General features: G+C 47.5%; 1 protein-coding gene across 2 annotated transcripts; it reads right to left on the reverse strand.

Annotated features, from left to right (window-relative positions):
- Window positions 1–2101: 2101 nt before the first annotated feature.
- On the reverse strand, window positions 2102–210378 carry palm1a (paralemmin 1a). Of its 2 annotated transcripts, none has more exons than XM_052038046.1 (8): window positions 210167–210378; window positions 141177–141222; window positions 101892–101972; window positions 53729–53859; window positions 25431–25521; window positions 18881–18902; window positions 11508–11576; window positions 2102–6534 (listed from the first exon to the last, which is right to left on the reverse strand). In XM_052038046.1, exons 1-8 carry the CDS (start codon window positions 210181–210183, stop codon window positions 5852–5854), a joined length of 1140 nt encoding a protein of 379 aa, XP_051894006.1. In that variant the 5' UTR covers window positions 210184–210378; the 3' UTR covers window positions 2102–5851. The 2 variants fall into 2 exon arrangements, with proteins under 2 accessions (XP_051894006.1, XP_051894005.1); XM_052038045.1 differs by lacking the exon at window positions 210167–210378 and adding an exon at window positions 141339–141385.
- Window positions 210379–288358: the final 77980 nt, after the last annotated feature.

Consider the following 288358-nt stretch of genomic DNA (forward strand, 5'->3'; position numbering starts at 1 on the left):
GTCTGAAATTGAGGTTATGCACATAATTTCCATGTAATTATCCTCCACTGAAGTTTTTTGATCAAATTACCTTACTTTTGGTGGGAGAACTTGCACGAGCTCTCTAGATAATGTCACTGAGTAGGTTGTCTTTCCTGCACAACAAACTGTCCACAGTGTGTGATATGCTCCTCCCTGCCCCACCTCCCCCTCACTGTCAATTTGTTACTCTGTGGATTTTAATAATAGCCATTGACTTACATCCTAAGGACCAGGTTGGCTCAGCTTGAGCATACTTAGGATGAGGTTACAGGTGTTGCAGATGCAAGCCCAATCTGAGGACTTAATGCATGCCAATACTTCATTGGTGTACTGAGGGAGAGGGGCTCTGTTGGACGGGTCATATTCTGGGAGCCATGTTAAACCGAGGTGTGAAGGAGTTGGTATTGGAGAAAGAGAAGGGAGTTCTCCTGCCGCAATATTGCATCAACGCTCAACATAACCAAGAGAGGGTCATTAATTTTGGGATCTTGCTATGCTACATTTAGGTCCCATCACAATAGTGATTCCATTTTATACACCTCATTGATAGTAAAGCACTTTGTACATCCTGGGGTTGTGAAAGACTCTGTATGACTACATGTCTTCTCTGTAATGCAACCACTGGGAACTCTGGTGTTGAAGGTTACTGCCCTACTGCTAGCAGTGTGTGAATGTGGTTGACCAGAGACCGTCCTGATCGAGGGCTTGCCACTGGAAAACTCAACAGCATGGGAGGCCGGCGCATGGCCCGCTACTGAGAGTACCTCACACCGAAGGACCCCGCACTCACCGTCGTAGAGTGCAGAAAGGAAGCTGAGTCAGACTAGTTTGTCGGGAGTGGAGAGTGGGGTGGGGTTACAGTGAGGGGGTGGGGAGTGGGGTGGGCTTACACTGAGGGGGTGGGGATTGGGGAGTGGAGTGGGGTTAGAGTGAGGGGGTGGGGTTACAGTGAGAGAGTGGGGAGTGGGTTAGGGTTAGAGTGAGGGAGTGGGGAGTGGGACATTGTTTGGGATCCTCTGCCAGACCTAGAAGGAAAGCTGAGCTCTGTGTGTGCACAGTATGTGTGTGTGCACGCAATGTGTGTGTGTGTGTATGTGTGTGTGTGTGTGTGTGTGTGTGTGGAGGCCAGGACCTGCCCTCTCTGCCAGCATTAGAAGGGAGCGCCGAAGACTGACGATACAACTGGCGGTGTCCAGGTGAGTGCTGCTCTGGCTTCACCACCTTCCGATCGATTCCTTTCCCAGTGGAACTTCAGAGGAACCATCTACCAGCATAGAGCGTTGCCAGTTTCTGTGCACACTGAGGACTCTGGATGCTGGGGTGCAGACCTTAGTCTTCAATCTCCTCTTCTCTCAGACCAATAACTAGTTTGTATTTTGCGGGAGGTACTTCTATAAGTGGCTTACCTGGCCAACTGCCAACCCAGCTTCAATGGTGTTGGTTTCTCGCTCTTCAGATACCTGCTGAAAGGAGGGAAGGATGAAAGAGACATCAGCATGACACTTCCTGGGTCACATAACCTGCAGCCTCCACCATCCAGTGGTGAGGAACATCGATGGGATCAGTGATCCAGGGAAGTCAATGGCATCGGAGGTCAGCTCACAAGATCCAGGAAAATCTGCAGCATCAGAATCCAGTGATGCTTGAGTCAAGTCAAGTCAATGGGATCAGGGTCACCAGATCCAGGGAAATCAGTGGGATCAGGGTCACCAGTTCCAGGGAAATCAGTGGGATCAGCGTCACCAGTTCCAGGGAAATCAGTGGGATCAGGGGTTAAGCACAAAGATCACCAGAGGTTGAGGTCAACCAAGTCAAGTGAAATATTGTCAGAAATACCTGAACACTTCCCAGCTGTGGGGATCAGCAACGCCGAGCACATCTAACACATGGATAATGCTGAAAGAACGATGTTTAAATATAAAAGGATTTGCAAAACTGGAGACACGTTTACCTGGAAAACCAATCATTGTCAAATACTACCAGAAGAAATCTCGGGTGGGTTCCTGATCCCGGTTTAAGTTGTACCTTTAGCTTTGTTTGAAGTCTTGTTCTCGGATTTATTCACATCGATGACACTCCATTTAACCACATCTAGATTTTATTTTTGATTGCTATACATTTTTGCATATTGAATTTCACATTGGTTCAAACAATGAAATACAGTTGACTCCACCTAGGGGCATGTGAGCTCCATGTCTTTTATTTTTAACTGTATTTCTATCTCTTTATGGTCTAATGCAAGCATCAAATGAAATGCTACGTTTTAGAGACCTTCCTCCTATCAGGCAGATCCTCAGACTCTTTCTGTGTCAATCAGTGATGGAAGTAGAGTGAACAAACTCCTATGTTGATTCACGTCAGTGATGCAGGTTGTCAACATTATCAAATAATGTTCCGTTAGTTGTTGAAGGTTGATAGATCAGCTCTGTCTGTGAAAGAGAGGTCTCAGAAGGTTGTCTGCACAGCTAATCTTTCATTAAGACTCACCATTCATTCTGTTGGCATGTGCTCCTAAGGGGAGTGAACTGTATTGCATTCCTCATACAACCTTCCCTCACAAAAGAAAACATTCTGTAGGCATTGAATTCATCCTATAGGATTTGTTTAGATTCTGTAATACAGAGCAAACATCGTACAGCATGTATAGTTCATCCTGTACGAGTCCAGAGACTATGCTTTACCAAATAAGCATTTGGACATCTCAGTCAGCCTTATTGGGGTGTGTGGGTAACGAGCACACCAGAACTCAGAGTAAATATAAGATGTCATAAAAAAAATATATGCATTACATTTTCTTTTACTAAAATCTTCAAAGGGAACTTATAGCATTTTTTTTTAAAAAAACAAAGCCTTCATTTTAAAACATAAAGTTAGACAAACATTGGCAATTTATAATTAAAGCACTCTGTGTGCACCTTCATTATGGTTTAATAATAGGAATCCTTTATCTGGTTAATGTTGTAAGATAGCCTTTTGGACAATATGTTTAAGAGCTCCTAGAGAATCCATTGATATGCCGTAGGATTTTGGAATGGGGTGCGATAGAGAAGATATTGATAAGGGTTTCCATCTTTACAACATAGCTCATACCAGCACTCAACAACTAAGAACACAGACTAGTTACAAAGCCTAACTTCCGACACATGATGGGAATCTGCACTCAGAATGATCCTCGCCTCTCTGGTACAGAGAGCTGTAGCCTCAAGTCTCAGAAATCCATTAGCACACTACAGACATGGTGTGTAACACTTCAAGGAAGTGCGTGTTATGCTGACACACGTGCTACGCCTAGGAATTTATGTGAGAACACTAGTGCCACAGGCCCCTGGAATGTGTTTGAATAAAATGGGACTACTTTATTCATCTAATGAACATGCTCAGTGGCATGATGTCCAATGGAGTCTATCATGTCCTTGGTGCTGGGTCTATCGCTCAGTAAAATCTAAAACACAGCCAATGCCATTCCCAAGGCATTGTGTTTAAAAATAGATATATGTATGTCTATGGATATTTATATATATATATAAAATATATATATAGAACACGTCCTCCTAGGGTAAGAATTTTCAAATAAAGTTCATGCAGAGCAAAAAAGTTGTGAAATTATTTTAAGGGAAATTTGATTGTCTCGATTACTCACTTGCAATAAAGTTGCCATTAACCCAACCAGTGAAGCAACTCTCATCATGATACAATTTGGTGGGATCTTTGGTACGCCTGAATCGCAAGGCAATCAATTAAAAGCGACCGCTAAGATTAGAGAAATCAAGCGAGTTCCTGTTCTGCCTAGATTGTTCCTCTCTCCCATGGACAACTTCATGGACGGCACTGGATCAGAGAGGCATGTGTTCTTCGACAACGTGGTTTTGGGTAAACTAGAACCAGACTGGATTCGGTTCAGAGCCGAGTAGAAATCAGGGTTTGCTGCACCTGACTCTTTAATCCTAACGAATGGTTGGTTCAGAGGACTTGTAGTCGGTACCTTCACATGCTACAACTCAACAGCCCTCGCCTAAGTGATGCCATTGCAAATGGCCTCTGGTTTTGTGATGTTGGAGGTTAGTCTGTAAAAACTTCCGGACAGGTTGCAGTAAAGTAATAAATGAACAACGTCAGTTAACTACTTTCACAATGTTCTGCAATCATCTTGGAGCTAGAGAACATGCACAGAAAAAATAAAATGGTCCCATTGTTACACATCAGACATATATTGAGAGTTGTGCATGGTGACTGGCAGTGTATAAGATATGTTGATCTGACTTAAGTGTGACATAGAAAAGTGTATTCAAATTAGGGATGCAATGATTCAGAAAATCCAAACAGTTTAGACAGCTTTGCAGAATTACTAAGATACTTCAGGTTTTGATAAGGGAATTGGAAAAGATCTGATAATTCAGCATTGAAAGCATGTATGTAAGCAAGGTGCACTTTAATTGGTCTGTTGAACAGACAAAGGTTTAAGTGCTTGTTTATATATCAGCCAGTTCACCCTGTGACTAAGTGGACCAATTTATTCTCCTTTGATGCTGAAAGAATCCGGATCAGAGATTCCTGTTTGTATAAGGGAGTTCCTGCAGTGATTTAACTGACCACTGAACCTGTGGTTTGAACAAGAATTAAGGTGATCTGTGGTAAAAAAAAACGACCAAAATAATCGAGCTTCAGGTCTCTCAAAAAGTTGCTGGCTTTGAAATCAACAGAAGGGCTGTTCCCCAGGACCCAATGACATTGATTTTCTCTCAGCCTTTCCAAGTTTGCCCAGAAGTTGGCTTTCTGTAGGATATTACAACTCTTCTGATAACTTAACTACGATTCAAAAAATGATCAAAGAACAATGTTCATGCTAGTTTATTTTTGCTTATTCAGTTGACTTAAGGCATCATATATTACATGAAGTAAAAAGACTGAACTGTATGTACCATGGTGAAACAAACACTGTGGATGTAGGAACAGTGCTTGCCCCCTGACCAGATGACAGAACATAAAGCCATGAATTTTGAACTTCTTATATGTCCCTGCCAGGGCTGAATTGTTTGGCTTCCCTTCAGGAATTGTCATACTGAAACAAAACCCTATTTACAGTAATGAAGGTACATAATGAAACGTCTAGCTTTATTACTGCATTACTGACTCTGTCCCACATACAACCTGAACTTAAACAAAATCACTTAACACACATCTCTTTTTCTCCCATTCTTCCTCCTTTGTTATTCTGCCCTTTCTTAAATTTTAACCTTGCTAATTTTAGATACGTCACCGTTTCTTTAAAAAATGTTGACATTTTTCAAATACCTTCAGTTCAATCTCCGAAACTTTGGCAGGACTCCCTAGAGGAATAAAGGCTCTGCTCTGACTGGATACTGAAGGGGCCCTTTCAGCCAATAGAAAGCCTTGAGGGTCAGATCAGACCCGGTTTGCAGACTTGGAACACCCCGCCCACTGTGGGAACAGCACCCTGACCCCCAGCTCGAACAAAGCGCAACTTTAAAGGGTTAATTGCAATTTTACTTCTGCTCTCTATTGATCATTGGGTTTAAATTTATCGGCGGCCTCTACCGTTGATAAATTTGACGCAATATTACGATATTGTCATGACATCATCAAGGAAGGGTAAGCAGGGTGTAATTGTACTGAAATGTTTCAGGTAATCAGCTTTCAGATTTCTAATCAGGTTTACTAAGTTCCTATAAAACTGCAGGTGTTTGCTATATCGTGATGAATTGGCTGTGATCCTTGCATCCCCAATTAAAAGCACATGTTATGTTAGAAGACATGAAGACTATGAACATATAACATTCCAACTGTACATTAAGAGCATGACAGCACATCATCACATCACAATGCAGCATTGGCAGCGCTGTTTCTCCTTGAGATCCTTCGCCTCATCCACCGCCTCCTTCTCCTTCCCACCCGGCTTCTCCTCGGTGGCCGGTGCCCCAGGCTCTGCCGCTGTGCCGTTGGGTGGGGCCTGACCTGCTACTACCCGCTCGTTCTTGGTGTCACCATCCTCAATTACCACCAGCTCCGCTTTCCCCGTTCCATCGTAGCCCAGGACCTTCTTGGTCTCGTTCTCATCCTCCACATCCTGGTATCCCATGAAAATCATGGTCACCGGCTGGTCTTTGCTGGGCTCTGCGCCATCTCCGGTCACTTTCCGAAGGATTTTAAGATTTTCGCCAGCTATCCCATCTGCCTGCCACTTTCCTGGGGACTGACTGTTAGCCTCTAGTTGAATCAAAGGTCCTTTCCCCTCAGGAGACATAGCCTTGTTGTAGTCTGTCACCTTTTCTGCCTTCTGCATGAGCTCGTCAACCTCCGTGGTGCTCAGAAGATGCACTCCATTTTCCACTGCTCCATCACCCTTGCGCACCTCATGGATCACCTTGAGGTCATCTTCATAGACCTTGACACCTTGCTGCTGGAGGTTTTTGGGAGATACGCTAGAGGTGGACAAGACCTTGGTCTCCCCTGTCACATTGTCCTTCTCCACAGTAATTTCCACTGCAAACATTGCTGGCCAACAATAAAGGAGCAGGTATATTAGCAAATAGGAGAAAAATATGTTAAACTGCCCTCAAGTGACCAGGCGACCGTCGCACCAATGTTGTCAGAAATTACGTCCAGCCTTGTTATCAGGGCCGGAAGTGGAGATGTGCAGATAGTACCTACCTGAAACAGAATTGATAGAAACTGAACCTCAAACTCAACCTGGACAGTTGGGATGAACTCCCAAGGCTCCACAGGCAGTGGCCTGGAGGGGATAAACTACATAAGGTATAAACATCACCAATAGCCTGAGCTGGTCCAGCCACATAGATGCTATGACCAAGAAAGCCCACCAGTGCCTCTACTTCCTCAGGAGGTTAAGGAAATTCAGCACGTCCCCACTGACCCTCACCAATGTTTATAGATGCACCATAGAAAGCATCCTATCTGGATGCATCATGGCTTGGTATGGCGACTACTCTGCCCGAGACCATACAAAACTACAGAAGGTTGTGGGCACACCTCAGCATATCACGGAAACCAGCCTCCCCTCCATGAACTCTGTCTACACTTCCCATTGCCTCGGCAAAGCAGCCAGCATAATCAAAGACCCCACCCACCCTGGACATTCTATTTTCTCCCCCCTCCCATCGGGCAGAAGATACAGAAGCTTGAAAACATGTACGACCAGGCTCAAGGACAGCTTCTATCCCGCTGTTATAAAACTCTTGAATGGACATCTTGTACAATGAAGATGAATTCCTGATCTCACAATCTACCTCGTCATGGCCTTGCACCTTATTGTCTACCTGCACTGCACTTTCTCTGTAATTGTAACACTATATCCTGCATTCAGTTATTGCTTTTCCCCTGTACTACCTCAATGTAATTACGTATGGAACGATCTGAATGGATGGCATGCAAAACAAAGTTTTTCACTGTACTTCAGTACATGTGACAATAATGAACCAATTACCAATTACCAAGAGGAAGGTGACCTTTTGTTGGTTAGTTGTGGCAGCAGCAGTTCTGATGCCTCAGTCTCCACTGGAGAGGAGAATCCATCTCTCATGGCTGATGGGGACTTTTTCACTAGCCTACATATTAGGGGACCCTGATGTTTCTAGGCTAAAAAAGGCTCATTAGTGGAATGGTCATAGGTCACACCAGAGCTAAGTTGCTGTTCGTTATAACTGTCTGAATAATGGGTGCAATGAACAGCATCGCCCACTGACTGTGACTCAGATCATTCACACTAATAAGAATTAGAGCTGGGCTCGCTCGGGTGAGAAGGTGTTACACTTGTGCACAGCCCTTTACAACCACAGGGCTTGCCAGAGTACTTCGCTGTCAGTGACCAGTCAATGGTGAAACATAAGGAAGATGGCAGCCAATTCCACACAGCGACAGCAACGTCCCACCATTCACCATCAAGTTGCATCTACTGCGCAGGGGTTCTGGTGCATCCGATTGGGTGCAACCTTGGGCTGCTGGCATTTGCTGCTGGGTACTTCCCACCAGCCACGGCATGGAGCATATGTTGCCCGGCAGTCCTTCCCAAGCTTGGGCCTGGGGGTTGGTTGCAGGCGGGCATCAGTAATGGAGGGAAGAGCAGGGGTAATAGGATCTGCCATTTGGGTGCAGAGAGGAGTTGGAACTAACATTCCCTATTCAACGTTCTAAGCCCACATTCCAATAGGGAGCTTCTTATCTTCCCAGTGATTCCTCCCCCTTCATCCCTCATCACTTCCCTGGCCCATTCTACACTGAGTTCCCATTACCTGTGAACTTATCGTCTGTGGATCCAGAACTGAGGGGCTGGCTGTGCATCACAGGGAGCGTTGGGAAATGTCCACTGTTCCTCCAGAGCCCTCTCTCCCATGATGCTTGCTGCACCCTGCCTGCCGCGAGGTGGATTGACTTTGACGTCTTATGGTGGAATATAGTGAAACATCCATCGCTGGCGTGCGGCTGCAACCGGGGTCGGGATTGGGAACAGCGGGGGTTCGGGAACATGTGTGGGTTAGCAGCCGGAGCCAGGATTCAGAGTGAGGGCAAGGTGTGTGTCAGGATCCGGAGTTCCAAGTGCTCGTACACTTGTTTTGACAAGCTGAAGCATCTGTAGAAGTTGTCCTATCCATGGATGGGCTGACCGCTGTATGTTACAGCAGCCTCTAGTGTCTGTGCCAGTGGCCACAGTGGCTTCTGTGTTTGTTTTGTTATCTGTGTGTCCGTATCCCTGGTGCCTGCCACACTGGCCATTCCCTTTTGTCTCTTCTGGGAGAAGATACAGGAGCTTGAGAGTCTTGACAACCAGACTCAGGAACAGCTTCTTCCCCACTGCTGTCAGACTCCTGAACAAGTCACCTCTCTCACATCCCCTTCCCGATGGTGCTCCACGATCTCGAACCCTTAATTCTACCTCTTCTATTACTGCCACTTTAGCATTTCTTTCATTCTGTTATTGTTTTTACCCTGTACTACCTCAATGCACCGTGTAATGATTGATCCGTGTGAACATTATGCAAGACAAGCTTCTCACTGTACCTCGGTACAAGTGACAATAATAAACCAATTGCAGTTTTTGCATTACTTCAGATTGTATGACTGTGCTTTGCACCATTCTGCTGTTTTGTGCTCATGTATTATTGAAGTTGTTATTGCCATGTACATGTTTACTCTGTGAGCTTCACACAGGCAAGAAATTTCATTGCATTCTGGTGTAGGTGGCAATAAACTAACCTGAATCTGAATCTGGTGAATGGCCCTGCCTTGCTGTTTGGCACTGTCGCCAGCTGGTGGCAGCAGGTGCCATTCCAACAGCGGCAGAAGTGGCAGGGATGCGGCCGGCCTGAGAACCAGAACAGGCTTGAAACCAGGAGAAGGCCGTGGGAGCCAGCATCGGCCGGGGGGCAGTGCATCCCCGGAGTGTTAACCGCGGACTGCTGGGACCTGGGGAGGGAGAGGGCTGGGGGTTTGGGAGGTCGGGGTCTGTGAGTGAGGAGCTCACAAGCTAGTTCCCTGCTCTGTCCTGCTTCAGGCAACTGGGACCAGCTCAGGTCAGCATGGACAGGTGGGGCCAAAGGGCCTGTCTCATTATAGGAAGGACATGGAAGCGTTGGAAAGGGTGCAGAGGAGATTTACCAGGCTCCCACAGCCTTTTCCCGGTTTAAAGCCTGTTCTGGTTCTCAGGCCGGCCGCATCCCTGCCACTTCTGCCGCTGTTGGAATGGCAGCTGCGGTGACAGATTTACCAGGATGCTGCCTGGTTTGGAGAGTATGGATTATGAGGAGAGACTAAGGGAGCTAGGGCTTTGCTCTCTGGAGAGAAGTAGGATGACAGGAGACATGATAGAGGTATACAAAAGATTAAGAGGAATAGATAAAAAGAATAAGAGGACAGCCAGCGTCTCTTTCCCAGGGCACCAATGCTCAATACAAGAGGGCATGGCTTTAAGGTAATGGGTGGGAAGTTATCAGAGGGAGGTTTTTCACCCAGCGAGTGGTTGGTGCATGGAATGCGCTGCCTGGGGTGGTGGTGGAGGCTGATACGTTGGTCAAGTTCAAGAGATTGTTAGATAAGCATATGGAGGAATTTAAAATAGTGGGATATGTGGGAGGAAGGGGTTAGATAGTCTTAGGTGTGGTTTGAAGGTCACCACAACATGATGGGCTGAAGGGCCTGTATTGTGCTGTATTGTTCTATGGTTCTGTCCTGTATAACTCTCTGACTCTGTTCCTCATCTTTTCTTGTGTTGCATCCAAACAGCGAGATACTCCACCTCTGGAAGGATCCCTATCCCAGGCTCACTCAGTCTGGCCACACCAGATTGCCCAGTCAAAACCTCTCGCCAAATTATTTGGATCAAATCCCTCAGGAGTTCATCCACTGGTTGGGATTGTTACTGAGGAAGATCTATTATCAATCCTCAACTGACCTTGAGGAGGGAGTGGGGAGCTGCCTATCTGAACAACTTTGAGCAGGATGCGTGGGGAGAGACCTCCAGGGCATAGGGATGCACTTCAGTGCCAGGATAATCTGCAGTTTGGACGGGAACTTGCAAGGACCTCTTATTCCCACGTACCTGCTCCCCTTGTCGCAGGCTTTAGGTGTTTTGGATCTGAGAAGTATGGTAGAAGAAACCTTGGCAAGTGACCAAGATGGATGCTGTACCATCGGAGAAGGGACATTACACGAGTAACCTGTACGGTAGTGTAGTGGTTAGCGTAATGCTTTACAGCGCCAGCGACCCGAGTTCAATTCCAGCTGTCATCTGTGAGGAGTTTGTACGTTCTCCCCGTGTCTGCGTGGGTTTCCTCCGGGTGCTCTGGTTTCCTCCCACATTCCAAAGACGTATGGGTTAGGAAGTTGTGGGCATGCCGTGCTGGTGCCGGAAGCGTGGCGACACTTGTGGGCTGCCCCCAGAACACAGAGGCATTTCACTGTGTGTTTTGATGTATATGTGACTAATAAAGAAATCTTATCTGTTCTCTCTCTCACATGCCCATTAACACTCATCCTCATTTCTCCTGCCATCTATCTACACTAGGGGCAACTTACAGTGGCCAATTAACTTCCCAACCTGTATGCCTTTGGGATGTGGGAGCACCCGGGGAAACCCTCGTGGTCACGGGGAGAGCGTGCAAACTCCACACAGACAGCAGAGGAGGCGGGGATCGAACCCGGGTCTCTGGAGCTGTGAGTGCCACTGTGCTGTTCTCATCAGTAGCTGCCTGACCTACCCAGCAGGACTGGCGTGTTTCAGGTGCGAGGGATGTGGCTTTGATGGATTTGGTGTGGTTCGGACTCAGTGCGGAGAGTCCAGCTCCTTGCATCTCTTTGCGATGAACAGTTTCTTTCTGAGCCCTGACTGGGAGACAGCGCAAGGTACAATCACAAGGCCCAGGGTCTGCAGGTGAATCCGCTGTTCACTTTGTTGTAGTGTTGCACATCATCTCCTGAGGATGGAAGGATAAAAGCTAGATACACATTACTCTTACCAGCTTTCATCTTTTCCGTGCTTCCCTCGGATTTATTGACCACTGGGCTGCCGTGATGCTTCTCCAGTTCTGAGGATAGAAAGAGCAATGGGTTAGACGAGGCTTGGCCTGTGTAGGCCATGTCTGTTCTTTTAACCCACTCCCTCAGGGACGGGGCAATCACCACGGCATTTCACCGCAGCTAATGAGGATCAAAGGTCGCAGGCTGAGGGGACCTTGGAAGGAAGGTGCCACTTGACAGGGCGAATAATGGTTCCCTTCACAATAGCTGTGTGTAATTTGCTAAAGTTGGATCAGGTCACAAACGCTGATACGTTTGAAGAGAAGAAAATGAGCCGATTGTGTGTGCTAATCCTCTGTGAGATTTTACTGTTGACAAAGGATAAAACCGATTGAGTGTAGGGGCTTAGAATACAATGGGGATGTATTACATGCTTTGTTAATTTTAACATCAGGTTGTGAGTTACAGGAATCCCAGAACAAACAAGGAAAATTCCTATCGTGGTATATATTTTAAAGGGCCCAGAAATGACTGTGTGTGATGTCAGTGTGTGACTTTGGGGGAAGCAGTTTATGTTAAAGATTTCCAGCAGGTTAGCACACTTGTGGTAGCAGCAGGAAGTGTGAAGCCCTTGGATGATTGTACACAGGGAGAGAGTCTGCTGGGAATTAGTGGCTTTGAAGCCTCTTCCTGCCCATCACCTGCTCCCTGTGAATGAGGTGAGAGAACGAGAGAGAGAGAGAGAGAGAGAGAGGAGGGGTAAAGGCAGGATGGGGACAAGAGAATAAAGAGAGGGATAGAGAGGAGGGGTGGAGAGAGAACAAAGTGATAGAGAGAGAATGAAGGGATAGAGAGAGAAAGAGTTAGAGTTGAAGAAGATGGAAAAGATCAAACGAACTGAAAGAGATAAAAAAAGAGAGAATTAGGGGACAGGAGAAGATGAAGGGATGTGAGTCAAGGATGAACAGACAGGATGGAGGGAAAGAGAAAGCAAGAGGAGAGAAGGGGGACAAAATCTTCATTGGACACAGAGCCTGGAAGGTGTAAATGTGATGCCAATGCTCCATCGTGAGGGTTGCACCACCGTGTGATCGAGTTAACTCCAGACTCTGCTCTGCTCAGCACTCTGGCTCCCCAGGGCTGAACACTGGGAGGGATGTTGTGGGATTAGAACTGTTTGATCGTTGTTAATGCTGTTCCCTGGGTAGTGCTGATTGGCGGCAGGTGTGGGCACAGCCTACAATTAGAGCTCCCAGGGTAATGTCGTTGTCTGTCTCTGGGCTGTTAACCAGCTGTGGCACCTGTTAGTCTAGACCAAGCTGGCAGCCAGCCAGGCGGGGTGCAGTGACACTCGTTGTAGAGTGTTGTGACGAGTTAGTGGCTGGTCCTGGCGCTTCCATGGACAACGTACCCAAGCTGCGACTCACCCAACACTCGACAAGCTGCACTGTCACTGACACCCAGTCCCATTCTCACCCGGGATACTCTAATGAAAGGTTAGCGAGCAACATGCTAGCTCTGTTTCTCTGCCCTGCCTGAGCTGGTGAGACCCTTGACCCAGTCCCATGTAATGGAAGAGATGGTTTCTCGTGCTGCAGTTATCCGGCTAGTAAGATGACAGCCTGGACAGAGAATGTGAGTTCAAACCCCACCGTGGGAGCCATGTAAACTCAGCTGTTAAAGCAATCTGGAATTTAAACAAAATAGCCTTTGTATGGCCCCACCCCCTTGCCTTTGTAATGGTGACCGCAGATCATTGTGAAACCCATCAGGTTCACTGGTGTCCTACAGGATGAATCTGCCTTCCTTATCTGGTCCAGTCCAGAGTCACTAATGGATTTGATTCCGAACTACCCTTTGAAGTGGACCAGCAAATGTAAGTGACTCAAGGAAACAGGAAAAATGGATAAATTGTGCAGATACCTTAGGCACCGAGTTCAGATACAGCACAGTCACTGCCAGCCCTTCCAAACTCCCCCTCGCAAACATCTGAGCACTGGTGTCTAAATTGGGGGAGCTGTCCCCTAGACAGACTGATACTGTCATCCTCACGGAATCATACCTTACTGACAGTACGCCAGACTCCTCCCTCACATCCCGAGGTACGTTATGTTCCCATTGACAGGACAGACACACCAGAGGAAGGGGCATGGTGGTGTACAGGTAGGAGGGAGAGACCCTGAGAGTCTGAAACATGTCGAATGGCATCAGAGCAAACATGGGCAAGGAAACTTCCTCCTGATTCCCACCTCCTGTCCTCCCTCAGCTGGTGAATCAACGATCCTCCATGTTGACCAACACTTGGAGGAGGCACTGAGGGTAGCAGTGGCACAGGATGTACTCTGAGTGCGGACATCACCAAGAGCAGCTTGGTGGCACCACCTCTGACAGAGCTGGCCAAGTCCTGAAGGTCTGAACGGCCAGACTGGGCTTGCGGCAGCGAGTGAGTGAACCAATACCAGGGGTAAATCTGCTTGACCTCGTCCTCACCAATCTACCTGTGACAGATGCATCTGACCACTGCTGGGAGCAGTGACCACTGTACAGTCCTTGTGGAGATAAAGTCCGTCCACCTTCCTGGTACAGACAGAATATCAGTGTACCCCCCACCCCCTTAACTCTCTATCCTTCTCCCAGTGAATGCTGATGAGGAGGATTCACTTAGGACATAAATGCTCATATCCCCTGCTCCCCACATAGATTACCCCTCTGATCCCTGATGGACCCATTCCTTCATTAGCTACCCCCTTAGCTCCTAGATACTTATAAAAAGTTTTAGGATTCTCCTTAATCCTATTTGCCAAGGTCATTTCATGGCTGTTTCTTGCCCTCCTAATTTCTTTCTTAAATTCTGTGGCATCCAATCCTGCTAAATGGGACAGATTCAGAACACATCCAGCAGATCAAAACTGGACATCTACAAAGTGACGTGGACCATCAACAGCAGAAATATCCCCCACCACGACCTGTAACCTCGCTGCCCCACACATCCCTCACTCTGCCATTACTGTCAAACCAGGGAATCAACCCTGGTCTAATGAGGAGTGCAGAAGAGGATGCTGGGAACAGAAGGTATCGGGCATCCTTAAACATGATGAGGTGCTATACTAATGAAGCTGCAGCAGCAAAACCAGCGTGCACCAGACAGAGCTCAGTGAACTCACGACCAATGGATCAGACTGAAGCTCTGCGGTCTGACCACGGCTAGTCATGGATTGACGCCGACTGTTAGAGGGGGAAGTATCCCAGCTCGTAATGAAAGTGGGGCCCAGCATGTCAGTGTTGGAGGCAAGGCTGAAGCATCTGCAGCCATCTTCAGACAGGAGGCCAAGACGATTCTCCATCTCAGCTTCCTCCTGAGATCCCGCCAGCACAGAAATTACATTTTAAGTCCATTATTCGCTTCATGTGATGTTGATAAGTGGCCAAGGGCACTGCCTACAGCAAAGACTGTGGGGCTCGACAACATCCCAGCTGTAGTACTGAAGGCCTCATTGCGCCTCCAGCCAAGCTGTTCCAGGACAGTTACAACACTGACAATGTGCAAAGTTAACTCGGTATGTACTGTCCACAGAAAGCAGGACAACTCTAGTCCTAAACCTGATCACTGCCCAATCAACTATCAATGTGTCATCAATCATGTAGTTCAAATGACACTTAATCACCTTGACCTGGAGCGGTGGAGGCTGAGAGGTGACCTGATAGAGGCATACACTATTATGAGAAGCATAGATAGGAGTAGATACAGAGCTGCTTCCCAGGGTAGGGGTGTCTAAACATAGGACATAGGTTTAAGGTGAGAGGGAGGAGGTTTAAAGGGGATCTGAGGGGTACATTTTTCACACACAGAGTAGTCGGTATCAGTAATGAGCTGCCAGAGGAGGCAGGAACAGCCACAGCATTTAAGAGGGAACTGGACAGGTACCTGAATGAGCAGGGCACATGAAGGGATATGGAATTAATGCAGGCAAGTTGGATTAGTATAGATAGGCACGATGGTCAGCATCAGCGTGGTGGGCCGAAGGGCCTGCTTCTATGCTGTATGACTCTGTGACACCATGACTCTCCCCGGGGTCACTCAGTTCCTGATCTCATCACATCCTTGGTGAAATGCAGAGCAAAGAACAGAACTCCGGAGGTGAGGTGAGACTGACTGCCAATTGATCAAGTGTGGCATCAGGGAGCCCTGGTAAACCTGAAGTCCGGGGGCATCAAGGGGAAATCTCTGCAGCAGCTGGGAGGCATGCATCCAGAAAGGAAGACTCTTGTGGTTGTTGGAGGTTGATTGACAGGGTGGACACAGCTTCGATGTTTCTCCTGACTGAGCCAAGTGTCAGTCTCTAAGGTGTCGGCCATTCAGTACAGAGAAGAGAAGAAATATCTTCACCCAGGAGGTTGGGAATTTGGAACTCTCTCCCAAGAGAGCTGTGGAGGCTCAGTCACTGAGTGGAGGTTGAAAGATTTCAGATGTTAAGAAATCAAGGGACCTTGGGTTTGTGGAGCTGGGGGTGAAAGCTCCGCCATGATCTTACTGAATGGCACAGGCACAAGGATTGACTGACTACTTCTTGCTTATACTTTTTATGTTCTTTCTTTCTTTATTCCGATCCCAGAGAATCCCTGCGGGACAGCGGTCTACTCCCAACCATCAGCTGCTTCATTGGTGACCTTCCCTCCAGTATAAGGTCAGAAGTCGGGATCTTCACTGAGGATCCTACAATGTTCAACACCATTCACAGGATGTGAAGCAGCCCGTGCCTGTGTGCATAAAGGCCTGGACAACATTCAGACATGGGCTGATAAGCGGCAAGTAACGTTTGTACTGCATTATTGGCAGACAATGACTGGGTCCAACAATAGAGAGCCTAGCTACCTTCCCTTGACAGTCAACGGGATTACCATGGAGCAACACACAAAAAGCTGCAGGAACTCAGTGAGTCAGGCAACGTCTGTGGAGCGAAATGGTCAGTCGACGTTTTGGGTCGAGACCCTTCACCTGGACTGAAAAATGAGGGGGGATAGTCAGTATAAAAAGGTGAAGGGAGGGGGCAGGGCAAGAGCTGGCAGGTGATAAGATTAAGAGATATCTTTATTAGTCACGTACATCAAAACACACAGTGAAATGCATGTTTTTTTGCGTAGAGTGTTCTGGGGGCAGCCCGCAAGTGTCGCCACCTTCCAGCGCCAACGTAGCACGCCCCCAACTTCCCAACCCATACGTCTTTGGAATGTGGGAGGAAACCAGAGCACCCGGAGGAAACCCATGCAGACACGGGGGGAACGTACAAACTCCTTACAGACAGCGGCCGGAATTGAACCCGGGTCGCTGGCGCTGTAATAGTGTTACGCTAACCGCTACACTACCGTACCTGCACACTAGCTATTTCCTCTCTATTTTCCAGTCCTGAAGAAGGGTCTCGACTCGAAACATCGACTGTCCATTTCCCTCCACAGATGCTGCCTGACCCGCTGAGTTCCTCCAGTGCCTTGTATGTTGCTACAGTCTCCAGTGTCTGCAGTCTCTCATGTGTCTCCGATGGCATTTCCATCATTGAGCCCCCACTGTCAACATCCAGGGGTTCACCATCGACTAGAAACTCAGCTAAACCAGCCACATACGTCGTGTGGCTATGAAAACAGGTCAGAGGCTGGATATCCTGCAGTTAGTGACTCATCTCCTGACACCCAAAGGCCTTCCCATCATCGAGAAAGCACCAGTCAGAAGTGTGAGGAAAAACTGTCCACTTGCCTGGGTGAGTTCAGCTCCCACAAACTCCGCAGCATCCAGGGCAAAGCAGTCCGCTAGATTAGCACTTACTCCCTCCACCACTGGAGTTACTCACCCAGGGGACTCCTAAAGCAGGTCCCAAACCTGCCACCAGTACCACCAGAGAGGACAAGGAGAGGGGGTGTAGGAAGCACAACCGTCTGTCGGTTCCCCTCCAAATTACACACCACCCCGACTTGGAAATATATCGCTAGTCCTTCATCATCACTGGGTCTGAATCCTGGAACTCCCTCCCCAGTAAACACTTGGGGGGGGGTGGTGGGAAACACCTTCACCTGAAGGACTGCAGCAGTTAAAGAAGGTGGCTTACCTCCACTTCTTGAGGGAAATTAAGTATGGGCCATAAATGCTCGCCTTGCCAGCACTGGCCACATCCTGGAGATAGCAATTAAAAATATTCAAGATGCTTACTCCTATTTACAAACTTCTACTCAGCTCCACTGCTTCCTCAGCCTTGCGTCCCAGCCATTGCCCTCTCTGCGTCTGGCATCTTTTGAACCCTTCATTATGTCTGTAAAAAACCCCCGGAACCCTCCTTCACCTCCTTTCACCCGGCTTCATTCTCCCCCAGTTCCCCTCTGACTCTGTTATTCCTTTGTTACCCCTGTTTCCCCCAGGCTGTCAGGCTCCTGAATACCCTGCAGACGGTTTCAGACAAATGCCGTGTCAAAAGCCCTGGTTTGCACAACAGCGTATAAGAACTTTGGTTGCTGCTGAACATGTTTATACATTTAGTGCGACACACTGAGTTCTGTAGTTTCCCCGTCCAACTTGGTTTTGCTCCAACCCTGCACTAAATTTGTATTCTGTATATACCGTTTTTTGCACAATTTGTACTTGCACAGTTTTTTTGTCTGTGTTTATTGTATGTCTTCTGTTCTATGTATGTCCTCTGTTGTGTGAGTCTGGGGGAAACGACATTTTGTTCCGCCATGTGTTTTTATAACATGGATGAATGACAATAAAATAACTTGAACTTGAACTCGAGTCGGTGTGCTAACCTCTGTTACTCCTGCTCAGTCTTGGAATCAACGTGCTAGCACATTTTACACCAGTTCAAACAGAGGGATAATCGGCAAACTTGACCTAAAGTTATGCACTCCCCTGTAGCTGTGACACTTTACTCTGTATTCTGTTATTGTTTTTACCCTGTACTACCTCAATGCACCGTGTAATGAATTGATCTGTATGATCGGTATGCAAGACAAGTTTTTCACTGTACCTCAGTACAAGTGACAATAATAAACCAATACCAACACCAATACCAATGCCCAGTCCATTAGCCTCGACATGCTCAGTAACTCTACCTGAGAGCTCACTGGGGTCCAATGTCATGAGGTGACCCAGGAGAGGATCAGCTCACTGGCTCTGAATTTCTACAATGTCACTGGCACTGGAACATTGACTGGGTTGTAAAACAAGCACTCAGTTCACTTGTACTTAATCTCACCCAGCAGTAAAAGTTACACTTGACCCGTATAGGGATGCGCTTTAGTTCTACTGCACAGAATGAATGTAGATTTGTTAGGAGAGCCCTGCACATTTCCGCAGATAGCAGCAGTTCTTTCTTATTGAAATACTCACCACTGCCTTTGCTTGGAGACACCTGTCATGGAAAATGAAAGAGAATGATATCAATGTTCATTCAAGATTAAATTGTTTCTGTTTAACAGTAGATGTCATAGAGACAAGGAAACAGACCCTTCGGCCCGTCGAGTCCACACCGACCATCAACCACCTAATCCATGTAAGAATACTTGGAGCCCTCTCATGCTGTGCTCATACCTACAACCATTCCAGTATTCCTAATGGCTGCTCTAGAGGGTTGTAACACTGGCTTTGTCACTGATGGTTTTAGCCACTGTAAATGTGGGTAGGAACGAAAGCCTGGGTCCTCAGGGTGAAGTGAGCTAGCATTGCACTTCGTCCCCGTGAGAGCTGAGGCTGAGGGGCAGCAGAGAGGGAGTGGAGCCATGGGGGGAGGTACTCATGAGATAAAGGTCTGGCTGGGAGGAATTGGGGGGCAGTGAGCTGACTGAGTTGTCAAGGGGAATGGTTGCCAGGGAGATGGTTGGGAGATCAGTGAGAGGGGTGGGTCTGTTCTGTTGGAGGGGAGGATGGAAGGACAAATGGGTTCCCAGCTGGGTGCTGTACTGTCAATGTTTGATTGTCCTGGGAATGCCAACAGGCTGGTGCTTCCCCCACAATGCTCCAAGAGGAATTCTGATGAAGGGTCATTTGCCAGAAACATTAACCCTGTTTCCCTCTCTACGGATGCTGCCTGACCTGCTGAGTGTTTTCAGCATTTTCTGTTTTCTTTCTAGAAGGGAAGTTCCATAATGGCACTGGGACATGGCCTGGTGAACACCTGGGGTGACATCAGGTGAGTCCATTTGCAATTGTGTAGTTCTGGAACACACAACATCCTGCAACCAAATCCACAGATCTCAAGTTGAATTTTCGAGTGACAGCACATGTGATTCTCTGTTCAGGTTGGAGTGGGGTCGGTGGGAGGTTGGTGGAGAAAGGTGCAAAGAGAAATGGAACCCAAAGTAGAGGCTGAGGCAGGGGCCAGCCATGGGTCCCAGCTCATGAGGGGTAAGGGTCCCATTCCGGTGGATCAATGTGGTATGATGCTCAGCTAGGGGGTGCACCAAGGTCTCAGCATTTCGGTCCCTGCGCTAGTCAATTGGAGCAAAGAGGATGGGCTGGACAAGTGTGGCTCATATTCTCAGCAGTGGACCTAATTGAGGCATTTGGCATGTTTCAAAGGTGGGATAAAGACAAGGTGTTTCCTCGGGAACCGGGAGTCCAGAAGTGCATTTGAGATTGGAACTGGGCTGTTCATTGGTGAAATCTGGGAGGAGTTATCTCACAAAGGGGAGTGGGAATCTGGGAACTCTGTCCCATAAACGGGCTGGTGGCCTATGGGAAAGTTCAGAGAAAGACCACGGAACAAAGATGTTGGGTACAGAACAACCCTGTTCCAATTGGATGATGCAGTAGGTTTGAGGCGTTAAATGGCTTCTCAGTTCCTATACTTCCACTGGCCAGCAGCTTTGAGGGATTTGCAGTACTGTGATCTCCCAAAAGACTTTCACTGGGCAACACTGTTCAAGGGATTGGAAAAATGGGAGCTAACCCATAAGAGGGGGTGTGGGGAGAGATAAAGAGATAGAAAATGAAAGAGAAAAGAGATAGATAGAGAGAGAGAGAGAGAGAGACAGAGAGGTGCTGTTGACATAACATCTATTGAGAGAAATTATTAAGAACAGTAATTAAGAATAAAGTGATTTGAAATGTTCATTTGATCAGAGACAGCCCGTGTTGGATTTGTAAATCTCATGTCATGCTGATGAATCTATTGATTTTGTTCAAAGTGTGGTAGGAAGGAGAAGGTCTGTGGATGTTATTTCTACAGACCTCTGGGTCTAAGACATTTAATAAAATTCTTCATAAGAAGCTGCAGTTAAAGTTGAGGATCAGGGAATTGAAGGTCAATGATTGACCTGGTTCAGAAGTTGATTAGGTGTCAGGAGACAGCAGGCCACGCCCTCTCATTGTCAGGAAATGATGAGAGGTGTCTCTCAAGGCATCAACTACTCATCATATTCACCGAGGTGATGGGATAGAAATCTAGATATCCACCTTTGCAACGATACAACGGTGGGTAGAATGTAGGCTGTGTAGACAGAAGCACTAAATTACAAAGAGAAGGGATCCAATGACTGACAACGCTGTGAAAAATGGGTTTCAGTGTAGGAAAATTGGGATCAGAAGCTTTTGACCTTCAGAATAGTCAGTAAATGTCACAGCTGATGGGATGCCTGCCTTTACTGAGCAGAGGCGATTTGTTACCCTGCGCCCTATGTTAGCATGGTTACACCTTGCCTGGAGTACTACGAGTAGTCAGGAGACTGCACTTTAGGAAGGACACATGGACCTTAGAGGGAGCTCAACGTGGCTTTATCCGAATGATAACAGGGAAGAAGTGAATTGAGTTGTGCTGGGATTCTGATGCTCACTTCACTCACATCAGTTTGACCTGGTGTAGGACTCATACTATGCCCTCATCACCTCGACTTCAGTGACAAGCCAGTGTTAGCTATGTCACATTAGCTGGAAGTAGAGGCACGGGGTGCAAGTTTGTGAATGGGTGGTGCTGATTGAAGCCACACCCGCAATTCTTAAAGGGGAGGTGCTTCGTTCCTGGAACTGTGTTGGGAGTTATTCTTGGCAGCCTGCTGGAGCAGAGGAAGAAGGGGCAGCTCGAGGTCTTGTTCTCTGATGGAGAGGTAGAGAGGGAGCTCCCAGGGGACTGGGAGGTAAGTGGGACAACATGGACATGGGCCCACATCCTGTTTAATGGCTTCACCCAGGACAGGGCATAGATCATCAGACCTCACCTATCACCGACTGCAGCACCCATACACCAGGCACACCAACTTTAGAGACGGGGCTGGGACCCAACGGTTAAAATGCAGCAGACCCTCACGCGACGACTTCCTCCAACCTCCTGAAGCATTACAGCCTCACTCTGCCCCGGTGGTGGTGCCTTAAACATCTGGCATACCCCAAGGAGCAACGCCTCACTGAAGGGCAGTCCCTGCTCCTTGAACACTGTTTGCTGACAGGCCTCTTTCGGAGAGTCCCTTCTCTCCCCCACCTCCTCTTCCTTTTTCTCCCACCAGAGCTAACTTCAAGATGTCCCTCAAGGCTTCCGAACCTCTAACGTTATCCACAGAGCAAACAGGACTACTTCTACACAAGCAGCTCTTCCTCTGATCAATCCCCAGAGCACCGTAGTCACTGAGGATCCCTCTCAATAGCCTGATGGGAGGGTGGTTTCTTCCCGCAGGTGTGTCGGGCATGCTCAACCTGTGGATGGTTGTGCTGTAATTTGACTTCACACTCACACCGTACGCTTCTGGGGTGAGTGGCTATATTAGGTAGTACTGTCCTTTCGAACACAGCGGGAAGGGCAAGTTGTGATAAGGATGTGTCCATGCTCATTGTCCATAATATTGGGACCTGTAGTGTCCAATCAGTGGATGTCATAGAGCCCAACATTGTGGCTCTACATTCATTGAACATGGAACATTACAGCACAGTACAGGCTTTTTGGCCCACAATGTTGTGCTGACATCTTATCCTGCTCTAAAATCTATCTAACCCTTCCCTCCCACATAGCCCTCCATTTTTCTATCATCCATGTGCTATCTAAAAGTCCCTTAAATGTTCCTAATGTATCTGCCCTCACCACCTCTACCGTCAGTGCGTTCCACGCACCCACCACTCTCTGTGTAAAAAAACTTGCCTCTTACATCCCCCCTTATACCTTCCTCCAATCACCTTAAAATTATGTCCCCTCATGTTATCCGTTTTTGCCCTGGGAAAAAGTCTCTGACTGTCCACTCGATCTATGCCTCATCACCTCGTACACCTCTATCAAGTCATCTCTCATCTTCCTTTGCTCCAAAGAGAAAAGCCCTAGCTCGCTCAACCTATCCTCATAAGACATGCTCTCCTGTAGCATCCTGGTAAATCTCCTCTGCACCTTCTCTAAAGCTTCCACATCCTTCCTATAATGAGGCGACCAGAACTGAACACAATACTCCAAGTGTGGTCTAACCAGAGTTCTATAGAGCTGTAACATTACCTCATGGCTCTTGAACTCAGTACCCCAAATAATGAAGGCCAGCACACCATATGTCTTCTTAACAACCCTATCAACCTGCGTGGCAACCCTGAGGGATCTATGGACATGGACCCCAAGATCCTTCCATTCCTCCACACTCCACACACTCCAGTCCTGCCATTAACCTTGTATGCTGCCTTCAAATTCAATCTTCCAAAGTGAATCACTTCACACTTTTTCGGGTTGAACTCCATCTGCCACTTCTCAGCCCAGCTCTGCATCCTATCCATGTCCTGTTGTAACCTACAGCAACCTTCTACACTATCCACAACACCACCAACCTTCGTGTCATCTGCAAACTTACTAACCCACCCTTCCACATCCTCATCCAAGTCATTTATTAAAATCACAAAGAGCAGGGGTCCCAGAACAAATCCCTGAGGAACACCACTGGTCACCGACCTCACCTACAACCACCCTGTGTCTTCTATTAGGTGAGCCAATTCTGAATCCACACAGCCAAGTTTCCCTGGATCCCATACCTCCTGACTTCCTGAATGAGCCTTCCATGAGGAACCTTATCAAACGCCTTACTAGGATCCATGTAAACCACATCCACTGCTCTACCTTCATCAATGTGCTTTGTCACATCCTCAGAGAATTAAGGACCTCCCCTACCTCTTCCAGGCACATGTTTCCTCTTTTATCCCTGATCGGTCCTACCCTCACTCTAGTCATCCTCCTATTCTTCACATACGTGTAGAAAGCCTTGGGGTTTTCTTTAATCCTACTCGCCAAGGACTTCTCATGACCCCTTCTAGCTCTCCTAAGTCCATTCTTAAACTCCTTCCTGGCTACCTTGTAACTCTCCAGAGCCCTGCCTGATCCATGGTTTCTAAACCTTAGGTAAGCTTCTTTCTTCCTCTTGACAAGATATTCTTCGTCTCTTGTCAACCGTAGTTCCTTCACTCTACCATCCTTACCCTGCCTCAATGGGACAAACCTATCCAGAACCCCAGGCAAGTACCCGCTCAACAACCTCCATATTTCTGTTGTGCACTTCCCCAAGAATATCTGTTCCCAATTTATGCTCCCAAGTTCCTGCCTAATAGCATCATAATTCCCCCTCCCGCAATTAAATACTTCCCCATATCGTCTGCTCCTATCCCTCTCCAAGGTTATGGTAAAGGTCAGGGAGTTATGGTCACCAAAATGCTCTCCCACCGAGAGATCTGAAACCTGATCAGGCTCATTGCCTAGTACCAGGTCCAGTACGGCCTCTCCTCTAGTCGGCCTGTCCACATACTGTGTCAGGAATCCTTCCTGGACACTCCTAACAAACTCTGCCCCATCTATCCCCTTCACACTAAGGAGGTGCCAATCAATATTAGGGAAGTTGAAATCACCCATGACAACAACCCTGTTATTTTTGCACCTCTCCAAAATCTGCCTCCCGATCCGCTCCTCAGCATCTCTGCTGCTATTGGGGGGGGCGGCGGTGTCTGTAGAATACTCCCAATAGAGTGATCACTCCCTTCCTGTTTCTGACCTCCACCCACACTGACTCAGTGGACGATCCCTCCAGGACATCCTCCATTTCTGCAGCTGTGATACTGTCCCTGATCAGCAAAGCCGCTCCCCCACCTCTTCTACCTTCGCCCCTGTCCCCCTCGAAACATCTAAACCCCGGAATATCCAGCAGCCATTCCTGCCCTTGTAACAGCCAAGTCTCTGTAATGACCACCATGTTGTAGTTCCCACGTACTTACCCATGCTCTAAGTTCATCACCCTTGTTCCTGATACTTCTCACATTAAAGTAGACACACTTCAGCCCAGCCAACTGACTGCAATTTTGCCCTTTCAACTGCGTATCCTTCCTCACAGTCTTTCTACACTCTGCATCTGCTTGTACATTAAATGCACCAACCTCTAACCTATCACTTGGTTTCCCATCCCCTTTCCAAGGAGCGATTGCACTAGGATTTTGCTTCTTGCAATTCAGAAGTAATGAAGCAGTGATTTGGTCAAAGGTTTCAAGACAATGAGAGGAACAGACAAAATAAAGGGAGAGTGATTATCTTCACCAGCTGGGGAGTTTGGGAACGAGGATAATATCTTAAAAGTTGCAAAGGCTGCGAGAAGTTTGGAACTCTCCACTGTGAACAATTAATGGTAAGTTAATTTATAATTTTAACTATTAATAATGCGATTGGTAGATTTTTGTAGCTAAGGATATTCACAGAGCAGAGGCAGAGGCAATACGTGGAGTTAGATCACAGATCAATGGCTTAGAAAACAGAGAGTCAGCAAGGAAACCCAGGCATGGGCTACTTGCTGGGGTTTGTGTCACTGTCTTGCCCAGTCCTTGATCATACTGGACAGTGTTCTTCCTAAGCTTGTGAGTGATCATTGATCTTTGATGAGTGACGCAGTCACCAAACACGCACAGTAACGCAGGCACCCTCTCACTGCTCAGTCTTCACCACTGCACACACCTTCTCCTTGTCCTTCAGCTTCTCGTCAACACTGTTTTCTTTAGAGATAGCAACATCTCCATTTTCAAGAGATTCGAGCTCCTTTTCAAGCCTGGAAGAGATGAGACTACATTCAATAATGGAGAGATTAATGTGCGTCAATATCCCAGAAGCAAAGCAATTAAGACCCAGATAACAGGGGCCTTATTGCTGTGGTTTACCTTCTTGGCTGGTCTGATGAATGGGGGACGGAAAGACATCTGCCCTTACTAATAGGGTCATCTACTAACACCATCACATCACTGACATCTGCTTCAACTCCAGGTGATTGCAATTTTTTTTTTGCTCTACACTTTCAAAGCAGTCGGCAAAAAAAAAACAATTTATTATGCACCATCTTCCCAAGAAAGGAGTAAGACTGCAGCATCAATGCTGCCATCATCACCGTCGGGAGTATCTACAGGAGGCGCTGCCTCAGGAAGGCAACATCCACCATGAAAGGTCCCTACCATCCGGGCCGTGCCATCTTCTCGCAGCTGCCTTCAGGCAGGAGGTACAGAAGCCTGAAGTCCCACACCCCCAGGTTCAGGAACAGCTATTTCCCTTCAACCATTCGGTTCTTGAAACAACTGGCACAACCCTAATTGCTCTCTCAGTATAGTAACACTGTGACCACTTTGACCATTTTGCACCACTTTGGTTTTTTTTGTTCTAATTGTGTTCTTTCTTGTATAATTTATGGTAAATTTATGTTTTTCTTGTGAATGCTGCTTATCTGATGCTCTGTGCCTGTGATGTTGCTGCAAGTAAGTTTTTCATTGCACCTGTGCACACATGTACTTGTGCACATGACAATAAACTCGACTTTGACTTTTCAACTTTGACTTTGATCCACAACATGGCAATGTTTACTCCTTTGACAATGAAACATTTAATTGTCCAGTCTTGCTGGAGCTTACTGTATGCTTTGGTTGATGTGTTTCCCACATATAACAGTGACCACATAACCACACCTGCAAAACACTTCCAACATTGTGAAACACTCTGGGGCACTCTGAGCTGGTGAAAAATGTTAAGGTTTTCTCTGCCTTTGCAATTAGTTCCCCCCGGACAACAATCCTGATTTTGCCTGGCTGGGAAATAAAGACTTGGTTGGAATTCAATCACCACCAAACTGTTGACTCAGAATATTAGATCAGGAATCCTGATAACACAAACTCAGTGGATTCAGCAATCTCTGGGAAAAACTAGTAGCGACGGCAGGACACTAGTGGTATAGAGAACATTTAATAGCAAGTGCCACATCCTACCGATGTCTCACAGTCAAAGAATTAATGTAAGAATCATTATCTCTGTATAGGTTAACGGCCAATTTGCCACTTTATTGTTGAGGGAAAGCTATTGGCCAAGACTTGCTCTCTACATCCTTCTCAAGTAACACCATGCGTACTTTTACATTATCCTGAAGGCTTACCATTTCATCTGTAGCGATCAGCAAACATTTCTGGAGTGGCTGTTGGGATGTTGTGCTTGTCCCAGAGTGGGGATTAAACCTATGAGCTACTGACCCAAGAGGTGAGAGATCGGATTCTCTCTGTAAATCTTTGAAGGAGAAATGTCACTGAGTATTTCTGAGTGTAAACTGGTTCATGGGACCAGCAAATTTCACGCTGGATCTGCCTTCAACACATTAGGCCACAAGGTGATAAGCAGGTATCCCCTAAAACAGATAAAACAGATACTGGATGCTTGCATATGCAAACAGGTATCAATCATAAAACCTGTTGAAAATTGTTGTTACCGACAGGCGGAACTTGCCCAGAAAGGACCACCGGAGCAACCCTGAAAGGGAAGACTGGAGCTCACACCACTTCGGAAACCCTGTCCATGAGCTTTGCACTGGGCCCTGACACCCTGTGGCTCCTCCACACCGTTCTCCAGGGCACCATCTGGGAGCAGTGTGTATTTGCCTCGACCCTGCCTTGGACTGATACCGGGATTCAGGTCCCAGACTTGGTGTTTGCTCTCAGTACATTAACAACTTTGAGCATCACAATTAGGTGTAATCCGACACTCAGCCATGTGTTTTCTGCAAGGACACAGAACGCAAAGGTCAATGTCACATTTGGATAAATATTTGGATGTTATTAGACTACAGATAACAGGAGTGATAGCAGCTGCCTTTTTCCACAGGGAAGACTGAATATGTCATGGAGTTATAGAACCATAGAACAATACAGCACAATACAGGCCCTTCGGCCCACAATGTTGTGCCGACACTTAAACCTCACCTAAGACTACCTAACCCCTTCCTCCCACATATCCCTCCATTTTAAATTCCTGCATGTGCTTATCTAGCAATCTCTTGAACTTGACCAACGTATCAGCCTCCACCACCACCCCAGGCAGCGCATTCCATGCTCCAACCACTCTCTGGGTAAAAAACCTCCCTCTGATATCTCCCTTGAACTTCCCACCCATTACTTTAAAGCCATGCTTTAATTAAATCTTATTTATTAAATTATTCATTCAGTCATTATTCATTCATTCATTTATTTATTTATTTATTAAATTTAATAAAATTTTATTTAATTAAATAAATTGTCATTCGGCTACAATCAGGAAAGCTCACAGTATTGTCAAGGGTGCCTGCCACCCCGGCCGTTCCCTTTTCTCCCTTCTCCCTTCTGGGAGAAGATACAGGAGCTCGAAAGCCCGGACATCCAGACTCAAGCACAGCTTCTTCCCCACTGCTGTCAGACTCCTGAACCAATCACCTCCTTCACATCCCCTTCCCAGTTGGTGCTGCCACGTTCTCGGACTCTTAATTCTACCTCTGTTATTAATTCCATTATCGTCACCTTAGCATTCTGCTGTTTTGTGCTCAGCGCTGTACTTATTGTTGTATTGGTTATTACCATGTATACTGTTACTCTGTGAGCTTCACGCGAGCATGTGCCTATGTAAGAACCTCTTGAACGCCTCTAACATAATTGCTTCCACTACCATTCCTGGTAGCGCATTCCAGACACCCGCCACTCTCTGCGTAAAAAACTTGCCCCGCACATCTCCTTTGAATTTACCCTCTGTCACCTGAAATGCATGCCCTCTAGTATTACACATTTCGACTCAGGGAAAAAGATACAAGCTGTCTACCCTGTCTGTGCCTCTTATAATCTAATAAACTTCTATTAGGTCTCCCCTCAGCCTCTGGCGCTCCAGAGAAAACAACCCTACTTTGTCCAACCTCTCCTTATCGCACATGCCCTCTAATCCAGGCAACGTCCTGGTAAACCTCTTCTGCACCCTCCCCAAAGCCGCCACATCCTTCCTGTAATGGGACGACCAGAACTGAATGCAAATGTCCCGGGAAGAGCGGTGTCCCAGCAGCTCCTGTGTTCCAAATGCTGCCTCTCAATGAATTTCATTTCAAAGCGTGACTTTACACTTCCCGAATGCCATGAAGATGTGGAATTGAAAATCAGCTGCCCACCCACCCCGTCCGCCCCCAGCCTCTCTGCATCGATGTCAGACGTATCCATGGGGACTCGTCACAGGAGGGCTCACGGACCAGAACAGACTTCCCAGAAGTCACTGCCTGCTCGTTCAGGAGTCAAGAGGGTTACCATGGTAACCTTGCCGTTCTTAAGGTGGTCCCCATTGTTGCTGCCACGAACAAACTATTGTACACGCTCCAATACAAAGGAGAGGATTTAGTTTTATACAGCACTTGAAACAACATCTCAAGTTGTCTGACAGCCAATGAGACACTCGGACGTGTAGTCATTGTTGCAATATAGAAATGTACAGGCAATTCGTGCACAGGACGCTGCCACAAATGGAAGAGTGATCACCGACACAGTGGTGGCTCGGGGTAAATATTGGCCGTGAAGGACTCCTTTGCTCTTTTGGGATGTCCAGCAGGGAGGGCTACAACCTCAGCGACCCGGGTTCGATCCTGACCTCGGGTGCCGTCTGTGTGGAGTTTGCGTGTTCTCCCTGTGACTGTGTGGGTTTCCCCTGGGCGCTCCGGTTTCATCCCACATCCCAAAGACGTGTGGGTTGCCAGGTTATACAGTCGTAGAATCGTACAGCATGGAAGCAGGCCCTTTGGCCCGACTTGTCCATGCTAACAGAGGTGTCCGTTTACTCTAATCCCATTTTCCTGCATTTGGCCCGTTATCCCTTTCCTATCCATGAACCACCTTTTTAAATGCTGTGATTATACTTGCTTCTATCACATCCTCTGGCAGCTCGTTCCACACACCCACGACCCTCTGTGTGAAAAAGTTAGCCCTCAGGTCCCCTTTAAACCTTTCCCCTCTCGTCTTATGTCCTCTCATTTTAGCCTCCCCTACCCTTGGAAAAGAACTGTGACTATCTGCCCTATCTGTAACCCTCCCATGTCTCCTGTGCTCCAGTGAGAACAATCCCAGCCGATCCAATCTCGCCTTGTAACTAGAGCTCTGCAGTCATCCTGGTGAATGTCTTCTGCATTCCCTCCTGTGCTATCACATCCTACGGTAGTGTGGTGACCAGAATTGTGCGCAATAATTCAAGAGTAGCCGAACCACTGCATAGAGCAACATGACATCCCAACTCTGACACTCAAGGCCTCTGTCACTGAAGGCAAGCAAGCTAAGCACCTTCTTCCCTACCCTATCTACCTATGTCGCCTTTTTCAGGGAGCTATGAGCTTGCACTCCAAGATCCTTCTGTAGATCAATGCTTCTAAGATCTCTGCCATTCACTGTATGTGTCCGGCCAGTATTAGACAACACAAAGTGCACGACCTCACACTTAATTGGCCACTGTAGTGTTTTCACATCAGTGGTACAATCTGGGAATGTGGGGGAAATAAGAGGGGATTGGTTGAAAAATGGATATTTGACGCTGGGCGCAGACTCAATGGGCTGGAGGGCCTATTTCTGTGCTGTGTGACTCTACAACTGATGCCACCCCACCCTGTGGGGATGGAGGGGGATGTCAACCACAAGCTTCTGATGCAGAGTAAGGCTGTCACTAACTGAGCTAACTAGTGTAAGAGCATTGCCCTGTCTCACTGTCCAGCAGGTCAGTGGAGAGAGGGTCAGTGGTGGGATCATGCAGGCAGAATCCTACGAGCTTGATGGGGCTTGTAGGCCGAGAGGGGTTGACATCCTCAGTCAGGGGCAGGGTTAAAGTTTGGACAAGGTCAGGGCTGGGAGATGATGGTGCGCTGGGGTGTCTCAGGGTCTGGTAGATAATTGGTGGACAGGATGTAGTGGAGATCGGGGAATTGGCCATCTGAGGGGAGTGGGAGTCATTGCCAAGATTGTGGTGTCGGAGCCTGGGATTGGAGGACGGGGACGGAGAACAGGTGGTGAGATCCAGTGGTGGGGGGGGGTGGGGAAGGTATCAAAGCCTGGTATTGGAAGGTGGGGTGCTGAGATCAGAAGTTTGGGGCCTGAAAATAGAGGCTTGGGGCCAAGATTAGGAGCTTGAGGCTGCGATAAGATGGTCGAGCCCTGAGACTGGGAGGGTCTAGGCTTGAGATAAGAGAATGGGGTCAGGGGTTGCAGTGAGAAGGCTGGAGCTTAGAGTGTGGGGACTGAGCGAAAGTGAGTTGGGGCCTGAGAGGAGATGCCTGAGGCCAAAATTAGAGGGGTGGTGGCTTGAGTCCATGAATGGAGGATCAGAGATTGAGATTAGATGGTCGTCCGAGGCTGAGATCAAAGGCTCTTGAGCCTAAAGTTGGAGGGTTGGGGCCCAGGTTAGATGGTGGGACGTCTTGAGAGTTGGGGGCTGTGGTTAGAGGTTCAGGACTTGAGATTTAGAGGCCGGGATCCTGGACTGGAGGTTTGGGGCCTGAGGGTCAACGGGTGGGCGTCTCGGTGCCTGTTCACAGAGTGCCCTGCAGGTTCAACGTCAAGTGCGGAACTTACTTTAAGAACCTCCCAACCCAGTGTTACGGGATGAAAGTTTGGTCATCCTGGGAGCGCTAAACTTCAGTCACTTCCAGGACAACGTCAAAGGACTTTGTGGGTGGGTCAATGGTGCAGCCAGCAGAGCTGCTGCCTCACAGCTCCTGTGACCTGGGTACAATCGTGACCTTGGGTGCTGTCTGTGTGGAGCTCGCACGTTCTCTTTGTGACCGTGTAGGTTTCCTCAGGGTGTTCCAGTTTCCACCCACATCCCAAAGACATGGATGTTGGAGGGTTAATTGGCTGCTGTAAATTGCCCCTAGTATGTAGGTGGGGGTAGAATTAATGGGATTGTGGGGAGAATAAAATGAGTTAGGGTAAGGTTAATGGAAAACTGGGTGCTTGATGCTCTATCTCTCTATGTCTCCATGACTGTTTAAATTAAGCAAGTGGGCAACTACATGGCAGGTGCAGTTTAAAGTGTAGAAAGGTAAAGTCGTCCACTTCATGAGGCACTAAATTGCAGTGTATTACTTAAATGGTGTTAGATCGGGAAAAGTTGATGTACAAAGAGGCTTATGTATCCTATCCCAATACCCACTGGAAGCAAGTTAACAAGGGAAGTTATGTTGGCCTTCATAAACAGAGGATTTGTATACAAGAGCAACAACGTCTTGTTACAATTATACTGGGCCACATCTGGAGTACTGTGTGCAGTTTTGGTCTCCTTATCTAAGAAACCAGAGGATAAGCTAAGGTTAACTATAGAGGGCAGCCAATGTCTGGGATAGCAGAACTGCCCTATGAGAAGGTATTAAGTTGACTGGGTTTGTATTCATTAGTATTTACAGGAGGTGCTGCCTCAAGAAGGCAACGTCCATCATCAAAGAGCCCCCACCATCCGGGCCATGCCATCTTCTCGCAGCTCCCATCGGGCAGGAGGTACAGAAGCCTCAAGTCCCACACCACCAGGTTCAGGAACAGCGACTTCCCTTCAACCATTTGGTTCTTGAAACAACTGGCACAACCCTAATCACTACCTGAGTATAGCAACACTGTGACCACTTTGACCATTTTGCACTACAATGGACTTCTTTTTGTTCTCATTGTGTTCTTTCTCGTATAATTTATGTTTAATTTATGTTTTTCTCATGGCTGTTGTGTCTCTGATGCTATGCGCCTGTGATGCCGCTGCAAGTAAGTTTTTCATTGCACCTGTGCACACATGGACTTGTGCACATGACAATAAACTCGACTTTGACTTTTAACTCTGACTAGAGCTTAGAAGAGTGAGAGGGGATCTAAATAAAACACACCAAATTCTGACAGAGCTAGGGAGACTGGATGTGGTGAGTATACTTCTCTGGCCAGGGGTCGAGAACAAAGGGTCACTCAATAAGAAATGTATGATTGAGAGATGAGGAGAAAGTTCTTTTACTCAGAGGCTGGCACTGCTATGGAATTCACGACCACAGGGGGTTGTAGACACCAAGGAACTGAAGACTGAAGGAGTTAGATAGGTTTCTCGACAAAGGACTCAAGTGTATGGGGAGAGAGCTGGAATTTGCTACTAAGTTCGAGGATCAGTCACCTGCTGAATGGTGGAGCAGGTTTGAAAGGCCAAATGGCCTCCTCGTGCTCCTACTTTCTGAATTTATGTTTCCAATTTGTTCTGATTTCCAAGCCGTGCTCCAATAGGAGAACTGACTGGGAATGCTGTCATTCTGATTGTGATTGACGTGGGGGGGAGTTGTGATGAGAAGTGCCTGGTTCATTTTCCAGAGAGGCATAATTCAAAATAGTTGCAATCCCATTCCACTCCAGAAACCATCAATCTTCAGAGAATTCGGAGTGAGAACCCTTGTGCAATGGAATTGACTCTATATGGCTGCTTAAAAGGAAGTTATAGGGCACTGCTCTATCAGCTATTGAAATGTTCAGGAAGGGCAAGGAATCAAAGGTTTTGCCACACCTTCCATCAAGAAACGGATGCAACAAATTTCTATGTGCTGCCCCCTGTGGGGGCAGTTAGTGCCACATGCACCCTCTGCCTTTGACCGCTCTCCTAGTTTCGGGGCCCCCTGCAGATCTTCTCTCCTCCACGATGTCCACTGGCCTGAACTGCTTCCACATAGCTGTTTGAACATTTATAAATCATTCTAAGTGCCGTTATGTAACACGTGCACAATGAAAGGGCGCTGTAAAAAACAGGCCTCGGGATTGCCATGGAAACGGTAGGCTTTCTCCTTGCAATTCCACATTCCAAGGCCCTTGCATGTTAACTGCTGCTGACCTTGATAAGTGGAACAGCTGAATGAGCAGGCCAGGATTTATCGAGTGCTGAAGGCTCCTTCTGAAAAATTGGCCAATTTATCTATAAAAATATGAGAATCAGTGCCTGTTTTCACTCCTTGAGGCAGTGCGACTTGACTACTTTAATGCAGGCATGATTCATCCTTTCGAGTTATACAGCACAGAAACAGGCCATTCGCCTCAACTTGTCCATGCCGACCAAGATGCCCCATCCAAGCTAATCCCATTTGATAGCATTTGGCCCATAACCTTCTAAACCTTTCTGATCCATGTACATGTCCAACTGTCTTTTAAAAGTTGTTACTGTACCTGCCTCAACCACTCCCTCTGGCAGCTTGTTCCACATGGATACCACCCTTTGTGTAAAAAAGTTGCCCTTCAAGTTCCTCTTAAATCTTTCCCCTTTCACCTGAAACGATGCCCTGAATTTCTTGCTTCCCCATCTCTTGGAAAAAGACTGAGTGCATTCACCCTATCTATGTCCCTCATGATTTTATACACCTCTATAAGATCACACCTCAGTCTCCTACGCTCCAAGGAATATAGTCCTAGCCCGTTCAACCTCTCCCTGTGACTCAGTCCCTCAAGTCCTGGCAGCACCCTTTGTTGAAGTCCAATAATTTGAACCGGTTCAGAATGTGAGGAATAGGATGCAATCTTTCAGTCCCTCAAATCTGGCAGAGGATGGAATCGTGAAAGAAGTCTCTGAACCCAGGAGCACAGTCGGATCATTTGCTGATCTGAAACCCTTCAACGGTCTCTGCTCCGTATCCCTGGAGACTTAGTGGCTCATCAGAGAGTGCCATTTGTGTCCCTGCGTGCAAGTTTTTATAATTATATAAAGGAGAAAAGTGTGGCTAACATGAACGTAGGTCCCTTGGAAGATGAGAAGGGGGAATTAATATTGGGTAATGTGGAAATGGCTGAGGCCTTGAATGACTATTTTGTGTCGGTCTTCACGGTGGAGGACACGTCTAACATGCCAAAGAGAGATGTTATCGATGTGATGGGAGGTGAGGACCTCGATATAATCTCTGTCACTAAGGAGGTAGTGATGAGCAAACTGGTGGGTCCAAAGGTAGACAAGTCCCCTGGTCCTGATGGGGTACATCCCAGGGTACTGAAAGAAATGGTGGAAGTTATAGTAGAGACGTTTGTGATAATTTACCAAAATTCTCTGGACTCCGGGCAGGTCCCAGTGGATTGGAAGACAGTGAATGATACGCCACTGTTTAAAAAAGGATGTAGGCAAAAGGCAGGTAACTCTCGTACAGTCAGCTTAACGTCTGTAGTCAGAAAAATGCTTGAAGCCATCATTAAGGAAGACATCTGGATAGAAGTGGTTCCATCAGGCAGACATAGCATGGATTCAGGAAGGGCAGGTCCTGTTTGACAAACTTACTGGAGTTCTTTGAGAATATAATGAGCGCAGTGGATAGAGGGGAACAGGTGGATGTTGTATACTTGGATTTCCAGAAGGCATTCAATAAGGTGCCACATAAAAGACTTGTCCATAAGATAAGGATGCATGGAGTTGGGGGTAAGGTATTAGCATGGATAGAGGATTGGTTAACCAACAGAAGGCAGAGAGTTGGGATAAATGGGTGTTTCTCTAGTTGCCAATCAGTGGCGAGCGGGGTGCCACAGGGGTTGGTGCTGGGCCTGCAACTGTTCACGATATACATGAACAATTTGGAAGAGGGGACCGAGTGTAGCGTATCCAAGTTTGCTGATGACACTAAATTGAGTGGAAAAGCAAATTGTGCAGAGGATGCGGAGAGTCTGCAGAGAGATATCGATAGGTTGAGTGAGTGGGCAAGGCTCTGGCAGATGGAGTACAATGTTGGTAAATGCAAAGTCATCCACTTTGGAAGGAAAAATTATCATTTAAGTGGTGAAAGATTGCAGCATGCTGTTGTGCAGAGAGACTTGGGAGTGCTTGTGTATGAATCGCAAAAGGTTGGTTTGCAGGTGCAACAGGTTATCAAGAAGGCAAATGAAATGTTGGCCTTCATTGCCAGAGGGATTGAATTTAAGAGCAGGGAGGTTATGCTGCAACTGTACAGGGTACTGGTGAGGCCACACCTGGAGCACTGCGTGCAGCTCTGATCTCCTTACTTGAGGAAAGATATACTGGCTTTGGAGGCGGTGCAGAGGAGATTCACCAGGTTGATTCTGGAGATGAAAGGTTTAGCCTATGAGGAGAGATTGAGTCACCTGGGACTATACTCACTGGAATTCACAAGAATGAGAGGGGATCTTATAGAAACATATAAAATTATGAAAGGGAGAGATAAGATAGAGGCAGGAAGGTTGTTTCCACTGGTAGGTGAGACCAGAACTAGGGGACGTAGCCTCAAGATTCAGGCGAATAGATTTAGGATGGAGATGAGGAGAAACTGCTTTTCCCAGAGAGTAATCTACCTCATTAAATTTATTTGAAGACACAGTTAGATCGATTTTTGCATAGTAGGGGAATTAAGGGTTATGGGGAAAAGGCAGGTAGGTGGATCTGAGTCCACAGCCAGATCAGCCATGATCTTATTGAATGGTGGAGCAGGCTCGGCGGGCCAGGTGGCCGACTCCTGCGCCCATTTCTTATTTTCTTATGTTAAAGCCTCTTGCCAGAGACAGTCCCAAGTTTCCAGGCACACAGTGTGAACTAATTGATTCTGATTTCCCTCCCAAGTGGCTGAGATCAACTCTAAGGTTATGGTCCTCTCCCTCAGACCTCCCCTCCACCCCCCACCCCCCCACCCACCAGAGGATAACCCTTCTTCACAACCACCTTTTTGAATAAGTCGTAGAGTTATACAGCACAGAAACAGGCCCTTCAGCCCAACTGGTCCATGCCGACCAAGGTGCTAGTCCAAGCTAATCCCATTCGCCCGTGTTTGGCCCATAAACTTCTAAGCCTTTCCAATCCATGTACCTGTCCAACTGTCTTTTAACATCTGTTATCAATTCTTCAACATTTTAAATACATTTTAAATACATTGGACGGTTCACCCTCCATCTTCCACACTCAAGAGGGTACAGGCAAGCTCTTCACACACAATTAAACCAGCTGGGGTAACGCAGGAGAGTATGAACCAGTGTGGGAGGAGAAGGTATACATTGTGGGATGTGAATCTGACCCAATCTATTCTCACTGGGTGAATTAAAATCAAGGAGCTATTCTCACTAATATTGTCTCTCGTGCTCATTCCATGACTAATATTCAATGCTCTTTGATAACTTCCACCTAAGCACATTAAGATTAAATCACTCTAATCGTTCCTATAACTCACCAATGTTACATCTGCACCCTTGTCCTGGGGTTCCCCATGTCCAGGATCTTCCCCTGGAGTGCCTCTAAGATATGGTAAGAAGATGGTTTGATGGTGGTGGCAAGATTCATCCATTTCAACCACACTTCTTCTTCCTGTCCTGCACCAGAACATGGTGGGAATGTAACTGGAAGCCCAACAATGCAGAACCCTTCCTCCCTGGAAGGCCCTGGAAACGTAGGCCACCCTTGTCGTGGTGAGCTGCTCCCAACTTCTGCTTTATTTGGTTCTGAGTATGATTGAGAGATTCCTGATCGGGAAGTGTCATGGAAGAGCTGAAACCAGCCCAAATCAAACCATCCACACTCTCCATCAGAGCTCACTGGATATCTATTGGCAATGGGAACCTTCTCCTCGGCCAGGGGGAGCTGTGACCAATTGTAGAGCTCTGAGCGTTGGCCTGATTGAGATCAACTGTCTCCATCCAGACCGGGATCAGATGTAGAATCTTACATCTGAGTCGCAGGGTCACCACCATGCCAGTGCTGGGCTCCTTCAACTGGTACCAGGGTCCTCATTAGTATAAAAAAATGAGCTGCTGGAGGAACTCAGTGGGTCAGGCAGTATCTTTGGAGGGAAGTGGAGAGCTGATGTTTCAGGGTTGAGACCCTTCATCTGGATTCCAATAGTTCACTGTCCATTTCCCTCCGCAGATGCTGCCTGACCCACTGAGTTCCACCGGCAGTTTGCTTCAGATTCCAGTATGTGCATGCTTTTTGTGTCTCCTCATTGCTACGTTGAGGGGATGTGCTCTCCATTTTGAGTATCTGCTGTCATCTATAAGAAGTAGGAGTTTAGCCTGAGCAGATTGACACTGGGCATCCTGTTGCTACCTCGGTGTACCTTGTAGTTGTTGTACACTCAGATCACCAGGCACAAAGCATGCCATCTTCTACCCATATATTGATCAGGGTCTTTCATCACACACGCCTGTTCACTGTCTGAATTATTGCGAGGTTCATCCACAACTGCGTGCCTCTTTACAGGGGATGCAGTACACTAATTTGACGAAGAGCAAAAGACCTCAACTGATATTAGCCAATGAAACACTAATGTGGGAGCTTGCTGTGCATGACCTAGCTACAAAGCTTTCTACATTGGAACGGTGATTGGACTTCCTGGGTTGTACAGAGCTCGGGACAGTGTAGGCAAAATGTAACTGTCCGCCACGTCTTCTTCCAGTTGTTGAACATGTCTGAGTTCAGGAGAGTGGCTCACACCTCACCACCAGACAGCGATGGAGTGAGCCTCAGTTCCTTCACTGCTTCAGGCTGTAGACTGGACCCTTTCAGTCACTGCGATTGCTGGAAATGTAGTGCTCAGAGATGAAGCAGGACTGTGGGGTGCCGGTCACACACCAAACAAGAGTTAATAATTAGACAGGGCATGATTGATGCCAATGGGTTCTCCCTGGTAGGCCTCCACATTTCCATCAGCAGCGGAGACATTTCAATCTGTCTTTATCCATAATACAGATGCAAAGAATGAAGAGGTTCGGACTTACACACTAAAAATTATTCCTTGGCTGAAAGTGACTGGAACTTGTAACTGCTGCCAGTAATTGAGGAGATTGCAAGCCTCGTTTCAGTCCAGGCTTTGTAGCTGCCACAGATAATTACTTCTCCCTGTTCTGCAGCATAAATCACACTGAAAGTGGTCTGTCTTACTGACAGATCACTTGGGCTGGTTCAGACTCAACACTTCAATGACTGTGGGATCGACATCCAGTCGCTGGTGTTGTGATGCAGTCAGATGGCGTACAGCACATTTTTCAACCGTGTGCCCTTGGAGTGAGGGCCATTTCAGCGGCAGGCTATAAGTTTGCTTTTTAAATGATTCTTACCCTAAATAAGCTAATCAGTGTTGAACAGAAGAGAGGCTCATTCTGCAGCCTGTCAACAGCTCATTCATGTCTTGGGTGTGAGAGAGAACTGGTGACAGGGTGTGTGAACGGAGGGGTTCCAGTGATTCACACGCATTCAGTGATCAGACCATTCACAAACACCGGTGAGCCATCTCACACACTACACAGACCCATTCACCCAGCCGACCTTCAGACCATTTGCACACCCAGTCATTGGCCCATTCACACAGAGAGTCCTAGTTATGCAGCACGGCAACAGGCTCCTTGACCCAACTCATCCATGCCGACCAAGATGTTAATTCCATTTGCCTGCGGTTGGCCGGTAACCCTCTGAATCTTTCCTATCCATGTACCTGTCTAAATGTTTTTCAAATACTGTGAGTGGACCCGTCTCCACCACTGCCTCTGGCAGCTCCTTCCATGCACCCACCACCCTCTGTGTGAAAAACTTGCCCCCCAGGACCCCTTTAAATCTTTTCCCTCTCACCTTAAACCTGTGGCCTCTAGTTTTAGACTCCCCTAGCTGGGAAAAAGACCGTGACCCCCTACGTGATCTACACCCCTCATGATTATCTAAACCTCTGTAAAGTCACCCCTCAGCCTCCTTCACTCCAGGGAAAACAGTCCCAGCCGATCCGGTCTCTCCTTATAAAACCCTCCAGTCCCAACAACATTCCTGCAAATCTTTCTGCACCGTCTCTTCTCCCTTCCCCTGGTAGCCCTCCCACCCACCCAACTTAACCACATCCTTCTTAAGGCATGGTGACCAGAACTGCACACAACACTCCAAATGCAGTGTAACCAACAATCTCTGCAACTGTAACACGACGTCCCAACTTCTATAATCAATGTCGTAGCTGTTGAAGGTAAGCTTCACCTTTATACTTCTTCACCACTCAGTCTACTTGTGTCACCACCTTCAGGGACTATGTACTTGCTGCTCAATAATATGCCCCAGGGCCCTACCAATCATTGTGTGTGTCCTGCCCTGGTTTACCTTCCCAAAGTGCATCAATTCACACCTGCCTGAGTTAAATTCCATCAGCCATTCCCCAGTGAATCAAGATCCTGCTGTAACCCTAGACAACCTTTTCCACTGTTCACTACACCACGAATTTTGGTGTCATCTGCAAACTTACTAAACATTCCACCTACATTCTCTTCCAACTCATTAATATTCACGTTGTAGCTGCATAAAACTTTGGTCAGGCGGCATTTGGAATATTGCATGCAGTTCTGGTCGCCCCGTTACAGGAAGGATGTGGAGGCTTTGGGGAGGGTGCAGATGAGATTCAGCAGGATTAGAATGTATTAGCTATAAGGGGAGTTGGACAATTTTTCTCTGGAGGGTCAGAGGCTGATAGAAGTATATATAGAGGCATAGACAGGGTAGGTAGAGTTTTTTTCTCCTCCAGGGTGGAAATGTTAAATACTAGAGGACAGAGCTGAAAGGAGGAAGTTCAAAGGGGAGTTATGAGGCAAGTTTTTTACACGGGGAGTGGTGGGTGCCTGGAACACACCGGCAGGGAAGTTGGTGGACGCAGATATAACAGCAATGTTTACAAGGCACTTAGACAGGCACATGATCAGGCAGGGAATAGAGGGATATGGACCACATGCAGGAAGATGGGATTAGGTCAGATTGGCATCAAGGTCGGCACAGATATCATGGGCCGAGGGGCCTGTTCTTGTGTTGTACTGTTCTATGTTCTATATATATGATGAATGATAAGGAACCCAGCAAGGATCCCCGTGGCACACCACTGGTCACGGGCCTCCAATCTGAAAGATAATCCTCCACTGCCACCCACTGCCTCCTACCTCAAAGCCAATTTTGTATCCACTCAGCGAGCTCACCCTGGATCCCACAAGTTCTAACTTTCTGGACCAGCCTACCAAGTGGGGCCTTGTCAAAGGCCTTGTTGAAGTCCACCGCCCTGCCCTCATCAATTCTCTTGGTCATTTCCCCAAAAAACTCCAGTCTAACTTGTGGGATATGGTCTCCCACGAACAAAGCCATACTGACTGTCCCTAATCAGACATTGCCTTTCCAAATGTAAGTAAATCCTGTCTCTCAGAATCCATTCCAATAACTTTCCCACCACCAATGTGAGGTTCACTGGTCTGTAGTTCCCTGAGTTGTCCTTGCAGCCCTTCTTAGCTAAAGGCACATCATTAGCTATCCTACAGGTGGGCAAGGTGGACAACATCTGGCCAATCACACACCTAAACATCAGCCATTCACACATCCAACATGAAACACACAGTCAGTTGTCTGTAAACATCAAGTCATCGCTGCATCATCGTCACATTGCTTTGTGTGAGTCATCAGCCCAGGCACAAACGCACTCATCGATCCACACATACGCACAGACACCAGTCTATTGAATGCACACAAGTCATCTCTCCATTTATGGGCCCTGTCATCATTCTGTTCATATCCTCATCATCGTACCATTGTGTTCACAGTGCCCATTCCATTCATACACCAATTCAACCCAATGGCACACTCAGTCTTCAGCCCATTCACAAACAATCCCATCAACCCATTCACAAGCTCAAACAGTGGCCAGTTCATAAAATGAAATACTAGTCATTTACACATCTAAACATCTGCCCATTCACAACTAGACATTAGCCATTCAGGCATCCAAACATCTGCCCATTCACACTATCAAACACCCATCCATTCACACACACAAACATCTGTCCATTCACACCCGAACGTCTGTCCATTCGCACCCTCAAACATCTGCCTATTCACACACAAACATCTGTCCATTCACACACCTAAACATTTATCCATTCACACATCCAAACATCTACCCATTCAGACCTTCAAACATCTGCCTGCACACACCCAAACATTTGCCCATTGCACACCCAAACATCTGCCTGTCCACACACCAAAACATCTGCCTGTTCGCACACCCAAACATCTGTCCATTCACACACCCAAACATTTGCCCTTGCAGACGACCAAGTTATCTCTCCGTTCAAACACCAAGTCATCATCGTTCCAAGAGTGAATGAGCAGAGTAGGTTTGTGGTCTGTGGAGTTCAGCAGGTTGTGATGTGATCTCATGGAAATGTACAAGATTCTGAGGATGTTTGCAGCTTAGTTGCTGAGAGGATGTTTCCCCTGGAGGTATAATCTCAGGATAAAGAGTTACCCACCCAAGACTCAGTTGTGGAGTAATTTCTTTCCCGCGTAGACCTTGAAGGTTTGGACTTCTCTGTGCCAGGGAGCTGCGGAGGTACATTCAGGGCTGAGAGTGACCGATTGTTGTGTTGAAGGGGGATTGGGTAGGAAAATGGACCTTAGACCAAAGCTCAAATCAGCCATGATCGTGTTGAACAGCAGAGCATGCTGAGGGTGGGGACAGGGAAGTCCTCGTGAGGCCACTCCTCCTCCCGTCTTTGCGTCCGTTCTTCCACATTTGGGAGAGGAAGGGAGGAGATCAGCAAGAGCAGAGCTTGGCGTAGCTCATGTGAAGAATCAAAGCAAAGCTGGCACTGGTACACGACGACAGCTGAATCTTGAGTTCCAATAACTTTGGCATTCAACTGTTCCTTGATACAACAATTATTATCCGTAAGGAAGCAATTAGCTTGCAACCCATGAGCTGGGTTTGGTGATTGGCATCTCACCTCTGAGTCAGGTTGTGAGCTAAGCTCATCACCTGCCTGACCTTTCAGAGTGTTACTGAGAGAAGGTGAGACTGCTAATATTGAGTCAAGGTTGATAACTTGCTTCTGCTTGTGTTTAACTGGCCAACTCCTTCCATCTCAGGGAGGCCAGTTGAAATAGTGCTTCTGGAGCTGGGTGGTTGAACCCCCGACTTCCTCAACCCAGAACCCCACTAGCGACACTTTTGAAGTGGAGGGGGGGGGTGGTGGTGGACCAGCAGCCTCCTGTACTGCCTACTTGGGTGGGTACAGTCTGTCACTTGTCACATAACATCTCCCCAGTTGCAAAGTCCTATGCTTGAGGGAACCTCCATTAGGAGCCCTGCCTCCCACTCTCTGGCACTGTCACCGCCCTGAACGGCCAAGAACCAGCACTGAATGTGAGGCAGTTATGACATCAAAGGACAAATCTCATGGGAATGTTTCTTCTGGAGGTACAACGGCTGAAGATACAGGGATGCCTCTGACTGAATGAAAAACGTGATGATGCTGGAGGAACTCAGCAGGCTGGGCAGCATCCGTGGAGAAAAGCAGGCGGTCACCGTTTCAGGTTAGGACCATTCTTCAAGACTGAAGATAGGAAAAGGGGAAGCCCAATGTATAGGAGGGAAACGCAGAGCAGTGATAGGTGGACAAAAGAGGGGAGGCAGGGTGGTGATAGGTAGGTGCATCTGACTGGTTTTATTACCAGCTCCTGAGCATGCTGTTAGGCCAGACACTGGAGTAAAGCCTGCAGTGTCCCAGGACTGGAGTGAGAACCGTTATCTATCTCACACCCTTGGCACCTCAGCACTGACCATCACCGCCAGCACCCAGAGCTGTCAACACTTCAGCTGCTGTAACTCTGGCAGAGTGAAGATGCTCTCGGCATTGGATCTAAAACAGCAATCCAACTCGCATTTATATAGCGCCTATAAAATATCCCAAGGTGCTTCATTGAAGAGTTATCATGCAAAAATTATTACAAAGGTACAGAGAAATATTGGGACATCTGATGAAACCCTGGGTTAAAGATACAGGAGAGTGTTAAAGAAGGGGTGAGTGGTGATGGACTTGGGAACTGGAGAGCTCAGGACCGGGAGACACCCAGTGGTTGAGCAAATGGTGCTGGTGATGTGCAAGAGGCAGGTATAGAGGAGCGCAGGGAGATCTGGGAATGTTAGAGCAGGAGGGAATTGATGGGAATGTGGGAAGAATAAAATGGGATAAGTGTAAATGGGTGGTTGGCGGTCAGCACAGGTTGGTTGGTCAAAGGGCCTGTTTTATGTGCTGGATGACTCCGTGACCCCTACTATAGGGTTGGAGGCCACAGGGAAAGGGAAGAGGGAGAAATGGAGGGACTTGCTAGACCAGGAGCCGATGTGGTCTCCGAGCACAGGGAACAAGCAGCAGGGTTGGGAATGAACTGAAGTTTACCGAGGAGGTAAGGGTGTGTGGGAGGCTCCTTCGTGCAATCAATCACACTCCCAAATACTTGTCACACCACTTGCCACACTTGCCACACCACTTGTCACACCACTTAAAACACACATGCTGGTTGGTGTTTGTACAGCAGGGACAGTGGGTTAGTGAGTACAACTTATTGGTGTGAGACTTCCATGCCAACAGTGTCAATTAGTTTCCTTGAATCCAACTCTAAGTCCGAAGGGATTGCAAATGATCCCATTCTGGTTAATCAACCACATTAGCTGAAGGTGGAAACGTTTAAGTGAATTAGTCCATTTCTCCTTGAAGGCAGCTGAGAGGAGTGTCTGTAGAAAAACGTTTGGGAAGTGCAAGGGTTTGAAGAGAGTTCTGCCACAGTGTTATCACACAGAGTAATCACATCTGGATGTCTTCAATAAAGAACATGTCAGGGGACAAAGTCGGCAGATGGATTGGAGTTCCCCATTTCACACTAACTGAATATTAGTAACCCCGACGGTGTGATTAGCTGGGGAAAGCTGACCTGGGTGCAGGAGCTGGGGAAAGAAACACATGAGGGGGAAGAGCGGTCCTAACCTCAGCACCGTGCAGTGAAATCACAGCTTGTCGGGATGCCATCCAGCAGCTGCACAAAGCATTGGTTAGGCTGCAGTTGGAGGATTGTGTACAGTTCTGGTTACCACGTTACAGGGAGAATGTGGCAGCAATAGAGAGAGTACAGAAGAGACTCACCAGGACATTGCCTGGAATGGAGGCCTGTGGTTATAAGGAGAGATTGGACAGGCTGGGTTTAATCTTACTGGAATGTAGGGGGCTGAGGGGTGACCTTACAGAGGTTTATAAAATCATGAGGGGCATAGATAGGATCAGAGTCCTTTTCCCGGGGTAGGGGAGTCTAGAGCAAGAGGGTGCAGGTTTAAGGTGAGAGTGGAGACAGGCAGAGGAGATCTGAGGGCTAAGTTTTTCCACACAGAGGGTGGTGGTTATCAGGAACGAGCTGCCAGAGGAGGTGGTGGGAGTAGATACAATTACAAGACATTTAGAAGACATTTGGACAGGTACACGGGCAGGAAAGGTGTAAAGGGATACAGGCTAATGGGATTGGCCCAGGTAGGGATCACAGTCGCCACTGTCGTGGTTCTGAGTGCTGGTTCTCAGTTCTGTCCCTTATCCCCATTGATGGGGCCTTGTTGTGCAGCACATGGTTCCCATGCACTGCTATTTGCCTAATGACACACACCTGAGTTCCATCAAGAGAATAGTATAAGAACCCTGGTTTCACGAACACTGATTGCCAGATTATTAGTCTATCTCTGGGTATACTTTGTCTCCTGGCTGCTTTGAGCTGTCAACTCTAGAGCAGTCCTGGTTTTGTGGTTTCTCCTAGAAAAAGAAAACCCTGTTTCTGTGTCAGGAATCTGTCTCAGAGTCTCGAGGCAAGATTCCTTCTGTTCACCGTTCTGTGTTTGGTACTGAGGAAGCATCCTGACTCCAGTCTCGTTCTGGTGTTCTGCATTTGGGTTCTCTGTGATCTCCCTCTTTGTGTGACATTGTGACCACCACGGACAAGGTGGGCCAAGAGGCCCTGTTCCTCTGCTGTATGATTCACTTGTTTTATGGTTTCCCAGTTGCTCCTCAGGAAGCAGGCCTTGGTGCTGCTTTAACCAGCTCAGGGAATCCATTCATTCACCAATTACTGCTTGGACCAGAGCCTCTTTATTATCTGAAATATTCTCTCACTGAGCACCGGCAGAAGTCTGGATCCTGGAGCTTGGGAGGTTTGTTCAGCACCAAGTTCTTTCAGTAATCATAAAGGGTCAGGCACTGGGAATCTCATGGAAACAGAATAGGAAGGATGCCATTCCATTCCACACCTTAGCTTCCTCTATCATTGCTGATCTGCACCTGAGCTCCTGCCCCTTGGTACCCTTCCAAACAGAAACAACCTGAAGCATTAACTTTGCTTCTTTCTCTTCATATGTTGCCTGACCTGCTGAGTATTTCCAGCATTTTCTGTTTTCAATTTTTTTATTCTGTGGTGTTTTGAGGTAATGTGAAGATGCTGCTTGTTACACCTAGCAACATGGGGGCCTGGGAATTGCTCTACATGGTGAACTTTGCGTTAAAGCTGCTCTGTGGGGTCACCTCAGTGTCAATGCACAAGTTGACAAAGACGGAGAACCTCAGTCGTGAGGTTCACAGAACAAATGTTACTGTTTAGTTTCCCTGTGCAACGGTGCACTGAAACCAATGCTTGTTTTCAGCTCTATGCTCTCTATGGATGTGCTACGTGTTCTTGCAGCCAGCACAAGGCAGCACAGTCAATGCCGTATTTGCAGCCAGGTGTTAAAGGGACATACCACTGAAGAATCAGGAGTGGACAATCCAGCCCTTGTTCTGCTCCACCAATCATTGAGGCCATGGCTGACCTTCGACCCCAGCACCATTTCCCTGCATACTCCATGTTTCCCGTTATTCCTCCAATATCCAGAAATCTATCATTGTCTGTTCTGAATACAATCAATGACTGAGCTTCTGTAGTCCCCTGGCGTATACAAAGATTCACCTTCCTCTTGGTTTTTGCTCATCTCAGAGCCGCAGATGGCCAGCTCCCCATTCTGTGACCTCCGGTTCTGGACTCCCTGGGCAGGGGGACCTCCTGCATCCAGCCTGTCCACTTTTGCAAGAAGTTTATGCTTCAATGAAATCACCTCTTATTCTTCTAAACTCTGGAGAATATAGACCTAGTCTGCTCAATCTCCCCTCATATATATAACTCACCACCCCTGGAACCAGACTAGTGAGCCTTCCCTTATGACGATATATCCTTTTAAGGTTAGGAGACCAGAGCTGTACACTCACGGAGGCACTATGCGATTGAACACATCTTTACTCCTGTACTCAAATCCTCTCATAACAAAGGCCAATAGTCCATGTGCCTTTCTAATCACTTGTTGTACCAGCATCTTGGCCATCAGCAACTCACCCAGGAGCCTTTGAACATCAACGTTAGACAAACAACATTCATTATACAAGCAATGGATTTTGTAGAACCACTTTAGGGCACCACTCTTCCAGCTCCTGGGCAGTGTTGCTTCGGAATGAATTGATGCCACAATGATGGGAAAGGGGGTGGAAAACTGCTCCCAAAGTCCCACATAGTGAACTTTGCATGAAGCAATACTGCGGGGCACCTCAGTGTTACTGCAGAAGTTGAGAAAGAGCAAGAGGTTCACTGAAGAAACCCCCCTGTTTAGTTCCCCTGACCACCATAGGGACGTGGTGAAGAATACTGGATGCAGGAGGCACTTGCTTGGAGTAAGGAAGCTGGGACAGGCTGCAGTCAGGTGCTTTTGATGGTTGCCAGGGAGGTGTCTGTAAGGATATGAGTGCAGTGTCTGAATGCCTGCACGTTGGGGAAGCCTCCAGTGCAGGCAAATGGCCATTGCCACTTTGCCTGCTCCTGTGTGCTGAAGGAAGAGTAGATGAAGTCTCCTCTCTTTGAGCACAGAGTTTGGGTGACCTCCCTAATGCAGCAGTAAGCAGCAAAGTGTGACTGTGGCAGACATCGGCAGCCTGGAACGGTCCAGAGGGTCGGAAGGTAGGAGTGACCATGACTCTGACTTCTTTGGGAAAAGCAGCTCAGTCACACACGAGGCTGTATCTGAGGATGTACGAGACCGCAGATCTCAGTGAGGGCAACAAGTTCTGTTAAAGTGTTGGCCCTTAAGTAATATGGCTTCAGAGCTCACGGTGTTAGTAAAACCCGAATGTTCTGTGCATAACTAAGAGGTGACATTTTTTCAGATGATTGAGGTTGAAAGCCTGACAGCAGTTGAAATTTGCATATCGCACTTCCGTTAACGTCATTTGGGGAAAAATGTGCTGGGGAGAATGAAAATTCCACTGAAAGATGAGGAGATGAACTCAGAAACATGCACAAAATCACTCTGCACTGGGCTAAACACAGCGTTGTTTCTTTTGGAGTTGTATGAACAAATCTCTGGCTCCGGGAATTGAAATTGGAATTCAGTTCTTATGGTTCAATCCAGGGTGTGATAGAACTTACAATTAAATAAAAATCTGTGCAAAGACATGCAAGAAGGGGGAAAAATCTCATAAACTATAGAAGATTAAAGGCATAGGTTTTTGGTAAATCCTCTCCTGTAAAGTGCACTGTGATTGCGAAGAGTAATTGAGCAGGTGAATGCAGGGAGGGTAACCTTGCTTAAAGTTTCATAGCTTCTACATGTGTGGGTTTAAACATTGAGAACAGTCAGGTGTGCAGCTTTGTTCTCAGGTGTCCTGCAGACAGCAGCTGAGATAACTGGCTCCTCCTTCCCCAGTGTCAACAGTGAGGGATTTGGCTGTATGTGGACCTAGCATCTCAGAAATGCTGCATCGGCGATTCCTTGGGCTATCACCTCAGGGACATGAAGGTTTTGAGTTCACAGTTCTGTTGCAGAAATGTGGCAAGATCAGTGTTGTAACTGTAGTGCAGGACTTGGGGAGTGCTGCACTGTGAGGGATGGCATTAAACATTGCAGGATAGAGTTCATCTGCTCACTGGGGCTCACAGAGGCTTGAAGAACGCTGAGCGGCCACAGGGTTGCAGGAGAGTCTCAGAGATGCAAAGAAACACTCCAATATAAAAAAAATCAGGGAATGTTGGAAACACTCAGCAGGTCAGGCAGCATCTATGGGGAAAGAAACAGAACTGATGTTTCAGGTTGAAGACCTTTTATCAGATAGTTTTAAGTGGCGGGGGGATGGGTGGGCCAAGAAATGTCTGTGACAGGGTGGGATCAGGTCAAATGGGTTAATTAGGCAGGTCAAGGGTGATTATTCTTCTTTACCTGTGTTATGTGTTGCGAATAGCACGATGTCCATCCCTCCCGCCACCTCTGCAACTTCGAATCACCTTCCTTTATCTCTTTTTCACTTCTGACAAAGGGTCTCCGATCTGAAACGTTAACTCTCTCTTTCCACAGATGCTGCCTGATCTGCTGCATATATTCTGTTTTAAATTTCAGATTTCCAGCCTCTGTGGTTTTATTTGACTTTCATGTACTGGAGGAGCTCTTTGATTGGGGGTGCAAGTGAAACTTGTGAACAGGAGAGTGCTCCAAGCATGAGGGCAGGAGAAGGCGCGTTGAGCCCCTGGATCTTGACCTGGAACTGGATCTTGTGTAATTTGTACTTCACCTCACAAGTAACAGCATGAGAGACAGTGGTGCATGAGCCTGTGTGTGCAACAGGTTACTGCCTATGTCTCAGTCACCGATGAACAGCAGGCTGTGTACAGGGAGAGGGTTGGGATGATGAGATTTGGAGCCAGCTGCTCTCCTTGGCTTATCCCTCATATTATCTATCCTACATCTTGTGATATAGGAGGTCGTTCGGCCCATTGAATCCAAGCCAGCTCTGAGCATTCCCATCAGCCCCATTCTCCCACATTTCCTTGTAACCTATTCTCTCTCATATGTCCATCAACTCTCCTACCCTCTTCCCCCCACCCCCCCTAATTTTCCTACCACACACCCACACACTCGGGGGTGGGGGGGGGGGGAGAGGTAGCCAATCAGCACAAATCAGCCCATTTTGCGACGTGGGAGAAAGCTCAGAGTCCTTGAGAGAAGAACAAGTGTGGTTGTTAGAAATATATTGTGTGGGGGCCACACTGCTTTGGCGAGCAGGTGTCACTCTGTCTCCTAAACATCTGGGATAAACCCCCCCCCCCCCCCCCGAGGGGCTTTGCTTCGAGGCAGGTTTCGAGGGATATGGGACTACTGTGGGGGAAATGGGACTAGCACAAGTAGACAACTTGGTCGGCATGGACGAGTTGGGCCGAAGGGCTTGTTTCCATGCTGTTCAACTCTATGACTCTAAGTTGTGCTGGCAGCTGCCTCTCTGTTCCCTGTGGTACCCCAGTGTTACAGTGGCAAGAACATTGCAACTAATTGCAAAGGCCAGCTGCCAGCACAAAGCTGCCATGACGGTTACCCTCCTCCTCAGAGTCAGGTCACCCCCTGAAATATCTAAGTGACTGTGGAAGGCCAGGGTTAGTCACTGAATTCGCAACCCAAGAACTTATGTTTCAGTCTCTACTAAGGGCTTGAATGGAGTTCAGATTTTAAGACCAATGGCGCAGTTGGTAGAGCCACCGCATCACAGCTCCAGTGACCCAGGTTCGATTCTTTCCTCCAGTTCTCTCTCTCTGTGGTGTTTGCACGTTCTCCCTATGACCACAGGGGTTTCCTCTGGGTGCTCCAGTTTCCTCCCCCATCCCAAAGCCAAGTGAGAAACAAAGGACTGCAGATGCTGGAATCTAGATGAAAAACACGATGATGCCGGAGAAACTCAGCAGGTCAGGCAGCATCCGTGGAGAAAAGCAGGCGGTCAACATTTCGGGTCAGGACCCTTCTTCAGGACACCAAAGGCAGGTGGTTTGGTAGGTTAATTGGCCGCTGCAAGTTGCCCTGAGTGTAGGGGGCTGGAAAGCGAATAGGGGGACTGCAGACGGCTGCTTATTGTGGACACAATGGGCTGAGGGACAGTGCAAGGAGATGATTCCCGAATGAACATGGGAGAGTCTCCTAAGAGTCTAAGGTAAAAGTGCTCAGTAGAGCTGCTTCTGACAGGCTGCAGAAGTCCTGAACACCAAACTGTGGTCACCTTATAATTTACTGCAAAAATGAGTACGTTATAAGTATTAAATTTTTTCATTAAAGTGGTATTGATTTCTCCACCACAAGAGAGAATAGATGAAAGAAGATGGTAAACTGAATATTACCAGCTCTCAGATGTCACAGAGCCTTTTAATTAGCTTGGTACAATTAATGCATTTGACACAACCACATGCACCAATTGGAAGGGCCTTTGATAAATGCGACTGTGCTGCCGAAGGAATTGTGCTGGGATTTTTATTTTGTTCATTTTTCAGGATCTGGGCATTGCTTTTTAATCACCTTGAAATGCCTTCGAGTACGTACTGGTGAACCAATGCGTCCTCGTGGTGAAGGTGCGCCCACGGTGAGGCTGGGGAGGGAGTTCCAGGATTTCGACCCAAAGCCGATAAAGGACTGGTGATATATTTCCAAGTCGGGATGGTGTGTGACTTGGAGGAGGGGAAGCTGCAGGTGGTGGTGTTCCTATGTGCCTGCTGCTCTTATGTGGCTGAGGTCATGAGTTTGGGAGGTGCTGCTGGTTTTGAGTGGGTGAGGAACTGCAGTACATGTTGTAGATGGTACACACTGCAGGCACTGTGGCCCAGTAGTGGTGGGAGTAAGTGTTTACATGGTGGATGGGGTGCCAATCACACTGGTTGCCTTCTCCTGGATGGTAGCAAGTTTCTTGAGAGTAGTTTCATGAGAGGAGGAGGATGAGGGGAGACATGATAGAGGTGTACAAAATATTAAGAGGAATAGATAGAGTGGACAGCCAGCGCCTCTTTCCCAGGGCACCAATGCTCAATACAAGAGGGCATGGCTTTAAGGTAATGGGTGGGAAGTTCAAGGGAGATGTCAGAGGGAGGTTTTTCACCCAGAGAGTGGTTGGTGCATGGAATTCGCTTCCTGGGGTGGTGGTGGAGGCAGGTACACTGGTCAAGTTCAAGGATAAGCATATGGAGGAATTTAAAATAGGGGGATATGTGGGAGGAAGGGGTTAGACAGTCTTAAGCGAGGTTTAAAGGTCGGCACAACATGGTGGGCCGAAGGGCCTGTATTGTGCTGTATTGTTCTATGGTATAGTTGGCATTGCACTCATCCTGGTAAGTGAAGTACAAGGACCAAGCTCGTGGGTGAATTTCCCAACTGCAATGACCCTTGGAGAAACCTATTGCTGGATAAAGGAGGGTTGCCATCGAGTTCAGTGGGAAAACTGCAACAAGCACCGTTCAATTTAACTCACTGCTCTTCCATAGAACAGCAACCGAAATCCTTCCATCCTTGAGATGAGCGAGAAGGGTCCATGGGAGCCCCCCCTGAATAAAGGGTGGTCCCAGCAAGCAGTCCTCTCCTGCTGTTTGTGCGATTGGCACTGTATTCTCAAGGCCTGGATATATAAAACTCTCCCTCTCTCCAGCTTTTGATGAGGAAATACCCAGAAGAGTCCAGCAGTGGAGTACCAGATGCAGAGACGTCTGGGCATTAAAGCAGACTTGTTTCATGCGAGGTGGAGGGAGCAGGCAGTGACCCTCAGCACTACAGAGCCCCTCCCCTGGAGAAAGGGTGCCCCCTACCTCCTCCCCTACTCCAGGCCCCTCTTTCTCCAGCCCACCCTGTGTGGACTGCCTGCCCGATCTCCAGGCTAGCCTGCACTCTGGGCTGGCCTGGAGTCCCCAGCACCGCTTCGAGCAGTTTGGGAAAAAAAAATAAAAAGGCTGAGGTTTCTCAAAATAAAAATCTTTGAAGCCTTTGAGGTTAGTTGGAGAAGTAATTGTCAAATCTCTTCCAATTTGCAACGAAGAGCTGAATTTGCCTCCCATTTGCTGCGGGAGGAACAGACCTTGGTGTTGTCTGCAGCAGTCAGTGGTGGGGATGTGTGGGAGGAGGGATGAGTGGGATGTATGTGCATTTCTGTAACACCTTACAAAAGATCCAGAAAGCACTTTACAGTCAAGGAAGGGTTTGTGCAGTGTAATTGCTCTTGTAACAGAGATAGTACTGCAACTAATCAGTGCTCATCGAGGCCCCATAAACAGCGATGAGTTAAATTGTTGTTTAATCTGTTCCGGTTCCATTGGCTCAGGGATAGACATCATCTAGGCCACCAGAGAGGACACTTGTTCTCTTCCTCAGATTAATACAGTAGGATCTCATGCATCTGCCTGAGGGCAGACAGGACCATCTCATCCCTAACCTACACACAGCACAACTCCCCATCTCAGCCTCCAATTATCCTTATAAGCTCAAACTGTGCTTTCAGAAGCAATCAGCCACACTGCCTCTGCTGGTCATATGTTTCCCTTAATCACTCCCCTGTTGGACAGAGTCCTCAGCTCTGATTTAAACTCTTTTTCCTTGGCATAAGGCTTCTTCACATTGCAGGAAACTTTCCTCCATTGCCTGAAGTAAACAGAAAACGGTGAACGTATGTCACAAAGACACTATGCCTGCTGCCTCACCCCTTGACCATTTACTACACCGTTCTCTCAGCTGTATGCTCTCCTGGAAGACGGATAAAATGAGATAAAAACACAGAGCAGTTAGGGTTAAAAAATAATCCCACTCATGCCTTTAGGCCTGCTAAACTGGCCCAGGTGAGTGAACGTTACAAGGCACCCAGGCCTTTTATGAGGTGACCTTCTTCTCAGCCAGAAACAGGATCAGCCTTTACTCAAAGCCATTAAAAACTTCTGTTCCGTCTACACTTATAACTTAGGACTGGAGGCATTTTAAAATCCCAGACCATGTGTTTCCCCAATTCTCTGCTTTCCAAAGAAAACCTGAGTTTACCCTAGTAGAATCTGAAAAGCTGGAATTGTCTTTGCTTCATGAATTCCATCCATAGGCTGAGCAGTTGTGAATGGAATTGAACACTGTGCAATCTCCAGTGAACAACCCCATGTTTGATCTATTCCACCTCCCTACTTTACCTCCATTTTCCCTCTGGTTTACTCCTGCCACTAGCTGGACACATCTGGGAAATGATGCTGCTTCTTTTTATGCATACCAATAACAGTATTTTGGCAACCATTTCCAGCAGGCAGTGATAAATGGATGGTGGCGACTTGGCAGATGCCTTCCTGCTTCACACTGGAGGCATAAAAACCACGGGCACACTGCCAGTTACCTCTGGATGGTCTCCTCCAACTGTTTTGTTTTGGCGTTGTCCTCCTGGAACTGTTTCTTCATCCCCTGGTCCTCCTCTGCCGCAGAAGAAGGAGTTCCCTCCAGGAGCCATCGCTCTCGCAGAGCCTTAGACTGTGTGAAGAAAAGAAATTGGAATCAGCCAGAGCTGCAGAGCAGAACAGCGACAGAACTCAGTGTCTTGTGAGTTCTGGGCTCCCTCATTAAATACGTGAGTGGAACTTGCAGTCATAATGATGGCGCAAAGCACTTGGTAGAAGGTTAGCCCAACTTACCTTTCTATGTTCAATGGGCGAGGAGTTTTGACAATCCTTCACCTTGCTCTGAGATATAAATGCACCCTCAGTTTTTGTCCAACAGATGGGTCTTGACTCAAAATCTGATTTGCTTTTGATATCCTACATTAAAATTTTTTGACCCTGTCCACAAATGCTATTGTTGTGTGATCACATCTTGTGTCAACTCTAATCTTCCATGTTACTCAGGGCCTGGCTGGGCCACTCCATTCTCAGCGCATCCATGTGCCTTTCCAAGAGCCTCTTAAACACCTCTATCGTATTTGCCTCCACAACCACCCCTGGGACCAGGGCAACGTTGGCCTTGCCCCAAGGCCATAGCATCCATCTCCCAGTTACCCCTCCTTTTTTACCAAATTGCCATATAGTTTGTTGGTTAACCTAATTTATAATTTGAGTAAAAATAGAAAATGAGAACAGAGCTTTAGAGTGGGGAGTGGGATACACCTTTTCACACTTGGTCTGGTTATCCCGAGCCTTCACCTTGGCTTTACGCTTAGCTTTCCATGGGAGCAGGACAAGGTGGCCATAAAAGTTTTAATCTCACAAAGTGCTTGGAATCTTACCTCTGTTGCATGGTTAGAGCATTGATCATTTAAATGAGGCAGTTCCCCTGGCCAGCACTTACGTTGATTTTATCCAGAAGGCCCTTTAACATCTCCCTCACCCTATTACCCACTGTAATTGCCCACCATTACGACGAGCTGGAGCTACAGTCGGTTGAAGAGCATCAGCCATGGTGTTTGAGTCCTGTATGAAACTCTCTGTATTTGTCATTTGTCCCTGATCTCTGTGTTTAAACAATACCATGTCCAAGCTCCAAATCCTGTTCAATGCAGAGCTTGCTCACAAAATGTTTCTGTGGAGTCATTTGGAGTCATTTAACATTGTGCTTGCATTTGTGTCATGCAGCCCATCAAATCAGCTCGAGCCTCACAGTTGTGGTGATGGTTTGCTAAAATAATAACATCTGGTGCAAATTACTGATATTAAACTGAGTTAAAAACCTCAATCCAGCCATCTGTTGGCACTGTGCCCATTTGTTAGCCACTAAACAAGCATGAAGGCTTCTGGTGAGATGTATGTGCATACTTTCCTCATCAACAGTATGGTCCCTGCTATACTGGCAAGGACTGGAGTCAACACTCTGCATGGCCCAATACTGAAGTCACAGTCATTTCAATCCCCTTCCCAAAACTGTACCAAGCTGAATTCACTCAGGTTACCAAGTCTACCTGGAGACTTATTAAAGGATCCCTGAATCTACCACAACATAGGCAAGGTGTTTTGCCAATACATCAAGTTCCCTGGAGTGAACATCACCAATAGCCTGTCCTGGTCCAACCATGTAGGTACCACAGCCAAGAAAGCTCACCAGCACCTCTACTTCCTCAGGAGGTTAAAGAAATTTGGCATGTCCCCTTTGACCCTCACCAATTTTTATAGACGCACTATAGAGAGCATCCTATGCGGATACATCACGGCTTGATATGGCAACTGCTCTGCCCCATACTGCAAAAACTGCAGAGAGTTGTGGACACAGCTCAGCACATCACGGAAACAGCCTTCCCTCCATGGACTCTGTCTATACTTCTCTCTGCCTCGATAAGCAGCCAACATAATCAAAGACCCCACCCACCCTGGACATTCTCTCTTCTCCCCCCTCCCATTGGGGAGAAGATATAAAAGCACATACCACCAGGCTCAAGGACAACTTTTATCTTGCTACTATAAGACTATTGAACGGTCCCCTAGAACAATAAGATGGAGGTGACCAGGCAGATTGATGAGGGTAGTGCAGTAGATGTGGTCTACATGGATTTTAGTAAGGCATTTGACAAGGTTCCACATGGTAGGCTTCTTCAGAAGGTCAGAGGGCGTGGGATCCAGGGAAGCTTGGCCGTGTGGATTCAGAATTGGCTTGCCTGCAGAAAGCAGAGGGTTGTGGTGGAGGGAGTGCATTCGGATTGGAGGGCTGTGACTAGCGGTGTCCCACAAGGATCGGTTCTGGGACCTCTACTTTTCGTGATTTTTTTATTAATGACTTGGATGAGGGGGTAGAAGGGTGGGTTGGCAAGTTTGCAGACGACACAAAGGTTGGTGGTGTTGTGGATAGTGTGGAGGACTGTCGAAGATTGCAGAGGGACATTGATAGGACGCAGAGCTGGGCTGAGAAGTGGCAGATGGAGTTCAATCCGGAGAAGTGTGAGGTGGTACACTTTGGAAGGACAAACTCCAAGGCAGAGTACAAAGTTAATGGCAGGATTCTGGGTAGTGTAGAGGAGCAGAGGGATCTGGGGGTTCATATCCACAGATCACTGAAAGTTGCCACACAGGTGGATAGGGTAGTTAAGAAAGCTTATGGGATGTTAGCTTTCATAAGTCGTGGGATCAAGTTTAAGAGCCGCGAGGTAGTGATGCAGCTTTACAAAACTTTGGTTAGACCACACTTGGAGTACTGTGTCCAGTTCTGGTCGCCTCATCATAGGAAGGATATGGAAGCATTGGAAAGGGTACAAAGGAGATTTACCAGGATGCTGCCTGGTTTAGAGAGTATGGATTATGAGGAGAGACTAAAGGAGCTAGGGCTGTTCTCATTGGAGAGAAGGAGGATGAGGGGAGACATGATAGAGGTGTACAAAATATTAAGAGGAATAGATAGAGTGGACAGCCAGCGCCTCTTTCCCAGGGCACCAATGCTCAGTACAAGAGGGCATGGCTTTAAGGTAAAGGGTGGGAAGTTCAAGGGAGATATCAGAGGGAGTTTTTCACCCAGAGAGTGGTTGGGGCATGGAATGTGCTGCCTGGGGCGGTGGTGGAGGCTGATACATTTGTCAAATTCAAGAGATTGCTACATAAGCATATGGAGGAATTTAAACTAGACCGATATGTGGGAGGAGGGGGTTAGATAGTCTTAGGCGAGGTTTAAAGGTCGGCACAACATTGTGGGCCGAAGGAACTGTATTGTGTTGTACTGTTCTATGATTCTATGATTCTTGACCTCACAATCTGTCCCGTTATGGTCTTGCACCTTTTTGTCTGCCTGCACTGCACTTTCTCTGCAACTGTAACACTTTATTCTGCATTCTGTTATTGCTTTTCCCCTGTACTACAATGGTTTCCAAATACTTTGCAATGCACTGTTGTAATGAAATAATCTGTATGGATGGCATGCAAAACAAAGCTTTTCACTGTAGCTCAGTACATGAGACAATAATAAACCAATTTAACTTAAAAGCCTTGATGATGTGGAATGTCTTCTCACGGTCTTCAGCAGCCCAGAAGATTATCATTTGATAACCACTCTATTTGCTTCCACTGGTCTCTCAACTAAGGATCCGTCTGAAGTTTGGCCCTAAATATAAATCCACGGCACTGCTTATCTGCCCCGGAATGCTGAGGCTTCTGCCGTTAGTTGACTTAGTTAAATTGTGGTCCTTTCCACAGGACTACCCATCGCAACACAGACTAAGATCCATTTCTAACCCTGTCATCATTATTGCCTGCGATCCACCAGTCAGCAACAGAATTCTGGCCACAGAGGGCCAGCACTCGTTCTTGGTAGTTCCCCATTCACGCAGGAGTTCTTGTTTCAACAGCAGGGGAGCCTGCATGTAAATCAAGCGAGGATAGATATGCCCATCAAGTGGGAGTCACTTTGCGACTTCCAATGAATGGAGGTGTTGCAGAGGTAGGATTACTCTGCTACTAGCTCGAACCAGACAGAACAGCTGTGTTTCTGCTCTGGTCTGAGAACAATCATTGCTTCCAGATGTTTCAGTACAATTTGCATCAGGAAATTAGAAATATCCTTGAATTCCAATAACAAACACATTCTAAATAACAATCAAGCAGACAAGACATCATAATCCACTATCATCAGTCACATGCTGAGTGAGTCTACAGAATAACATTCGAATACAATATTATTTAATTTATGCACATAGTGATTCTCTGCAGCAACATCTGGATATGATGCTATCATTCTGCTAGGAGTTCCATATTGATGGATTTCTTGTTTTATAAAATCAAAGTGCTGTCCTCTGTTCGATCATCACTACCTTTATGAAGTTTGGGAGCAGTAATTGGGAACAATTCTATATTGAAAACGCACAATTTTCAAGGAATCACAAGAACAGGGAGACCAAGACCACAGGTACCGAGAGGCTAACTGAACAACCAAGAATAGAAGCAGAAAATGCTGCTCAGCAGGTCAGGGCAGCATCTTGCTGGGCTTTTATCAAAACTGGGAAAATTTAGAAAACAGGCAACTTTAAATTTGTAGAGAGGGGGAGGGAGACAAAGTGAGGATGGAGACCAGGTCAGATGACACAGATCGGTTTTGATTAGGAGAATGAGTTGGATGCTTGTTAATGGCAGCTAATCTGCTGAGACGGAGCCGACATAATCACCTGCTTCACCTGGAAAGACTGTTTGGGGTCTCTGGATGGTGGGAAGGAAGAGGTGAAAGGACAAGTATTGGTATCGATATTGGTTTATTATTGTCGTTTATACCGATGTACAGTGAAAAACTTGCATACCGCTTGCACAGGTCAGTTCATTACACAGTGCATTGAGGTAGAACAGGGTAAAAACAATAACAGAATACAGAGTAAAGTGTCATAGCTACAGGGAAGTGCACTGCAGGTAGACAATAAGGTGCAAGGTCATAACAAGGTAGATTGTGAGGTCAGAGTCCATCTCATCGTATCAGGGAACCATTCAATAATCTTATCACAGTGGGGTAGAAGCTGTCCTTGAGCCTGGTGGTATGTGCCCTCAGGCTCCTGTATCTGCCTGATGGGAGAGGGGAGAAGAGAGAATGACCCGGGTGGGTGGGGTCTTTGATTATGCTGGCTGCTTCACCAAGGCAGCGAGAGGAATAGACAGAGTCCATGGAGGGGAGGCTGGTTTCCGTGATGCGCTGAACTGTATCCACAACTCTCTGCAGTTTCTTGTGGTCCCAGGCAGAGCAGTTGCCGTACCAAGCCGTGATGCATCCAGATAGGATGCTTTCTATGGTGCATCGATAAAAGTTGGTAAGTGTCAAAGGGAACATGCCAAATTGCTTTATCCTCCTGAGGAAGTAGAGGTGCTGGTGGGCTTTCTTGGCCGTTGCATCTACGTGGTTGGACCAGGACAGACTATTGGTGATGTTCACTCCCAGGAACTTGAAGCTCTCAGCCCTCTCGACCTCAGCACCATTGATGTAGACAGGAGCATGTACATTCTTGAAGTCAATGACCAGCCCTTTTGTTTTGCTGACATTGAGGCAAAGGTTGTTGTCATGACACTATGTCACTAAGCTCTCTATCTCCTTCCTGTACTCTGACTCATCATTATTTGAGATACAGCCCACTATGGTGGTATCATCTGCAAACTTGTAGTTGGAGTCAGAGCAGAACCTGGCCACGCAGTCATGAGTGTATAGGGAGTAGAGTAGAGGGCTGAGGACGCAGCCTTGTGGGGCACCACTGTTGAGAATAATCGTGCCGGAGGTGTTGCTGCCTGTCCTCACTGATTGTCGTCAGAAAGTCAAGGATCCAGTTGCAGCGAGAGTGTTACAACAGGAAAGTGCTGTATGACAGGGAGTGGTACGTGGGGACAGAAAAGTGGACCAGGGAGTCTCAAAGGGAACAATCCCTTTGGAATGCTGAAAGAGGAGGGAAAGATGTGTCTGGTGGTGAAATCTCACTAAAGACCAGTAAGATTGCAAACTATCCTTTCAGATGAAGCAACTTCTGATGCAGTCTTCTGGACTCAATATCAAATTCAACAATTTCAGGTAATTTGCTTTCTCTGTATGCATCAGAACCATACGGTTCTGAAATAGATTATCCACCTGTAATATTGGCCCAGCTTTCCCTCTCCCCTAGTACAGACTGACCTGCCGGGCATTTCCTACTGCTCTGCATTTCACAGCTTTTCCTTTGTCTGAGCTCCCTCCCTCCATCCTCATTAACCTATCAACCAGATAACCTCATCAGTAGCTTATCTCCATGGTCTCACCCTATCGGGGATATTCCCTTAGTCCAACCCACCCTCCCCCACCCTCTCTGCAACTTAAAACTCTCCCACTCCCGACCTGAAATGTTAGCTCTGTTTCTCTTTCCACAGATGCTGCCTGACCCGTTGAGTGTTGCCAGCTTTTTCCGTTTTTGTTTCAGATTTCCAATATCTGCAGTCTCTTGACTTGCAGTGTTTTAGCCTCCTTGGCCTTTTATACTGAAGAGGAATTTCTTGGCCTTTAACGGTAGGGCTTCTGGCTGTACACAGGTGACGGTGTGCAGGTTGAGCCTCTCCCAGCTCTTCCCCACCTCAGCCCTGGAGTACTGCCAGGGACACAGAAAGTACAATAACCTACAGTGCCACAACCTGTGAGCTGGTATATGGGAATAACCTCAAGAGCTCCTTGATTTGCCCCATGGACACTTTGGGCTGAAGAGCCTTCTTCTGTAAACTTCCATGAGCCTCTGATTCTGTAGCCAACAGAATCAAACAGGGAGCAGATGAATGACGGGCAAAGAGGAAATGGATTGGGCACTTTTGTAGTTGGGGACCACTACTCCACTCCTTCTAGCTTTGGGGTACACAAGCACATAAAGTCTCATGTCTCAGAGGGGGAAGGGATTGACTTCAGGGGACTAGACATGTCCATGTCTGACGTACACTGGGAACAGATGAATGAACTGGTCTGCACAAGGTGATGTGAGAGGCAGCAGTGATGAGTGGCACCATAATGGAAGGCCCAAGGCTCTGGATTATTTTACACTACAGGACAGGCCTCATATCCAGGGTGATCCATGGGCATTGACTTAACTTTGCCTCCAAGAACCTGGAAATGAAGAGGACTTAGCCATGATTGTTAATTTATCTGGAAGTTAGGGGTATCAAAAACAAGACATAGGTTTAAGGAGTTTTAAAGGGGTTTTGAGGGGAAAGTTTTTTACGCAGAGAATGTTTGTTATCTGGAATGCACTGCCAGAGGATACAGTGGAGTCAGGTACAGTCACTTTGTGTAAGGGGAATTCAGACAGATACATAACTAGGTACAAAAGGATATGGCCCTTATATGGGCAAATGGGATTAGTATAGAAGGCAAAAAGGTCAGCAGGGACATGGTGGGCTGAAGGGCCTGTGTCTGGGCTTATGGTTCTATGACTATAGGTGTGCTTGTTGTGGACCTGATGTCAGAGTGCTTGTTGTGTGGACCTAGGCCTCACTAATGTGCTCCGTTAGTCCCTTCCAACGCTGGGGACCACTTTGAAATGATCACTCTGGACATAGTGGGACAGCTGGCGAGGAGCTACAAGGACACCTGAACATCTCCTGACTCTGCTGCACAGTATCCCGAGACATTTCCACAATGGAGCACCACCTCAACACCCAGCGGATGAAGGGTGTTCTCCAGGATCGGAGAGAGCGGTGGATCAAGGTCTCCCTCTCTGCCAAACTGATGAAAGATCTTTGCTTCCTGATCCTTATTAAAAGTTGAAGAGTGAGTGTACATCTTCAAAACAGGGAGATTCATTTGAACCTTCAAACTGAATCCCTGACTTTACAAGAGAAGTGGAGCAACAAAACTATTCCTTCAAAAATGCACTGAACATGTGGTGGTGAGGAGGAGGCCCCAGGTGGTTACTCCAGAATGAGGACTAAGTTAGTGTAGGTGCAGGAGAAGCAGAAGGAGGCTACGGTCAGATGTTCTGAGGCATTTAGATGGACATGTGAACAGGCAGGGGATGGAGGGATACAGACCATGTGCAGGCAGATGGGTTTAGTTAGATTAGCATCAAGGTCAGCACAGACACGGTGGGCCGAAGGGCCTGTCCTGTGCTGTACTGTTCTACGTCTCCAAATCTGAAAGGAAGCTCCTTGCCCAGCGCAGGCATCTTGTGTGTGGTTATAGACACCTGGAGCCCCGTGAATAACAAGATCAGATAATCTCAGGGCAGGAGACCTGGGCAGTCATAGTCACAGAGCCGTACTGTCTGGAAACTTCAGTGGAAGGCCATTTGGCCCATTGAGCCCATGCCGACCATTAACCACCCATTCACACTAATCCTATTTTTATTCTCCCCACATTCCCATCAACTTCTCCCAGAATTTTCCACTCTCCTACACACCAGGGGTGATTTACAGTGGCCAATTAATCTACCAACTTGCATCTCATTGGGATGTGGAAGGAAACCAGGGGAAACTCACACAGTTGCAGGGAGAACGTGTAAACTCCACGCAGACAGCATGCAAGGCCAGGATTGAACCTGGGTCAGTGAAGCTGCGAGGCAGTTGCCCGACCAGCTGTGTCACTCTCCTGCCCCAAGGTCTAACACGTGGGCCTCCTGAGATGTGGTATGGAATTCTTCTGCAGGTCACTTTCCCTTGGGTTACAGGAGGGTCGGACATTCACTGTTCCTGAAGACTAGCACGGTGGTTTGCTCAGTACTGACTGAACTTCACAGGTTAGCAGAGAAGATGCAAGGCCTGAAAGTTGAAGTCAGCACAACAACTTGCGACTATGAACCACTTTTAATATAAAAGTATTCCAAGTACCTGACCAAAGAGAGATGAGGATTTAGCCATAGGTGCATAATAAAGTGGAGGAAAAATTCAGGGAAGGAGTCCCAAGAGTTTAGGGAAGAGGAGACTAGAGACATGGGCTCCAACAGTGGCACTGTGGAAGCGGAGAACACACAAGGAAGGAAGATAATGATCAGCTTTAGATTAGATCATTTTATTCACCCCTCAAGACCTCCTACAGCAGTTCACAGTGAACTTCCTACCTGGGTGGAAGTTCAGAACAGTGTTCCCCAACGAAGGGTTGCAAGTTCTTGCTGGTCTCAGCATGTAACACATATGATTTTCACCGTTGTCTCCTGAAAGGACATCTCTCACCACAAGCAACACTCTTCCAGCTACTGAGAAGTGTTGCTACCCAATGAATATCACATATAGCACCTAACGCAAGTAACAATGGGCTAATTGACCAATTCGTCTATTCTTATTTGGGAAACAAATATTGGCCAGCATAATTCCTACTCTTCAAATTATATTATGGGACCTTCAACACCCACCTGAGGCTCATGTCTAACAATGCTTCTAAAAGTTGGCACATCTGATGGTACAGCACTCTACACAAATATTAGCATAAATTACATGTTTTAAATAGAATAATGTACAATTTAGATAAGAGTTATTTGGTTCAATGGTTCCTAATGGTGTTTATAGTCCTGAGTCTGATGATCCTATCATCGCTGCCTATACCTCTTAATTCCCATTTTGAACACAGCCATTAACCTCTTTAACATAATAGCGTTAACAATCAAATATCAGCGTCAGACCAACAATTTCCAACCCAAAGGTGCTGGATTACCTTGGCAAATACATGTTCTTAATGCTTCAAATTTGGCAGTGAAGGGGTGCTATCCATTTACAGAGCCAATGGACACTTCCTGACTGCAGTGTAAGCATGAGCCACTTGGAGCCAGTGACTGGGGGATGCTCAGAGCTCTGATCTGCAGCTTTCCCGAAGTGGCCCCATGGGAACCCTCCTTAGTTTGGCTGAAGAGAAACACCTGCCAGTGAGCACATAGTTGGTTGTTGGCAGTCACCAGGGAAAGTTCACAACCTGGAGTCTCAGCTTCTCTGTACTCTGTCACCATTCCAAGATTCCCTTCAGTTGTTTTTGGCTGCAGATATCACTTGACTGTTTTGATTTAAAATTGCCTTAAAGGCACACTGTTGCTATGAAAAAAAACAAAGTCCTTGAGCTAGAACAACATTCCAAAACAAATGATAGCGTGCTGTTGAGTGCCGGATTGTCCCAGAGCACAGTGACTTGCTGCAAATTTCTGTGTGTCTGGGTGTGTGGGTGGGTGTGTGTGTGGGTGTCTGTGTGTATGTGTGTGTGTCTGGGTGTGTGGGTGTGTGTGTTTGTGTGTGGGTGTCTGTGTGTGTGGGTGTCTGTGTGTGTGTGTGTGTGTGTGTGTGTGGGGGGGGGTGTAGGTGTCTGTGTGTGTGGGTGTGCCTGGGTGTGTGTGAGTGGGGGGTGTGTGTGTGGGGGTGTCTGGGTGTGTGCGTGTGTGTGTGTGTGACAGGTGGCTGGAGGTGTGTGGGTGGGTGTCTGGGCGGGTGTTTGTGTGTGTGTGTGTGTGTATGAGTGTGTGTTTGTGGGATGTGTGGGTGTGGGTGGGTGTGTGCTTGTGTGTGTGTGGGGTGTGTGGGTGTGGATGGGTGTGAGTGTGTGTGTGTGTGTCTGTGTGCATGTGTGGGTGTGTGTGTGTCTGGGTGTTTGTGTCTGGGTGTCTGGCTGCCAATGGAACTTCTGTCTCCTCGTGTTTCTGGTGGGATTTATGATTGGTCCAGAGCTCTTTAATGTAAATTTTTCCTTTCAATCCCAACAGCAGTCCAATGGGCAAATTTCACCTCCGGCGAGGTTTTCCATGTTACTGGTTTGAGGAGCGACAGTTCCCATTCACTCACAGAACATCCAGGTTTCGCTAATCCTGTTGTCTCCAAAAACCTGCAAAACTTTGGGGAACAGGCAAGCTGCAGTGTCTGTTCACAGTGAGATCCGTGACCTCCTGTGCCCGTAAATGCAGCTCACACGTATTCCTGGACTGCTTGACTGTGGAGATCAGGGCAATGATTATTCTCAGTTACTCAGTTTCCCAGCCTCCAGACCATTCTGCTGATCTCTTTCAGACACTGCCCCTGTATAGCATTATCTTTTCCAGTAATCTTGGCAGTCTCCCACCAGGAGCACCTTAGAAGGTGGTTCTCAGTGGCCTCCTTGCACTAATGCATGCAGTTTGTCCAGGTGCTTCAGGGGCCTTGGCAGCACCTTCCCACACCCCTCCCACCAGCATCCAGTTGTGCAGTAGCAACACTCCCCAGTGGCTGGAAGAGTATGACATATTCTGATATGTCATTTTTAGAGCTTCCTGCAAAGATTGCACCTTCTAGGTGATATGTTAAGAACTGCGAGAACTTCCAACATGTCAACGTGGAAAGTTGTACTGAAGCCGACGACAGCAGTTTCAGCAGCTGTTACGGAGGGAAACCCAACAATATAAACCTCGCCATCAAAATTCCTGTTCCTTATCCAACATTCGTGGTATTAAGGTGACTGGAAATACTGTTTTAATGTACAAAAAAAAGGTGTGGTGCACTTTGTAAGTCCTTGCATTTTATATAGTGTTTCATGAGTCTCACGGTGTTTAACAGCCAATGAAGTGCTTTATAATCATAGTCACGCTAACAGTGAAAGGAATGCAACTGCGAATTTGTGCACAGTGAGATTCCACAGACAGCTTTGTGATAGCGGCCAGATGATTCTTGCCATGGATACAGTACGGCACCTTTAATGGGCCGCCTCCCCACTGCTGGACCAGAGCCCTGAGATCGAAGATCGTTTCCTTATCCCCAACCCTTCCTATTCTCATCTACTAAAGTCCCTGCAGTGACAGCATCTGAAAACACAACATCTAGCTCCACAGGTTTCAGTTTCTGTTTTTAAAGTCAGAAATATGTTGCTGGAAAAATCGTGCGCAAAGGGCAGTAACTATTAAGAGAAAATGAGCAAAAGTCTGTTTTAATCTTGAACCTCAGTAAGTTGTTTCTGTTGTTGACACCACCTCTACCTCCCCACCTGCTCGGTCAGCTGTTGCACCGTACTGGGTGAGCAGGAATTCTCTCCAGCTAAATATCTGTGAAGCCAGAGATGTCTACGGTGCCTGCCACAGACTCCACTTCCCGGCTGTGGCTCCCTGGCACCTGTCAGGCACTGCCCTGGACATTACCATCCAGTCACCCTGAGGTGAGCTTTGGACTCCACTACTGCATCAACAGAGCCACCAGCTTCTCCCGTGGGGACATAGTGTGACCTTGCTTCAGCCTCGTAGCTGCTATTGAAACCCTCACACATTCATGGCAAGGCTGTTCCAACACACTCTTGGGCTCCCTAAGCTACAACTCACCTAAACCACCTCATCCTGTAGTCTAAAGGACTGCAGATGTTGGAATCTGGATGTAAAACACGATGATGCTGGAGGAACTCAGCAGGCCAGGCAGCATCCGTGGAGAAAAGCAGGCGGTCAACATTTCGGGTCGGGACCCTTCCTCAGGACCCTTCAGGAAAGGTCCTGACCCGAAACGTTGACCGCCTGCTTTTCTCCGCGAATGCTGCCTGGCCTGCTGAGTTCCTCCAGCATCATCGTGTTTTACATCCTGTAGTCTACCCTGCATCAAACCTCCATCCTTGCTAAACAGCATTAACAATCATTCCATTTAAAATTTCTCATCATCACTTTCAAGTCCCTCTCCGTCTCTTCAACTACCTCAACCCTGCAGCACTTTAAGATACCCTCTGCTTCTAGGCAACCCAGATTTCCACAGCTCCCCTACCGAGGACCTGAGCTCTGAAATTCCCCTGATATACCTCTCTGCCTCTCCGTGGTTATGTAACTCTGTTTCACTGGGGTCAGCCATCCTAGCATCTTGATATCAAAATATCTTTGTGTAATGATTCCATGAAGATCACCACCTGGAAGTTGGCCTCCAAGTCACACACCATCCTGACCTGGAAATATATCGTCGCTCCTTCACCGTCGCTGGGTCAGAATTCTGGAACTCTCCCTCCCCTCCCCAACACCCACACCTCAAGGACTGCAGCGGGTCGAGAAGGCAGCTCACTGCCACCCTCTCAAGGGCAAATAAGGATGGATAAGATAAGATCAGATATCTTTATTAGTCACATGTACATTGAAACACACAGTGAAATGCATCTTTTGCATAGAGTGTTCTGGGGGCAGCCCGCAAGTGTCACCACGCTTCCGGCGCCAACATAGCATGCCCAGAACTTCCTAACCTGTACGTCTTTGGAATGTGGGAGGAAACCGGAGCACCCAGGGAGAACGTACAAACTCCTTCCAGACAGCGGCCGGAATTGAACCCGGGTCGCTGGCACTATGAAGTGTTACACTAACCACTACACTGCCATGCAATGAAGCGCTGGCTCAGCCTGTGCAGCCCACATCCCTTGAATGAATAATCACAAAAATACCCCGTTGTGTTATTTTACCTGGTACGTAAATACAACTTCTGTTGTAAATGTCAGGCCAGAGATTGGGGAAGACATCTTTGTAATTTGAAATAGTGGCATGGGGTCTTCACATTCCACCGAGAGAGCAGACAGGGACTCAAGGAGAGCACCTGTGACAGCCCAGCACACCCTCAGCACTGTACTGAACACCAGCCTCAGTTCTACACTCAAGACTCTGTTGAGCCTTCAGTCTCAGGCGAGAGTTCCAACTGAGCCATGTTGACCCTCACGTGTTCTGTAAGTGTCCAATTTAACCTGTGCACTCCAGTAGAGTCGAGTCGTAGTCATACAGCATGGAAGCAGGCCATTCGGCCCAACACGTCCATGCTGACCAGCGGCACTCACTGGTGTCGTCAACCACAAACCTGCTGGAACCTGCTCGGTTAAATAGCCAGCAGATGTCCTGCCTTTTGGTACATGGGCAGGCACGGTAGCGTAGTGGTTATTACAGTGTAATGTAATAATACTACAGCGGTAATGTAACGCTATTACAGCGCCAGTGACCCGGGTTCAATTCCCGCCGCTGTCTGTAAGGAGTTTGTACGTTCTCCCCATGTCTGCGTGGGTTTCCTCCGGGTGCTCCGGTTTCCTCCCACATTCCAAAGACGTATGGGTTAGGAAGTTGTGGGCATGCTATGTTGGCGCCGGAAGCGTGGCGACACTTGCGGGCTGCCCCCAGAACACTCTACGCAAAAGATGCATTTCACTGTGTGTTTCGATATACGTGGGACTAATAAAGAAATCTTATCTTATCGCCAGCACTGCACCGGGTGGAGGGAAGAAGAAGAAAAGACGTCAACGGTCTGGCAATATTCTGACTGGGAGGTCTCAGAGTTCGTGCTGTTCGTAGCCACCTCTGACTTGCGCCAGCATCCTCATGTTGAGACTTAGGCCTGAAATCCCTATTTAGATTCCGTGCTTTTGCCTCCCGACAATGGTTTGGTGGCGCCTGGGAATAGTTCTGGCAGCTTCCTGCAGTCCCTCTCCAGCCGTAACCCAGAATCACCATCAAAGCTACCCTGACCCCAATTTCGGAGCACTGATGTCCCAGCAAGCTCGAAACCTGTCGGCAGTCACAACACGACAAACAGCACATTAACTTCTTAGAATTATAAAAGGTTTTTTTTCCATTGGCTAAAGTGAAATAATGCAAACAGAGAGTAATTCTGGACACCGCCTCGATCTTGAACATCTTTTTCCATTTTCGCCTAATTAAACACAATCCAGCTATTGCAATGAGATGTTCTTCGAAGGCCAATGATTGGAAGGTGGATTAGGGAGCAGATGAAAAATAAATCTTGCATTAAGAATGGTTACACCCTCTGCTGAGTGATGTGTTGGAATTTAAGAGCACCCTTTGGCAAGCCCTCCTCAGAGTCCCGGGCCACTCTGCAACAGTGCAACTTGGAACTTGTTTCTAGTTAAATTAAACAACAACAAGTACTTATGTCGGGACTTTACTATAGTGACAATGTCACAAGACATGTCACAGGAGTGTTTTCAGCCAGAATCCGACAATGGGTCAGAAGACCAAATGCTTGGCTGAAGGGTTAGGTTATATGAAGGGTTAGGTTATAGGAAGGGTTCAAATGGAAGGAAGCGATATGGACAGCAGGCAATGGAATTCCAGAAATCTGGGCCAAGGCAGCTGGAGACACAAGTCATCAGCTGTGAAGCAGTGGAAAACAAGTGATGTCAAAGAGGTCAGAAATTTGGAGGAGGGCAGGGATCGGCAGAGCCACAGGACTGGGGGGAGGCAGCGTGGATATGGAGGCATGGATAGAGGGATTTGCTAACGGCGATGGGACTTTTAAAGGTAAATCGCAGCCAACCCAGTCGCAGAGCAGTTGGCCGGGAAAGACAGAGGGGACATCCACTGAGGTTGCCTCTTCCATCAATTCTTTCCTTAAGGCCCTTCAGCCAATCACATGTCCCTTACATGTGTGAATTGTTTTTTTAGGAAGCCGATTTGTCTTCAGAAAGCTTCCCAAAATAGCAGTGAGATAAAAAACCAGAAATTTGGTTTTAGTTGTATTGGTGAAAGTGTGGATATTAGGCTGAATCCCTGTACTGGAATGAGACCCTTCGCGGGTATCTGCGAAGGCAGATGGGGGCTTCATGTCTCGTGTGAACGACAGAACCTATGACAGTGCATCACTCCTACAGCGGTGCACAGGAGTATCAGCCTGGGATTTGTAGACAGGCCCCTGGAGAGGGTTCTGCCTCGCTGAGGCACGGCTGACACATCAATGCAGAGAAGGCCAGGAACGAGAGAAGACCTTGTGTGAAAGAAACCCCTCCATCGAATCAGGGTAATTACCAGGTGTACTCTCTCTCTCTCTCGGAGACCCTGGATAAAGATACACTCCTTGAAGTTTGAAACAGATATCCCAATTCTTGTGGCCATCAAGGATAACCCACTCAGAGGCTGTTAGTTAACACTTTGACTTAAGGATTCTGTGCAGCTACAGCCCCTCCAGTGGATATTTCTGGTCCCCGATCGAGTCCTTCCTGTTTCCTGTACTTCAGTCACTAAGTTATTTCTTTCCTTTCATGTAACTAGAGATAAGCAGCTGCTTGAGTCATCACACAATCCCGAATGTAACAAAGCTTCATAACTGCTTTCCTTCACTCACAGAATGTGGATTTCACTGGCAGAGCCGATGTTTATTGTCCCTCCACAGATGCATTACGGAGTGGTTTGCTGGGCTAATTCGGGGGTCAGACTAATGAGGATGGAATCACGTTTGGCCAGACTGAGGAACGTTAGGGAAAGGATGGGTTTTACAGCAATCTGGTGGTAACTTCACTAATGATTCTGGATTTATTTAATTGTTTGAATGTAAATTTCCTTGCTGATACTCAAACCCAAATCCCAGATGAATTATCCAGGACTCTGAATGCAAGTTCCGTGGCTTAAACACTGTGCTCAAATATCATCAGTCATTGCCCTTTAACCTTCTCATAAGGACATACAAAAAGGGAGCTTGGCCTCTCGAGCCTGCTCCATCATTTCATGAGATCGGGGCTGGTCTCACTCCAACCTTGCACCCTTTGCTTATCAAGTATCCATCTACCCCTGCTTCAACAACCTTCAAAGACGCTGCTTCCACTGCCTTTTGAGGAAGAAAGTTCCAAAGACTCAGGAACTTCTAAGAGAAACAAAAATTACCTCAGCTGTTTTAAATGGCTAACTCCTTATTTGGAAACAGAGACCCCCGATTCGAGATTCTCCCACAAGAGGAAACACCCTCTCCATGCCAAGACCACCCAATCATCCCCTCTCACTCTACTAAACTCCAGCCTCAGAGGATGACCCATTCCAGATACCAGTCAATATGCTTCGAACACACGATCCTTTGGAAGACCAGTACTGTATACACTGCACCAGATGTGGCCTCACCAATGCCCTACATAACTGGAGCATAATCTCCCAACTTTTGCATTTGATTTTCCAAACAATAACTGAAAGCATTCTGTTAGCTTTCTCCAAGCGCAAACTGGAGGAACAGCGCCTCATTTTCCGTCTTGGAACCTTGCAGCCTAACGGCATGAACATTGAATTCTCCCACTTTAGGTAACCCCCCACCCGCCTTCCCCACACCCACTAACCACCCCCCCCCCACCACGCTTCTTCTCTTCTTCCCTTGCCCAGCCTTTCTTTCCCTCTCTCTCCTTACCTTTGATCCATCCCCCCGTGGATCCGCTCTCCCCTCCTCCCCCGCACCTGCCTATCACTGTCTCTTACCTGCATCTACCTATCACCACCTTGTGCCCACCCCGCCTCCCCTCTTCTGTCCACCTATCACTGCTTTGCTTTTCCCTCTTATATATCGGGCTTCCCCTTTTCCTATCTTCAGTCCTGAGGAAGGGTCCTGACCCGAAACGTTGACCGCCTGCTTTTTTCCACGGATGCTGCCTGGCCTGCTGAGTTCCTCCAGCATCATCGTGTTTTTCATCCAGATTCCAGCATCCGCAGTCCTTTGTTTCTCGAATCCACACATCAACCTGGGAGGAAATCGGAGCACCCGTGGGAACCTGGTGCAAACTGCACACTGACAGCACCCGAGGTCAGGATTGAACCAGGGTCATTGCAGCTGTGAGGCAGCGGCCCTAGCCGCTGCGCCACTGTGCTGGTTTATTTTATTCAGTGTGGAACAACCCATTTCCCCTGGTGTACGACCAACAACAAAGGAAGATGATCGAAGAGCCAGGAGGGAGATCAGGAAGCACATTTCCACACTGTGCTAGGAATCTGAATCTCTCCACTGGGGGCACTTGGACCATAAAAGACTGACACTGACAGTTGAGGAAAGGAACTGATAGGTATGGATCAAAGGACGTGGAGTTCCTGTGTAGTTCAACGCAATCAGATTGAATGGGGGCCACACACAGCACTGAATGGTTAGTATTTGTCCTGATGTTACAAAGCAATTTATATTTACCTCGCAACCACTGTTGCTAAAATGGATTTATCTGGTCATTTATTTTATTGCTGTATGTGGGATCTTTCTGTGCTTCAAATGTCTACCATGTTCCAGACATTACAAGAGTAACCAATTTATTTGGTTTTAGAGTGTCCTGGAACATTCTGGGTTGAGAATGGTGCTTAGAGAAAGGCAAGGCTTTATTCCCTTCTCCTTGTTACCCTAAAGGGAATTTTTTGAACTCGGGATAGGGCTAGCAGATTCACCAGACTGATTGCTTGGATTGCAGTCTTGGGTGAGAGCTGATTACATGGATTGGGATCTCATCGATACATGCGTCACTTCTGGGATGTCAAGGACCAAGGGGGCAGAGTCTCAGAGTAAGGGGGTCACCCATATAGGACTGGGATGAAAAGAAATTCCTCTAATCAGAGGGTAGAGAATGTTTTGGCATCTTCTCCCCATGGGCGCTGTGGAAGCTCAGTATATTCAGGATAGAGGTCAATGGATTTTTAGATATTAAGGGAATCAAGGGATATGAGGTCAGAATCAGAATCAGAATCAGGTTTATTATCACTGACACATGTCATGAAATTTGTTGTTTTGCAGCAGCAGTACAGTGCAAGACATAAAAATTAATAAGTTACAAAAATAAATAAATAGTGCAAAAGAGGAATAACGTTTATGGGTTCATGGACTGTTCAGAAATCTGATGGCGGAGGGGAAGAAGCTGTTCCTGAATCATTGAGCGTGGGTCTTCAGGCTCCTGTACCTCCTCCCTGATGGTAGTAACGAGAAGAGGGCATGTCCCGGATGGCAATGTTCCTTAATGATGGATGTCAGTAGAGGAAAGTGGTGCTGGGGTAAAAGATCAGTCATGATCTCATCAAATGGCAGGGCAAGGCTGCAGTTGGAGAGAATGGATCAATATCTCACTGTTCCAAGCAATGACACCCATTGGAATGTTAATTAGTTGCTCAACCTAAATACGTGTCCTGACTGTGCCCTGATTTAATCCATGCGAGATAAGACCCATCCATGGCCAGTATCCCATTGGGAACTAATGGGACAGAGCTCCTACATTGTTGATAATAGCTGACAGTGCCTCCTAACACCACCACTGAAGCACAGCCTGCTTCCATTGTGTGCATGACCAGGTTCCTAGTAAATTCAGAACTTCTTGCTGTAAAATGCCCTTTAAAAGCATGCCGAATATTTCCCCCGCCTCTCAAAAAATGCGCACTATTTGAGGAGTTGTACTTGCTCGTTACAGCTGGTAAAACTTGGAAGGTTGACTGAGGGGTTGGTGTGGCCCACAGAACATTCAAGGTGACCCCGCTCCTCAGACAATGGAGAAGACTGTGGAGGAACGAATGCAAGCAGCTTTCGAGGCAAGCACATGCATATTAAATTCCTCAATATTTGTGGCCCTGGATTGTGCTCCCATAGCTAATGTAAATAAACTCCACCCCCACCACACATTGCCCATGGGTGGTCTTATCAGTGCAAGCTTAAATAAACAGACCAGAAAACAACAAACTCCCCACCGCTCCCAGCAGATAGAGGACTGGAATGTGGGAGAGATAATTCAGGAACAGTGGGAGATTCTCACCGATATGAAGCAGCTGTTGTTTAGCTTTTGTTCATGTTGTGAGTGGCAGATAATGTTGTTAAAATCGGCTGGACATTCTTCCTGGTGCTAAGGTTGGAAAGGGCTTCCTGCTTATAAAATTGTACTGACTGCAATATTTCTATCACACCCTACGCTATCAACACCAATTGCAATGAAGTGGCTGCAGTGTTAGCTGAGATAATGGCCTACACCGGACAATGTACGATAGAACTTTCACCACAGCACAGCCTATTGTGGAGTGGGCCTGCATTCAACCAGTCCCCCGCATCAGTAGAGTGGTTCTCACTGAAGCCCTCCCATCCAGTGTGGAACAGCCCCTCACTCAACACCCTCCCCCTCGAGTAGCTCCCCTCAAATCCACGATTGTTCTCAACGGTTAGTCTCAACACACTGCGCCCCACAAGGCTGCATCCTCAGCCCCCTACTCTACTCCCTATACACTCACAACTGTGTGGCCAGATTCTGCTCTAACTCCATCTGCAAGTTTGCAGATGACACCACCGTAGTGGGCTGTATCTCAAATAATGAAGAGTCAGGAAGGAGATAGAAAGCTTAGTGGCATGGTGTCATGATAACAACCTTTCCCTCAGTGTCAGCAGAACAAAAGAGCTGGTCATTGACTTCGGGAAGTGGGGTGGTACACATGCTCCTGTCTACATCAATGGTGTTGAGGTCGAGAGGATCGAGACCATCAAGTTCCTTTGAGTGAACATCACCAATCACCTGTCCTGGTCCAATCACGTAGATGCCACGGCCAAGAAAGCTTATCAGCGCCTCTATTTCCTCAGGAGACTAAAGAAATTTGGCATGTTCCCTTTGACACTCACGAATTTTTATTGATGCACCATAAAAAGCATCCTATCTGGATGCATCATGGCTTGATACAGCAACTGCTCTGCCCAGGACCACAAGAAACTGCACAGAGTTGTGGTCACGGCCCTGCACATCACGGAAACCAGCTTCCCCTCCATGGACTCTGTCTACACTTCTCGCTGCCTCGGTAAAACAGCCAACATAATCAAAGACCCCACCTACCCCAGACATTCTCTCTTCTCCCCCCTCCCATCAGGCAGAAGATACAAAAGCTTGAAAGCACGTACCACCAGGCTCAAGGAGAGCTTCTATCCCACTGTTATATGACTATTGAACTGACCCCTAGTACGATAAGATGGACTCCTGACCCTACAATCTACCTCGTTATGATTTTACACCTTATTGTCCACCTGCACTGCACTTTCTCTGTAGCTGTGACACTTTATTCTGCATTCTGTATTGTTTTACCCTGTACTACCTCAATGCACTGTGTAATGAATTGATCTGTACGAACCGTATACAAGACAGGGTTTTCACTGTACCTCGGTACAAGTGACAATTATAAAAATTCCAATTCCAATTCCATCCCTACAATGGAACAGCTCCCCTCACTCACCCCCCAACAGTAGAATTGGCCCTCACACCCCTTTAGTAGCAGAACCCCCTTCAACCTCTGCCCCACACTAGCACTGCCCGCCCTCTCCAAACCCCACCCCCCACCCATCAGTAGAATAGAGAGCACTCAGCCCCACATAGATCAGCCCCTCACTCACACATCCCATGCCTCATTAGTTTCTCACTGTAGCACGGGGGACTGACTCTGTCAGCAAGGACCGTGTGAAAAGCATTGGATGACTGGGAGGCGCAATTCTAACAGTGGATACTTTGCAGGACTTGAGCTGATTGTGTTGTACATCAGGGATATGTTGAGTGGATTGGTGCTTGGTGCATAGACAACCCAAGTTGTTGGTGAAGGTTTGGCAGAGTCTTCCGGAAGGTTTAATTAATGTCGACTCACCCAGTCAGCAATAAGAGGCTAAAGAACATTTGAGCCCTTTAATTCCTGACCATGACACCACTCCAGTTGAGGTTGCAGCATCAGTGAGGACAGGATAGCACACACCACATGCCTCCTCCACCCTGCCCCTGGGCGACACAGGGATGAACTGCAGCTCTGCTGAAGCAGGGCTCCGAGACTGATCTGAGTCCAGTCCATCAGCTCACAAGGCCCTTTCGCTCTCTTTGACAGACACTATGGATTCCCTGGCACGTTTTAATGGAACATATTCTTCCTAACGTCCAGTTTATCGCTTGACTAACATAACTAGAACAGATTAACTGAAGGTCATTGACCTGAAGTGTGAATTCTGTTTCTCTTCCCACAGACGAGACCTGACCTGCTGAGTGTTCTCAGCACTTATTGTTCTTATTAACTGATTGTTATCTCCCCGCTGCTTCAGAAGCTTGCTTATAAGCCACCTGGCCCCTGAATGCACTCCCAAACGTCTTGCACTTGCTGAGAAGAGCTTTGGGGTGTCCTCCTGTCGGAAAAGGTGCTATATTAGTGCAAACCTCATTCCTTTCCCCTGTCATGTGTTCAGGCTGCTGGAGGGATTTCTTCAGACACTGCTTGGAGCACTTCCACCATTTATGAGGCACAGATCTCGGCGGTAAAGGCAGACTTCCCTACTTGCCTGGATGACTGTAGCTCCAATAATACTCAAGAAGCTCAGCGCCATCCAGGACAAAGCAGCTGCTTGCTGGACACCACCCTAAACACTCACTCCCTCCAATGCCAGCACTTTGTGACTGCACAGTGTACTATCTGCAAAATATTACTCGCTCAGGTTACTCCAACAGCACCTTCCAAATCTGTGACCTCTGCCGCCAATTAGCACAAGGGCGCACCAACCACCTGCAGGTTCCTCTCCAAGCCACACATCACCCTGATCTGGAAGTAGATGGCCAGTCCTTCGTCATCACTAGGTCTAAATCCTGGAACTCCTCGTGGGAGTAACTTCACCTGCAGGACAGCAGGTAGCTCACCGTCACCTTCTCAAGGGCAATCAGGGATGGTCAATAAATGCTGGCCTTGCCAGGAAGGTCCAGGTTCCAAATGAAGAGGAGTAAATAAAGAAAAACTAAGTTTGTATCAGATTTCCATATTCTTATAGCTGGTGGGATTGTCAGTGGTGAGAACATGGACAAGGGCTTTACGTTCAAGTCAGAGCCAAGAGCTGATTTTTGCTCTAAATAGTTAATTTGTTCATTTTGATGTTATTCAACTGTTAACCAAAGTGTTCTGTTTATGAACATTCCATATTTTTTTGGGCTGAATTCAACAGTGAAAGCTGATAACTGAAGGTCTGGTTGGATTGCAGACTCAGGCAGGATTCGACACTTTAACCCTACTGGGCCACCTTCCTGCTGCCTGGGAGCGTTCCTTCTGTGAAATCCCAAATCCCCACATCCTGCCCAGCATTCCTACACTACCCAGGTGCCGACTTTACCCCGGCAATACACCTCCATTAACGGTGGCCCCAATTGCCTGGAAGGAGGGAAGGGATATCCTCACAACCCGTGGTCGATGTGACTTGGGATTCACTTGCTTTGAATTGGAAGGCAGTTCTGTTCCCCCCGACAGGCTGAAGGGTAAGCTTTGAACTTTGGAAGCCAGGACCTCTGTGGACATTTGTCTGAATTGAAATCAATCTACTCCACTGACAGATGTCATCGCACCAGCCATCTCCTCACTGCTTCTCTCCAACACTACACCTCACCATCAACAAGCTCTCCCCTGGTGCAACTAATCTAGAGGATGAGCAGGGAATCTTTCAACCTCCATTCCGGGACCAAGGTAACCCCAGCCTCAGTCATCGGTTTACAGGAAGCAGATGATGCTTGTGAATGCACACGGGTGGAGACTGAGCTCCAAGTCATTCCTAAAAGGATGAACCCCACCCTAAACCACCCACTCCCAACGCACAACGTTGTTCCTGACAGATATCTTTATCTTTGTTAGTCACATGTACATTGAAACACACAGTGAAATGTATCTTATGCGTAGAGTGTTCTGGGGGCAGCCCGCAAGTGTCACCACACTTCCGGCGCCAACATAGCATTGCCACAACTTCCTAACTTGTACATCTTTGGAATGTGGGAGGAAACTAGAGCACCCGGAGGAAGCTGTTTCTGAATGGGTCTTCAGGCTCCTGTACCTCCTCCCTGATGGTAGTAACAAGAAGAGGGCATGTCCCAGATGGTGAGGGTCCTTAATGGTGGATGCCGCCTTCTTGAGGCACCGCCTCTTGAAGATGCCCTCGATGGTGGGGAGGGTTGTGCCCGTGATGGAGCTGGCTGAGTCTACAGCCCTCTGCAGCCTCTTTCGATTCTGTGCTTTGGAGTCCCCATCCCAGGCAGTGAGGTAACCAGTCAGAATGCTCTCCACCATACATCTGTCGAAATTTTCAAGACGTAGGCCACTTTTCCTATCTTGGGAGCCACCTCTCGGTGAAGGCGGACATTGGTGACGGGACTCACCAGGGTGTCAGCACAGCCTTTGGACATCAGTGGAAAAGAGTGGTTGAAGATCAAGGGTTCTTGCACAAAGCTCATGGTCCACAGGGCAGCAGGGATCCCTGTCTTACTGTAACTTAGGAAACATGGACTACCTACAGCAGGAACCTCAAGGAACTGGAGAGGTACCACCCCGATGACATCTCTGATAAATCCTCCAAATTCACAGGCAAGAGAAGAGAACCAAGATCAACATCCTCTCCCAACTCAGTATCCATATCTTCGAGTCTTTGGTTATGTTTAACCTGTAAGCCACATTGTTCACGTCTGATACAACCATGAAGAAGGCACACCAGCACCTCTACTTTCTTAGAAGTTTAAGGGGATTCGGCATGTCATTGAAGACTCTGACAACCTTCTGTAGATGTACAGTGGAGAGCATTCTGACTGGTTGCATCACGGCTTGGTATGGGAACTCCAGTGCACAGGAATGCAAGAGGCCACAGAGAGAGGTGGTCTCAGCCTGTTCCATCACAGGTACAGCTCTCCCCAGCATCGAGGACATCTACAAGAGGCGGTGCCTCAGGAAGGCGACGTCCATCATCAGGGACCCCCACCATTCGGTCCGTGCCCTCTTCTCAATGCTGCCATCAGGCAGGAGGTACAAGAGCCTGTAGACCCCACACCTCAAGGTACAACAACAGCTTCTTCCCCACTGCCGTCAGGTTCTTGAACACACCTGAAAAACCCAAGATCTACCTTGGACTATATTTCCCTCAACTTGCATTGATGTTGTTTTGTTTACTTTCATTTATTGTGTTGGGTAAATTATGTATAATGTATGTTAATATAAGGTTCTGTAATTCATGTGTGCAATGTACTGTGCTGCTGCTGCAAAGAGCTGATTTTCATGGTATTTATACCCTGGGTATGTATGTTGATGACAATAACCTTGAACTTGACACCTGGCTCCTGAAATAGGCACCTTATTCAAAGCTTCATCATGGTAGGAGAGTTGCAGGAGGACAGAGAAAATGTTTCAAGGATGTTTTTCAAAATCTCCTTGAAGTTGTGTCACATCCTCACCGACTCGTGGAAACCCCTGACCTGTGACTGTTCAGAATGGAGAAGGTGCATTCGAGAAAGCTCTGAGGACCTTGAACCTCCTCAACGAGAGCACAAGAAGTGCAAACAGCTCAGCATCCCAAACTAAAGACAACCACCTTCTGTCCCACCAGTGGCAGAGTCTGTGGGTCCCAGGTTGTCCTCATCGATCTCCTTAGAACCCATAGAACTGGAGTGGGAGTGTCACCCTCGATCCCAAGGGACTGCTGAAGCAAGTTCCCATTATGTGCAGCACCAAGTCCAAGGCAGGCCAGCAACTTCAAAAGCTTAATCCCTCTCCACTCTCACTTCCTGCCATCTTTTAAGTATGTCAATAATGTCACCTCATAACCATCTCCTGCCCAATATAAGAAATTGTCTACCTCCTCTCAGCCCTTGCTTAACCCTTTGTACCAGACTAGTCAATGGTGACTGGAGTCACCTCCAGACTAACGATTCTCAAGAAGGATGCCTGAAACCGACCCCATCTTCCATTTGACCAGCACTCCACAGTAGTGTAGCGATTAGCGTGACGCTTTACAGTGCCAGTGACCAGGGTTCAATTCCGGTCGCTGTCTGTAAGGAGTTTGTACGTTCTCCCCATATCTGTGTGGGTTTCCTCCCGGTGCTCCAGTTTCCTCCCACATTCCAAAGACGTCCGGGTTAGGAAGTTGTGGGCATGCTGTGTTGGCGCCAGAAGTGTGGCGACACTTGCGGGCTGCCCCCAGAACACTATGCAAAAGGCGTATTTCACTGTGTGCTTCGATGTACACGTGACTAATAAAGAAATCTTATCTCTTATCTTTGTTAGATCCTATCTACTTTCCAAAGGTCCTGCAGTGAAGCCTAACTTCAATAGCACCCTACAAACCCGCGACCTCCTCCCTCATCCCAACAGCTGTTGGTAATGTGGAATCAACCGCACTTGTGAGTTCTCCCCCAAGCCACACAGCACCCCTGACTCGGAAGTGGATCACCGTTCCTCTAGCTGTGCAGTGTCAAACCCTGGAACTTCCTCCATTTCAACTCCTTACTGTACAATCACTATTTGGACATCAGCAGTTCCAAGAGGCACCACGAGCTCTTCAAGGAAACAGTGAGATGGGCACCAGATGCCCACCCAGCCACTGATTCCAACACCACAAGAACGAACGAAGGACGAGCTTCTCATTTACCCTTCTAGTATCCCTCACAACATTTTCACCTCAAAAATCATACAATCTGCCATTCACCATTCTCGTCCACAATTTAATCACCAACGTTAAGCCTGTTTACCAACCATTTGCTCATAAAATTTGAAAAGCTGCTCATGCATTGATATCACCTAATTATACTTAAACGCCCAAGGTCGAAAGTGCCTGAGCTATTCTGGGATAGTAAACAGGCTCCTAAACACACAATGACTCCACTCCCATGTGGTTGGATAACCTTCACTAGACTGAGAACCTCCATGGGAACGTTAAAGCCCATTATGTTCCATAATTTACAACACAGTAAGTTGCAATCACCCCTGAGAATGTGAGTTTGTTCATGGAAAGGGGAAATCCCCAATCATAACTCACCCTTGCAGTCACTTAACATGCCACAAGAAAAGGTAGACTAGTACCGTTGTTGTAAAGTTCAATAATTGGAGTCCCCAATATTTCCCTACCATGGTTTTGTGACACTTGAGGTGACAGGCGCAATGATACTGTTCTATCCTGTCTGCAGGAGGCCCAGTGTGCTTTACACTGAAGTCCTATTGAACTCTGTATTCTTGAATTCACACAACAGCCACCCACTGTCCTCCACACTCCACAGCCCACACCCAAACCAGTGGTGTGCGGTGAAATGTCATGGAAAAGAGCAATATTGCTCGTGTTACTGGGAGGGAAATTGAACTTATGGTACTTTCTGCTCCTCAGTACCTTTTTTCTGTTGTAAAACAACCCCTGATGATTTCAACAATGGTGCAATGGGCAAAATTCGCACCTAGTGCGAGTTACCTCACTGGCCTTATTTACTCACAGAACAGCCCAAGTTTCCCTAACTCTGTTCTCCTGAAGCTGAGCTTGCTGAAGAGTCAACCCGCTGTGTATTTTTCCCCACAGTGAAATCTGGGACCTCCTGCAACCTCAGGTACAACCTCACATGTGACCTTGGCAGTTTTGTCTATGGAAATTGAGTCACCCTCAGTGATCTGGCCTCAGGACCCTTCCAGGCTGCTGCTGATCTCGGCCACATCTCGCAGTTTGTTGCTCGTTGCCGCACATGGAACATTCAAGTGGAGGAGGATTCCTCTACTTTTACTTCACCATACCGGAGCACAGAGTGGTCTCAGGTAATTGCGCACATTGCAGGCTTCCCCAAAGTGTAGCATTCATTTATTCAATAGCATATGTTTGTACACCTTGCAGAAACCTGCTGCCAGATGCTCCTCTGGGACCACTCTTCCCACCCTCTTCCAACCATTGCTGCATTCATTTATTCAGTAGCTGGAAGACTGTTGCTTGTTGCTTGTCTCTCTAGGAGCTGACTGTTGGGATGGCAGTTGCTAGGCTATATGCTGGCAGCTTTGAGAAGTTGTAATAGATCGATAGAGAGAGACACAGATTTATAGAAGTGCCATGCATTTACGAAAGGAAACTTTTGTATAACTAAAATCTCTGGACGTTCACATCAGAGAGTTACAGGTGTTTGCTGAGTGCAAGTTATCAACGGTGCAGAAATACAACTCAGTTGATCTGCTGAAATTGCGGAACTGCCTCAGGAGGCTGAGAGATCCAACAACTCAAGAAAATAGGAGCAGAAAGTAGGTCACCTGTTCCCTCAAACCTGCTTCAGCACTCAAGTCTCTTCTGTGCCAGCTCCACACAACTCAGTTCCCTGAACTGTCAAAAAATTATCTCCCTCCTCTTTAAGTGCCTCCTGTGGAAGTTGCAGAGAAGGAGATGAATAGAAGACGTGAATGGTAAAATTGAACCTTTGCTGTACCAGGCACTATTGTAAATTGGTGAGTACAGGGGCAAGGTGAATGAGATTGGCTGGAAGATAGATTACAGGCAATAGAATTAGTGCCAACTGTGTGCTGTCTCTATAGAACACTCTGACATGTTCCTCCTTCTCCAGCTGCCTGTAATCTAACTTCCACTCCTGTTACACCCATCACCTCCCTGTTACACCCATCACCCCGCTACACCCATCACCCCCCTGCTACACCCATCACCCCGCTACACCCATCACCCCCCTGTTACACCCATCACCCCTGCTACACCCATCACCCACTACACCCATCACCCCGCTACACCCATCACCCCTGCTACACCCATCACCCCCCTGTTACACCCATCACCCCTGTTACACCCATCACCCCTGCTACACCCATCACCCCGCTACACCCATCACCCCCCTGTTATACCCATCACTCCTGCTACACCCATCACCCCCCTGTTACACCCATCACCCCTGTTACACCCATCACTCCTGCTACACCCATCACCCCCCGTTACACCCATCACCCCCCTGTTACACCCATCACTCCTGCTACACCCATCACCCCCCTGTTACACCCATCACCCCTGCTACACCCATCACCCCACTACACCCATCACCCCCCTGTTACACCCATCACCCCTGTTACACCCATCACTCCTGCTACACCCATCACCCCCCTGTTACACCCATCACCCTGCACCATTCACCCCTGCTAGAACCCAGCACCCCGACACCGAGGCAGACAGCTGACTTACTTTGGCTTCCTATCTCTCCAAAGCCTTGTTTACCACTGGACTTCAACTGTCACACCGTCCCTACAACCCTCCGAGAGCTCCACACCCCTCCAAGCCGGGCCTCTTCCACCTCTAATTCCCATGGTCCCATCACTGTTTGTCCTTGCACAAGACATCCCGTCCCCAACATCTCCACCTCTCTTTCTTCCGTTACAGATCTCCTTAAAACCTGTCCCTTTGAACAAGTGTTCCCTTTGCTGTGCTGATGTCCCCTCACATATCAGGTTTTGTTTGCTAATACTGGACCCCTGCTTCCTGCTACGCCATTTAACTTAACGTCCTATCCCTGTCGGAAATCCATTGTCTCATTGGATCCCATATCCCTTGATTCCCTTAGCATCTGAAAATTTGTCTTGGGTACTCTCAATGGTATTGTTATTGGCTTATTATTGTCCATGTACTGAGATACAGTGAGAAACCTTTCTTTGTGTGCCTTCCAGGCATTGAGGAAGTGACAAAAAAACAGAATGCAGAATAGAGGTTTGCAGCTACAGAGAAAGTGCAGTCCAGGTAAACAAATAAAGTGTAGGGGTCACGACGAGGTAGATTGGGAGGTCAAGTATTCGTCTTTAGCACAGACTTTATGACGTCAACTCAAACAGGAGTGAGGAACCCTCTGCCCTGACCCTACTGCCTCCCCATTACACTGCCTCATTGTGCGTTGTATTCCATTGTTGGACAACTCCCTTGAGAGCAGTGTGTGTGATCTGCAGAGAGCGGACATAGCAGCTGCCTGATCCGATGCAATTAAATGGCGCCCTCAGTGAGTCGTTTCACTGGTCAAGTCCTTTCGTAAAAACCTGCTCAATAGAAGTCACTTCCTGTTTCACAACCAGCCGTCAACCGTCCTGGGAAGAGCAGAGGCATCGGGAAATGGCAGGCATCAGGAGGCTGCTGGGACCAGGATTCCAAAGGGATTCCATTGGGAGAGCTGTAAAACGCCATCCGGTCTTGGAGCATTCGCAGCATTTCTCTTTCACTCCCTTGACATCCTGATTTGTCCTGATGCAGGGTTTTGACTCAAAATGTCGACTATTCCTCTCCTCCCCCAAATGCTGCTCGACCTGATGAGTTCCTCCAGCAGATTGTCCGTAGCTCCCTGACATCGCGATTCCCAATTCCTTCGATCCCCTGGTATCCTGGTCCCTGATGTCTCTGATTGTTCGATATCCCGATTGCCCAATGGGCCACAATACACTGGTCCCCCGGTGGAACCAGCAACCCCTCCCTCTGATGTTGCTGATGGAGGACGCGATCTCCACCCCCCCACCCAGCCTGATCCTCTGACTGCCGATCCCTCCCTACCAGCCCTGCCACACAGGACCCAGTGGGGTTCCTGACTCTTTCCCTCTCGGATTTGAGCCTGGGTGCCTCCTCTCCACAGGAATCCAGGTCCTGCTGAGTGCCACACTCATTCAGGAGCACCCGAAACCTTGTGCCTCCCCATGTCACACGTACCAGGGCTGCAGATCGAGGGCCCTGTAAACACAGGCTGTTGGGAAACACTTTGTATCTTTATACTCATTAAGAGTTGTACAGCACAAAAGTGGGCCCAACCCACAGTCCTGCCTAACAATTTGCACTCCCTCAGTACTGCCTCCCCCACAGTGTGGCACTCCCTCAGTACTGCCCCTCCCACAGTGCAGCGCTCCCTCACTCCCTCCCTAATGTTCCAGGATCCTCTGGCTTTACCATTTGCTGAGATCTCGGAACTGTCTTCTGCTCAGTAACGTGGCTCCGTGGATCTACATTCAGAGGTGTAAACCTTGAAGCTTTGCGCTGTTTACCGGCAGGGTCCTGCTCTACTCTTGCTTCACCCTACTTTCCTAGCGAGGGAACCTGTGACTTTACCCACCTTTAACGAATGGCTCAGTTAACATTAACCAGCATTATGTAACTTTACTGACTAACAAGGCCTCTAAACTACCCAACTGGGCGAGGATGTTTACCCTTTGCGACCCACTCCATTAATTTAACCACCTCAGTGACAGGTTCTGTTTACTTCATCCCCCTTTTCTAACCCTGGCCCTTGGGATCAAGGGCTGAGCTGCTACCACTCGAGATTCTGATGTGCCCAATATGCTCAGGGCACAGGTTCTGCCACGAGGCCTATAACTTTACACTGCCTACATGCCCAGTTCAGTAAATTATTCTATGGCCTGTAACTTTGTGCAACTGATTTGGAGGCTCAGGGGCAACCTGATAGAAGTGTGTAAAATTATGAGAGGTATTGACAGTGGGAGGTAGAGTATTTTTCCCAAGATGGAAGTGTCAAGTACTAGAGGGCATAGTCAGAACATGAGAGGGGGAAAGATTAAAGGAGATTTATGAGGAAAGTTTTTTACATGGAGAGTGGTAGTTGTCCGGAATGGGTTGCCCGGAAGCAGGTGCAGTAGCAACATGCCAGAGGCATTTAGACAGGCAGGGAGCTGAGGGATATAGACCGGGAGCAGGCAGATGGGATTAGTTTAATTTGACATCATGGTTGATACAGATATCATGGGCTGAAGGGCCTGTTCCTGTGTTGTGCTGTTCTATGTTCTATATTTGATGATTAATTTTAACTTAGAGAGAATTTTCACTTCAAATCAAGAGAACTCTCTCATCTCAGTCAACCAAGTTATCGTGCATGACACCCTTCTTCGTGGATGACTTCTTCTGCGTTGTTATGATAAGAAAGTGCCAGGGTCTCAGCTGTTGTGTAGGTGACAGAGGGAGGGGGGGTGGGGAATCACTTGATGAGGCCTTCCCTGATGGTCAGCAGCTCGACTCGATGCCCAGATATGGAATCACTTGAGCACAGGTACTTCACGACATGTTGTTATTTTTATGTTTCGAACAGGGGCCTGAGTTTCAACAGTTAAGGCATCTGAACAACCAACTCCAAATTCGTCCTTCCACTGACTTGCAACCTCTCTGAGCCGTGTCAGTCTGAAAGTCTGTGACCTTCACTCTCCAACGTTTTGTCTGGAGATATCCAGGCACAAGCAGGTTCTAACCCACCCTGCCCCACCCCACCCCCAACTTGCTGACTCACACTGCTGTGAGCAGTTTTACTGGGAAATGCCTTGCAGGTGGAGTGCTTTGAAATGATAGAATTATAACAGGAACTTCAGCCGTGCACAGGCTGCACCTGGCAAAACAATAACGGACCACTATCTTTGGCAAAGAATAGTTAGGACAACACTTTTATGTGGGAAGAAGACGGGACAGACACAAACGTATTACTTCATAAGCCTGGAATGTTGCAAACAGCTGTACTTTCCAAAGTAGAGTCATTGCCATAATGTAGAATGCCAAACCACCAATATACATGGCAAACTATCAACGTAGCACTGGCTAATCCATTGTAATGATGATAGTCCAGGGATAAGTATTGATGGGACATCAGGGAATGTTTCCTGCTCCTCACTGGGTATACCAGTGGGATCCTTACATTTGTTACTGATGTCACAGATGTCACAGATGTCATAGAGTCATAGAGACACAGCAGGGGAACAGGCCCTACAGCCCACCCAGTCCATCAACCACCCATTTACACTAGCCCCACATTAATCAATTTTTATTCTCCTCACATCCTCAGCAGCTCCCCCAGATTCGACCACTCACCTGCTCACTTGGGGTAATTTATGTTGACCAATTAATTTACAACCTACCTTCATGTCCTTGGGACGTGGAAGGAAACTTGGAGCACTTGGTCACAGGGAGAATGTGCAAACTCCATATAGACAGCATCGGAGTTTGGGATTGAACCCAGGTCACTGGAGTTGTGAGGCAGCATCCCTACGAGCTGTGCTACAGTGCTGCCCAGTGCTCCATGTGGTTTACATGGACCCCAGTAAGGCTTCTGACAAGGTCCTGCATGGTAGGCTTTTCCAGAAGGTTAAGGGTCAGGGGATGCGAGGTGTGTTGTCAAACCAGATCCAAAACTGGCTAGGTGACGGGAGGCAGAGGGTAGTGGTGGATGGGTGCTTCTCTAACTGGAAGTCTGTACCGAGTAGTGTACCACAGGGACTGATGCTGGGACCTTTTACTGTGTATAAATGACTTGGATGAGACTGCAAGTGCAACACACAAAGTGCTGGAGGAAATCAGCAGGTCAGGCAGCATCCATGGAGGGAAATGAACAGTTGACGTTTCGGGCCGAAATCCTTCATCAGGACTCAATCAGGACTTCATCAGGAGGCAGATTATCTACTGACATCTTTTACAAACCCACTGACTCCCACAGTTACCTTGACGACACCACTTCCCACCCTGCCAATTGTAAGGATGCCACCCACTTCTCCCAGTTCCTCTGTCTCTGTCACATCTGTTCTCATGATGAGGCTTTTCCATTCCAGGACATCCGAGATATCCTCTCTCTTTCTTTTAAAAAAAAAGAGTCCTGCTGAAGGGTCTCGGCCCGAAACGTCGACTGTTCATTTTGCGTGTGTTGCTCCAGATTTCAAGCACGTTGTGTCTCCTCGAGACTGTAAGTGGTCTGATTGGTAAGTTTGCAGGTGATATAAAAATTGGTGGAGTCATAGGTAACGAAGGCGGTTGTCTAAGGAAACAGCGGGACATAGATCAGCTGGAAAGTTGGGTGGAGTGGCGGTAGATGGAATTTAATCCAGACAAGAGTGAGGTCATGCACTTTGAGAAGTCAAATTCTGGTCAAATAGAGCAAAAGGCAAGGTCTTTAGGAGCTTTAAAGTACAGAAAGACCTTGGGGTACTCCCTGAAAGTGGTGATCTCAGACCTGAAATCTCAGATGGTGATGAGGAGGCGTACAGGAGTGAGATAGATCGGCTGGTTGAGTGGTGTCGCAACAACAACCTCGCACTCAATGTCAGCAAGACCACGGAATTGACTGTGGACTTCAGGAAGGGGAAATCGGGAGAATGAACACCAGTCCTCATTGAGGGATCAGCAATGGAAAGGGTGAGCAGCTTCAAGTTCCTGGGCATCAACATCTCAGGGCATCTATCCTGGGCGCAATACATTGAAGCCATCCTGAAGAAGGCACGCCAGTGGCTCTACTTCATTAGGAGTTTGAGGAGATTTGGTACGTCACCAAAGACTTGCAAATTTCTACAAATGTAGAGCATTCCGACTGGTTGCATCACCGCCTGGCATGGATGCTCCAATGCGCAGAATTGGAAGGGTTTGCAGAAGGTTGTAGACTCAGCCAGCTCCACCAGGGGCACAACCCTCCCCACCATCGAGGACGTCTTCAAGAGGCGGTGCCTCAAGAAGGCGGCGTCCATCACTAAGGACCCTCACCACCCAGGACATGACCTCTTCTTGTTACCACCATCGGGGAGGAGGTACAGGAGCCTGAAGACCCACACTCAACATTTCAAGAACAGCTTCTTCCCCTCCACCATCAGATTTCTGAATGGTCCATGAACCGATGAACACTACCTCGTTATTCCTTTTTTGCATTATTTCTTTTTGTAGCTTATAGTAAGTTCTATGTCTTTATGTCTTGCACTGTACTGTTGCCGCAAAACAACAAATTTCACGATATAAGTCATTGATAATAAACCTGATTCTGATTTTGACGCAAGCATTCAGTATGCTTTCCCTCACAGGCCAAAGCACTGAGTATAGGGGTTGGGCCGTCCTGTTGCTGCTGTACAAAGCATTGGTTAGACCTCACTTAGAGTATTGTGTACAGTTCTGGTCACTACACTACAGGAAGGATGTGACAGCAATGGGGAGAGTGCAGAAGAGATTCATCGGCATCGTGCCTGGAATGGAGGGCTTTAGACAAAAGGAGAGATTGGATCACCAGGGTTTATTCAGACCAGAAGGTAGGAAGGTAAGGGCTTACATTTTTTATTTAAAAATTTATAAAAAAGAATACGAGGGAAACAGATATGATACACAGAATCTTTTTTCCCCAGGAGTCTAGAACTAGAGGGCAAGAGGGGAGAAATTTGAAAGAGATCTGAGGGGTAAGTTCACCACACAGGGGGCGGTGGTTATCTGGACCGAGCTGCCAGAGGAGGTGGTTGAGGCAGATACAATTAGACTGCTTAAAAAGCACATGGACAGGTACTTAAGGTGGGAAAGTCAGAGAGGGATATGGGCCTAATGCAGGCAAATGGGATGAGTGTAGACGGGGATCACGGTCAGCATTTCATGCTGTACCTCCTATGGTAACCGATGAAGCTTCAGTTTAATATCCTGTTCCAGCACCTCAGCCAGTGCTATTAATCAGGGTCTTCTACTCCTGCCATTCGATCTACTCTAGGTGTGGTTCCACCAGTTGTGGACAGTCATCTACTGCCTGGGTGACGAAGCTCTCTCTCACCTCCCCCGTAACAGATTGATTTATTTTAATGGATGTCAGCTGTGTGGGGATTAAGGATGCTTTCTGGTAGCCCATGGTTCTCAGGTGGTCAAACTGCCTTCGCATTGACGGTGTTCTAGATAGACTCAGCTGAGGTGCCACGAATCAAGACAGCCGCTCCACTGATACGTGCTGCATATGGTAGGCGGAACCTTGCCCGAGTGGACCACTCTCCCTTTGCTGTGAGGTGCATCCATTTTCCATTGTCCTAACAGCAGGGAGAGGAAACGGAAGAGATGTTGTCCACCCTGCTTCAGACTCTCGACTCTGGACCTGCCCAGCCGGTCAGAACACAATGACACCTGCAGAAGTTCAAGGTTACAGACTGATGAGCCTGCAGCTCCAGAGGCTTGACCTGGGGTTCATGCTGTGACCTCCGCCTGTCGACAGTCCTCGGCTGCTGTGGTTGGCAGGAAGGAGACCGTCTGAAGGGTACGTGTGGAACCTCGCAGAACGCGAACTGATGCTTGCACCCAACCAGGCCGGTCACGCTTTGGAGACTGGGCTGATGATGACAGCTCTGGAATACCTCCAGACCTTTGAACCAGGCAGCTGTGGTTGTTATGTGTTCGTGAGGAGGATGTCTCCATTGTTACAATCCATCCGGTGCTGTACAGAGTCGGCTCCAGTGAAAGTCTATAACACATGCCCAATAACTCGGGCTCCGCGCAAGGATCCTATCACCATTGGACGGGACTTGCTTAAACCTCAGGCGAGATAAACGACCAATAAATTAGACTGGCATCTCCCCAGTGACGTGTGACAACACTCGGTCCTGGATGTACTGCATTTGTTAAGCAGAAGGAGAGCCCTCCTAGTTACACTGGGAACACTCTTAGTGCTGCAGAGGGCTGGTTCATGATAGCACTCTTGTTCCTGTAGTATGGATGCTCACAGCTAGGTCTCCCCTGTACTTTAAAAATGAGGTTCACTCGGGCTGCTCCAGGAACCTGGTGCTCCCCAGCTGTGGATCACCGCACGACTGGGTGTGTAGAAGCTGCCCGTGGGCGTTGATGTTGAGGGAGAGGTGCAACCACTGAGCGATGGGATGCACACTGACCAGCCCCTGCTCCTCGGGGTGACAGACCACTGGCATCCCATGGTTTCTCTCATCACCTCCTGCTGGGTGTGAAGGGAACTGCTGTCTCCGCTGCCCCATGCCTGTCTGTACAGCTTTCCCCAGACCAGGCATTTCTCCACGGTTGCTGGCCACTGAGTTTGTTACCGCAGAGGAATGGGAGCAGGAGCTGCCCGTACCCAGCACTGGCTGCATTCACTGTCCTGGCCAGAGTGTAGGCCCGAGCACAGCACTGCCCCACTCGCTCCATCCCATCCAACACCAGCCCTCTCTGCACCCAGCTGTGGATCATTCCACCTGAGCTGGGCACCATTGCAGATCAGGGGTGTGCACCAGGATCCCCGGTAGAGCAGCGCTGTGGGTAACACACATCGTGACAAAGTGACCCCTTTGTCGTTCCTGGGAAGAAATCCCGAGCACTAAGTGAGGTAGCAGTGTAGTGGCTCATGGAATGTATTTTTTATCAACTAAGCTGAAATCAGAACCATTTTTTATCAATGAAGATTAAAACAAAAAGAAATACACTGAGTCAGTGAAAGGGTCACCGTCTGCGGAGAGCTGCCGGAAGGTGTAGTGCACTGCCGCATCCGTTGCCCTACTCTCATTTCCGGCCGGCGGCAGTTAGTATTTTACTGAGAGGTGTTGCGAGAACCTTGGTCATGAGTTCCGCTTCCTGCAGTTCAGAGAGACGCATTGACTGGACTCTGCAGACTGTTTGCTGCGCGTGCCCTCCTGCCCTCAACCCAGCCTGGCTCTGTGGGGAGACTGACACTGGCAGCAATCCGGGAACTGGAGAATCATTGGAAACTGCAGCTATGGACAACCCATGCAGCCATGTGGGGGGGGGGAGGGGGGAGGAGAGGTGGAGAAAGGAGGCTAGTCTGATGTAGGGAGGTGGGGAGTGACTGTTTTGTTGAAGGGGGAGGGGAAAGGGAGTGAAAGCTGGCCTAATATTGGGCCAGGTGTGTATGGGGAGTGGCTATGCTATAGAGGGAGGGATTGGTGTGCTCTGTTGTGAAGCTCCTCTTGGATCCCTCCAGAACAACGTTGGAAACAAGGGGTCATCCAGAAGTCCACTGCGGCAACATATCACTGAGACCCCAAGCCATCAATGGTGGGTCCCTCTGTGGGAAGGTGAGTACTCCCTTTACGTTTCACCCTCTTCCACTGAACAAGATTCAACCTTGACCTCTGCCGTTCTCTGCATGGATTGCGCATGTTCTCCCTGTGACCATGTGGGCTTCCTTCTCTGCTTTTCCCCCACATCCCAAAGATATGTAGGCTGGTAGGTTAATTTGTCACTATAACTAGACCCTACTGTTCGTAAGGGAGTAGTAGAATCTGGAGGGAATTGATGGAAGTGTGAGGGGAGTAAAATCGGATGAGTATAAATACGTGGTTGATAGTTGCCGAGGATTTGGTGGGCTGAGAAGGGCTGGTTTTGGCGCTTGCTATTCCAACCTATCCTTTCACCTCCAATCCCATTCACTTCATCCAAATCTGACCCGTCAGCTGAGAGGGCTCTTTGGTCTCCTGGCTCGGTCAGCCCTTCAGAACCTCTGGAGATATGAACGATCTCATCTCCAGCAGAGCTGCAGAGAGGCAAGTGGGACTCGTTGTCACCCCGGCGTCAGTCTGGGCGAGAGGCAGTCGACCCTGCAGACCGGGGGCGAGGTCAGCTACTTCAATAACTTCAAACCCCACTGAGCAGGATGGGGACCACCCCTAACTCAGCAGGAGCATCCCGATGGTTCTTGGGTCAGCCTAGGCATTCTGTCTTCCCATCGTCGGATAGACCTACAGGGCTCACTCATTTTGGAATAATTTGTTTTGTCATGTTTGCTCCATATCCAGAAAACACTAGATGTCTCCACAGCTCCATCATCATCAGCAAGCATTCAAGGAAGGCCAGGCACTTATGTTGTGTTACACCCAAAACACAAATCCGCCTTTTTTTTCTTGGACTATGATGTTTTCATTTGAGGTTTTCGTGATCTGTTTTTAATTGCCAGTGTTATTCGTTCTCAGCAATTCCCTTCAGATCTGTTCGGCTGTTCTGAGGGTCTTTGACCTGTGACACAGGTAGCTGGCCACTGTCACACAGTGAAATCAGCTGACTATTTTGTGCAGTGGGTTCGATGGAGAGTTTAGGGAACCTGGCCCAGGAGTATAAGCGACCCATTATAGATCGAAACTTGGAAACCTCTGCCTCTCTAAGAATGCAAAACAAAATAAACACAGTTCAAAAGTGCCACTGACTACACTGAAGCAGCAGTGAGCCCTATGCTTTATGCTTTGAAGCCTCCAGCAGCGTCATGTTTCACATGGAACATGAGTTCGAAAGCTACCTTGGCTGTTTGAGGCTTTGTATTCCAATTATCAACAATACCAGCAGCAGCAGATTCAGTTTATTGTGAAAATGCAGCTGTTCTGTGGTGTCTTGCCCTTTACCCACACACGCTCCAGGAACTATGTGACTCTGGTCCCACACAAGTGTGTTGACTTTCAGTTGGTGTCATCCCAAGAGCCGTGAATGATCCCAAGCAAATGGGATGTGATTGGACCATGCCTTTCCATTCTCATTATCCTGGGACACGGGGACTCTCCCAAGGGGGCTTTCCTTGATCATTGCAAGACCTTCCTTACAAAATGATTAAATGGGACACTTACTAAATAAAGTGTGGCTTGGCCGGGCCTTGCCTCAAAGGATGAAGGCAGCTCTCCACTGGAAGTTCTGTTTCTAGTAAGTATTTTTGCAAGTGAAGTTTTTTCCCCAGTTCCCCTGAAAATGTTGTAGAGTGTGGGTGGGAAAGGGGTTGGGGTGGGGGTCTCTACCCTCACGTGGCCGGTCTGAGCGGGTCGTTCTGCCTTCTCCGTACCCTGTGACTCTGCATCCGAGCTGCTGCTGCTGTGGGCACGGAGCCGAATGGTGCAGCCGTCCTCCCCGAATTTCGGCAGCGACCCCCGGCCTGCTGTTTGTTTCTGGACAGCCGATTGGTGGAGTGGGTCACCCTCCGCTGAGCTGACCACCTGCCACTGCCCGTGTGTGTGGCTGGGCAGCCCCGCCAATCACCGATCCAGCTCCCTCAAAGCTGTGGCAGAACCAGGTGTCTGAGTGCTGGGAGGACTCAGCCTAAGTCCCTGCCTCGGACTATATTTTTTTATTTCTCTCTCTCTCTCTCTCTCTCTCTCTCTCTCTCATCTTGCACAACTTTGTCGTCATGTTTACTTCGTTGTTAGGAAGGGCAGGCACGGTGGTGTAGCGGTTAGCGTGACGCTATTACAGCGCCAGCGACCCGGGTTCAATTCCGGCCGCTGTCTGTAAGGAGTTTGTACGTTCTCCCCGTGACTGCGTGGGTTTCCTCCCACATTCCAAAGACGTACGGGTTAGGAAGTTGCGGGCGTGCTACGTTGGCGCCGGAAGCGTGGCGACACTTGCGGGCTGCCCCCCAGAACACTCTTCGCAAAAGATGCATTTCACTGTGTGTTTCAATGTGCATATGACTAATAAAGAGATCTCATCTCATCTCATCTCATCTCTGGTGTCCTTTGGGTGAGCCCACAACGTTTTGAGTCACTGGATTCACTACCAAGCCACAGGTGGCCATTTTCCTATTGGAAAATGGGAAACCTACGGGTTAGTAGGTTATCATGGGTGTAATTGGGCAGTGCAGGCTCATTGGGCCAGAAGGGCCTGTTACCGTGCTGTATAAGTAAATAATAAAGGCATGGCCATTTCTATGCACGTGTAAGTTATGTATAATTTATGCAAATTTAAGTTTATGTTAACTTATGTTTGTAATGTCCTGTGCTGCTGCTGCATGAAGCTAATTGTCGTGGCATTCATACCCTGGGTATGTGTGTCCAGGACAATAAATTTGAACTTGGACTTGGACCCCAAGAGAGGGCTGAGTCTGGCGCAGCAGTGGGTGAGGGCAGAAGTGAATCCAGTTAACACTATGTGCTCAAATAATTATTTATCCAAATCTCCAGCCCATAAGACAGGGGGATTCTTCAGACAGAAGCTAGCCCCAATTTTTCAACATTTTTTTTAACATTTGACATCGTGTAGCTCAGGAATGGAACCTTTTGGCCCACCCCGTCCATGCCGACCCTGATGTCTACCTACATTAGTCCCAGTGGCCTGCATTAGGCCTGTCTCCCTCTGTGCCTCTCCTATCCAAGTACCCACCCATGTGGCTTTTAAAGTGGACCAGGGAGTCACGGAAGGGACCGCTCTCTCCGCGACTCCCTTGTCCACTTGTCCCTCCCCACAGCTAACACCATCCCCGGCACTTATGCCTGCAACCACACCAAGTGCTACACCTGTCCCTACACCTCCTCCCTCACCACCATTCAGGGCCCCAAACAATCCTTCCAGGTGAGGCAGCGCTTCACCTGAGAGTCCGAGGGAGTCAGTTATTGCATCCGGTGCTCCCGGTGCGGCCTCCTGTACATCGGTGAGACCCGTCGCAGATTGGGTGACTGCTTCGTCGAGCACCTTCGCTCCGTCCACTGCAGCAGCCAGGACCTCCCGGTGGCCACCCACTTCAATTCCACATCCCACTCCCACACTGACATGTCTATCGATGGCCTCCTCTACTCCCACGTTGAGGCCAGGCGCAGGTTGGAGAAGCAACACTTCAGATTCCACCCTGGGAGTCTCCAACCTGACAGCCTCAACATCAATCAGCCCTTGGCCTCGTCTACCCATCACCTCTCACCTGGACTCACCTGTCCCCTGCCTGTGAGTGCTCCTCCCCCTCCCCCCACCTTCTTATCCTGGTTTCTGCCCTCTCCCTTTCCAGTCCTGGTGAAGGGTCTCAGCCCGAAACGTCGACTGTTTATTTCCCTCCATGGATGCTGCCTGACCTGCTGGGTTCCTCCAGCACTTTTTGTGTATTGCCCCTCAGATCTCCTTTAAGTTTCTCCCCTCTCACCTTAAACCCCGCCCTGTGAAAAAGACCCCTCAGTCTCCTATGTTCCAGCAAAAATAAACCCAGCCTGTTAACTTTGTCAAACTACGCTTGCTCCCAGGTGGTTGACATGGAAACCCTGGCGATGTTCCTCAGCCATGTCCACGTCTGAGGTGGGGAGGGGATGGACATGAGACCACTTCCTATCTCGGCTGAGAGATATCATTGAGGGTTTCCATGTCAACCAGTTGATCTCCCCTGGTGCCAATGGTCATGGGATGGTGTAGAGGAGGCCGTGGGCTGGTCTGTAGGAATTGGACAGGCCTGTCAGTGGATGGCCATGTCACCAGATGGTACCTAGTGCTGACGGATCACCAGAGCCCACACTGTGGGCCCATTTTGTGTCAGAATCTTGGCAAAACTCTGTGTAAGCCCAAGCAACTTCCACAAGTCCATGCGGAAAAGCTGGCTCCCGAAGTTGAGGCCAGGAGTTTGCAGTCGTGTCCTGACTGGTGTCGAGCGCCGGACTCCTGGGGAGGTTGTGTCCACTCCCCCTCCCCCTGGAGGCCAACATGACCGGCCAGACCCCACATCCCAACCCAGACCCCACTGATTCACCAAGTGCAGCAACTGCCAGCAGCTAAACTCATCCAGATCTTAAATTGTTTGTGAGTGTTTAAATGTTTTTGTGGGTTTTAAGTGTTTTTGGTATTTTATTGTTTAAAACATTTTGCAATAGTTTCTATTGTCAATGTTTTGCCAGCTTTTACAGCCTGCTAAGCTGAGTGTGTGAATTAGTCAGAGAGAAAAGTAGTAGTAGGAGGTCATCCTGCCCCTCGAGCCTGCTCTGTTCTATGAAATTATGGCTAACTTCTTACCAGAGCAGTACTTACCTTGTGTGGGGCCTTGTTCTAGGCCTAGGTGCCAGCTTCTGCAAGCATGTTTGCCTTGGTGCTCTTGTGATTGGAGGGAAGTCACTCCCAGCTGCCTTCAAGCTCAAGGCCAACAGAGGCTCCAGAGTCATTCAGATCTTGACATTCAGAGGTCAGGATTGTCCCAACTAAATGAGGATAGGTGGCAACCCTACTGATGCTTTGAGAAAGTGATGGTGGTGACTTTCTTTCCTAATCCACTGTGAGGATTTGATTCAACTGAGTGTCACTGTAAGTCCCTTCCAAGGACCACGTGGGGCTGATGACTCATGCCGGCTAGACTGGGTATGAACCATAGCTTGGAGGATCCCTGGAGGATATTAGCGAATCAAAAGGAATTTACACGAAAGCAATAGCCTTTTATTTTAAGAGTTTTGGGATTGAAGTTGACCAGCTGTGATAGTTTTCAAAGTGTTTGTGGGCGTCAATGATTGGATCAGAATATTGCGGGTGTCTGCAAGATGGGAAGAGGGGCAGCAGAAGTTAGTTGGTTGGTCAGTCAGTAAACGCTGGAAAGAGATTCTACTTCTGATATCAACGAAACTCTACACCAGTGCGTAATTTTTATGGTGGTTCACTCCATTGTCCCCATTTACACATCTCAGCACATCTATGCACACACGCAAACAGAACTTATAAAACTGGCATTTGAGGAGCGATATTCTGGGAGTGTGAATCAGGAAATTCTGGATCTGAAGACCACAAACTCTCCATCTGTTAAAATCCCTCCCCTGAATGTAGGCAGTGGGTGTCAATATCTTTTTGACTCATTAAATTGAAATCTTGTACTGTCTGGTGCAGACCCTCAGTTTATCTACCACAAATGTTAAGCTGCAGGGTGTACAGGCCCTTCTGGCCCAACGAGTCCGCGCTGCCCATTTTAAACCCAAATTAACCTACCCGTATGTCTTTGCAATGTGGGAGGAAACTGGAGCACCTGGAGGAAACCCACGCAGACATGGGAGAACGTACAAACTCCTTACAGACAGCGATGGGAATCGAACCCCGATCGCTGGCGCTGTAATAGCGTCGCGCTAACCGCTACGCTACCTTGCGGCCCACACTGCTCTGTTATCCACACTGTCTCAGGTTATCGCATACAGTGGAGTTAACTGCTGGAATGCAGGCACCAAATGTAACTCCCCGTCAACCACCACAAACCACAGGTTTACAAGAGTCAAGCTGTTCAATCTGTGGGACCAAACCGTCCCACTCAAGCAAGGTCTAACAGCTGACATTCTGTTTCCATTGGCAACCAGTAAGATAGCAGCAAAAGGGAAATAGACCATCATGTGACAGGTTCAATCATTTACAAAGAGAACGTCCTTGTAAATTGACCCATCTGTCAAGGTCTACTATCTATTAGGTGCTCAATTCTAACTCTTGTGTACATCCCCCACCCTATGCATCTTGCTGGTCAGCGATGATTGGAAATGAAACATAGGATTTATCCCATCCATTTCCTTTGCTGGTTAACCCATTGCAAGCAGAGGCAGCCCTTTTCCAACCTTCACCGTACTAGGGAAGATGTTGTACTGCGGTTCTACAGTGAGACCACATAGAGGTTGTGCACAGTTCTGGTCTCCTTATCTAAGGAAGGATTTACTTGTTGAGCTTTGTCCTGAGCAGTTGCATAACCCTCTGATCTATGGACTGTTCCCAGGCACGTATGCTCAAAACAAACATCAAGTGCTGCTGGAAGATCATCGACTTGGTGAAAGATGCACTTTGGTCTGGCTGAAACTTGGTCTTCCGGTGTGAGGAGAAGTCTGTGACTGAATGTTGCTGACTGGCACATTCCAGGCCACAAGAGTACGTGTGTCTCCAACACTACATTGGAATATTGTTTAAAAAGGAAGCATGAGAGATATTGATGAATGGATTGATTTGACAGTACAATGAACATAAAATAAGACATGTACTCATTCTATTGTAATTCATGTATAGATTTTGCATGACTGAAGTACATTTTTGAAATAAAAGAGTTTACTTTCCTTGCAGACAGATCAACAATGTTCACCAGACTGAACATAGAACATAGAACATAGAACACTACAGCACAGTACAGGCCCTTCGGCCCACAATGTTGTGCCAACATTTTATCCTGCTCTAAGATCTATCTAACCCTTCCCTCCCACATAGCCCCCGATTTTTCTATCATTCATGTGGCTACCTCAGAGTCTCTTAAATGTCCCTAATGTATCTGCCCCCGTATCCTCTGCCAGCAGTGCATTCCATGAGTGGTCTCTGTGTAAAAAACTTACCCCTGACATCCCCCTTACACCTTCCTCCAATCACCTTAAAATTATGTCCCATCTTGTTAGTCATTGTCGCCCTGGGAAAAAGTCTCTGACTGTCCATTCGATCTATGCCTCTTACCGTCTTGTACACCTCTATCAAGTCACCTCTCATCCTCCTCTCCAAAGAGAAAAGCCCTAACCCTAACTTATTCCTGGGATGTGTGGGAGTCTCTTACGAGAAGAAATCTAGCAGTGTGGGCTTTGCTCTTTCGACTTTAGGAGAATGAGACACGATCACTTTGAAAGCTCTAAGGTTCTGAGGGGCCTTGTTTACAGTGGTGGGGGGGGGGGTCTAAAATTTGGGGTCACCGCTTCAGGATGATTTGTGAGCTACATGAGTGAGATGCGGGGGTTTTTTTCTCCCAGAGTGTTGTGAATCTTTGGAATTCTATACTCAAGGAAAGGAGAGGAAGGGAAGGGAAGTAGGGGACCTCCCTGAAAGTGGCAACATGTAGATAGAGTGGTAAAGAAGGCGTACAGCATGCTTGCCTTCATTGGTTGGGGCATTGTGTATAAGAGTCAGGAAGTCATGATGCAGTTGTATAAAACTTTGGCTAGACTGCACTTGGAGTATAGTGTGCAGTTTTGGTCACCCCATTACAGGAAGGGATGTGGAGGCTTTGAAGAGGGCGCAGAAGAGGCTTACCAGAATGTTGCCTGGATTAAAGGGTATGAGCTATAAGAGGCTGGACAAACTTGGATTGTTTTCTCTGGAGCATCTGGAGGCTTAGGAGTGAGCTGACAAAATTATGAGAGGCATAGATAGGGTGGATAGAATATTTTTCCCAGAGTAGAAATGTTGAATACTAGAGGGCATAGCTTTAAGGTGAGAGGGGGAAAGTTTGAAGGAGATGTGCGGGGCAAGTTTTTTACACTGAGAGTGGTGGGTGCCTGGAACGAGCTGCCAGGGGTGGGGGTGGAAGCAGATACGAAAGTGGCGTTCAAGAGGCTTTTACATAGGCACGTGAATCTGCAGGGAATGGAGGAATGTGGATCATGTACGGGCAGAAGAGGTTAGCTTAACTTGGCATCATGCTCGGCACAGACATGGTGGGCCGAAGGGCCTGTTCCTGTGCTGTGCTGTTCTATGATCTCAGCGGATAGCAGGGAAGAATGGGAGGGAGGGGAAGGGAAGGGGCGGGGGGTTGGGGAAGGGCTGTGGGAGCAGGAGTATGAAGTACATTCGAGACTGAGATAATTTTTAGGATTACAGGGAATCAAAGTTTGTGGGGATTGGGCAGAAAAGTCCAACTCCAGGTCAGCCAAGAAACGATGAAATGGTGGAAGAGGCCAGAGGTGTTGAGCAGCCTGTTCCTTCCCCTGTTTTCCTCTTGCTGTGTTAAGCTGCCGGGGTCCTTTATAAGTGTAATTGTTACCTCACTGGCCCGGATCTGCTCTCCAAACCTGAGAGTCTGGGTGGTGGGGAATGGGGATCTGTGATGGCTTCTCTCCCAACAGGAAAGAGAACCAAGGCCTGCAGAGCAGTGAGTTTAACGTTATTATCTTAAGTTTCCTTGGACCAGGAGGCAGGAATTCTCTTTCATGTTTACAGGGAATCCTTGCCCCAGGCTCAGGAGTGTCTTCCCAGTCCTCCCCCACGAAGGTGAAGGAAATTCGGCACGTCCCCAGTGACGCTCACCGATGCACCTCATAGATGCACCACAGACAGCATTCTATCCAGATGCATCACAGCTTGGTACGGCAACTGCTCTTCCCAAGACTGTAAGGAATTGGTGAGAGTCGTGAACACAGCCCAGTCCATCGCGCAAACCAGCCTCCCCTCCACTGACTCTGTCTACACTTCCCGCTGCCTCAGGAAAACAGCTAATATAATCGAGGACCCCACCCACCCTGGTCATCCTCTCTTCTCTCCCCCTCCCGACCTGCAGAAGATATAAAAGCTTGAGAACACGTACCACCAGCTTCACTAGCCCGTTGTTATAAGACTCTTGAATGGACCTCTTCTACGATAAAGATGAACTCTTGATCTCTCAGTCTACCTCATCATGGGCCTTGCGCCTTATTGTCTGCCTGCACTGCACTTTCTCTGTAAATGTATCACTATCTTCTACATTTTGTTTTTTTTTCCCCTGTACTACCTCAGTGTACGTCTGTATGGAATGATCGGTTTATATTGCACGCAAACAACAAAAGCTTTTCACTGTATCTCCGTACACGTGACAATAATAAACCAATGACCAAGATGGACGTTTCCCGCCCTCAATTCTGTGTATCTGTGAGGTGGTGGACTGCTGTGTGAGGCAGAGGTGGATCTGCCAGCACACCCCCAGGCAAGTCCTTCAGTCAATGTCCATCACCGTGCATTCTGAGGCGGGAGTCCTCAAGCAGCTCTTCAGAGCGAGAACCCTGACTGACTGACTGAGCCCAGAGTTGAACGATGACATCCAGATGGAGTTACAGCTCTCGTGGGGCAGATTTCTGAAGGTTTCATGAAATGACACCCCCCCCCGTAACCTCCCCTTCCAAGCAGCCTTGCATTGCTTTCTGTAAAGGAAACACAAGAAAATAGGAGCAGGAGGAGGCCACATTGAAGGGGAATCAAAAACTAGAGGGCATAGGTTTAAGAAGAGAGGGGAAAGAGTTAAAAGGGTCATGAGGGGCAATTTCTTCACACAGGGTGGTCCGTGTATGGAACAAACCCAGAGGAAGTGGTTGAGGCAGGTTCAATAACAACATTTGAAAGACATTGGTCAGATACATTGTTAGGAAAGGTTTCGAGGGATATGGGCTAAACCCGGGCAAATGGAACTAGCTTAGATGGGCATCTTGGTCAGCATGGACCAGATGGGCCAAAGGGCCTGTTTCCATGATGAAAAACACTATGACATCCAAATAAGTTGCGAGGAACTCAGCAGGCCAGGCAGCATCCGTGGAGAAAAGCAGGCGGTCAACGTTTCGGGTCAGGACCCTTCCTCAGGACTGAAGATAGGAAAAGGGGAAGCCCGACATATAGGAGGGAAAAGCAGAGCAGTGATAGGTGGACAGAAGAGGGGAGGCGGGGTGGGCACAGGGTGGCGATAGGTAGATGCAGGTAAGAGATAGTGATGGGCAGGTACGGGGGAGGAGGGGAGAGCAGATCCACCAGGGGATGGGTCAAAGGTAAGGAGAGAGAGGATAAAAATGGGGTAGAAAAAAGAGAGAGAGGCTAGGAAAGGGTAGAAAAGAAGAGGCATGATGGGGGGGTGTGGGGAAGGGGGGTGGGAATTACTTAAAGTGGGAGAATTCAATGTTCATGCTGTCCAGGAGATTATCCTTTACTTGCTGGACAATACTGGGACACGTTGTAGGTTGAGTCATTAACACTTTAATTGTCCAGGCAGGAGGAGTAATACTTCCCCTAGTCCGTAGACACAGTGTGCCAAGCTGTGTGGTGCATCCACACATTGTGCCTCTGAGCTTGGCTTCAATCTTAGGAGCCCCATCTATTTGGCGACACAGGAATGCAGAGACGTCAGACATATCACAAAATGGTCTTTGGAACTAAGCACTCCTTTCTAAACCTCATTTCGAGGCCCAGTCTTATCGAGTAGCACTGGGTTTGGGTCGGACAGCTCAGACGTTGTATTTACATGGACAGTTAATAATTGGTACAGCGAACAGATCAATAAAGTGATGCTCCAATGTCAGCTCAGAGCAGCATGGCCATTCCACTCAACAGCACACCCTCAGGGACGGGTAGAGAAGGCTTCCCATGAAATGACTGCAGTTGGATGCAGCTAGGACACTGGTTAGTCAAGGATGGCGTCCAGTGATGACCACCCCACAGTAACCTGTAGTTTAATGCCAGTGTCAGAGAACCAAGGCAGGCCAGAGAGGCGAGGAGAGCGCTTGCCTAAGGTGGCCGTCTGAGGTTTGTCCGAGGCAGTGTTTGCGGGAGAGCAGTCGGTGTGAGGAGACCTACCTTCAGGTGCTGCAGCTGCCTCCGCTCGTCCTCTAGCTGCCTCTTCTTGTTCTCGATCTCCGTCTGCCGCTTCCTCTTCTCCTGGGGGACAAGAGATGGGAAACTGATTAGTTCGGGACGGTCCCCAACTAAGTCTCCTTCCTCTTCCTCAAGATCTCCCCACCCACCTCCATCCAACTACAGTAACAATTGAAGCAGACTGCCTCTGTGTGGGAGAGGGACCTTTGACAATGGATGGTCACCAAGACGATGCTGAATTGCTCAAGGCCGTACTTTGGGTTAGGCTTGTTTCTCAGAAATGACCTGTTAAGATCTATCTAAAACGAGCTGTATAGAATTCTGAGCAGCTGACGTTCTTTATCAGTGCCAGCTGGAACTGCTGTGGCACCCCCCCCCCCCCCCCAGCTCCCTCACACCCCCATTTTCCAGCCCCTGTCCCAGAACTCATATTCCCTGAGGGCTGGGTTTAGGTTAGGTGGGGTGTAACTGAGTGCAGTAAGATTTTTGCTGGGACCACTGAGCAGATGTGAGGTTCCCCATCCCCTCCCCACCACCCGTCCCCCCATTACCATTCTGCGTATAATCAGTTCCAGGCCCAGGCTATCTCAGCCTGAGATCCCCAGTCATGTTCGTGAGCTGAGAGAGGCAGCTCATGTCTATTTGGAATCACAGGGCCTGGTAGCTGGTCCCACTGGCTCTGTGGTGGGTGGTTGGTGTCAGGAGGAGGTTAGGGCTGTTCTTCACAAACAGGAGCTGGTACCTGAGGTCATAGACATCTCCCCCTCCTCACCCTGTGAAGCACAGTGTTTGTCATTAGAAAGCCCTCATCTTCTTGCCTGCCACATCCAGTGGAGTGGTGAGACCCTTGGGCCATTAAAGTCAAGGTCCCAATGATGTACCAGGAGCACAGTTGGAGCAGGGTCAGGATCCTGCCTGATGGGTTGGGACCTCTGTTTATGTCCAACATTTACACATTCTCCCTGTGACGCCGTGGGTTTCCTCCAGGTGGTCTCTTTCCCTCCCACATCTAAAAGACGTGTGGGTTTGTAAGTTAGTTGTCTACAGTCAACTGCCCCTAGTGTGTAGGTGAGTGGTAGAATCTGGAGAGACGTGATGGGAATGTGGGGAGAATAAAATGGGGTTAGTATAGGATTAGTGTGGACTCGATGGGCTGAAGGCCCTGTTTCTATGCTGCATCCCTCTATGATAATCACACCCACATGGTTACACAAGTGCACATACTCAGTTCAGATGTTAGCGGGGGGTGAAATTGACTGTGATTAGTGTTGTACACCATGTTAACCTGCGTACCTGCCCCTTTCTTGTTGGGAGAGGAAATAAAATCACCTCTTCACCCCCCCCCCCTCCCCACCCCTTGGCCTTTTATGGCAGCAAAGGAGTTGGCCAATCAAGATTTGGATAAAAAAAATACATCAAGGTATTTTCCAGTCTGTGAGAAAAGGAGTTGTGGTGGGAGGTTCGGAAGTGCCAAGGTGGTGGGTGGCATCAGGGGAAAGCCTGGAAGCTTAATGGAATGTTGATCTTTTTCGACGGGGCTGGGGTTCAGGGGGAGGGGGAAGTCAGGCTGAAGCAAACAGGCCCAGAGTTCGGGACTCACCCCAAGCTGCGTGCTCTGTCTGGCACTGCAGGGAGAGTCACAGCCTTGGAGAACGACACCCGGGCTGGTTGGAAATGACTCTGGGACGTAAAGGGATAAGTTAGTACAGGACACATAAAACTGATTTATGTTACCTGACCATTGAAGGGTGAGGAGTAATCGAGCCGAGGTGTTTCAAATGTTCAGTGCAGAAAATAAATTCCTCGGCTGGAGGAAATAAGGAGGTGAAAAATTCCGGCCAGACCTTGTTCCGGACAGGGAGTGGTGAAAATCCAAGACTGACCCCCACCAGAAAATGTGGAGGCTGGGATCTGACTGAGCTTTGGAGAGAGAAATTCGTAGAATCTGTTGGTTAAGAGAAGCAAGGAATATAGGACCAAGGCAGGTAAATGGCCTGACTTTCTGCTCAGCCATGTCTGACTGAATGCTAGGACAGGTTTGAGGGGATGAAGGGTCCCTTCCAGTTCCTACTGTAGGGAGACAGGAAAGGAAAATCTCTGAGGAGAATGAGTTTGGGGATGAAAACCCCTGATGGAAATGTTAGGGGATGTGAGACACTGAAAGTCTGGCTGAAGGTCTCAGCTGTGAGGACAGTGCTGGGGATATACAGAGGGACCGTCCCAAGCATGGAGGCACCGACTGAGACAGAATCCGGCCCACCTGCAGCCTGGAAGAACAGCAGCGGCACTGCAAAGTCAAAGCTTTAAAATGCTGCTGCTGTTATTTCCAGCCGCTATAGCTGGTGTGATGACAATGTCCCTTTAAACAGCGGTTCAGTTCACTGAACACTGGGGATCTGATTCACAAAAGCTGAAAGAAGCCATTCAGCGGAGAGATCCCATGTCTTTCAAAGCTCAGATGAAGGCAGATTTATGAAATTGGTGTCCATTACTTTTGAAGTTAACAACTCTGCCAACGACTTTGAAAAGAATGTTAGTTAATGGACGTTGTAACGTTCTGACAAGGAGATAGTGAGCCCTGGTTGTCTCCCTTTCTCTCCCCCTCTTCCCTATTCAACAGGAAGTATCTTTGTTCTTTTATGTCACTGTAGATAAAAGTGTGTTCAATAATTGCATGATTTTGAAGTGCCTTCTTTAAATAAATTGGTAAATTGGTTTATTATTGTCACTTGTACCAGGGTACAGTGATAAACTTGTCTTGCATACCATTCGTACAGGTCAATTCATTGCAACAGTGCATTGAGGTAGTACAGGGTAAAAACAATACAGAATGCAGAGTAAAGTGTCACAACTACAGAGGAAGTGCAGACAGGCAATAAGGTGCAGGGTAGATTGTGAGGTCAAGAGTCCACCTTTCCATACTAGGCGACTGTTCAAAAGTCTTATAACAGCAGGAAAGAAGCTGTCCTTGAGCCTGGTGGTACGTGCTTGCAGGCTTTTGTATCTTCTGCCTAATGGGAGAGGGGAGGAGAGAGGATGTTGAGCGTGGATAGGGTCTATGATTATGCTGGCTGCTTTACCGAGGCAGCAAGAAGTATAGGCAGAGTCCATGGAGGGGAGGCTGGTTCCTGTGATGCGCTGAGCTGTGTTGACAACTCTCTGCAGTTTGTTGCAGTCCTGGGCAGAGCAGTTGCCGTACCAAGCCGTCATGCATCCAGATAGGATGCTTTCTATGGTGCAACGATAAAAGTTGGTGAGTGTCAAAGGGGACATGCCAAATTTTTTCAGCCTCCTGAGAAAGTAGAGGCACTGCTGAACTTTCTTGTCTGTGGCGTCTATGTGGCTGGACCAGGACAGGCTATTGGTGATGTTCACTCCCAGGAACTTGAAGCTTTCAACCCTCTCGACCTCAGCACCATTGATGTAGACAGGTGCATGTGCAGCGACACCCCCCCCCATCCCCCACCACCCCGTCCTGAAGTCAATGACCTGCTCTTTTGTTTTGCTGACATTGAGGGAAAGGTTGTTGTCATGACACCATTCCACTAAGCTCTCTATCTCCTTCCTGTACTCTGACTCATCATTATTTGTCATCTACAAATTTGTAGATGGAGTTAGAGCAGAATCTGGCCACGCAGTCATGAGTGTATAGGGAGTAGAGTAGAGGGCTGAGGACGCAGCCTTGTGGGGCACCAGTGTTGAGAATAATCATGAGTCCCTGGTCTAGGAGTTTGGTGATGAGTTTGCTTGGAATTACAGCATTGAAGGCAGAGCTGTAGTCAATAAACAACAGTCCAATGTAGGTGTCTTTACTGTCCAGATGCTCCAGAGGTGAGTGTAGGGCCAGGGAGATGGTGTCTGCTGTTGACCTGTTTCGGCAGGAAGTGAATTGCAGTGGGTCAAGGTTTTCTGGGAGGCTGCAGTTAATACGTGCCATGACCAGCCTCTCAAAGCACTTCATGGTGGTGGATGTCAGAGCCACCGGGTGGCAGTCATTAAGGCACGTTACTTTCTTTTTCTTCGGTACCGGGATGATGGTAGTCTTTTAAAGCAGATGGGAGTCTCAGATTGAAGCAGGAAGAGATTACAAATGTTTGCGTACCCCCGTCAGCTGATCTGTGCACGATTTAAGGACACAGCCAGGGACACCATCTGGGCCAGATGCTTTCCTCAGCTTCACTCTCCGGAAGACCGATCTTACGTCCTCGACGGTGACCATGGGTTCGGGTGCTTTGGAGGCTGTCAGGGTGGGTGGTGAGAAACCAATCCCCTTCTGTTCAAAGCATGTATAGAATGCATTAAGCTCATCGGGAAGGGATGCGCCGTTGTCAGCGAAACTGCCCGACTTCGTTTTGTAGCACGTTATAGCACGTAAACCCTGCCACAACTGACGGCTGGTCTTGGACTCGGTTTTGGGCTGGTATTGTCTCTTGGCATCCCTGATCGCTTTACGAAGGTCATACCTTGATTTCTTGATGAGGTCAGGGTCACCTGATTTGAATGCTGCCGTCCTGGACTTCAGTAGGGAGTGGATCTCCCGGTTCATCCATGGTTTCCGGTTTGGGATCACCCGTATTGTCCTTGATGCACAGTCCTCAACACACTTGCTGATGAAGCCCATGATGGTGGTGACATACTCATCTAGGCTGGCAGCTGAGTCTTTGGACATGGACCAGGCCACTGATTCAAAGCAGTCGCGTAGAAGCTCATCTGTTTCCTCAGACCAGCACTGTGTGACTTTCCGTACTGGATCCTCCTGTTTCAGCTTCCGTTTGTATGCAGGGAGAAGCAGCACAGCCTGGTGGTCTGACTAACCAAAGTGTGGGTGAGGGGTGGCTCAGTGGATGTCTTTGATGGTTGTGTAGCAATGATCAGGGTGCTTGGGCCCCTGTTTGAATAACTAGTTCTGGTTATAAGCACAAGCAAATAGGACTAGCTTGGTGAGGCACCTTGGTTGGTATGGATGAGTTGGGCTGAAGGGCCTGTTTCCATGCTGTATTGCTCTATGACTCTACTAAAGGTGCAGTGCAGATGTTCTGGGCTCCGGGTAATGCAGGGTAGATCCATGCAATTTCCATCAATATCAGGGACCTGTGTCATGAGGAGTGTCAGAAAGGGAGCTGTGTCCCAGCCTAACAGTGGGCTAGCCGTCAACCAAATGGCTCAGGAATGGCCTCAAAGCTAAGATGATGGGTTGTTTCCATTTCAGGGTCTGAAAGGGAACCTAAACGATAACTAGTTTCCCTACAAAATGTAAACCTCCTTCGAATAGCCTCATTCAGAGAATAATTCACCAAGAGCGGCTGAGGGATCCTTTGTCGGCTCCTGAGACGTTCAGGTTGGTCAAGAGGACGGAAATTAAAACCCGTGTTGGAGACGGGGTCGCCCGAGTATGGCGACGTTGTCTCAGATCTCGAGGTTTGGCCTCAAAAACTGCCGCACAGCAAGGTCTACCATTTGGGATTGAAACCGTGGTGTTGGAGAGGGGGGATCCAACAGAAGTAAATCTGGTCACTTCTACCAAACGAAAGCTGGAGGGGAAATCACAGGGCCACAAGTAATAGAAGCAACAGAAGTCTCGGATGGAACTGAGGCTGGGAAGCTTTTTAACACACGCCTTGCTCAAGATGGGAAATAAATGGCAGGGGAGGACAGGGGAGGGCAAACAATGACAAGTCGGGGTACAGGAAGGAGATAGAGAGCTTAGTGACATGGTGACATGACAACAACCTTTCCCTCAATGTCAGCAAAACAAAAGAGCTGGTCATTGGCTTCAGGAAAGGGGGCAGTGCGCGTGCACCGTCTACATCAGTGGTGCTGAGGTCAAGAGGATTGAGAGCTTCAAGTCCCTGGGAGTGAACATCACCAATAGCCCGTCCTGGTCAAATCACGTAGATGCCACGGCCAAGAAAGCTCACCAGCGCCTCTACTTCCTCAGGAGGCTGAAGAAATTTGGCATGTCCCCTTTGACACTCACCAACTTTTATCGTTGCACCATAGAAAGCATCCTATCTGGATGCATGACGGCTTGGTACGGCAACTGCTTTACCCAGGACCGCAAGAAACTGCAGAACGTTATGGACACAGCCCAGTGCATCATGGAAACCAGCCTTCCCTCCTTGGACTCTGTCTATACCTCTCACTGCCTTGGTGAAGCAGCCAGCATAATCAAAGACCCCACCCACCTGGGTCATTCTCTCTTCTCTCCTTCCTCATCAGGTGGAAGATACAGGAGGCTGAGGGCACGTACCACCATGCACAAGGACAGTTTCTATCCCACGGTGATAAGACTATTGAATGGTTCCCTTACACGATGAGATGGACTCTGACCTTAAGACCTACCTTGTTGTGACCTTGCACCTTATTGCACTGCACTTTCTCTGTAGCTGTGACACTTTACTCTGTACTGTTATTGTTTTTACCTGTACTACCTCAATGCACTCTGTACTAACTCCATGTCACTGCACTGTGTAATGAATTGACCTGTACGATCGATTTGCAAGACAAGGTTTTCACTGTACCTCGGTACAAGTGACAATAATAAACCAATACCAATACCAATACCCTGCAGCCAGTTCTGGCGTTTGTGTTACAAAGAGATCGCAGCAGCACTGGAAATGCTGCAGGAAGGTTCATAAAGGTGATAATGGAACCAGGAAATTCGATTCTCTCTGAGTTGGTGAATGGCCACCTGATCTCCACTTTGGAACATGAGTTTTTCAAAACGTGCAGGATTTTCTGAATTTGCATGCTGCTATGGTGATTTTGCTGTATTCCAAATCCCACTCTGGACAGAGGGACCATCTGATTAGATTTAAGTGCCCCCCCCGCCGAAAATCTGCAGTTAAATCCAGATAGCAACTAAAGTCATGAAACAAGTCGGTGGGTTGACCCTACTTAGAACACAGAACATAGAACAATTACAGCACAATTCAGGCCTTTTGGCCCACAAAGCTGTGCCGAACTTGTTAGTGATGTAAATGAGATGTCGGTAAGAGTGAAATGGCACATACAGAGGCTGTGCGCTTCCCTGAAGGAAGAGGAAAAGTGAATGATAGGATGGCTAACTGTTCATAAACAAAGACAAATAATAGTTCAACAAAAATGTTTCCGTAGATTTGCAATAGATAATTTCTAGGCAAACTCTGGCAAGTACTGTACACAATTAAAGGAAACCAAGGTCTTATTTAGATCAACTAAAAGGTGAACAGGAAAGAAGTTTGTGGATAGAAATGGGAAAAGCCTTTTTAGCTGTGCTTAGCGTGAAAGACTGACGTGGATCATTAGAGAATCTTTAGAAGAGTTTCTGGAGTATAGTGAAGATATTTTCACTCTTGAAGATGATGCACAAATAACTGCATTGTTGTGCTTTTAGTATTGAAGTTGTTGCTGTTAAAACAAATGTGAAAATTGTCTTGGACTGAATAGGACCTTAAAGCAGATCTGGGTGTCTGTTGGCCAAAATGATAGCCACATGAGTGTCCTAAAAGAAACGGGACCGAGCTGTGTGAACCCATGACTGTGTTATCACCAGTAGGAGGGGAGGGGCTGTTCCCTTAAGTTGGTGGGATAAATTTTTGACACGGTTGGTAAGACAGAAACCAGGTAACTCTGAATCACTTTGCTTGGATTCAATAATAAGTGGAATCCTTATAGGGTTTAGATTCCCCCCATGGGCACATGTAGAGAAGAGTTGATCAGAACCACCTTGGTGAAAAAAAGGTCTTTTTTTTGAACAATTGCTTTTTCTTTGAAGAGGTTGCTATTTCAGATCATAGACTCCCTGTCATATCAACTAAACCTCCAGCTCGGCAAACCCTCACACTCCTTCCCACCAGCTGGTCTGAGCTAATGGACCTTCTGGCAGATGCTTGTCATATTTACGTGGACTTTGTCTCCGCACTTGTATTTTAACTGAATGGGTTTGTGTTCTCATTAAAAGGGCAGAGGAGAAAGTGCTCTGAAGTTCCTTGGCATCTAACCACCAGTACTGACGTTGATTCTGTCTGGACTGAAGATGATATGGATCCGATGGTGCTATCATAAGTGGACATGGACTCAAGAATAAAACTTGATATTTAACAGCATAACATTCTGATTGGTTGCATCATGGCCTGGTATGGAAACACCAATGCATAGGAATGCAAGGGACTACAGGGAGTGGTGGACTCAGCCAGTTCCATCACGGTTACAGCTCTCCCCACCATTGAGGAGATCTACAAGAGGCAGTGCCTCAGGAAGGCGACATCCATCATCAGGGACCCCCACCTGATGTCCTCTTCTCGATGCTGCCATCAGGCAGGAGGTACAGGAGCCTGAAGACCCACACCTCAAGGTTCAGCAACAGTTTCTTCCCATCAGGTTCTTGAACTGACCTGAAAAAACTTAACACTACCTTGGACTATAGTGTTTTTCTCTTTCTCAATCTTGCACTGGTGTTGTTATTTTGTACACATTTATGTATAAATTATGTTAATTTAAGTTTATGTTAAGTTTAAGATCAGATAAGATTTCTTTATTAGTCACATGTACATCGAAACACACTGTGAAATGCATCTTTTGCGTAGAGTGTTCTGGGGGCAGCCCGCAAGTGGCGCCAACACAGCGTGCCCACAACTTCCTAACCCATTTATTCTCGTCTTGTGATATACTCAAAGTCAAAATTAAGTTTATTGTCCTATGCACAGGTACATGTGTGCACAGGTGCAATGAAAAACTTACCTGCAGCAGCATCACAGGCACATAGCATCAGATAAGCAGCACTCACAAGAGAGACTTAAACATAAATTATACACAATTTTTACAAGAAAGAACACAATTAGAACAAACAAAAACTGTGCTGCAAAAAGCACCTCTCCCTAACCCTTGCATGATAATCTGCTAAACATGTTGAGATGTCCATTCCCTTCAGGTGCACTGCCTACAGTGTGACTATCCACCATGATGTCAGTCATCAGGTCAAAGGGTTTAACACTGACACTGACAGAGTGGAGGTCCTCTGACCAAAGAGGTCTTAAGCAAGGTGCCATTCACCAACAAGTAAAGAGATGGCCTGGACTTCGGGGAAGCCAGAGGAAGCCCCAACCAGGCCATTGCACATTGCACTGAAGCCAACATATGCAAAGTCATTCCACTTTGAGTAAAGGGTGACCTCTCTCGTGCGCTGCAGTGAGCAGCAAACTGTGAGTTGGGCCGAAGGGCCTGTTTCCGTGCTGTACAAGTCTGTGAATCTGTGAATCTATGAATGAAGAACAGACTCAAAGAACCGAATGACCTTCCCCTGCTCCTGCATTTCCCCATGTTTCCTCCACTGCTGTCTCAGCCTGTGGAAGGGTTAAACAGTGTGATTACAGCAGCCCCATTAGAACAAGAGAGGAATTGGCTACAGAGAGAAAGTCCACTCTATCCAGGCCTTTCAATATTCGGTGGGTTTCAATGAGATCCCCCCTCATCCTTCTGAACTCCAGTGAGTACAGGCCCAGAGACATCAAACACTCCTCATACTTTAACCCTTTCATTCCTGGGATCATTCTTGAAAACCTCCTCTGGACCCTCTCCAATGCCAGCGCATCCTTCCTTACGATACTCCAAATGTGGTCTGACCCATTCCTTATAAAGCCTCAGCATTACATTCTTGTTTCATATTCTAGTCCTCTCAAAACGAATGCTAACATTGCATCTGCCTTCCTTACTACCAACTCAACCTGCACGTCAACCTCAGGGAATCCTGCACTAGGACTCCCAAGTCCCTTTGCAAATTCCTGTTTAGAAAATAGTCTACGCCTTTATTCCTTCTACCAAAGTGCATGGCCATACATTTCCCTACACTGTATTGCGTCTGCCACTTCTTTGCCCATTCTCCCAACCTGTCCAAGTCCTTCTGCAGACTCCCTGCTTCCTCAAAACTACCTGCCCCTCCGCCTGTCTTTGTATCATCCGCAAACTTGGCCACGAAGCCCACAATTCTGTCATCCAGATCATTAACATATAATGTAAAAGTAGCGGACCCAACACCGACCCCTGCAGAACACCACTAGTCACCGGCAGCCAACCAGAAAAGGCCCCCTTTATTCCCACACTTTGCCTTCTGCCAGTCAGCCAGTTACATTGGAAAAGCTGTGGTAACGTCACTGGAACGGAATGATTCCGACTGAAGCTGACAACCTGCTCCTCCTACAAAGTGTTCAACCCAGAAGCCAGTGGGTTGGAGATAGTTTCCGATGCATGGTGAGTTTTTAATCATGAGTTGGTCCCAACTCACCAACTTCCAGATACTGAGGCTTCCCCAGTGCAGACTGGGAAGATTCCGGGTTTAATCCCAACTCTGTGCTGATCTCAGTTTGGGAATGAGTATGGTCTCAACAATCGGCTTGTGACCCTGGGATAGGGAGACGAGCAGGTAGCCTGATTGCTTGCCATGGATCGGTACTGCTAGGGAAAGGGACCAATCATAGGCAGTAAGTATTCCCAGGTCTCAGGCTTGCTCCCACGCACCTCCCCCGGACTACACACCCAACCCCACCCAGGCAGGAAGGGGAAGAGGTGAGGGGGGTGAGGTGGTGGCAGGGGATTGTGTGGGTAAGGGTTGGGAGGGCTGGTGTTGGGAAACTGCACGTCCCGTTGCTCTCTCCCTTGTATTACCATCTGCAGATGGACATCCACAGCAGGCAGCTCCACTCTCTCATTCTGCTCACTGGGGTCAATTACAATAAATGCATCTGATAATTTACCCACTGCTGAGCAGTGAGAGACAGCATCACAAGCCCAAAGCCCATTCTCCCTCTGCACTCACAGCCAGCTTGTATTTATCATTTTATTGCCCGTTACATGTACAAATGTAGTACCACTGTACGGAGTGACCTTCCATTCTCGCTGATTACTTTATTAAGTACAGATACAGAAATGGACAGAGGAGATGGTGCCAGAAACAAAGTAATTCTGTTGAGTGGGGTTATCAGTCATGCTAATGTTTGCCAGTGGATTGATTGCATGTTGCAACCTTGATTAACCCTGATCCCTGTGCTGAGTCATTGCAGCAGGAGAGCCCATTTGTTGTTTCCCTCTCTGTGTTGGCCGGCTAACTTTGACGGGATGGTGTGGGGGAGGTTAGTGTGGGGGAGAGGGCTGTTGGATAGGGTATATTAGGGTGGATTGGGATGTAGGGGGTTTGGGGCTAGGTCAGATGGAAGGTAACATCCAGGTACAACAAAGGACCAGTAAGTCAGATAGTATGCAGGTTACACGTTCTGTTACAGGAATAGATTTCGACGCAGACAGAGGAAAAGGTTCAGTGAGCTGCAACAACAACCTCCCGCTCAACGTCAGTAAAACTAAAGAGCTGATTGTTGACTTCAGGAAGGGGAAGGAGGGCGAACATGCACCAGTCTACATTGGGGGATCGGCAGTGGAGAGAGTCAGGAGCTTTAAATTCCTGGGTGTTAACAATCAGATGTCCTGGGCACAAACATAGATGCAATCACAAGCAAGGCGCGTCAGCATCTTTACTTTCTTAGGAGGTTAAGGAGGTTCGGCTTGTCACCGAACACTCTAACAAACTTCTACAGATGCACTGTTGAAAGTATCCTGACTAGTTGCATCAGGGGCTGGGACGGCAATTCGAATGTGCAGGAACATAGAAAGCTGCAGAGAGTAGCGGACTCAGCCCGATACATCACGGGCACGTCCCTCCCCACCATCGGGAGTATCTACAGGAGGCGTTGCCTCAGGAAGGCAGCATTCATCGTCAAAGATCCCCACCATCCTGGCCATGCCATCTTCTCACAGCTACCATTGGGCAGCAAGTACAGAAGCCTGAAGTCCCACACCACCAGGTTCAGGAACAGCTACTTCCCTTCAACCATTGGGTTCTTGAACCAACCGGCACAACCCTAATCACTACAGTTCAGCAACACTATGACTATGTTGATCACTTTGGACTAAAACTGACTTTGTTTCTTTGTTCTAATTGTGTCCTTTCTTGTAAAAATTGTGTATAATTTATGTTTCATTTATGTCTTAATTGTGAATGCTGCTTATCTGATGCTGTGTGCCTGTGATGCTGCTGCAAGTAGTTTTTCATTGCACCTGTGCACACATGGGCTTGTGCATTGACTTTGACTTTGAAAAAATTCAAGGATGTGCTCAAAGGCTGCTTGAAGAAAGGCAACATCACCACTGATTCCCGGGAATATTTGGCCTTCTAGTACTCAAGAAGAATTTGGGGTTGTATTGTTGGGAGCACACAGAGGCCCCGTGTAACTAGAAGAAGGGGTGGAACACCCCTCAAACCACCCACCCGCCTGCCTAGTCAGGCGTCTCCTACCTCCTCTGTGGGAGGGTCTGTTGTTCTCAAGTTGGCTTCGTCAACCACCCCAGAGCCCACAGAACTGGAACGGAAAAAAGTCAGCCTCAATCCTGACAGGCTAAGAAGGAGAAAGCCTTGTGCAAGATGTTTGAAGTTCAAGGGGAAAGGATTCTGTCTACAATAACATGGATCTTTGGGTCTGTACTCAATGGAGTCCAGATAAATAAGAAGCCATCTTATTGAAATTATAAGATTCTTAGTGAGGTTGATTGGGAAGATATTTCTCCTCCAGAATAAGGAGGTTCCCATTTAAGACTGAGGGAAGGGAAAATGTCTTCTCTCAAAAGGTTGTGGGTCTGTGGAATTTTGTGCCCCAGAAAGCCAGGGAGGCTGAATTCTCAAAGCTGGGACAGATAGACATTTAATCAGTAAGGGAGTCGAAGGTTGTGAGGCTAGTGGGAAAATGGACGAGGAAAGTTTGATCAGCCATGGTCTTACTGAACAGTGGAACAGGCCTACTCCTGCTTCTATTTCTTAGTCTTTATGGTCTTATGGTGAGATGTACCTGGAACAGAGCCATGGAGATATGAGATATGAAGGCACAGAAACAGGCCCTTTGGCCCACCAGTTCCATCCTGACCATCAAGTACCCATCTACACCAATCTACCATTACTTGGTCCATAACCTTCCTTGCCTGGCCCCATTGCTGCAGAACGTCCCATTCAGTTGGACAGCCTCCACCGCCCATTCAGACAGTGTGTCCCAGATTCCAACCACGCTCTTCTTCCTCCGATCCCCTCTAAACCCCTTACCTTAGACATACGCCCTCTAGTTTTAGACACTTCTGTTATGGGGGAAGGTTTCCAATTATCTACCCCACGTATTCCCCTCATAATTTTGTACATCTCTGTCAGGTCCCCCTCAGCCTCATCACCTCCAAGAAAAACAAGCCCAGCCTACCCAGTCTTTCCTGTAACACTTCATCCCAGGCAACATCACCTCTGCACCCTCTCCAGTGCAACCATATCCTTCTATAATGTGGTGACCGAAACTGTACATATTATTCCAGCTCTGACCTAACCAATGTTTTATAAAGCTGTACAGTAATCTTCCTGATCCTATATTCTATGACCTAGCTAATGAAGGCAAGTATCCTGTACGCCTCCTTCACCATGTTATCTAGCAGTGGTGCCACCTTCAGGGATCTTTGCACTTGTACGTTAAGGTCCCCCTGCTCCTCAATATTCCCTAGGGCCTGACCATTCCTTCTCTGCATCTTGGGGAGAATACACTTGCCACAAAGGCAGTGAAATGTGGATTCACTCACGCAATCTCTGGAACAATAGGGTTGCTGCAAGGGGAGAGATTGTGCAAGATGGGTCTAAAGTCTCTTGGCAGGAGAGGTGATCGAAAGTTGATTTGATTGAAACACATGGGCTTGTCAGTGTGAGCCCTAAAGGGAGGCTTCCTCTGGCTGGAGTCTCTGGCCAGAGTCTAAGGTTGGATAAGGAATGTATTCACTCAGACAGTTGTGAATCTTGGCAATTTTCTACTGCAGGGAGCAGTGGGTGTCCAATTCTGGTGTGTATCCAAGCCTGAGAACAATAGGTCTTTGAATTCTAAGTGGAACAACAAATCCTGTGATTGGGCGGAAAGTGAACCTGAACTCAAAGATCGGCCGTGATCTGTGGAAAGAGAAACAAAGTTTGTGTTTCACATTGAAGACCCTTCGTCAGAACTGTGAAGGAGAGAAAACAGTTAGTTTTAGTTGCAGAGAGGGAGAGAGAAGGGATGAATGGGACGGTCTCTGACAGGGTGGGGTGTATCACCCTGGCAACCCCTGCCTCTTCCAATCAGGGATGTTCCCCATCCATCCCTACCCACCCACCCTGCAATTTTAACCTAACTTGTTTTCTCACTTTTCCAGTTCCCGTGAATGGTTTTCGATTTGAAACGTCACCTCTTTTCCTCTCCCCACAGATGCTGCCTGACCTGCTGAGCGTTTCCAGCATTTTCTGTTTTATTTCAGGCTCCAGTACCTATAGTTTTGTTTTGATTTTGCCATGATCTCCACTGAATGTCGGAGCACGTAGAAGGGACTTAATTACCTGTTTTTTTAAAACTTATTTACAGGAATGACAAGGCCAGCATTTATTGGTGCCTCACAAGGCTGCATCCTCAGCCCCCTACTCTACTCTCTATACATTCATGACAGCATGGCCAGATTCTGCTCTAACTCCATCTACAAGTTTGCAGATGATACCACCGTGGTGAGCTGTATCTCAAATAACGATGAGTCAAAGTACAGGAAGGAGATAGAGAGCTTAGTGACATGGTGTCATGACAACAACCTTTTCTCAATGTCAGAAAACAAAAGAACTGGTCATTGACTTCAGGAAGGGGGGACAGTGCACAGGCACCTGTCTACATCAAAGGTGCTGAGGTGGAGGGTTGAGAGCTTCAAGTTCCTAGGAGTGAACATCACCAATAGCCTGTCCTGATCCAACCACATAGATTCCATGGCAAGAAAGCTTACCAGTGCCTCTACTTCCTCAGGAGGATAAAGAAATTTGGCATGTCCCCTTTGACACTCACCAACTTTTATCGATGCACCATAGAAAGCATCCTGTCTGGATGCTTCAAGGTTTGGTATGGCAGCTGCTCTGCCCAGGACAGCAAGAAACTGCCAAGAGTTGTGCTCACAGCTCAGCACATCACGGAAGTTGATAATGGGTCACTTCAGAGGACAAGTCTTGATGTGGGACTGGAGTCACATAAGAGGAAAGGTTAGATGAAAATCAACAGGGATCCTCCTTGAAAGACATTGGTCCATAAAGGGTGAGTCATATGTGAGATTGTTCATCTCAGAGCCAGGTCTCTGAGTGCAAGATGCAATCCAGGGACCTCAGCACCTTTTCTAGACTGATGCTCCAGTTCAGAAGCAAGGGAGATCAGGACTGTTGCTAAAGTGAGCAACCAAAGCCGTGATTATCTCTCAGGTAGATGTGACCTCTCCTGTGGTTAGACTTTGAAAAGACTTGATCATTGGAAGGAAGACATTTCGGCTCATCAAGTCTATGCCGGCTCCCAGAACAATTCCACCCCCCCCCCCTACTAATTTACCCTGTTTTTCCGCGTAAACTGGGCATAGTTCATCTCTTAGAGTGTTTGGCCAACCATCAAACCCTCGGTTACACTAATCTTTCATTAATCTCAGTTTTTAATTCTCCCCACATTCTCGCCAACTCCTCCCAGATTCTGCCACCCACCTACACACTGGGGGCAATTTACAGTGGCCAATTGACCTACCGACCCGCACGTCTTTCAGATGCGGGAGGAACCGGTGCACCCGGGGGAAACCCACGTGGTCACAGGGAAATGGCAAATGTCACAAACTAGTTCCTGTGTTTCCTGGATTACAGCAGAGGTTCCGCTGGAAGGAAACTTTATTTGATTAAAGATGTTGTGTGACATTGTTGGAGGTGTTGAAGGTACAATGTAAACACAAGTCCTTTAATCCTTCCCTGAACCAACTGGATCTATATGACAAACTGTGACCAAATTTATCGGAATGAGCTTTTTATTTCTCGATGGCTTCAACAGTGGGATTTAATCCCCTTTTACTGTAAAATCCAGTAAAATAACCTTAGGACCACTGTCCACGCCACTTTCTGAAGGCTCCTGCTAGCTCCCTACTGGTATTACAGGGAAGGACAGTAGAACACCAAGTGTCACGACGAGCTGAGGTTTGGCCTGCGCCGGTGTTGTGGAGGATGGGCCTGGCCCCATTGCCGCAGAACGTCACATTCAGTTGGACTGCCCCATTCCGCCGCCCCCTGTAGAGAATATTGAACACGAAAAAACTCCTTCGATCACAAAGTAATAACGCGGTGGTCTTCACAGAATCTCCTTGGGAACATGTGAGTCGAGAAGACGGTGGATCCTGTGGGGGCGGTTTCCCGAGCAGACTGCCAAAGACATTGGGCAGAATGCCCCTTCACCAGAATCCACAAACAAGTACCAAGACCACGCTTGGCTGGCAGGGAGATCCTTCCTGCACAGCTAGAGCCTCACTCCCAACGCACTCTGCACTTGAGGTGGCTGCAGTGAGAGTGAAGCAGTTGTCCGTCAGATTTCTGAACGGTCCATGAACCCTTGAACACTCCCTCGTTATTCCTCTTCAGCGTTATTTATTTAGTTTTGTAACTTATAGTAATTTTTATGTCTGTACTACCGCCACAAAACAACGGCAAGAATAAACCTGATTCTGATTCACCTCCTTGTGGACGGTGCGTTTGCCAAGAAAGGGATGTGGTGGTCCTTGTCGAGGTCCATCCCGAGCAGAGGACTCTATGAGCTTCAGGCTGTTCCCAAAACGACACGCACTGACACAAACTGTTACGGGAAGATCATCAACTGGGTGAACGATGAACTTTGTTCTGGCCCGAAGCTCCAAAGTGAGGAGAAGTCTGCAACCGAGTGCTGGCGACCGGCACTTTCCACATTTCAGTGCGTGCTGAGGGATGCACTGAAGCTTGGGTGCTGCCACCGCCAAGGCTCTGGGAGAAGGACAACTATTGATGTGGAGAGGCTGGGCCCTGTGTAACAGCCTCTCAAGCTCATCGCTGATGGATTGTTTGGGAAACAAGAACTTGATGCAATGTTGATATAACAACATTGTAAGCGACTGTACTGATACGTTTGGTGCAGTGAATGGCAACAATGCAACATCCCTCTTTTGTATTTTTATATGATAAAGAAAGAGACCATTCAGCCCATTGAGTTAATGCTGGCCCTCAGAGTCATAGAGTCATGCAACATGGAAACAGGCCCAACTCATCCATGCCGACTGTGTTGCTCAGCGAGCTAGTCCCATCTGCCCGCGTTTGGCCCATAGCCCTCTAAACCTCTCCTATCCATGGACTTATCTAGATGGCTTTTAAATGTTGCTAATGTGCCCGCCTCAACCACTATTTCTGGCAGCTCATTCCAAATACGCACCACCCTTTGCATGAAGAAGCTGCCCCTGATGTCCCTTTTAAATCTCTCGTCTCTGATCTTAAACCTATACCCTCTTGTTTTTAGCAACCCCTCCCTGGGAAAAAGACTATGTGCTTTCACCGTCTATGCCCCTCATGGATCTTATACACCTCTATCGGGTCACCCCTCAATCTCCTATGTTCCAGGGAATAAAGTCCTCGTCTACGCAACCTTTCCTTGTAACTCAGGCCCCCAAGTCCAGGCAACATCTTGGGAAATCTTTTCGGCGCTCTTTCTAGTTTAATAACATCTTTCCTATAACAGAGTGACTAAAACTGTCTGCAATGCTCCAAGTGAGGCCTCACTAACGTCTTGTATAACTGCAGCATCACGTTCCCAATCCTATACTCCGTGCCCTGACTGAAGGCCAGCGTGCCGAATGCCTTCTTCACCACCCTGTCTACCTGAGACGCCATTTTCAGTGAACTATGCAGTTGAGCAGTCCCATCGATTCCTTTCCCAACTTATTTCCCTCACATGCCCATCAACTCCACGCTGATTCTCTTACCATACACCCAGACGGCCAATTAACTTCCGTCTTTGGGACGTGGGAGGAAACCGGAGCACCTGGAGGTTGCAGGGAGAACGTGCGAACTCCACACAGACAGCACCCAAGGTCAGGATTGAACCGGGTTCACTGGATCTGTGAGGCAGTGGCATTACTTGCTGTGCTGTTGTGCTGATCTTATTGTTACAGTCACAAAGTTTATGAATAAAGTATATTTTTTCATAAAAAGGCCAGTAGAATATCAACCTCCAGTCCCATCCACCCACACAGAATGCTAGGGTCTTGCTGGATAGAGTCCAGGGTTACTGGGTTAGCAACCTGAAAGAACGAGACATGAGAGTGAGTCAGCACTCCACAGAAGAAAAACTAAATCACTTTTTCCTTTATCGTGAAGAGATTAGGTGGGAATTAATGATGCAAAATGTCTTTTCTGCTCCCAGCCAGTGGAAGCCAACTAGAACCAATTGATGTTCCGAGTTTTATGATAAGATTTATGTGACCGGAATCCACTCAAAGAATCTCACAAGAGACACAAACAATGAGCAGCCCGGAGGATTTCCTCCGCAGCTTGCTCCTGGAGCCCTCTCACAGGACGGCTGCCTGAGAACAGCTTTTCATCCTGGGCCACAGTCCTTACCAGCAAGTATTTTAATTAAATTTGCAATTTAAATTTTTCTTGCATTATAAACTTTCTCAGTTGAGCCAGTGTGACGGAGACGTTAGGATTTAAGGGCGCATTATATTACAACAATGACGGCGCTTCATAAATAATTTACTGGCTGTAAAGTGCTTTTCCAGTCCTGGGGTGTGACGAGTGCTGTGGAGACATTGGTCTTCTCTGATCCTTGCTGAAGTTCACCAACACTGGCACCAGACCTTTGCCTATTTGGCAAAGGGGCATCACCGCAGTCGGTATAGAGCCCAGTTCGGCAAGACACTCCCTACAGCTCTACAAGCTGCCATTAGCCAGGATGGTCCATGGGATCACGGGCTGGAGTTCCATACACCCACCCCTCAGGCCCCCTTTAAATCTCTCACCTCTCACCTTAAACCTATGCCCTCTAGTTTTAGGCTCCCCTACCTTGAGAAAAACACTGCAACCATCCGCCTTATCATGATATTACAGACCTCTATAAGGTCACCCCCTCAGCCTCCTTTGCTCCAGGGAAACCAGTCCCAGCCTATCCAATCTCTCCTTGTAAGTCAAGCCCTCCGGTCCCAGAATCATCCTTGTAAATTTTTTCTGCACTCCCTCTAACTTACTCACAAGTTTTCTATAGTATGGTGGCCAGAACTGTACACAACACTCCAAGCGTGGTCTCATCAACATGCCGTCCCAACTCTCGTACTCAGTGCCCTGTCCGATGAAGGCAAGCGTGCCAGATGCCTACTTCACCACCCCATTGACCTGCGTTGCCACTTTCAGGGAACTATGTACCTGTACCTGTGTCTCTCTGTTCCACAACACTCCCCAGGTCCCTGCCAATCATTGTGTGTGTCCTGCCCTGGTTTACCTTCCCAAAATACATCAATTCACACTCAACTGTGTTAAATTCCATCTGACGTTCCTTTGCCCACTTACCCACTTGATCTAGATCCTGTTGTAACCTTAGACAACCTTCTTCACACCACACCACCAATTTTGGTGTCATCTGCAAATTTACTAATCTCTTCCAAATTGTTCAGAAGATGAGAATCACATTTATTATCACTGGCATATGATGTGAAATTTGCTGTTTTGTGGCGGCAGTACAGTGTAAAGACGTAAAACTCTGTAAGTTACAAAATAAATAAATAGTACAAAAAAAAGGGAATAATGAGGTAGTAAATAATGAAATGGCGGAAGGGAAGAAGCTGTTCCTGAATCGTTGAGTGTGGCTCTTCAGGCTCCTGTACCTCCTCCCCGATGGTAGTAACGAGAAGAGGGCGTGTCCCGGATGGTGAGGATCCTTAATGATAGATGGCGCCTCCTTGAGGCATCGCCTCTTGAAAATGTCCTCGATGGTGGGGGGGGGGTGGGAGGGGAGTGGTTGTGCCCGTGCTGGAGCTGGCTGAGCCTACAACCCTCTGCAGCCTCTTGCGATCTTGCAATGCTAATAAATATGACAAGCAAGGTTTGGATGGAAGCCATCAGCAAAAAACAAGGCCCAACCATAGGAGGAAGTTGGCAAAGGCCCCAGAAACCGGGAACAATGTGTAAATGTTAAGACTCCTCCGTATCCAGTTGCCAAGGGGTTGGGGCAGGATGGGGGAAAGCGTAACAACTGAACATAAGGAAATAGGAACAGTAGTGGTCCACTCAGTTCCTCAAGCATGTCTGGTATTCAATATGATCATGACTGATCGGTCCCAGCCCTCATCTCCTCTTCCGCCCCAGTTCCCTGGAGCCCTCATTTCCCTGATCTCTCAAGAATTTATTGACTTCCTATTTAAATCTCCCCAGTGATCCAGCTTCCACAACCCTCCAGGGTAGAGAATGACAGAGATTCAACACCTCCTTCGAGAAGAAGCTCCTGAAATGACTGCCCCCCTAATCCTGTAACTATGTCCCCTTGTGTGAGATTTTCCCACTAGTGGAAAAGTGGAAAGGTTAGTGCGCTCAGTGTTCAGTCGCTGAGTGGTTGGGCTCGGATGTGGTGAAGGGTGACCTTGGTATTAAATGCACAGGCTGAATGGAAGGCAAGTCCTACCTGGTTGGCCAGGTATTTGGAGGATTTGTCACACGAAACTTCACCTCCACCCTTAGCACCCAGTGAATTTGTCATTTCTCTCCAAGTTCTAATGATGTTATAATCAATTATGGAAAAAAAATGAGAAAAATATGTTTCTTTAATATCCCCATCAATTTTTTCTTCAGGATTTAAAACAGAAAATGCTGAAAATATTTAGCAGGTCAGGCAGCATCTGTGGAGATACAAACAGTTAACATCTCACGTCAACTCAGAACTGGAAAAGTGAACAAATAAATGAGGAAACAAGTGTTTTTTCACTTTTCCAGCCTGAGAAACTTGAGCTGTTTCTCTCTCCAACAGATCCTGCCTGATTTGTCAAATATTTCCAGCCTTCACTCTTTTTATTCCAGATTTCAGCATCTGCAGTGACTTGATGTTCAGTGTTTCTCGGGTGCTGTGGGCAGGAGTGCCCAGGATGAACCTTGAATTCCTGAAGACTGCAGACCACCGGGGAAACAAATCCATAGCTGAGCATTGGCACGGGATGTAGATAGCTCCCAAGAGCCTGACCCATGATGAGCAAGCCTTCGATATTTGCTGCTGACCATTTAGTACACAGGGCTTGCTGGACCATCTGTTGCTGGAGGCAATCTCACTCCCCGGACTGTGGCTCAGTCGCCACCTGATATCACCTGTAGGTGTGACTGCTGCTTGGTCTCGAGGCCAAGTTAAACCTATGGTGCAGCTCTCAGAGTTTCTGCTCCAGCTCATCCACGCAAAGTGTGGAGCCTTGTGTATCTAAAGTCACCGTCACTCTTGGGTACTGCAGGATGGCATTGAGCCATTTGAACACCATTGCCTGAAAGTGAGATCTTATCTTTTATCAGTGTGCTAAACTGTAGCACATCGTGGGTGAATGCCAGTCTGATTCCCAACAAGAAGTTGAGCTGTGGGCCAAGAGACCTGTGAAATGGGACCAAGCTGGCTCACACCCAGGAGGAGATGCCGAGGCAGGGCCTGTGGATCCCCGCAGGACCAGACACCAGGCTGCCAGTGCAGAGGGGCGAGAGGCAGCTGGCAGGAGAGGGGAGGGACAGGGTGGGAGCAAACTCCCTGAATCACCCTGTGCGATATAGTGGTCCTGGTGCAGGGGATCAAAGCAGGAGGTGTCCAAAGTGCTGGGCGGGGCAGGAGGCCGTCAGAGGGTCCCTGCAGGAGTGACGGGGGTAGGGTAGGCCAGGATGAGAATCCTGCAGCAGGAAGCATTGCCGCAACAGCGCCGTGGCCTCAGTGAACATGTCAAGGTGAGCTCCACACCGTAACAAATACTGCTCTTCTGTGGACTCTCCATTTCTTTCCACCTCTCTCTCTCTCTCTCTCTCTCACACACACACACACACTACGTGCACACACACACACTACGTGCACACACACTATGCATGCACACACACACACACACTACATGCACACACACACACTACACACACACACTACACACACACTACACACACACTATGCATGCACACACACACTACACACACACACTACACACACACTACACACACACTATGCATGCACACACACACTACACACACACACTACACACACACACTACACACACACTACACACACACACTATGCATGCACACACACACTACACACACACACTACACACACACACTATGCACAAACACACACCACGCACACACGCACACACACTACACACACTACACACACACTACGCACACACAATATGCGCACACACACACAAGTGCATACTCTCACACACATGTGTGCACATGTATACGTGCTCTCACGCTCACATGTCTCTCACATTCACATGCACACATGAATGCACAGCCACAAACACATGAACAACCACAAGAACACACACACCTACACTGTCACACGTGTGCACAGGCATACACATTTGTACATGTGAACACACATAGTCCTCACACACTTACTCACAGATCATTCACACCCTTACCCCACCATTGATGATCATCCCCCTCCACCACCCACGGAGAAATCAATGACAGTGTCACTCAACATTCTTCATCTCCCCTAGTTAGGGACAGACTGCCTGGAACAGGAGGGGCAGCATCCGCCTCACACAGACTATGCTGTGATTGATGAGCAGTGGGTCACCAGGTCCCAAAGCCCCATCAGCATTCTCCAGTACGTCCGCTGACAATGGTTTGTAGAGATTATTACACCATATTTGATTTGCTCAATAGTGGACACTCTTGCAACCGAGAGGGCATTTAATCCTTAAGAGGCATTTAAATGGGCAAGACATAGAAGGATACGGACCTAATGGAAACAAGTGGAATTAGTGTCGGGCAAAACGTTCGGCATGGATATGATGGGCAGATGCTCCTGTTTCTATGCTGTACGATTCTATGACGGTATGGCTGCAATGTAACGATTCAGGTGTTCTGGGACCGCTGCCTTCTGTCCTAGTTTTCCTGTAGTCACAGACACTTTGTACATTTGTGTGTGTGTGTGTGTGTGTGTGTGTGTGTGTGTGTGTGTGTGTGTGTGTGTGTGCACTGCGGAGCATCAGGGAGAGAGAGACATATGTAGATGCTGTGCATCAGGAGGCAGTCACCCACCCCTCCCCCCCCCCCCCTTAGAGCAGGTACTTCTAGTGTCCAGGATGCAGAGAGATGGGTGACTGTCAGGGGAGAGAAAGAGAAGGGAACAAGCAGATAGAGCAGAGGACCCCGGAGGCTGTTCCCCTCAGTAACAGGGATTCCACTTTGGATGCTGTTGAGGGGGATGACATACAGGGATCAAGCAGCAGTAGCCAGGCCTCTGGCACTGGGACTGGTCCTGCTGCTCAGAAGGGAAGGGAGGAGAAGAGGAGGGCATTAGTGATAGGGTATTAGTGATAGAATGATGAGGGTAGTGCAGTAGATGTGGTCCACATGGATTTTAGTCAGGCATTTGACAAGGTTCCGCATGGTAGGCTTCTTCAGAAGGCCAAGGGATCCAGGGAGGCTTGGCCGTGTGGATTCAGAATTGGCTTGCCTGTAGAAAGCAGAGGGTTGTGGTGGAGGGATTGCATTCGGATTGGAGGGCTGTGACTAGTGGTGTCCCACAAGGATCGGTTCTGGGACCTCTACTTTTGTGATATTTATTAATGACTTAGATGAGGGGGTGGAAGGGTGGGTTAGCAAGTTTGTAGATGACACAAAGGTTGGTGGTGTTGTGGATAGTGTGGACGACTGTCGAAGATTGCAGATGGATATTGATAGGATGCAGAGCTGGGCTGAGAAGTGGCAGACGGAGTTCAATCCGGAGAAGTGTGAGCGGTACACTTTGGAAGGACAAACTCCAAGACGGAGTACAAAGTTAATGGCAGGATTCTGGGTAGTGTGGAGGAGCAGAGGGATCTGGGGGTTCATATCCACAGATCACTGAAAGTTGGCCATAGGTGGATAGGGTAGTTAAGAAAGCTTATGGGATGTTAGCTTTCATAAGTCGTGGGATCGAGCTTTGCAAAACTCTGTTTAGACCACACTTAGAATACTGAGTCCAGTTCTGGTCACCTCATTATAGGAAGGATGCAGAGGCGTTGGAAAGGGTGAGGAGGAGATTTACCAGGATGCTGCCTGGATTAGAGAGTATGGATTATGAGGAGAGACTAAAGGAGCTAGGGCTTTACTCATTGGAGACAAGGAGGATGAGGGGAGACATGATAGAGGTGTACAAAATATTAAGAGGAATAGATAGAGTGGACAGCCAGCGCCTCTTTCCCAGGGCACCAATGCTCAATACAAGAGGGCATGGCTTTAAGGTAATGGGTGGGAAGTTCAAGGGAGATATCAGAGGGAGGTTTTTCACCCAGAGAGTGTTTGGTGTATGGAATGCGCTGCCTGGGGTGGTGGTGGAGGCTGATACGTTGGTCAAGTTCAGCATATGGAGGAATTTAAAATAGAGGGATATGTGGGAGGAAGGGGTTAGATAGTCCTAGGTGTGGTTTGAAGGTCACCACAACCTGGTGGGCCGAAGGGCCTGTATTGTGCTGTATTGTTCTATGGTTCTATGGGACTCAATAGTCAAGGGAACAGAGTGGAGGTTCTGTGGACGTGAGCGAGAATCCAGGACGGTATGTTGCCTCCCGGGTGCCAGGGTCTGGGATGTCTCTAATCGGGTCCACAGCGTTCTTGAGCGGGAGGGAAAGCAGTGAAAGAGGGATGAGGTCCTGCAGAGCGAGTTTGGGGAGCTAGGCAGAAGGCTGAAGAACAGGACCTCAAGGGTAGCGACCTCAGGATTGCTGCCAGTGCCACGCGATAGTGAAGGTAGGAACAGGAGGAGATGGCAGATGAATGCGTGGCTGAGGAGTTGGTGCAGGGGGCAAGGTTTTAGATTTTCGGATCATCGGGATCTCTTCTGGGGAAGGTGGGACCTGTACAGCATGGATGGGATAGACCTAAGCTTGAGGGGATCCAATATCCTTGCAGGCAGGTTTGCTAGTGTGGTTTGGGAGGGTTTAAACTAGTTTGCGAGGGGGATGGGAACCGGAGGGATAGGTCAGTGGAAGAAGTAAAGCCAGATCTAACATATAGCGAGGGTTTGAGGAAGGAGAAGCAGAGTACAGGGTATAAAAGTAGTAAGGTGGATGGGCTAAAGTGCATTTACTTAAATGCAAGAAGAATCAGGAATAAGGGTGATGAACTAAGAGCCTGGATAAATACATGGAACTATGATATTGTGACTCTTGCAGAGACTTGGCTGTCACCAGGGCAGGAATGGACACTGAATATTCCTGGATTTCAGTGTCTTAAGCGGGATAGGGAGGGGGGGGAGAAGAGGAGGAGGGGTGGCGATACTGGTCAGGGACACTATTACAGCTGCAGAAAGGGTGGATAATGTAGAAGGATCCTCTCTGGAGTCAGTATGGGTGGAAGTTAGGAACAAGAAAGGGGCAGTTACTCTACTGGGAGTATTCTATAGGCCCCCAGGTAGCAGCAAGGATACTGAGGAGCAGATTGGGAGACACATTTTGGAAAGGTGCAAGAATAACAGGGTTGTTATCATGGGAGACTTCAACTTCCCAAATATTGATTGGCACCTGCTTAGTTCCAAAGGTTTAGACGGGGCAGAGTTTGTAAAGTTTGTTCAGGACGGATTCCTGTCACAGTATGTTGACAGGCCGACCAGACGGAATGCCATATTAGATCTAGTATTAGGTAATGAACCGGGTCAGGTGACAGATCTCTCAGTGGGTGAGCATTTGGAGGATAGTGACCACTGCTCTCTAACCTTTAGCATTGTCATGAACTAGGATAGGAGCAAAGAGGACAGGAAGATATTTAATTGGGGAAGGGCAAATTATGAGGCTATAAGGCTAGAACTTGCATGTGTGAATTGGGATGACATTTTTGAAGGGAAATGTATTATGGAGATGTGGTCGATGTTCAGGGATCTTTTGCAGGATGTTAGGGATAAACTTGTCCCGGTGAGGCAAAGAAGGAATGGCAGGGTGAAGGAACCATGGGTGACAAGAGAGGTGGAACAACTAGTTAGGAGGAAGAAGGCAGCATACATGAGGTTTAGGAAACAAGGATCAGCTAGGTCTCTTGAGGAATATAGGGTAGCAAGGAAGGAACTTAAGAAGGGGCTGAGGAGAGCAAGAAGGGGACATGAAAAGGCCTTGGCGAGTAGGGTTAAGGAGAATCTCAAGGCTTTTTTCACTTATGTGAAGATCAGAAGGATGATGAGAGTGAAGGTCGGACCGATTAGAGACAAAGGTGGGAAGATGTGCCTGGAAGCTGTGGAAGTTGGTGAGGTTCTCAATGAATACTTCTCTTCAGTATTCACCGAGGAGATGGGCCTTGATGACGCTGAAGACAGTGTTGGTAAGGTTAATGTTCTAGAGTATGTAAATATGAAGAGGGAGGATGTGTTAGAGTTGTTAGAAAATATTAGGACAGATAAGTCCCCGGGGCCTGACGGAATATTCCCCAGGCTGCTCCGTGAGGCAAGGGAGGAGATTGCCGAACTGTTGGCTAGGATCTTTGAGTCCTCGTTGTCCATGGGAATGGTACCGGAGGATTGGAGGGTGGCAAATGTTGTCCACTTATTCAAAAAAGGAAGTAGGGATAGTCCAGGGAATTATAGACCAGTGAGCCTTGCGTCTGTGGTGGGCAAGCTGTTGGAAAAGATTCTTAGAGGTAGGATCTATGGGCATTTGGAGAATCATGGTCTGATCAGGGACAGCCAGCATGGTTTTGTGAAGGGCAGATCATGTCTCACAAGCTTGCTATGGTTCTTTGAGTAGGTGACCAGGAAGATTGATGAGGGTAGTGCAGTGGATGTGGTCTACATGGATTTTAGTAAGGCATTTGACAAGGTTCCACATGATAGGCTTCTTCAGAAGGTCAGAGGCCAAGGGATCCAGGGAGGCTTGGCCGTGAGGATTCAGAATTGGCTTGCCTGTAGAAAGCAGAGGGTTGTGGTGGAGGGAGTGCATTCATATTGGAGGGCTGTGACTAGTGGTGTCCCACAGGGATCGGTTCTGGGACCTCTACTTTTTGTGATTTTTATTAATGACTTGGATGAGGGGGTAGAAGGGTGGGTTAGCAAGTTTGTAGATGACACAAAGGTTGGTGGTGTTGTGGATAGTGTGGACGACTGTCGAAGATTGCAGGTGGATATTGATAGGATGCAGAGCTGGGCTGAGAAGTGGCAGACGGAGTTCAATCCGGAGAAGTGTGAGATGGTACACTTTGGAAGGACAAACTCCAAGACGGAGTACAAAGTTAATGGCAGGATTCTGGGTAGTGTGGAGGAACAGAGGGATCTGGGGGTTCATATCCACAGATCACTGAAAGTTGGCTCATAGGTGGATAGGGTAGTTAAGAAAGCTTATGGCATTCATAAGTCGTGGGATCGAGTTTAAGAGCTGTGAGGTAATGATGCAGCTCTACAAAACTCTGGTTAGACCACACTTGGAGTACTGTGTCCAGTTCTGGTCGCCCCATTATAGGAAGGATGTGGAAGCATTGGAAAGGGTGCAGAGGAGATTTACCAGGATGCTGCCTGGTTTGGAGAGTATGGATTATGAGGAGAGACTAAGGGAGCTAGGGATTTACTCTTTGGAGAGAAGGAGGATGAGAGGAGACATGATAGAGGTGTACAAAATATTAAGAGGAATAGACAGAGTAGACAGCCAGCGCCTCTTTCCCAGGGCACCAATGCTCAATACAAGAGGACATGGCTTTAAAGTAATGGGTGGGAAGTTCAAGGGAGATATCTGTCTTTTACCCAGAGCATGGTTGGGGCATGGAATACGCTGCCTGGGGTGGTGGTAGAGGCAGGTACATTGGTTAAATTCAGGAGATTGCCAGATAAGCATATGGAGGAATTTAAAATAGGGGGATATGTTGGGGGAAGGGGTTGGATAGTCTTAGGTGAGGTTTAAAGGTTGGCACAACATTGTGGGCCAAAGGGCCTGTATTGTACTATACAGTTCTATGATTCTGTGATTCTATATGTGTGTGTGTGTGTGTGTGTGTGTGTGTGTGTGTGTGTGTGTGTGTGTGTGTGTGTATGTGGTCAGAGTCAGTCTGGGTGTAGAAGCACAAACACTGTTGCCTGATACTCAGGTTTCCTCAGTCAAACATTTATTTATTCCACATTATTTCATTTTCATCGCACAATGTTTCCCAGCACTGTCCCTGCCCACACACACTGTGTGCATTTATTCAGATGGAATTGAATTGCACGCCCTGAATTAAATCCTAAAGCAAATCATCTCCACTTTAAAGTTCTGAAAGCAGCTAAAATGCCCAGTCAGAGATTGCATTATTATAGTAATTAATTGTACTTAAGTCATTGAAACTTTGAAAGACAGCCAATAGCTATATTCGGTGGCCATGGACAGGCCTCAGAAGAAGGGGACTTAAGAAGACCTGCGTGGGGAAGAGTGAGGGAGGTGATTGGGTGGGAGGAGGTGGGGGGTGATTGGGCGGGAGGTGGTGGGGAGGTGATTGGGCGGGAGGTGGTGGGGAGGTGATTGGATGGTAGGAGGTGGGGAGGTGATTGGATGGTAGGAGGTGGGGAGGTGATTGGGTGGGAGCAGGTGGGGAGGTGATTGGGTGGGAGGAGATGGCGAGGTGATTGGGTGGGAGGAGGTGGGGGGGTGATTGGGTGGGAGGAGGTGGCGAGGTGATTGGGTGGGGGGGTGATTGGGTGGGAGGAGGTGGGGGGGTGATTGGGTGGGGGGGTGATTGGGTGGGAGGAGGTGGGGGGGGTGATTGGGTGGGAGGAGGTGGGGGGGGTGATTGGGTGGGAGGAGGTGGGGAGGTGATTAGTAGAGGACCTGGGAAGATGACTAGACCATGGGGGATTCTGGGAGGTGATGGGTGATGGCTAATGGGTAGTAAGTGGTAGGTAGTAGGTAGTAGGTAGCAGGTAGTGGTGGGGGGCTGGGGGGCTGGGGAGCTGGCTGAGGAGGGCGAAGAACTGTTGAAGATTGGAGAGCAGGGAGTGTGGAAAGATCAAGGGCCTGTACTTTTGGCAGTGACGGAGCCCTGAGGTGGGAAAGGGTGTGTGGTATTGATATTAACCAAGAACACTTAAAGAAGAGCCTCAGTGCAAAGAGCAACAGCCTTGGACACAGTAACTTGGGTGTGGTTAGACCCTCTTCATGTAACAACGAAGCTGCCCTCAACCATCTTAAGATGATTGTTCGCTGTGGACAACCTCCACCATTTGCATGCCTCGTCTACGCAGTACGGTTTAATGCCAACTGAATGAAGCATGCCAGCTAGCATCATTAAATGTGCCCCGCTCTCTCCCTCTGTGTGCAGTGAGAATTTCATCATCTCTAGCTGCAATATTTTTCATAAGACTCACTTGGAATTGGAATTGGTTTATAATTGTCACTTGTACCGAGGTACAGGGAAAAACTTGTCTTGCACACCGTTCGTACAGATCAATTCATTACACGGTGCATTGAGGTAGTGCATGGTAAAATGACAACAGAATGCAGAATAAAGTGTCACAGCTACAGAGAAAGTGCAGTGCAGGCAGACAATAAGGTGCAAGGTCATAACGAGGTAGATTGTAAGGTCAAGAGTCCATTTTTTTGTACTAGGGGATGATTCAATAACAGTGGGATAGTTCAGACTTTTAGGTTGTTTGGTGACGTGGAGGTTATGCTACATCTGTGTCAACTGTTGATGTAGTGTTTCCACACAGTGTTGCTCAAGCTTTCCTCTGTCTCTACAAGGAAGCCCTGAAGTCCAGCACTTTGCCTCCCATGCACTGCACTGTTAGACTCCTCATGGAGTCCAGAAGAGCGAAGTGAACTTCCACGATATTCCAGCTCCCAGGGCACTGAACCTGAAGCAGGTTAACAGCACGTCCAACACCCGCACTGAAATCAGTGGAAGAAGTGGCTTCTGAAAGAACAAGGAACTGAAGCTATTTCCTCAATTTAATTTAGTTAAAGGGATTTAATTATTTCAAGTGTGAGGATTTTTTAAATAAATGTTTAATAATTTTATTTCTTTTTACTTTTTTCATATATATTTGACGGTCCCTGGATGTTTGCTGATGGCTTGTGAACATTCATTTTCAATGACAGCTTTGACAGCCATCAGCTGTGATCACACAAGTGGTCAAAGCCATTCTGTGAGTGCAGTGGTCACTTCTGCTGGGAGTGACTCTGCGCTGCATTACACTGTGCTCCTGGAGGACCGAGCCGAAGATCTCACCAGGGAACACTGCGAGGCCCAAGGGCAGACTGCCCATGATCCCAGGGTCAGTGGAAGATAATGGTTTAGCCCCAGCTGGAGTTTTGGAGTCATAGAGTCATACAGCACAGAGACAGGCCCTTCGGTCCACCATGTCCATGCTGACCATCAAGTACCCATTAATACTAATCCCACTTACCAGCACCTGGGCCTGAGCCTTCTATGTCTTGGCGATTCAAGTGCAAGTCTAGATACTGCTTAAATGTTATGGGAGTCTCTGCCTCCACTACACTGTCAGGCAATGCACCCTAAGCTCCAACCACACATAGGTTGAAAAATACTTTCTTATATCCCCTATATAATTGTGTCCAATTCTGGGCAGTGCATTTTAGGCAGGTTATAAAAGTTTGCATGAACATAGGGTAGAGATTTGTTTGAATACTCTCAATGATGAGGGATTACAGTAACTTGGAGACACTGGAGAAGCTGGGGTCATTCTCAGACAAAGCTAAGAGGAAATTTGGTTGAGGTATTTAAAGGTACATAAACGAAATTAATGAAAGTAATTGCCAATAGCTTGATAACTGAAGACCACAGATTGAGAACACATACCAACAGGCTCAAGGACAGCTTCTATCCCACTCTTAGAACATAGAACATAGAACAATTACAGCACAATTCAGGCCCTTCGGCCCACAAAGCTGTGCCGAACAGGTCCCTACCCTAGAAATTACTAGGCTTACCCATAGCCCTCTATTTTACTCAGCTCCATATACCTATTTAACAGTCTCTTGAAAGACCCTATCGTATCTGCCTCCACCACAGTTTCCAGCAGCCCATTCCACACACTCACCACTCTCTGAGTAAAAAACTTACCCCTGACATCTCCTCTATATCTACTCCCCAGCACCTTAAACCTGTGTCCACTTGTGGCCACGAATTCAGCCCTGGGGAAAAGCCTCTGACTATCTACCCTATCAATGCCTCTCATCATCTTATACACCTCAATCAGGTCCCCCCTCATCCTCCGTCTCCTTGGAAAGGCCTTGAACGGACCTCTCATATGTTAAAAGATGAACTTCTGATCTCCCAATCTACCTCGTCGTGGACCTTGCTCCTTATTTGTCTACCTGCACTGCACTTTCTCTGTAACAGTAACACTATACTCCTCATTCTGTTTCCCTTCTTCCTACCTCGATGTACTTATGTATGGAATGAACTGTTGGGATGGCACGCACATAAAAGTTTTTCACTGTATTTCAGTACGTGTGACAACAATAAACCAACGCCAATACAGATCGAAGTTGCTTGGCCAAGAAAACTGGTGTCCGAAATGAAAACACATTTTCACACAATGAGTAGTCAGGATTTGGAATGCGTTGCCTGAAATTGTGATTGATAAAGATTCAGTAGTAGCCTTCAGAAGTTGTATAAACCTCAGGGAAAAAATAATCTCTGAGTGGTACTAACTGGATTGCTGTGATAGAGCCAGAATGGAGAGACTATGCCAGCTTCCTGCAGCTTCCCGGCAGTTACACTGAGAGCTCTGGGCACTGAACCAGCACTGGAGCACGTCCTGCACAGGGTCAGCAACTCCATTCACTTCAAGGGAGAGGATTGGCTTCATGGAAGAGGGGTAGGTTTCAGGCAGTTTACATTGTTCAACCAAATTGAAACACATTTAATTGCAAACTACGATTATTTAAATATGTTTAATTATTTGTAATTTTATAGCATTTTGAATCAGTTTTAACAATTGAAAATTCTAATTTTTAAGAAGTATTACTTTTCCATAGTTTTGCAATATTTTTCAATGCTGACAATTGCTGGAGATGTTCTGAAGTTTTCTTTGAGTGTTTTGGCTGCTGGGACCCTGAGCTGAAGCTGAACAGCTGTTGTGGCAGTTCTGGGGCAGGTGACTGCAGGAGTATCCTGCCACTGATCAGGGCTTTCACCCCCAGGTAAGTGCGAGTGGGCAGAGTCAGGTGGGGTAGAAGCGTCTCACAGGTCAGATGTGCGACACTGAATCATCCCCAGTGAGACTTATCACCTGCCTCCGATGACAGGAGGCACACGTGGTGTAGGGTGAACAGACTGAGAGATGGGTTCAGTAGATCCAACATGTTCCACAAAATGACAGAGACTCTGGGTAGCTCGGTGGCACAGCTGCCTCACAGCTCCAGAGACCCGGGTTCAATCCCGACCCTGTCTACGCGGAGTTTGCACGTTCTCCCTGCGACCACATGGGTTTCCTTCAGATGCTCCTGTTTCCTCCAACATCCCAAAGATGTCTGAGTTGGTAAGTTAATTGACTGCTGTAAATTGCCCCTAGTGTGTAAGTGGGTGGTGGGAATGTGGGAAGAGTAAAATGAGATTAATGTGGGATTAGTGTAAATGGGTGCTCGCTGCTCATTGTGGACTCAGTGGGATGAAGGGTCTGTTTCTGTCCTGAATGACTCCATGACGCTATGACCCTCTATACAGCTGTTTGTCATAGAACACAGAACATCAGACAGTACAGTACAGGAACAGACCCTTCGGTCCACAAAGTCAGCGCCGACCATGATGCCATTTTAACCTGCACATCTGCCTGCATGTGGTCTATATCCCTCCATTCCCTGCCTGTTCATGTGTCTGTATAAATGCCTCTTAAATGTTGCTGGTGTATCTGCCTCCCCCACCTCCCCTGGCAGTGTGTTCCAGGCACCCACCACTCTCTGTGTGAAAGAACTTGCCACGTAAATCTCCTTTCATCTTTCCCGCTCTTACCTTAATGATATAAAAGATTGACCATCTACCCTATCGATGCCTCTCACAATTTTATATTCTTCTATCAGGTTGTCCCTCAGCCTCTGATGTTCCAGAGAAAATAATCCAAGTTTGTCCAGTGTCTCCTTCGAGCTAATATTCTTTGATCCAGGTAACATCCTGGTGAAACACCTCTGCACCCTCTCCAAAGCCTTCACATCCTTCCCGTAGTGCGGTGACCAGAACTGCACATAATACTCCAAATGTGGCCTGACCAAAGTTTTATACGCTGCAACATGACTTCCCAACTTTCATACTCAACATCCTGACCAATGAAAGCGAGCATGTCGTACGTCACCCTCTCTACATGTGTTGCACCCCAAGGTCCCTCTGCTCATCAATGCTCCTAAGGGTCCTGCCATTTACTGGATGCTTTCCTCTTACATGTGATCTCCCAAAGAGCAACACCTCACACTTGTCTGGATTAAACTCCATCTGCCATTCCTCTGCCCATATTTCCCACTGGTTTATATCCTGCTGAATCCTTTGACAACCTTCCTCACTATCCACAACTCTGCCAATGTTTGCATCATCTGCTGAGTTACTAATCAGAACACCTACATTTCTGACCACACCATTTGTATACATCACAAACAACAGTGGTCCCAGCACTGATCCTTGTGGAACACCGCTGGTCACAGACCTCCAGTCAGAATAACACCCCTCCACCACTACCCTCTGTTTTCTATGGCCGAGGCAATTTTGAATCCAATCTACCAAGTCACCGTGGATCAGCCTACCATAAGGGACGTGGTTTAAAGCTTTACTAAAGTCTATCTGTACCACATCCACTGCCCTACCCTCATCAATCATCTTTGTCACTTCCTCAAAAAACTCAGTCAGGTTTCTAAGACATGACCTCCCCCACACAAAGCCATGCTGACGATGCATAAGTCTATGCTTTTCCAGATGTGAGGAAATCCCGTCCCTAAGAATCCTCTCCAATACTTTCTCCACCACTGATGTAAGGCTCACCAGCCTATAATTTCCTGGTTTGTCCCTGTTGCTATTCTTAGATAAAGGATCAAATTGGCTATTCTCCAGTCCTCTGGGACCTCGCCTGTGGCTAAAGAGGACACAAAAATCTCTGTCAAGGCCCAGCAATCTCCTCTCTCAATAACCTGGGATAGCTCCCATCAGACCCTGGGGACGCATCTACCTCTTCAAGAGCTCCAACACCTCCTCCTCCTTGATATCAACATGCCTTAGAAAATCAGCATAGCCCTGAGTGATGTCAGGAGAAGTAAACTAAGGACCATCTCCTGGAGGGTTGCACAAGGGTCTCCATGAGATTTGTCAACACCAGAAGCAGTGCCTGTGAGACTGGAAGGTTTGTTTCGAAGAAGGCTGGTTTTTAACCCCAACATCTCAATTATTAGCCCACCAACAAAATACAGCCAACTTGTTACAGGCACGGATGCTGCCCTCACCCCAAGACCACCGACCGTCTTCAGTGGACTGGGTACTTTGTGCAGTTTGCTCTGTCATAGATCATAAAGGAAAGAGTCCTCTCTGTCTACAAACCAACCAGAAAAGGAGTGTGACATTCATATTACACTGGCTAATGAAAGGCCAATTAAATCTCTATTGTTTGATTTCCTGCATTTTTGACTTTGGAAGAAGCTTTGTGACAGACTCTTAAATTATAATTATGGACCTTCAGATTACTTTCTAGAAACCAAATAAAGAAACATCTGCAAAGAACATGCACAGAAGCTTTTTGGAAGGAAGCTTTCCCTCTTTATAAAGATGTCAGATATTTTTCTTTGAAAATGTGTGTTAATCACCGTCACATACTGTATCGTCCATCCCCATGCCACCCCCCCCTCCAGCTGCACACTTCATTGCTGTAAACCACCTTACCGTTATCCTCAATTCACAAGCTTAATCCCTAGACTCTCCTGCAAGAAAGTGATTAATCATCCGATGTCTCTATCTCCAGAATAACTGTTTCTTAATCAGCAAAGTGGGATTCTGTGCCAACATAATTTTCTTAGTTCATATGTGATTATAAATGCAATGCAATGATTTTAAATTGTACTTCGGAGATAGGGGATCAGTATCAATGGTTTGGAGAAAGAAGGGGGGAACGTTGACCCAGACAGTTTTGGTTGAGAAGAGCTGAGAGAACCACGCAGAAGGGGAAGTGATGGGGTGGGAGGGAACGGAACCCCCACCATAAACATGCAATGAAAGGCAATGTTGTATCTGCTGCAATGTCCCTTTCATTGTTCAGCAGAGGCTTACTGTTGAGGAGGGAAATACATGTGACTGCTGTCACGTCCTTTGTTAAATCAGTCTTCAATTCCCAGGCTGAGGATCAAAGCAAAGGACCTAAGGACAAACTCGCTGTGTTGCTGAGTCTTGAGCGCTACTGGCTTCAGTGGCTGTTTGATCTTCTGGTTAGACTAGCTAACCTGATCATCTATTTTGAACCCTTGACTACGTTTATTTGTGGTTTTGTCATATATGGAATGGAATATAAGTGAGCTCTGTGATCCTTAAGTATCCAAAAAAAAAGAGTCCAACCCCCGTGGCCCTAAGGGAACAGGTGTCGGGGAAGAGGTCGCTGAGTCAAGTTCAGCCTCACTGATGGTTAAGAGCAGGTGACAGCTGCCAAAGTTACAGAGTGGAAATTGGGTGTGGGGGAGATGTGTGAGAGACTGGGTATGGGAGAGTGTTCCAATTTGCTGTTAACGCCCAACAAATTTCAGCATCCTGCTGCTCCTCCCGCCGTCACTCACGGACATTGGACGTAGATTCGGCGGAAGGCAGTATGGTGGCCCAGATGTGTGCTCCTTCAGGGAGGTTAAAGATCGACCAGAGGTGGCCTGAGGTGGAGTTGTCAGCAGTGGGGCCGAGGCCATTGTAATTGCCTGTGGTTTAATACTCTGGGGCCTTCTGAGAGAGAGAGAGAGAGAGAGAGCAGAAGGAAGAGCTCGCCTTACTGTTTGAAATCACACAAGTCAATTGACAGTGTGAAGCAGTCCACTAAATGGTGGAGCCTGGCTTTTGGAGATAAATTGAGCCGGGGTTTTTGATGTCTCAAGCATCCTACAGCTGATGAAGTACTTCTACTGAAGCTCAACTTTCGTGGAGCCTGTCAAAGCATCGCATGATCCCACAAACCGCAAATGAGACAACAGCCAGACAACTTGTTAATGATGTTATTTGGGTGATAATTATTGGCCGGACATGGGGAAGAATTCCCTTGCAGTTCTTCAAAATGGTGCTGTCGGGATTGTTCAGTCTGTTATCTCATCTGAATGATACCACCACCTTAGGGGCATGTGTTCGGTGAGTAATGGTGCAGTGGTGCTGGGGGAAGGAAGTGTATGAGACCATCCAATGTCAACAGCCCCCCCTTGGGCTGGGGTATCAAAGAGGAGCCAGTTGAGTCCACTATGGCTGCACAGTGCCATTTCTGAGCGAGCTTTCGGGAGGCCCGCGACACCTCGTAGGGGAGGGCAGTGGGTAGAATTTGCCATGAGACTGGCACCGCTGCCTCAGGAAGGCAATATCTATCATCAAAGATCCCCATTATATGGTCCATTTCATCTTCTCACAGCTACCGTCGGGCAGGAGGTACAGAAGTCTGAAGACCCACACCACCAGGTTCAAGGACATTTACTTCCCTTCAACCATTCTGTTCTTGAACCAACCGGCACAACCCTAATCACTACAGTTTGTCAGCACTATGACCACTTTGATCACTTTGCAATAAAATGGACTTGTTTTTTTTTGTTCTAATTGTGTTCTTTCTTGAAAAAATTGTGCATAATTTCTGTTTCATTTATGTTTTTCTTGTGAATGCTACTTATCTGACGCTATGTGCCTGTGATGCTGCTGCAAGTAAGTTGTTCATTGCACCTGTGCAGACACGGACTTGTGCAGATGACAATGAAGTCGATTTTTAATTTGACTGATGAGGAAGCCAAGAGATCAGTTTCACCAAAACCTCCAGTGTGTCCACTGACCCTTTGCTTGACTTCAAAGCTGTCAAATGAGAGGTTCTCAGCTACAAAGGTGTTGAAAGATGGCCTCGAGCAGCCAATGCCCTGACGTACCCATGGCGTGTCATGGAGTCTTGCACCACCATCACCAGTGACATCTTATCACATCACCCCCCAATGCAAAATTTCACCCCTTTTCTCCCCTGACTTCCATTGCTACGTCCTATAGATTCTCCTGGCTCTCCACTTGCTCAAAACTGTTGCCTCACTGCTTCAGAGACTCAGATTCAATCCTGACCTTGGTTGCTGTCTGTGTCAAGTTTTTCCATTCTCTCTCTGACCACTTGGGTTTCCCCTGGCTGATCTGGTTTCCTCCCAGGTGTGAGGTTTGGTATATTAATTGGCTTTTACCCTGCCCACTGGCGTGTGAGTGAGTGGTAGCATTTGGAGGGCAGCTGCTGGGAATGTAGGGAGATCAAAATGAGGTTGGTGGAAATGGATGATTGGTAGACTTGCTGGGCTGACAGGCCTGTTTCCGTGTTGTATGATTCTGTGATCTTCCAGCTGTGACTGGTCCTTGTCCTGAAACATTCGTCCTGTTTCTCTCCCACAGATGCTGCTGCACCCACTGTGTTTTACGGCCATTTCCCACTTTGTTTCAAAGGACTGGATCACGCTTGACAGAGCCCACTCTTCGCCTCCACTCCACACCCTGCATGATCCCCATGGCCTCTCTAACTCCTCATGGCCCTGAGGGTCTCATTGAGTTGGACGCCTTGCTTCTGTGTGCAAAACAGCTGGCAGATGGCAAGGCACTGCCACAGAACAACCCCATGGCCTTTCAAAGGCTTCCTGCTGCCAAAGGCCTTTGAACAATTATCAAATGTCTCTAATGACCATAAAAAGATAAAAATAATAGATTTAAATCATTAAATAATATTAAAATAAATCTCTTTTAAGACTGTAACACTATATTCTGTATTCTGTTATTGTTTTTTCCTTTTGTACTGCCTCAATGTACATATGTACGGAATCATCTATTTGAATGGCATGAAAACAAAGCTTTTCATTGTATCTCGGGACAATAAACAATAATGTACATGGGACCAATTAAACAGATTAAAATTTATTTAAAACTCACTTAATTGATATACATTATTTAAAAACTTAATGTTAATAGAAATTTTAAAACTCATTTACCATTTCCAGCCAGGCTGGTGGCCCTATTTAAACGATTGGGGTTGTGCTGGTTACGACGACCATCAGAGAGAGCCCAGATATGACTGAAGTCCACCCCTGGACTCAGTGCTAGAGCAGAGTGGGAGGTCAGATAGGTTGACACCTGAACCTCCATCACGTTCCTACTTTCTGCACTGTAATACACAGGCCAGTGAGTCAGGAACACATTGACCTGCGTTAGTAGGTGGTTCTCTCCAGAAACACTGGCTGAAGAGAAGCACAGTTCAGGCTTTTAAGCTGCTGGTGCAACTGGTTTCAATATGTTGTCCCATGCTAGGCTGTGCTTTTATATTCACAGAGGGCATCTTAATAGTCTCATCGATCAAGCACAGTAACAATAGAACTGCTCCATCAGCACAAAATTATTAAAGCTGCTTTGCTGGTTTTATTTCCCCAAGAATACATCTGCAGCAGAACAAGGCAGGAAATTAATCTTCTATTAACTGAAAGTTTTTACCTTTTAAAATATATTCATTTAATCCCTAAAGTGCCTGGAGTAATTGATGTGATGGTGTATCCCAGTGATGGATGTGTTTGTTGATGGAGATTGCACAAAATCAGGGAATGCCAATTCATGGATGGGAATGGCTGCAGAGTGTGGCTGGAGGCTGGGACACACTAAGGCTCAGTCCACGTCAAAAGGGGAGAAACGAGGAGCAGTTCAGTCAGGAGTTTTCACTTGAGAGCCAGGCCTTCGGAGAAACTGGGACAGGGTCCCAGTCGAAAGGTTGGCTGATCTGTCCACTCCTCTCAGACAACAGCCAGTCAGCTGGTACCCAAGGTTACTACGAGATGCATTGAAGTGGGACCTTTTCTGCCTTGCCATCCAACTGACCGGTGGGCATTGTCAGCATGTTCACTCTTTGTTATTTGCTGTGAGGTCTACCTGGGTTTTGGCCTATAAGCCCCATCGATAATAAAGGAGAATGTGGATTCTGGATCTCGGGACAGCATCCCTCAAGCTGAATGTTTGCAAGATTCCCGCGAGGCAGTTGAATGAACAGATTAGGATGTTAAATTTAGACTCACCGCAATTGCTTGGAGCCTCTCCTGCTGAAACAGTGTCTCGGACATCCTGAGGGAAAAAAAATACTTGGTAAGAGAAAACAGGAACAGTAAGGGCTGTTCTATTGAAAATAAAATGTTAATACGATCAATCAGAAATTATCAGACAGGGAACATTTCGAGAACCTGCTCTGGTCGAGCCTCATGATGTCTGCTTGTTGAAGGTTCAGCAGCAAAGTGCAATCTAACCCAGCACCGATGTTTCAGGATGCTGTTCATTAATGTCCACAGTACCATAATGTCCCGAGCAGAAGGAGAGTCTCAAGTATAAGCAGCACATTCTGATCAGTGATGTATGGCTCCGTCAATCAAACGCCAGAGAAATCCCAACAATATGACATACACTGCAATCGACTTAGGCGTCCAATTAGGCAGCAAATGCGGGATTCATGCAGGTCACCACTTCATCACACTGAGCCTCACTGAAAGAGATTTCCAATTTGTACACCCTCCATGTGTCCTGTAATACATCCTTCATGAGTTTATAGCTAATTCCCCTTGAGAATTCCTGTTAAATCAGCTTCCAGTATTCTTTGAAGTGATGCATTTTAGATCACTCCTTGTCACACAAGGTTCACCTCCCTCCTGGTACTTTTGGCAACAACTTTGTGTCTTTTCTTACAGATCCTTTTGTCACAACTTCCCCTTTTTTGTTGTGTCAAAACCCTTTGTGATTTTGAGCAAAAATATAAATCTAATTTTAAGTGCAGTGACAGTGGGTGATCTTAATTTGAAGCAATATACCTCAGCAGATCAGGCAGCATCTGCCTGAGTTCGACCAACAGTTTGGTTTTTGCTCCATTTTCCAGCATCTGCAGTCACTTGTAGCTCAATTTTTATTTGATGTTTGTAATCAAAAATGAGCTTTGCAAACTCCTGATGTGTTGTTTGTACCCAGTACAGTCACCGTGGGTATATCCTGGGGCAGGTCAGACACGTTGGAGGGGTTTGTCACGGGGAGGAGAGAAAGGGGTTTGAGCAGCCCAGCCACCTCTGAACTTGAGGAAGGGTCTTTCTGATGAAGGGTCGTTGACCTGAAATATTAACTGTTTCTCCCTCCACAGATGCTGCCTGACCTGCTGAGTGTTTCCAGCATTGTCTGATTTGATTTCTGACATTCATGAGTGCAGGGTCATTTGCAGCACGAAATCCTTTTTTACCAGCCACGCTTCCTGAGCCACTGAAACAGTCTAAGGTTCCAAATGTGGTCACTTTGACCTGTAATGTGCCTTGACACGAAAGATGAATGCACAAAATTCTGAAACACTTGGTCTGAGGTCACGTGTAAGTCAAACCATGTCAGGATGACAGATTTCATCCCCTGAAGATTTTTTTTAATGATAATCCCATCGTTTCATGTCGACTTTTACTAATACTAGTCCTTTGCTCCCAGATTTACTTAATAACATGAACTTACATACCCAGTTGCTTTGCTGGGATCTGAACTCACATCCCTGGTTCAATAACCCAGGCCTTTGGATACTAGTTCAGGAACTTAACCTTCTACCTCACCCACCAACTGAAAGCACATTGACCTGGTTCAGAAATTGGATGGGTAGTAGGAACAGACCGCAGAGTTAACAGGCACTCCTTTAACTTGCAGAAGGTGACCAATGGTGTTCTGTGTCAAAGCCATAACTATCCACCATTTTTATTCATGATGAAGGTGATGGGACCTCCAACTCTGCTGTTGGCACAGAGACAGGAGACACTGTGGAGGTGAGCCCTTGAGTCGGAGTGATATCAGTGGGGTAACTGGTTCTGCAAAGGGGCGGCAAAATAGAATTTAATACAGGAAATTATAATGTCATCTACTTTGGACCTAAAAAAAGATGGAACAGAGTACTTAATGTCTTTATATGTAGATTGTTAGAAAGTGACAGACGGGTGCAGGTAACGATCAGAAAGGCTGATAGAATCATGGCCTTTAGCAAGGGGACAGAATTAATGCTGCAGCTGTACGAAGCCAGTGAGCATTTGGGATGGGACTGTATCCTTGTGGTTGGCAACACACCAAAGTGCAGTACCACTAGTGGAAGGAACACACTAAAGCCTGTGGGGCCCACATTTGCCTCACCAGTCACCTCAAAGCCCATAGGAGTGGAAGCGAGTCATCCATGATCCCGAGAGACTGCCTCAGAAGGAGAAATAAGTAAGGCGAACGATTCGGAGTATCATCCCCAAGGTGAAAATCTTGCCCGTGGAGGCCCTACAGTGTAGATGACACAAGAGATTACGCAACCCAGCAAAATATTTTCCAGGATGTAAAAGGAGAGGACAAGGGATGATTTGATTTCCACAACATAAAGGGGGCTTGAGCTTTCCCCATCCAGCGTATTCCCATTGGATTTGGAGGTGAGGACCAAGACGTAGAGACAAAGGTAGAAAACACTTCAGAGGTTTGGAAAGCCCTTTCAGTAACAGCGGCCAATGCTTGGTCCTCTTCCTCCTGCTCTTCTGAGCCCACCATTCTCTGCCTCCTAGCCTTCAGCTTTCTGGTCTCCTTGCTCCTCTAACTCCTTCCTTGGCACTAACTTTGGCTGGCACCATTGTATAGCAGGCAGCACACGGTGATGAAGTCTTCCCACCTGATAGGTTTGAACTGTGAGACCATCCTCCTCCTCCCCCCTGGACTAATACAGGCAGTAGTATCTCAGGAGTTTGTACTGACATACTAGTACTTTGGCTCTCTGTGCTTAGCTGCTGCCTTAGGGGTAGCTGGGACGTGAAGGGTAGCCCTTGAAGGGTAGCCATTTAGAATGTGGAAAGGACTGGACAGAGTAGATGTGGCTAAGCTGTTTCCCTTGGTGGGTGAGTCCAGGACTAGAGGGCACAGTCTTAGAATTAGAGGGTACCGTTTAAAACAGAAATGAGGAGAAATTTCTTTAGTCAGAGGGTAGTGAAATTATGGAATTCTTTGCCACATACAGCTGCGGAAGCCCAATCATTGGGGGCATTTAAGGAGGAGATTGATAGGTATCTAATTAGTCAAGGTATCAAGGGATATGGGGATAAGGCTAGAAATTGGGGCTAGATAGGAATAGTTTTAGTTTAACTCATGGAGCAGACTCGATGGGCCGAATGGCCTACTTCTGCTCCTTTGTCTTGTAACCTTGTGATCTTGTTCCTCGGGACTCTGTAAGTGTCCAGCAACTCAAGCTCCCTGAGGATCAAAGAACTGTGTGCTTCGCCGGAATGTGATACTTGCCACTTGTTAGCCCATGCCTGAATGTTGTCCGGGACTTGCTGCATTCAGAAATGGACAGCTTCACTTGCTGGGGAATTGTACAACGTACAATCTTCACTGAACATCCCCACGTCTGACCTTGTGATGAAGCAGCTGAAGATAGCTGGACCGAGGACACTGCCCTGAGGAACTCCTGCAGTGATGTTCTAGGGATGGGGTGGCTGACCTCCAATGACCATGAGGTCAGCAATCAAGGTAATGACCCCAACCATTGGAGTGTTTTCCATTTGATTTCCATTGACTTCAGTTTTACCAGGTCTCCTTATGTCAAGGTTAACTGTTGCCTTGATGTCAAGGGCAGTGACTTTCACCTAATGTCTGACATTCATGTTTGGACCAAGGCTGTGGTGAGGTCAGGCGGACAGTGATCCTGATAAAACCCAAACTGGACATTGGTCAGCAGGTTACTGGTGGGTAAGTGCTGCCTGATAACACTGTCAACAACACCTTCCGTCACTCTGCTTATGATTGAGACTAAATATTTGGACATTCATGGTCGGTGTGGCTCTTTATGTTCTTATGTTAAATGTTACAGCACTGCATGCTTCCAATAATCATTCAATAATCTTTTATGACTTTTCTCTATTGATTTACAAGATGCAGATGTAGATGACAAGCCACACATTTATTACGCATCCATAATTGTCCTTCAGAAGGTGACAGTGAACTGTCTTCTTGAACTAGTCCAATCTTTCTGGTGAAGATGCTCCCACTTTGCTGCTGGGGAGGAAGTTCCAGGATTTAGTTGCAGCAATGATGAAGGAATGGCAATCTATTTCTAGGTCAACCATACTGCGGGCCAATTTGCTATTCTTGCCCGTCTAAGTAGCTCGAGAGGAACTATCAGAAAGGCATTGGCCTTAGCATTTTGTACATGGTAAACACTGCAGTCATGATACACAGATGGTGGAGGGGGTGAATGTTATGGGCGGTGGGGGAAGGTATGGGGTGTCAGTCAAGTAGGCTGCTTTGTTCTGGAGCGACATGCGCACAAAAAGTACTGGAGGAACTCAGCAGGTCAGGCAGCATCTATGGAGAGAACTAAACAGTCAATGTTTCGGGCAGAGACCCTTGTGTCGAGCTCATTGAGTAACGTTGGAGCTGCATTCATCCAGGCAACGCCTGACTTATGCCTTTTAGATAATAGAAAGTGTCCAGGCAGTCAAGAACTTGAGAACTTAAGAAACTAGGAGCAGGAGTAGGCCACTCGGCTCCTCAAACCTGCCCCACCATTCAATATGATCATGGCTGATCTGCGCCAGGTCTCATCTCCTCCTGTGCCAGTTCCCCAGAGCCCTCAGCTTCTAAAACTGTATCTACTTCCTTTATAAATCCTTCCAATGATTTGGCCTCCACAACCCCCTGGGGTAGAGATTTCCACAGATCCACCCCCTCTGTGAGAAGAAATTCTTACACATCTCCGCTTTAAATGACTGACCCCTAATCTTGTAACTCCGTGCCCTTATTCGATGTTCTCCCACTAATGGAAACATTTCGCCATCTACCCTGTCACATCCCCTCAGGATAAGTTTCACATGAACACAAGAAAATAGGAGCAGGAGTAGGTCACTTGGCTCCTCAAGCCTGTCCCACCACTCAATAAGGTCTCGGCTGATCTATACTGGGCTCAACTCCTCAATAAGATCACTCCTCATTCTTCTAAATTCCAAGAGCGCAGGTCTAATTTCTTTAGCTGCTGGTGACAGGACAATCCTCTCATCCCAGGAATTGGCGTGGTGAACCTCTCTTGAACTGCCTCCATTGCCAGTATATCCTTTCTAAAATAAGGGGACCACAAACGCGCACAGTACTCCAGATGTGAGTGAATCACTTGTCACATCATACCCAGCCTCTGACTTGCTCTTCTAACCAGATGTTTTTGACTAGTTCAGTTACGGATCTGATCAATGGTGTCAGCCAAGTTGGATGTCGAGTGGAGGAAGTTAGGCTGCATCTCGTAGGAGATAGCCATTGGCTGGAACTGTTTCAGTGTGAGCAATCATGAAGTGAAAACAAGATTCACAGTTCTGCAGCTCTGTCACCAAGCTCTCTCTCCATATAAAGGCATCTTACTTATGTTGTCATCTGTCCGGGAGAGAGAGTTGAACAATGGGACCACAGTAATTCTTGGAGTCATCTTCAGAACATCACAGTGTGATATGAATATCACTTGTCACATATCAGTCTGTACCCAAATACTGCCACTACCCTGCTGCATCCAGGCATGACTGCTCCATTATCTGAGGAGCTGTGTATGGGATCGGTCTGTGCAAGCAATAGCCAGTTAGCTGACGGTTTACTGGGCTGTGTAATTGAGAGTTGGTGACCTGGTTTAGATAGCAATTTAATGATATAAAGGTTGCAATTGCAAGTTAGTGATTGAGTTCGGTAATGGTTTATTGGACTGTGTGATTGAGAGCTAGTGACCTGGTCATCATATTATTTAAGTGAACAACTTTGTATTATAGAGGGGATCTGACTAAATGGACTGTGTCCTGATAGAGGGGTCACTTTGCTGTGAGACACTTCAAGTAATAGGCTAATTACAAGATGAGGAGCATTCTTTAACAGACCCCCTATAGGAGATTGCAGTGTGTATCAGTCCTGATGTAATCTTGTGTTTCAGATATTCCTCTAATGCACCAGTTCACCATTAGCCACTGTAGAATCCTAATGTCATGCATTATGCATATTTGTCGAGGCTATCAGATATCAGCTCTAAAAGCATCAGAACAGATTCCGCACTATAAAAATGTTGTCCCCCGAGAGGTTCCATAGATTCTATCATTGGATGCATCTTGCTTCAGTGTGCTCTACTGTCAAATTGGATGTCTCCTCGTGGCTTCTCTTTCAGGTTGTACGGCCAAGCCTGGGATCCCACAGGGAGCAACTCACAGCTGAGGCCCAAAATACAGTTCTACACCCTTTGCTTCCCTCGACAGTGACCACGAACAAGGGGTCAGTGGCCTTCAACCAGAGTTGTCAAGGAAGCAGCAACAAGGTCCCTTGTCCTTCTCAGGGGTTCAATCCTGGGCGGAAGAGCCTCAGAAAGTTATCCTCCTCACTGTTGCTTTTCTGACAGAGAGCCAGGCTGACTGAGCTTCATTCCCAGGAGTCTGGCAGAGGGATCAGAGATATTTTGATAGTTTCTGTGTGAGCCTACAGGAAGGATGAAATTTGATTCAGATTCAGATTCAGATCAGTTTATTGTCATATACACCAGGGTGCAATGAAGTTCCTTGCTCGCATGAAGCTCACAGAGTAAACAGTATACATGGTAATATCACAGAAGGCTGTTTTAAGAAGAGCTACACGCAGAATGTTGCCACTCTCATTTTTTTTGAGGAATTAAAAGAACAGAAAGTTTTTGGATTCAAATAGAGACTTCTGTGAGCTCAGGTTGCAATAAAGCTTAACATGGGAAACATGTCTGCCAATATGCACAGAGCAGACTCCCACAAGCAGCAAGGAGATAAATGAGTAGACCAATCTGTTTTGGGTGCAGGCTGCAGGGATGGTTATCGACCAAGCACTGGGCAGAATGCTCTTGATCCTTGAATATAGTCAGCATGTTCTTCCGTCTCCCTTAGAGGGTGGGCAGAGCCTTGGATTAATGGCCTGGATGTTGTAACTGGCAGTTACCAGAAGAAATGCCAATACATGCTATTGTTTCCAGTCAGAAGGCAGCTGGGTCAGTGGAGGGTAGCTACACACTGCCTTCCAACCACCTGCTCGTGGTGAAGCCGGTCTGTCTCCGTTTCGCCAGGAGCTGTAAGCTCCCATCCTATGTTTCGTCAGGTAGCCCGGCCAATCACCAGTTTGACTCCACCCTGAATGATTGGTGCAATGGGACAGTGAGGAACTGCTCTCCCTCACTGCTGCCCGACAGTGAAATTCTGCATCAGTGTTAACGTCGTAGAAAAAACTGAACTGTGCAACTGATTTAGATTCAAGGCAATCTGGTGATTCCTTCTCTGTTAAAAACAATATTTTGACACCAGTTCTTATGAGTGATGAGGACAAACACAAGTGGCCAATCCAGTGAAAGGAAGCAGGGGAGGAGAACATCACGGGCCTGTTTAGCCTTCTCCGCTGAGTTCTTGCTGGCAAAGGTCACATAGCAACCTTAGGACACATTCCTGCAAACGGTCTCAAGGTTATTTTCTGGTCAGAGTGGTTTAGCTCCCTGCAGCAGAGCACAAGTTGTATTGCAGAAGACTGTTCAATCAAGTAGCATTCCAACACCATTGAGCTGAAATTCATTTTAAAGAAAACTTTCTTCTGAAAAATCATTCCTTACTTTTTTCAGTGGATAAGAGAAAATGACTTGCATTCAATAAGGCAACTCACGGCATCACTTAGGATGTCTTTCAATGCACTGACAATAAGCTGCTGTGTACGTTGTTGTTGTTTGGGGCAGCCATTTTGTGCACCGAAAGAGCTTGCAAACATCTGAGTGACAAATAACCAACTAATTATAGGAGCAATGTGCAGATGTTTGTTGCTCTTTGATAATTGACATGCGGTCTTTAACAAGAGCTGCACAGTTAGATGAGGGGCTGGAAATTGCTCTGCTATCTCTTAGTGGCATTAAACAGCCTTGGAAGTCCCAACAGAAGTCAGGATATTCAACTGCGAGACATTGACCAGTGTTGCCAGTAACACCATGCCACGTTGGGTTCAGGGCGGCATTCTCTGATCTATTCCAAGTTCTAGCCACCGCTGGCATTTAAGCTTACAAATGTGATCTCTGATACCACAGTACAAGCGACACTCTTCCAGCTACTGGGGAGTGTTGCTGCTGAACAATTGGAAGCTGCAGTGTTGGAGTGGGTGAGAGAATGCTCCCAGGGAGCCAAAGGGACCTCGACAGGGTGGTGAACAGTGTTCACAGCAGTGATATTTTTGTGCATGGGGCCCATGTAGACCCTCCATGGATACAGCCAAGTGGTCCAGGCAGGAATTTTTCAGGGAAATCTGTTAGGTCATGAGTAGAATCTGTGAATGCCAGCACTTTGACGAAGTCTGCAATGCAGGCAAATCCCCGTGTCCACCCAACCTGGTCCTGCAGGCTGATGGAAAAGTAGATGAAGACTCCTCTCCTTCAGCATGGAGTTTGGGTGACCTCCCTACTGTAGCAGGAAGCATCAAACTGAGAGATGTGGCAGAGATTAGCAGCCTGGAATGGTTCTGAGGCTGGGAAACCCGGAGTGACCATGACCCTGACCTCCACAGCCAGACCATCCAGGTACAGGGCCTGCACTGATCACAGGTCACAGCTCTCAGTGAGGATAAAGAATGCTTTTTCAGGAATGGTCCTTTAAGTATCGCACTGTGTGGACGGTCAGAGCTCGGTGGTCCCACTGCAGTGATGGTTGGGGCTCAGTAGTCCCACAGAGATTCACCTGCACCTCCCTTAATATCATGTGCTGCATTCAGTGGTCCAAGTGTGGCTTCCTCTACATTGGTGAGACCAAACACAGACGAGGTGACCGTTTCACAGAACACCCGCGCTCCGTCCGTAACCGCGACCTGCATCTCCCCGTTGCCGGTCACTTCAACTCCCCCTCCCACACTATCACAGATATGTCAGTCCTCGGCCTCCTCCACTGCCACGAGAAGTCCAAGCGCAAACTGGAGGAACAGCACCTCATTTTCCGTCTTGGAACCTTGAGGCCTAATGGCAGGAACATTGAATTCTCCCACTTTAGGTGATCCCCCCACCCCTTCCCTACACCCACTCCCCACCACCACCCCCACCCCCGCACCACGCTTCTTCTCTTCTTCCCTTTCCTGGCCTCTTTTTCCTACCTTTTTTCCCTCTCTCTCCTTACCTTTGACCCCTCCCCCAGTGGATCTGCTCTCCCCTCCTCCCCCACACCTGCCCATCACTATCTCTTACCTGCATCTACCTATCACCACCCTGTGCCCACCCTGCCTCCCCTCTTTTGTCCACCTATCACTGCTCTGCTTTTCCCTCCTATATATTGGGCTTCCCCTTTTCCTATCTTCAGTCCTGAAGAAGGGTCCTGACCCGAAACATTGACCACCTGCTTTTCTCCACGGATGCTGCCTGGCCTGCTGAGTTCCTCCAGCATCATCGTGTTTCTCATCAAGGTCCCACTGCAGAGCCCAGCGATCCCACTGCAGAGATGGTCGGGGCTCAGTGGTCCCACTGCAGAGCTCAGTGGTCCCACTGTGGGGATGGTCAGGGCTCTGTGGTCCCACTGCAGAGATGGTCGGGGCTCAGTGGTCCCACTGCAGAGTTCAGTGGTTCCACTGCAGAGATGGCCGGGGCTCGGTGGTCCCACTGTCCATGAGGTGCAGGATGGCCCTCTCAAGCCTGATGAGGGACTACACTGGCAATGGCCCCTCCTACAGACCTAACCTGGGTAAATGGGATTAGTGTAGGTGAATACAATGAGTGGCATGTACATAGAACCATAGAACCATAGAACCATACAGCACAAAACAGGCCCTTCGGCCCACCGTGTCGTGCCGTCCATCAGACCACCCTCACACTACCTAACCCCTTCCTCCCGCATATCCCTCTATCTCACGTTCCTCCATATGCCTATCCAACAAGCTCTTGAACCTGTTCAATGTATCTGCCTCCACCACCACCCCAGGCAGTGCATTCCATGCACCAACCACTCTTTGGGTGAAAAACCTCCCTCTGACATCTCCCCTGAACCTCCCATCCATAACCTTAAAGCCATGACCTCTTGTCTTGAGCATTGGTGCCCTGGGAAGGAGGCGCTGACTGTCTACTCTATCTATTCCTCTCAATATTTTATATACCTCTATCATGTCTCCTCTCATCCTCCTCCTTTCCAGTGAATAAAGCCCTAGCACCTTAAGCCTCTCCTCATATTCAATACTCTCCAATCCAGGCAGCATCCTGGTAAATCTACTCTGCACCCTCTCCAATGCCTCCACATCCTTCCTATAATGAGGCGACCAGAACTGAACACAGTACTCTAAGTGTGGCCTAACTAGAGTTTTGTAAAGCTGCATCATCACCTCGCGGCTCTTAAACTCAATCCCGCGACTTATGAAAGCCAACATCCCATTGGCCTTCTTAACTGCTCTTTCCACCTGTGAGGCAACTTTCAACGAACTGTGAATATGAACCCCCAGATCCCTCTGCTCCTCCACACTGCCAAGTACCCTGCCGTTTACCCTGTACTCTGCCCTGGAGTTTGCCCTTCCAAAGTGTACCACCTCACACTTCCCCGGATTGAACTCCATCTGCCACTTGTCAGCCCAGCTCTGCATCCTATCGATATCCCTCTGTAAGCTCCGACAGCCCTCCACATGGTGAGCTAAAGTGCCTGTTTGTGTGCTATGTGACTCTATGCCGCTATGGCAATGGTAATTCATGTCGGGAGGAAATGTTGATCCTTTCACTTCATTGAAAGGAATCCATCACATGGTCGATTTATGTGAAAGCATATCTTTCCAATGCATGCCTTATTTGACCACATTGGGGCTGTCCCAATTACAGCAATGTTGGGGCTCTGTCTACAAGCTTGGCAGTAGCTCCTCACCACCCTCAATGCCAATGAGGGGTGAGCTGCAATATTGTCGGTGTTGCCTGTTGCCATCTCTCTGCTGTCGTTCATCACTGGACCCCCATGAGAGGCAGACCCAGGGAAATCAACACAGAAAACATTGAATCAAGACCCAAGTCATCCGGGGTAGTATGCTGGATGAAAAGCAAGGTCTGATGAAAGGTCATTGGCTCTGAAATGTTAACTCTGTTTTTCCTTTCATGGATGCTGCCTGACCTGTTGAGTATTTCCCACATTTTCCCTTTCAGTTTTTCTACTTGTTGTAGGTGTCTTGTCACTTGTTCTTCACAGTTGCCAAGGCCCTGCTGCATGGGCACAGATTGTCTCTGTGTGGAAGCCCCGACCTGGTGGAGCCAGGTTCAGATCTGACCTCAGGGTACAAGCTGCACTCTGATTACACATGCAAAGGCAAGGCATGGGAGTGAGGTGAGGTGAGGGCTCTGCCTGGACAAGCTGATATCTCCAACCCCACTGACTTCCAAACCTTGGGCTCTGAATGAACTCCTCCTTGGACATGTGGAGGTAGGAACGAGGGTCTCAGATGACTCAGTGATGGACCATCCTGGACAAAGCCTTTCTCTCGCTCCTTCTGTACATTGGACCTTCAATCTGTCCACCATTCTGCTGTTTTGCACTCATCATTGTATTCATTGTTATTAGCATGTACACTGTTTACTCTGTGAGCTTCATGCAAACAAGCAATTTCATTGCATCCTGGTGCATATGACCAAAAACTAATCTAATCTAACAAACTAATCTAATCTTTTTGTGTCCTCTTCTCCTGCTTCTGGTCATGCTGGAGGCTCGGACAGACCACATCGATAGGACTTACGTCCTCAGATCTCTAGGGACGCTGTATATTGTGGGCAGCTCCAACAAGATCTGCTGCAAACCTGGAAGTAAAGGGTGATCTCTTTAAATAAAGCCTGGCACATTCTGCTTCCTGAGGTTCTGACCTAATCTCCTGTCTGTGGCCTGCACTGTGAGGTAAATGTGTGTTTCACAGGGTGGGAGCTGACTGTGCACTACAAGAGGACTGGTAATACCCCTGCCTGCTCTTTGATCTTTGGACATGTACAGATGATGTGCACAGAACCATGGCTTCAATAGTTCCTCTGTGTGGGAGTTGTACTGAGGTACTGTTCATATTCTGTGATCGATTTATTGTTGCAAGTTAATGCTGTACCAGTTCACAAAGGCGTGCTATGCTTGGGAGCACTCTCAACTCTCAGTCAAAGGTTTATGAAGCTCAGTTCTGGAGACTCAGTCTGACAATGCAATGGAGTATTGAGGAGGTGTGGCAGAGTCTGGGGTTGTGGATGAGATGATAACCTGAAGTCACATCACCTGGTTCAAAGGATGTTAAATATCACACGGCTCCCTTGAAGAGCAGTGGAGCTCTCCCAGTGTCCCGGGCCTGCTTCCATGCTGTATCTCATAGAGTTGTTGCAGAGTTGTACAGCATAGGAGCAGGCCCTTCAGCCCACTGTGTCTGTGCCCCACAGATAGGGTGGACAAGCAATATCTTCCCCATTATTGAGCCATCCAATACCAGAAGGCATGCATTTAAGGTGAGGGGGGGGGGGGGGTAGGTTCAGAACAGACGTGAGGGGTATGTTTTTCACTGAGAGAGTGGTGGATGCCTGGAATGCATTGCCTGATAGGGTGGTGGGAGGCACATTCATTGGGGGCTTTTAAGATGGGCTTGGATGGGCACATGAATGAGAGGAAAATGGAGGGATATGGGTATTCTGTAGGTAGGAGGGATTAGTTATGTCGGCACAACGTTGTGGGCCGAAGGGCCTGTCGTGTGCTGTACTCTTCTACATTCTACATTCTATGCCGACCATCGTGCCTATCTATACTAATCCCACTTGCCTGCATTAATTCCATATCCCTCTATGCCCTGCTCATTCAAGTTATCAATCTAAATGCCTCTGAAACTTTGTTACTGTTCCTGTCTGCACCACCTCCTCTGTCAGCTCATTCCAGATACCAACCACTCTTTGTGCAAAAATAACTTACCCCTCAGATCCCCTTTAAACCTCCTCCCTCTCACCTTAAACCTACGCCCTCCAGTTTTAGACAGCCCTACAATGGGAAACCGACTCTGGTTATTTACCCTGCCTGAGCCCCTCATAATTTTATACACCTCTACACTGGCAAAGCGTTCCAGGAGGTATTATGAGGGGGCATGTGTTGTTGATGGTACACAATGGGGGAAACCGATTTTGTGAATTGACAGCGATTGGAGAGATCTGGTGCCTTGGTCCATACCGCGCCACACCACGTTACCGCATTTCAGCTCATTGTGTCTCTGCTGGCTCACTGAACAACCCCATTCTCCCCAATTCCAATTCAGTGGTCCTGGTTTCATTCGTTTTGTGCTTTAACACAGCAGTTTTCAGACCACAGCCATTTTAGAGGGCAGTTAGAATTCAATCACTTTGCTGTGGGGCATCTGGTTATTGGTCAGAGTGGGTACAGGAGACAGTTTGCCTTTCTGAATGGTATAATTGAACTTGGTAGGTTTTCGCAATTATTTAGTAGTTTCATAGAGTTACACAACACAGAAACATGCCCTTCGGCCCAACATGTCCATGCTGAACATTAATCACCCGTCCATACAAATCCCATTCACCAGCACTTGGCTCACAGCTTTCTATGCCTTGGTGATTCAAGTGCTTGTACAGATACTTCTTGAGTGTAAGAGTACCTCCTCCACCACCCCCTCAGACAGTGCATTCCAGATTCCAACCAAGCTCTGGGTGAAAAAGATCTGGCTCCATCTGCCTTTTTGTTTCTTTTTTTGTGTGCCTTCACCTATCACCCACCTGCCTCTGCCTCCCGACTCCACCCCTACCCCATCTGCCCGTCATCCTTCACCCTTCCTCAGTCCACCAATCACCTCCTGGCCCCTGTCTCACCCTTCCCCCTCTCCTCTTTACACCGCCCATCTCCCCTCTCCACTCTCCGTCCTGATGCAGGGTGTCGACCTGAAATGTCGACAGTTCCTTTCCTCCCACAGATGCTGCTCGACCCACTGATTTCCTTTAGCAGGTTGTGTGTTGCTCCGGATTCCAGCGTCTGCAGTCTCATGTGTCACGAAATCTCACTCTAATCTCCTTTAAGACTCTTCCCCTGACCCTATGTCCTCTAGTTTTTGATCACCTTTCAAGAGCTCCCCATTGCTGGTAGAAGACTTTGTTAAATGTTGGACAAATTAATTCTCTGAAATTGAAAATGCTGAGAATGTCTGTGATAAGTCACAGGGGAGACAGAAGGCAAGGGGGGGCACGTCAGCTAAAGGAGGGTGGTGAAGGTTGGCAGCTAACTAAAGCTGTGTCTGGGGCAGGTGTCAGGAGGGAGAGGAAAATAAAATCTGAAATCACCAGAAAAGGCGAGAGAAAAACCTGAATGCTGGAATTGTGAGGAACGAGACTGGAATGGCCGATTTTGTGAAACGATTGGTTCGTCGCGAGGCACCTCACCAGGATTTTGTACTCGAGGCCCTGGTGAGAGAGCCCGTGTGTATTGAAAGAGATCATGATTGCAGCATTCAACTCAACAACCCTGGGAAAATATTGAAATGAGTGGATGAGGTTGAAGTTTTGCAAGAATTGTCACCCTGGGAATGAACAAGAGGGGTTTGTTTGGTTGACTGAGGGCCATTTACTAATCGCACTTCCTGAGTCAGCGCAGAGAGTGGGTCTCGATTCAAGCACCCTTTCCAAATCTCCAAATAATTACAGACAGCAGAAGACGGGGAGAAAAAAAAACACGCTTGATATCAATTTCCTTAACACTGATGCCGCTCCAAAGCATGGGACGTGAAATGAAGAGAGAGCCAAAGATGGTGACCATGGAAACCATCTGCAGTCTCCGATCCCAGCACCTTGGCCGTCTGTGTGTCTGTTGGGGCTTTCAGCACAGCTCAGAGCTCCCGTTGAGTCTTCCCCTTCCTGCAGAATGATTTTGTCTGTAATTTTTATTACAATTCCAATAATCAGCTGGGCTGACTTCTCCACCATGTGACCTCTGTGCATGAACTGGCCAGGGACAGTGGGGGTGCCTCAGGAAATGAAACCATTCTTCGACTGAAGTGTGTGCTGGGCAAGGGAAGTTCATATTCTTCCGTGCCACAACACCAGCTGCCTGTCACACTGGCCTGTCACCCTGCCCCCATTTTGCAGTGGCCTCGTTCTGGGTGAGAGAGCACAAGGGCCGGAAAGGCTGTTGGCTGCTCTCTTTTTTTGCTTTCTCCTCCCATCCTACTGAGCATCTGACAGCAGAATTTGCTCTCATACATGTCCATTTATCCCAGATTTATCCTCCTTATTTCTAGGCCTGTGCCTTTTACTGCCTCGTCCCCTCCACCATCCACCCAGCAGCCTGGAGTGAGTTCTGCGTAGATCCTGACACCCTCCCACCTAAAATGGCAGCTGGCTCCTCTTTACAGGACCTCGCCAGGTTACGGCGGGGTTCCGTTCCTGTGAACTTCTCGTAACCCGAACAGTTTGCAATTCGGAATCGCGGCCCAGAACCGAGTTTCCACGTGGCAGAAGATACCTGCAGCCCCACAGCAGCTGGTAAATCCTTGCTCGTACGTACGGGCTGCAGGTAAGTCGTGCATTTGTAACCTGGGGAGGACCTGCACATCACGAAGCCCGATTTACATATTAAGAGTGGCCTATTGTCTTAAACAGACCAATGCTTTGGACACCTGTAGGGCCCTATGGTAAAAATCCAGCCCACTAAATCAGATATAACTACCTTGTTATACAAAACCTCCCATATTCATTTGTCTAAAAAATGTCAACCTGTGACTTCTTCATCACTCTATCCACCTACTCTGCCACCTTCAAGGATTTTTGGTCCCGGACGCCAAGGTCCCGTTTTCCCTCGATACACTCCTGGGCCCTACCGTTCATATCCTTCCATTACTCAATCTACATCACACACACTTCTGAAGGTAAAGCATTAACGTGAGTTTGTCCCTCAATCACAGAGTCTCAGTTATCTGCTCGTCACTTTAGCTCAGCTCAGCTGTGGCGGGATTTGAACTGCTCTCCCTCCTTCTCCCAAGAGCCCTACAAGTTCTTCCCCTTCAGGTACTCACTCAGCTCCCCTTTTGAATGCGATAACTGAATCTGTCTCCACAACTGCCCTAGAAATGCAGTCTGGACCACTTGTTGCTTTGGAGAAATCTGTTAATGAAATCTCCAGTCTGGCCGATAAACCTACTCGGTATAATATATGTCTGTGTTTACACAAAGTTGACCCACTTTAAGCTGATCACTGAGCTAATCCACAAACTTTGTCCCTGGCAAAGTCTTGTTGACGAGTTCCTGGCTTTCTGTGCAGACCAGATGTCAGGAAGCTCATCAACTTTGAAAATTCCGAGTGCTGTTGCTGTATTTTATTTACTAAAACCCTAGCAACAGGTCATCTACAGTGCAAAAAAGATTAAATTCTTTCTTTCTGCTGACCTGTGCAAACCCCACGCCTCACTCACTGCAGTCAATTTAAGTCCTGACCCATACCTTTAAGTACCCTATTCAACTCCATGGTGTCCTTACATTGTCACTTCCACCCTGAACTGGAAACTGGAATCGGCATTTGACCACAGGATTAACCCTGCATTGTAAATGGTAGGCATGAACAAAATTTAAATTCAGTTGGCACATTGACCATTGACTTTTGTGTGCAGTAGATCCTCATGGGGAGAGACAATGGGAAGATGTTGTGTGGTAATTGGGAGAAAGGGCAGAATGTTAGATGGGAGAGTCAATCAGAAGAGGCCAGAGCAACCCATCTCCTTCTCTGGTATAGTCTTTCAGATTGCATACTAAATCCAGGCCTTCCCAGCAGACAAATTGCCACAATTTCGATGAAGGGTCGGGAGTTCTCATAAGACCATAAGACATAGGAGCAGAATTAGGCCATTCAGCCCATCCAGTATGATCTGCCATTCAATCAAGACTAATATTTTTTCAACCTCATTCTCCTGCCTTCTCCCTGTAACCCTTAACCCCCTTACCAATCAAGAACCTTTCAATCTCTGCCTTAAATACACCCAATGACTTGGCCTCCACAGCCCTCTGTGGCAACAAATTCCACAGATTCACTGCCCTCTGAAGAAATTCCCTGATGTCCTGGTCAATATTCATCTCCCAGACAAGAGTCATTAACAATAACTTATGTGATCATTCCCATTAGCTATTGTGGGATCTTGTTTTGCAAATTGGCTGTCACACCTGCCATGAAACCAATAACCACTTCAAAAGTATATCCTGGCTGAAAAGTTTTTTGGGGGCATTTTGAAAGCAGCTGCTGGAAGTCTGAAGTTAAAACAGAAAATGCTGGAAACACTCAGCAGGTCAGGCAGCGTCTGCAGAGAGAGGAACAGTTAATATGTCAAGTGGAAGACCCTTCGTCAATTAGTTGTTGTGTTACATCTGTTTCTCTTTCCACAGATGCAGCCTGGCCTGTTAAGATTTTCCAGCATTTTCTGTTTTGATTTTGAAACATTCCGAGGCTGAAAAAAGTCTGAAATAAAAAAACAAACAAATAAATATTTTTTTCTCTGAACTTGCTTGCTCTGTTCAATGAAGACAGAACCCTTTTAAATCGTCTTGGACAAAATGAAGGAAAAAGCTCATGATCGCAAAACCAGGAGGAAGGAAGATTGTGCCTTTGCACTGAATGCATCCTTCATTGCTTCTAAATGCTTGTAGCCGCTATTGTATTGTTTGCTGCAGAATTTAGTGCTCCCATATGGGAACACTAGATAGGAAAATTTATAATGGGGGATAATGAAATGGCAGGGAAGCTTAACAAATACGTAGTGTCTGCCTTCATGGAAGATGGCACAAAGACAGAGCCAGAAATACCAGAGAACTGAGCGCCAGGCGGGAATGAAGAATTGAAGGAATTTAGCATCAGCAATAAACAGTATTAGAGAAGTCAGTGAACTTGAAATCCCAAGGACCCAGCGATTACCCCAGTGTTTTGAACAAAGTGCTTCAGAGATGGTGGGTGCTCTGGGTATCATCTTCCAAAGTGGCGTAGGTTCTGGAATGGAACCTGCAGGTTGTCGGGGAGCAAGTGTGACCCCACTACTTGAGAAAGGAGGGAGAAATAGAACAGGAACTACTGACCTGTTAGCCTGACTTGTGGGGAAAATGTTGGAAACTATAATAAATGATATATGTAACAATTAGAAAAGATTAATCAGATTGAGCAGAGTCAGCATGGATTTATGAAAGTGAAATCATTTTTGACTGATCTGTTAGAGCTCTCGGAGGATATGATTAGTCGAATAGATAAGGGGGACCCAGTAGATGTGGTATATTTAGGTCTTTAGAAGGCTTTCGATAAGGTCTCACAAGAAGTTGGTCAACAAAGTTGAAGCAGGTGGGATTGGTGGGTAATACACTGATATGGATTGGGAATTGGTTTGGAGATAGAAAGCAAAGGATGGAAATCAATGTGCTTTCGCTGGGCAGGTTGTGACTAGTGGGGGACATCAGGAAGCGGTGCTTGGGCCCCAAATGTTCACCATCAATAATTTGGCTGCAGTGGTCAAATGTCATATCTCCAAGTTAACTGATGATACAGAACAAAGTGGGACTGTGAGTGGGGAGACAACGGACTGCAGATGCCGGAATCTAGATGAAAAACACGATGATGCTGGAGGAACTCAGCGGGCCAGGCAGCATCCGTGGAGAAAAGCAGGAGGTCAACGTTTCGGGTCGGGACCCTTCTTCAGGGCTGAAGATAAGAAAACGGGAAGCCCAATGTATAGGAGGGAAAAGCAGAGCAGTGATAGGTGGACAAAAGAGGGGAGGCGGGGTGGGCACGGGGTGGTGATAGGTAGATACAGGTGGAGGTGAAGAGTCTTACAGGAGACATGAACACAGCTGAGTGAGTGGGCAAGAATATGGCAGATGGAGTAAAATATGGAAAAATGTGAGATTATCCACTTTGGTGCACATAACAGAAAAGTACAATACTTTTTAAAAGGTGACAGATTGGGAAATCTTGATATTCAAAGGGACCCAAGGTGTGCTTATACGCAAGTCACTGAAAGGCCACACGTAGATGCAGCAAATGATTTGGAAAGAGAATGGGCCTTTACGGTGGAAGGATTTGAGTACAGGAGTCAAGATGTCTTAACTACAATTACACAGAGCCCTGGATACATAGAGTCACAACACACAGCCATTAAGTTCCTACCTACACAGACAACCCATAGCCTTCTATGCTGAGCATTATAGTCTGAACACTGCTCCAATGTTTTGGAGAGTCCCAGCAACTGCCATCCCACCAGCAGGGTTTCCAGATTTCAACCATCCCCCAGGTGCAAAATTTCTCCCTCATGTCCTCAGTAAATCTCCTTTCCCTTACTTTAAATATCTGCTCTCTGATAATAGACACCTCTGATAAGGGGAAAAGTTTTCCGCTATCTGACCTTATCTAAGCCCCTCATAATTGTGCACATTTCTGTCATTCCCCCCTCAGCATCTTCTGCTCCCAGGAGAACAGACCCAGCCTCTCCACTCTCTCGGCTTAACTGAAACGCTCCATCCCAGGCAACATCCTGGTGAGTCTCACACACTTCCTACAGCGTGGTGACCAGAACTGTACACAATACTCCAGCTGTGGCCTAAAGTTTTATAAAATTGTCCCATAATCACCTTGCCCTAATATTCCAATAAAGGCAAATATCACCGATGCGTTCATTAACTTATCGCCCTGTGCTGTTGCCGTGGATGTGTCCACCAAGGTCTCCCTGTTTCTCACTACTTCCGAGGGCCCCACCATTCATCGTGTATCGTCTACCCTGATTAGTCCTTCCAAAACACATCTCTTCATATTTTTCAGTATTAAATTCCAACTGTCATTTTTCCGTCCATCAGATTATCCTCCTCACTATCAGAGACATCACCAGTTTTCATGTCATTTGTAAACTTGCTATTAATACCACCTATATTCACTTCCAAACCATTAATATATAACAAGCAGCAAGGGTCTGATCTCTGCGGTACATTACTAGTCACGAGCTTCCAATCACAAAATCAATCTTCTATTACCAAGCTGATTTTGTATCCAACTTGCCACTTTGCCCTGGATCCTATGGGCCCTAATCTTTCAGCCCAGTCTCCCATGTGGGACCTTGTCAAAGGCCATACTGAAGTCTATCTAGACAACATCAACCACACCACCCTCATCGACATGCTCGGTCACCGCCCCAAAATATTCAATCAAATTAGTCAGACAAGATCTCCACTTTAACAAAGTCTGTCTTTCCAAGTAAAGGTTAATCCGGTCTCTCGGAATTTTTTCCAGTAATATTCCCGCCATTGGTTGAAGAGTCTGGAGCCAAGAACGAAAGTCTCAGAATAAGGGGAAATGAGATGAAATGAGGGGAAATTTCTTCACTCAGAGGGGAGTAAACCTTTGGAATTTCCTTGTCTGGAGTGCTGTGGAGGCTCAGTCCTTAGTTCATTCAAAGTAGAAATGGACAGATTTCTGGATATTAAAGAAATCAAGGGAGACATGAGAGACTGCAGATGCCAGAATCTGAAGCAAAAACCAAACTGCTGGAGGAACAAGCTCGGTGGGTCGGTTGGCATCTGTGGAGGGAAAAGGGCAGTTGACATTTCGGGTTGAGACCCTTCAGCTGGACGGAAATCAAGGGAATTGTGGCTAGTGCAGGAAAACAGCGCTGAGGTAGAAGATTAGCCATAGTCTTGGTTAATGGCAGAGCAGGACCAGATAGCCTACCCTTCCTCCTAAATTCTTCTGCTCTTAACATATTGAATCGTATGCTGGAAAGCAACAAGCTACTTAACACTGTGGTTAACTGGTTGTAAAGCTGGTTTGTGGGTTGAAGGAATTGGTTGAATGGCTTCCAGAAGGAAATAAAACGCAGTTGGAGGAGGAAGTCAGTGTGAGATGAATCACCGCTTTTACTTGAACTGTGGAAGAATCAAGGAGTGGGTTTTCCCACAGTGACCTCAGTGCTGATGGTTCAATAAACGTGCTCCTGGCATCTTTCTCAGGAACACATTCCTATTTTCACACCTGCAGTAACAGTCTTCTGCCACTAGAGGAGCAAGTTTTAGCTGTGAGCCAATGGGAGCACTCTCTCCCATGAATTCGACTGTTATTGGTCAGGGACACCTAACTCCTTAAGTGGACAGGTGGCAACTTACCCCTCTGCCAGCATCACTGAATCAGATTATCTGGTCATTATCACATTGCTGTTTGTGGAAGCTTGCTGGGCACAAATTGGCTGCCATGTTTCCTAAAATACACCAGTGAATCTACTTCAAAAAGTAGTGCTGCATTGACTAGCTTGTGCTCTAACGTGTCTTAAGGCTGTGGAATGATTCCTAAAAGTGACCATCCAAAGTGGTAAAGAAAGCAGGTGGCATGCTTGCCTTCATTGGTTGGGGCATTGCGTATAAGAATCCGGAGGTCATGTTGCAGCTATACCAAACTTTGGTTAGATCGCGCTTGGGGTATAGTGTGCAATTCTGGTCACCCTGTTACAGGAAGGATGTGGAAGTTTTGGAAAGGGTGCAAAAGAGGTTTACCAAGATGCTGCCTGAATTAGAGGGTATGAGCTATGAGGAGAGGTTGGGCAAACTTGGGTTGTTTTCTCTGGAGTGTCAGAGTCTGAGGGGAGACCTGATGGAAGTTTATAAAAAGAGGCATAGATAGGGTAGACAGCCAGAGTCTTTTTCCCAGGGTAGGAAGAACCAGAGGACATGCTCAAGTACTAGAGGGCATGCATTTAAGGTGGGAAGGGGGAAAGCTTAAAGGAGGTGTGCGGGGTAAGTTTTTTTACACAGAGAGTGGTGGATGCCTGGAATGGGCTGCCAGGGGTGGTGGTGGAGGCAGATACCACAGTGGTATTCAAGAGGCTTTTAGAAAGACACATGAATATGCAGAGAACGGAGGGATGTGGATCACGTGCAGGCAGAAGAGATTCAGTTTAATTTGGCATTGTGTTTAGCACAGACATGGTGGGCCGAAGGGCCTGTTCCTGTGCTGTATGTTCTATAAATGAAGTTTCTTCCTTTTATCTTTATTGTTTCACAAAACTCTGCAGCTTTTCCACACGGACATGGGTTAGATTATGGACACTTGCTCACACAAACCTAGGCATGGATACCAGGAGATTCAATCCTAATTTACCCAGTGGGAATCTAAATTGATCAGATCGGCCACTCATTTAACACTTGGTCTGAGTTTTGTCCCAACACCTTCAGTGTAGGCCGGGCAACCTATCCAGTCCGGCTGCTCTCTCACTGGGTGAGTTAGGCTAAGATTATCCTGTGTATCCTTCAGTTGGAAACTACTCACACAACGCACTGTCTACAGTGAAAGTTCTCTCATTTTATGCCAGATAATTTTGGCTTGTGTTTTCTGGCTCAGTCAAGATTATTTACATGAAAAATGACTCCAAAGGTTCTGCTCCAGACTTTCTGCATTAATCTGGGACATGGCCGTGCAAATTTTCAACACTGTCCCCACCTCATTACCATTCAGTTAAAATAAATGCTCAGAATTTGAAAACTAAACCATAAGGCATCAAAATTGCATTAAACTGGGTCCAGAACTGAGAAATGAGGCATCGTATGTGTCAATTGTTTCCCTGCTACAAATCGTACTCGATCTGTTTATTTGTCTCTGTGAACCCACAGAAAGACAAACTTAACTGGCCGGTTCAAGGGGGCTTCTTGCCTCTGAATACCACACCACAGCAGTCAGGGACAAACAAAAGCAATTGAAATCTTCTTACCTTAAGACCCAAAAAGCCCCGCAGCAATGCAGCAGAGAGAGCTGTCTGCACTACTCAAAACTCATGAGTATCCTGGCATTTTGCCTCTCTGTTGCTAAAGTTCACTAGCCTGCTGAGCCAGAATTAATTGAAAATCAATTTGACCAGGCAAATTTGGAAGAACTTAAAATATTCAAAAGGAACAAGTTTAGATTCATCCAGGTCAGCCCCTGTAGTAATATCAGCAGCAGACATATGAAGTGGGGTGTCCTTGCAAAGAGAGAGAAGCTCCTGCCCTGTATCAAGTAGGGAACATTGCTAAATGCTCTACTTTTTGTTTCATGACCATGCAACACTGGGTCAACTGGCATTAAAGTCAAAGCTGACTCTCGTTTATCATAGGAAGCAGTCTAGAGGTGAGCAGTGTACGTGTCCCAAGCTCGGATCCACAGTCCGGAGCTGAGCAGTGTATATTTCCTGAGCTTGGATCCGCAGATTTCATAGACATGAAGGCCCTGTCCTCCAACTGATCAAATGATTTGTAGTCAGTGTATTAATAGATATGTGAAGCATCCACAAAGTGTGAAGAGTGCCTTGTCAAGTGATCCCTTCTGAAGAATCACCATTGTTTATTGTACTCCATTAATCAACTGCTTTGTATTGAGCTGCCTGGTGACCCGGGTACACATACTGCAGCCTTGCCCTCATGGCTTTAACTTAGCCTCTATTGAGCTGAAAGCGACACTGTTGAGTATGATTATCAACTCAATTACATGCAAACATCATGTTGTGAAGGCTATGAAAGGCTTCTTTTCTTTGGCAGATAGTTGGGCTTTAATCAAGTATGCTCTGATGATATTTTAGACAATTTTGGAGTGAATCAACTTTGAAAATGTTATAAATTCCAAAATATCTCCCTTGAGCAATCCAGGCAGTGAAACAGAGGTGATACTGAAGCGTTGACTAAAGTCTGACAGGAAGCGGACTTATTGTGCACAAGTTAATCCTGATCAGATTAACTGTTCTGTCCATCAGGAAAGTGTGGCCTCAAGAGCCCTGGCAAATTGAAGTCAACTGGCACTAAGTGAAAATGCTCCAATAGTTGGAGTCATATCTCACACAAAGGAAGATGGTTGTGGTTACTGGAGGTCAATAATCCCAGGGCTAGGACAGGGACTCCTCAGGACTGTGTCCTGGGCCCAACCTTCTTCAGCTGTTTCATCGATGACCTTCCGACCATCACAAGATCAGAAGTGGAGATGTTTTCTGATGATTTCACAATGTTCAATTGCATTGACAACTCCTCAGCAAATGAAGCAGTCCATGCTGCCATGCAGGCAGAACAAAGCAATGTTCAGGCATGGGTCGCAGGTAACTCCTGGCGCACTTATCTGGCCAGGCGATGGACATCTCCAACAAGAGACGGTAAGACCATTTACCTTTGACATTGAATGGCATGACCATTGCCAAATCCCCCACTATTACATGCTGGGGGTGACCATTGAGCAGTCCCATAAATACTGTGGCTATTAGGGCAGGTCAGAGAGTGGGTACCCTGCGGCAAATGATCACAACACCTGGCCACCACAAAGCCTTTCAGCATCTAGAAGCCACAAGTGAAGACCGTGATCGAAAACTTTCCACCTGCCTGGATGAGTGTCGCTCCAACAGCTCTCAAGAGGTTCAACACCATCCAGGACAGAGCAGGCCAGTGGATTGGCCCCTATTCTGCTATTCTCTACCTTTATTCCCCCATCACCAGCTCACAGTGTCTGCAGGAATTGCATCACCCAATTACTCTGTAGTGAACAAGCATAAACCCAATGGGTTGAGAGGTTCCTCATTTTCTGTGTATGCTTATTCGTGGGGATCATGCATATTTAGTGGATTTAGTTGGCTGAATACAAGTTAACCAATGATAAACACAAATCACATCAGTGGGCTTTGCAATTAAGCAGTGTTGACCACAACAAGGAATCACCGGCAAATGGTGTTGGAAAACCCTACGATATGAAGGCAGGAACTTGTCTGCATTTCAGGTTCAGCAGCACTGAATGGAACATGCCAGGGTGATGTGTGTATTTCGATCTGGCGAGCTATTGTATAATAGTGCTCATCTTTGAGATATCAGCCTGTGAGAGACAAATGTAAGTACAACAAGGTAGGTTCTTTTCAACTGTCAAAAGCACACACGGTCGTCCCTGAAAGAAAAAGAAAGGTAAGATAAGACATCTTTATTAGTCACATGTACATCGAAACACACAGTGAAATGCATCTTTGCGTAGAGTGTTCTGGGGGCAGCCCGCAAGTGTCGCCATGCTTCTGGCGCCACAACTTCCTAACCCGTACGTCTCTGGAATGTGGGAGGAAACCGGAGCACCCGGAAGAAACCCACGCAGACACGGGGAGAACGTACAAACTCCTTACAGACAGCGGCCGGAATTGAACAATGCAAATATGGGAACGCTGTGGGTCAAAACCACTGCCAAGAATCCTACCAGACATAAAATTATGAGAGGCATACATAGAGTAGATAGAGTTTTCTTCCCAAGATGGGAACGTCAAATACCAGAGGGCATAGCTTTAAGGTGAGAGGGGGAAAGTTTAGAGGAGACGTGTGGGGCAAGTTTTGTACTCAGAGAGTGGTGGGACATGTTGCCAGGGGTGGTGGTGGAGGCAGATACGATGATGATGTTTAAGAGTCATTTAGACAGACACAACAGGCAGGGAATAAAGGGATACGGACCACGTGCAGGTAGATGGCATTAGTTCAATTTGACATCACGGTCAGCACAGACATGGTGGGCCGAAGGGCCTGTTCCTGTGCTGTACTGTTCTATGTTCTATGTCCAGTTACACACTGGTGTGGGTGGGCCAAGGGAAGTTGTTCAGCTTGTGAAATGAGAAAGTGGTTGTGCATGCAAACCCTGAACCTCCACAGGATTTAATTCAAATATCAGCTGTGACTGACGTGATTAGAAGAACAATTTCTCAGTCCCTGGCTGTTGTCCTGCAAAGAACTTTCCAGAATGTTCAAGGGTGGGTGGGGGAAGACTCCAGCCCCTCTGGTATCAAAGGTCAGTCTTCCATATTTTGATCCACTCTGGAGCTTTCCTTAGCTGCTCCCAGACTGGGAGCCTTCCATGTGTCACTAGTTCGAAGAAGTAGTGGATCCCACCTTCCCTCAGAATTAACAGCCTTCCCTGACAATCTACAACATTCCTAAGGAAAAAAATCCTTTCATCTTTCCAAAAATAAAACAAAAGAGCAAAATGTCAGCAAACAAAGGAGCTGGTCATTGACTTCAGGAAAGGGGGCGGTGTTACATGCACCTGTCTACATCAATGGTGCTGAGGTCGAGAGGGTTGTGAGCTTCAAGTTCCTGGGAATGAACGTCGCCAACAGCCTGTCCTAGTTCAACCACGTAGACGCCACGGCAAGAAAGCTCACCAGCGCCTCTACTTCCTCAGGAGGCTAAAGAAATTTGGTTTGTCCCCTTTGACACTCACCAACTTTTATCGATGCACTATAGAAAGCATCCTATCTGGATGTATCACGGCTTGGTACGGCGGCTGCTCTGTCCAGAACTGCAAGAAACTGCAGAGGGTTGTTGACACAGCCCAGCACATCACGGAAACCAGCCTCCCCTCCATGGACTATACCTCTCGCTGCCTTGGTGAAGCAGCCAGCATAATCAAAGCCCCTACCCACCCAGGTCATTCTCTCTTTTCTCCTCTCCCATCAGGTAGAAGATACAGGAGCCTGAGGGCACGTATCACCATGCTCAAGGACAGCTTCTATCCTATGGTGATAAGAGTATTGAATGATTCCCTTATACGATGAGATGGACTCTTGACCTCACAATCTACCTTGTTATGGCCTTACACCTTATTGTCTACCTGCAATGCACTTCCCTGTAGCTGTGACACTTTACTCTGCATTCTGTTATTGTTTTTACCCTGTACTACCTCAATGCACTGTGTAATGAATTGACCTGTACGAACAGTATGCAAGACAAGTTTTTCACTGTGCCTCGGTACAATTATAAACCAATACCAATGCCAGGAGGGCAGGCATGGTAGTGTAGCGGTTAGCATAACGCTATTACAGCTCCAGCGACCCGGGTTCAATTCCGGCCGCTGTCTGTAAGGAGTTTGTACGTTCTCCCCGTGTCTGCGTGGGTTTCCTCCGGGTGCTCTGGTTTCCACCCGCATTCCAAAGACGTACGGGTTAGGAAGTTGTGGGCATGCTATGTTGGCACCGGAAGCGTGGCGACACTTGTGGGCTGCCCCCAGAACACTCTACGCAAAAGATGCATTTCACCGTGTGTTTCGATGTACATGTGACTCATAAAGAAATCTTATCTTCTATCTTATACCAAACAAGATAGCACCTCATGTGACTCCCAGTAACGTGACTGAGATACGTGGACTGCTGTCTGAATTCAGTACCAGGTCAATCTGGTGCTTGTCATTATTGATTGATGTAACCTTTCAATGTAAGATATGAAACACTGGGAATTTAAAGTCCAGAGTGGAGAGCACCGGAACAGTTAGGCTGGAATTGGAACGCATGTTAAAATGGTGTTGAGATGGACCAAATGTGAGGTTTTGTACAAGACCCTGGACTACAGTATCGAATTAGTGAGATAACACGTGCTGTGAGGACATTTTAAGATCCCGGAGAAATCTTGCTTTGCAATCCTATTTTTATCAATGTCCTCCAGTGGATGAGAATCATGAATTATAATAATAAAACTAGCTTCTTACACAGAGCGGCATGGGTTTAACTGCTGAATTGCCTGGCTAGCTGTTTAACCAATGTTTGAACACATTGAATGGTGTCACTTATAAAAATTAATGACAAGGGTGAACGAAGACTAATCAGGATGCTTTTAGGAGTAGGGTTTGCTTGCCTTTTGCATTGTGCAAGTCAAGAGGACCACAATTCATTCAGTCGTCAGTAAGCCGAGCATTGAATATATGGGAAGGATAGGACAATGATACCCTGCAAGTGTGTTGCAGAAGGGAAGAGTCCATCCAACTCTCACTAGCTGTGCTAAGACATTGGTTCCAGCCAAGCAAGGAGGCAAGACAGTTGAAGACACTTGAAGTTAAAGTGGCTGAGCAGCTCCTATGACCCACGCCTGGTCCTGCAGTACACAATGCTGCAAAGTTAGCAGCCAGAATCAGAGTCCTGATGAATCTATTACCAACTCAGGCACTGATGCAGGGAGGACTGCTGACCACTGCCAGTGTGGACGTGCTTGGGCGAGAGGTGGCAGGAGGGGATAGTTGGTGGAACGAGCACTGTGCATTCAGAGGAGGCTCAATTCTAGGCAGGCACTTGCTGTTGTGTGGGCAGGAGGGAGAACGGTTGAGCAGGTAATAGAATTTGTCACATCACCCACCAACAGCCCAGACTGATAACAAGTTGGGGCCAAACCCTACAGCATCCAAGAGCCTCCTGAAGGAGAAACATTGCTGTGGCGGCGCTCGTGATGTTGGGCCACACAAGCCGGCCTGCCGTAATGGTGTATCAGGTGACACCTGTCGACAGTTTGGCTGAAAGTTAAGGAAAGAGCAGCCCTGCAAACAATAGTAATGAACATCATGCACACAGGCAAGGTGAATAGGGTGGTTACCTGGGTGGATAGTGTGGACCCTTCATACTGTCCATCTTCTACCCAAGCTTTCAATCAGCATATACTGAAGGAACGTGGGTACCACTGCAGCCGTAGTGTCTGTGCTGGGTGAGCGGGAGGTAACTCTGTGAGACTGTGGCACTGCTGCCCACTCACAATCCAACAGCTTGTTACTACGGTGAGGTTAGACCCTACCCTCTCGCGACTGTGTGACACATCCAGGTTAGATGGGATGGAGAATTTAAGATGATGCACTGATCACAGGAAAAGGTATAAGCTGAGCTCTCGGGGGGTGTGGTTCGCTGGGCATCCACAGTTGTTATTCCACTACAGTGAAGAGCATTTGCTCAAAGGACACCCAGCTCTATCACAGAGTCATGGCGAGAGATACTGCACGGAAACAGACCCTTCAGCCCACTGAGTCCATGCCGACCATCAACCACCCTCATATCCTGTTACAGGCGGGTCGCCTGGAGCCCTGGAACAGATAAGGAGTTGGAGGACACCACCCTCATATCCTGTTACAGGCGGGTCGCCTGGAGCCCTGGAACAGATAAGGAGTTGGAGGACACCAATTAGGACTGCAGTAATGTCAAGAACATCACAAAAGCCCACCACAACCTCCTCTCAACTCCTAGATCTGGCTGAGCAGACCTCAGTCGTAGGCTTTGCAGGAAAATTGATCATGGCTGTGGTAGGTGCACACTTCAAGTGGGCACAAGCCATTCCTGTGGAAGCATCTACATCTCGAACAACAACTTCAAAGTTGAGGATGATCTCTGCTACACCTGGTCTTCCAGACATACCCATGACAGGCAATGGAAGCAAGTTCACTGGTGCTGGATTTGGTGAGTTCCTCAGAAGGATTGGAGTTAATTGAACACACACAGCTCCACCCATCCAACCCAAAGACTTTGGCAGAAAGGGCAGGTGAGACTATAGAAGGAGACAGGAAGTGAGGTTGCAGCAAACATTGACGTTGCTTATTTTACTGCTGGAATACTGCACGGAGCTTGTGATCAGTATTCCAAAGTGGCTGAGTATTTCCTGGGCAGAGATTTCCTCTCCTATTGAAACCAACATGAAAGGGGATATCTCCAAATGAAATGTTACCACCTCAAGATTCAAGATTCAAGATTCAAGATTTGCTTTATTGTCATTTCTCTAAGTATTTACATACACAAAAAAATGAAATACTGTTTCTCACCAGCTCATATCAGTGCAACAAAAAGAACGGCGATAAATATCTAAGATAGTCTATAAAAACATCTCTAAAACAAAACTAAAAAACATATCAACACCACAACAACAGGTGATACCCCAGCACAAGGTAAGCTGTGTCCTTCACAATGAGTAAGGAGGCTCCCAGACAGATAATGCTGAGTTTTAGTCTGGTCTAGACTGGACATTTGGCTGTATTTATTGTATGTTTTCATTCACATGAAGAAGTGGTGCAGTGACCTGTGTGGTGAGAGTACTTTAAGACCTCACAGTTGTAACCATATTATTATCAATGGTCTCTAGTGGATGGGTGCAGATATAGAAATAGCTTCTTACATAGATCTGCATATGTGTTTTACTGTTTCTACTTGAAGTTTGAATATATTGGGTGGTGCTGTAATGATAACCGTGCACAAGGCCCTTCTCTCCATCATCCCCCATTCCTGCAGAGAGCAGAGGTCATGATAAGATAAGATCTCTTTATTAGCCACATGTACATCGAAACACACAGTGAAATGCATCTTTTGCATAGTGTTTTGGGGGCAGCCCGCAAGTGTCGCCACGCTTCCGGCGCCGACATAGCATGAACTTCCTAACCCGTACGTCTTTTTGGAACGTGGGAGGAAACCGGAGCACCCGGAGGAAACCCACGCAGACACGGGGAGAACATACAAACTCCTTACAGACAGCGGCCGGAATTGAACCTGGGTCGCTGGCGCTGTAAAGCGTTACGCTAACCGCTACACCACCGTGCCTTCTGAAGGAATTGTGTTGGAAGCTGAGTTGGAGTGGAGTCTGGGAATGAGGGAGTTGATTTGGGGAAAGTCTGGGATTGGCTGTGGAAATGATTGGGGTGGGATTTTTGTTACAGGGTGTTCAAGGCGCAGACAATCAATGTTGGGAGGTTACTGGAGCAGGAAATTGGGGGAGCTCTTGGTGGGGTTTGAAGATATTGGTAAGGGATGGGGCTGGGCAGTGAATGTGCTGATTAACAAAGCTAAGCTAAAGAAAAAGTTATGGAAGCCAAAGATACGTTGGACTGCCCAACAGAAGCTTAGATAGGTAACACCAAATCTGTTTTTCGTGTTCGTCCTGTGTGGAGCAAAATTTTAAAGGTGTCCTCAAAATGATCACTGTCCACTGTCTGATACCATTGTGTGTGCCTAGCAACCTCCCGGCACACGAGGCCTGGATGGATCATCAGGAAGAGCGTGACTGACGCACAACACCATCGGGATTTGAAACAGAATTCTTTTACGGTAAAACTCTGATAATGCGGTATCCAGTTGTTCAGACATACTGATGGTTTGGCAATTGGTTCACTCATTAGTCCAGAGTGTGACCCAGCGATCCGGAGTGCAAGTTACGGTTCAGACTGTGGGCTTAGTTTGCGGCAGGATCCAGGGTCTGGTGTGATTGTACCAGATTCCAGTTCCCCTCTCCCTTTAATCTCATTGGGCTCACTGGAAAATTATTACACTGCCGTGTAACATTATAAAAAGTGAAATAGAAATGCACTGGGGTACTACTAGGAGTTACATACTGTAGACTAGAATATCTGCTTGTCTATTGCCACCAAAGTCCCAAAGGTGCTGGATTATCAGAGTTTTACTGTACAGAGTGTGTGAAATTTTGCATTGTATGATAACACTTTCAGATGAGGATTTCTTGAAACTCTGTTGCTTTATCAGTAACAGGGAAGGACTCTCTCTTCATTGTAGGGTGCAGAAAGCCACTTCCCCCTGAGCTGAGCAGCAACATTGAGAGGAAGCACCTTCGCAGGAAACACACAGCCAGGTCAACTGGGGTTAAACAGCAGATGCCCTGATAGGAAGACCCCTCCTACACTCCCAGCTTAGTGCTGTGCTAATCACACCATCAGCACAATCTGCTGGTGGCAAACTTTTCAATTCTTGGGAGAGCAGTGGGAGGAAGCGAGGATATGTTGAGGGTCTGGTCAAGGAGTTAGCCTCCTGGTGCTCCTTGGGGAGAGAGCTTGGCTGTGCCTGTGATGCGGAATTGTTAATCGTCTTTTACTAGCTCTCCTTACAGCTTGTGGGAATGGATTGCAGTAATACGTATGTGAAACCAACATCTCACCAGTAAGAGAGTGCACGCATTAACCCTGAATCTCGGGAAGCTTTATAGAGCATTATTGGAATCTGGGCCAGAAGTTAAACCTCCTAGCATGCATTTCAATGGAATGGCTTGGACCTGGTGAAACAAGCCAAAATTTGATTGCGCTGCACAGTATATCTTCTGGGCCATTGCTATTTACTGAAAAGTACTTCCACTGTTAGTGGACACTGTGAAAAATACCCCGCGTGAAGTCCTCACTTCTCCTCGTGACCATAACAACAACAAGCACACCAAAGTCAGAGCGTCTGTCTGGGTTAGTGTACAATGGGTGCTTAAATTGTCAGTGTGGACTCAGTCAAACAGGGCCAAGGGGCCTGTTTCTGTGCTGTAGGATGTTGACACTATAACACATAAATCAGGAGGAGGAGTAGGCCACTCAGCCCATCAACCTGCTCCCCCTTTCATCAAGACCATGACTGATCTCACTGTAACCTCAGATTCACATTCCTTTTACCCCGAATAACTTTTCACCCACTTGCTTTTCATGGATCTGTCCACATCTGCCTTAAAAATGTTCCAAGTGTCAGCCTCCTTTTGAGGAAGACTGTTCCAAATCCTCCTGATCCTCCGAGAGAAAACATTTCACCTTATCTCTGGCTTGAGCCAAATCAGACTCTGTAGAAAGAGACTTAACCTTCGCAAGGAGCGGTCATCAGTTTAGTAGATCTACAGCTTCACTGTTCCCAGTACCAAGGACAGAGCCAACCCTCGGTGGTGATGAGGATGTTGTGAGGCAGGGTGACAGCTCTCTCACTCACAAAGCTCTCAGCTGACTCCCCTTCCGTCATAGGGCTCTTGTGTTCCACCGACTCCGCACCACCCTGACATCAATTCCCTGATGGAAGAACAGAAAAAGTTGGAACAACTGAGCAGGTCAGGCAGCATCTGTGGAAAGACCTCCTCAACCTGAAACATTAACTCTGGTTCACTTTCCACAGATGCTGCCTGACCCGCTGAGTGTTTCCAATATTTTCTGTTTTTATTTTAGATTTCCAGCATCTGCAGTATTTTGATGTTAAGTTCCCTGATTTACCTTGGGCCCACCCCCCACCACCACAAATTCCTCTGACTCACCTCCTTTCCTACCCTTTCCCGTCATCATTGCCACAGAACTCCAACTACCCTCCCACAATGCCTCCTTATCCCTCGTCCAGGCTTTCCCACAAAATATCCCCTTCCCAATGTCCACTCCCTCTCCTGCCCTGTGAGTTTTTCTCTTCAGGAATCCCTATCCCCCCCTGGAGTTGGTACCACTGACATTCTCAGCAAACCCCACTCCAGAAGGAGGCAGGAGCTGGGGCATGGGTGCGGGTATGTGCGTGTGGGTGAATGTACGAGTGTGTGCAAAGACAGTTCAGGTGTACAAATGTATTCAGTGTTGTGGAAAGGTGACAATACCAGTGGGGTCACTTGCACAAAGGTGCTTGAAAGAAAATTTTTGGGCCCAGAATTATCTCCCTCACATCAAGTTACTGACAATTGTAGAACGTAGAACATAGAACAACACAGCACAGACACAGGCCCTTTGGCCTACAATGTCTGTGCCAAACACGATGCCAAATTAAACTAAATCTCTTCTGCCTGCACATGATCCACCTCCCTCCAGTCCCTGCATATTCATGCGTCTTTCTAAAAGACTCTTAAACACCTCTATCGTATCTGCTTCCACCACCACTCCAGCAGCCGTTCCAGGCACCCACCACAGTGACTTGGCCATTTGGATTCAGAATTGGCTTGCCCATAGAAGACAGAGGGTAGTTGTCGATGGGCCTTATTCAGGATGGAGGTCTGTGACTAGTGGTGTTCCGCAGGGATCCGTACTGGGGCCTCTGCTGTCTGTGATATATTTAAATGATTTGGATGAAAACGTGGATGGGTGGGTTAGTAAGTTTGCTGATGACACAGATATTGGTGGTGTGGGTAGTGTTGAAGGTTGCCAAGGGATACAGCGGGATATAGATCAGTTGCAGATATGGTCGGAGAAGCAGAGGTTGGAAAAACTTGAGTTGTTTTGTCTGGAGCGTCGGAGGCTGAGGGGAGACCTGATAGAACATGGAACAGTACAGCACAAGAATAGGCCCTTCGTCCCATGATGTTGTGCCGAACTAGTTAAACTAATGATACCTAATCCCAATGTCTGCACATGGTCCATATACCTCCACTCTCTGCACATTCATGTGCCTCTTAAGAGCCTCTTAGACCCTTCTATCGTATCTGCCTCCACCACCAGCCCTGGCAGCACAATCTAGGCACCCACCTTTCTCTATGTAAAAAACTTGCCGTGCACATCACCTTTGAACCTTCCCCCTCTCACCTTAAACGCATGCCCTCAAGTATTAGATATTTTAACCCTGGGAAAAAAGATACCGGCTGTCTACTCTATCGATGCCTCTCATAATTTTATAAACTTCTATCAGGTCTCCCCTCAGCCTCCGCTGCTTCAGAGAAAACAACCCTAGTATGTCCAACCTCTCCTTATAGCACATGCCCTCTAATCCAGGCAGCATCCTGGTAAACCTCTACTGAACCCTCTCCACAGTCTCCACATCCTTCCTCTAATGGGATGACCCGAATTGCACACAATACTCCAAGTGCGGCCTCACTAAACTTTTATACAGCTGCAACGTGACTTCCTGACTCATACTCAGTGGCCCAACCAATGAAGGCAAGCACGCCATATGCCTCCCTTACTACCCTATCTACTTGTGTGGCTACCTTCAGGAAGATATGGACTTGGATCTCATATTGCAAAATATGATCTGAATGGAAGACTTGAGTGTCTGTGGAAGTGAAATCAAACTGTGGCAGAGAGAGAAAATGGAAAGGGAGGCCATCCTGATTTATTAGTCAAATGGAATTATTGAGCTGAGTGTGAGCAATTGTTAGTGTGTGTTGTGTTCAAGTAGGTTGTTATTTTGGGGATGTGTGTGCGAGCAGAATTTTGATGTGTGTTTGCTGGGTGTGTGCATGTGAAACCCTTGAGTGATTGGTATAAAACTTTTACTGACTATTAAATAAATGATACACATTTTTATTTTGAAGGATGTGGGTAATTAAAATCCATTATTGCCACATAATTTTAAATTATCCAGTCTGCACTGGTAATATTTCAGGGACCATTTTATCAGCTACATTTTATGAATTGGGAAGCAAGAGACCAGGGCCACATGAAGTCAGAATCAATCAGAAAGTAACCCTTTGTCGCCAGGCTGCTTGGGTTCCATTGATTCCGAGGATATGGGTGTCTCTGGAATTGTACGGCTCAGGGTAATTGTTAACTCCGATGAAAGGCTGACTGAGATCCCCTGTTAGATGTGGTACATTGAATACAGAGGTGTGTCGGAACCTCAGTCTTGACTGATTGTTAGATTTGCCTTGTCCCATGGTCAGTTCGGTGATCCTGTACCAGCAGAGTCAGTGGGGATGGCAGTCGCATTCAATCCTTGCAGCTTTGGAGAAATGCGACCACAAGAAATGCGACACCTACCTAGGAAGTGCAATTCCTCCTCTGTCAGAGGCAGCTGCAGTAATGGAGTCGCAGAGAGTCCTGTTCAGGATCCACCTTTCCAGAATGATAGAGGTAGTGACCTTCTGGAGAAAGGCTACCAGTTGACCCGAAATGTTAACTCTCAATGCTACCTGACCTACTGAGTGTTTCCAGTATTTTCTGTTTTTATTTCCGATTTCCAGCATCTGCAGGTTTTTGATTTCCATTTTTTGTTCCCACCTGTCGCAGGCTGCCCCATTCCTCCAGCATCATCGTGTTTTTCACCTAGATTCCAACATCTGCAGTCCTTTGTTTCTCTGCCCCATTTCCCTACCTTACACCCACACCTACACTTTAAAACTGGCTGTTGAACTCATTGGGATATGCAGAGTTCATGGGAACCACGTCACGTACAAGTCCTAACCTTCTTTTGTCTGTGGTTACATAAGCCTACTGTGAGAATGTTGCAGGGTGTTCTGCCGGGTTTAAAGGGAGCCACGTGACATTGAACATGAGCTCAACTTGGCAGGTCAACAAGACCTGCTTGGATCAGCAGCCCAAGGAAAGGCCAGAGAAGCAGAGAGCCACAGGGGAACCTGTAACTCTATCACAAATGAAAGAAACAGAAGGGCAGATTGAGGAGGACGGAGGTGTATGGTAACTGAGGGGTAGAAAGGAGATTCACACGATCACTGACCTACACTGGTCCCAGATCCAGTCTCACCCCATCCTTGTGTCCCAACCCTCCTTGGCCTCCCCTCTTCCCTCGAGCCTCACTGCACCACCTGACAAGTCTGCATTCTGTTAACTTTGGCCTCATTTCCAGCTCCCACTTTTCACCCCACATTTGGGTGTTGTGTCCTCGCTTACGTAGGTGTTGGTACTTCTCTCTCCTCCTAAGACCTCCTCTATAATACGACCAAACCCTGTGGCACCCTCAGCTCTCTGTCAGGTGGTCCGATGCAAGTGGGTTCAAGGAGGACCTGGTGCAGGTTGACGTGCCTACTGCAGGACTGAGGGAATGCTGCACCATTGTTCATTGTAAAAAACATTAAACTAACTGCCCTTTGTGGATGCAAGAACCCCCTTGATTCCACTCCCAAGAAGACCACCGGCCCTCTCCCTGGTTTATTGGCTGACCTCTCAACTAAAAACTGAAAAATGGGTTACCTTGGCATTAACATGTTTGTGGGAGGTTTTCTGCTTGTGAATTAGCAGCTGTGTTTCCTGCCTACACCACTACACCACAGAAATTCCATTGGTTCTAACACGTATCCTCAGACTGTGAAAGCAGTCATAGAGATATCATAGAATTATAGAATGGGTATGGTACATTCAGCCCATCATGTCTGCTATCTACCAATGAAACCGTACAGTTCCAGCCCTGAGCCTTCTTCCATTGCCTTCCCAATTCCACCTTGAAGGTCACAATAGAACCTACCTCCACCACATCTTTAGGAAGTGCTGTTCAAATTCCAACCAGCTTTAAAAACCAATTCCAACCAGTTTTACACATAAACATCCACTCCTTTGCCTCGGTATGAATCATAAGTTAATGTAAACACCCTCAGGTATTGTACAATGCTGTGATCAAGGGCAGGTTACAGGTATCTAAATGGAGCCTCTTCTGGAAGACTGTGGCATGGTTTACTTGACAGAACAGCCACAAGAGCACCAAACTATAGGTGGAGGAACTCAGCGGGTCAGGCAGCATCTGTGGAGGGAAATGGACAGACGACGTTACGGATCAAGACCCTTCACTTGGGCTGAAAGATATAGGGGAGATAGCCAGTATTAAGAGGTGGAAAGAAGGGGTGAAGCGAGAGCTGACAGGTGATAGGTGGATCCAGGATGGGGTGGTGGTAACAGGCAGGTGGGGGAGGAGTGAGAGACAATAGCGACCGAAGCAGAGAGGGACAGGTGGAGGTGACAAAGGGCTGGAGATGATCGAACCTGATAGAAGAGGAAGGTGGAGCATGAATTAAAGGGAGGGAGCTGGGGACGGCAGAGGGGAACGCTGAGGGAGGGGAACCGGTGGGATGAATGGGCAGATGGGTTGGGTGTAGGAGCAACTGGGTAGATCAGGAGGAGAGAGAAAAGGGGCAGAGGGGGAGCGGTTACCGGAAATCGGAGAATTTGGTGTCCATGCCGTCAGGTTGTAGACTCCCCAGGGGGAATATGAGGCGCTGTTCCTCCCAGTTTGTGCTTGGCCTCACCCTGGCAGTGGAGGAGGCCGAAGACAGACATGTCAGTGTGGGAATGGGGAGGGGGGGGCGTGGGGGGGGGGTGAATTAAAATGGCTGGCAACCGGGAGATCCAGACGGACACGGCGAAGGTGCTCGGTGAAGCAGTCGCTTGGTCTGCATCCTGTCTCACCCATGTAGAGGAAGCCACGCCGGCAGCACCAGATGCAATAAATAACACCAGGGGATATGCATGTGCTGGAAGGGCTGTTTAGGGTCCCGGGATGGTGGTGAAGGAGAGGGTGTAACTACAGGATGAGATTTCATGAGATTTCAAGAAGTCACTGTTGAGGGCCCCCAGGGGCTACTGATTCACTCCTGTACACCACTGTGCCGCCCCCTCTGGTGGGTCTGCCTGGCTGGTGGGACCGGGCATACCCAGAGAATGTGGTGGAGGAGTCTGGGGTGTCACTGCCCCAATGGTCCTGATCTCCAGAACCATGCTTATCCCCATAACCAGGCTCAATCCCTGCAAACACTTATCCAAGCTCACCAAGCACTTTGGTTCCCTAAGTAACCATCCTTAGTCCTTAACTTACGGCCTCCAAATCCAACTAATCCCCAACAATCTGCATAAACCTCTATCCATGGATCCCCATCCTCCAACAAGTCCCAAACGCCAGGCACCTTCTCCCCACCCGTGTGTTTCCAGCTAGTCTCCAGCTCAGGGAACCCACTCCAACCACTCCCACAAAATCGGGGTTCTGTTTTGCGGGTTGACGTCCCGACACCTGCAACACAGCACGGAGCAGCGGAGGGTCACAGGCAGCACCTCCGAGCAGGGATCCAGAGGCCGGGATCCTGAGGGCGAGGGTCACCCTGAGGGAAGTGAGGGCGCGAGCTTTTCAGAGGGCGCAGGTGCGGGTGGGCGAGTGAGGACCTTGAGCAGGGGCAGGCTGCACCCACACTGCTCCGGTGGGAAGCGTTGGTCACCGGGCGGCTGCCGAGAACCCAGGTGGATCAGGGGATGTTGCCTCTCCTTTTGACTGTCGTCCTTCCCTGGATTTTCATCCGTTCCTGATCCAATGAACCAATTCTATTTCTTCCAGTATCTCTGGACACGGTTCTGAGAGGGATCCTGCTGAAATCACTGTGGGGGTGGGGTGATGGAGAACCTGGTTTGGGTCAATCTGCGGGAGGTAAGTTTGGCCCAGAGCTGTGCAGCACCCTGCCTGTGGCTGCAGAGAGGGCTGTCTGGTCCTATCAATGGTGTTTATGAGCCAGTGACTTGCTCTTCTTTTGCTAACCAGCACCAGTTGTCATTTAGACCAATGCGGCTGAGATTCCCACCGGAGATATATTATGGGGCACTGCACAACTGTTGACGTCACTTCAGCAAAGATGCCAAGCAACGCTGAGATACAAGGAAATCTCACATCAAATCCATCCCGATTAACAATAAATGTTAACTCTCCCAGCAACAGGAACAAAATTGGTTCCCGTCGAATTAATGTGACTTTTGACGGCACAAAGCCACCTCTTCTGCTGCAGTCACAGAACGTAGAACAGTACTTCACAGGAACAGGCCCTTCGGCCCAACACGTCTGTGCTGACCATGATGCCAATTTAAACTACACCCACCTGCCTGCATGTGGTCCACATCCCTCTATTCTCTGCCTGTTCAAAATAACTCTTAAAAGTTGCTATCACATCTGCTTCTACCACGTCCCCTGGCAGTACATTCCAGGCACCCACCACCCCCTGTGTAAAAACTTGCCCCATACGTCTCCCTTAAACTTTCCCCCCTCTCACCTAAAAAGCTACGGCCTGTAGTATTTGACATTTCCACCCTGGGATAAAGGCTCTGTCTACCCTATCCATTCCTCAAAATTTTATGTACTTTAATCATGTCACCCCTTGGCCTCTGACGCTCCAGAGAAAACAATCCAAGTTTGTTCAATCTTTCCTTATAGCTAATGCACTCCAGTTCAGGAAATATCCTGCTGAATCTCTTCTGCACCTTCTCCAAAGCCTCCACATCCTTCCTATAGTGTGGCGACCAGAACTGCACACAGTACTCCAAATGTTGCTTGACGGAAATTCCATACAGCTGCAACATGACTTCCCAACGCTTAGACTCAATGCCCTAACAGATGAAGGCAAGCACATCATAAGCCTTCTTTGCCGCCTTATCCACTTTTGTTACCACTTTCAGGGAGCTGTGGACTTGCACCCCTGCCGTTTACTGTGTATTTTCCTCTTGCATTTGACCTCCCAAAATGCATCACCTCACACTTCTCTAGATTAAACTCCATCTGCCTTTTCTCTGCCCAAATTTCCAACTAATCGGTATCTTTTGACAGCCTTTCTCTCAATCTGCAACTCCACCAATTTTCATGACATCTGCAGACTTACTAATCAGACCACCTACATCTTTATCCAAGTCATTAATATATATCAGAAACAACAGAGGTCCCAGCACTGATCCCCATGGAACACCACTGGTCACAGAACCCCTGTCAGTAAAACATCCCTCTGCAATTATCTCTGTCTTCTATGACCAACCCAATTTTGGATCCAATTTACCAACTCACCATGGATTCTCTGTTGACTTAATCTTTTGGACCAGTGTGATGTAGTTTTCTGGATCTGCTATACCGATGAATTTCTAGCTCATTGTACTTTCCTTCATGCACTCAACGGAAGTTGTGGAACAAGCATTCAGTAACAGCCAAGACCCTGGGAAATAGAACTGGAGGGAGGACAGAAGAATCCAAACCGGGAAGAGAGGGAGAACACATGTGGGACTTTAGTGATGGGAGAGGATGCCAGTGAATTGAGTTAGAGTTAGATTTGGTTTCCTTCTGTTATTTTACATGAAGAACGTCATAAACATCTGCCATCTCTAGTTCGGTGTTGCTGGTAAATCAGTGGTATTTACTTGTCATTTGTAGTTGCAATCCACAATGTTCAAATATCAGGAGTAAGTTTATTTAAGTCCTTCCTTAGTGAAGCTTAGACATCAAAAGAGAGTAGAAGATGAAATGCCATGTGATCTTGAGCTGTGACACTGATTGGCTGCCTTGATGAAATCTTCAACAATGTGTCCAACTAGAGTTGGCCACCCCCACCTGCGTTTATTTGTAATGAGATGGTAACGACTTCAAAATAGGATCAGTACCCATTCTGTCTTGTTAGGGACAAGCCAAGTTGGAAAATGCCTCATACATGAGACATTGGTATCAACACTGGCAAACATCCATCGCAAAGGTTGAGCGATAGGTCAGCACAACGTGGTGGGCCGAAGGGCCTGTATTGTGCCGTATTGTTCTATGTTCTATGATGTCTCCTGTGTGAGACATTGTTTTGACATAGAGAACGGAAAATGAGAGGGTAATCGAACATCTGTTGTAGCTGATGGAGGTTATCTTTGAAAATGGAGTGGGTTCAATCAGTGAAGCTCAGAAAGTGCATAAGAAGCAGGAGTAGGCCATTCGGCCCCTCATAGCTGCTCTTCCAGCATCACTGGTGACCTGAAGCCCCATCCTTTGATTCTCTTAATACCCAAAAATCTCTCGATCTCTGCCTTGAAGATACCCAGTCGCCACAGCCCCCTCGGGGAAAGAAGTCCAAACATTCACCACCCTCTGGGAGAAGTAATTTCTTCCCATCTCTGTCCTGAATGACCGGCTCATTAGCTTGAGACTGACTCCTGGTTCTAGACACCAGGGGGCAACCATTTTGTGTCTACCCTGCAAAACCCCACACAAATTTTGGGATCACCTCTAATTCTTCTAAACTCAAGAGACTATAGTGAGTCTGGAAGAAGAGAGGGATAAATACACAAATACCACTTATAGGTCAAGGGCAGGCACGGTAGTTTAGCGTAACACTATTACAGCACCAGCGACTCGGGTTCAATTCCGGCCGCTGTCTGTAAGGAGTTTGTACGTTCTCCCCGTGTCTGCGTGGGTTTCCTCCGGGTGCTCCGGTTTCCTCCCACATCCCAAAGATGTACGGGTTAGGAAGTTGTGGGCGTGCTACGTTGGCGCCAAAAGTGTGGCGACACTTGTGGGCTGCCCCCCAGAACACTCTACGCAAAAGATGCGTTTCACTGTGTGTTTTAATGTGCATGTGACCAATAAAGATCTTATCTAAAGAATTACTTTATATAGAAAGTGGTGGGAATGTGGAATGGCTACAGAGTGGGGTGGTTGAAGCAGCATTGTTGGACGATGCACACACAAGGGAGCAGAAGACGAGATGGGTACGGAGTCGATGGGAAGAGGTAATGCCAAGGGGTGTAGGCTGGGCTGGGCTGCCAGCTTGGTGGTACGGCTATTTCTGTGCATGAGTTCCACGTCACCCTGTGAGAGAGGCTTGAGATGATTCACCACTGGCAGAGAACACAAGCCCGAAATACAGCACAACTTTTTCACACAGAGGGTGGTGTGTATGTGGAACGATCTGTCAGAAGAAGGGGTAGATACAATTGCAACATTTATAAGACATTTGGGCAAGTACATGGATGGGAAAGATTTGGAGGGATATGGGTTGAATGTGGGGAAATGGGACCAGCTCAGGTCGACAACTTGGTCAGCATGAATGAGTTGGGCTGAAGGGCCTGTTTCTGTGCTGTATAACTCTATGAGTCTGTGACTAAAAACACAGGAGAACATGGGATGGCAGAAGACTGGATAAGTCAGCAACGGATGCTGGATACAAGCCAACAGTTTAATTTCCAGGGAAAAGATTTAGCAAATTTCCTCTCCATGCCCTCCCCCAGCTCTCCAGGTATCTGTCACGCCTTACGTTATACGTCAAATGTACATCCGGACTGGTCCCTGCATCAAGCACCTTCCCGGCTGCAGGTACCCCTTTTGCTATTGCAATCTTCTCCATTGATTCCAAGTCAATAAAAACTAACCTGGCAATAAAAAGTCAATAAAAGCTAACAAGCAGAAAGAAGAGGAAGGCCAGCTTGGAAGATCATTCTCATTTGCAGCTGTATGCTAATATCTGCGGGGCCACTGCCGGATTGCTCAGGTGAAGCTGGGACATGATCTTCCTCGGCACAAGCTGTGGAGAAGCTCAATTCGCGATCTGTACCAAGGTGGCGTATATGAACATGTAATGGTATCGATCACCACGCATACCTCCTCTGGTCTTGAGTCCTTTCTGACATAGAACATAGAACAGTACAGCACAGGAACAGGGCCTTCGGCCCACCATGTCTGTGCCGACCATGTGATGCCAGTTTGAACTAATTCCATCCTGCCTCCAATCCCTCCATTTCTTGCCCTGTTTAAATGCTTCTTAAACGTTACCATCGTGCCTGCTTCTACCACCTCCCCTGACAGTGTGTTCCAGGTACCTACAACCTTTTGTGTAAAATACTTGCCTCGTAAATCTCCTTTAAACTTTCCCTCTCACTTTAAAGCTACGCCCTCTAGTATTTCACATTTCCACCCTGGGAAACAGACTCTGACCACCTACTCCATCAATGCCTCTCATAATTTTATAAAATCCTATCAGGTCGCCCCTCAGCCTCTGAAGCTCCAGAGAAAACAGTCCAAGTTTGTCCAACCTCTCCTCACAGCTCCTTATAGAGTTGAAAAGGCACAGATGAGAATGCGTTGAGGGGTGCCCCATTGCCAATTGAAACCTCCACCCACTCTCCCTACTGATGGGACGAGGATAGGTTTTGCCACCTTCCACTCTCAGGTATCTCGTCACGCTCTGAATCTTTGATTATACTTTGACCCTCCCATAACCTAAGTCAACCTCAGTCACCTCCTCACTCATTCTTCATGGGTTCTGAGACTCCTTCCCCATGAAGAGAGCCGTGCTTGTTGCCGAGTGAACAAAGGACTTTACCATGGTACCCAGATGGAAGGGGAGATAGAGCCTCAGGTTAAAGGGACAGGTGCCACCCCCAACAGTGCGGCACTCTCTCAGAGTGACACTGGAATGTTGGCCTGGATCTTAGAGCATGACTCATGACATCCTGACTCGGAGTGAATGTGACAATACTGGGCTAGTTTTGACACCAGTGTTGACTCCACTTCTACTATAAAGGCTGGTGCAGTGTCTATATTTGAACATAAGTAAAGGACACCACAGACCTATTCCAATTCTAATAACACTTGATACAGCAATACTGTGGTTAGCAACAGTTGGCATGGATCCAGGCTGGGAAGGTAGGCCTCTTTATCTTCTTCGAGGAAATGGATTGTCAGAAATGTACCGTGTCACGGTTTTCACAAGACTTTTGATGAACTTCCTCAAGAAAGGTTGCCATTTTAACCGAAATCCGTGAGGATTCAGAGCAGCCGATGCAAAGCTTGTAAAGATGTTTGGCCATTTGATGGGGTAGTTCTGCATACTTTGCTACAAGGCACAGTGTTGGGGCCACCGTTGTCTCCTATTTATATCAAGACCTGAATTCTGAAATGCAATATAATTGTTCAGAATTCCAGCTGGGATTAAACTGGGAAAGGCTGTGGAATAAGAGCAGAGAGCACCAAGGTCACAGAGAGTGTTGGACAAGATTTAAGAGTGGAAATCAATGGACACCGAGTGTATTGGAAAGAAATGTGGAGTCTTACAGCAAGGCGGGGGAAGCATTGTGCTCAAATAACACTTCCAAAAAAATCCTTTGGAGACTTATTTGTATCACCATTTGGTCAAATTTGGGAAGTCAATTAGGGGTAGGACATCTGCAGTAAATAGAAACATAGAAACATGGAAAAACTACAGCACAGTTCAGGGCCTTCGGCCCACAAAGCTGTGCCGAACATGTCCCTACCCTAGAAATTACTAGGCTTACCCATAGCCCTCTATTTTACTCAGCTCCATGTACCTATCTAACAGTCTCTTGAAAGACCCTATCGTATCCCCAAAGACCCTATTGTGTCCGCTAGGGTGTTATATACCTCCATTAGACCATCTCTCACCCTCCATCGCTCCAGGAGAAACAAACTCAGCCTATCCAATCTCTCCACATTAGTGTAACATTCCAGTGTCACTCTGAGAGAGTGCCTCACTGTTGGGGGTGGCACCTGTCACTTTAACCTGAGGCTCTATCTCCCCTTCCATCTGGGTGCCATGGTAAAGCCTTTTGTTCACTCAGCAACAAGCACGGCTCTCTTCATGGGGAAGGAGTCTCAGAACACATGAAGAATGAGTGAGGAGGTCACTGAGGTTGACTTAGTAGGGGTTATGGGAGGGTCAAAAGTATAATCAAAGATTCAGGGCTTGATGAGGTACCTGAGAGTGGAAGGTGGCAAAACCTATCCTCGTCCCATCAGTAGGGAGAGTGGGTGGAGGTTTCAATTGGCAATGATAGGGTGTTGAGGAATGTTGATAAATAGAGAGACCTGGGGATCCAAGTCCATAGTTCCCTTAAAGTGGCAACACAGGTAGCTAGAGTGGTGAAGAAGACAAACGGCCCACTTGCTTTCGTAGATCGGGGCACAGAATATAAGACCTGGGATGTTATGTTGTAACTTCCCAAAACACTGGTTGGGCTGAACTTCAGAATCAGAATCAGATTCATTATCACTGACTTCTGTGTCATGAAATCTGTTATTTTGCAGCAGCAGTACAGTGCAAAGACATAAAATACAAAATAAATAAATAGTGCAAAAAATAGGAATAACAAGATAGTGTTCATGGGTTCATGGACTGTTCAGAAACCTGATGGCGGAGGGGAAGAAGCTGTTCCTGAATCATTGAGTGTGGGTCTTCAGGCTCCTGTACCTCCTCCCCGATGGCAGTAATGGGAAGAGGGCATGTCCCAGATGGTGAGGGTCCTTAGTTAATGATGGATGCCGCCTTCTTGAGGCGCCGCCTCTTGAAGATGTTCTCGATGGGTTGAGCGACGTTGTGTGCAGTTCCGGTCACCACACCATAGGAAGGGTGTGTTTGTGCTGGAGAGACTGCAGAGGAGGTTCATCTGGATGTTGCCTGGGATGGATTGTTACACTAATGTGGAGAGATTGGATAGGCTGAGCTTGTTTCTCCTGGAGCGATGGAGGGTGAGAGATGATCTGATGGAGGTATATAAAACTATGAGTAGTATAGGTAGGATAGATCTTTTTCTCATGGCAGGGGTATCAAGATCAAGTCATAGGTTGAAGGTGAGTGGAAGGAGTTTTAAAGGGGGGGGGTCAGAGGGGTAAATTTATTATGCAGAGGGAGGTTGATATCTGGAACTCACTGCCAGAGGAGGTGACGGAAGCAGATACAATCCCTTTATCTAAGAGGCATTTAAAACAGACACTTCAACAGGCAAGGCATAGAAGGATACAGACCTAATGAGGACGTGGGATTAGTGTAGGTGGGCAAAAAGGTCGGCATGAAATGGTGGGTTGAAGGGCCTATTTCTGTGCTGTACAACTCTATAACTGTGACCATTGCTGTCCACTAGTCCATTTCCTAATCTATTACCTCGTCCACTACCTAATCCATTGCCTAACACACGAGATAATCCATTCCCTATTCTACTACCTAATGCACTACCCAATCCACTAACTAATCCACTACCAAGCCCATTACTTTATCCATTGATTAATCTATGACTTAATCTTTACTTAATCCATTTACTAATCCATTACCTAATCCCTGAGCTATCTCTGCCCTTCTGCAATCGTTTAACTAAATTCTGGTTCTGTCGAGAGAGTCGAATTCTATGTTTTTCTGCCTGAGTGTGGACCCCAACTCCTTGTGTTCACAATTTACGGACATGCCGTTTCCCTCTCTCCAGAGTTTCCACCAGCATTACAAGCTCTCCCGCAAACTCCCCGACCTCCAGCATTGGCCTCTCGCGCACCTCCCCCTCGGAGCTACATCACTGCAGCTGTCTGGGCTCAGTGCCCTGGCACATCCCCCTGAAACTGCTCCAGGCTACTGCCATCCTCCCCCTGAATCTCCACAACCACCACAATTTCCAACGAGTTTTTGGTCATCACACTGAACTGACCCTTTATCTTGAATGTCCTTTGTCCTGCCTCCTGTCTCCCCAAATCGCTCGGTACTTGCTGAATAAATTAATGCAAGTGGACTGGGATATTCACAATTCGGAGACGCTGAACACTGAAAATTTTCCAGTGTTCTATGGAGTGCGTGCATTTACCAATCACAAAACAATGAAGGGCCATTTTGAAAAGAAAGGTTTGCTGTGATCTCTGTCAAGCAACGGTGCAAGCAAATTAGTAATAACTTATAAAAAAAGCATTCAATTCAGAGATTCAATAATCTGACAGTGGCCCAGGAGCTCTTGACAGAATTAATAGATCAGCCTATTAGTTATAGCTGGCTTACTTCATTGTAAGTCTAGACAGTCCTCCTGCTGTAGATTCATCAACTGCCTTGTTGCCTGCCTGCCTCAATCACCTCTTTCCATTCATGGTGGAACTGATTATTCATCAAAGCCCAAACCACTTGTTTCCCATTAATATTTCAACCGAGTCAGGCTGGTGGGAAGCCCACTGTGGTGCGGCCATTTGGTTGACACAATCAAACTTGTCTGTGGCATCTTCCAGGGAGGAATGGCTTCTCTCTACTTTGCATTTAGCCCAACAGAGCCTGACTTTTCACAGGCAGCAGAAGCCTGTACAAAGGGAAACACTTCAGCCTCAGAAGGTTGAGGGGAGAATGATTTACAGTTTTGATATGGTAGGGCAAAATGTTTCCTTGGGTGGGGGCGAGGTGAGGTGGTGGTGGAGAGAGCCTCGGGGGAGGGTGCGGGCGGTAATTGGGTGGCAAGACTGAAGATCAAAAGCTCCAGAGGGGAGATGACTATTTTTAAACACACAGTGACTCATGGCTGGATCTGCTGGGTTTAAGAAACTGCAGCTAGCAGGCTGTGTCGTGGGTTTATCTGGAGGGGAGGAATCTGTAGGAATAGACAAGGAGCTGACTGGGTTGCAGAATGATCATGAAAGAATGATCCCATGAAACAAAACTGAAGAATTAGCAGAGGATCTCAACTGTAATGAAAATATATTTTTAAAGCAAATAATGCTAACCATTATCTGTATTTATTATTGGGTGGGTGTGAAATTGTGTTAACGTGTGAGTGCATTGAATATTGCATGAAAGCAAAGACCTTGGGGAGCCTGTTAACCAGACTGTCTGTGTTTGCCGGCTCTGTCTGACCTCATTGTGCAACGGGACTGGAATAATTAAGTGAGAGGAAGCCTGGGGGCACGTAGAGTCTGCCGCTGATGGTGCAGCAGGATTAGAGTGGCCGTGTTGACCTGACACAGGTAAAGCTCATCGGTGCTCCACTGATATCCTGGGACAGCGTTAAACAAGGACTTGTAGCACCTTTCCCAATCACAGGACCACCTGCAGCCCTTGGCAGAAAACGGCCTGTGTCATACGAAGTGCATGCACACTGCAGCAAGCATAACAGCTGGATTTTGCACAGCAAGATCCCACAGCAGCTAGACCTTGTACAACAAGGACCTAAATACACTCCAACAAACTTCGACAGATTTACTGCTGGAAGTATCCTGACTGGTTGCCTCACGGTCTGGTACAGCAATTCAACTGCACAGGAACGTAAGAAGCTGCAGAGAGCAGTGGACTCAACCCAATACATCACGGGCACATCCCTCCCCACCATCGGGAGTATCTACAGGAGGCGCTGCCTCAAGAAGGCAACATCCATCATCAAAGATCCCCACCATCCGGGCCACGGCACCTTCTCGCAGCTCCCATCGGGCAGGAGGTACAGAAGCCTGAAGTCCCACACCACCAGGTTCAACCATTCGGTTCTTGAACCAACCGGCACAACCCTAATGACTACCTCAGTATAGCAACACTGTGACCATTTTGCACTAAAATGGACTCTTTTTTTGTTCTAATTGTGTTCTTTCTTGCAAAAATTGTGTATAATTGTGGTTAATATATGTTTTTCTTGTGGATTTTGCAAATATGATGCTACGTGCCCGTGATGCTGCTGCCAGTAAGTTTTTCATTGCACCTGTGCACACATGGACTTGTGCAGATGACAATAAACTCGGTTTTGACTTTGAAAATCTGACTCAGATTGGGACTCGTCCTAACAAAGGCAAGAGTGCTACCCACTGAATGGCAGCCAGTTACTCCCTTGTCAAACTTCTTGTGCTAATCTATGATTTTCAGTAAGGGATGTGCCGCAGTGGGCTGTCTGCATGGAGCTAACTCAGTGGATTTCACAAGCACAGCTTATGTGAAACACTCCGAGATGCTTTATCCTATTCAGCATAATGTCAACTTTAACCACAGGTTGGCACAGCATTATGAAGGCCACCCACTGTCCTCCTGTTTCATCCCCCCATGAGCTGGGATGTCATGTTACGGTTGTACAAGACATTGGTAAGGCCACATTTGGTGTACCGTGTACAGTTCTGGTCGCCCTGCTGTAGGAAGCATGTGATTAAACATCCTTGTACCTTGTACAACAAGGACCTAAACCCTCCAACAAACTTCGACAGATTTACTGTTGCAAGTATCCTGACTGGTTGCCTCAGAGGGTGCAAAAAAAATTTACAAGGATGTTACCTGGACTGGAGGGCTTCAGTTGTAAGCGGAGGCTGGATAGGCTGGGACCTTTTCCCCTGGAGCGTAGGAGGCTGACGTTTTTTAAGGTTCATAAAATCATGAAGGGCATAGATAAGGTGAACAGCCAAAGTCCTTTCCCCAGGGTAGGGGAGTCCAAAGCTAGTGGGCACAGGTTTAAAGTGGGGGGTGAAAGATTTAAAAGGGATCTGAGGGGTATCTTTTTCACACGGAGGGTGGTGGGTGTGTGGAATGAGCTGCCAGAGGAAGTGGCGGAGGTGGATACAATTACAATGCTTAAAAGACATTTGGACAGGTACATGGAAAGGAACCATTTAGAGGGATATGGGCCAAACATAGGCAAATGGGACTAGCTCAGTTAGGCAACTTGGTCTGCACGGACAAGTTGGACTGAAGGGCCTTTTTCCCTGCTGTATAACTCTGTCTATGATAGAGATCTTCAAGGATATAGCAAGTAGGGTTGATTAAAGGAGAACCTGTAGATGAATTGTATTCAGATTTCAGAGGGCATTCGATAAAGTGCCACATAAAAGGTTAGCGCACAACATAACTCACAGTATTTGGGGAAGTGAGTTAATGTGGATTGAAGGCTGGTTATCACATGGTAGATAGTGAGTCAGAATAAGTGAGCCTTTTTCAAGGTGAAAGGATGGAATTCATGAAGTGTCCGTGGATCAGTCATCGGCCCTCGTTTATTTACTATATATACTAAACTATTGTTTATTGTCTACAGCTCTGCCTTCAGTGCTATGATTCCAAGCAAACTCATCTCCAAACTCCAAGACCTGGGACTCAACACCTCCCTCTGCAACTGGATCCTTGACTCCCTGACCAACGGACCGCAATTGGTGAGGATAGGCAGCAAAACCTCCACTACAATTATCCTCAACATTTGTGCCCCACAAGGCTGCGTCCTCAGCCCCCTACTCTACTCCCCGTACACTCATGTCTGCGTAGCCAGATTCTCCTCTAATCCATCTCCAAGTTTGCAGATGATACCACCGTAGTGGGCTGAATCTCAAATAACAACGAGTCGGAGTGCAGGAAGGTGATAAGAGAGCTTATTGACATGGTGTCATGACAACAACCTTTCCCTCAATGTCAGCAAAACAAAAGAGCTGGTCATTGACTTCAGGAAAGGGGGCGGTGTACATGCACCTGTCTGCATCAATGGTGCTGAGGTCGAGAGGGTTGAGAGCTTCAAGTTCCTAGGAGTGGACATCACCAATAGCCTGTCCTGGTCCAACCACGTAGATGCCACGGCCAAGAAAGCTCACCAGTGCCTCTACTTCCTCAGGAGGCTGAAGAAATTTGGCATGACCCCTTTGACCCTCACCAATTTTCATCGATGCACTATAGAAGGCATCATATCCAGATGCATCACGGCTTGGTATGGCAACTGCTCTGCCCGGGAATGCAAGAAAGTTGTGGACACAGCTCAGCAAATTACGGAAACTAACTTCCCCTCCATGGACTCTGTCTACACTTCTCACTGCCTCAGTAAAGCAGCCAGCATAATCAAAGACCCCACCCACCAGGACATTCTCTCTTCTCCCCCCTCTCATCGGGCAGAAGATGCAAAAGCCTGAAAGCACGTACCACCAGGCTCAAGGACAGCTTCTATCCTGCTGTTAGAAGACTATTGAACTGTTCCCTAGTAAGATTAAAAGGACTCTTGACCTCACAATCTACTTCATTATGACCTTGCACCTTATTGTCTGCCTGCTCTGCACTTTCTCTGTAACTGTAACACTTTATTCTGCATTCCGTTATTGTTTTCCCTTGTACTGCCTCAATGCACTGATGTGATGATATGATCTGTATGGATGGCATGCAAAACAAAGTTTTTCACTGTACCTCGGTACATGTGACAATAATACACCGATTTATCACTGACCTTGACGAGGGGCAGGGTGTAAGGTATCCAAGTTTACTGATGACATGAAAATAGGTGGGAAGGCATTCTGAGATGAGGATACTTGGACTCTGCAACAATGCATAGATAGGTTGAGTGAGTGGGCAGGTACTTGGCAGATGGAGTTAAAGATAGGAAAGTGTGAAGTCAGGCACTTCTGCAAGAGGACTCAAATGGCAGACTGTTATTTAAAATGGAGAGCGACCGCAAATGAGTGGAGTCCGGAGGGAACCAGGTGTTCCTGTGCATTAAAGACAAAAAGTTAGCATACAGGCACAGCAAGTGATTAAGAAGGCACCAGGGTTTAAAACTAGAGAAGCTTTGTTATAATTGTACAGGGTGTTGCAGAGACCACACCCAGAGCGCTGCGTACAGTTATGATCCCTTTACTTCAGAAAGGATATACCGGCATTAGAGGCAGAGTGAAGAGGTGTGCCAGGCCAATTCCTAGGATGAGAGGGTTGTCCCGTCACCAGCAGCTAAAGAAATTAGATCATTATTCTTTAGAATTTAGAAGAATAGGAGTGACATTGAAATGTTCCCACCAGCGGGACAGTCTCAGATGAGGTGACATAGATAACTGAGGTGCATAGGAATTTCTTTTCACAGAAGCTGGTGAACCTCTGGAATTCTCTGCCTCAGACAGTCAAATGGCATGAAATAGGCCTACAAGTCCATGCCAACCACCAAGCCCCCATTTACAGTGCACTCACTTCATTCTCCACACATTCCCATCAACTCCGCCAAATCCTACCACTCACTTAGACAAGTGGCCAATTAACCCACCAACCAGCACATCTTTGGGATGTGGAAAAAGCCAGAGAGCACCCAGAGGAAACCCACGCATGAACATGCAAACTCCACACAGACAGCACCGGAGGTCAGGATTGACCCGGATCTCTGGACCTGCCAATCAGCAGCCCAACATGTGTGTGTCACTGCTCTCAGGAATTCCTCCGCAGACAATTTCCTTCCCTCCACCTCCAGCGCAGACTACAGCCTTCCTTTAGTCTACCCAGTGGGTTTCCATTTTTGTCCGATTATGTTTCTGACTGTAAAAAGTGCTCCACAAATGCACGTGTGTTATTGTTACTGAGTCAATCACCTCAGAAAACAGGCACATGGGAAGAGAGAGCAGCAGTGTTCAGTTGCATTGGACAGTGGTTTGGTCTCAGTCACTTGACAATATCCCTGGTCTGAACCTGACGAGAGAGGAGACAGCATCTGCAATTTGATTAACACTTCAGGAGAACATTAAAGGTTTATCCACGTCACCCCAAATAAATTAGTCTGTTAATAACACCAGTTAAACCATAGAACCATAGAACCATACAGCACAAAACAGGCCCTTCGGCCCACCATGTTGTGCCGTCCATCAGACCACCCTCACACTACCTAACCCCTTCCTCTCGCATATCCCTCCATCTCACGTTCCTCCATATGCCTATCCAACAAGCTCTTGAACCTGTTCAATGTATCTGCCTCCACCACCACCCCAGGCAGTGCATTCCATGCACCAACCACTCTTTGGGTGAAAAACCTCCCCCTGACATCTCCCCTGAACCTCCCACCCATAACCTTAAAGCCATGACCTCTCGTCTTGAGCATTGGTGCCCTGGGAAGGAGGCGCTGACTGTCTACTCTATCTATTCCTCTCAATATTTTATATACCTCTATCATGTCTCCTCTCATCCTCCTCCTTTCCAGTGAATAAAGCCCTAGCACCTTAAGCCTCTCCTCATATTCAATACCCTCCAATCCAGGCAGCATCCTGGTAAAATGATGAATCTCAATTCTGTATTCGAAGCAACTGATCCCCATGATTATTGCTATCTATTGCTCTGTTCAGTCCCTCAGCGCCATTGTCTGCAAGCACTGTTATCTCACTCCAGCCCTCATACTTTCTGGGTGAACCTTGGCAGCCAGCACAAGCAAAATATCTGACCAGGGAGGCCATTAAAATTCTTCCCCTCTCATTCCAAGGACTTTCTCCTGTGGAACTCACGGAATTACAATTCGACACAGGATCCCTGGTCTCTTGAGATCAGCCAAGACTTCAAACCCTGGGACCAGGATTGGCTCAGCAACAAGAGGTGCATTGGCCAACAAAGGCACGGAGGAACATGGAAGGAGAAGATATTTGCTCGTTGGAGAAGACCACATATGTAGGGAGAAAGGAACATGAGGCCACTCAGCCCTTTGAGCTAGTTCTATCACCTCCGACCGACTTCCGTCTCTTCTTGTTTGTCTAGTAAATACCCATAGATCTTGGACTTAAAATTATTAAGTGAACTAAGAGCCTGATGGAGACACCACCAGCTTTTGCCTGATGCAGTGCTTCCTAATTTTTCCCCTGAGTGCCTTTATTCTGATCTTAAGGTTTTCTCCTGGCCCTAATCTCCATTCAGCATTCCAAGGAACACAAGCCGACTTTGTGTGACCTCGCTTCCCAATCCAGCTTTGGAATCCTGGAAACATTCTGGCAAACCTGCACTTCATCTAAGCTAGTACGTCCTTCCTGAGGTCGGGGCTGGAGTTTTCTTCCTTTCTGATTCTAACCCTCCAGTTATAAGGGATGACATTACGTTAACTCTTTGATTATTTTGTGTATCAAACCACTAGCTTTTAATTATCTGTTGAAATGGAGACCTAAATGTCCATGAATCTCACCTGTTTCCAGCTTTCTACCATCTAACTAATACATGTAACGTGTCCCTTTTTGGTCCAAAATGCATAACCTCACACTATCCAAAGTTGAAATCCATCTGTCACACTTCCCACCAATATGTGAGTTTTCTTCTCACATCTGTACTACTTAACGATGCGACAAAGCTTTGAATCAGTGACGAATTAGACATCAGGTTTACAAGTGATTTATCTAAAACTTTATACTTAGTGATTAGTTAAGGCCCAGCACAGATCCTAGTGGGATATCACTCCATTCACTTTGAGTACAAACACATTATCCCCAGGCTCTGTCTTTCACTGTCTAATCAATCCCCTGTCTAAGTTAGTAATTTGTCTTCAGTTTTATAAGTTTTAATTTACTTAACAGTTCCTTGTGTGAAAGCTTATCAAATACTTCTTCGAAGCCCATATAAACTACATTCTTTGCATGCCACCTCCTGCTACTTTACACACTACCCCGAACAATCAATCAGGTTTGTTGGACGTGACATCCATTAAAGTGCAAATAGTGAAAGGCTGCCTATCATCATTGGAACAGGAATCAACAGAAAATGAATTTCCACCTAGGACCAGATCATTACTAAGTATAATTACTAATTACAAAAGATGCTGAACCTCCCTTTTGTGGCACAAGCTCCCATTAGTGCAATTTGTCCGCTCTATACGTGACAATGTTCTGTAGCCATTGACTATCGAGCTGGGTATAGTACTCAGAGAGCCTCTTACACACTGAGGTGTGCTCAGATATCTCCACCTCTCTTGTCATGTGCATTGGCGAGGATTCCTATTCAATACAATGACTCACATTACTCATACAGGTCAGAGATATTGTGGCTAGTGACTATTTACCAAGTGTAAACTTGGCCTTTATACCTGAGCTGTTAAAATGTTTATTCAGATGGACCTATGACCCTAAGTTCATGCACTCCACTGTTCAATTACCCTTCATTCCTTATGTGCAGACTGAACGTGGAGCTTCCTCCAATTTAATGCTTGGAGACTCATCAACTATGTTAAATACCACACAATTTTGGATGGGAGTCACATACATAGCAACAATACACCCAAATCTTTCTGTCTTTCACATTGTCCTTGAAACCCTCTGTCTGAACATTGCTCTGCCCAAGAAACACAGCCTCTCCCCTGCTCCTGAATCTCCCTGTCATGACTCTCAAACGTATGTATTCTCCACAGGTATTTAAATGATGTGGTGACTGAAATAAATCCATCATCATCAATATTATCCTCAGGTGTTTTTTATATAAAGCTGTTTTTGTTTTGCTTTAATTTGACATTTTTGAGCGTTTTCTTTCCCCTGGCAGAGACCAACTGTCATCGGTCTGTTTTGTTGAGCAGACAATGTAGAAGTCACAGCAGCAATTTCCCACTGGTCTGATGTGCACCAACTATCATGGAATGAAGTCCAAGCCAGGCTTCCCGGACAACGCCAGGCCACAAAACATAAACTTTAAACATCATGAAGAAACGTATGAAGTGAAATGTTCGACTCCTCCCACCTCACGGTGGCCAGGAGTGGGTCAGGTGGAAGGAGAGGGAGGGGAAGATTGAAAGTTGGGACCATACCTTTATCCCACCACACCCACCTCTCCTCCAACTTTATGGTTGCTGATTGCAAGGTGAATGTTCTTTCTACTTAAGTTGGTCTCCCACTGTTAGGTACCCTGGGTATGAGAAATCTGACAGTAGGTGAAACTGGGAAGAGCTAAGGTTAATGATTCAATAAGTGCAACTAAATGTTTTTCTTATTTTACTTCGTGTTTTTAATTAATTCATAACACTTAAGGGTGTTTCGAGTAAACTTAATAATCTTTAATTATTTAAAAAAGTTATTCATTATTTAAATTGTTTTTAACTTCTTTTAAAGAAAGTTTAAAAGCCTTGAATGGCAGCACACTGTCTAATGGCCATCAGGACGGTCTGGGGTTAGCGCTTCAGTATCCGACGTTTGAGGCCTAGTCCCTGCCCGAGGAACGCGTTGCCTCGTGGGATGCCCGCCGTCTCCAGGGCAACACAAGGACACGAAGCATCAAAGGAATAACGCAGAAAATGAGCAGAGAGAATGGGCTAGAAAAAGCTCGAATCATCCAGTGAACAGTGATTCTGTTTCAGCAACACTTGTTGGGGAATAATATTGCCCAGAATTCTCCTGCTGTGGACAGGCACATGGACAGGAAAGGTTTCGAGGGATATGGGCCAAAGGCGGGCAAGCGGGACTATATTAGGTGGGAATCTTGGTCGGCATGGACCAGTTGGACCGAAGGGCCATGACTTCATGACTCTCTTACATACATCAGACCAATGGGACTGCAGTTAAAAATCTCATCCAATAGGCAGTGCTTATGGAATAAATGTGTGCTCTGGGTACAAGAGAGGAGTCAAGGCTGATTCTGTATAACACCGTCCCCTTCAACATTGACAGTACTTTCCCATTACCAGCTGGTGGCTTTTCTGTTGTTTTCAGGAATTGTTCATTTGTACCCAAACAGTCCTTTAACCCCCGAGCATCTCCTCCCACATGTGACCCAGATCACCTCTTTCAAGTCGACAGCTTTCTGTTTTCATCTCAGCTTGCAGTGAGAGCTTTGTGGATAATCTTCCATCCCTGTTGGAACGTAGAGGTTCATCGGCAGGAAATTTAACCACCAAGTATCCGTGGCAGCTGTAGATACATTGAGTGGACCCTTCACAGAAAGTGTCCTCCCAGGTACAAAACCCCATGGTGATGGGAATTTGTCAACATGATCCAGAAATTTCCCAGGTGGTGGACAGGATGTGGATCCTAACCACCTCTGTCTATGGGCACTGCCAATATGGGCCTGCTCTGCAATAGTAACCACAATTCCAAAATATTTAGTTGGCTGCAAAGCACTTAGCATATCCTTACGGTGTGAATTTTGACATTCGAGTTTAAGTTCTTTCTTGAAATATTTTGAATGCATTCTGGCAATGTTGAAAGAAAATTGATTGCAAATTCTTCGGCACTCTCTGAAACTGGGAAATGATCTACAGTTTAGCTGGGAGTACTTAAGTCAAAAAGCTTAAAGCTGGAACCTGATGTTGAGGCAGATTTTTTGCAATGATCTCATGGCGAATTTTATTTTAATACTGTAGAGTTAGTCTATTGCTCTCCATCTGCCAGCCAAACTACCTCTGGAAAATGAAGATCTATCTGACTTAACACTGCAAAACGTCAACAACCAGAATGAGTAAGGACACATGGCAATAAATCATCATGTAACTCAGCCAACAGCTGAAGGCATTGGGTTTCTACTCCCACTGCACTGGTTGCTTGGTATGTCCAAGATTCTCTTGTTTCACCCGGTGTGCCAGGCCACACAGCGTGCTGCATTGAAATGTTCTGGCAACCCTTTGGCTATCTTCTACTGAGACCATCTGTTGGGAAGTCGGGGCACATGAGCTGCTGGGAAATGTACTGACCTTCCTTCTCAACTCGTATGTATAGATCATGTAAAGCTAATTGTTTGGATTGCATTGAGAGTATTGCCCCTTCATCTGGTTACAGACATTGAACCTGTTGTGTGTGTCTTAGGGTTGCTGAGGTGAAAATGAACCATCTGTATTTGTCCTGGTGTTTTCTCTCTGTCTGTCTGTCTGTCTCTCTGTCTCTCTCTCTGTTTGTCCTGGTGTTGTCTCTCTCTCTCTCTCTCTCTCTCTCTCTCGGTCTCTCTGTCTCTCTCTCTCCCTCCCTCTCTCTCTCCCTCTCTCTCTGTAGTCTGTCTGTCTGTCTCTGTTTGTCCTGGTGTTCTCTCTCTGTCTCTGTTTCTCTCTCTCTCTCTCAGTCTCTCTGTCTCTCTCTCTCCCTCCCCCTCTCTCTCCCTCTCTCTCTGTCTGTCTGTCGGTCTGTCTCTGTTTGTCCTGGTGTTGTCTCTCTCTCTCTCTCTGTCTCTCTCTCGGTCTCTCTGTCTCTGTCTCTCTCCCTCCCTCTCTGTCTGTCTCTGTTTGTCCTGGTGTTCTCTCTCTATCTCTGTTTCTCTCTCTCTCTCTCTCTCTCTCTGTTTGTCCTGGTGTTCTCTCTCTTTCTTTCTCTGTCTGTCTGTCTGTCTCTCTCTGTTTGTCCTGGTATTCCATCTGTGTGTTTGTCCTGGTGAGGATCCCCGTGCACTTGTTGTCATGCTGCAAATGGTTGAGCAAGCTGGTACACTCCAGCCCTTATCTCAAATGTTTTATGTTACGTTCATTTATGAAATGCACCATAACTGCTTGTCAAAGTCACTTCAAAGTGCCTGAGAAAACCACAAGTTTTACCACCAAAAAACACAAGGGCAGAAGGAACCTTGGAACACCACTGCCTGCAGGATCCCTTCCAGCACTTGGGAGTCGATCACCAGTCCTTCGTTGTCACAGGGTCTAACTCCTCCCCATCCGAGCACCTGCACCAGAAGGACTGCTGCAGTTCAGGAAGGCAGCTCTCCCCCACCTTCTCAAGGGACATTCATTTGGGCAGTAAATGTTGGTTTTGCTGGCAATGTCACCAACTTCGAAATTTATTTAAAAAATGTATCCTATTTACCTTCTTAACAAGCTGTTCAGCTACCTTCAGGGATCCATGGACATGCTCTCAAAGAACCTTTGACATCTCCACAATGTTCACTATCTGATAATCAAGAAAGTTTGTCACACCTACAGAAAACGTACCCTGGGCTAATCCTGACAGCATCCTACTTAGAAGTGAGACCTTTTAACTATCACAGGAGGAGGCCCCAACCTTTTGCTTCTGCACCTGAGCCCTGCAATGTACAGGCATCAGACATACACACCAAAAAGCATGCATGTGATACTCGTTGTGCGTCACTTGCACAGAGGACAGGGACTTACTAAGCTTCTGGATACATACACAAAGCTCTCTGGTGTATTTATGGAGCAGTGCTTTAGATAAACTCCACTATATAAAACATAGAACATAGAACATTACAGTACAGTACAGACCCTTCAGCCCACAACATTGTGCCGACATCATATCCTGCTCTGAGATCTATCTAACCCTTCCCTCCCACATAGCCCTCCATTTCTCTGTCATTCATGTGTCTATCTAAGAGTCTCTTAAATGTCCCTAATGTATCTGCCCCCACAACCTCTGCAGGTAGTGCGTTCCACGCACCCACCACTCTCTGTGTAAAAAACTTATCCCTGACGTCCCCCTTATACCTTTCTCCAATCACCTTAAAATTATGCCCCCTCATGTAAGCCATTGTCACCTTGGGAAAAAGTCTCTGACGGTCCACTCGATCTATGCCTCTTCTCATCTTGTACACCTCTATCAAGTCACCTCTCATCCTCCTTCTCTCCAAAGAGAAAAGCCCGAGCTCACTCAACCTATCCTCATAAGACATGCTTTCCAATCCAGGCTGCATCCTGGTAAATCTCCTCTGCACCCTCTCTAAAGCGTCCACATCCTTCCTATAATGAGGCAACCAGAACTGTACACAATATTCTAAGTGTGGTCTAACCAGATTTCTATAGATCTGCGATATTACCTCGCGGCTCTTGAACTCAATCCCCCAACTAATGAAGGCCAACACACCATATGCCTTCTTAAGCACCCTATCAACTCGCTCAGCGACCTCGAGGGATCTATGGACATGCACCCCAAGATCCCTCTGTTCCTCCACACTGCTAAGAGTCCTGCCATTAACCTTGTAGAACATGAGAGTGTTGCACCGTTCAATCGGATATCTAGGCCCGTGCCTTTCAGAGTGGAATCCTCTTTAACATTACACTTGGAAACACAGTCTCCCTCTCGTCATTCAGTGGAAACACGCAGCTGCTTCACATCTGCCAATACCACAGCAAACTGGGTTGCTGCTTATTCTAACCAGCACAGAAGTCACAAGTTGTTTATACACAACAGGCACAGAATTCCGGTGCCATGGAATGTTGAGGTTGGTGATCAGGTGCCAACTAAGTGGCTGCATTACCCAGTTTAAGTGTTGGGCTTCTCAAGAGTTGTTGGGGCTGCATTGCTCCAGGCAAATGCAGAGTATTCCACCATGCCTTGCAGATGGTTGTAGGACTTTGGGGAGTCAGGAGGTGAGTCATTCACCACAGGACACCCAGCCTCTGGTATGTGTTTGCAGCCACAGGATTTATATGGCTAGTCCATTTGAATATCTGTTTAATGGTGACCCCCAGAATGTTGATGGTGGGGAACTCAGTGATGGTAAAGCCATTGAATGTCAAGGAAAGGTGGTCAGACTTTCTCTTTTTGGAGTCTAAATTAAATTGGTTTATTATTGTCACATGTACTGAGGTACAGTGAAAAACTTGTCTTGCATACCGTCCATACAGATCGATTCATTACAACAGTGCATTGAGGTAGTACAAGGTAAAACATTAACAGAATGCAGAATAAAGTGTTACAGTACAGAGAAAGTGCAGTGCAGGTAGGCAATAAGGTGCAAGGTCATAACGAAGTAGATTGTGAGGTCAAGAGTCCATCTTATCACACTAGGGAACCATTCAATAGTCTTATAACAGGTGGACCAAAGCTGTCCTTGAGCCTGATGATCTTCACCCAGCAATTTTGTAGTTCAAATATTACGTGCCACTTTTTATCCTTTGTCTGGATGTTGTCCAGGTCTTGTTGTATGAGAAGTTGTGAATGTGCGCAGTTTTGGGCCCCACATCTTAGGAAGGATGTGCTGACGTTGGAGAGGGTTCAGAGGAGATTTACGAGAATGATTCCGGGAATGAAAGGGCTTACGTATGATGAGCGTTTGTCGGCTCTTGGACTGTACTCACTGGAGTACAGAAGGTTGAGAGGGGACCTCGTAGCGACATTTAAAATGTTGACAGGAAAGGATAGAGTAGATGTGGCTAGGCTGTTTCCCTTGGTGGGCGAGTCCAGGACCAGAGGGCACAATCTTAGAATTAGAGGGTACAGTTTCAAGACAGAGATGAGGAGAAATTTCTTTACCCAGAGGGTGGTGAAATTGTGGAACTCCTTGCCACGCACAGCAGTGGAGGCCAGATCAGTGGGGGTGTTCAAGGAGGAGATAGACAGATATCTAAATAGTCAGGGTATCAAGGGATATGGGGATAAGGCTGGAAAATGGGATTAGAATAGTTTTTTTTCCCCACCCCATTTCTTTTTCCCTTTACCTTGGAGCAGACTCGATGGGCCGAATGGCCTGCTTCTGCTCCCTTGTCTTGTGAACTTGTGATCTTGTGAAACTGGACTGTGCCAACATTAGTGAGTTGGTTAAAGGTGAGTTGGTTAAAGATTGAGGGAGAGTGACTGAAAGATGGTTGGGCCAAGGACCCCATCTTAAGATGTTCCTGCAGTGATGTCCTGGGGCTGGGATGACTGACCTCCAACATCAACCATCTTCCTTTGTGCAAGCTATGACTCCAACCACTGGAAGTTTTCTATTGGATTCCCACTGGCTGGTTATATCAGGGTGCCCTGATTTCACACTTGGTCAAAGTCAAAGTCAAGGTCAAGTTTATTATATACACAAAGTGCTGGAGGAACTCAGCAGGTCAGGAGTTCCTCCAGCACTTTGTGTGTATTGCTCCAGATTCCAGCATCTGCAGAATCTCTTGTGTCTCTGTCGAGTTTATTGTCATATGTTTGCTCAGGTGCAGTGAAAAACCTTCTTGCAGCAGCATCACAGGCATAGAGCATCAGATTCACAACATTCACAAGAAAACATAAATTAAACATAATCATACAAAATTTTAATTATACAAGGAAGAACACAACTAGAGCAACAAAAACAAAGTCCATTGCAGTGCAAAAAGTGATCAAAGTGGTCATGGTGTTACTATACTGAGGGAGTGATTAGGGTTGTGCTGGTTGGTTCAAGAACCGAATGGTTGAAGGGAAGTAGCTGTTCTTGAACCTGGTGGTGTGGGACTACAGGCGTCTGTACCTCCTGCCCGATGGTAGCTGCGAGAAGATGGCACGGCCTGGATGGTGGGGATCTTTGATGACGGATGTTGCCTTCTTGAGGCAGCGCCTCCTGTAGATACTCCCGATGGTGCAGAGGGATGTGCCCGTTATATATTGGGCTGAATCCAGAGAGATCAGCTGTGATTAACAAGCCTCCCCAACCCTATCTCAGCCAGCACCACCACCATTGGCATCGTCCAGGCTCTCTTCATCTAGAATTCAGTCCTTGGAACCACATTCGGACCACAATGGTGCTGGTGAAACTGAACCTGAATCAGCAGGTTATTGGTGAGGGTCACAATACCAATGTTGACAATGTCTTGCATTACATGTTGATGATTGAGAGTGGGTGAATAGGGAAGTAACTGACTGGATTGGAATTGGGTTGCTTTTTGTGCATTGGACATACCATTTAGCCAGGTAGATGCCAGTGTTATAATGTGCTGGAACGGCTTGGATAGAGGCACTGCTAGTTCTGGAATGTAGGTCTTCAGCCTTAAAAATAGGAATGATGTCTGGCTGTTTGAGGTGTCCAGTTCTCTCAGCTATTTCAGGGTATCCCACAGCAGGGAATCAAATTGACTGAAGACTGGTTTCTGTGATGATAGGGACCTCGGTGAAGCCAAACTGGGCACTTCTGACTGAAGAGGGGTGTGAACAGCTTTATCCTTAGCACTCCCATGCTAGGCTCCATCATTGTTGGACCCTCCTCTTCCCATCAGTCGTTCAATTATCTAATGCCACTCATAGCTGGATTTGCCAGGATGTCTTTATTGGCCAATGATGGAATACAAGAGCGGGGAGGTCATACGACAACACTAGTTGGGTCCTAACACTAGAGCACCATGTGCAGGTCTGGTCAACGTACGACAGGGAGGAGGTGAGAGGGCTAGAGAGGGTGCAGAGGACTTCCATAAGAATGGTGCTGGCGTTGGAGAGTTACAGCTCCAACAGGCATTGTTTTCCTTGTAACAAAGGAGACCGAGCAGAGCTTTAATTCAGGAGTTTCAAATGTGCGGAGTGAACAGGAAGGATGTCTTTCCCTTTGCAGGTCAATAACCTTGGGATGCGGAGGGGTTTGGGTGGGTGGTAGGGTAAACTGGTAAATCGGTTCATTATTGTCACATGTACCGGGGTACAGCGATAAACTTGTCTTGCATACCATCCAGACAGATCAATTCATTACAACAGTGCATTGAAGTAGTACAAGGAAAAACAATAACAATGCAGAATAAAGTGCTACAGATACAGATAAAGTGCAGTGCAGGCAGATATTAAGGTGAAAGGCCGTAACGAGGTTTGAGTCCATCTTATCATACTATAGGACCATCCAATAGTCTTATAACAGCAGGATAGAAGCTGTCCTTGAGCCTGGTGGTATGTGCTTTCAGGCTTTTGTATCTTCTGCCCGATGGGAGGGGGGAGAAGAGAGAATGTTCTGGGTGGGTGGGGTCTTTGACTATATTGGCTGCTCTACCAAGGCAGTGAGAAGTGTAGGCAGAGTCCATGGAGGGGAGGCTGGTGTTTGTGATGTGCTGAGCTGTGTCCACAACTCTCTGCAGTTTCTTGCGGTCCCAGGCAGAGCAGTTGCTGTACCAGGCCATGATGCATCCGGATAGGATGTTTTCTATGGTGCATCGATAAAATTTGGTAAGGGTCAGAGGGGACATGCCAAATTTCTTTAGCCTCCTGAGGAAGTAGAGGTGCCGGTGAGCTTTCTTGGCCGTGGCATCTACATTGTTGGACCAGGACAGGCTGTTGGTCATGTTCACTCCTGGGAACTTGAAGCTCTCATCTCTCTCGACCTCAGCACCATTGATGTAGACCGGTGCATGTACACCGCTTCCCACCTCCCCCCCCTCCACCCTCCCCGCTTCCTGAAGTCAGTGACCTGCTCTTTAGTTTTGCTGACATTGAGGGAAAGGTTGTTGTCATGACACCATGTCACTAAGCTCTCTATCTCCTTCCTGTACTCCCACTCATCATTATTTGAGATACAGCTCACCACGGTGGTACTCCCCTACTATGGGGGAAGCACTTAAGGTCATAGGATGAAGCATTAAAAGGGATTTAAGGCAAATTACTTCCACCCACTTCCTGAAAGGGTAACAGGGACAGAAACCCTCATCACCTCAGAATAATGAACGCTTGAGGTGTCGAAAGCTGAGAGCTGGGATGTGGGAAGGGCTTTGCCCAGCAGCGACACCATGGGCTGAATGGCCTCATTCTGGCGCCATCTATTTCAGGATCTATCAAGTGAGTTACCACCTCCAACCCCTCCCCCCTCACCCTCAGCACCAGCCTCCACACCCTGCCTGTGCACATTGATACGTGCATCTCTTCAACTGGTTTTGTTATCCAGTGCATCTGATTTTCTACATGAACACTGCCCAAACCCATCTCCGAATTTCCCAATAACTCCCCCCATGGCCCACCCAGACTGCCCCTCACCCCTGATCTTTTCACCAGTCCGTACTGATCTCCCCACCCCGATCTCCCCTCGGTTATCCTATCACCTTAATTCTCCTCCCACCCCCTTGATCTTCCGTATTTAACTTGAACCAATCCAACCCCACCCCCGATTCAATCTCCATCAATCACTCCCACCACTTCCCCTCCCCACCCCTCCATAACCTGCCCCTCTCCACCTTCCCCACAACCCCACTGTCCACAACATTGTGAGACCCTGCAGGAACAGCCTTTGTATATGATTGTATTTTGGAGGTGATGTGCAGTACATGCATGCCTGTACAGCACAGCTCCAATGCATGCAGCAAGCACAACTGTACAATGTGTTTCCAATGAATACTGCAGACAGGTCTGTGCAACACTGCTGCAATACACACTGCAGGCATGCCTGTACAAGGCACAAACACACACTGTAGTTATGTCTGTACAACAAGGCTCTAACACATGCTGTAGGCATGCCTGTACAACAAGGCTCTAATACATGCTGTAGGCATGCCTGTACAACAAGGCTCCAATACATGCTGTAGGCATGCCTGTACAACAAGGCTCTAACACATGCTGTAGGCATGCCTGTACAACAAGGCTCTAACACATGCTGTAGGCATGCCTGTACAACAAGGCTCCAATACATGCTGTAGGCATACCTGTACAACAAGGCTCTAACACATGCTGTAGGCATGCCTGTACAACAAGGCTCCAATATATGCTGTAGGCATGCCTGTAGAACAAGGCACAATACATGCTGTAGGCATGTCTGTACAACAAGGCTCCAATACATACCGTAGGCATGCCTGTACAACAAGGCTCTAACACATGCTGTAGGCATGCCTGTACAACAAGGCTCCAATACATGCTGTAGGCATGCCTGTACAACAAGGCTCCAATACATGCTGTAGGCATGCCTGTACAACAAGGCTCTAACACATGCTGTAGATATGCCTGTACAACAAGGCTCTAACACATGCTGTAGGCATGCCTGTACAACAAGGCTCCAATACATGCTGTAGGCATGCCTGTACAACAAGGCTCTAACACACGCTGTAGGCATGCCTGTACAACAAGGCTCCAATACATACTGTAGGCATGCCTGTACAACAAGGCTTCAATACACGCTGCAGGCATGCCTGTACAACAAGGCTCCAATACACGCTGTAGGCATGCCTGTACAACAAGGCTCCAATATATGCTGTAGGCATGCCTGTAGAACAAGGCACAATACATGCTGTAGGCATGTCTGTACAACAAGGTTCCAATACATACCGTAGGCATGCCTGTACAACAAGGTTCTAACACATGCTGTAGGCATGCCTGTACAACAAGGCTCCAATACACGCTGTAGGCATGCCTGTACAATAAGGATCAAATACACACTGTAGGCATGCCTGTGCAACAAGGCTCCAATACACGCTGTAGGCATGCCTGTACAATAAGGATCAAATACACACTGTAGGCATGCCTGTGCAACAAGGCTCCAATACACACTGTAGGCATGCCTGTACAACAAGGCTCTAACACACGCTGTAGGCATGCCTGTACAGCAAGGCTCAAATATATACTGTAGACATGCCTGTACAACAAGGCACAATACATGCTGTAGGCATGTCTGTACAACAAGGCTCCAATACACGCTGTAGGCATGCCTGTAGAACAAGGCACAATACATGCTGTAGGCATGTCTGTACAACAAGGCTCCAATACACGCTGTAGGCATGCCTGTACAACAAGGCTCCAATACACGCTGTAGACATGCCTGTGCAACAAGGCTCCAATACACGCTGTAGGAATGCCTGTACAACAAGGCTCCAATATATGCTGTAGGCATGCCTGTAGAACAAGGCAAAAATACATGCTGTAGGCATGTCTGTACAACAAGGCTCCAATACATACTGTAGGCATGCCTGTACAACAAGGCTCTAACACATGCTGTAGGCATGCCTGTACAACAAGGCTCTAACACATGCTGTAGGCATGCCTGTACAACAAGGCAACAATACATGCTGTAAGCATGCCTGTGCAACAAGGCTCCAATACACACTGTAGGCATGCCTGTACAACAAGGTTCCAATACATGCTGTAGGCACGCCTGTACAACAAGGCTCAAATATATACTGTAGACATGCCTGTACAACAAGGCTCCAATACACACTGTACACATGCCTGTACAACAAGGCTCAAATACATGCTTCAGGCATGCCTGTACAAAAAGGCTGTAACACATGCTGTAGGTATGCCTGTACAACAAGGCTCCAATACATACTGTATCATGCCTGTACAACAAGGCTCTAACACATGCTGTAGGCATGCCTGTACAAGGCTCCAATACACACTGTATCATGCCCGTACAACAAGGCTCAAATACATACTGTAGACATGCCTGTACAACAATGCTCCAATACACACTGTAGGCATGCCTGTACAACAAGGCTCCAATACATGCTGAAGGCATGCCTGTACAACAAGGCAACAATACACACTGTAGGCATGCCTGTACAACAAGGCTCCAATACACACTGTAGGCATGCCTGCTCAACAAGGCTCCAATACAGACTGTAGGCATGCCTGCTCAACAAGGCTCCAATACATACTGTAGGCATGCCTGTACAATAAGGCTCTAATATACGCTGTAGGCACATCTCTACAACAAGTTTCTAATGAATACTGTAGGCATGCCTGTACAACAAGGCTCCAATACACACTGTAGGCATGCCTGTACAACAAGGCTCCAATACACACTGTAGGCATGCCTGCTCAACAAGGCTCCAATACAGACTGTAGGCATGCCTGCTCAACAAGGCTCCAATACATACTGTAGGCATGCCTGTACAATAAGGCTCTAATATACGCTGTAGGCACATCTGTACAACAAGTTTCTAATGAATACTGTAGGCATGCCTGTACAACAAGGCTCCAATACACACTGTAGGCATGCCTGTACAACAAGGCTCCAATACATACAGTCGGCATGCCTGTACAACAAGGCTCAAATACACACTGTAGTCATGCCTGTATAACAAGGTTCTAATGCATACTGTAGGCATGCCTGTACAACAAGGCTCCAATACATACAGTCAGCATGCCTGTACAACAAGGCTCAAATACATACAGTCAGCATGCCTGTACAACAAGGCTCAAATACACACTGTAGGCATGCCTGTACAACACTACTTCAATGCATGAAGATGTACATTGAACAATCTCCAGTAAGTATCAGCTCTGGCATTATTAACTACAGCACAGACCAATGACACTGCCCCATTACTCTCAGTGAATTCTGTTCTCAGTAACCGCACTCCGAATATATCCTGCATGCTGACAGTAATTCACTCCTACTAGCAGATGCCCATCAGCTGTACGCTAACCAGTTACAGAACATACTGAGTTAACACAAAGTACTTCCCGTTCACTGTATGGAATTCCAGAAGAGCTTGGAGATGGTTCAGGCACAACCCCTGGCCCTGCAACTCCTGAGCAACCAAGAGGAAAATTGGTCAAAGTTTGTTTGTGGATGTATACAGCCATGTGTATGTGTGCCTGTGTAAAAATGTGTTCCTGCATGTAAAAGTCCGCTCATATACACATGAGCTGTGTATGAACTTCCAGGTATTGGTCTTGGTATTGGGTTATTATTGTCACTTGTACTGAGGTACAGTGAAAAACTTGTCTTACAGATCAATTCATTACACAGTGCACCGAGGTAGTACAGGGTAAAAACAATAACTGAATACAGAGTAGAGTGTCACAGCTACAGAGGAAGTGCAGTGCAGGTAGACAATGAGGTGCAAAGTCAAAAAAGATAGATCGTGAGGTCAAGAGTCCATCTCAATGTTTAAGGGAACCGTTCAACAGTCTTATAACAGCGGGATAGAAGCTGTCCTTGAGTCTGATGGTCTGTGCCCTCAGGCTCCTGCCTGATGGGAGAGGGGTGAAGGGCAGAGATGTGTATCATGTGTGCATATACATGTTTATGTTTTTAAGTGCATGTATATGTGTATCTGGATGTGAGAACATGCATGTTACGTTCATAGGTGAGAATGTGTCTGTCACATGTGTAAGATTAATTATTCATCATCTGAATGTCCTGTATGTCTGAACAAAGAAGTTGGAGGTGTAAACTGTAACGCCTCCTACAGTTGAATAATTTGCTTATCTTTGAACATCTAAGAATATTTTAAGAAATGTTTCTGTACTGGGGGACAGCGAGTAGCTCAGCCAACACAGTCCGGGGGCCCTGAGCTCCCTGTCAATGCGCTCCACTGACCGAGACCAAGACTGCACCCAGATGATGGGTGGTGATTGACTGGCACCCTCATCTGGGTAGCAGGCTGCTGCTCTGGGAGCTGAAGGAACGTGTAGCACCTCCTCTCCCCTCACCACCCACCCTCCCCACAGCTGCGGAGGAGGGGGCAGCGTTTTCAGAACCTGCCTGGGAAATATTTCTCAAAATGCCAAGCTGTCACTAGATCCGCTCACAATAGTGAAACCCAGCTCAGACTGAAAAAATCCCCCTCCAATTGCTCATTAGCCGAAAGCTTCCAACTACCTCAGGTACCATGCTGAAACAAATCGTCCAATAAATAGTTAATTTGCATTCTCGGTACACCTAAGATTTAGGCAGAGAGAAATGAACCAGCTAACTTTCTGCAGGGTGGAGCATCAGCTTACAGAAGAGGCAAGGGATCACAGTGGTGACATTCTTCTGAAATAAAAGAATGAATCCTGGCTCACGCAGTTCAGATATCGACTGAAAATACGCATCCACTACGAGCTGCAAAGAGATCTTCAGTGATGCAGCCATATTGGGATTCAGTGAGAAGCACCACTCACATCCCAGCCATTTCACAATTTGAAATCAAAATACAATCTGAACCAGCACGCTGCAACAAAGAATAGGTGTGACCACAACGCAATCTCAGCTGAATGCAGAGCAATGAATGTCCCAGCCTTCCAGCAGCAGTGCAGAGACATTGTGTGTACTCAATGCTTCCAGTGAAATGCCCACAGACATGAGTCCAGTGATACATCCACTCCCACCCACACCGGACGCTTGGATCAATAGCCTGTTCCATAGGATCAGATTTAAATCACTTACTCCATCGCCAATGCCATTCACTCTGCGCTGTTGCTGGTTAGGGAGGAGAGTCTCTCTGTGATCCGGGTAGAGGAGGTGCAGTCAGGTCTGTGCGCACAGTCGGAGGGTGCCTGTTTCACTCAGAAAGCCCCCTCCTGCTTTGACAGCCTGATATCAGCGAACAGCTTCACATCTCAGAGGCTCTGTCCTGTGTTTGTTCAGCTCCCAGCTCTACTTACGCCGGTGTCACTGCACCCCTACTGGAGACTGCCAGCACTGCTAAACGTGCCCATCGCCTCTCGCCCAGGCGCCTGAAAGTGATGTTCCCTGCAATTAAATTAAAAACCGGAGTCACACAGGGGACACGCACTTCACGCAAAATAAAACACGGAGGAGCTGAAGTTTTTATTGTTTGGTTTTGGCTGAACTAATCGCAGCTGGAATAACAGAAATAGAACTGATGATAAAGATCTCAGGATGGTGCCTTGCAGCCAATAAGATACCTCCCGAGCTGGCCACCGTTGTGACATACTAAATGCAGTTGTCAATTCAGGGACAAGTTCCCCGCAACAGGAAAATAATTGTTCTTTGGTGATGTTGCTGGGAATCAGGGATGGTCCAGGACACAGGGGTCTCCGAGGATTGTTGAGAGGGCAGGTGTGGGTTGATTTAACACCTTACCTGAAAGCTGGTGCCTCTGACACAGCAGCACTCCCTCAGAACTGCAGAGGAGCATCAGACTAGCCTACGGAGCCACTACAGGGCCAGTACAGGGCCACTACAGGGCCACTGCAGGGTCACCACCAGGAAGGGGACGTGAACCCACAAACTTTGGACTCCAGACTGAAGAAAAGCAAGGTAACGTGCCTCAATGACTACCGACCAGTGGCTCTGCCATCCACCACCATGAAGTGCTTTGAGAGGCTGGTCATGGCCCGCATCAACCCCAGCCTCCCAGACAATCTCGACCCACTGCAATTCGTCTATCGCCAAAACAGGTCTACAGTGGATGCCATCTCCCTGGCCCTACACTCAGCTCTGGAACATCTGGACAGTAAAGACATCTACGTTAGACTGTTGTTTATTGACTACAGCTCTGCCTTCAATACTATAATCCCAAGCAAATTCGTCACCAAACTCCAAGACCTGGGGCTCAACACCTCCCTCTGTAACTGCATCCTTGACTTTCTGACCAACAGACCACAATCAGTGAGGATAGGCAGCAATACCTCCGGCATGATTATTCTCAACACTGGTGCCCCACAAAGCTGCGTCCTCAGCCCTCTACTCTTGCCCTATACACAGATGACTGTGTGGCCAGATTCTGCTCTAACTCCATCTACAAGTTTTCAGATGATACCACCGTTGTAGGCCGTATCTCAAATAACGATGAGTCCGGGTACAGGAAGGAGATAGAGAGTTTAGTGGAATGGTGTCATGACAACAACCTTTCCCTCCATGTCAACAAAACAAAAGAGCTGGTCATTGACTTCAGGAAAGGGGGCGGTGTACATGCACCTGTCTACATCAATGGTGCTGAGGTCAAGAGGGTTGAGAGCTTCAAGTTCCTGGGAGTGAGCATCACCAATAGCTTGTCCTGGTCAAATCACGTAGATGCCTGTTGTGAGAAATCCACATGGCTGTCACGTGACACTAACGACACTGACCCCCGCTGACCAGAGGACAGCGTTGCTCCTCTGATTGGAAGTGAAACCACTGTCAATCAAGGTGCGGCTCCACCCATCCCTCAGGTGTGAGGGTACCTTTTGCATCTGAACCTGCCTGACCAGTATCCTTTGTCTCTGAACCTGCCTGACCATTGGCTGTGGCAGAAACCTTTGTCTTTGACTTCCACAGCTTGGCTCATTTAAATCACAACAGTGAGGCTCCACCCAGCCTCCAGGCACCATATAAAGGGCTGCTTCCCCTAGCCCTTCCTCTTCTGATGACCCCAGGAGTAGTGAGACAATGCTGCAGAGATCATTGGTAAGAGTGCATCACCATATGGTCAAGGAGCGTTCCACTCAGACTCCGGGTAGTATTAGAGCCAATGCTAGTGTGGGATGGGCATTGAAGTGTTATATCCTGAAGTGGTACACTGTTACTCTGTGCTTGTGTGTATTAGTGTGTATGTGTGTGTGTGTGTGTATTTTACCCCAGTTTCGCTTCCCCTCTCGTGTTCGTAGTATCCTGTGCATGAGTGAGCGTGTGTCTGTTCCCATCCATTCTGTCCAGTGTTTGCCTTTGTGATTAAACTAGTTTTGGTCTACAAAGCTCAAGTCCAGAGTCCTTGATCCCTAAGACAGTTAAAAGAACGATTTCACACAACATTTGGCGCTGCAAGCAGGGTCTTGAGGATTTTAGCTGGACACAAACGCGGGGAGAATGTTTTGGAACTGGGGATACAAGGCCAGCGCAGATACAGAGGAGAGGATCCCGGGGTGGACAGACGAGAGTGAGGGATCCTCTCCTCTGTATCTGCGCTGGCCTTGTATCCCCAGTTCCAAAACATCCCCACTTTCCTCAGATGCTACTTGACCTGCTGAGTGTTTCCAACATTTTCTTTCTTTTATTTCAGATTTCCAGCTTCTACAGTTTTTTTTATTTTCAATTATTGTTCTTCCATACCCGTCACATCATTCCCTGCAACTTGAAAGAAATTTATGAAGGATCAAGCACCACATATGACAGTACAAACCAGTAGAATTGATTCAATAAATAATCTGAAAGTAGTTGATGGTTCCTTTAAACAGTGTTGGTGGGGATGGGTGGGGTCCCATGGGTGGGGTCCGTGGACTGGGCTGAGCAGTTAGATCCACGTGGTGAGAAACTGGGACACCACGTGGTGGCCCGCCTCCAGCAGTCAGTGTTTCCCAGTGCCAGATGCTCCTAGCATCCCTCCTGAGGTGCCAGGTCGAGATTACTGACCAGCTGCAGGATACCTGCTCAGTAAGGGAAAGAGAGATAGAGACCCTCCAACAAAGGTGTTGCACACTCCAGGAGGCGGTCCAAACTGCCCAGACCCAGGCCAATGACCTTGAGGTCCGGGGTACTGAGGTCGCCTGCCGGCTGGTCCAGGCGCAGCAGACACAAGCTGCCCGCAGAGCCGGCTGGCAGCCAGATCCCTTTAAAATCCGAGCCCTGGTCCGGTGCGGTGACCAGCTAGACACATGGCTTGGGGACGGGGACATATAGATGGACACGGACGAGGAAGGGGCGCTTGAAGAGCAGGAGCCCCTCCAAGCCCGACCACCACCCTGTGCCCCCGAGCCCTTGCAGGCTCGACCTGTCCGAACACGGCCCCAGGTCTGCTCCACGAGGGAGGGGAACAGGGATGAGGCAGCCCCGGGGGAGAATGCACGGAGCCCCTCCGAGGTCATGGAGACCCGGGACTGTTCCATCAAGGAGTTAACACAGCTGGCGGACCGGTACCCCCAGCAGCCGGGCGAGCACCTGGCCGCGTGGTTGCTCCGGCTGTGGGATTAGGGGGGCCTCCAACGTGAGCCTCTCCCATCAGGAGGCGTGTGCCCTGAGGAGCCTGTCCGACCAGCAAAGCATCAACAATGCCCTGCGGGTGCCACCGGGGAGGGCTGGGAACGATGCCACGCTGTGGAACCGGGTAGTGACCGCAGTAAGGACCCGGTACCCTACCCTCCTAGAATGGGACCTATTCGGGAGACCCCAGTGGAGTACGGTCAGCGAGGGCACAGGGGTCATTAGAGAGTGGGCACTGGTGACAGGTATTTACGAGAGGGCAGGTGCCTTGGAGCTTTTAGAAAATACCATGGCGACCAGCGCGCCAGCAGGACACCTAGTCACCACTGCATGCTCCAAATCGAGACCGGTGGTCCTGCCTCTCACGGGACCGACTGGGGGGAAGACCGTACTGGATGCCATCACCCTCCTGGAGGGATTGGAGTACATGAAGCGGGGGATGCCAGCCAAGGTCCGCAGAGCAGAGACGAGGGCCGGGGACACCTCCCCCTGTCCTACGCGCAGGCAGCTGTACTTAGATCTGTTGCGCGCAGGGGTGGATGGCGCAAGTATAGATGGAGCTCCGACCGCTCTCCACACGCACTGGAAGGAGCTTTGCAGGGAGAAGCCTGGCCGTGGAAAGACCCGGGGCCAACCCGGCTCCAAGCCTGACTCGGGGTGCCCTCAACCGCCAGGCCACTTGGGCTGCCCCTGCAGAGGCTGACATTGCCTCTGCTCCTCCCTTACCTGAAACGGCCTCTCCTGCACTCATAGCTCAGCTACGGGACCTGTTGCGGCAGGAGATGGCCCAGTTCTGCCCACAAAAGCCCTCAGCCATGGAGTGGCAGACCTCCAGCCCCCTCCCATAGGATGAAGGCCAGGGTCCCCAGTGTGTCTGCTCCATCACCCTTCCGCACCCGGGGGATCTGAGGCCACACATACCTGTAGCAATACACTGGGGAAAAGGGAACATACAGAGGTGGATGGCACTCGTCGACACAGGTGCCCAGCACACCATTGTACCAGCGAACCCTGAGATTTGGAAGGGGCCACAGATGCAAATCGAGGGATTGGGGTGTTCCCTTTTGCCAGCAAAGGAAGTCAAGGTCCGCATGGCTGTCAGGAACCAACACCCCCCCCGAACGGTGGCCATTTTAATTGCAGACTCGCCTGAGTGTATACTGGGGATAAATGTCCTAGAGGGACAGTCCCTACACACTAGTTGGGGCAAGTTTACTTTCGGAGTCGCCCGAGCCACGGTGGTAGTCGGGGCGGCTAAATGGGAGCCGGTTGTCGTCCCCCCTCCCTCACAGGTAGTCTACAGTCGACAGTATAGGGTACCAGGAGGACACCCGGATATCACAGAGGCTGTGCAAGCCTTGCTGCGGGAGGGAGTTATTAGGCCCGCAGCCTCCCCTTTCAATAGCCCTGTCTGGCCCGTCCAGAAAATGAATGGGACCTGGCTCATGACGGTGGACTACCGGCAGTTGAACAAGGCTGCCCCACCCTTGCTTCCGCAGTACCCGATATAGTCACCCTCGTGGAGAATGTGTCAGGGCGCCCAGACAAGTCATGGTATGCCGTTATAGATCTGGCCAATGCTTTCTTCTCCATCCCCCTCCACGATACCTCCCAGGATCAGTTTGCCTTTACCTGGGACAGGAGGCAATATACATTTAGACACCTCCTCCAAGGGTACATCCACAGTCCAACCATATGCCATGGGTTAATTGCACGGGATTTGCAGACCGTTGAACTCCCCCCGGGGGTGGTAGCCACCCATTACATCGATGATGTCTTGCTGCAAGGCCATTCCAAGGCCATTGTAGCAGAAGCCCTTGACAGGGTAATTTCCTCTCTCAGAGAGCGGGGCTGGGCCATGAGTATGGAAAAGGTGCAAGGCCCAGCCCAGGATGTATTGTTCTTGGGAATCCGATGGCACGCTGGCGGGAGAGAGATCCCTGAGCCCGCACGGAACAAAATTTTGAATTTTGCCATCCTCAAGAACAAAACCGACAAACAGAGGTTCATGGGACTCCTTGGTTACTGGAGACAGCATATCCCGCACCTTACTATGATCCTGAGACCCCTCCATAGGGTTTCCCGAAAAAAGGCCACCTTTTCCTGAGGGCCTGAACAGCAGGCTGCTTTTGAGACAGCAAAGAAAGCTGTGGAGCAAGCCTTGCCCCTTGCCCCCCGTCAGGAAGGGGTCCCCTTTGAATTACAAGTCTCCAGTAGCGAGTCGGTCACTGAGTGGAGCTTCTGGCAAAGGACCCAGGGGCGCAGAGTCCCGCTTGGCTTCTGGACCAAGTCCTTGCTGGAGGCTGCTGCCTGCTACAGCCCTTTCAAGCGCCAGCTGCTGGCCTGTTACCTGGCACTCCTCGCCACAGAACGCCAAACTGGCATCCTTCGCTCCCATCTGCCCATCATGCGATGGGTCAAGTCCCCCGACTCCACTCACAAAGAGGGCCGAGCCCAGAAGTCCTCAGTGATGAAGTGGAAATGGTACATCGCGAACCGGGCTCGGCCCAGTCCGGAAGGGGTCATCCGCCTCCGCGAAGAGGTCATGTCCTTTCCTCAATCCCAGGAATCACTCCCAGACACTCCTGAGATCGCGCCCTCCCCCGTGTCCTGGGGCCAACCTTTTGACTCCCTCGATCCCGAGCAGAAGCGGCAGGCCCGGTTCACAGACGGCTCCAGCCGCTGGAAAAATGGGAAGCAACATTGGAAGGCGGCGGCACTTCATCCCGCCACAGGGAAAACAGTGACAAAAGAGGGAGCAGGAGGGTCCAGTCAATTGGCCGAGTTAGCAGCGGTGACACTCACGCTACAGAACTCCACCGGGCCGGTCCACATCTATACTGATACATGGGCAGTGGCCAACGGTATGGCAGTGTGGATGGCGCGGTGGCACGAAACGGGGTGGGAAATTCACGGACGCCCCCTCTGGGGTCAGGAACATTGGCGCTATATCTGGGACCAAGCGGCCCAGAGACGCATATCGGTCCGCCATGTGGATGCCCATACACACAGAAAGACCCAGGAGGCCATCTATAATGCCACGGTGGACCAGGCTGCCCAGATACGTTGCGCTACCCTTCCCCCTGATGAACCTGACTTCAGCACCCTAGCTGCGTAGGCGCACTGTAAGAGCGGCCACCTAGGGGCCGACGGTACATGTCGCTGGGCAGAACGGTTCGCGGTCGCCCTTACAATGGACCAGTGTAAGACCACGGTCGTGAACTGTCTCATCTGCCAGCAGGTAAAAACACGAAGTTGGCCGACGGGGCCACTGGGCCATATTCGCCGCAGCACGGGAGCGGGTCGCGTGTGGCAGATAGATTATATCGGACCGCTCCCATGCCATAACGGAAAGCAATACGCCCTAACGATGGTGGACACGTACTCAGGTGTCCTGGTGGTGGTGCCCTGTGAAAGGTCCAATCAGAACAGCACCATCAAGGGATTGCAGTACCTCTCCTCCATCTATGGAGTACCGTGGGAGGTACAATCCGATCAGGGCTCCCACCTCGCAGGGGTCAAGGTACAAAACTGGGCGGCAGAGGAGGGGATCTCGTGGCTGTTTCACATCCCCTACCATCCCCAAGCATCGGGCCTGATCAAGAGGATGAACGACTTGCTGAAGGAGATGATATGCACGCTGACACCCTCCTGCACACTGCAGGGGTGGTCGGGCGTGCTACAGCAGGCCGTCGATCAGCTGAACACACGGCCCACTGGCCAAGGGGGGGTCTCCATTATCCCGCTATCTGGCTTATTCCCCACCATCCGACCTGCGAGACCCCAAATCCCCCGGGACTTAGGAGTCCGGGAGGGTCTGGGTCCGACAGCCACAAGGCCCCCCTCAGAAGGGGGAAGTCATTGCGCACGGTCCTGGGGACACTTGTTGGGTCGCGATTCCGGGTCGAACTAACCTGTCCTGTCTCCATACCCGACACCTGACCCGCCGGGAATGAGTTCGTTTCCCCCACTACAGGACGATGGCACTGCTCCCTCCACCCTCCACCTCCTCCTGCTGACTGTGATGATTGACGAGATGTCTGCTCAACCTTCCCTTGAAATTACCCCCGGATCCGCCAGCGCCTCCAAAGACGGAACTGCGGAACATGTGGAACGGTTGAATCTACCCCTGAATCCCGGCACACGCCGTTGAAGCCTTGCCGTTGACAATGATTCCTTTGGCTACTTGTCAGAATGGACTGTTTACAGGGACTCTCTTGTTTTTATTAGTTTTCCTTTTACCTTTGTTACCTCGGTGTTGCGTGGTTTGGTCTCCCTGTTGGGCCTGTCGGTCTCGTTATATCCATGTTCTGGAGGGCTGGATGGCAGTTCCTCATCATTTCCCCCCAACATTGCACATTCCTTCCAGAGATTCCGTATGGGGTGGGTGTTTGAGGAGCTGGTATTTCCCTTCACACAATTTGACCTCCACGCGAGTCCCGACCCTCAGAGTATTCCGCAGTTACTGAGCACACCAAGAGAATGCTGGTGTAGACTCCAGGATGAGTACAGTTCCACCTTTCCAGCTGGCCATTGTGAGTTTGAGCGAGACTGGTGTTCAGGTGCCCCCATGACCACTGCTGATGGTGCCGCTAAGCTGGGGCTCCCTAAACTCTGAACAGGACCCACTGGATCTCCAGCTCCAGTACTTACCCGTGGCTCCCCACGGGCTGGTACAGTTGCTGTCTTCTGGTGTTTGACAGTGCCCTGAATCCACACTCGATGAACGGGGGAGCACCCAGCACACAGTGGGTACAGGGCCAGCAGGGCCATCGCAGAGGTGGAGAGGCTCGAGAGGATAGCCTGCCCCCCGGATTGCACGGCCAGACTGTCCCATGAGAAACGACGACGGCAGCGGAGCTGGCTGCAGTCAGGCTGGTAACCCGGTGGAATCAGATGGCCCTGGATGATCCACTCGCTGCGAATAGTGGTACATGTGCGGTGATTACAAAGGAGTGCTGCACCTTTATCTCTGATAAATCCAGCAACCCCTTCGAAAGGGCCAAAACTCAGAACTAAGGGACCAGCTCCTCCAGCACGACACCCTATGGGAAACAAGTGGCCGTTTGGGTCACTGGGGGATGTTGGGCTACTGTCACCCACTGGCCATTGCCCTCTTTTTGTTGCTTATGGTTTCTGTGTACCCTGATAGCTCCTCCCTTGTCGTCTAACTTCCGAGGGGTGGGATGTTGTGAGAAATCCACATGGCTGTCACGTGACACTAACGACACTGACCCCCACTGACCGGAGGACAGCATTGCTCCTCTGATTGGAAGTGATACCACTGTCAATCAAGGTGGGGCTCCACCCACCCCTCAGGTGTGAGATTACCTTTTGCCTCTGAACTTGCCTGACCAGTATCCTTTGTCTCTGAACCTGCCTGACCATTGGGTGTGGCAGGAACCTTTGTCTTTGACTTCCACACCATTGGCTCATTTAAATCACAACAGTGAGGCTCCACCCAGCCTCCTAGCACCATATAAAGGGCTGCTTCCCCTAGCCCTTCCTCTTCTGATGACCCCAGGAGTAGTGAGACAATGCTGCAGAGATCATTGGTAAGAGTGCATCACCGCATGGTCGGGGAGCGTTCCACTCAGACTCCGGGTAGTATTAGAGCCAATGCCAGTGTGGGACGGGCATTGAAGTGTTATATCCTGAAGTTGTACATTGTTACTGTGTGCTTGTGTGTTTTTGTGTGTGTGTGTGTGTGTGTGTGTGTGTGTGTGTGTGTGTGTGTGTGTGTGTGTGTGTGTGTGTGTGTGTGTATTTTACCCCAGTATCGTTTCCCCTCTCGTGCTCGTGGTATCCTGCGCGTGAGTGAGCGTGTGTCTGTTCCCATCCACTCTGTCCCGCGTTTGCCTTTGTGATTAAACTAGTTTTGGTCTACAAAGCTCGAGTCCAGAGCCCTTAATCCTTAAGACAGTTAAAAGAACGATTTCACACAACAATGCCCTGGCCAAGAAAGCTCACCAGTGCCTCTACTTCCTCTGGAGGCTAAAGAAATTCGGTTTGTCCCCTTTGACACTCACCAACTTTTATTGATGCACCATAGAAAGCATCCTATCTGGATGCATCACAGCTTGGTACGGCAACTGCTCTGCCCAGGACCACAAGAAACTGCAGAGAGTTGCGGACACAGCCCAGCGCATCACAGAAACCAGCCTCCCCTCCATGGACTCTGTCTTTACCTCTCGCTGCCTTGGTGTAGCAGCCAGCATAATCAAAGACCCCACCCACCCGGGTCATTCTCTCTTCTCTCCTCTCCCATCAGGTAGAAGATACAGGAGCCTGAGGGCACGTACCACCAGGCTTAAGGACAGCTTCTATCTCACTGTGATAAGACTATTGAATGGTTCCCTTATATGACGAGATGGACTCTGACCTCACGATCTACCTTGTTGTGACCTTGCACCTTATTGCACTGCACTTTCTCTGTAGCTGTGACACTTTACTCTGTACTGTTATTGTTTTTACCTGTGCTACCTCAAAGCACTCTGTACTAACTCAATGTATCTGCACTGTGTAATGAATTGACGTGTATGAACGGTTTGCAAGACAGGTTTTTCACTGTACCTCGGTACAAGTGACAATAATAAACCAATATCAATACCAAGGCATAAGTTCAAGTTCAAATTCAATTATATTGTCATGGGACATAAATGCCATGAAAGTTTGCTTTTTCCAGCAACAGCACAGTACATTACAAACATAAATTACATCAACTTAAATTAATATAAATTATACACAACTTACATGACAAAATATACAGACATAGACACAATGCAAATAAGGGGCTGAGGATGTATCTGGAGGATAAAGGAGTCAAGAATGGTGAGAATTGGTTGCACACTTACACTCAGGACCATTAACAAGCAGAGTGGTGCAGCAGTTAGTGCTGCTGCCTCACAGCTCTGGGGTAACGGCATAATCCTGACCTTGACTGTGCAGGCTTTGCCTGGGTACTCTGGTTTCCTCCCATGGCCCAAAGGGGCACTGGTAGGTTAATCGACCACAGTGTGTAGGTGGGTGGGCAGGTAAACACACACATGTTAATGGACATGTGTATGAGAAGTCACAAGGAAATGAGCGGGACTGATGGGATTGCTCTGCTGGGAGCTGGCGTAGACCTGATGGGCTGAATGGCTCCTTCCCTGTTGTAATGAGTGAAAAGCATACAAACCAGTTCTCTGCTGTAATTATCAGTTGATTTCACATTGGCTGAAGGATACATTCCCTGCACCACCATGGACCTGTCTCTGATTGTGTTTTATTAACACTATTGTCTTGTTTTCCACAGTCTTTCTTCACTGTATTGTATAACTTCTGTGTAATGTGTGTTCTGTGTGTTGTCTGTGCCCACATGCCTGTGATACTGATGCACGCAAGCTTTTCACTGTACCTGTACCTCACCGTACTCGGGCACCCGACAATGAACTTGACTTCGCTTGACTTGAGACAGACAGGCGGAGGGAAAGTAGAGACAGACAGAGGGACAGAGACTGAAAGAGTGAGGCAGACAGACAGAGATACAGACAGAGACAGAGAGAAAGAGAGTGGAAGACAGAGGGACAGTGACAGACAAACGGGGAGAGAGAGAGAGAGAGCAAAGGACAGAGGGAGAGAGGAGGAGGGATCCAGGCCAAAGATAAACGGACGTAGAAGTGAAGCTGGAGGCTCCAGAAATTTCAGTGTTTTAGCAACTTTTCTAAGCTGTGTTTTCCTATGGCAAATACACAGTGTAGTGCTTCAACGGGTAACAGTACATCATGAACAGCAGTAGTTGATACAGCAACACAGCAAGGGTCTTATCACATGCCAAGGCATGGGAGGTTATGAATCAAATGTTGGTAAATGGGACTAATTTAGGTGGGTATGATGGTTAGTATGGACATGGCAGGCTGAAGGGCCTGTTTTTATGCTGTATGACTTCATGACACGGTACACATAATCCTTAAACACACACACACACACACACACACACACACACACACACACACACACACACACACACACACACACACACAACTATCATGTTCTAGTTTCCCTAAAAAAGTTACAAACCCATATTAAAACATAGTTGTCTACAGGGATTAACTACTTATGTCCAATATAATATTCTAAAAAATTATTATTCAGAAAACACATTTATATACAGTGAACAACAGTAAAATTAACTAAGCGTAGATTGCCCCATTTTCTAATCCTCTCAGCTACACAGCAATGTGAATTTACAACATGATACCTGATACCAAAGAACCCAATAACTAACCTTCAATATACTTCACATGACAAATCACACGTCATCTATGGAAAAGTTACTTTAACAACATATAAACTGAATACAGTATATCACATGCATTTCTCAACATCATTTGTAACTTCTGTAACACAATCCTATTCATTACTACAGCAATTACAACAGTAATTTTACATTGTTCCCAAAATATTCCGAAATATCACAAAGGCAATAATTTCTAAACGAGCTTCTTGTCTTCTAGTCTTGAGCACACTCTGCTTCATATCACAGCTCTTAGCAGGCCCGTGAACTGCAGACTTTTCCTTCTCCCTGATGCTGTCGAAGCTGGGAAGTCAGTGCCTGACATTCCCACTCCGGATGGCTTCCAGTCGTTGTAACACAGCTGCCACGATGCTCACTCTCTCTCTCAGCCATAGTGTACTGAGCAGGTATCAATTCTCCATCATTGGTATTGGTATTGGTTTATTATTGTCACTTGCACTGAGGTCAGTTCGTTACACCGTGCAGATACATTGAGTTAGTACAGGTAGAAACAATAACAGTACAGAGTAAAGTGTCACAGCTACAGAAGAATTGCAGTGCAATAAGGTGCAAGGTCACAACAAGGTAGATCGTGAGGTCAGAGTCCATCTCATTGTATAAGGGAACCGTTCAATAGTCTTATCACAGTGGGGTAGAAGCTGTCCTTAAGTCTGGTGGTACGTGCCCTCAGGCTCCTGTATCTTCTACCTGATGGAAGAGGAGAGAAGAGAGAATCACCTGGGTGGGTGGGTCTTTGATTATGCTGGCTGCTTCACCAAGACAGAGTTCAAGCAGGGGAGGCTGGTGTCCGTGATGTGCTGGGCTGTGTCCACAACTCTCTGCAGTTTCTTGCAGTCCTGGGCAGAGCAGTCACCGTACCAAGCCATGATGCATCTTGATCACTTCCTTGATGTCATGTTGCAGATTTCACCTTCCGATGCATGGTTGTAGAATTCCACCACAATTCTTGGCCCGACACTGTTGGATCTCCTTGCAATCCCTTGAGCTTGCAGCCATTCACCGACTGAACTGAGCTTTCTCCTCTCTGAAAACCTTCACTTCTCTTCATGGTCCAAGTCAGGTATAGATGGGCTTTGCTCAGACACCAATTATACCAGTGCTTGGTGCATTGCTGCTTCTACCTCAAGGACCACACTTTCTTCCACAACAGGGTTATCTGCCGCCCTTGTGCTCTCTTCCCCAGGAACTCATTCACTCACCTTCCTGGATAATGGGGCAGTGGCTAATAATCCACAGTCACCCTGTTGGAGCTGCAGCTGGTGGTCCTGGGGTGGCTGTGTGAGCTCCAGCCTTCTTGGTATCGCTGGAGCCCACCCTGACCAGTGGTCTTCTTGGGTGGGCCCTGTACACTCCACAGGTTTAGTGGCCCCAAGATCTCATCGCCACCCATCACTGCATTCCCTTTGAGACGTCCAGTCCCTCAGCTCCAACCCAATTCAATTGACGCCCATAATCGCAGGTACATGGTTCTGGTCCCTCAACACAACAGGTTACTGGAACCATTTGCTTCCACAGATAACCCAAGAGTCTGCCTCACCCATAACCCAGAGAGTCCCTTGTGCATCCATGCTCAGCACCAGTTTACTCTGCCTCAGGGAATGCCTGGGATATTTTTGGTATGTATCTTGCCCTGTACCTGATTGGTTACAGCAGTGTTAATGTGTAAGCTGATGAGGCTGACCTCTGTCGGTGATGACATATCACTGGTTATTCCCACTGCACAGGCTCAGTAAATTCCATTTAATATTGCACTCCACCTCTTGGCCCTCCAACCCCTCCCCATCGATAATGTCTCCACTGCGTCCTCAGCCCTCTACTCTACTCCCTATACACTCATGACTGCGTGGCCAGATTCTGCTCTGACTCCATCTACAAGTTTGCAGATGATACCACCACAGTGGGCCATATCTCAAATAACGATAAATCGGAGTACAGGAAGGAGATAGAGAGCTTAGTGACATGGTGTCTTGACAACAACCTTTGCCTCAATGTCAGCAAAACAAAAGAGCTGGTCCTTGACTTCAGGAAAATGGGCAGTGTACATGGTCCTGTCTACATCAAAAGTGTTGAGGTCGAGAGGGTTGAGAGCTTCAAGTTCTGAGTAGTGAACATCACCAATAGCCTGTCCTGGTCCAACCAGGTAGATGCCATGGCCAAGAAAGCTCACTAGCGCCTCTACTTCCTCAGCAGGCTAAAGAAATTTGGCATGTCCCCCTTGACACTCACGAGTTTTTATCGATGCACTATAGAAAGCATCTTATCTGGATGCATCACAGCTGGTATGGCAACTGCTCTGCCCAGGACTGCAAGAAACTGCGGAGAGTTGTGGACACAGCTCAGCACATCACAGAAACCAGCCTCCCCTCCATGGACTCTGTCTACACTTCTCACTGCCTCAGTAAAGCAGTCAACATAATCAAAGACCCCATTCCGGACATTCTCTCTTCTCTCCTGTCCCATCGGGCAGAAGGTACAAAAGCCTGAAAGCACGTACCACCAGGCTCAAGGACAGCTTCTATCCCACTGTAATAAGACTATTGAATGGTCTACTAGTATGATAAGATGGACTCTTGACCTCACAATCTACGTCGTTATGACCTTGTTATTGCCTACCTGCACTGCACTTTCTCTGTAGCTGTGACACTTTATTCTGCATTCTGTATTGTTTTACCTTGTACTACTTTAATGTGCTGTGTAATGGATTGATCTCTATGAACGGAATGCAAGGCAAGTTTTTCACTGTACCTCAGTACAAGTGACAGTAATAAACCAATTCCAATTCCTTGCACCCAGGGACAAATGGGGACGTATTTCCCATTGCACATTGAGGCTATGCCATCAGTCCTGTTCACCCACTTATTTCCCAGCAGTCTATTCTGTCTCACACATTATCTTCTTGATGATACAATGTGCACTTACTACCAGCAGCATTGTCCTCTGACCTCGCCCCTCTCCTGGACTTTGATGACATCATTTCCCCTCAAGAACATCCCCACACGTTCCATGTGCAGAGCAAACAGCCGCCACGCCTGGCACCCTTCCAGCTCACCAACGTATCTGGCTGGTTCACTACCCACCATCGTCAGCACTCTGTCTCTTTCCGTCACACTTGGTCAGCAACAATACCCCAAACGCGTCGCCAGTGTAGCAACTGCAGCTCTTCCCTACGTTATTTCATAAGTGGGATAGAGTTCTGAAGCAAGAGAAGACAGTGACAGTAAGTCCTCTCCACAAACATTCTGCCGAGTCCAATGGCTCCAGTTAAGTTGCCTTGGTTTGAAAGGCTCTCAGGAGCTGGCGACACATTCCCATCCCATTCCTATTGCCCTGTGGTTCATCAGCTTCGAGACAGTGGTGTCACAGCATCCTCTGCTGGGCACTCCTGCATTTCATTCCCTCCAGGTATTGCCGGAAGTAAAACAGGTGAGTTTAGACCAGTAGCAATGCTCGAGATGCTGGAGGGACTCAGCGGGTCAGGCAGCATCTGTGGAGGGAAGTGGACAGTCAAAGTTTTGGGTCGAGACCCTTTGTCTGGACCATTAAAATTCAACCACTTCCCCTCTGAACGTACTGCTTTCCGCTGTCTCTGTATCAATCCCAACCTCACCATAAAAACACTGCAGAGTCTGGACCAGGCACTGATATCTTTTGCATATGTCAAAGTGGAGTTTATTGTCACCTGCACAAGTCCATGTGTGCACAGGTGCAATGGAAAACTTACTTGCAGCAGCATCACAGGCACATAGCATCACTTAAGCAGCACTGACAAGAAAAACACAAATTATACACAATTTTTACAAGGAACACAATTAAAAAAGCAAAGTTCATTTCAGTGCAAAGTGATCAATGTGGTCATGGTGTTGTTAAACTGCAGTGATTAGGGATGTGCTGGCTGTTCAATAACCAAATTGTTGAAGGGAAGTAGCTGTTCTTGAACCTGGTTTATACGAATCACACAGAATCAGGCCCTTCGGCCCATCATCCATGCCAACCATTAAATACCCATTCACACTAGTCATCAAGTATTCTTCCCACATTCCCATCAGCTCCTCCCTCGGACCCCACCACTCACCTGCACACTTTGGCACAATTTGCAGCCCCCAATTAACCTACCAACCCACACACCTTTGGGATGTGGGAGGAAACCGGAGCACCTGGAGGAACCCACACGGGCACAGGGAGAATGTGCAAACTCCACACAGGCAGCACTGGAGGTCAGGATTGAACCCGGGACACTTGACCCAAGAGGCAGCAGTTCTACCAGCACCGAAGGAACTCAGTGATCCTCACAGGAAGAGAAGTAGGAACAATCTACAAAGTCCCCTGGTCAGGGCGGAACTTGGACAGAAATGATGGGCAAGAGTTTCAACATTTGACTTGTAAATGAAGTTTAACTGAACACCTCAATGGTTGCCTTCGGAGTGATCTGGCTGGAAGGCAGGTACAACAAAATGTTTCACTATATCTCGGTATATGTGGCAATAATAAACCAATTACCAATTAATACCGTAGAAACTAAGAAGAATTATAACACAGAAGCTTGTCCTTGCACATAATGGAAGCTAATGTGGAACCTGACGATCAGTATTTGGGCCTCCCAACTCCAGAGGCTGATTTACTGTTCAGTTAGATCATTACTGATCTACACCTCACTGCCATTCAGCCACCTCGCCTTTGTATCTGTTCAGCAGAACTCTCAATCAGTCCAGAGAATTCCCCTGTTCCCCAGCATCCAGAGCCAGCATCGTCCCGAGAACAAGTGGCAACCAGCAGCTGTTGAGGCGCGCTGACTTGGAGTTGTCCGAGGAGGTGTGGATGGGATTAGATGGCAGGAAGCTCACATGGAGCACACTCTGTCGTGTCGGCTGGGGACTGACACATTCCATACGATTCTACATAAACTCAGAAAAACAGCAATTAGTTTGATAATGCCTTTCCCTTTTGGAAAACAAACTTGTTTAAACACAAACACTGTAGCAGTGGTTGTCTAACTGCTGAGTTGGACAAGATATTGGGGAGGGTGAGGGTCGGTCTTCAGTTACAGAGCTGGTTTAGACTGTTTTAAGGATAAAACTCTTCCGTGGTAAACTTCTGCATTCGGAAAGGGCAGTCCAAGGACAATTCTCAATTAAACTGCTCACTCGCTGAAGGGCCTGGGCCTTTAGTAGACGGCACATGGCTTAACACCCTCTCCAGTGGGTAGATTCTGGTGTAGTTATCCTTCGAGTTCACTCTGAACCTGTCCTGGTGGGGAAAAGATCAGTGAAGGCTCACGGAACAGCACAACCCAGATCTCTTAAAAAGTCTATTAAACACCATGAAAAAATACAAATACAACAAATATGACATCAGATATCTAGACTGCTGAGTGTCTCCAGCATGTTCTGTTTTTATTTAAAGGGACAGATGTGGCGACACTTGCAGGCTGCCCCCAGAACACTCTACGCAAAAGATGCATTTCACTGTGTGTTTCAATGTACATGTGACTAATAAAGATATCTTATATTCCAGGAGTGTTCAGCCTCGCCATGAGTCATTGTTTAGGTAACTCCTTCTTTGAGCGTTGTACGATGCCACGTTCCAGTACAGGGAGCACCCCGCAGTAGTGATGATGTGTCACAGGCTCTGAATGCACCAGAGGCTGTCACAGTGCAGAGCAGAAGAACAGCAGTCGTATCAAAGGCAAAGTGTTCATTCGCATCCTTACATCTCAATGGGGACAGACAGGGAGAAGCAGCTCGAGTAAGTGGGAGTACTAATGGGAATTCTGCAGTGAGTATCTCACCCCAAAGCCTGTCCACAATCTACAAGGCTCAGGTCAGGAGTGTGAGGGAACTCTCTCCACTTGCCTGGATGAGTGCAGCTTCAGCACCGCTGAAGAACTTCAACACCATACAGGACATAGCAGCACCTCATCCACAACCGTTCACTCACTCCAGCACCGACGCACAGTAGCAGCAGTTTGAACCATCTACAGGAGGCACTGCAGCAACTCACCGAGACTCCTTAGGCAGCACCTTCCAAACCCACCACCTCTACCAGCGAGAAGGACAAGGGCATCAAAAGCACGGAGAACACCGCCGCCCAGACAGTCACCGCCAAGCCACACGCCGTCCTGACGTGGAAATATATCGCCGTTCCTTCACCGTCGCTGGGTCACAATCCTGGCAATCTCTCCTTTAGAGCATTGCGGGTACACTCACACCTCAAGGACTGCAGCAGTTCAAGAAGGCAGCTCACCCCCACCTTCTCAGGGGCAACTGGGGATGGGAATTAAATGCTGGCTCAGCCTGTGAAGCCTATGTCTCTTAATTAAAAAAAAACTAAGACCAATGGATAAACACAGCACACAGGAGAGAGTTATTGATGGGACCATGTTATTCTGCAGTACCGAACCACAGCTTGTTCGATGTGGGGGAACCGCGTACGCAGAGTGCGAGAGGTTGCAGCCCCTCTTTTCGTATCTGAGGGGGCTACTGCTCAAGTTCTGGCTGCACTTCAGCCCGACGCTGTTGGCTTACGGGCACCCGGTGCGGCGCGGAGGACCTCCTGGTGGGTCTTCTGCTGGGCTTGGCCAAGCTGGCCATCCACGGGACACGGCGGCGGGCGGCCGTGGGTACTGGCCGGTCTGCCTGCCTGCCCATCTTCCATGTTTACGTGCGCGCGCGGGTGTGTTTAGAGAGGGAGCACGCGGTTTCCGCGGGCACCCTGTCTGAGTTCCGCGCTCGGTTGGCCCGTCAGGGGATTGCGTGTGTCGTGGACGGTACAAACGCGATTCTTATTTGAAGTGTTGCATTAACGGGTGTAGTGTTGTGTGTGTGTTTCGTTACTATTAGTTTGCATTCTCTACTGTAATATGTCGTCGCTTAGTTTCTTCTTTTCTGTATTAGATGTTGTGTATTGACACTGGTTGTCTTTTTGTAGTGCTTTTAGCGAATAAATGTTCATATAATTAAAAAAAAGGTCAAACTTTCTGAAGAGCAAGTGCTGACTTTTGCTAGTTATCATTTTTTGCATTTCAACTTAAAACACCAGTGTCACAGTTTCCTGCTTGCCTGATTCTAGCCCTGATTGACGGAGGGTGCACCCCTTCTCCTCACGGAGATGGGAGGTGGTCTGAGGGGAGTGAGTGCAGGGGGAGGCACATCAGGACATAGTGGAGAAACAGCATAAATGGACACAGAGTCAACTACTGGAGAGGATACAGTTACCAGCAAGTTAAGTCAGGACCAAACACAGTTAAACAGGTCCAGGTGTCGGAACAAGCCAGTCACAGACTGGATCTGCACTCGCTGTATCCGTGAGGTATTCTTTCAGAGAGGGAGAGCAGTGTGGTACATCTGTCTGTTAATGGGAGTGGTGAGTGCATGGTGTAACTGGATGAGGGTGAGGAAGAGGAGTTCCAGAGAATTCCAGACAGATAAGCTGCACATGGGAGGAATGTACTCCCCACTAATTGGATACGTTCAGTAAAGAACCCGTGTTAGTTGTTGTTGGAACATGTTCTGAAGCTGCTGGAGTTTACTGAATGCAGTAATCGCCTGCTCCCAACACACCACAGTTACTGAACAATGTCTCCTCAATGAGAAGGCATGCACCCTCCATCAGGACAGGCATCAAGCAGGAAACTGTGACCCTGGCGTTTTAAGCTGGAATGCTAAAGGTAATAACCCGGGAGAAGTCAGCACCTGCCCTTCAGAGTGCATCACAGCACAGCAGCTGACTGTCCCGTGTACCTCCGCCACACATGAAACATGTGGGCAGAGCTCCAGGTGTGGGCTGCAGCTTGAGGAACAGGTGTCCCAACTGGATTGCTGCAAGACCCAGCAAGAGCTGCCAGACGAGGTTTGCTCTGTACGACAAGTAGGAGATTCCAGGAAATTGGTGATGCCCTATCGAAGCTGCCCCTGGCTCTACCTGCTCCTCCAGCTTATACATTATATATCCAAGCTGTCAAGTTCCCATGTCAGCAGCAGTGGCTGCACCTTACACTTTGCACTTTGCCACCTGTGGAAGTCAAAGTCGAATTTATTGTCAGATGCACAAGTCTGTGTGTGCACAGGTGCAATGAAAAACTTACTTGAAGCAGCATCACAGGCGCATAGCATCAGATAAGCAGCATTCACAAGAAAAACATAAACTAAACACCTATTATACACAATTTTTACAAGAAAGAACACAAATAGATCAAGAAAAAACAAAGTTCATTGTAGTGCAAAGTGATCAAAGTGGTCCCAGAGTTGCTATACTGAGGCAGTGATTAGGGTTGTGCTGGTTGGTTCAAGAACCGAATGGTTGAAGGGAAGTAGCTGTTCCCGAACCTGGTGGTGTGGGACTTCAGGCTTCTGTACCTCCTGCCCGATGGTAGCTGTGAGAAGATGGCATGGCCCGGATGGTGGGGATCTTTGATGATGGATGTTGCCTTCTTGAGGCAGCGCCTCCTGTAGATACTCCCGATGGTGGGGAGGGATGTGCCCGTGATGTATTGGGCAGACTCCACTACTCTCTGCAGCTTCTTACATTCCTGCTCATTCAAATTGCCACACCAGACCGTGATGCAACCAGTCAGGATACTTCCAACAGTATGTCTGTAGAAATTTGAGTGTTCCGTAACAAGCCGAACCTCCTTAACCTCCTGAGAAAGTCAGGACTCTGGTGCAAGGGAAGAGTCCCAGAGGAAGCAGGGGGTGACTGGGGAGTATGGAGCAGATCTTCACTCACAGTGCAGAAATGATTCAGAGAACAAACTCCTCCCGTTGCGAGAAGGTTGTGAGAATTAGAGGGAAATATTATGTCATAGAGTCATAGAGCACAGAATCAGGCCCTTCAGCCCACCACATCCATGCCAACCATTAAGTACCCATGTATACTAATCCCTTTTTCCAGCCTTTGGTCCATATCCTCCTCTGCCTTGGTGATTGAAGTGGTTATAAATATCCAGAGTCTCTGCCTCCACCGTCCCTTCAAGCAGTACGCTCTAGATTACAAACACCTGGCAGAAAATAAAATCCTTCAATCACCTTTAAACCCCTTACCTTAAAGGTATGCTCCTTGGTTATAGGTACCACTGCTATGAAGAAAGGTTACGTGGAACATAGAGCAATTACAGCACAATCCAGGCCTTCGGCCCACAAAGCTGTGCTGAACATGTCGCTACCCTAGAAATTACTAGGCTTACCCATGGCCCTCTATTTTACTCAGCTCCATGTACCTATCTAACAGTCTCTTGAAAGACCCTATCGTATCCGCTCCACCACCGTTTCCGGCAGCCCATTCCACACACTCACCATTCTCTGAGTAAAAAACTTACCCCTGACATCTCCTCTATATCTACTCCCCAGCACCTTAAACCTATGTCCTCTTGTGGCCACCAATTCAGCCCTGGGGAAAAGCCTCTGACTATCTACCCTATCAATACCTCTCATCATCTTATACACCTCTATCAGGTCCCCCCTCATCCTCCATCTCTCCAAGGAGAAAAGGCCGAGTTCCCTCAACCTGCTTTCATAAGGCATGCTCCGCATTCCAGGCAGCATCCTTGTAAATCTCCTCTGCACCCTCTCTATGGCTTCCACATCTTTCCTGTAGTGAGGCAACCAGAACTGAGCACACTACTCCAAGTGGGGTCTGACCAGGGCCCTATATAGCTGCAACAATACCTCATGGCTCCTAAATTCAATTCCCCGATTGATGAAGGACAATACACTTAACCACAGAGTCAACCTGCGCTGCCATCTACCCTAGTAGTTGACTACTATCTACTCTGTCTATGCCCCTCAGTTTTGCAAACCTCCACCAAGAAGCCTGTCAGCTTTCTTCACTTCAAGGAAAACAAACTCTGCCTACTCATATTTGAAACGCTCCAGCCCGGGTGACATTCTGGTTGATCTCCTCTGTAAGCGCATCTTTCCAACCAAAACTGCACATAGAACACTGCCTGGGCAACGTTTAGCAAAGCTGTACCATAACTCCCCTTCTCTTATATTCTACAGCAAAAAATAAGCTGCTGGAGGAACTCAGCGGGTTGAGCAGCATCTGTGGGGGAAATGAGTTATCGATGTTTTGGATCTTGACCCTGCATCAGAAATGAGTTATCGATGTTTTATGTCAAGACCCTGCATCAGGACTGAGAGTGCAGAGGGAAGATAGCCAGTATAAAGAGGAGAGGGGGATGGGTGAGACAGGGGCCAGTAGATGATAGGTGGACCAGGGAGGGGTGATCTGCAGTCTTGTGTGTCTCTTTTGTGTTCTATGGGGTGGCTAATGAAGGCTGGTATCCCACACACTTGTGCTGCCACCTTCAGGGATCCTTAGATTCTTACACCAAGATCCCTCTGTTCCTCAATACCCGTTCGAGCCTTACCATTCATTGTGTATGTCCTGGCATTAGTAGTCTTCCAAAACCTCACACTTATCAGGATTAAATTGCATCTGTCATTGCTGTGCCCTCTACCAACTCATCAATATTATCCTGCAGCCTAATACTACCTCCCTCACTTCTAACAACATCACCGAGTTCCAGGTCGGTGAACTTACTAATCATACCTCCAACATTTATTAACAAAAGTAGGTGTCCCACCACACGTCCCTATGATACACTGCTGATCACAAGCTTTCAGTCAAAGAGGCACCCCTCCACTGTCACCCCTTTCTTCTGCTACCAAACCAAGTTTTGATCCAATTTTCCAACTGGGATCATGTGAAATACCTCATTAAAATCCATGTGGCCTTGCCTTCATCAATACACGTTATTATCTCTTTGAAAAAAGTCAGGCAAATTGGTTGTGCCTACCTTGTTTTTAGCTCCTTATACCTGCCATTTGATTCTTATTTTTGCTTTATCCGGCCCTCGACATCCCTTGGCGTCCAGAGTTACTTGGACTCCTCATCCTTCCCCTTCATCTTTATGGCAACATGTTGGCTCTGAACCCTCATGACTTCACTTTTGAATGATCCCTGTGACCTTGCACCTTATTGCACTGCACATTCTCTGTAGCTGTGACACTTTACTCTGTACTGTTATTGTTTTTACCTGTACTACATCAATGCACTCTGTACTAACTCAATGTAACTGCACTGTGTAATGAATTGACCTGTATGATCGGTTTGCAAGACAAGTTTTTCACTGTACCTCAGTACAAGTGACAATAATAAACCAAGACCAATACCCCACTTGTAGCCTTGCAGGTAGCTGTCCTCAGTCTAACTTTACCAGGTCTTGTCTTATGATATTGAAATTGGCCCTCCCCACAATTCAGGATCTTAATTTCCTGTCCATTCTTATTCCTTTCCAATGAAACATTGAGTTACCGTCACCATTACTGGAGAAGATTCTTAGAGACAGGATTTATGGGCATTTGGAGAAGCATAGGCTGATTGCTCTTTGTGATTTTTATAAATGACTTGGATGAAGATGTGTAAGTTTGCTGATGATACAAAGGTTGGTGGTGTTGTGGATAGTGTAGAAGGTTGCTATAGGTTACAACAGAATATTGATAGAATGCAGACCTGGGCTGAGAAGTGGCAGATGGAGTTCAACCCAGATAAGTGTGAAGTGATACACTTTGGGACATCGAATTTGAAGGCAGAATACAAGGTTAATGGCAGGACTCTTAGCAGTGTGGAGGAACAGAGGTGGATAGGGTTGTTAAGAAGGCATATGGTGTGTTGGCCTTCATTAGTCGGGGAATTGAGTTCAAGAGCCATGAGGTAATGTTGCAGCTCTGTAGAACTCTGGTTAGACCACACTTGGAGTATTGTGTTCCTTTCTGGTTGTCTCATTGTAGGAAGGATGTGGAAGCTTTAGAGAGGGTTCAGAGGAGATTTACCAGGATGCTGTCTGGATTGGAGAGCATGTCTTATGAGGATAGGTTGAGCGAACTAGGCTTTTCTCTTTGGAGAGAAGGAGGATGAGAGGGGACTTGATAGAGGTGCACAAGATGATAAGAGGCATAGATCGAGTGGACAGTCAGAGACTTTTTCCCAGGGTGACAATGGCTAACACGAGGGGACATAATTTTAAGGTGACTGGAGGAAGGTATAAGGGGGATGTCAGAGGTAAGTTTTTTACACAGAGAGTGGTGGGTGCGTAGAACACACTGCCGGCAGAGGTTGTGGGGGCAGATACATTAGGGACATTTAAGAGACTCTTAGATAGACACATGAATGATAGAGAAATGGAGGGCTATGTGGGAGGGAAGGATTAGATAGATCTTAAGCAGGATAAAATGTTGGCACAACATTGTGGGCCGAAGGCCCTGTACCGTGCTGTAATATTCTATGTTCTATGTCCAAAATACCCCTCCAATCACTTGCCCAGCTGGATTCCACATTCCACCATGGATTAGGCCCAGGACTGATCCTTCTCTATGTACTGGCTCAAAGAGCTCTCCTGGACATACTTTAAAAATCTGATACCCTCTCAGCCTTTTGCACGAGGAATAATCCAAGAAATCCCCTACTACCATAACACTATACCTCTCATTTCTCTGTGATTTGTCTCCACATCTGCCCTTCTGTCTCCTGCTGGAAGGCCTGAGGTACACGCCCAGCAAAGTGATCACCTCTTTTGTCTCAAAGCCCTTCCGATGTGACCTCATTTGCGGATCCTTCTGAGACATGCTCCCTCATTACTTCGGTGATGGACTCTTCAATCAGTAATGCAACGCCCCTCCCCTTTTACCTCACCTCCTTTTTCATCGGGCCGGAAGTTCTACACTTTGGAATGTGGAGTTGCCAGTTCTGCCCACCTTCCAACCTTGTCTCTGTCATAGCAACAATATCATATCCCCATGTGTGCTAATTAATGCTCTAAGTTCATCTGCCTTACTGGATTTCCTGCATTATAATAGATGCAATTTAACCTTGCATTCCCCCTACAGCCTTATCGCACTAATGTCTGCTCTGCCAACTGGACTAACTTAGTCTTCCTTCTACATTTGACTGCACCCGTGCTTAACTGTAGATCTGATCTGTGTCCCATTCCCCTGCCAAAGTGATTTACATCTTTCCCAAGCAAGCAAACGTCCCTTCAAGGATGTTGCATCCAATACAGTTCATGTGTAGTCCATCCAACTTATATCAGTCCCACCTTCCCCAAAAATCTGAAGCCCTCCCCACCGCCCCTCCATTCTCCACCGTTTCTCCAGCCACACATACATCTGACCTATCTCCTGTTCCTGCTCTCACTAACACACGGCACTGGATGTGATCCAGAGATTACAAATATAGTCTTTTACCTGCTACCTAACTACGTGTTGCAGGATCTCGTCCCTTTGTTTCCCCATGTCATTAGCACTGACGTGCACCAAGACCTCTGGCTGTTTACTCTCCCTGGTACAATGCCCTGCGACTGTTCTGTGACACCTTGACCAGGGAGGTGACGCACCATCCAGGGTCCATTTCTACAGCCGCAGAAGTGCCCGTTTATTCCCCTCACCACTGAGTTTCCTACCGCTATTGCTGTGATCCTGGCTCGAGCTGGACTTCTCATACATACGTTCACCCCCACCATGTTCCTACGCAGGGAAACAATTTTGAGTGATGTGCACTCCAAGGTTCCCCTGACTACCTGCCTGTCTCCCTTCCACTGCCTGGTGGTCACCCATTCCTTCTCAGGGAGTCACAGAGCCATACGGCACAGAAACAGGCCATTTGGCCCGCTATCTCTATGCTGACCATATTAATCCCATCATCCAGCACTTGGCCGACAACCTTCCATGCCTATGTGATTCAAGTGCTCATCTAGACATTTCTTAAATGCTGTCAGTGACTCTGCTCCCACCACTCTCTCCGCAGTGTATTCCAGGTACTCTCCACTCTCTGGGTGAATAAGATCCCCCTCAGATTCCCTCTAAATCCTTTACTCCTTCCCCTATGTCCTGCCTTTCCTTAAACTGCATGGTGACCACTCTCAGAACTTGCTACCCACTACTTTCAGCCTGACGAGGTACCGCAGCGCACCCGCTTTTATCACCATATATAAATCCTATATGTGACAGATGTAAATGGAATGTGGCTTCTCTGACACATATGTTTTGGTCCTGTCCTCTTTTGAAAAAATATTGGAAAGACATTTTTTAACATTATCTCAACCGTATTGAAGATTGATTTACAACCTCATCCTATCACTGCTATTTTTGGTTTACCAAGGATAGAGTCTGGCCATTTATCTGCCTCCGCTAACCGTATGATTGCCTTTGTTACATTAATGGCCAAACGATCCATTTTGCTTAAATGGAAGGATCCGATACCCCTACTACTTTTCAATGGTTCTCTCAAACTATATCATGTTTAAACCTGGAAAAAATTAGGAGTGGTGCTGCCGATCCTCCGCTTAAATTTGAAGATTTTTGGAGTCCATTTATTCAATATTTTCAAATGATATAGATCCCTTTTCAATAACTTTCCAATTTAGAGGAACGGATTTGATGACATAATATTGCTCTGCTTCTATTGAGAAATTTCAGTCCAGTCTTTTTTTTCTTTTTTTTTGTCTTTTTTTTTGAAATTTTTCTTTTTAGTTTGGTTTGATATATTGTTTATAATTTTTCTTATTGATTTGGGGATTTTTTTCTTTTTTCTTTTATATACAATCTTTTTCTTTCCTTTCTTTTATATTATATTCATTTACTAAGAGATCGTGAGATCTACAGATTTTTTTATATTTTATTGTTCTTTATGATTATCCATGTCACGATTGTTCTCCTGATCTCTTTGTATTACATGTACAAACGTTGTTGTTATATATTAATCTGTATTAATCTGGAAACTAATAAAAAGATTGAAAAAGAAAAGAGGTACCACAGCGCACCCAGTCAGCACTCAAGCTCCAAATCCCAGCACTTAAGCTGGCTCAACCAGAGTCTCCTCCGCAGGAGGAGTTATCCAGATCACAAGGAGCAGCTCAGAATTCCCACTCGCTGCAAGCCACCCAGCGCACAAGACTGAGTTCTGCTACCATACTTTTAATTGAAAACGGTCCCCTTGAATGTAATCCGATCTCTGTTCCCCTACTGCATTTGGATTTTAAAAATATGAGAAGATTCACCAGCTGCCCGACTGGCATCAATGACACAGTCCAACCAAAGGCCCTCCTCACTGAAGCCCACACCTGAGACCCCTGTACCTCAAGGACTGCCTTGGCAATCACACACTGTGGGCTTTCTGCCTCCCTGATCAAACACACGCAAACAGTTCTAGTCCAATCAGCTGAACTGAAATGATCTGAATTGAAAAGGTACCAAATTGCACAGGGGTGCCCTCTCAAGGTATAATCCCTTCTTTCTACCACTAGATGTAGGTGTTGCTCCACGGATGGATGAGAGAGTGGGAGGTGATAACCAATGGTGCAGGGGGTTGACGGTACCAACGATCTACACAGCATTCTTCCAGTGCGTGATGGTGTGACTCAATTTGACAGAAGTGCCAGGCGCTCTAGTTATATAACGGTGATGCATGATCCAAACTTGGCATCCATCACTAAGGACCCTCACCACCCAGGACATGCCCTCTTCTTGTTACTATCATCAGGGAGGAGGTAGAGGAACCTGAAGACCCACACTCAATGATTCAGGAACAGTTTCTTCCCCTCCGCCATCAGATTTCTGAACGGTCCGTGAACCCATGAACACCACCTCGTTATTCCTCTTTTGCACTATTTATTTATTTTTGTAACTCATAGTAATTTTTATGTCTTGCACTGTACTGCTGTTGCAAAACATCACATTTCACATCGTACGTCAGTGATAATAAACCTGGTTCTGATTCTCCCAATGCTTCAGCACCTGTGCTGAAAGGAAAAAGTGGCTACGTGATCCACTCCCAAGATCCTCTGCTCTTGGCCATTATACATGGATCTTGTATTGTTGTCCCGATCCTGAGTTCCCACTTCTGTCCGCTGCAAAGTAACACAATGCCACAAGGTTGATTCGATAAAGCGCGTTCATTAGTAGTATACTGCGGGAGAATTCTCCTCAAACTCTCATGTAGAGTCTTTGTCAGAGCTCTCTGCAGTCCAAAGCAGTGGACAGTAATTTATACAGATATTGTCACATGAGCTTAATGAATTCGGCTCCACGAGTTCCGGTCAGGCCTCAGAGAACCAAAGACAGACATCGCACCTATAGTCCAACATAATTGAGTTATAATCAAGAGGTTCAAAGACAGGTCTCACCCTCACTGTTTAAAACAAGCTTCCTCCTGTCTGTTTATTACACCCACCACCCTTATCGTCTGGTATATTGGCCTGCCACCAAGGTCCCGGACACAGCAATTATCACCTAGCTTGAGTCAGTAGCTTGCCTGCTCTTGCTTGCAAGTTATTTTTCCATCAGCTATATGTATAGATATAGTCAGTCACAGTTTCTTAATCCTTTACTTCCTCAGTATCATGTTAAATTCTTCCTTGACCATCTCCCAGTTGTTATGAGCCAGGTTGCTACTTGGTGAATGTCCCTTTAAGGTACCTGGACAGTAGAGTAGTAGTGTGTGTGTGTGGTGTTATCTACAAGACGGCAAGAATATAACAGCATGCTGGCTGTTTTGCGTGGAGAGTCGGGGAGAGAGAGAGAGAGAGAGAGAGAGAGAGGGAGGGCTGGTCTCTGTATCGATGGATGAAGAATAATAGCTGTGTCCGTCACTACAATCCATGTATGGATTTTTGGAGCAATCAAGTGGAGTCCACTTTATCATTAACCTGTAGTGGAAAACAGGTATTTCTGTGGGTGGCCACATCTTGAATGCCTTCGGGGTGGCAGATACTTTGAAAACCAAGCAATGGAGATCTTTGGTGATTGAGGTGTCATGTGGGTTCCATCGTGGAACATGTGGATTTCGTAAATTCTCCCTATAATCTCTCTACATTCTCTCTTCAGTCAACGGTGGTTTTGCAAAAGCTTTTGCTCACATTCTGCATTATGACTTGTTGAACTGAACTTTGAGAACCATTCCTAGACTTGGGGTTTGGGAATTTGCCACACACACACTTTGAGTTTAGTTTTGGGATTAGTGTTTAATATCTAATGTATTTATTTTTCTTTTTATCACAAGTAATTATTAATAAAATGGTTTTTAACACTTATACACGGCTTGGTGTGTTTCTATTGTTGCTGGTACGTAACACAGTGATCTTCAGTTGTTTCTCCCAGAGAAAGACAAGGAAATAATTGCATTTATACCCCTTACACACTTACCTTCAGAAGCACTTCACAACTGTGGAAGCAAAGGCTGAAACTTCACATTGCAAGGGGAACGGAGAGCAGGGGGAACGGAGGGCAGGATGAAGGGAGAAGAGGAGGAGGGATGAGGAAGAAGAAGGGAGGACAGAGGGCAGAGCAGAACCACTTGGTTCCTGGTGGATGTGTGAGCTGGATCTGGCCAGTGTGAAGCAAGATTGTGTGAAGATAACCAGGACTCCCTGTGTCCCCTGAAATGGCTTTAGGGTTCCTGAGGATCCATGAGACTAACCGTGACCAAGTGACTGTGTGACTTCAAGCAGGTAGTTCTGCAGCTGCAACCAGCTGTAAGTATAAGCTGGTTATATTAGAGTTGAAATGAAACCAGAAACTGGTGGAAATATTCAGCAGGTCAGGCAGCACCTGTGGAGACAGAGTCGATGATCATTCACCAGAACGTGGCAAAGTTGGGAAACTGCTGAGTTTGAATTTGTAGAGAAGGGGGAGGTGTGGAGGGAAGGAGGGGAGTGTTGGTGATCGGGTGGAGATGAAGAGAGCCTGGATGATGCAAGTGGTGTTGGTGCTGACTGAGAGAGAGAGTGGGGGGAGGATTGTTAATCACAGCTGATCTCTCTGGACCCAGCCCAATACATCACAGGAACATCCTTCCCCACCATCGGGAGTATCTACAGGAGGCGCTGCCTCAAAAAGACAACGTCCATCATCAAAGATCCCCACCATCCGGGCCGTCCATCTTCTCGCAGCTCCCATCGGGCAGGAGGTACAGAAGCCTGAAGTCCCTCGCCACCAGGTTCAAGAATAGTTACTTCCCTTCAACCATTTGGTTCTTGAACCCTAATCACTACAGTTTAAATTTTTAAATGTTAAATTAAATTTTAAAAAAAAATTTATTTACAGCATGGTAACAGGCCCTTCCGGCCCAACGAGTCCGCGCCGCCCATTTTAAACCCCCAAATTAACCTACCCCTACGTCTTTAGAATGTGGGAGGAAACCGGAGCACCCGGCGGAGACCCACACAGACACGGGAGAACGTACAAACTCCTTACAGACAGCGACGGGAATCGAACCCCGCTCGCTGGCGCTGTAATAGCGTTGTGCTAACCGCTACGCTACCGTGCCGCCCTGGTAACACTGTGACCACTTTGATCACTTTGTACTAAAATGGACTTTGTTTTGTTTTGTTTTAATTGTGCTCTTTCTTGTTAAAATTGTGTATAACTGTCTTTAATTTATGTACCTCATTACACCTCTTTTGCACTATTTATTTAGTTATTTTTGGTACCCGATTAATTTTATGTCTTGCACTGTACTGCCGCAAAACAGCAAATTTCATGACATGTGTCAGTGATAATAAACCTGATTCTGATTTCTCTTGTGGATGTTGCTTATCTGATGCCGTGTGCCTGTGATGCCGCTGCAAGTAAGTTTTTCATTGCACCTGTGCACATATGTACTTGTGCATCTGACAATAAACTCGACTTTGACTCTGACGGACTTTGAAGGAGGTGTAAATAGAGAGAGACTAACAAGCAGAGAGAAAAAAATCTAACACCGGAACTGTGAGATGCAACTCTGCCGATGCTAGAAATCTGAAATAAAACAGAGCATACAGGTCAAACAGCATTCATGGAGAGAGGAACAATATTTCAAATCAATAAAACCTTTCATTGAAACTTCTCACATTACAGGATTGCAAGAAGCAACTGGACCTTTCTACAGTTTATGGGAAACTTCACTGCTTGTCAGAGTAACAAAGGCTTCCAGTTAATTGACAATCAAAAGACCTTATACCTCGAAAAACGATGGTATGATCAGCTGATGTCATTGCTTATGTTACGTGGGCTCATTTGGACAATGGTTGGGTTTCAGATGGTACTGCCACACAGTGTCAGTAAAACACCAAGATCAGCGGCAATTTGTACCTTTAACGTGGCAGATCGTCCCACTGCACAGGAGCAGAACTGGACCAAATATCAAATCCACCCAAAAGGAGATTTTATCTGCCCAAAAACAGGCAGCAAGAAGGTCAGTTTTAAGGAATGAGGTGGGTTGGTGGGGGGGGGGGGGAGCAGAGACAAAGTTTAATTCCATCTGAGTGATTAGAACTTTGCTCCTTCCATGTGGAAGTGCCTCAGTGGGACGGTTCCAGAGATGAGGCTTTGTCCTGTGAGAAGAGACTGGGCAGATTGTGCAATGCATTTAAGGAGAGAGGGGGAAGCTTCGAGAGGACTAGGATACAAAAGCAAGGATGTAATGCTGAGGCTTTATGAGGCATTGGTCAGGCCGCATTTGGAGTATCGTGAGCAGTCTTGGACCCTATATCTAAGGAAGGATGTGCTGGCTTTGGAGAGGGTCCAGAGGAGGTTTATGAGAATGATCCCAGGAATGAAAGGGTCAACGTTTGATGGTTCTGGGCCTGTACTCGCTGGAGTTTAGAAGGATAAGGGGAGAATCTCATTGAAACCTATGAAATATTGAAAGGCCTGGATAGAGGATGTTTCCAATAGTGGGAGAGTCTAGGACCAGAGGGCACAGCCTCAGACTAGAAGGACGTCCCTTTAGTACAGAGGTGAGGAGGAATTTCTTTAGCCAGAGAGTGGTGAATCTGTGGAATTCATTGCCACAGATCACTGTGGAGGCCAAGTCATTGGGTGTATTTAAAGCAGAGGTTGATAGGTTGTTGATTAGTAAGGGCGTCAAAGGTCATGGGGACAAGGCAGGAGAATGGGGTTGAGAGGGAAAAGTAAATCAGCCATGATGGAATGGCCGAGCGGACTCGATGGGCTGAATGGCCTAATTCTGCTCCTATGCCTTATGGTCTTATGGTTCAAAGGAGATGTGCGGGGGCAAGTTTTTTACACAGAGGGCGGTGGGTTCCTGGAATGTGCTGCTGGGGTGGGGGTGGAGGCAGATACGATAGAGGCGTTTAAGAGGCTCTTAGGCACATGAATATGCAGAAAATGGAGGGATGTGGACCTTCTGTAGGCAGAAGGGATTAGTTTGGTTAGCCAGACAGAAGGGGTTAGGTGTCATTAGCTTAATAAATTCGGCACGTCATCTTGGGCTGAGGGGCCTGTTCCTATGCTGTACTGTTCTATGTTCCACCTCCTATATTTGCTACAGAGCTTGACAGGAGTTGTTGTTAGTCCTGCTTTGTTGTGTCTAGAACCACAGACCACAGTCACAATAAAGGGGTTGGTCATTCAGAGCAGAGACGAGAAGAAACTCCTTCACACAATCTTTGAGTATGTTCAAGTCAGGCACCTAAAAAGTGCCCACCAACACAGTCTCGGCACAACTCTCCAGGTTCACTGGGAAGATAAGCAGACCAGTGAAGTGTTGGCTCCCAGGCCAACATCCCCGGCACTGAAGCCCAGGTACACTCAGTCAGCTCCATTGGGCAGACCAGGTCATGTTTACATGCCCAACAGCAGACTCCCGCAACACACACTCTAATCCAAAGCTCCCACTGGAAGAGATCACCAGGCAGACAGAGGAAAAGGTTCAAGGATGTGATCAAATCCTCCCGGAAGAAGTGTAGCATCCCTACTGATTCCTGGGAATCGCTGGCCCATGACCACTTAAAGTGGAGAAGGAACATTCAGAAGCCACGTTGACCTAATCGCCCACCGCAGAACCCCCCGAGACGGGAGTGAAGTCATGTACCCTTCATCCTGGGGTACAGCCTAAGAAAAAAAATATTCGGAACAAAGATGGATAGATTTTTGGATGTTAAGGAAATCAAGGGGTAGCACTGGGGTGTGATCTCACTGAGGGGCTGAATGGTCTACTCTTGCTTTTATTTCTTGTGTTCCTATGTTCTGATCAAACTTTGTGTCAGGGAAGTAGGTCTAGGTTCCCACTGTTGTCACAGTGATTCTGTACACAGGGACTCTCAGAGGGGAATCCAGATCGCTCATTCACAGCAGCTGGTCAAACAAAGTGTTTTCTTTGTTTCTTAACTTAATGGTTGGTCTCTTTATCATTCTCCTCCCACAGTAATCAACATCCTGTTCCAAACACTCTCCTATCCTGTCACACTGAAGTGTATCTAAACTCTGGTTAGGCCACACTTAGAGTACTGTGTCCATTTCTGGTTGCCTCATTGTAGGAAGGATGTGGAGGCGTCGGAGAGGGTGCAGAGGAGATTTACCAGGATGCTGCCTGGATTAGAGAGTATGGATTATGAGGAGAGACTAAAGGAGCTAGGGCTTTACTCTTTGGAGAGGAGGAGGATGAGAGGAGACATGATAGAGGTGTACAAAATATTAAGAGGAATAGATAGAGTGGACAGCCAGCGCCTCTTTCCCAGGGCACCAAAGCTCAATACAAGAGGACATGGCTTTAAGACAATGGTGGGAAGTTCAAGGGAGATATCAGAGGGAGGTTTTTCACCCAGAGAGTGGTTGGTGCATGGAATGCACTGCCCGGGGCGGTGGTGGAGGCTGATACGTTGGTCAAGTTCAAGAGATTGTTAGATAAGCATATGGAGGAATTTAAAATAGAGGGATATGTGGGAGGAAGGGGTTAGATAGTCTTAGGAGTGGTTTAAAGGTCGGCACAACATTGTGGGCCGAAAGGCCCGTATTGTGCTGTATTGTTCTAAACCTCAGTAGCCACATGACTGATGGGTGTGAAGCCAGCGGCCTAGGCCCCACATTCAGGACTACCCTCCCTAAAGGTTACAAGCTCTCCTTCTTCCTTTCAGCTTCCTTAAAACCCGGCTCGTTCAAAGATCTCGTCGCTTCTCTTCCAGTCTGCTGTGGCTCAGCCTTGCTCGACCCTGAAACATCCCAGGAACAAAGCAACAGGAGCAGACTACTCTCAATGTTATAGCTGATGCCTGTCCTTGTCTGCTACCCCCTTGCCCCATGAGATCCATCCATCTCAGATATTGAATTAATAAGCTGATAAAATAAGATAAGATATCTTTATTAGTCACATGTACATCGAAACACACAGTGAAATGCATCTTTTGCGTAGAGTGTTCTGGGGGCAGCCCACAAGTGTCGCCACGCTTCCGGCGCCAACATAGCATGCCCACAACTTCCTAACCTGTACGTCTTTGGAATGTGGGAGGAAACCGGAGCACCCGGAGGAAACCCACGCAGGCACGGGGAGAACGTACAAACTCCTTACAGACAGCGGTGGGAATTGAACCCGGGTCGCTGGCGCTGTAATAGCGTTATGCTAACCGCTACACTACCGTGCCTGCCCAAGCTTGTAGAAGAACGTGTGGTTTCTTGAAAGCTTTGGCCCTAACTTCTACGTTACATCCCCTAATCCCAGTCCCCCAACCTCCAGAAATACCTTCTCTCTATACTATCAGTTTCCCTTGATCAAGATGCCCCTTAACCTCAATCCCAAGGAATTCAACCTCACATGTAGTCTCCCCTTGTAACTTAACCCTTGATGTCCAGGGGTGAGTCTACACCACACTTTGTCCATCGGCTATACTTCCTTCAGGTGAGGATTGGGATGTTTTCCATTCTTAAAGGTTTGGTGCAAGAAACTATTGCGTCAGCAGTGTCAGTAGGTGTGTTTGATCTGTGTTACTATTACCTCCCAATCAAAGGTGGCCCGAACTCATGGCATCTGGACACACCAGCATTTATGGTCCATCCAGGATTGCCTCTGAACTGAGGAGGTGGTTCAGAGTCAACCACATCGGTGGGTCTGGAGTCACATACAAACCAGACCAGCTGAAGGTGGCAGATTTCTTTCCTTGCAGGACATCAGTGAACCAGACAGGTTGTGACCACACACTGGTGGTTTCATGGTTACCGTTACTAAAACAAAGTCTTTTTTTGGCTTTGGCTGTGATTCCAGTAATCTCTACACTGCTGCTCCCCCCGTAACCATGAGGCACGGAGTGTGACACTGGGGAGGAGGGTGGGGACAACCATGCAGGGCAGGTGCCTGTCGACATTCAGTAACAGCAGACTGGGAGCCAGCCAGTGAGGTCCAAGAGGGCTTGAGGACAGGCAATAATTGCAAGCCCCTTGTTGAGCTCCAGGATGGGGGTTGGGTTCACCGGGCTCCAGTTCTCCTTCCCTTCCCGGAGTCACCATGGAGGAGTACAAACCCGTATCCTCAGCTGACGGACTGTCCAACCAGTGGCCGGTGGAGGCTGATCCTTCAGCAGAATTGCTTTGTGTGGAGTCATGCACAGCAGGATTCAGAGTGTTCCTCATGTCACAGAGAAGCAATCCCCGGCCACAGCTACTGAGGTGACAATGGCTGGCAATATGGCCAACTGGTGCCCAGAGCAGACGAGATGTACATTTACATGCCACCTTTCAGATCCTCTGGATCTTCCTCAGCTTTCATAGAGTCATACAGCAGGGAAACAGGCCATTTGGCCCACCAGATCCATGCTGACCACTGGGCACCCATCCATATTAACCCCAGCACTTGGCCCGTGGCCTGCTGTGCCTACGTCATTCAAGTGCTCATCTGGACACTTCTTCAAAGCTGTCAGTGACTCTGCTTCTGCCACACTCTCCGGCAGTGTGTTCCGGGTACTCCCCACTTGCTGGGTGGAAAAGGTCCTCCTCAGATCCCCTCTAAATCTCGTACGCCTTGCCCTAACTCGGTGCCCTTAGCCAATCATAGTCACGGTTGTAATGGTCAGTACAAAACAGCCAATATATGGACAGTTTGATCCATTTAAAAGCAGTGTGACAATGGTGTCTGAGTGACATTGGGTAAGTTTTGGACAGGATTCCGGGAGAACCCGCTGCAGTTCTTCACCTTTGTGACATATTTTAAGTTCAACTGAGGATGAGATAAGATAAGATCTTTATTAGTCACATGTACATCAAAACACACAGTGAAATACAAGAGCTGAGCCTTGGTTTAACATTTCTTCTGAAAGGGCACTCCGAGCAGTTGTGCTCTCCCTTGGTAATGCACCGGGATGTTGTGCTCAGAGGTTCCGGTCCAAGTATTGACTCTGGAATTTCCTGTTGTGGTTGGTGGGAACGGGTCCGATTTCACCTGTGCATCCCAATGAGAGGGTTGTGAATTTGGATGAGTTTATGGGGATTGGGAGGGGGACGGACACGGTGTCGATGTGAGCGAGTATGCGTTATCTGATGGGGATCTAGTGTGGATCAGTGAACACAGGGTGATGGTGAGTGGGCCCAGATCTGGCCTGGCCCCCGAGGCCTGGGCTTTGACAGAGTGTGAGATGGCAGGAGAACGCGGAGCCGTTGGACCTGAAGCTCCCCTGGCTCTGACCAACACCAGGACACCAACCTACCATGTGGGGCCCAGCAACAAAATCACAAATGCCAGCAAAGAACTGCGGGTGCTGGGAATCCGAACCCAAAACAGAAAATTCTAGAAACGCGCAGCATTGGGGTCCTCGGCCTGAAACATCGACTGATTGTCTCCTCGTGGATGCTGCCTGATCAGGAGAGAACTTCAAGCAAAACAGAGAGAAACACCTCCAGCACGATTATCCTCATCACTGGAGCCCCACAAGGCTGCGTTGTCAGCCCTCTACTCTACTCCCTATACACTCACGACTGCGTGGCCAGATTCTGCTCTAACTCCATCTACAAGTTTGCAGACGACACCACCGTTGTAGGCCATATCTCAAATAATGACGTCAGAGTACAGGAAGGAGATAGAGAGCTTAGTGGAATGGTGTCATGACAACAACCGTTCCCTCAATGTCAACAAAACTAAAGAGCTTGTCATTGACTTCAGGAAAGGGGGCGGTGTACATGCTCCTGTCTACATCAATGGTGCTGAGGTCAAGAGGGTTGAGAGCTTCAAGTTCCTAGGAGTGAACATCACCAATAGTCTGCCCTGGTCCAACCACATAGACGCCACAGCCAAGAAAGCCTGTACTTCCTCAGGAGGCTAAAGAAATTTGGCATGTCCCCCTTGACACTCACGAGTTTTTATTGATGCACCATAGAAAGCATCTTATCTGGATGCATCACAGCTGGTAGGGCAACTGCTCTGCCCAGGACCGCAAGAAACTGCAGAGAGTTGTAGACACAGCTCAGCACATCATGGAAACCAGCCTCCCCTCCATGGACTCTGTCTACATTTCTCACTGCCTCAGCAAAGCAGCCAACATAATCAAAGACCCCACCCACCCAGGTCACTCTCTCTTCTCCCCTCTCCCATCAGGCAGAAGATACAGGAGCCTGAGGACACATACCACCAGGCTCAAGGACAGCTTCTATCCCACGGTGATAAGACTATTGAACAGTTCCGTTATACGATGAGGTGGACTCTTGACCTCACAATCTACCTTGTTATGACCTTGCACCTTATTGTCTACCTGCAATGCACTTCCCTGTAGCTGTGACACTTTACTCCGTATTCTGTTATTGTTTTTACCCTGTACTACTTCAATGCACTGTGTAATGAATTGATCTGTACGATCAGTATGCAAGACAAGTTTTTCACTGTACCTCAGTACAAGTGACAACAATAAACCAATACCAAAAATATGAACCTACAGACTAACCCACTGGCAGGTGAACCATCCATTGGTTGGGCCAATGGGACATGTGCCTCGACAGTCCAGATACTTGGTGGAGCTTCAGTGCACCAAACACTTGCCGTACATCCAGCGTGCTGAGCTCATCTGCCATGCCTCAAGCTGTCCTGCGTCACTATGACCTGGGCTTGCATTGTCCCCCGGAAGCTGCAACTGGGAGAGGAGCCAGCACATGGCAGAGCAACGAGCAATCTGCTGGAGGAAATCAGTGGGTCGAGCAGATCTGTGGGGTGGGGGGAAGAACTGTCAAAGTTTCGGGTTTGCTTTGCTCTGCCGAGTTCCTCCAGCAGATGGCGGTGTTTGCCCACACTTGCTGCACTTGCTCCTCAAGGTGGTGGAGGTGGTGGGTTTGGGAGGTGCTACTGGAGGAGCTGAGAACAGTGGATCTCTCACGCTGTGGCCTGTGCCAAGGGGAGGGAGCATTCAGGTTGGCAGACAGGTCTTACTGGATTCTAGTCTAGTGAGAGTGACAGGCTCTGGGTCCTTTCTCTGGATAAATGAAAAAGCAAGGTTTCACCAAACCTTTTGTGCTGACGACAAAAGGCTCCACGCTGATGAAGGAGGCAGTACCAGTGCCCGCCGTCCATTGGCGGATCTACAGTGTGAGTGAACGCCAGGACCCGGCCATGAGCAGACAGCCTAGAGGGTATCAGAAGGTGGGCTGCAGCTCTCGTTGGGCCCTGCTGCATGGTACCTGCAGTGGGCCTGGTGTAAAGGCAGCTGCGGAACGCCAGCCCAGCAGGACACAGTGTCAGCAGCATCTGGAAGCCAGGACTGTTGCTATGGATAGAATGTGGAATGAAACCACACGGATATCATGGATGCGTTTAAGGAAGTGATGAATCCTCAAGGGATGAAGCTACAGAGAGACAGGGTTGTAGGAGGAGGGCTTTGGACTAGCATAGACTCGTTGGGCCAAAGGGCCTGTCCTGTGCTGTAAATTCTGGTTTCACTGAGGGCAGCTGGCAAGCATGTCAGTGGATCCTTTCCCCCATTAGTGCAGGGCTCTCCGTCCATGTCCAATAGTTTTGTGATTAATAAACAGAAGTGTTTAGAGGAAATTGGAAAGGAAAGGCATTGCTTTTGATGGTGCGTTACCTGGGTGGATTTGAACGGGCCGTGTCCGGAAGGTTAATCGATCCCTGCAGGTTTGTGGATTATTGCCCACCTTACCTGCAGCAATACAGCAGGACTGTCACTGACACTGTAACAGTGGGCAGTCCTCAAACTAGAAATTACTGCAAAGTTAGAGGATGAGGTCTTAACTGATGACCTGCTCCCAGTTTGTCAATGGATGCTGCAGGCCTTCGTAAACCTATCTGGTATTGACCTCCTCAGGAAAATGGGACTGAATGCAAGTCCTTCAATGGTTTGGTTTGGAGAGTTACTGCTGCAGTCTGTCAGTAACTGGGTGACCAGTGAAAGATCCCGCTCTACTTTAGCAATCTCATCATCTTCTCGAGCAGTGTCTGGGGATTGTTGCTCCAGTTCTGTGGGTTGCGAGGACGCTGATGAGACCAATGTGGGACCACAGACCCTTCACAGATGGGGAGGAGGCACGTGACAGGGTGGGCAGCTGGGTAGTCTGGGAGATGTGCTCCTTCTGCCATTAACACTGGACTTCTGTGGTCAAGAGAAAGGACTTGGTGCCGTCTCTGATGCTCCTTCTCCACTTTGAGTGGTTGTGACACAGAGGTTTTTAACAGACAGTGGGGATGTTTTTTGGGAAGGTTTTAAGCTCATCCTTGAATCTTTTTCTCTGCCCACCTGGCAATTTCTTCCTGCTGATGTCAGGTGTGAGAACGATATCACCTATCCAACAGGGGCAATTGAGTGTCTGGGGACTTCAGCCTGGGAGAGTTCACTGTCCTGTGCCACTTAAACTGGCCGTGGATTTGAAGGATTCTGTGGAGACAATATTGATGGTGTCTTCCCAGTGCCTGGAGGAGCCTGCTGTTGGTAGTTTGGGTCTCAGAAGTGTACAGGAGCGCAGAGATCACTGTTGGTAGACCATGAACTTTAAGCTGGGTTTGAGATGTTGATTTTAAAACACTCTTTCCTTCGAAGGTCATGCAGGGACACTGAAACCAAGCGTGAGGTCCACAATGGTGTCTGCCTTCACTGAGGAGAGACTGCTGAGATGTGGGAAGTAGTCCACATCCAGCAGGGACATGTTGTGGACCTTTGTTGTTGGACAGTGATGTTGCACAGCAGGGGACAGGTTGGTAGGGACCTTCATTCTGCAAATATTAAGCATAAGATCCACACTCTTGAATGTTTTAGTGACCAAGTCAACAATGACGTGGAGCATACATAACCATCATCTGTGTAGTGAAGCTGAGAGACTGAGGTTGGAGTGGCCTTCATTCTGGAGTGGAGGTGACGAGGGATGATGCCAGCAAGTCTTAAGGACAGAGTGTGCAAACAGTTTCTGTCCTGCCTCGTAAATCGTCCTCTACCTCTTATACATGTGTGTTTCAGTGCATCCCTGAAGCTGCTTGACTGAGGAAGAACCTTCAGTAATTCTGAGGTATGATGAAAACCACCAGCTGTATGCAGATGTGAAGTAACACTTGGTTACCAACACATAGATGCAATCACAGGGAAGGTGTGCCAGCGTCCTTCTTAGAAAGTTAAGGAGGTTTGGCTTGTCACTGAACACTCTAACAAACCCTACAGATGTACTGTTGAAAGTATCCTGATTGGTTGCATCACGGTCTGGGACGGCGATTTGAATGCGCAGGAACGTAAGAAGCTGCAGAGAGTAGTGGACTCGACCCAGTTCATCACGGGCACAACCCTCCCCACCATCGGGAGTATCTACAGGAGGTGCTGCCTCAAGAGGGCAACATCCATCATCAAAGATCCCCACCATCCGGGCCATGCCATCTTCTCGCAGCTACCATTGGGCAGGAGGTACAGAAGCCTGAAGTCCCACACCACCAGGTTCAGGAACAGCTACTTCCCTTTAACCATTCGGTTCTTGAACCGACCAGCACAACCCTAATCATTACAGTTTAGCAACACTACGACCACTTTGATCACTTTGAACTAAAATGGACTTTTTTTTAAAATCCTAATAGTGTTTTTTTCTTGTAAAAATTGTGTATAATTTATGCTTAATTTATGTTTTTCTTGTGAATGCTGCTTATCTGATGCTCTGTGCCTGTGATGCTGCTGTAAGTAGGTTTTTCATTGCATCTGTGCAGACACGGACTTGTGCATTTGACAATAAACTCGACTTTGAATTTAACTTTGACTAAAGGGGTTCCTAATTCTATAGAAAGCATTGTGAATGAATTTTCGGTCTCTGCCTCACAATAACAATGACCAAAAGATGAGATACGTATTGCACTTCCAAGTTGCTCATTGCTTAGTATTTTGTTTCAGGAACACAAATCCTGTAATAAATTCCAGGAGCTGCAATTATATTCTAAACAGTGGTGATTCATGTCCCAAGTGGTGTGGCTACATTTGCCAATCGAATTCACCAGCTGTGCTGTTACAGATAAGTTTGACAATACTCCAAAAATCTCCAGGAATAGAAAATTAATCTCCAGGACACTTCGCCAAACAGCATTTCACTTTCCCTTCAGTGGATCAGGGTAGCACAATGTTAAAAGGGATGTCTCTCCTTTTTTTTGCACTTTCTTGGAATACTTCTGTTTAGAAAGATACTGGGCATGGACTGCAAGGCTGACAGGGTGATAGTCAAACCTCCTGTTATTATTTAAGAGGTATTTAAGCAGACACATGAATAGGCAGGAAATGGAAGGATACAGACCATGTGTAGGCAGTTTAAATTGGCTTCATGGTTGACACAATATCATGGGCCAAGGGGCCTGTTCCTGTGCTGTAGTGATCTATGTTCCAGAGTCATTGAGACTTACAGCATGGAACAGGCCCTTCGGCCCAACTAGTCCATGCCGACTGTGTGCCCAGCGAGCTAATCCCACCTGCCCACATTTGGCCCATAGCCCTCTAAACCTCTCCTATCCATGGACTTATCTGGATGGCTTTTAAATGTTGCTAATGTGCCCACCTCAACTACTATTTCTGGCAGCTCATTCCAAATACGTACCACCCTTTGTGTGAAGAAGCTGCCCCTGATGTCCCCTTTAAATTCCTCGCCTCTGCCCTTATACCCATACCCTCTTGTTTTTAGCACCCCCTCCCTGGGAAAAAGATAATGTGCTTTCACCCTGTCTTTGCCCCTCATGACTTTATACACCTCGATCAGGTCACCCCCCAATCTCCTACGTTCCAGGGAATAAAGTCCTTGTCTACACAACCTCTCCTTGTACCTCAGGCCCCCAAGTCTGGGTAACATCCTTGTAAATTTTTTCTGCACTCTTTCTAGTTTAACAACATCTTTCCTGTAACAGTTTGACCAAAACTGTATACAATACTCTAAATGAGGCCTCACCAACGTTTTATATAACTGCAACATTGCTTCTGTGTTCTATTTGACTTCAAATTATCTCTAAGCATGGAACTGTATACCTCTGTGTGTGTGTTCACATTGTGGTCCTATTGAAGGGGAGCCCTGTGCTGTATTGGGTAAGAAAGTCTTTTCAATTTCCACTGGACCTTCTGGGCATTGTAGATGTGGGTGTACTGAGCAAGACACGGGCAAGCAATTTCTAGGCCCTAGTAATTTCTAGGGTAGGGACATGTTCGGCACAGCTTTGTGGGCCGAAGGGCCTGAATTGTGCTGTAATTGTTCTATGTTCTAAGAATCTCCTGCCGATTCCATCCTGTGGCAGTACCTGAGGTAAGAGTGGCTAACTGTACCAGGGTTAACAGTGCTGGGAAGTTGTATAAGAGGAGACAGTTGGTGAGGCATAGACTCAGAAACTGACTGAAACTGGGCATCTGAGAGAGAGCCCGAGGTTTGTAAATGTACAAGCTGAGGACAGAGTGACGGAGAGAGAAGGAGACACAAGAGACTGCAGGTGCCGGAATGTGGAACAACAAATAAACTCCGCGGGTTGAACGGTATCTGTGAGGAGGTGGAGGGGGGTGGGGGAGCAAAATTGTCAACTGATTCCATGATGCAGGGTTTCTACCTGAAACATCAACTTTTCCTTCCCCCCCCCCCACAGATGCTGCTCGACCTACTGAGTTCCTCAAGTAGATTGTCTGTTGATGTGCATCAGATCTCTTGTAGATTTAGACTGTCCATTGATGTAAAATATGTACAACACATTCATAATGTATAGGCTCCATCCAAATTTTGAATTGGTTAAAAGAACAGCAAAGGACTTCATGCATGGCATTTTATGTCAATAGGTGGTTAGCTTCATTTGAACAGACAGCATTCGCTGAGAATTTTTTTTTTGATCTGATATGTGGATAAGTAATTCTACTGAAACTGCTTTGCTCACTTGAACTCCTCATGAAATGAGGTAACCCATCATAGTTACTGAAATTGTATTTGACCACCTGGAATGTAATTCAGAATTATGACTGAAATATTGAAAATTGTATCAAACAGCTGAGACAGCAGTCAGAGAAAGAGAAAGCTAATTGCTGTTTACTTTAGTCGGGAGGGAGGAGGAGGGAGTGAGTGAAAAACTTAGTGTTATATCGAAGGGAAAGTTACTATTATCACTGTTTATGGAAAGCCAGGTTTACGTTAAAAGTAGGAATTCACAGCCACCAGGAGTACTGCAGCCAGGGAGCAGTCACCTAGACAGTTAGCAGCAGATAGTTGGACCTCTGAGACAGGATTGGTAATTGGGAATAGGTTTATTATTGTCACATGTACCAAGATAGAGTGAAAAACTTTGTTTTGCATTGCCGCCCATACAGATCATTTGGAAACATAAATACATCACGGTAGTACAAAAGAAAGAGCAATAACAGAATGCAGAATATAGTGTTACAGTTACAGGGAAAGTGCAGTGCAGGCAGACAGTAAGGTGCAAGGGCACAGTGAGGTAGATTGTGAGATCAAGAGTTCATCCTTATCGCACAAGGGGTCCAATTGAGAGTCTTATAACAGCGGGACAGAAGCTGTCCTTAAGCCTGGTGGTGCGCGTTCATGAGCTTTTGTATCTTCTGCCCAATGGGAGAGGGGAGAAGAGAGAATGTCCGGGGTGGGTGGGGTCTTTGATTACGCCGGCTGCTTTCCAGAGGCAGCGAGAAGTGTAGACAGAGTCCATGGAGGGGAGGCTGGTTTGTGTGATGGACTGAACTGTGTCCACAACTCTATGCAGTTTCTTTGGTCTTGGGCAGAGCAGTTGCTGTACCAAGACAGGACGCATCCAGATAGGATGCTTTCTATGGTGCATCTATAAAAGTTTCTGAGGGTCAAAAGGGACGTGCCAAATTTTCTTAGCCTACTGAGGAAGTAGAGGTTCTGGTGAACTTTCTTGGCCATAGTGTCTATGTGGTTGGACCAGGATAAGCTATTGGTGATATTTACACCTGGGAACCTGAAGCTCTCAAACATCTCCACCTCAGCAGCATTGATACAGACAGGGGCGTGTGCACAGCTGAAGTCAATGACCTGCTTTTTTGTTTTGCTGACATTGAGGGAAAAGTTGTTGTCACGACATCATGCCACTAGGCTCTCTATCTCCTTCCTGTACTCTGCCCTTCATTTTTTGAGATCCAGCCCACGACAAGTACAGCGAACTTGTAGATGGAGTTAGAGCAGAATCTGGCCACACAGTCATGAGTGTATAGGGAGTAGAGTAGAGGGCTGAGGACGCAGCCTTGTGGGGCACCAATGTTGAGAGTAATCGTGGCGGAGGTATTGCTACCTATCTTTACTTATTGTGGTCTGTTGGTCAGGAAGTCAAGGATCTAACCAAGTGTGGCATCCAGGAGTTGTGTTCAAACTGTAATCCATAGAATCAAGGAGGAACCCCAATGGTTGGGAGTGATACTTCACGAAAGGAAAGATAATCATGGTTTCTGGAGGTCAATCATCACAGCCTCAATGCATTGTCACACAGAATGCCCTCAGCTCACGTACCTTCAACTCTCTCTCAATGACCACCTCTCCACCATGTTTGCTGATGCTTGTACAAGTTGAGTGGAGAGACCACTGTAATCCATGGTGGATGGACATCAGAGTCATGAAGCTCATCCTACCTCAGGATTGTTCCCTAACCCACCCTTCAGCTATGAGCGTCTCCGTACAGGAAGCTGTTACAAGGTGTGGAGCCAGGTTGGTACAAGGGACGGATTTCAGTGCTATGAGCGATCACACTCGTCATGGTAACTGCCCAGAACAATATCATGCTCCTGTGGTGCAGTCACTCTGTACCAAGACTTATACCAGGTTGCCCAGCCTGTACACATACTGATGGGATTCCACCTCTCTTGGGCGTCCCATTGTAAGGTGAGGTGGCAGATTCCAATGCCCCTCATGTCAATGGAAGCAAGTGACGATGGGGGCTTCACTTGTTCCACCAAGACCTGAACAAGGAGGTGCTTTGTGTATTTATTGCCTGCCATTTGTATGTGAAGGTTGGAGAATAAGGCGTTACAGTTACAGAGAAAGTGCAGTGCAGGCAGACAACAAGGTGCAAGGCCATAACGAGGTAGATTGTGAGGTCAAGAGTCCACCTTATCGTACTTGTGACCGTTATTATAACGGTGGGATAGAAGCTGCCCTTGAGACTGGTGGTTCGTGCTTTCAGGCTTTTGTACCTTCTGCCCAATGGGAGGGGGGAGAAGAGAGAATGTCCGGGGTGTGAGGTGTCTTCGATTATGTTGGCTGCTTTACCGAGGCAGCGAGAAGTGTAGACAGAGTCCATGGAGGGGAGGCTGGTTTCCACTGAGCTGTGTCCATGATTCTCTTGTTGTCTTATGTAGAGCAGTTGCCATACCAAGCCGTGATGCATCTGGATAGGATGCTTTCTATAGTGCATCGGTAAAAGTTGGTGAAGATCAAAGGGGGCATGCCAAATTTCTTTAGCCTTTCTTTAGTCTTTGGGCTGACTGACTGTGAGCTCTTTGGGGTGAACTTTTTGGGTGGAAAGTTCAGCAAAGATGACAGAGCAGGTGCTGACCCCACGAGATGGATGTAGAATTGGTCCTGCAACTCTGGGTCAGCTGGATGAATGCTAGGTTAAGTAACAGGGTGCACAACAAATGAACATGCACACATTTGTGTTGATCTAACCAAAACACATATAGCCAAAACTAAACAACAGGGAGCTTGGTTTAGAATGGAACACCTACCAGTCATTGGATCACTGTATTAAAGCACCTTTCGAGCAAAGTCCTCCCGATCGTAACTGTTGAATTATCGTGGTCGAAACTGGTCCTGAGCCAGTTTCCTGTTCAAAGCTGTTTTAAAAACCCAGAAAATGCTGGAAATGTTCAGCAGGTCAGGCAGCGTCAGTGGAGAGAGAACCAGGCTTAACATTTTAGGTTGAAGACCCCTCATCAGGACTGAAAGCGAGAGAAAGCAAGTTGGTCTAAGTGGCCGACAAGGCAGGGAGGGCAATGGGTTCAACGGGGGAATGTAAGATGTCTATAATAGGGTGAAATAATGTGGCCTTTAAATGGCATTGAGCTCGAGTGTACTGCCTGTAATGGTGCTGTTCAACCACCCTTATTTATAACAAGGTAACAGATTAAAACACCACTGGAGCAAAGCATGACGTTAATCTGAAGGTACTTTGGATATGAGAAAGGTTAATTATCCCAGTTAACAGCCAAGTTGCAGCACGTTCTTGCTGCTCCCCAGTGGTGAGGGACATTGTCTTGGCCAAGGCAGAGAAGGTCTCGGATTCAATCCAGTGGAACTCCGAGGCTAACTTTAGAAACCCTGAGGACATTGAGTGGCCAGGAGCTTGTCTAATGACACGATGTGCATCTGGCATGGACGTGATGGGCTGAATGATCTCCTTCTGTGCCTTAATGGCTCTATAATAACGAACCTGTTGCTAATTAAAGGTGAGATGACGGCCTTGAATGGAGGGTGCTGATAGTGTGACTAAATCAAGCAAGAAGCATAAAATGAAATTAGACGGGCAATCAGGGCATTAATTAAAAGTTTGCTTCTCATCGCTCAGGTGGAGATGCTCCTTCATACAGCTCGCGACGTCAGTGACCTCTGGCGATGATCGTGTTGTGGTTTGGGGGCCTGCTGAGCCCGCGCTGTGGAGGTCACACACTCAGCCGGCGAGCGTGTGAGAGCTGCAGGGGACCCACTTCACCTTTCCCCCGATTCTCCCCACTCTCATCCAACCCTTGCCCCCTTCCCTTCACGTCCTGGATCATGGAACCATCCAGGGGCAATGAATGACCAAAACTAGTTAACTACTTAACCAAAACTGAAAGTAAATCCCCTTTCCCATACCCTCCAGCTCCCCATCACCCGGTTTTGGCCCCCCCCCCCCCCCCCAACATCCTGGTTCCATCCACCCATCGCCCACACACTTCACCCACCGCCTCTCCCCTCCAATCCCTCGTCAGCTTCTGGTTCCATCAGTCCTTTTACCTCTCCCCTGATGGTTCCCATTGCCACCTTCCTACCAGCACTGGTGGTCTGTGTGCACCTATTGGTCACCCTCCAGCCTCTGCCTCCACCTTCACCCTCCCCTCCCCTCCCCCCCAGCCTCGCTCCATCTGCCTATTTTGTTTTACCCGCCTCCATCTGTCACCCACCTGCCACTGTCCCCCAGCTCTACCCCACCCTCCCCCTCCCCTGCCTGGCCCAACCTGTCCGTCATCTTTCGACCCTCCTCGGTCCACCAATCACCTCGGGCCCCCATCTCACCGCTCCCCCTCTCTTTACACCGGCCGTCTCCCCTCTCCGCCCTCAGTCCTGATGCAGGGTCTCGACCCGAAACGTCGACAATTCCTTTCCCCCCCCACGATGCTTGAGGATATTGAGTGGCCAGAAGCATGTCTAATGACACGATATCTATCTGGCATGGATGTGATGGGCCGGATGATCTCCTTCTGTGCCTTAGTGACTATAATAATGACTCTGTTGTTAACTGAAGGTGAGATGCTACTCGACTCGCTGAGTTTCTCCACCAGATTGTTTGCTGTAAAATACTAACCCCAGTACCTCAGGGAGGTACGTAGTTCCCAATAACTACTGCACTGCTGAATGAAGCCGGGGCTCAGATGTGCGCACTGTTCCTCCTCCTACGTTCTCCCTTTACCATCCTCACGTCTCCCTCCCCCTGGCCTTGCCGTCACTGCCTCCCACACTACAACCCTTTGGAAACACTGCACCCATCCAACTTTGGCTTCTTAGGCATCCCTAACTACCCCCCAACCCCATCGCTAAGGGGCAATACTTCACTGAGGGACTTCACTTTCCAATGCTGAATCCTCGGGAGTTTCATACATAAACACTTCTGCCCCTCTCTCCCTCTCCGCCCACGGTGATGCTCCCCCAGCTCAATGTCTACCGGGCATGTCTGCTAAAATCCCGCCCCACCTCCCAAATTACACCCACTCTCAGCATTTGAATGGAAACATTGGACCTGATATTTTCCTGGAGGTGGGAAGTGTGTGTGTATGGGGGTGGTATTGGGGCAGTTAATGTTGTCAGTGGAAGAAAGGGTAGGGGTTGAGGTAAGTACGGACGGGAAGGAAACTATTTCCAGGTTGGCAGACAGGCTGATTTTTTGTTGGGGGGAGCCTGTGGTCCAGCCCTCTGCCGAGCAGCTGAAAAAAGAGATCAAAGCCAGGGATCCAAGGAGAGGCGTGCTGGCCCTTGAGAGGGTCCAGAGGAGGTTCACAAGGATGATCTCAGGAATGAAAGGCTCAACGTATGAGGAGTGTTTGATGTCTCTGGACCTGTACTCCATGGAGTTCAGAAGGATGAGGGGGGAATCTCATTGAAACCCACCGGATACTGAAAGGCCTGGATAGAGTGGACGTGGAGAGGATGTTTCCAGAAGTGGGAAAGTCTAGGATTCGAGGGCACAGCCTCAGAATAAAGGGACGTCCCTTTAAGACTGAGGTGAGGAGGAATTTCTTCAGCCAGAGGGTGGTGAATCTGTGGAATTTGTTGTCACAGAGGGCTGTGGAGGCCAAGTCATTGTGTGTATTTAAGGCAGAGATTGATAGGTTCTCAATTGGTAAAGGAGATAAGGGTTACGGGGAGAAGATGGGAGAATGAGGTTAAAATAATTAAGCCATAATTGAATGGCAAAGCAGACTTGATGGGCCAAATGGCCTAATTCTGCTCCTATATCTTATGGTCTTATGGACAGGGGCGGGCATCAGGGGTTAGTTTGGGGATGGAGCTGATGAGCGTGGGGACGTGGATCATGGGGAAGGGGAGTAGGTTAGGAGCAAGGTGAAGCACCCACATGCCCTACACGCAGAGGTGGCCAAGTACAGCAGTGGGATCCAGCCACTCTCACCTCCTCCCTGGGGAAGGTGGCCCAGGCATTAACACTGAAGCTTGGCTTAAACCTGAAGCACACTCTCATTAACACATATAAATGATTGAGCCATCTCTGGAGAGCTAGTCGGTCAACCCTGCCTCCATTAAAACTGGAATGGAAAGTATGTGGAGGTGTGGGTCAGGTTTCTGATGTTTCACTTATTAACTCTCTTGCCTGCACTTGCAGGAGAAAGAACCCTTCCTCGTTATACCTAATGATCATTCAGTGTAACTTCCCCAACTACAAACACACACACACACACACACACACACACACACACACACACACACACACACACACACACACTACAGCATTACACACAGCATACATATCCACATACCAATGACAGAATCAGAATCAGAATCAGAATCAGGTCTATTATCACTGACATATGTCACGAAATGTGCTGTTTTGCCAGACATAAAATTACTACAAGTTACAAAAATAAATAAATAGTGCAAAACAAAAAAGAATAACAAGTTAGTGTTCATGGATTCATGGACCGTTTAGAAATCTGATGGCGGAGGGGAAGAAGCTGTTTCTTACTCATTGAGTGTGGGTCTTCAGTCTCCTGTACCTCCTCCCCGATCGTAGTAACGAGAAGAGGGCGTGTCCTGGATGGTGAGGGTCCTTAATGATGGATGCCGCCTTCTTGAGGCACCGCCTCTTAAAGATGCCCTCGATGGCGGGGAGGGTTGTGTCCGTGATGGAGCTGGCTGAGTCTACAACCATCTGCAGCCTCTTTCGATCCTGTGCATTGGAGCCTCCATCCCAGGCGGTGATGCAACCAGTCAGGATGCTCTCCATCGTACACCTGTAGAAATTTGTAAGAGCAGGAATAGGCCACTCAGTCCCTTAAACTTGGTCTCCCATTCAGTAACATCGGGGCTGATCCAATTATAATCTCAGCTTCACATCCTTGCCTACACCCGGTAACTTTTCACCCCTTTGCTTATCTATTACATACCCCCTCTGCATTAAAAATATTCAAGGACCCTGCTTCCACTGCCCTTTGAGGGAGGGATTTCCTCCTGCCTCAAACCTTCAGGGAGGAAAACAAAATCATCTCATCTAAAACGTAACTGAGTGACTCATTTTGTAAACAGTTACTGGGCACAGATGGGGCAGTTGGTGAATGGTGGAACTGGTGAATTGTTTGTACCTGGCACAGGAGAATTTGAACTAACCGGAACGGAGCAGCTATATCTTGAAATGTGGGGAAAGTCTGCCGCAAAATCAAATCACTTCTCGTCTTCCTCATCTGCATCTTGCACAGGATCCCTCTGATCCCTGGATCTCTGGTCCACAGTCTACACAGAATTTGGGGGTGGGGGGGGGGGAGCCATCGGGAATGTGGGGAGAAAAGAAATTGGGCTTAGTATAAATGGGTACTTGACAGTCAGTGTGACAGCGTGCTAAGGGGCCTGTTTCTGTGCTGTATGACTTAATCGCTCCATTTTATTTTTAAAATCATTTATTTACAGCAAGTGGATATTGATGGAATGCCAGCTGTAATGTCCCACCCTGACTACCCTGAACTAGGGAGGCAGTTAAGATTCAGCTGCATTGCTGGGTCTGGAATTCCATATATGTTTGACGCTTCCCTCCCTCCAGTGAACCAACCAGTCAGTGGTTGCATAGATACCATTACTGAGGCTAACTCTGATTCCAGAATTTACATACACACTTGAATTCAAATTCTTGAGCTGCCGTGGTGGGATTTGAACTCACAAGGGTCCTGCAGCCTTTCTGGAAAGATTGAGATTAAAAAAAAGCAAGTGCAGGTGCTGGATTTCGGAGATAAAGTCAGATAGTGCTGCAACCACTCGGCAGGTCAGGCAGCACCTGTGCAGAAAGAAACCGTTAACGTTTCATGTTTGAGACCCTTCATCAGAACGGAGAAAGAGAGAAGAGCGAGTCAGTCTTAAGAGAGGTCGGGAAAGGAAAGGGATTATGTGTGGTAGGGAGAAGTCAGGGTTGCCTCGGGGATAAGTAGTGGTCAAAGGGTTAATGGCAACAGTTAGAGAATGATCGTACAGAATGTAAAATGTTGCAAATGCAGATCTGTGGGATGTGTCCGGCAGGTTGGATTGTGCTAGTGGGGAGAGATAAAGAGTTTTCACTCCCCATTAGCACAGCCTGACCTGCTGAGTGTTTCTGGAATTTTCTGTTTGTGTCATCTGGAATAATACAGTCAGGACTACAGGCCAAGTGTGAGAGACCAGTATCAGCTCCTTCCCTTGGCTCACCGCACTAGACACTAAAACCACCACGTTGGAACGCTAGGGTTATAGATGAGCAAAGACCAGCCAGCTCACCTTCTACCGTCCTGGTTAGTGACAGTGGAGTCATCAATTAATCATAACTTTTGACCTGCTAGCAACTTGGCCCCAGCAGACCCAGGCCTGAGGCAAGGAAACCCCAGATGTCACCTCACTTCCCTTCCCACTTGTATCTGGAGCAGACAATGATTTGGCTCAAACAAAACGAAGACATTCAATAAATGGACTTGAGACAGGAGTCATTTTCAGATAGTCACAGGGTTGTGCCGCCCAGAAATGGGCCTTTTGTTCCACCACGTTTATGCCGACCTCTTTACCAATCTATAGGACCGTGTTCTTCTATACGTTGTCTATTTAAGTGACCGCCTAAATGCTTCAAATGTGGCAATTGTATCTGATTCTTCTGGCAGCGTGTCCCAGATATCAATCACCCTGTGTAAAGTACTGACTCCTCAGATCCTCTTTAAATCTCCTCCCTCTCACGTTAAACTTGTTTTTGATACCCCTAACATGGGAAAAAGATTCTGACTCTGTATGCTATCTATCCCTCTCATAATCTTATACACGTTGTATCAGGTTCCCCTTCAGCCTCCTTCGCTCCAGGGAAAACAAGCCCAGCCTATCCAAGCTCTCCCTGCAATTAAACTCTTCCCATCCAGGCAACATCTCCTCTGCGCTCTCTCCAGTACAATCCTTTTCGTGTGGCGACCAGAACTTCACACAATACTCCAAGTACTGTGTTCTGTGCTGTGTTCTATGAGAGAAATTGAGGAAGAGACAGAGTTGAATAAAACTAAAGAAAGGATTAGGTTCTCAGCAGGCGTGAGACAGGGGCAGATCCCCAGTGGGAGTGGAGACAGAGGCAGATCCCCAGTGGGAGTGGAGACAGGGGCAGATCCCCAGTGGGAGTGGAGACAGAGACAGATCCCCAGTGGGAGTGGGGACAGGGGCAGATCCCCAGTGGGAGTGGGGACAGGGGCAGATCCCCGGTGGGAGTGGAGACAGGGACAGATCCCCAGTGGGAGTGGAGGTCTTGATTATACAAAAGAGCAAAATCTAGGATCAACATTGACTCCAAGAACTCAGAAGAGTGTTGTCACGCACAGAGCCATTGATGAAAACCTTCCTGTGCACAGAACTGACAGATCAGTCCCACAGTCCCTGGCATAGTTGGTATTTAATGACGTAGTTTGCATTGGTGAGAAGCTGCCAGATTGTCGATGGTTTGGAAGTGTTTGCGTTGGTAACATCTGCTTTCCTTACACCAGTGGTTCTGCTTGTTCTTGCTGCAGAACTCACAACATCAGTGCATCAGCTAGTGCAAGCAGGACCAGGTCTACATAGAAGGAGGCCATTTGGCCCTTTAAGTCCATGCCATCTCTCAGAGCAATCCCATCCATCCCATTCCCCCACTTATCTCCCTATGTGGTCTGATTCACCTGCCACCACCTCCACTAAGGGGTAACTTACAGCTGCCAATTAACTTACCAGCACTCCCGACACATCCAGCAATGGACAATTATACAACTAACAGCACAGCGGCTGCCTGAACATCCCCACCCTCGGTGACTGAGGACCTCCATGTGGATTGTGGAAACTCCACATGAGTGGTGTTACGAACAAGCAACAAAAGAAACACACTGAGTAATGATTCAGTGTTAAAAGCTACTTTATTAATAACTACTTATGATAATAAGAAAAATAAAAGTAAAAATGTTACAATGTTAGAAGTAAAAATGTTAAACCTTGAACATTAACCCCAAAACTAAACTCGTCGTGTGTGTGTGTGTGGCAACATCCCAAACTCCAAGTCCAGGAATGGTTCTTAAAGTTCAGTTCCGCAAGCCATAAGGTGAAACGTGAGCAAAGGCTTCTTCAACAACCACCGTTGTCTGAAGATAAAACGTAGATGTAGAGAGAACATAGAGAGTAATTACAAAATCCAAATGTTCCACGATGGAACCCAAACGACACTTCAGTGTTTACTCGGCAGTGACCTCCTCACCCCGAAAACCTACTTTTAGACTGGATGCAGCAGAGACTCTGGGACTCCACATACTGTCCATCAGTCCACTGAGCCTCAGCGAAGTGTTGGAGGAGTCAGGCACTGCTATCGAGCAGCATATCTGACAGTACATTCTGTAGTATGTCTTTCACTCTTTGAGATGATTCTCATTGTCGTAGAGTCATACAGTTTGGAAACAGGATGTTCAGTGGATCTTAACACCTCTTAGATGCTGTCAGTGATTCTACTTCCGCCACTCTCTGGGTGAAGAAAGTCCTCCTCAGATCCCCTCTAAATCTCTTCCCCCTTATACCCTAAATCTGTGTCCTCTAGCATTATTCACCTCTGATAGGAGGAAAACTTTCCTGCAGTCTGCCCTATACTCCTCATAATTTTATACACCTCTTAACCTCCTCTTCTCCAGGGATTATCAGACCCAGCCTCTGCAGTCTCTCCTCAGAACTGAAACACTCCATACCTGGCAAACATCCTGGGGCATCTCTTCTTTTTTGGAAATTCAAAGTCTCCTTTCCTTTCTCGGGTAGAATTTGCTTCGATGAACATGGCCGTTTCACCAGGCTGCTTCCAGTGATTTGCTGCTTAAATTTTGACATCATGCTCGTTCATCCATGTTATCCTGTAAATGAGATGTCTGCACAGGTGATTGACGTGAAACCCCCCACCCCCCACCCAATGATGTTTCTGAATTCTCTCCTGGGTGGGGTAACGGTATGAGGCCTACCCCAAAGAAGGACATAGCCAGGAGTCATCTCCAAGGGTTTCAATGCCAATCATCGGTGAAACAAAAGAAGTGACATCCCGGCGTGCATGAGTTGGCTGGTTAGGGGAGTCCGACAGGGGTGACGCAGCTAATCACTTCCAGAGAATGACGGCAGAACTCCATTCAGACAGTATTGCCCAAACTGAGGGAGCAGATCTATGGGCAAAACTGGTGGATTAGAATTTCCTGTATTGTTTAAATTAATTTCCTATTGGTTTGCTATATTAACTTAAAGGACACAATAGGTTTAAGAGTGTCTGCTGCCGTGCTGCTTAATAAAGCTCTCCTCACCAAACCCGTCCAGAGCTGTGAAATCACGCTGCTCATTTCAATGCAAATCATGGCCTGGCTTTATCCTCAATAAGAATTGTGCATCGATTCATCAATTAGAATCTGCCACCCTGCTCAATGACCCATTAAATTCAGTTATATGTGGCTGTGTCAGCACAGAGACCGGGGTCGCAGACACAGCTTTGCAGAACTGGTCAACAGGAACAGAGGAGGCCATTCAACCCATCGACCTTGCCCCCACCCCATTCATTTACTCCCAGATAAAGCTAAATCTCAGCATCATTTAACTGTAATGAATGGTACTTCTTGAAACTCTCTCCCCATTCTTTCTCCTATTCCAGCTCCAATCTCCATTGGATCACAGGAGAGGGGGGGAACAGTGTGAACTGGGAGGGGGGAGAAGGTGGTTTGAGCTGGGAGGAGACGGGTCATGTTGTGAGATGGCTTGGGTGAGGCAATTTAAACTGGGAGATGGAGGTTGATGTGAACTGGAAAGGGGAGGGGTTGGTTTGAGCTGTAAGGAGGGGTGATGATACCAATGGGATGGGGACGGGTAAGTTTGAGGTGGAAGGGAAAGGGGGAGGTTGGCATTGGGGGAAAGGAAAGGGTGCGGTGAACTTTGATGGACTTTGATCTGGGATGAAAACAGAAATTGGGAACGCTCAGCAAATCAGGCAGCATCTGTGGAGGGAGAACCAACAGCAGCATTTCCCCTCCCACCTCACACTTACCCTTCCCCATCCCATTTGTATCCCGGTTGTGGAAGCAAGTTTTAGTCAACAAAAGCAAGAAGGAGACAGAAACCACTGAGGGCGAACAACATGGAGGAGACAAATGCAGGTCCCGCTGGAGAGAGGAGCCAAACACTTTTGGAGCGGCCATCCCTGGAAGAGAAGTGGCAGAGAGGTGTGGCCACAGAAGTGGAACCTGGAACTCTTCTTATTTAAATAGCACCGGAGACAGTGGGGTCTGGTTCGATTCTGATGAACGTTAGGTGGGTCTGTGCTGAAAGCCTGAGATTTCCTGTGGTATTGCTATAATTCCAGCCATGACTGTGATGTACGGCAGGGGTGCCGGGGTCTCAGTGATAGCCAGCACCTGTATGTAAATTAAACCCCAGGGACTGCTGGAGTTCGAGGATTGATGCAAAGATCTTCATTCTGTTTGTCTGGACTGGCAAAGGATCATGTGAAGGCGTTTTCCCGTGGGAAGTGCCTGGGAAATAGATAACATTCTCTGCACACCGATCCAGTGATCAGATTCATCCTGATCCTCTCTGCTTCTCCATATCCCAAACCTGGCACCTTCACCAGCACCAAATGCCAATCCCCCCCCAGTCATTCAATGAGAGCTTCAAGTGAAACATCAGGTTAAATTTAGCCAAGTACTTCTTGGAAATAAGCTCTGTGTGTTTTAGTTAACAACCCACCCCCTCACAACAAGGATTAACATAGACTGACTTTAACTGTATCCCTGGTCATAGCTAACACCTGCTTTGCTACATCTGTCATGAAACCTTTATACACGCAGCACACGGAGTGAGTAATTGCCTGTGTGTTTGGAGAGACAAGCCAGCCACAATATGTCAATCAGCTCAGCATTGATGGATGCAGGGGCTGGGTCCAAATTTTTGCTCCTGACGATATTTAATGAGGATGTTTGGTTTCCTTGAAATTGCCACCAGGATTTCAGGAATTTAATCTCCCCAGTAAAGGTAAAACATTTCAGTTTTGGTTCAAAGAAACTACGAATGAAATGAAACACCACAATGTAAAGTAAATCAAAGGTAGATTCAATAAATGCACCAGGCTGAACTTGCCCCCTCCTCACCACCCCTCTCCCCACCTGAGCTATCCTAAAACACTGCTCCACTAGCCCAGAGAGAGCCCTGCATTGCACCCCTAACCCAGCCAGGTCCATAAGACATGGGCTGCTTCATTGCTGAGGTGTTGTGAATGAAATTGAGCACTTTGCACTGTTCAGTGACCATCCCCCCTTCTGACCTTACAATGGAAGGAAGGTCATAAGACCACGTGACGTAGGAGCAGAATTAGACCATTTGGCCCATCGAGTCACCTCAACCATTCAATCATGACTTGATTTTTTGTTTACCCCCATTCTCCTACCTTCTCTCTGTAACCCTTAACCCCCTTACCAATCAAGAACCTATCGATCTCTGCCTTAAATACATCCTCTGTGCACCTCCACACAGTCATTTCCAACCCTTCCCACTGCTCTAACCTAGTCAGTGCACCTCATCCCAGCCAGTTCATCACCCCCTCCACTGTCCCACCACTCTAATCAGCCATGTGCACCCCCATCCCAGCTAAGGAGCCCTGGTAAGGTCAATAAAGGTCAAGAGGAAATCACTTCCCTGATTGCAGTCCTACATCACATCATGGAGACACAGGAGACGGCAGACACTGGAATCTGGAGCAACATTCAATCTGCTGGAGGAACTCAGCGGGTCGAGCAGCATCTGTGGGGGGGGGGGGGGTTGACTCGAAACATCAACAATTCCTTTACCCCCACAATAATGGAGGTTGTGATCAATAGGGGTCAATCATCCCAGCCCCAGGACATCACTACAGGAGTTCTAGGTCTGACCACCTTCAGCTGCTTCATCAATGACCTTCCCTCCATTGTAAGGTCAGAAGGGGGGATGTTCGCTGAAGAGTGCAAAATGCTCAATTTCATTCACAACACCGCAGCAATGAAGCAGCCCATGTCTGCACGCAGCAAGATCTAGACCCGCAACCACCAACAGGAGCAAGGGCAGCACAGGAACACTGCCCCCCGCTGCTTCCCCTCCAAGTCACACGTCATCCTGCCTTGGAAATCTATTGGTGGTCTTTCAGCTTCACTGGGTCTGACTCCTGGAACTCCCTCCCCAGGCGCACTGTGGGAGCACCTTCACCAGAGGGACTGCAGCAGTTCAAGAAGGCAGCTCACCACCACCTTTTCATGGCCAATAAGCAATGGGCCCTAAATGCTGCCAGTGACGTCCTATGAATTAAGAAAACCAAGACTGCGGCCTGTCTGACACCACTTCTCATTCCCCACTGTTCCCTCTGTCCTCTCCCACCCAGGCAACGTAGTGCACTACCCTAGCTGGTCTCTCCTCCATTATGTCTATCACCCAGACGTCACTGAGATGCTGATCTTCACCTCTCATTGACGACCGTTTTCAAACTGAAGCTTTGCAATCCAATGTGTGCTGCTTTTCAGACATCTGCACTTTAATGGCTTTTGATCCCCTATTGAAAACCCTTGAGGTCACCCCTTCCACTCCACCATACCATACGGTAAGGAAGCGGCTTGTGTGATGCTATTACAACGACACAGGTTCAATTCTGGATGCTGTCTCAAGGAAGCTTTGTGAACATTGCCCCTGTCCTGCAGACGTCTTGGTATGACAGAGCTCAGAGTGGAGTATCTGCATTGGGTCTGGCATCAGGCATACAGACTGGAGCTGGTTGAATGTAGTCAGAGGCTTGAGATGTGGATATTCACCTGGGACAGGACTCTGATCTTGATTCTCTTTTCCTGTCAGTGGATTTGGAGAATTTTGTAGAGATGGCGTTGGTGGTATTCCTCCATAGCTTTGAATCTTCTTCTTAGGCAGTCCCTTGGGATTGAGGATGACCTCCTTCCAAGGTGTCTGCTGGAGCGATCCATGTCTCTGCAGCATGCAGAAGGACATGGATCACTCCTGTCTACTAGACCATGAGCTTGCTTTCTGAGTCTGAGGTCTTCATCTTCAAACACCATTTCCCTTGGTCATCCACAGGCTGGCCTGATGGTGAACTGTATCACTGATATTGGTCTTTGCTGAGAGGTGGCTCTTAAGGAATAGAAAGTGATCCACATTTTCTAGGGTTTCATCATGGGTCTTTATTATGAGGGAAGCAGTCTTGTTCAATGGGGACAGATTATGAGACAGCATTTGGCTCTGCTGTGTTTACTGTAATGCCCATCTTCTTCAAAGTCGAGGTCAATTTTATTGTCACAAACACAAGTCCATGTGTGCACAGGTGCCATGAAAAACTTACTTGCAGCAACATCACAGGCACATAGCATCAGATAAGCAGTATTCACAAGAAAAGCATAAATTATGCAAGATTATACAAGAAAGAACACAATTATAACAAAAAAGAACAAAGTCCATTGTAGTGCAAAGTGGTCACAGTGTTGCTATATTGAGGCAGTGATTAGGGTTGTACCGGTTGGTTCAAGAACTGAATGGTTGAAGGGAAGTAGCTGTTCTTGAACCTGGTGGTGTGGGACTTCAGGCTTCTGTACCTCCTGCCCGATGGTAGCTGCGAGAAGATGGTGTGGCCCGGATGGTGGGGAACTTTAATGATGGACGTTGCCTTCTTGAGGCCGCACCTCCTGTAGATACTCCCGATGTTGGGGAGGGATGTGCCCGTGATGTATTGGGTTGACTCCACTACTCTCTGCAACTTCTTATGTTCCTGTGCATTCAAATTGCCGTACCAGACCATGATGCAAACAGTCAGGACACTTTCAACGGTACATCTGTAGAAGTTTGTTAGAGTGTCCTGAACCTCCTTAACCTACTAAGAAAGTACACATGAACATGTGTATGTTGATTTGGGAACTCATTCCTCTAATGCATACACTACACACTGCAGACCAACATTGGAGCGACCAGAATCAAGAGGTGGAGCTAATGAAAATTGACTGCCTATACTCCAAATTAGCTCCACTCCAACGGTAAGTTAGTTCATGGTGAGATCCAGCATCAAAGCAATAAAGACTGGGAATAGGGTTGTGTGATGACATAGATTTGCTTGGCACCAAGCCACACTGTGGTGGGGTCTGTTGTGTACTCAATGGTTGGGATTACAGATTGCACGGAGGGAGACAAATTTCTCAGGATAGCCAGATTTAATAACTATTCTTCACAATCGCTTTTGGTTGACGGAGTCAAAAACCTTAATGAGGTGAAGGAGGTCCGTGTTCAGTGGTTGATGCTGTTCACTGGATATTGCATAGATTTGTCACATCCTGATAGACAGAACCATTACTGGGAGGAGCCCTGGATCCACTGAGAGGAGATAGTTGAAGAGAACTCTTGGAACGACCTCCCCATGGCAGATAGCAGGGAAACCCTTCTGAAGGTACAGCTGACAAGGCTGTGAATTCCTGTCAGATGTCAGTGCCAGTGGCTCTACTTCATTCGGAGTTTGAGGAGATTCAGTATATCACCAAAAGCTCATGCAAATTTCTACAGATGTACAGTGGAGAGCATCCTGACTGGTTGCATCACTGCCTGGTATGGAGGTTCCAATGCTCAGGATGGCAAGAGGCTGCAGAGGGTTGTAGACTCAGCCAGCTCCATCACAGACATAACCCTCCCCAGCATCGAGGACATCTTCAAGAGGCGGTGCCTCAAGAAGGCGGTATCCATCACTAAGGACCCTAACCATTTGGAACATGCCCTCTTCTCATTGTTACCATTGGGGAGGAGGTACAGGAGCCTGAAGACCCATACTCAATGATTCAGGAACAGCTTCTTGCCCTCTGCCATCAGATTTCTGAACAGTCTATGAACCCATGAACACTACCTTGCTATTCTTTTGTTTTGCACTATTTGTTTATTTTTGTAAGTTATAGATTTTATGTCTTTGCACTGTCCTGCTGCCGCAAATCAACAAATTTGATGTCATATGTCAGTGATAATAAACCTGACTCTGATTCCGATTCTCTGTGCCAAGTCTAGCAGGGATAGTGCCTTCTCCAGAACCTGGCCACTTTACAGCAGATATGTAGCCTTTTCATTCTCTTGTTGGTCTGGCTGGTGGTAAGACTGGACCAGAGAGCATGTTGTGAGGTGGAGTCAGGGACATTCATGCCAAAGACATTGTGCGCTTCGATGAATTCATTAAACGTTCCTCCCAGCCAGCACCCTGTACTAGATAAGCTCCCACCTGTTCTACTTTCTGTCTTGAATAATAGATGCACAGCTGATAGCTGACTGTTTTTTGATCCTAATGACATGTGCAAGTGACAGCAATAAACTATTAAATTGTCTTCCGTTTGGAGTAGTTCTCCAAACAGAAGAATGCAGCATATGTTACACATCACCCGAACTCCTGAATAATTGTCTGCTCCTTGCCAAAGCTAGGGTGAACTTCTGTCTGATAAGTATAAAGCAGTGAAAGGTTTCACTCTGTTACAATGTTAAGCCCCTGTGTTTCATTTCAATCTCCTGCCTCCACTCCATTCAGCTCACCTGTTGCAGACAACCCCCATCTGTGCCCTTGCTACCTCCAGCCTCAGCTCCTCCAACATCCTCTGTAGGCCTGGGCTAAACCAATACACTGTTGCCTGTTAACCAACACATCACGGGCACCTCCCTCCCCACCATTGGGAGTATCTACAGGAGGTGCTGCCTCAGGAAGGCAACATCCATCATCAAAGAGCCCCCACCATCCGGGCTGTGTCATCTTCTCACAGCTACCATGGGGAAGGAGGTACAGAAGCCTGAAGTCCCACCCCACCAGGTTCAGGAACAGCTACTTCCTTTCAACCATTTGGTTCTTGAAGCAACTGGTACAACCCTAATCACTACAGTTTACTCTAACACTATGACCACTTTGATCACTTTGCACTAAAATGGACTTTTTTTTTGTTCTAGTTGTGTTCTTTCTTGTAAAAATTGGGTATAATTCATTTTTAATTTATGCTTTTCTTGTGAATGCTGCCTGTCTGATGCTCTGTGCCTGTGATGCTGCTGCAAGTAAGTTTTCCATTGCACCCGTGCACACGTGGACTTGTGCATGTGACAATAAACTCCACTTTGACTTTGACTAACTTGCACCACCTTTGGCTTCCAGTTAAACAACCCTTCAATTTTTAAATTTTCATATTGAAATCCTTTCATAATCTTTTCACGTGAACCCCTCAAGCACAATTACACTCTGAGGCCCTGCTCTCTTCTTGTTCTGGCTTCACTTGCACAGGTTCTGAACATCTCTGTCCTTCTACGTCACGACATGAACCGCAGTCGCTTTGCCCCAAGTTAGCTGGACTCCCATTACGCAGGGGTTTGGAAGGCCACAGAGAATAGGGACACAATATGGGAACGGGAAGGGGAGTTGAAATGGCTTGCAACTGGGAGCTTAAGATGCCCATTGAGAAATGAACGCAAGTCCTCAGCAGAACAATCACCCAGTCCGCGCTTGGTCTCGTCGATGTAGAGGAGGCCACATCAGGAGCACCGAATGCAGTAGGCAAGGTTAGAGGAGGTGCATGTGATTCTCTGCCTCACCTGGAAGGGCTGTTTGGGTCCCTGGATGGTGGTGAGGGAGGAGGTGTAGGGACATGTGTTGCACCTCCTTCGGTTGCTGTGTGGAGAGGAATGAGTGAACCAGGGAGTCATAGAGAGAGTGGTCCCTGCAGAAAACAGAAAGGGGTGGGGAGGGAAGAGACGTCCCACCACCAGTAACATCATCAGACCAAATGCAGGTAAATGGGATTAGTATAAATGGGTACTCGATGGTCCGGCATAGTTGTGGTGGGTCAAAGGGCCTACCTCTGCGTTGTATGACTCTATGACTTTAAAACATGATGCTGGGTCTCTGCTCTTTCAAAGAACCAACACAGGTTTAGAATCAAGTAGCTTGCTTACGTCCTTCACATTTCTGTGATTCTATGTGACGTGGTTTACCGAGGAGTTGATTCCTCTCTGTGCTGCCTGTTTTGATAACGCCAGCCTCCAGAAGAGTGCTCTATATGTGCTGCTGAGTCATCTTCTCTTGCCCATGTCTGATCTACTGTCACTTTTTCCCTTCCCTTCCTGAACAACGACAGGACCAGCTTGTAGACTTGCAGAGGCTGGAATCTAGAATAAAAAAACATTGTAGGAACTCAATGGGTCAGGCAGTGTGGCTTCCCCTCTGCCATGGTTGATGGATCCCTCACACGTATTTCCTCCATTTCCCCTACATCTGCTCTAACTCTCCTGCACAACCGTGCCCCCCCCCCTCCGCACCCCCGGCAGAATAGTGATTCCCTTTGTTCCTTTGGACAGGTATCCCTCCCTCTCTTCAAGACTCCCTCGTCTGATCATCCCTCACCATCCACTCATCCCCGGCCCCAGCACTTTCCCCTACAACCAAAGGAGATATAACACCTATTCCAACACCTCTGGCTCCACCTACAACACCAGCCTCTGTCCCACCCCCTTTGCATTGTTATAGACCGCAAACTGTCGTGTTGTCTCTCAGTCCTGATGCAGGGTCTTGACCCATCATCCTATCCTGATGCATCACGGCTTGGTATGGCAACTGCTCTACCTGTGACTGCAAGAGACCGCAGAGAGTTGTGGACACAGCCCAGCGCATCACGGAAACCAGCCTCCCCTCCATGGACTCTGTCTTTACCTCTCGCTGCCTTGGTGAAGCAGCCAGCATAATCAAAGACCCCACCCACCCGGGTCATTCTCTCTCCCCCCCTCTTCCATCAGGCAGAAGATACAGGAGCCTGAGGGCACTAACCACCAGGCTCAAGGACAGCTTCTACCCCACTGTGATAAGACTATTGAACGGTTCCCTTATACGATGAGGTGGACTCCTGACCTCACAATCTACCTTGTTTGACCTTGCACCTTATTGTCTACCTGCACTGCACTTCCCTGTAGCTGTGACATTTTACTCTGTATTCTGTTATTATTTTTACCCTGTACTACCTCAACGCACTGTGTAATGAATTGACCTGTACGAATGGTATGCAAGACAAGTTTTTCACTGTACCTCCGTACAAGTGTCAATAATAAACCAATACCAATACCAATAACATGAACTTACACCATTTGCTTCCACAGATGCCGCCTGACCTGCTGAGTCCTTCCGCCATTCTGTCTTTTGGGCTGGTTCCTCCTCTCTTTCCACCTTCCTCTCCCTGTTCAATGGATCATCCCCTGTCAATCCCCACCCGCACCCTGAAAACCAGCCCTAAACATATTTTCCCCACCCCATCCCTTCCAGAGTGAAGGACCCACTCTTCCTGACACAACACACAAAAAGCTGGAGGAACTCATTGGGTCAGGCAGCATCTATGGAGGGAAACGGACAGTCGACATTTCGGATCGGGACCCTTCATCGGGGCTGGAAGTTCTGATGAAGGGTCTCCATCCAAAACGTCAACTGTCCGTTTCCCTCCATAGATGCTGCCTGGCTAGCCGAGTTCCTTCAGCAGACTGCTTGTTGCTCCAGATTCCAGCATCTGCAGTCTCCTGTGTCTCCACTCCTTCTGACGCACTGCTTCACTCTATGGCCATCCCAACATCCCCTCTCTTTCACCCAGCATCTTCCATGAGCCATGTAATGCAACACTCATCCAATTACGTCCTTGCTTCTCACCGCCCAGGGCTCCCATTATTCCCTTTTGCTGAGACCAGGATCCCCAGCCAGGTATGCACCACTTACCCCTTGGGGTGCACATTTCCTTATTTCAGTCTGATATGTGGGCTCAGTTCCCAAAACCCGACATCATCAGCATTGAGAAGATCGCAAGCAGTTTGGGAGATTGCCTCGCGGAACATCTCCGTTCAATCCGACCCTGAATATCTGGCCTCCTCTACATGTAATTCTCCGGCCTGCTCCCACTATGACCTCTCTGTCTTCCATGAAACTTATGTATGCTTGAGGAACAGCACCTCATTCGTTGACTTGGCACATTGCATCCCTCTGGACCCAACAATGGGTTCAACAAGTTCAGACAAGGATCTTTCATTTCCCATTTACCTCCTCTGGACTCATCTGAATCCACCCTCTTGAACAATTATCCTTTCTGTCCTTCGTCCTCTCCTTCGCAGAGCTTCCCTTTCACTCTTTCCTTTCCTCTCTCACTTCCCTGCCTTTGCATTTAGTTAAAACCTATACTTTTCTGGGTTTTCGATGAAATATCATCGAGCTGAAACGTTGACTCTGCTCCTGTCTCCACAGATGCTGCCTGACCTGCTGAGTATTTCAAGCATTTTCTGATTATTTTTCAGGAGGCCGGGGGCAGGTTTTGCCTCAATGATCCTGAGGCTAATTTTAATCATCACTGCTGGACATGAGTTTTCTGAACTATTTCCCAAAGAATACATTGTCATCTTTACTCAGTCAAACATTCTACTACAAACATGTCACAGACACCGATCACAATTCCACCTTCAATTTAACATTCATCGCCAGTTTAACCGACGACACCTAATACCCTGTCAACAACTCAACTCAAAACAGAGATCCCACCTTTTTTCTACAGTTATGTTTCCATGTCACACAGAAGGTGACCATTTCAGCCAATTCAGTCTGTGCCAGCTCACAGAACAATCCCATTCATCACTAATATACCCTGTAACCCATTCTCCTTACATTCCCAACAGCTCCCCCCGGATTCTACCATTCACCTACACACTCGGGGCAATTTACAGCAACCGATTAACCTACCAACCCTCACGTAATAGAGTTTTGAGAGGAAACCAGAGCACCCGGAGTGAAACCCACACGGTTACAGGGAGATTCCTTGATCGGCACCCCATCCGCAACCATTCACTCACTCCACCACCGACGCACAGTGGCAGCGGTTTGTACCATCTACAGGATGCACTGCAACAACTCAACAAGACTCCTGAGATCGCACCTTCCAAACCCACCACCTCTACCAGCTAGTACAAGGACAAGGGCAGCAAAAGCATGTGGACACCGCCACCTAGAAGTTGCCGTCCATCGTGACTTGGAAATATATCATTGTTCCTTCACTGTCGCCGGGTCACTGGAGATCAGGATCAAACCTGGATCACTGGAGCCGTGAGGCAGTGGCTCTTCACACTGCACCACTTTACCTTCCTCTCCTCTGTCTGAATCCAGGCCAGACAGGCTTGACACTGGGCACCAGTCCGTCTGGAATTCCCAAGTATTGACTAATGAGCTGGCTGAAGTCCAGATATATGTTCACTCAACTGGTTTAATCTGAGATCAAGCTTTCATTGCTCTTTTAAAATTGTCTGTGGCCAAAACACATTTCTCCTTTCCTGTCCCATTACCAATACATAAATGCTTGCTGGTTCTTTACCACAGACTGCTTTGCAGTGTAAGTCACACTTCACACTGTGATGGAAGGCCACCAACCCGTGTATAAAATCACGAGGGGCATAGATAGGGTGAATACACTCAGTCTTTTTCCCAGGGTTGGGGAATCAAGAACTAGAGGACATAGGTTTAAAGTGAGAGGGGAGAGATTTAATAGGAACTTGAGGGGCAGCTGTTTTACACAAAGGGTGGTCTGTATATGGAACGAGCTGCCAGAGGAAGTGGTTGAGGCAGGTTCAATAACAAGTTTTAAAAGACAGTTGGACAGGTACATGAATAGGAAAGGTCTAGAGGGATATGGGCCAATCACTGGTGAATGGAACAAGCTTGGATGGGGCATCTTGGTCACCATGGGTCAGTTGGGCCGAAGGGCCTGTTTTGTGCTGTCTGCCTCCATGACTCTCCAACCTGAAACACTAACTCTGTTTCTCTCCGCACAGATGCTGTCTGACCCTTTTTACCTTCATTCCTTTGTCAGGGTCTGGAATAACTGGCCCGTCCCTAACACCCTTGAACCGAGTGGCTTGATCAGCCATTTCAGAGACAACCACTATGGTGGGATGGAGTTACGTAGAGCCCAGATTGGGTCCGGACAGCAGAGTTCCTCCCCTGAAGGACACAGGTAGCTACCAGACTGGGTAGCTTACAACCCAATGGTATGAACACTGAATTTTCTGGTTTCAGGTAACCCACACCCCTACTGCTCTCCCCCCTCACACACTCACCTGTCCATCTACTTACCTACCCCCTTTGTTCACCTTCCCCATTCCCTCCCCTTACCTGGCTCCACCCGCCCATCAGCCCCTCCCCACCTTGTTCCACCTATCACCTACCAGTCTCTATCCCAACTCCTCCCGCCGCACTGTTAGACACTGACAATCTTTCCTCTTCTCTCTCAGTCCCGAAGGAGGGTCTCAATCCAAAATGTCAACTTATACCTTTTGCCTCTGTAGATGCTGCCTGACCTGATGAGTTCTTCCAGTGCTTTTTTTCAGTGAACCAGATGCCTTATTATAATAATTAGTGGCAAATGACACTTAAAAAAAATTCAGATTATTAACTGAATTTAACTTCCACAAGTGGGATTTGAATTGAGATCTGTGGATTGTTAGTTCTGTTCTCAGGAGCACGAGATTTTTGTTATATTCATTCAAGGGTTCTCAGGCTGAGCCAGCATTTAATTGCGCATTCCTAATTGCCCCTGAGAAAGTGGTGGTGAGCTGCCTTCTTGAACAACTGCAGTCCTTGAGGTGTGGGTACACCCACAATGCTGTTAGGGAGGGAGTTCCAGGATTGTGACCCAGCGACGGTGAAGGAACAGCGATATATTTCCAAGTCAGGACGGTGTGTGCCTTGAAGGGCAACTTCCAGGGGGCGGTGTTCTCCGTGCTTTTGTTGCTCTTGTCCTTCTAGCTGGTAGAGGTGGTGGGTTTGGAAGGTGCTGTCTAAGGAGTCTTGGTGAGTTGCTGCTGTGCATCCTTAGATGGTACAAACTGCAACTGTGCGTCGGTGATGGAGTGAGTGAATGGTTGTGGATGGGGTGCCGATCAAGTGGGCTGCTATGTCCTGTATGGTGTCGAGCTGTTGAAGCTGTACTCATCCAGGCAAGTGGACAGTATTCTATCACATCCCTGATTTGAGCCTTGAGATTGGTAACTTACCCGCTGCACCTCCACTGCGCTTGCAGTGTTCCCTGCTTTTAGTTACAGTGTTCCCTGCTTTTATTTCAGATTCCCAAAGCTTTTGCTGTCCAATCGCTCCACACTACTCTCTCTTCCCTCTGATTTTCCATGTCTAATCAATATACCCAGTTCCTGACCTGCTCCATCCGTTATAAACACTTGCATGCTCTGGAGCTGATTGCTTCTCCTAGCCCCAGCAACTTATCATGTTTTAATTAAAATGGAATTGCATTAATAATTAATGGCCGCATAGAAAAGTAGGAACCTGACCTTTCGCTACTTGAGGCAATGTTGCATTTTGATAACACATTGAGAAATGAATTCAAATGGGTATTTCTTAATGCCTCTGCTGGCTGTGACTTGCAATTCTTACAGAACCATTTCACACACCACAAATTTACATGCAATTTATTGTTAGATAGAAATAATTCTAAAAATGGTCAGGCTTGGTTGACCCTTCTTCAGAAGATTATGAAGCCTCGGTGGTGGTTTAATCTTCAGGCTGTCAGTTGAAAAACACTATGATGTTGGAGGAACTCAGCAGGCCAGGCAGCATCCGTGGTTGCTACCTGGCCTGTTGAGTTTCTCCAGCATCATAGTGTTTTTCATCAAGATTCCAGCATCTACAGTCCTTTTTTTCTCAGGCTGTCAGTTTATATCACCCCGATATGCCAATCAAACCCAGGTGGCCTCGGGTGTACACTCAAACCTTAGGCTCAGCTGATGTCTAAGTGCAGTTGCCCTGGGTCCTGGCTTCCAATCCTAGCTTCTGTTGATCTTTACGTTCACCAGGCCCTCTTGGCTAAGTGTCACCAGTTCCCAGTTGAGGCAACCATAGGAACTCTGATCAGGCAGAGGAGCAAAAGTCAAAGAGACATTCTGCACAGAAACGAGGCCCTTCAGCCCATCAAATCTGTGCAAAACAGCAAGCATATATCTACACTAATCCTACACTGATCCCATTTTATTCTCCGCACATTCCCATCAAATCCCCCCAGATTCTACCACTCACCCACACAATAGGGACAGTTTATAGCGGCCAATTAACCTACCAACCCGCACGTCTGTGGGACGTGGGAGGAAACCGGAGCACCTGGGAGAAACTCACCCAGTGGTCAAGATTGAACCTGGGTCACTGGGGCTTTGAGTCAGCAGCTCTAACAGCTGTGCCATTGTGACAATTGATGGCCAGCCCTGAATCTGGCCAATTTCCCAGCATCATTGCATTAGCCTAGACGTAGAAACCATGACAATGAGGGGATGTAGTGAGTGAGCAGGAAGTGCCAGCTTCAATCAGTTGACTATATGTCAACCAGCATTGGCCCAAGGATCTAGGATACAGTGACACACATTTCCTGGTAGTAGTTCTCACACGTCTGAGTCAGAAGATCACAGGTCCCACTGCAGAAAACAGAGCACTGCATCTGAGCTGGCACTCTCCAATGACATCATGAGGGAGTGCTGCACGATCTGAAACCCTAGCCTCATCTACCAGTCAGATGGTTGTAGAAATCCAATGGCTGTGCTTTAAAGTAGAGCTGAGAGTGGAGGTCATTGTTCCCAGATCCTTAAACTAGCATCATTATTCCCTTGCCAAGACGCCTTACTCTATGTAAATTGTCTGCTGCATTTGATATAGCAATAACTACACTTCCAGAGCAGTACACTGCTTGTTTTGGAGTATTCTGTGGTCATAGAAAGTGCTTTACAAATACGAATTCTTTACCTTAACAACAAAGCAATGAGAAAAGTGATTGAAACTTGCTCCTCCATCGTCGGTAAGAACTTTGGAGAAAAGGGCAGTATCCAGCCCAGCCAATGTAAGCAATAGACACCGAAGGTCACCCTGACTGTTCCATCCCCATCTCCCCACCCAGACAAGTCGGTGAGTGTATGCAGTGACCAGCAGAGCCCTGGCTTCTAAATGGATACCTGCTTTAATAGACAGTAAGAAGTCATTGAGAACATGATTCTGATGATATTCATCGTCTGCTGGGTGACTAGAATCCGGATTGCACTGCTTGAAGGTGTGATCAAGGCAGAAACTCTCGTGGCGTTTAAGAAGTATCTACAGGTCCTCCCTGGGTCACGAGAAGGTTCCATTCCTGAGAACTGTTGGTAACCCAAACAGTGTGTAAGTTGGAAATGAACAAAAACAGTGTGGTGGGGGAGCGAGCGGGCGCGGGAAGACCGGCCGCCAGCCGGTCCCACTGACTCCGCGAGTGAGTCTGCTCACGCCTCCCAGCTCTGCTCGGCTCGGTTAGTGTGGCTCAAGGGAACTGGGGGAATACTGGAGAGAGAAGGCACGTGGAAATGCCCCATTCCCAGCTGGAAAAGAAGATGCCTGAAGGCCTGCAACAGCCGGCAAATCCATCCTGTCAGTCTCCCAAACGTTCCTTCATATGTAGGAGGCGTCCATAAGTCGGGTGTCCGTACCCTGGGACGGCCCTGTAGATGAGAACTTGAATTCCCAAGACATAGAAAGCTACGGATCAAGTGATGGTAAATGGGATTAGCGCAGATAGGTCATTGATGGCTAGCATGGACAGGATGGGTCAAAGGGCCTGTTTCTGTGCTGTATGACTATGACTCTAAGACTCTAATACACTAAATAATAAACTGAAAGATTGGAAATCACATCCGGACTATACCTTTCAAGGTCACGTGGCAATATTATATCCTGTGACTCTGCTTTTATTCACTTCAACGCCAGTGAGATACTTATCACCCCATTAAGATCTCGATGGTTATAATGATGCCACGGGGGTAGCCATGGGAATGACCTCATCAGACATTTTATTAACAATTTCCTCAGCATTTTCCTTTTTACGATTTTTATTAATGAGGCCAGGAAGAACAGCACTTACACATTAATTGGAATGCAATTTTGATTACATTTACAGCAACCGGTTTGACTGTTACTAATCCGAAATATTCCTGCCTCATTAAATATCAGAGCACAATTAATAAAATCACTGTGCTTTGCTCTATGTGGAAGGGAAGGGAAGCTTTATATACTTTCATGCACTTTTATAGTCGGACGCATAACAAAGAGTTTACTCTCTTGGGCTACGAATTCATTGTTTATTTTGCAGCTTACTCTTTGTTTCCTTCTCCCACAGAGTTAACTCTTTGTTGCCCTGCCCTTCTGCTCAGCCCAGGCAGGCCGCGTGAAAATCTTCAGCGTACACCAAACTCTCCACGTTGCCAAATATCCCCGGCTCTCACCCTCCAATAGACCTGGAGTGCACTTGCCTGTAAGACTGGTGGGATACGATTTATCAGTGACCTTCAAAAGGGAATTGGTTGCAGAACTTAAAAGAGAGCAGTGTGTCAGCACAAGCATAGTGGTTTAAAATCCTCCTTTTCAGCTGCGGACTTCTATGCACTCATTTTGTAAAGTCTCTCCTCCGTTATATCTGCCAACATAAAGTTAAAAGCTATAAAGTTATTATAACCCCATCCATATTTACCAACCAGTTATCCCTCAAGCCACTTTAATAAAGCAGATCACCCAGCTATTGATCTAACAAAATGGTGGCACTCAACCGAACCAAACACACATTAAACTACATAAAGTCCCACGTCTACATCTAAGGAGATGCTGCCGGACTGTCAGCCAGGGAAGGTGTGGTTGTGATTCTGGATGCGGTAGGAGTTAATAAAGACTTTCTTTCAAATGAGTACGCTCCATTCACTGCTCGTAATGCGGTTTCCTCAGCTCCAGGGCCAAACTCACCTTGAACGATTGTTTTACACCACGTTCTGCTCAATCCATTACCATTACCCCAAGTTTCTAGCTCCGTGTCACATTAATTCCCCATCCTTCTAGGAGGACTCAGTCCTCAACCTCTTACACTCTTCCAGTGTGGCTCACATCAGCTGGAGTTTGGTCCATGGCTGTGAGTAATGATGAAGCTGTCGGTACTTGCACCTGTGCTGGGCCTTTCTCTCCTTTTGTTACTTCCCGAATTGCCATCCTCTTTTTCTTCGACCTTTTATCCTTTGACACTGTAATCCCTCCTGTCTCCTATCCCAACATACGTCTCTCTCTGGTTCTTTCCTTCCCTTTGCAATTGCTTTTGTCTATATAGATGCTGCTTGACCTGCTGCATAGAGTCGTACAGCACAGAAACAGGCCCTTCAGCCCATCATATCCATGCTGCCCACTATTCTCATTTACCCATGTTAGGTCCATAGCCTTTAATGCCTTGGCGATCCAGGTGCTTCTTGACTATGAGAGGTGAGAGTCTCTGCCTCAATCACCTCCTTAGGCAGGCATTGGAGACTCCAACCACCCTCCACTTGAAAAAAGCCCCTCTCAGATCCCTGCCATTTCTATTTTTAATCATCAGTCAAGGACATAAAACATAGAACCGAACAGCACAGGAGGCCATTCAGCCTGCAATGTTGTGCTGAACTAATCAAACAAATGCTATCTAATCCCTTCTGTCTGCACATGGTCCATATCCCTCTATCCTCTGCACATCTGTGTGCCTACCTAAGAGCCTCTTAAACACCACTATCGTATCTGCCTCCACCACCACCCCTGGCGGGGCATTCCGGGCACCCACCACCTTCTGTGTAAAAAACTTGCCCCGCACATCTCCTTTGAACTTACCCCCTCTCACCTGAAATGCATGCCCTCTAGTATTAGACGTTTCGACTCTAGGGAAAATGATACTGGCTGCCTACTCTATCTATGCCTCTCATAAATTTATAAACCTCTACCAGGTCTCCCCTCAGCCTCTGCCACAAAACCCTCGTTTGTCCAGCCTCTCCTTATAGCACATGCCCTCTAATCCAGGCAGTGTTCTGATAAACCTCTTCTGCACCGTTTCCAAAGCCTCCACATCCTTCTATAATGGGGTGACCAGAACTGAATGCAATACTCCAGTTACGGCCTAACCAGAGTTTTATAAAACTGCAGCATAACTTCCTGACTCTTGAACTCAATGCCTCAACTAATAAAGTCCTGGATGAGTCAGTCCTGGTAAAGTCAGGAAAGTCAGTCCTGGATGTGGTGAGGGAGCAGCAATGGCAATGATACTGGGAAGGAGAGGCTTTGGTCCTGCAGTCATTGAGTCACAGAATGATACAGCACAGAAAAAGGCCCTTCGGCCCACCATCCATACTGACCATTGAGCGCCCATTTATACTAATCCTACATAAATCCCAGTGACAATGTAAAAGGAACAGAGAAACCAGGGGATTATTGCAGAACAGTTACAAGGTGATCAGGCAGCAGGTTTGCAAATAACAAGTAGCTTCTTTTTAACAAAGTCAACTGGGAAAATTACTTCCATTGGTTATTACATCAATAGCTAGAGGACACGAGATGAATCTCTCCTGGGTCTCTCTCTGCTTTCATGGCAGTTTGATCTAAACAACTTTACCTCCTTTCTGAGTTGCCATTGATGATCCATTGCCATATACCAGGGAGTGATACAGAAAGCCCCCCATCTTCCCATCCCCATACATATCCGGGCATCACCAATGGGTCAAAGGGAATATGCTGCGATTATTTGCTTCTGTGGAGGATTGAGACATTGGGACATGGATTGCCCAACCAGAAAGAGAAGTAGATTTTAGGTAATAGGATTTAGGATTTCAGAGATTTAGGATAAGGAACTCGTCTTGGGTTTAAGAAGGGAAGAGGATAAATATCATAAAACATAATTTTAAATATGTGTTCTTGGTCGGTAGCTTTCTAACCTTAGGGTGTTCATTTATTAATCAATGAAATCAGCCTTATAAGGAAGGAAAGTTTGCATCTAATCCTTAAGTAGAAAGGTCCATAAATGTCTTTGAAATAATGAATGGTTTATCCTAAGGGCTCATCGTTTATGAAATCACCTGGGAGATCTTCACCACTCTCCTTAGTGCAGTGCGAAGGCATCTGTTATGTTCAGGTGGACAATCCAGGGAAGGGTTCGAGAACTGGGGGTCATAGTCTTAAAAGAAGTAGGCCATTTAGGACGGAAAACTGGTGAAATTTCTTGACTCAGAGGGTAGTGATTTCTTTGAATTCTCTGTCCTGGAGTCTACAACATAGAAGGTTACAGAGTGATCAAGTATTGATCGTGATCAAGTATTGATTGGGTTCTAAACAGATTGGTAGATTTCTGGATATGAAAGGAATCGGGGATATGGGGATAAGGCTAGGAAATGGGGATTAGCCATGATCTTGTTGATGGGTGGGAGCAGGTTCTGTTTCTTATGTCCTGATGTCCCATCCAGAAGGATATGGAGATGATTAATGGGACCAAGAAGGTTGTGCACTCCAAGAGCTGGCACATGTGTGGTGGACCGGTCTGCATTAGGAAGTAACATCAACCAAGATGCCAGGCAGAAATTGCAGAAGCTCTACTAGAATTCTGCTTTACACCAAGCTAAATATTCTCTCCACTTACTATAATGAAATGCAAATTGCAATGGAGAGTGTAAGACCAATATCACTCCAGTCCCAAAGGTTCCTTGATGAGCAGGATGGGCCACACTTGTCCTCTTTGGTTCAAATTGACCCTAGATTAAGCAAATAACCAGATGAATGCAGAGCTATAAATAATTAAATTCTAGCATTTTTTAATTCATGTAAATAAGCATGCTGTGTGAGGTGTTACTGCTCAATGGGTAGCAATAAAATTCACCTCTGCATGGATTTCCGCTAAATCCTGTTGTTGTCACTGTTAGCTGTAAATTTGCTTGGTTCATGCATTTCAGCAGTTTTAGTGCCCTACAGAGAATGTAGCTGCAGTGTGACATTGCCCAAGTCAAAGGCAGAGTATCCTCAGATATAAAACCACTTCTGACAGCAGTCATTACACACAGTCCCCTTAAGGCACATTAATTTATGTTTTCACCTGAATGATGCATTTCCCCAGCTACAGAAACACACACCTAATGAGCAGAGAGTCGAGTCCTGGTCTTGAAACAGCAGTGGTAATGTAGGGGAACTAGAAGTGCATGAAACAGTGAAACCACAGTACTCATGGGTGACTTCAGATTACATGTAGATTGGTCAAATCAGTTAAGCAATAATACTGTGGAGGGCGGCTTCCTCATGTGGAGTGGGTTTTTATTTGAGAAATCAACTAGGAAGTAGGTATCCTTAATTGGATACCGTTTAATGAGAAGGGGTTAGTTAATAATTTTGTTTTGTGGGGTCCTTCGGGGAAGAGTGATCCTAAGATGATAAAATTCTTGACTAAACTGAAAAGTGGAATAATTTAATCCGAGACTAGAGTTCTAAATGTAAGCAAGGTTATGAAGGTATGTGGAGTGAGTTGCTTTGATAGATTGGGCAGAGTGATTGGTTGGCCGAGGTTTCTCCTGCCATGGTTGAAGGCAGTGAGAGCCTCTGCCAAACCTGCTGCATAAATGGTGTGCCCATCCCTACTATGTCGTCAAGAGCACCACCGCCACTATAATTCGGTCCCTATTCCAATTTGTGAATTCAGGTGGTATGGGGTGGGAGTGTGTCCAAAGCCATATTGCCACCTCTCTCCCCTTTGCCCTAACTTTACCAAGTGACAGTTTGCAGGTTAAGTATTTGTGTCTGGAATAAAGTCTGCCCAGCTCTTGTACACCAGATCCTCCACCGTTTTCATGAATGCGTGATCCCCAGGATCAGTAAACTTGCATCATTACGGGACACAGCACTGGAGCTATGCAAATATGTGCTTCAGGAAGATATGGCTCTCTCTACCTTTCTGTGATTCTTCAGACAACAATGACTTTTCGATAACAGACTATGCATGGACTTTACTTCAATCCATCACATTTAGTTTCACTCACCCATTTCTGCCTTGCTTCATTTCATGTCATTTTTTTTGCTGAAACTTCACTTAAACACAACTCTTTCTTCAGTTCACTCTACCTGCCATTAGCTAGCTTTGGAATGGTCTTATTCTATGCTTAAAATGATACAGAATGAGGTCATTCAGCCCATCGAGTCTTTCCTAGTTCCCAGAGGAGCAATAGCATGAGTACCATTGTCCTTCTTCTTACTTATGAGATAAGATAAGATATCTTTATTAGTCACATGTACATCGAAACACACAGTGAAATGTAATTTTTGCATAGAGTGTTCTGGGGGCAGTCCGCAAGTGTCGCCACGCTTCTGGCGCCAACATAGCGTGCCCACAACTTCCTAACCCGTACGCCTTTGGAAAGTGGGAGGAGACCGGAGCACCTGGAGGAAACCCACGTAAACACTGGGAGAATGTACAAACTCCTTACAGATAGCGGTCGGAATTGAACCCAGGTTGCTGGCACTGTAACAGCCTCACGCTAACCGCTACACTACTTTATCTGCAACTTACTTATTCTCTCTCACACACTTTTGTCATTAACCCACAAAAAGGGGCGATTTACAGTCAACGGGCATGTCTTTGGATTGTGGGAGGAGAGTGGAGCACCCAGAGGAAGCCCACACAGTCACAGGGGAACGTGCGGACTCCACACAGGCAGCCAGGTAACACTTGAGGTCAGAATTGAACCTGGGTCCCCAGAGCTGTGAAGCAGCAACTTTCACTGCTGCGCCATTGTACTGTCTTTTACTCCATCTGTGTTACTGCTACCAACCTGCACTAAAGATCGATCAGAGGCTTTGCTTGCATTGTACACTGGAGAACAACTGTTATACGATAGTCATTGTGTGATCTAACAAGCAGGAATTAGCTTCTATCCAAACTCCTGGGAGTAAATATTTCCAGTATCTGATAATAAGACCTGGCTTTGGTGCTTGTTTTGTTTAAACACCAATTACTGTGAAGCTTGCAGATTTATGCAGTATCGAGCTCATTCCCCTGTGGCACTGATTTCTCTCAGATTAGGCTCATGTTGAAGATGTGGAGGCATCTGGCACAGTTCCAGCAATGAACTGGCCTCAAGATATTACCTGAAGGGGGAGTCTTTCGATGCAGCATTTCTTTTAGTTTTGGACAAAGGCACACATCAACAACCCGGACGGAATGTAGAGCGAAAAGACGCAACTAACTGGTTCAGATACCGTGCCCTTCATGTTGACTGAATGGTCCACAGAGCTCTGCAGCCAATTAAACACCATCAAAGACTCAGTATGCATTCTGCACGGAGTGGCAGTCTGATAAGTTAATCCATTTTCTCAACTGAGGGAAGAATATCCGACGGATAGCGGTGAACTTGATGCTCTCTACATCACAGCATCTTTCTCCTCCACTTGAACAAACAAGCTTAGCTTCAATATGAACTTTTTGGGCCAGGATTTCTGTTAGACAATGCCAAAAAAATGACGTTGAAATCAAAATAATGCAGAGTGATGCCATTTTGCTAACATTTCAAGAGCCGCTAACATCCTGCCCCCATTTTTGTGGTTACTAATGCTTCCCTGGTGTCTAACCCATCCCAATGACGTCAACAGTGGTGCAATGCATGACCTTTGTCATCAGTGAGGCTTTCACCCACATTGGTCTGAATACTGACTGATGCAGTTAACTCACGGAAGAATTGGCTCTCACTAACGCCAACAAACAATCTGCCAGAAAGAACTCAACGGGTCAAGTAGCATCTGTGGGAGGAAAGGAACAGTTGACGTTTCGGGTTCCAATCCTAAATGTCGTTAATTCTTTTCCCCCCACAGATGCTGCTCAACCTGCTGAGTTCCTCCAGCAGATTGTTCGTTGTTTCAGATTCCAGCAAATCAATTTCAGCAAATCAATTAAGACTCCAGTTTCCAGCATCTGTAGTCTCTTGTGACTCCATTGGCTCTCACTAATCCTGAAGGCTCAGAAGCAACATTTCTGGAGGTCCTGTCACACACCGTTCCACACATTCACAGCACACTCCACATACCACTGTCAGAACAATATTAAACACCAGGGCTACCCCATTAAGGTCAGAATAGCACTCAATAATCTCTTCCCTGTTCAGTGGGATATTCAAGCGTCAGCTTCAAGCAGTCATTACTTCGCTTGATCAAGATAAACATTTGGCAGCTTGGTGGTTTCACTTGAATTCATAGTTATACCTCTAATATTGCAGCCTCTTTGGCAGATCAGTCGACATACCTAACGCCAAGGACGGTGTGGAGATGTAGCCGGTAGTGCCGCTGCCCCAGAGCACCACGAACCCTGACTTGGGCTGCTCAGCATGTGGTGCAGTAACACTGCAAGCTGTGAGTGTGTGGAGTGACGAGTGACTGGCCCTTCAAAAATGTATGAAGTTTGCACATGGGTTTCCTCCAAGTACTCTGGTTTCCTCTGTGCTAGAAGGCTAACTGGCCACTGTGTAAGTTACCCCTTGTGTAGGTAGGTTGCCAAAGGAGAATTGAATGGTAGATAAAAAAGAATAAGTTGAAGAACTAGAGGGAAGATAAAGAGAGGAGGAATGGGACAGATGGGATTGCTTTGCTGGAACTGAGCATAGATCTGATGGGTGAACTGGCCACGTTCTCCATTGCAATCTGTGAATCATACTTTGACACCCATACACATTCAGGTCCTTGTGATCTCACAAAGAAACACATCAGTGTTGTGCAGTGTTGCCTTTCAACCAGACGGACATATCTGTACCTGTCTGAGCTCTTCCAAACAACAATGAATTTTCAGTGACAAGCATTTCTCAGACAGCAAGGCTTGAAGGATAACGCGACCTTCCGATGTTTGGTGTCTGTCAGCGTAAGGGCTGCTCTGAGATAATCCTCATATTTTCAAAGGCTTCACATTCCACTGGCTCGAAAAACAAAGAACTGCCAGTGCTGGAAATCTGAAGTTAAAATAGAAAATAGTCAGCAGGTCAGACAGCATCTGTAGAGCAAGAACCGGAGATAACAGCCAGTCCAGATGAAGGGTCTCGACCTAAAATATTGACTGTACATTTTTCTCCACAGATGCTGCCTCACTCGTTGAGTTTCTCCAGCATTGTGTTCAATGGATGCTCTCTCATTCCTTGACCGAATGGGGGACCCGGTGTAGAAATGAACTCCCAGTGTGCGTTATAAGCTCAGCACACTGAACTCTGTTCCTGGAATTTGATCCCATAGATGCCAATGGTTGTGAATTTGCAAAGCAGTGTTCAACTCACAGTGGCTACCACATCACATTCTGAGTGTTCTGATCCTCAATGCATCCCAAGGCTTGGCACTAGTCTTGATCTAGACTTGATGACTCGCAGTTGGTGGATTGTGGGCAGCAA

Source organism: Pristis pectinata, chromosome 24 (assembly GCF_009764475.1).
Source record: "Pristis pectinata isolate sPriPec2 chromosome 24, sPriPec2.1.pri, whole genome shotgun sequence".
Taxonomy (NCBI): domain Eukaryota; kingdom Metazoa; phylum Chordata; class Chondrichthyes; order Rhinopristiformes; family Pristidae; genus Pristis; species Pristis pectinata.

Bases quoted from the DNA above. Each gene is read 5' to 3' on its own strand.
- palm1a (XM_052038045.1), bottom strand. From the start codon at position 141,358: ATGAGGCTCGACCAGAGCAG. The intron at 141,223-141,338 runs GTTCTCGAAATG...TTTTTCCCTCAG, and splicing joins ATGAGGCTCGACCAGAGCAG to GATGTCCGAGACACTGTTTC. The intron at 101,973-141,176 runs GTGAGTCTAAAT...CTTGTCCCCCAG, and splicing joins AGAGGCTCCAAGCAATTGCG to GAGAAGAGGAAGCGGCAGAC.